Source organism: Syngnathus typhle, linkage group LG5 (genome assembly GCF_033458585.1).
Source record: "Syngnathus typhle isolate RoL2023-S1 ecotype Sweden linkage group LG5, RoL_Styp_1.0, whole genome shotgun sequence".
NCBI lineage: Eukaryota > Metazoa > Chordata > Actinopteri > Syngnathiformes > Syngnathidae > Syngnathus > Syngnathus typhle.
This window is the reverse complement of record NC_083742.1, coordinates 9,292,787-9,581,144: the sequence shown is the minus strand read 5'-3', so window position 1 is coordinate 9,581,144 and position 288,358 is coordinate 9,292,787. Positions and strand designations below refer to the sequence as shown.

General features: G+C 40.2%; 12 protein-coding genes and 1 long non-coding RNA gene across 19 annotated transcripts; 5 read left to right on the top strand and 8 right to left on the bottom strand.

Moving 5' to 3' along the window:
• Positions 1 to 823: 823 nt before the first annotated feature.
• On the top strand, positions 824 to 7,039 carry zbtb34 (zinc finger and BTB domain containing 34). 2 transcript variants are annotated; one of them, XM_061278619.1, is made up of 2 exons: positions 824 to 1,180; positions 5,483 to 7,039. In XM_061278619.1, exons 1-2 carry the CDS (start codon positions 1,061 to 1,063, stop codon positions 7,037 to 7,039), a joined length of 1,677 nt encoding a protein of 558 aa, XP_061134603.1. In that variant the 5' UTR covers positions 824 to 1,060. The 2 variants fall into 2 exon arrangements, with proteins under 2 accessions (XP_061134603.1, XP_061134604.1); XM_061278620.1 differs by having other exon boundaries at positions 861 to 932.
• Positions 7,040 to 18,849: 11,810 nt separating this feature from the next.
• Positions 18,850 to 27,189, bottom strand: angptl2b (angiopoietin-like 2b). The gene is made up of 5 exons (XM_061279382.1): positions 26,628 to 27,189; positions 23,485 to 24,343; positions 21,356 to 21,549; positions 20,304 to 20,574; positions 18,850 to 20,223 (listed from the first exon to the last, which is right to left on the bottom strand). The coding sequence occupies exons 2-5, from the start codon at positions 24,317 to 24,319 to the stop codon at positions 20,024 to 20,026; spliced, it is 1,500 nt and encodes a 499-aa protein (XP_061135366.1). The 5' UTR covers positions 24,320 to 24,343; positions 26,628 to 27,189; the 3' UTR covers positions 18,850 to 20,023.
• Positions 27,190 to 42,768: 15,579 nt separating this feature from the next.
• On the bottom strand, positions 42,769 to 83,761 carry hmcn2 (hemicentin 2). Its single transcript, XM_061278993.1, has 81 exons — positions 83,290 to 83,761; positions 81,775 to 81,845; positions 81,244 to 81,402; positions 80,478 to 80,600; positions 77,172 to 77,343; positions 76,978 to 77,084; positions 76,778 to 76,898; positions 76,430 to 76,693; positions 76,176 to 76,320; positions 75,692 to 75,813; positions 74,443 to 74,715; positions 73,976 to 74,117; positions 73,592 to 73,719; positions 72,498 to 72,611; positions 72,260 to 72,418; positions 71,996 to 72,190; positions 71,436 to 71,531; positions 71,210 to 71,337; positions 70,979 to 71,123; positions 70,541 to 70,653; positions 69,131 to 69,290; positions 68,905 to 69,064; positions 66,636 to 66,763; positions 66,227 to 66,478; positions 65,697 to 65,780; positions 64,295 to 64,486; positions 64,089 to 64,219; positions 63,797 to 63,941; positions 63,262 to 63,388; positions 63,024 to 63,181; positions 62,573 to 62,851; positions 62,357 to 62,493; positions 62,077 to 62,227; positions 61,776 to 61,994; positions 61,589 to 61,702; positions 61,328 to 61,515; positions 61,145 to 61,241; positions 60,869 to 61,030; positions 60,057 to 60,170; positions 59,680 to 59,876; positions 59,485 to 59,566; positions 59,268 to 59,399; positions 59,059 to 59,202; positions 58,827 to 58,986; positions 58,276 to 58,400; positions 58,015 to 58,198; positions 57,834 to 57,931; positions 57,435 to 57,713; positions 57,153 to 57,343; positions 56,646 to 56,727; positions 56,377 to 56,513; positions 56,135 to 56,276; positions 55,917 to 56,061; positions 55,379 to 55,506; positions 55,145 to 55,301; positions 54,947 to 55,068; positions 54,698 to 54,862; positions 54,065 to 54,172; positions 53,314 to 53,448; positions 53,100 to 53,234; positions 52,726 to 52,995; positions 52,206 to 52,396; positions 51,916 to 52,129; positions 51,332 to 51,466; positions 51,072 to 51,262; positions 50,293 to 50,374; positions 49,897 to 50,067; positions 47,983 to 48,135; positions 47,727 to 47,864; positions 47,415 to 47,536; positions 47,095 to 47,335; positions 46,939 to 46,998; positions 46,718 to 46,837; positions 46,504 to 46,638; positions 46,288 to 46,407; positions 46,079 to 46,204; positions 45,260 to 45,388; positions 44,894 to 45,187; positions 44,313 to 44,432; positions 44,106 to 44,232; positions 42,769 to 44,017 (listed from the first exon to the last, which is right to left on the bottom strand). Exons 1-81 carry the CDS (start codon positions 83,543 to 83,545, stop codon positions 43,639 to 43,641), a joined length of 12,597 nt encoding a protein of 4,198 aa, XP_061134977.1. The 5' UTR covers positions 83,546 to 83,761; the 3' UTR covers positions 42,769 to 43,638.
• Positions 83,762 to 84,655: 894 nt separating this feature from the next.
• On the bottom strand, positions 84,656 to 97,284 carry LOC133154734 (neuronal calcium sensor 1). Of its 2 annotated transcripts, XM_061279662.1 has the most exons (10): positions 97,005 to 97,284; positions 96,281 to 96,393; positions 95,348 to 95,458; positions 92,983 to 93,007; positions 88,648 to 88,786; positions 87,333 to 87,411; positions 86,986 to 87,074; positions 86,619 to 86,696; positions 86,072 to 86,179; positions 84,656 to 85,884 (listed from the first exon to the last, which is right to left on the bottom strand). In XM_061279662.1, exons 3-9 carry the CDS (start codon positions 95,409 to 95,411, stop codon positions 86,081 to 86,083), a joined length of 573 nt encoding a protein of 190 aa, XP_061135646.1. In that variant the 5' UTR covers positions 95,412 to 95,458; positions 96,281 to 96,393; positions 97,005 to 97,284; the 3' UTR covers positions 84,656 to 85,884; positions 86,072 to 86,080. The 2 variants fall into 2 exon arrangements, with proteins under 2 accessions (XP_061135646.1, XP_061135644.1); XM_061279660.1 differs by having other exon boundaries at positions 84,656 to 86,179.
• A 4,012-nt stretch (positions 97,285 to 101,296) lies between these two features.
• On the top strand, positions 101,297 to 110,119 carry adamts13 (ADAM metallopeptidase with thrombospondin type 1 motif, 13). Of its 3 annotated transcripts, none has more exons than XM_061278863.1 (29): positions 101,297 to 101,477; positions 101,731 to 101,794; positions 101,875 to 102,008; positions 102,152 to 102,235; positions 102,315 to 102,439; positions 102,519 to 102,665; positions 103,049 to 103,183; positions 103,512 to 103,662; positions 103,742 to 103,846; positions 103,927 to 104,078; positions 104,158 to 104,221; positions 104,404 to 104,530; positions 104,593 to 104,741; positions 104,831 to 104,951; positions 105,087 to 105,167; positions 105,246 to 105,427; positions 105,505 to 105,661; positions 106,187 to 106,319; positions 106,393 to 106,572; positions 106,669 to 106,867; positions 106,952 to 107,054; positions 107,127 to 107,256; positions 107,659 to 107,835; positions 107,911 to 108,115; positions 108,238 to 108,565; positions 108,638 to 108,670; positions 108,876 to 109,055; positions 109,448 to 109,623; positions 109,728 to 110,119. In XM_061278863.1, the coding sequence occupies exons 1-29, from the start codon at positions 101,376 to 101,378 to the stop codon at positions 109,899 to 109,901; spliced, it is 4,098 nt and encodes a 1,365-aa protein (XP_061134847.1). In that variant the 5' UTR covers positions 101,297 to 101,375; the 3' UTR covers positions 109,902 to 110,119. The 3 variants fall into 3 exon arrangements, with proteins under 3 accessions (XP_061134847.1, XP_061134846.1, XP_061134848.1); XM_061278862.1 differs by having other exon boundaries at positions 108,638 to 108,781; XM_061278864.1 differs by lacking the exons at positions 108,638 to 108,670; positions 108,876 to 109,055; positions 109,448 to 109,623; positions 109,728 to 110,119 and having other exon boundaries at positions 107,990 to 108,115; positions 108,238 to 108,536.
• Positions 110,049 to 118,140, bottom strand: LOC133154278 (carnitine O-acetyltransferase-like). The gene is made up of 14 exons (XM_061278866.1): positions 117,979 to 118,140; positions 115,410 to 115,679; positions 114,377 to 114,495; positions 113,850 to 113,903; positions 112,995 to 113,160; positions 112,729 to 112,903; positions 112,455 to 112,633; positions 112,275 to 112,375; positions 112,065 to 112,184; positions 111,834 to 111,956; positions 111,602 to 111,737; positions 111,380 to 111,442; positions 111,169 to 111,306; positions 110,049 to 110,559 (listed from the first exon to the last, which is right to left on the bottom strand). The coding sequence occupies exons 1-14, from the start codon at positions 118,003 to 118,005 to the stop codon at positions 110,344 to 110,346; spliced, it is 1,887 nt and encodes a 628-aa protein (XP_061134850.1). The 5' UTR covers positions 118,006 to 118,140; the 3' UTR covers positions 110,049 to 110,343.
• A 545-nt stretch (positions 118,141 to 118,685) lies between these two features.
• LOC133154719 (immediate early response gene 5-like protein) lies at positions 118,686 to 119,795 on the bottom strand. The gene has a single exon (XM_061279636.1). The coding sequence runs from the start codon at positions 119,753 to 119,755 to the stop codon at positions 118,754 to 118,756; it is 1,002 nt and encodes a 333-aa protein (XP_061135620.1). The 5' UTR covers positions 119,756 to 119,795; the 3' UTR covers positions 118,686 to 118,753.
• Positions 119,796 to 125,080: 5,285 nt separating this feature from the next.
• Positions 125,081 to 125,797, top strand: LOC133154807 (uncharacterized). Its single transcript, XR_009714539.1, has 2 exons — positions 125,081 to 125,323; positions 125,569 to 125,797. It is a non-coding gene; the product is annotated as an uncharacterized LOC133154807 (long non-coding RNA).
• A 10,748-nt stretch (positions 125,798 to 136,545) lies between these two features.
• On the bottom strand, positions 136,546 to 140,970 carry asb6 (ankyrin repeat and SOCS box containing 6). The gene is made up of 7 exons (XM_061279381.1): positions 140,825 to 140,970; positions 140,266 to 140,414; positions 140,002 to 140,177; positions 139,350 to 139,456; positions 138,891 to 138,999; positions 138,571 to 138,657; positions 136,546 to 137,689 (listed from the first exon to the last, which is right to left on the bottom strand). The coding sequence occupies exons 2-7, from the start codon at positions 140,370 to 140,372 to the stop codon at positions 136,974 to 136,976; spliced, it is 1,302 nt and encodes a 433-aa protein (XP_061135365.1). The 5' UTR covers positions 140,373 to 140,414; positions 140,825 to 140,970; the 3' UTR covers positions 136,546 to 136,973.
• Positions 140,971 to 147,220: 6,250 nt separating this feature from the next.
• Positions 147,221 to 225,544, top strand: si:dkeyp-14d3.1 (transmembrane protein 132C). Its single transcript, XM_061278658.1, has 9 exons — positions 147,221 to 147,877; positions 159,534 to 160,422; positions 176,917 to 177,063; positions 194,418 to 194,607; positions 209,068 to 209,211; positions 216,501 to 216,709; positions 221,008 to 221,281; positions 222,347 to 222,538; positions 223,860 to 225,544. The coding sequence occupies exons 1-9, from the start codon at positions 147,802 to 147,804 to the stop codon at positions 225,024 to 225,026; spliced, it is 3,288 nt and encodes a 1,095-aa protein (XP_061134642.1). The 5' UTR covers positions 147,221 to 147,801; the 3' UTR covers positions 225,027 to 225,544.
• A 5,381-nt stretch (positions 225,545 to 230,925) lies between these two features.
• Positions 230,926 to 248,165, bottom strand: slc15a4 (solute carrier family 15 member 4). Of its 2 annotated transcripts, none has more exons than XM_061278110.1 (9): positions 248,006 to 248,165; positions 246,488 to 247,116; positions 244,413 to 244,705; positions 243,529 to 243,673; positions 243,317 to 243,397; positions 240,235 to 240,412; positions 238,709 to 238,867; positions 236,566 to 236,724; positions 230,926 to 232,881 (listed from the first exon to the last, which is right to left on the bottom strand). In XM_061278110.1, exons 2-9 carry the CDS (start codon positions 247,070 to 247,072, stop codon positions 232,730 to 232,732), a joined length of 1,752 nt encoding a protein of 583 aa, XP_061134094.1. In that variant the 5' UTR covers positions 247,073 to 247,116; positions 248,006 to 248,165; the 3' UTR covers positions 230,926 to 232,729. The 2 variants fall into 2 exon arrangements, with proteins under 2 accessions (XP_061134094.1, XP_061134093.1); XM_061278109.1 differs by lacking the exon at positions 248,006 to 248,165 and adding an exon at positions 247,320 to 247,488.
• Positions 247,590 to 261,583, top strand: glt1d1 (glycosyltransferase 1 domain containing 1). 2 transcript variants are annotated; one of them, XM_061278111.1, is made up of 12 exons: positions 247,590 to 247,996; positions 249,896 to 250,047; positions 250,153 to 250,258; positions 250,898 to 250,949; positions 251,838 to 251,874; positions 251,936 to 251,992; positions 255,885 to 255,983; positions 256,483 to 256,532; positions 258,063 to 258,106; positions 258,487 to 258,607; positions 260,042 to 260,140; positions 261,075 to 261,583. In XM_061278111.1, exons 1-12 carry the CDS (start codon positions 247,929 to 247,931, stop codon positions 261,219 to 261,221), a joined length of 1,032 nt encoding a protein of 343 aa, XP_061134095.1. In that variant the 5' UTR covers positions 247,590 to 247,928; the 3' UTR covers positions 261,222 to 261,583. The 2 variants fall into 2 exon arrangements, with proteins under 2 accessions (XP_061134095.1, XP_061134097.1); XM_061278113.1 differs by lacking the exon at positions 260,042 to 260,140.
• Positions 261,584 to 261,867: 284 nt separating this feature from the next.
• On the bottom strand, positions 261,868 to 285,197 carry LOC133153886 (transmembrane protein 132D). Its single transcript, XM_061278114.1, has 9 exons — positions 284,716 to 285,197; positions 279,308 to 280,181; positions 275,188 to 275,325; positions 271,090 to 271,276; positions 268,309 to 268,452; positions 266,057 to 266,262; positions 265,597 to 265,861; positions 263,886 to 264,077; positions 261,868 to 263,763 (listed from the first exon to the last, which is right to left on the bottom strand). Exons 1-9 carry the CDS (start codon positions 284,786 to 284,788, stop codon positions 262,459 to 262,461), a joined length of 3,384 nt encoding a protein of 1,127 aa, XP_061134098.1. The 5' UTR covers positions 284,789 to 285,197; the 3' UTR covers positions 261,868 to 262,458.
• Positions 285,198 to 288,358: the final 3,161 nt, after the last annotated feature.

The following is a 288,358-nucleotide window of genomic DNA, read 5'->3' as shown; positions in this document are numbered from 1 at the left end:
ATCCATCCATTCATCCAGTTGGAAAATTACACTTTCGCTAAATGTGATGAATTAAATCCACTTTATCCTAGCGGAATACATTTCCAATCAATTAACAACCAAATTCTCATGATGACTATCATAGCCAAAAGCTAAAACAGAAAATGATTGTGTTTTTGACAGTTTGCCACAGCATTCCTCAACCTCAATAACTGTTCAATTAGCGTACAATGGGATAGCCGAACTTCTCTTACAGCTAAAGGTCACTTTATATTAGATCGGTTACATGAGCGACTGACCTGACAATAGATTCGGGAGTTTGTTACAATTTAGTCTCTGGCGCCCCTTTGTGGCATTTCTACAGATCACTTTGTGGCATTTCTGCAGAAGACTAAAGTGTCATTTTTTTCCATGTCGCCCACATTTATCTACCTATCTGCAGGTATATAACGTACTTTAATAGTGTTCAAAGATGACTTCTCTTTAACACACAGAGACGCTCCCATTTTAAATGATCTTGTATAATGTACTGCATTTTTAACTTAAACGTTATTAAACGTACAAAATACAATTAATAAAGCTTTGAAGGCAAGAGATATTGCAAATGAACACGGTCAATTGTAAATATAGCAATAGCTGAAATTATACTTTGGCTGTCGCGGGTACATGATGTAGTACATATGCATATCAACGTGAGCTTTGTTTATGTTTGATATGCATGCACAAATACCATTGTACACTGTCGCTTTGTCACTAAATCAGCACCAGAAGTGTGGTACTAGTACACACCATGACACGATTTCACACAACGCACTTTGAGATTGCGCAATGAAAGATGGACTATACATTATGTATTGCACGCCACGGTTGCAGTGAATGAGATTAAGAACATTCGCATGGTCACTTTGTGGGTTGAGAACAAACTGGATCCCGCCACGTCTTTAATATGGTGCGTATGTATGACTTGCATAATGTGTCGGGAATATGTCGCTATACATTGCACCAGCGTAAGCAAGGGAGGGGCTGCTGCAAAACTCGCCGATAGAATGAATGCAAAGAGCCAAAAGAACACTTCCTGTTGATGCAAAAATTGCAGCAGCAACTGTCTGACACATCTGGACTGGAGAGGGGGGGAGGCCTGGCTGTGGCTGTTAGCGAACTGAAGGGGAATGGACAACGTTTAATGGCAATCTGCAGCACGGTGAGTCTGAGTCTGCTTGTTTGAATCGAGTCTTAGACTGGTGGCGGCGTGCCGCGGTTTGTCATGCCAACGTGTGTTCTGTCTTACTTTGCTAATGGTGGAATGTGGTGCCAGCGATCGCATGCTAGCGCATGCTAGCGCTAGCCACCGTCGTTGGCTACTATGGGTTTATAGCTAAGTTGCCTGGTGAGCTAGCTAGCCGTATAGCAACCTTATATGACAGCCGACATGGTGCCTCTGCGCGATCACGTCTGTGAAAAGTCATAAAAGATTGCCAATCTTGTGTGTAGTGTGTACAACGTGAACCTACTGTCAAACTATTTTGAGGTGTGTGTACTTAGTGAGGAGTGTATGAAGCTTCCCTGTCTTTGCCCAAAACCCTGGCTAAATGTTAAACTAGCTAATGGAGTTAGCATATGTTCGAATGCCGCCCGGTCGCGTTATGGCACGGCCCTATGAAGCGATGCACTTACACTCTGTTAAAACAATTTAATGTAGCAGTGATCGAGACGGCCAATATTACTCAGTTGGAATTTGAGCGTTTGCTCCATTAATGAACAGACTTCCCATTTATTTTTGCTACCCGCACATTAGATTGTAATAAATGGTAATAAAAGTTTGACAGGGCATACAATTGTTCCATTTTGGTTCGACAGTCGACGTCCCACGATTTCAAATGTTGAAACGATGGACTTGATATGACGATTTTTACAAAAACCTGAGCATGAAATTGTCAGTTTGTAATTCAAAACTGTCTGGGGCAGACCTATTGGGTAACCAGCCAGACATATTTTACATTTTAGATATTACTTACTTTAAACGACATGCTTTTACGAGGAAAAAAGAAAAAGAAAAAAGGTACCAGTAATTATGTCTGTTCATATTCGTGTACTCCTTATTCCAATGTTACGATCAAAGATCAAAGTCCAGCAAAGTCATTGGGTTATTCAGTACATCTGAGTTCATCCAGGCCACTAGACTAAGTGTTTCACCGGTGTCCGATTTTGTGACGTTTTAGCTACTTTGTTTTTCTTTTGACTATTGCATGAGAAGACTGGCATATCATTCCAATAATAGTTACTACTTTATAAGTATTAACATAAGAGTTCATTAACATAAGTTCTGCCAGCCAAATACAGTGTTTTGGTGTCAGAAAAATATTGCCGTTATGGAGAATACTTTTGTGGTATGGTCTGCAAAAAATCTCGTCAAATCTTGTCTTCACGATCGAGTGAAACAAGATATAGCCTAATTATTTGTCAACATAACTCTGTAAAGCTTCAAGCAATCATGCTGAATTTGGATTTGGCTGAAACTTGGGGTGCACTTAAGGATCGAGTGTGAGTGACTATTGCATGAAGTTTGGTGCTCCACTGTTCATTCTTCTTGATGCTATAGATACTGAAAGTTCTGAGACACCAACAACACAAGAACATTCACACACGCGCACGCACAAAATATAATTTTAGCGTAACCATAACCTTCTCACTATGCTTTTTTGCCGTTATAGTGTGAACTTATTTGCATGAAAGCATGACAATGCTAAGTGTTTGCACAGCCTGTCCACATTAACATCAGCAGTTTAGCTGCTAATAATAGCCGGCAGCCACCAAACAAGACTGAGGAGCCCATTTTTTGTAGTTCACTGTGTCAATTTATGATCGACATTTGTTGTACTGTTGGGGAAAAACTACTTTAAATAATTGAAAGACAACAGAACCTTAATAAAATCTTAAATGACTCAATAATTGTCTGTTTTCAGTACCAATGCTTTAAAATTCATCCATCCATTTTCCATACCACTTATCCTCACAAGGGTGGCGGCGTGAGTGCCGCAGCCTATCCCAATAGTCTTTGGGCGGTAAGCAGGTTACACCCTGAACTGGTAGCTAGCCAATTGCAGGGCACATACAGACAAATAATTTGCATTTGCACTCACACACAACAAAGCAGACTTTGACTTGACACCTACGGGGCAATCACCCTACCATGCATGTTCTTGGAATGTAGGAGGAAACCAGAGTATTTACTGTCTGTACTGTATTATTGTTGTTTGAACTGTCTTTGATGTGCATCATTTTGTATGTAGCTACAGTTGTTTTAAAGTACTCTATAAATTCTGTGATTTATTGCCTTTTATTATTTTAGATGACACAGAATGGTCTGGCTTTAAGCCTATTCTGTAGTGGTGACCATTTTGTCTTTAAAATTCCAAAACACGCCCATATGATTGCTTGAACTTAAATAACGCCAAGTTCCCAACAAAAACTTGTTTGTGCAGTCGTGGCAGATCCACTTCAATGCATCACATTCAACTTTTATGACATTGCTGGAATTTCTAGCTTTGATGAAGCGCCCTTAAAAGTGTCGCATTAAGCGTTCATTATTTTCCCATATTGTTTTGGGCGGGAGGCGGTGGGCTGAATTGGTCGCCACCCAATCGTAGGGATAGGATTGCATATAGACAAACAGTCACAGTCACAGCTAAGGACAATTTGGAGTGGACAATTGGCCGACCATGGATTTTTTGGCATGTGGGAGGGAATTGTAGCCTCTGGAGAAAACCCACGCAGGCACAGGGAGAACATCCAAACTCCACAAAGGAAGACCGGAGTGGGAATCAAACCCTGCAGCTCTGAACTGTGAGGCGGATGTGCTAACCAGTGCGACACTGTGCCGCCTAACCATAGCTATTTAAAGCTAATATAGCAGGCTATGATGTTTCTTGTAACTGCATGGGAATGGTGTTCTATTAGTCACCTGACAGCTCATGGCCAATCGTGTGGTTCTCAACATTCTTCATAATGTTCCCACCTGATTCCTACACCCCATGATCCTTTGCGTGAAATGACTTTCTGCAAATCTAGGGTAGGATGACATAAAAATGTTACAGTCATGTCTAACTACATTCCGAACTCTGTCGCTTCAGATGTAAGGAATTTGAAAAGCTCTGAGCCATAGCAGTACCTACATAGTACATACTTACGCCGTGCATAGAAAGCCACATGATAGTGTTAACTTTTCATCTCAATCTATGTGTCTGGGGTGTACTGTACGTTGTTCCTTTGTCAACCCTAAACAATGTTGTCGGACCCGTTCTGCATTAAGCCACCCGCACACCCAACAACCCGATCAAATGTTAGTTTGGCTACGATTGAAAATTCGAATTACAAGTGAATAGCTTTATAACTATTACGGCCAATCAAAATGGCAGGATATATCACATGATCTGTCTCAAAAAAAAAAAAAAAATAAATACTGAAAGGGGAGTTTGCAGTATTTAAGCCCATTTCTATAATGCTCACATGCACAGCTGCAATTCTACAGCTGTTCATAATGACATGCAGTTATGAAACGGCATATGGAGAATGAATGATTATGATATGGAGGTATTGTCCAGCTTCAACAAAATAGCAGCGCTGTACTGTAATGGGCCATTTTAGTTTTTGCAAAGTGCAATCAATTAATCAAAAAGCGGTAATAAACATGTACCGTATTTTCCGCACTACAAGGCGCACCGGATTATAAGGCGCACCTTCAATGAATGGCCCATTTTAAAACTTTGTCCATATATAAAGCGCACCGGATTATAAGGCGTATAAAATAAATAACTCAATGTTGCTCAAACATAAATGCAATCACAATATAGTAACACTCAAAATAGTGAAAACAATAACAATATATCAATAACTCAACGTTGCTCAAACATTAATATCACACAACACACAAAATAAACACGTAAAGCTTACTTTAATAAATTAGTCCTCATCCACGAATCCATATTGGTCCATATATAAACCGCACCGGATTATAAAGCGCACTGTCGGCTTTTGAGAAAATTGGAGGTTTTTAGGTGCGGCTTATAGTGCGGAAAATACGGTAGTACCTATTGAACAGGAATCTTGCTAATTCCGTGTCACTTCCAAAAGGGCATATTTTTTCTGGATTTTATTTGAGCATTACATTTTTGCTCCATCTGTTTTGGGATCCCAAAAATACACAAAAAGCCAAACAAAATGCAAGCAATGTTCTATGCAATCCACACACATCGTTTGTTTCTATTTTCTTCAATTTTTTTGGGTAGGACTTTGGACGTGAATCCTTGGTTAAACTTCACAGGAATTTAGAGTCTTCTTTTTTTCTGGAAAAAAAAACTTTGTTAACACTGCATAAAGTAAACCTTTCATTTCTAAATGTTTTTTAATCATATGAATTAAACATGATTTGAATTAGACACAGTCAAATGAACAACCCTTTTGTGTGTCTTCACAAACGTTTGTGTTTTGTTTGTTTCCCCCTCAGGTGGTTGACAAACTGGAGAAGCATATTCAAGAAATGGACGACGGCAGCTACATCGAGTTTGATGTGCCGGAGTTCAGCAACACTGTCCTGACCCAGCTCAATGAGTTGCGACTACAGGGCAAGTTATGTGACATCATTGTCCACATTCAGGGTCAGCCATTCCGCGCCCACAAGGCCGTTCTGGCAGCAAGCTCACCCTACTTTCGAGACCACTCAGCTCTCAGCACCATGAGTGGCCTTTCGATCTCGGTCATCAAAAGCCCTGAGGTGTTTGAGCAGCTTCTAGCATTCTGCTACACCGGCCATATGTCCCTGCAGCTCAAGGACATTATCAGTTTCCTCACTGCTGCCAGCTTTCTGCAGATGCAGGTCATTATTGACAAGTGTACGCAGATCCTCGAGAGCATCCACTCCAAAATAAGCCTCCCAGTTAGTAGCCCAGAGAAGGACGATTCGCAGACAAGTCGGAACGGGGTCAACGACAGCAACCTCTTTGTCAACCCCACGCAGATCTCCCCCCCTTACTACTCCCGTCAGAGTCATGCAGGAAACGAAGCACGCTTGGACCTTGGAGGAAAAGGCCTGGGTCGTGGGCGACTGCAGCAAGAGGAAGGCCAATCGGATCGTGGCAGCACCGACAGTGTGTCGGAGCATGATGCGCCCATGGAAGGAGAAATGGAGCAAGTGGAACTTATTGGTAAAGACGGCCAAGTCACAGACGTGCATGTGAAAGTAGAGAAAACTGAGAGGCCTACCTACTCCGATAGTTCCTCAGCTGGCGATGATGGCTACCACACGGAGTTGGTGGATGGAGAGCAAGTTCTGGCTGTTAGTGTGGGTTCTTACGGTCCTGTTATCCAGTCGGCTGCCTATTCCTACTCAGGGCTCGCTTCCCCGTGCTTTGTTAACCTCAGCAGCTCCAGCCCGTCCCGTTCCATCCTCAGCGGCTTCAGAGGTGGAAGAGCCAGAGCAAAGCGCCCCCTGGGCATCCCAGCAGCGGTACTGAGTCACATCAAACAAGGTGCAGATGACAGCGAACCCGCTGTGGGACCCACAATGTTGGAGAACGACGTGCGAGAGCGCAGTCTGAGGAGTCAGTGGTACCCGTACAACGAAAGACTCATTTGCGTCTACTGCGGTAAGACCTTCAATCAGAAAGGGAGCCTCGACCGTCACATGCGCCTGCATATGGGCATCACCCCGTTTGTTTGTAAGTTCTGTGGCAAGAAGTACACAAGGAAAGACCAACTGGAGTACCACATCCGCGGCCACACGGACAACAAGCCGTTCCACTGCCAGATCTGTGGAAAATGCTTCCCGTTTCAGGGCACCCTTAACCAGCACCTGAGGAAGAAGCACATGGGAGCGTCCGAGGGCAGCAATCATATGGACTCTCCTGAGAGGACGGAGGGAAGCTCGGGTCAGAAGGACCAGGATGACACCGCTGAAGGGATAGCCTATGAGGCGCAATATGCAGAAGAGGCACCAGCCAGTGAAATGGAGGAGAGTTCCAAATGCAGTCCAGAAGAGGCTCAGGCATCCAGATGCGATTATTAAGAAATGTTTATTTCACATCATGTTACGGATTTTTCAGCTCCCTCTTCTATGGACGTATCTTTCTTTAAGGGGTGCTACCAATTTTGTGAACGCTGGGTGTCAAATGCAGAGCAAAGCGAGTTACTTCGGGAGCTACATCTTACTATTTTTGCTGAGATCCCATTTATCTACCTTCCCCAAACACCACCGCCCCCCCTCCCCATCTCCCTTCCCACCCAGATGATCTCTCATTATATCTTTCCATGTTTTTAGAAACATATTTACAGAGTTATATAGGCATGTTGCAATAATTGAAAATGTGAAAGCTCTGGTAAGATGCTTGTCATATCACCTTTTTACCTGACCTGTTTTTGCACATACGGCCACAAGAGGTCACTCACTCACTCACTCACTCACTAGGAATTATCCTTTCTTTTCCTCTCTTTTTTTTTTTTTTTAAATTGCAAAGCTTTTTGTGACATATCCGTTCAATACCTCATGATACAACCAATTACACACTCATCACAGTATTCTCACTTCAATGGAACTTACTTGGTTCTACCTCATAGCTAGTAACCTACCGGGCACAGACAAGTTCAGTTCGAAATCCATTTTAGGGGATATGATGTACAGTATTTTGCCAATCCATTGAAAGAATATTCTCTCATTGTAAAGCCTTCATAGACAGGGGAAGTATTCCTTGTTGATTGTATGGGTTATATTAACAAGCAGGTGATCTTCTAAAGAGTACATTTAGGATCCACGCGTTTGTTTTTGGGACCCTTTAGCAAGAGACAGAGAATCGATGGCCCGCTAGAGTATCGGTTTGCTGTCTAAAGTGTTTTTCCAACAAAACACATAGTTTTTACCTCATCGCTAATACTGGTGGCATGCTGTTATATAATCACGGTTTTAGATATGTAAACTGTGAAAAGGGGGCTCACTTGAAGTCCCACCTATTCACCCACACTGGGATTTGACATTTACATTGTGTAACTTGTTTTGACCCGAAGTAGGTAAGGTAAGGTAAGCTACAACTCATTTTTCATTCACTACAGTTGCAACAACTCCGGATCCGTTCACGCACAGTACAGCAAAAGTACTAATATCAATAATATGCAAAAAGCCGCAAAGGAATCTCAGCCATTTTGACATGGTTTGTCTTCCGTTATTTACAAGTACTATTGTATTTTTTTTTTTGGTTTTGTTATTTTCTTACCCCCATTCTATCCTACCTGCCGTCTTTCTCTGCATTGGTGCGGGTCAAATACTATTAATGTAAAGACTAAGGTTGTTTTCAGCAATCAGTACCACTTTTTGTTTGACATGTGGTGGCTAAAACAAGAGCAACGTAAATGTTAAAGGTGGCAAAAGTATGTGATACAAAGTATTGATGCACTTTGCATAGTTAGCGCAAGGGATTGACGTCCCAGTGATAGTTTGCTGATCTCGTTTTAAACCCGATGCTGCAGTGTCAAGAGTTAGTTGGCAGCAGTTACTACAACATGATGAGACTCTGCAACCACAAGATTACTAATAGCTATGAATCATGCAAATGGCTTGTCTTTTTACTGTTTTATTGAACCATGGGGACTGGGGCTTTGGGTAGAAATTAGTATACGTATAAAGACTGTTTTATATCCATTGTGATTTTTCATTTTTGATTCTTAAAAGGCACTTGTAAGGCCTGCTTGATTATCCTTTCATAGCTATTTGGTCATTTCAAGCGCAGCAACTTGGTCTCTTTTTGAAACATCGCTGTCTTATCCATCCAAATGAGTTAATGCCTTTTTTGTGGTGCAATTTTGCTATATAGCAATATGACCTATTGTTTCGCCAAGTTGGATTAAGAGGGTGGCCATTATTATAAATTTCTTATTTGCAGTCATTATCTTTACGAGGCAGTTCAGAGGGTACATTTCATTATTGTGAATTTCAATAGAATTTGGTTGTCATTCTTTTTTTTCTTTTTCTTTTTTTTATAGTTGTTCGTTAGTCTTGGTTAATAACCACTTTCTTTCAATGTCAAATTGTCAACAGTACTCTTTACGTGAATGTTTACTCCATTGATTTCCGTCATGTTTGTTTTTGTCCGCTACTGATTTTTAAATCTGATTCTGCCAATGATTGCCCAGAAATGATTTGCGAGTGAAAGGTACAAGCTGCTTCATGTTTGTGCCATTAGTTCACACCAAAGATTATCTCATTATTTTTAGGTGTTTATTTTGAGTGTATTTCATAAGTGAATGCTTACCAAGAGCAATGGGTTATTCATTAAACGTTGCCACGTCAATTGCTATTTGAAAGGAATGTAAGCTCCCCACTTAAAACAATCATTTGCAACAAATCTGAACAATTTGCGATTAATATCATAATTAGCAATGCTAATTTAAGCCATAAAATAAGTGATAGTAAATTGTGTGCAAGAGGTAATGTAATTGTGTGAAGCCAATGTAAACAAAAAAAAAAGAGTCCTTCACAACCAGTGGCATTTAAACCTAGTGCCTTCCCACGAGCTTTACATTTTAGAGTTTGGCACTTAGAATAATGTGCCTCATTTCTTTGTAAATGAATTGAATCAAGAGATTTTGATGAAACGTAGCTAGCGACATTGTAGTTTCACGATGAAATGAATTCTCCAATGTGTCATCCATTTTGTACTTTTTCAGCTCATGTCTTACCCTCTTGTTCCCATTTTATCAAATGAGAGCCTTTTTTTTTTTTTTTTGCTTCTGATTTTATTTTATTTTCATGGGACAAATGACTATCTGAGGTAGCAAGTGATAACAATCAAATGGGGCTATTGGGTTGTACTCAGAGAGAGATTTGTTGATCCCTCCACTCCAGCCAGTGAGGACAATCCCATCTATGTGCCGTACTTGTTCCGTCTTTCAATGAATGAATGAATGAAGGAAGGAGATGCATGGAACACGCAAATCTACTTCCCTCTCCTGCTCCAATACAGGCAGGAGAGCAGCTGCTTAAAAAAAAATAGTAAAGTATGTGTGCATTTTAAATAAACTGAAGGAAAGAAAAAAAACGCGTACCCTATACTGTAGTTGAATTGCACGTTTCGCAACCACAAAATTATATCCAATTGCCAATGGATACTTTCGAAACTTGAGTTCTTTTTGAAATTTTGTCATTGATTGCGCACTTAACAGTTCTCATGACTAGTACATTACAGTCCATCTGGAAATTGTATCTATCCAGCTATAATGGCCTCATTTGCTTAGGCAGGGTATTTTCCTCTATAAAATATGCTTTTTAAAAAAAAAAAAAACTAGTAAGGTTTTGTTTTCCTATCAAATAAGTATATAAGTCCATGTATAGGTAAATGGCGGGGGTATTGTTTGAATGCTTTTCATGTAGCTATATTTACTTAAGTCATAGTATACACACAACCAACTGACCTTGACACACTCTCTAGTTAACTTTTTGTAAATTCTTAATCCCACACTCAATACAGGAGATACCATACGGGCCACACCTAATCAAAAGGAAGTGTTTACAGGGAAGGCTGTCCGACTACTTTTGAAATTGCAGCTCATCCTCTTAAACTCACTTCAGGTAGTTTACAAACACTGATACTGGCTTGGAAAAATAATCTTAGGTCTTCCGTAACTTTTTTTTTTCCAGATTCTGTCCACTGTGTATTATTAAAAGAAAGCAATAAACTTTTATAAAAGTGGTGTATTTGGATCATCGAGCCTATTGAAATATTGGCCTGTTATATGAAATAAACTTAATGTCAGGGATCTATTCAATTAAAATAAAACCAGGAAAATTTGATAATGATTCGTTGCCTTTTTTTTTTTTTTAATATATATATATTCACTGAACACTTTTGGACAGGTTGGCTTCCTCTTTAGAAAAATAATTCTCATGATATATATATATATATATAGTAAAGGAAAAATGATCAAATTCTAGTGAACTGCAACAGAAAAACTGAGCATGTGGCTCAGTCATCTACTCTGCACTGGGCAGAGTTGCAACTCCAGCTGTATCAAAAATAACGAAAGGGATTTTTGGGCTGTTTAGCCATGTTTTGGGAGTGGGCTGTGTGTTGTCATGTTCTGATTTGGTGGACACTTCCGGCTCCTCAGTTGCAGAGACTTTGTTGCAATTGTTCACAATAAGAGGGAAGTTAGTAAGCTCAACATCAGTTCCCTCAACGCACTATAATGTCTCTTGCTCATGTATTTGGGAACAAGGCTTAAAAAAAAAAACGTAGAACTTTCAACTCAGGGTGTATAGTGTTTTAAAAATGGTCTCATTGGGCAGCATCCTATGTCCGTAATTGTGCACTTCTCTTCAGGTGGGGGAACAAGTCCTCCAGTCAGTGGTTTCCATACATTCTGCCTCAAGGTCTCAATGAGTCCATTATGTTCCACAGAGCTGAAGCTTGAGGTCCGGTTAAGGGCCACAAAAACTGAGTCATGACAGCACATGTGCCCCAGCTCCTGTTTTGTCCACTCTCCACACAACCTCACAACCCAACTGTGAACCTCAGAACTCTACTGTTTTGTACAACTATGAAGTAAATGAAGCTAGCTCAAGCTGACGTATCTATTGCCATTTATTTGAGTTTTATTTTATAGCATGAAATAAAAGTATATTTATTCAAATTATATATTTTACTCATAATCATTCTGTGCAGCTTCATTTTGGTCCTTAAGCTTGTAAATTGCTTTTTTATTAAGGAAAAAAATGTCAAGACAAAAATGCGTTTGTAAAATAAAGACGCTGATTTGGCAATTCCGTGTCTTTTGTATTGTGTTACCATTATTAATTGCATCATTGAGTATCAAAACTGATTTTCACTAGAAGTTAACACCATTCAGATGAGTAATTTCACAACGTTTGCTGTAATTACTGTATTTTTATTTTTTGTTCTGTTTTGGATAAGAGTTGAAAATCATTTGTAGAGGAATGACTTCATCCTGTAGAGGGAGCCATATATCACCAATTGTAGGCTCACTCTTTTTGGGGGTAATGGCCCTCAATGACGTGGCTGTAAAGCAGCCTACTGTTTTGCAATGGAACCACCATTGCGCTTTAAAAAGTCCTAGAAAACCAAAAGGCTGTTAAAACAAGAATTGCAATGAATTCTCTTCTAAAATAACAAATATTAGTAATCTCTTGATGTGTTTCTAAAACGATACTAGCAAACTAATAGATCAAGCACTTCCATGTGTTTTGAATCAGCAAGTGATTCATTCAGTTTTTTAATTATCACTGTGCTCCTTTGAATAATTTGCAACCCAAACATGCACATATGATGTTAAGATTAACATAATTTAAGCACACTTATGAACAATTCCCAGATGAATTTTAAGGAGGGGTGCGCAGATGGGGTTTTGAAACTTGGCATAAGGACCAAGTTTATACAAAATGAATGAGAGATTTAATGAAGATATTTTTATAGGTGTGAATTAAAACGAAAACAATTCTTGCTTTAAAACAACAAAAACTTCTTTAGTTCTGATTATTTATCTTTGGGGGACCTCTAAAATGTTTGGTGCCCCCACAAAATTGCCTGTGTTTGCCTCATGTCCTACCTTGCAAACCATCTAATCCTTTTTTAGTGTAGGATGGGAAAAGTATGAGAAGACCGAGACTACGAGCCTGGCAAACCAGTACGCATTGGGTCTGGCTTGCCAGGCTACAGGTATGAAACTCAAGGCTTGAGAACCTTGACATATTTGCAGCCTCATTTTGCAAAAGTAAATTGCGTGCATCGACTGAAACAAATGTAATATTTTAAGTTTTTTTTTTTTTTTACTGGCTTTTGAGTTCAAAGATAGTTATTCATTAATTTGTTGTGTATATGTAATATGAAGTGATTATACAGTCATCAGGCTCTCCGAGGCAACCCTCACTATGACTCTGAAAATGTTAGACACCCCTGCTAAACCTGATACTATATTAATTGATCATCTGGAACCCTTTCCCGATTCGTACAAATTGACTAGTCTTAATTGTACATCTTGGAGCTCTCATACGATAGGAGATATGCAGCTTACGTTTGCATTATGCCTTTGTCATTAACATTAAGATTGAGTCATTTGTTGATTTCACCCAATAGCAACAATGGAAATAAGTATTTCATTCCGTACTCGACTGTTAGGAATGTTATACGTAACCACAAACATTTGTACTGTTTATAGAGGTTATATGATGATGTTACAAGAATAGTCCACTACTTCTAAATCGGACCACAATTTCAAAGTGCCACTGTGATGACAATATCATATTTTCTCTATGGAAGGAAAAAGTTGCATTTGACCTCAAATGTTCCACCGTATTTTCATGGTTCTAAATTGACATGTGAAATACAGAATGGTTGATGCCAAAATACTGTTTTTATTGACATGAATGATCTTTACTGGCTTGTTCTGAGCTTCCATTGCAACCGCTGTGCTTATGGAAAATAGGTCATTCACAACTGAAGCCAAGAGGTAGAAAATAAAATAAACATTGGTCTCAGGTGAATGGTAATAAAGTAATTAGGTAAAGTTTCTCATTCAAATTTTCTGACTACGTATTCCTATGCCATGATTTTGAGCTTATCCCCATCACATTGTAAAAAATAATAATAACAAAAACACCTAAGAAAAATATATTTATTGAGTGTTACAGCTGTGCTACAGCCGCCTCCCAAATTCCGACTGCATGTGCGTTTTACATAAATGCGTATGTCCATAAAGAGCCAAATGTCCATTAAAGCTCTGAGTTGGCCACTAGTGTGCTCTGCTGTTTTCTTGAATTAGTGAATAACTTCAGCCTGCAGCATAAAGCACTCCCAAGGTGCAATAAATTATTCCACGTCTGTGAAATACACGTCAACATGTGGCGTGAACTCACCATTACTTCGTAAATATTCAGATTAGTACTTACTGGAGATTGATTGTTTCCTAATGTTACAGACACATTGGATTCTGAAACAATATTCTAGCTCAATGTGTGCAGTAGAATTGAAGAAGAAAAACTGCACAATAAGCCTAGGAAACTCTGGATGATCTTTTGTTTTGAATGGCTCTTTCTTGCAACTGCAGTTTTAGTGATCATTTATTTAGCTTTGACAGCTTTGCTACTGCAGCAAGACGTTTCAAGGTAATTCATTTGCTTCGTCACACGGTACAAGTGAGCTTCTCATTTTGGGAGTCTCTGATTGCATCCTGCCATAAAATAGGCTGATACAATGCCAGCACACATCACTTTTCTACTTCCTTCCTCACTATTGTTGGAATCGAAGGACTTCTGCTGCTGGAGGACAGACAGTTTTCCGTGCTTTTAGGACTGTCGTTTTTTGAGACTGACACGCCAAGGCTCAAAATATTTTGTTCTTCTTCGAGGAGCAGTTTTGCTCATCAATGACTTCATTTGAGGAGTAACATTTTGCTGGTTAATCGAAGAGACCTGACGCAAGGGTCATCTGCATTATGGGTGCAGTGATGTAATAATAACGATGATAATAATAATGTTCTTTTGTTATAAATGTGGTCTGTCACTTTTGTTGTATTAAATATATTTAAGTAGATCTAAGGTTAGAGTTCTGGTTTCAATTAAAAACGGCTCCTGCAACTTTTACATTTTGTCATGGCAATTCCACCCACTTTATCTTTCGTCTGAAGTTCAAAATAAATAAATAAAATTGAATTTCTAGACAAGGATATGGTCGGCAATATTTTAACCATGCAGGTTATTAGTCAAATTCTATTTTTATTAAAGCGAAAGTTTGAGACAAAAGAATTGTCGGTGAAATTCCAAGAAATGAATCATTTTGCTGATGGAAGAGATTTTCCTCCTTGTTCATACTTTCCTTTATTAAAACAGAGTCTATTTGTTCTGTACTGGAACTAATCCATGTTTCCTGTAATTTTGACTCATTGACTCAAGGTCTGGAGTGAGAGCCGTTGGTGTTCTGCTGTAAAGTGTGCATTTAACAGCCAGTGGGAGGCACTCATTAGAAGCAGATTTTCTTACATTTATTTTCACTTACATTTATTTATTTACTTATTTTGAGAGCATCTGAAACATTTTTAAATACCAATAGTGACTTTATTGTGTGGTGTGATTACATTAGCTCGACTGTTGCTATTTTTCTCAAGTTGTCATGTCCACTCCATATTTATTTATCTCCAATAACACGGGGTCATTTTTTCCCCTCATTTCTTTAAATCAGAGATGCAATTTTACATTTATTTATTTTATTTTTTTACATAGATTTGAAATTTACAAACAGTCTTTCCCATTAGGTTTTCATAACGGCACAAATAATAAAATAACAATAACGTAATAGATTAATATATTTAGTAATATTTATGAATTAAGGGTTAAACTCAGTAACAGGTGGATTTCTGTTTTCCTCAAATAGATATAAGTGAGAACATACAGGAAGATCCTTATTCCACAAGATTTCTATAGCACAACAAATTAAAAAAAAAAAAAAGATGAAAATATCTCAAAAACCTGATGTGCAGAAGGGGGAAAAAAGTAAAGACATTTTAAAATCGGATTTTTTTTTTCCTGAAATAGATATAAGTGAGAACATACAGGAAGATCCTTATTCCACAAGATTTCTATAGCACAACAAATAAATAAAAAAAGATGAAAATCTCAAAAACCTGATGTGCAGAAGGAGAAAAAAATAAAGACATTTTAAAATCAGTGTCCAAACTACATTTAGAGACAAATTTGCAGTTGACCAGTGTTAGCAATGAAGAAAGCTTTGTCATAAATACTGTATGCTAAAAAGCTGTCCAAGGTCACATTGGGGAACATTTCAATAAAACGTTTAAGTACATAGACTCCTACCCTTTAAAGAATAAACGTCCTATGCTAAGAAAAATATAGCTTGACCATCTTGAGAAATTTCTTTCAAGTTCCCTGCAGAGGATTGCGTGATGCTTTGGAACAACATCAAACAGAGCATGAAAAAGTGGCCAAAGGTTGTCAGGCATTGGACAATTCTGCACACATCCCTAGTCGGAAATCAGTTCAAATGCTGAGCCTTTGGAAAATGGGAAGAGTGCAATTCTGAAGTTCCACTAAACAATGAAGTGACTATTCTCCTAAAGAGACGCTTCACCGCATTATTATGTTTTTCCAATTGCAGGCATCCTTAATAACTCCCATATGTATCACAATCATTTTACAGCAGCAAAAGGGTGCATTACGAATGAAAGTAAGCATACGTTTTTTTACCTTTTTCAGATGCAGTGTTTATTGCTTTTCTATTTAAGATGTTTCGATGATTAGGCATATGCCATCTTGCATTAAGAAATGCTCTGACAAAACAAATCACTGCTGTGTCAACTTAGTTGGGCTTTAGCCATTGAAGAATGCCATCAATAAAATACAGCCCAGGGATACAACGCTTACTTAGGGTTCATCTTAAACCTATCCCGAAGCCCATGAAAGGTAAGTGAATGGAAAATTACTATCATGGGTTAGCATTGACGTGGCTATATGACCTTGCCAGCAATTTTGAAATCCTGCATTCGCAAAAACTTCAAACTTCCTGCACAGAAAAGTGTAATGAAACCAAAAGTCAATGCAAATCATGAATCACATTGCCGGTTTTTGTACTTCTCCCCACTCTCTTTGAACATGTAAACTGGTCTCACAAGCAACCTTTCACACTCACATTCACACCTACGGACAATTTAGCAGGCTCTGTTTTCAGGCCCAGTACAAGACAAACACGAGGCATGGTGTAAATTCAAGATCAAATTTGGTCACGGTCAAATTCGCCTAAATCATGTTACATCATCTGTGCCTATACTTAGACGTGGCTGCTGCAGGCGTGCACTTTAATCTCTTCCAGCCAGCAAATCATAGTAAATGACCTCGATACCCCGCAATTCCCAGCACGGCACCAAACGGTATCCAAACTACTTAACGGAAGCAATGAGGCTTGCATGATACAAAAAGAAGATGTACGAATTTTTATGCTGGACCGTCAATGAAAATGGAGCCTAAAGTCTTCAGTTAACCTGTTTGTGGAATGTGCGAGGAAGCGAGAATACCTAAAGATTGGAAGCCCCGACCTCAGATCTGTGAGGCGATTCGGCAATGTGCTAAACACCTTAATTGTCAGCCATGACAATTTTCTGCCTCTAAGAGAATGCCAGTCCATCCTTCTGGTCAGCTACATAGCTGAACTGAAATGCTCTTTATTAGAAATAGATGAGTGCTTACAGTTGTAGCTTGATATATGAGTGTTTAAAGGTCTCAATTAAACAATTTGCTCTGTGGTTCCTATGGGTAAGATAAGGCTTACCACAACACAAGAATGTAAAGAGATGTGACAGGGCATAGGAAAATGGTTCTGTAACGCTTCAAGGACATGGACTTTTGCAGATGTGAGGTTTGAATGTTCAGGTTTGACAACTCAGGAAATGTGGTTGTCTTTGTGCTGACTCAGCACTGTGTCAGCTCCTGGTTTTCCATGTCGGTTGAAGTATAGAGTCTACACTGGCCAATCTCGCTAAAGGTTTTCCATGGTGGTGAGTCGTCAGACACGCAACATGTTGTTTCTGTTTATGGAGAGGATGAAACATTCTCCTTGCGTAACCGCAAATCGGCTAAAGTAAACTAGTTTTAAGATGTAAGTGATGGTGACTCGGAAAATCTGGAGCCTTCCTGGATCCTGAACTAGTCGTGTTGCTGACCATGATTGTCTGTCTCTCGTTTGAAACCTCAAATACCATTTGAATGACATTTTTTTGGTCACTTCCAGAATCCAGCGGAGCGCTTCTCAGTAAAATGTAAGATAAAATCTTTGTCAACCCTACAACATGGTATGTTGGGTTTTATAGGAAGGAAAAATTCTAAATAGTGCATGTTATTTTGCTCTGTTGCTTACGTGCCTCTTAAGAAAATTCCAATTGTCTGTAAAGTTGTCAGTCACAGGAATTCATCCTCGATTGTTTTCTCTCGGAAACCCTCAAGTCTGGCATCCAAGTATGACATGATGAGGTTTTTGTTCATCTCAGTGAAGTCATTACGGGTTCATTTTCCAACTGTCTTTGGAAAACTCATTGACACTTAGTGAAGTGAAGGAAGGTTTCGCTGACAGCAAACACGTCTGCTCGATGCATTACTTGAACAGGCCAAGCCTGTCACGTTTCATTACTCATTTTTCTAGCCTGCTAAATCTATACTATGGAGCTAGATTTTATTTTACCAGCAATTCCTAAGTGTATCCTCAAGATGTAATTATTTCTGTTGTATAAAACGGTTGTGCTTTACTGTGGTAATTAGGTTTTAAAAGGAACCACTTTCCTATATACCAACTAGCTTCATTAAACGGCACAAACTACTATGAATGGTGATAAGCTCACGGTCTGTAAGCAAAATAATCACTCGAGCTGGAGCGCTAACCATATGCTTTGTTATCTTGGCAAATTGACTCTGGCCATCGCAATTATTTCAGATTTTATTGAAATCCTGTAAAGCAATGACTTTGAGTCACCTTCATCTCGCTTGAAAGGGTAATTATTGAACCAGTGATATGAAATAGTCATCAGGAGTACACAGAAAATGTTCTGTAGTCAAATAATAATCCTTGAGTGGGAGCACTTGAAGTCAGTATACTCAAATTCATTCCGGGGAGAATGAGATATGGTGGTGAGTGTAAAACTCACAGTAGATTATCAACTTTTCCCCCGCTCATAAATTTTTCCTTCATCCCAGGCGAGATCCACAAAATCAAGATGTCTTGAAATGATTAGCATGGGGGGGATTTATGCTGGTTCCCTCAAATGATTCAATCACTTATCTTGGCTGTTTCTTTTTTTCATGAAATAAAGGAGGGGAAGATCTGTACACATTTTATTGTGATTTTTTTGTACCATAAATGGATTTACTACATTATATTACAAATATCTTATGTACAAACGCATATTTGTTTCCATTAACATCATCAAACCTCTCAATTTGTACAGTAAATACAATGCTTGAGTTCATACAGACAAATTGACGGATAACATTTTAAGTAGTTGAAGAATTAAAATAACAAAAAAGAAACAACATTCTGTATGTCAAAAAGTCAAACATCAGGGAACATGAAAACTGCAATAATTTTACACCATAATTTGACTTAAGTAGAACACAATGTCACTGCACTGATCCTACATTTAAAATGAAGTTAAAAATAGTCATGGGATACATTTCCTGTGTCTGATACTGCATGGTACAACTGGATACATTGTATGTAGAAAATGTATTCCTGCCGAAATTCTACCTAACTGACGTGATTCCCTTTTCAATGTTATTTGATATCATGATTAAACTTGTGCTGGTTATCACGTCTGCCTCTTAGTCAAGAGGTCCTGGGTTTTCCAGTCAGGCCCACTTGGGGGGAATTTGCATGTTCCCCCAATGCTTGTGTGGGGTTTCTCCGGGTACTTTTCTCCCGCTCACATCCACGACATGTAGAATGTTGGATGAAGTGAAGCTAAAATCCGCCATATGATACATTGTTAATGATTGTTTATCTATTGTATATGCACCCTGTGATAAGATGACAACCGGTCTAGATTGCACAAAATTAATGAGAAGAAATTATATGGAAACTTGATGGATGAATGGGTAAACTTGTATTTTCTGTCACACAAAGGTCAACTGGAAGGGTCATAAATACATTTGTAGAATAGATCACATCAGGGTTTTATGATGAACTCTAAATATGAACCTTGTTCCCTGGACAGACTGTTATGATACAAGTGAACCGGTGACTCTATACAGTACGTTGCTTTCATGACCTGCTTGCGAACACACTTTTATTTTCAGCTCTCAAATGTCTTCTTTAAAGTCTTTCTCGCAGATTGGTGCAAATAAGCGGGGACGTAAGAGAAACAGTTCACGCTGCACTATACAATAATGTACCTGAGCAATGTACTAATGATTATGACATGCTGTGATGGTAAAAAAGCCGCTGTGAATCTTTTGTGTTTTGTTCGGGGAAATCCAGCATTGTGTTTTTTTTAATAGCTAGTGGAAAGTGTTGGGATTTGGACGGATCATCATGATCACTCTCTTTAGTGAGTAAGCTCCTCCCCTGAACTCTGCCCAGTAGACTCCATCTTGGTAACGGCTCCGGTAGTGGCCTCCTCTGTACCAAACGCCATTCAAATTGGAATGGGCGCAAGAGTTGTACCACCAGCCTCCCTTCTGGTAATGAGCGCAATTTCCTGAAGACATTGTGGGGAATTAACAGAGTTAATACAAAATTGACCATTTTAAATGAACTCATTTATTGAATCATTTGTACCTGTATATGCATCATGGTCTCTATCCAGTGTTGTGAATTGTTTTCCATTGTGCCAGGTGAGGGAGTCGCCGGCGTTGCCATGGTAACGACCCACTCGTAGCTTATAAAATTCAGCCTCGGGCTCGACTCTGAAGCTGGCATACTCGGCAAACACCTTCCTGCCAGACCAGTCCTCCAGAGTTATCAGCAGCTTGTAATTTGCCTGGTTAGTCAGCCAGTAGATATTTTCCAGACCAAGCCAGTACTCGCCATCGATGTTTCCAAACCCTTGCTGTGAAGTGTACAAGTAAGGAAACACTAGTGTGATTATATAATCCTCTGTTAGGAAATTTTCAACATCTCATTTATCAATGGGAAATTTCAGGGAAGCCGGTTGTTTTTTGAAGCTGAATTTGAAGCTTATAAATTTAGCTCTTCTATGTTTATCTTAAATAAGCATTGTTGTAAATGAAGCATGAGTCACATTTGACTAGCGTTCAGGGTTCAGTAAGTGTCTGTCATGCTATTTTTGTTATTGAAAACAAAGCAAGGCACATAATCCTTACTCTAAATGTTTTCTTCTAGCATCAGTCATAATGCTCAAAGGTTTGTAGTATCCCCTGCTCAACACATGCTTTGAATCACACAACACTCATTCTGAAGTTCAGACGAATGCAATTTCTGATCTCAGGAGGTTCAAATATTTGGTTTTGGAAAATTCTGTTCCTGCCGTTTGCACACACTTTAATTAGAACCTTGTGATTTGCCAGTAAACAAATGTTTCCTGATCCTAAAAAAACCCCCACACATTTCCTCTCACGGAATTCCAAAGTTTAGAAATCTTACACAACCACCAGTCAGATATTCTAACATTTTGATTTTTTTTTGTGTGAGAGTAAATGCAGACTAGCAGATGTTGATGGGATCAATGAGTCATGTGTGCTTTGCAATGGTTTGTGCAAGTGCTACATGAGGCATTCAAGAGTTTAATAATTGTCGATTCATTATTTCTTCACATCTGGTTAATGTCAGCTTAACTATAGCATGCTTAATTTGGTGTGAGGTGGTGGTACCTTATATGTCTCCCAGTTCCTGAAAAAGTTGACAGAGCCGTCCACTCTCCTCTGGATTACGGTCCAGCCACCTGGGTCGTGTCTCTGATCACACCACGCTTGCATCAGACGGTTGGCATTCTCTGGTTTTAACAAGTACATGCCACTGTTGGTGTGGCCTTCGTCCAGAGCCTGCAAGCAGTCTTTAAATGGACCTGGATAGAAACATGGCATTACGTCAAGCAGGTGATATTTCATCCAGAAAGCCCTGTCATCACATTTAACAGCATCTCCAAAAGAAACCACAAATAGATTTCCGATCCTGACAAAGGGAATCCCATCCCTCAAGAACGTGCTTCTCTTTTTAACAGTAAAATTGACTTTGGCTTCTCCTCTCATATGGGAAATGGTTGCTGGTTGTGGAGCCAAAGGAAACACTGGCATGAGGGTAAAAAGCAACCCTGACAGTGGAATGATGAAACAGTAGCATACTTTTCACTTCTCTTATTTCCTCACAGTACAGCAAGTTTGGATTACTTCCAATATGAAAATTAGCTGTGTATTTCTATTTTTTCATCTATTTGAGTTTGAAGAAAGGACAAACGCAGAATATTATTGGGGGGGGGGGGGACTTTTGGCTAATTGGGATGCTTTTTAATGGCTCATTGTATGTTCAAACTAATTGTGTTCGAAATACAATTTAATTGCATTTTTAACTGACACATTTACAGTGTCAGAATTAATCCATTCATTTATCCATTTTCTAAACTGCTTCATCCTCACCAGGGTCGCAGAGTCCAACTTAATGTTATGAATAGATTGCATACAATGTGGAGTTTTTCTTTTGTTTTTTATTGGAAACCTTTAGCAAATCTTGCTTTTCAGTCCTTTTGTTACCATACACTTCATTTGTGAGCTTGTTTGGCAACACACTATAATAGTGCAACAGCCGCCCTCCCAAACTGTGTGTGAAAGTGTTTAAACACTTGTGCAGTGTGCCACCTGGTGCCATAAATAAAGTGCTCCAGCACAATATTGACAGCATTTATTACAGGCTGGGGTGCATTGACATTTTGGAAGACAAGTACACATCCCATGTAAGGGGCAATAAATCACACTATTCTATCTGCATTAATCTTGATAAGATGACATCACAAATGTACTGTATGTCGATTTCACATTGCGAACACGCGCTACATAACCATATGTCATTAATTTACTTTCAAGAATGTCTTTGTAGAGCTGTTATGAGGCAGAAAACTATCCCTCCATGCTCTTTTATACTTGAGAAGTCCAGTTCCTTGGAAGAACACATGACTTGATTCGTGCCTGGTGCAAGTGGAACAAATGACATCATTGCCTCTTGGTATCTCACGCCTTCCCCTTTTTTTCAGTGCTCAGTTCAAGATTTCTCTTTTACTCTTTGCTGTGCCTCTTTGTGTCACTTTTCAATGCTTGATAAATGCTTGACTCTTCAGAGGCACTTTCAAAGGCTGGAACCCTTCTTTTCAATATTGACTGAATAGTATGCTTGTTAAACTGAGTCATAGAACATGCACGAACATGTGCATGCGTAGAACTGGTTTCCTTAATTCCGCCTCCCTCTGCTATTATGAAACCTTAGATTTCTTTTAGGATTCTTTCCACCCATTTTGATAGAATTTATATACAGTATTTAAATAAATGTGTAGATCACCAATCTCGTTGAAGCTTCAGTTACTTTTTTTCCCCCTAAAGTAATCTGAAAAGTATTTGAATTTGACCTTGGTACTAGTTGTAATCTCCTCCTACAGATTTTACTTTATCGTGGCAGAGTTTGTGTCTCCCAGTGAGTTATAGTTCTATGACACGGCAATTATTTACTCATGAAGGACAGAATGGATGGATGCAACTTAATTAGTCCCCCAAAACATCTTAATGAAAATGACAACTTTTGGCAATTTAGGCTGCAACATCATGTATCAAACTGATTCTTGCAAGTTTTAGTACTGAGCCACTGTCCAAGAGCCACTGAGGAAAGTGAAACTTGGCCCACATTTAATTTTGAAAACTTAATGAAGACATTCAAACAAACAACCATTGACAGTATTTAAGAATTTCAAGGCATTTCGTCTGCTCATAGAACCATAGACTTTATACATCTGACTTACCTGAGGGTTTGTCAGTGGAGGATGGGTTATGTATGATGGTAGGCATAGTCGGAGGCGGAAGAGACTTCTGATCATTCTGTATCTCATTGCTGAGTGGCTTGGTAATACGAGGAAGAACTGGCGGCTGGTAAGGCCTGGTAAGAGGTGGTGACGGTCGAGGAGGCTGAGCCCGTGGCTGTGGCACGGGGACGTGTCGGGAAGGAGGTCGACCCTGGCACTGCTCCTCCAGCAGGGCAATAAGAGTTGACTGGTTGGTGGCCAAAGAGGCCAAGTGCTGGTACTTGTGCTCCAAGTCTTTGTAGCGACTGGTCAGTTGTTGCATCTCTGAAGTTTGGTTAAGTATTTTGTTCTCCACCTGAGCTAATTCAAGGGCATTGTCTCTCTTCCTGATGATCTCATGGAGGAGTTGCATGTACAATTGGGTGACTCTGGAATTCATGTTTCGGCTTTCTTTCCTCAGAAGCTTGACTTCGTTAACAATGCCTCCATCAACTTCTACCAATTGTTGAAGAGTCTCGATTTGCGTTTTCTGCTTTTGTAGCTCCACATTTAGTAGCTCTAACTCCTGCTTATTGACCCGATTCTCCAGCGTGGCCTCTGGCTCCTTGGAGTTGACACAAATAGCCCCTGTCACTTTTTGCTGCGGCACGATGAAAGTGTAAGAGCATTTGTCCTGCGGCTGGTCAACTGGAGCGCGTTTGCTTCTCCCTGCATATAGAAATTCTCTCTCCATACCTTCGTCACTACTTTCAAATTCTTGGGCAAACCCATCAATCTGACAGACGAGCCCATAAGAAAGAAGTAGCCCCAGTAGGACCATTGACGGGGTATCCATGAGGTTGTGTGCAATTCACCAAGCCTGGAAGAATGAGGAAGAAAAGGAAGAGTGTGGTTTCAATCTAGAATGAGATCACCAAAGATCTGTTTTGCAGTATGTAAAACCTGTGTGCCTCATTGGTTTCTTTATAAGCTTCCTTACTGGTTCTTTTGTTCTTTTTACATTATTTAATCTTAGAATTTAGAACATGTATGCTAGCGTTTTTAAAAAAAACAACAACATATAATAAAGTGGGCCATTTATGAATGAGGAAGAGAAAGCAATTGTCCATAGATGAAAAAAAATCCAATGAGCTATAAAGGTTGTTTTTTTTACTGTTAATTCTTCTAGAAGATTTATCATGGGCCTCCCTAATAATTAGAAATTAGAGAAAGAAGCACACATGATCATCCTATGAATGAAATTCTCCAGTCTAAATAAAATCTTCAAAGTAAGCCCACACCTGGCAAGATAGATTAGAAACCAGTAGAGCCTGTCCTCTGCAATGCACCCACGACTATATTTGACTGGTGGCTCCCCATGGAACATGAGCCATCTCAGTGAAATGCTCTGTGAGTTTCCCCTGCTGCGTAGGCGTCCCATACCGGTCGTTCTTAGTCCGGATTCTCCTGCTCAAAGTCTCACTTCAAAGTGCAAGTGAAAAATATTTGCAGCTCATAAGGGAATGTGTTTTTGTGTGAGTTTACATGCTGTGTGCTTTTCTTTTTCCTTGAAAACGCATTTTTAAAATAACAGCACTTGCAAGCTTCAGTCTCCTGGGGACCGTATAGAGTCATCTGCGTTGTCTGATGTAGCCTGCTATTGACCCATCCACAGTCTGCCAGAAGGAACATCAGAAAAAAAAAAATCCTTCTTATCTGTTGTAAACAAGCCCTGCAGCTCATTATATATCTTAAAATTAGGTCAGTTTAACAAGGTGTTAATATAGTAGTAGTTAAAATTAGTAGATGTTGAGAAGTGCAATATATATGTAGCTTATTGTACTTCTGCACAGCTAAAGACAGAAGCACAGTTAAAGTCTTCTCTATCCTTATTTGATTGGCAGCTCCTCTTGGGTAATTCCACTCAATGTTAAATAGAAGAGTGCAGCAGTTAGGTCAATGTACTTCTGAGCGATGCCGCACTTCAGCCCATTTGATACTGCTCATACTATATTAATTAGACGCTGGGCAACCTCTCCCTGACTGGCCGATGTCTCTCACCCTCGTCCCGCTCGCTTCAGCTTGAGCATGGCATTCCTCACATTCTTAGTCACCTCATTAGAGTGAGTGGCCATGCACACATGTAGAGAGACCAAGACCTTTTGGATGCAGGACCTCTATCATTTGTCCGTCCCTATGCAACATGACTGCCGTTTGTCCTACTTTCTTTTTTGACCTCCACATAACCACACAGCAGCATTTGTTTTTCACTCGTTGGAATTAAGCGGTCACTTTACAGCATTCTTGTGCAGCATTTTCAAATTGGCATCAACTCTGCTGAGTAATGTCTGTCTGCTACAGGACATTTAATAATTGTTCTCCGTGATTATCACAATTTTATTACGTTAACAGGAACCTCACTTTTTCCTATTGCTAGTACATCTACTCCCAAACATATTTGTAGCATGATGAGCTTTATCACACTTGCACAGCTGAATTTTCTGTTGGATTCTGACTTCTCTTGCTGCTCATTCATACTGCGCCTGAGGTCGTCTGAGTTAATTTGGGAGTTGGGGTCTCCTGAACTGTTCTGATAAGTTCTACTACAAAGCCACATTATCCAAACACTACCATGGCAAGAGAAACAAAGACAGGATTCAAGTTGCTGCCTCCATATCCTCTTGAGCTCCAGGGGGACATCCTGAGCGTGTACACTGCTAGATTCGGGGTTTTAAATGAATTGCAAAATACAATCTATGCAAAGAGTTGCAGTTTTTATATATCTCAATGTGTTTGATATAAAATCATTCTGACATTCTCAACATTTGCTTTGACTATGTGAGAAGATTTATAGTGAAGAAGCCTTGAGTGCCTGCTCTCCATCATCCCCCTGCACTGGATTAACCCCCTCACCCAAATCAATTAAGGCCACTCAAATGACAGTTTGTATATCATCAGTAACAACGTTTTGCTGCCAAAATAGATTACTAGACTTAACAACTCAACAAATTGAGTTCACTTAGCTTTGAGTTCACTTAATTTTCAAGTACCTTGTTCATTTTGTTTCATACCTGGACACTGACGCAAGTGAGAAAAATATAGATGACATTTAGCATTTTTGCAAACTTAATTTACGAGAACAAAGTAGAAGACTTCAGGCTTACAAGAAAATTGTATTGATGAGGCTTCCTCAGTTGTCTTGCAATGGTAGCTGAGCCAACTGTAGTTCCTCTTGATAGAAAGTCATTCCAAATGTGAGATGGATTTGTCCTCCTGTGTTTTCCTCGTTACTCACTCTCTTGTCATCTCAGTCCATTCCAGCAGTGGACAGATAAAAGTGCCTTAAAGGTTATAAATAAATGTAAAAAAAAAAAGATGATGTGCCCAGCAAAAGGTTGAATCCTGGACTTCCCCGGGAAAAAAAATGTTGAATTAAGCAACAATACAAAGTAACTCTTCTGAGTCTAAGGCAAGTTGTGCGCTACCTTTGGCACTTCAGAAGACTGTCACTTTGTGGTGAGCTGAATCCATCACTTCTGCCTCAAAGCTCTAAGAGGCTGTCTCTCTCAGCTGCACCTCTCTTCCACTCCCTTTTCTTTCTCTCTCCCTCTTCCTTCTTGGTCCTCTTAAATGATAAAAAGTTGAAGCAGAGTTTCAGTAAGCAGACAAATTGAGTTTAGATCCTCCCTTCTCTAATATCGAACACATTCTTACTGCCTGTACTCCACACCTCCTCGTCATGGCACAAAAGAGGTTGCTCGTACACACACACGTGTGCACACGCATGTAGTCCACTCAAATTTCCAACCATCTGCTCTCCCCACTGATCAGTGGTTCATCACCACTATTTTGGTCTGGGACTGCATGGTTCCTCTGGTGCTGGACATCAGTTGTGTGCTTCACTGATCAGATGCAAATGAGGTGATAATGAGCACCTACACCAAAAGAGCCGGAAAGCGGTAGTCAGGAGAGGAAGTAGATCCAGGTGTTCAACTTGAATTGGATGAAGGTCAACTCCCCCTTGGGTAATGGTCTGAAGGTGAAATATGAGAAGGGTCTTGAATCTCAGTCGGGCAAAGAAAACTTGAATTACGTCACACCACAAGATAGTGATCCCATTACATCAGAGGCAAAGCTGTACTAACTTGTGTCCATGCACGAGTGGAGAAAGGATGACACATTCTGCTTAGTGAGGTCAATCAGTCATGCCAAAGCTTGATAAATTTTGCTAGCTGCGACTTGGCTTTCAATACCGTTTCCTTGGATGTTGTCTGTTGTGTTGTGTTTTTGTTCCATCCTCAATCAAAGTTATGGAGCTTTTAACCATCTAGCCAATAATGTTATCATTGGTTTCTTTTTGTTCCACTGGGAGTTTTTGCAAAATCCATCACAGAGCATCGTGTGTGTGCGTGAGTGAGAACAGGTGTTAAGAAATACTTTGAAAAGTGTTTAAATAAGTCTAAACACACGTGGGAGTGGTAGAATTACATACTATAAAATATGTTTTTAATACAGTGTCATTATTGCAGCTTTTTCCTTTTCTCATGTAAGACTAGAATGCAGTTTCCCGTGATGAACAGGGATTGACCTTACATGACTCTTCTTAATTTGCTCTTCCATGTGTCAAAACAGGCAACCTCTTGAGGTTGCCTCATGTGTTCCTTGACATTTTTGCCACGTGATTTCTTTCCATGAACTCATCTGTAATGTTCTTGTGAGAACGATCTGGACCGATATTGCTTGAGCAAAAATCAGCCATTGCGTCTATTTCAAGCAAGTGGCACATTTTGCTAATTGAATAAGTCTGTTGTGTGTGTAAGTAGCAGTGTAAAAATGTCAGCTAGGATATTAATGTGTTTATAATTACAAACACTTGAATAATCTAATTACGACTTCAACCCCCCCTCCCCTCCTCTTTTTCTATGTAATTATAGAGAATTCTCATTCACTTTCTGCAATCACAAATTTCCATTTGTTTTGTTTTAAGATGTACGGATCCATTTAAGACTTGAGCTTTCAATATTGGCGACAGTTCTTCCAAAATTGCAGTCATGTGGTATTGGAATCAAAGGGCTTGCCAATGATGAAGCAATGTTATTGTTGTGAAATATGTTAGGAATGGAAAGGATACATGACTTTAACATTATAGTTCTTTAGTCTTCAGTGCTGTTAACTGTGATTACAACAGTACACTTGTTATTCTGACTGTGGAACTTCATCATAAATATTTAGTTTTTTATTCAAGCCACAGATTGTCATTCTATTTCCTTCCGAAATGAAGGAAACACATTATATTTCCCTGATGACACAATGAAAATGCATAACTGGCTCAATGTGACAGAATTCCTGGCACAAGATCGTCTTCCATAAAGACGGGGGCACATTTATTCCATAACCTCCTAAGAAAGTAACTGTCAAGAAATGTTCGATCAAAGCGCTGATCATCTCCCATGTGATGCACCATGTCCTATACTAAACTTGGACTATTCCACTCATGCTGTTCTTTGGATCCCTCCATTCAGATGACAACTGCAGCTGAATATGAAATGTTCCTCTTACTCAGAGGCTGGAAAGTGTTTGTTCGTTTTTCTCAATACTTGTGTGACTGACTTTTTGGGTCTCATCCAAAACCACGGTGTTGATGCTAGGATTAATACTCTTTCCATCCGTGAATTTTAGCAAGTGGAAGAATGTAAGCAATTGCATATGCATATGTCATGGGAAAATGTTATTGTTTAAACGTTGACCACACTTTAAAATGGAAAGGATGACATGGCAACGTACAACTGACAATGTAAATCTAAATTGTCAAAGTAAGAATATTTCCATGCTATTTTGGTATTGCTGTAATGTGCAGGGGCATTTGAGCCATTAGTTGACCTTCTCAGTTCATTTCTCTCTTTACATTTCAGCTCACTGATTTGCATTACTCAGCATTCAAATGCAAGTTCAGAGACTTCTGGTATCTTTACACTGTCTGCTTTTATCCATTTTTTTTTTTTTTACAAAAATCTGTGTTCTTCTTGTGGAAGCAAAAACACTTGAATATTTGAATTTCTCTAGCAAAGAATTCCGTTTGCTTGTTCCTTTTTAGTGAGACAATCTGAAGCATGGGTGTCGAACTCATTTTTGTCGTGGGCCACATTGTAGTTACAGTTTCCCTTGGAGGACCGTTGTGAAATTTGAAAATATATAGATTTAATCACCTCCTGATATTATTACACACAGTACACAACAAATTGATGGGATAGCTTCTTTTCAAATCTGAAGTCAAGATTTATTTTTCTTCTAGCTGCTGTAATAACGTAGCAAGAAAGTGCATGCAAAATTTCAATGTCATTTCTTTGTATTGAATATGACAATTTGAAATTTTCCAACAGATTTTAGTAAAAAAAAGTTGACATGCTGGATTTGCTTTCATGTGCCATATAAAATGAGGAGCCTTGATCTTAACACGTGTTCTGAAGCATATTGCTTACTTCTCCAATTTCATTTTGTTACAGTAAGATTGTCAATTATTGTCTAAATCTCACATGAGCACCTTCATGTGACTTTGATATATACATTATGCACATATATACATACACACACACACGAACACACACACACACACACACACACACACACACACACACACATACTAGGACATCTCCTAGTCCGCCAACAATGATGGAATATTCTCTGGTGACCCATAACAACCTTTGCCTAGTGTTGCGCTGACTGTTTGTGACGCTTAACTGATTGACAACCCTTTCCCAAATGAAAAATCACTTACTGTATGTCAGTTATGGCTGTAATGTGCCCTTTTTTCCCCTCCATGTGTCTTCTCAATATCTGTATCAGAAACCCGATAGTACTCAAGACAGAAATTAATATTTCCCTTGTGTTATGGTATGGAAAAAATTTGACTTAATATTCCATGGCCTTTCTGTGTCAAGCTCACTGTCTGGTGACAGGACCTGCAGGACCATGGTATGGGTTTGGAAAAATTGAAGATTTATTATGTGAGTGGAATACGGGGACTGGACTGTCAGATCTATCTTAACTTTTGCAGAAAGCACCAAATAAGACCAACAAATATGGAATGTGTCAGAAATCAAGGTGAAAGCTTTATTAGTCTATTGTTGTATGTGTGGCCTACTCTTGAACTGCAGAGGAATCTGCAAAATGCATAAAGAATATTTACCCACATGCATGACCAAACTTTATTTATTAAGATAACCCTTTCAGAGTTCACTGTTTTCCTGCTGTTTACCTTATAGCCCCCCAAAAACTCACATCACACTGCAAGGACCACTACTTGATGCTCAAAGGTCAAGACTACAATGCTTGTTTGTCATGAGTGCTCCAGAGTAGCATATGGCTTTTCATCAAATTTGACAACAGCCTCATTCTTACATCATTTGGAAAGAATCAACACACATACTCAAATGATTGCTTTCAAACCGGTGTTGTTTGATAATCATGAGTGAAAGTCATGCAATTTGAAAATATAATTCCCCATTTCAGTATGGCTATTAAAAAAGCTTCCAGCACCGTAATAAAATATGGCTGAACCATTACGGGGAGTGCAAGTAGTAAAGTTCAGGTTGCAAAAAACTCTGTCCATGAAGTTTATGACTGTCTTTGTCGATTATGTCAGCTGCATATTTGACCTATTTTTCTGCCTGATGACTAGTGCTTGTCTAAAAACAAAGTCCAGACAAACCAATGCAACTTTTAAAACTGTACACTATACTGATAAATATAAGTGATAATGTACATTAGAAAAATCTCTGTCACACTTATGTGGTTATTTGACGTGTTCACTAAACAGATTTGATTTTAAAGCAAAAAGCAGAAAGTAAGAAATAAACTCATTCTTGTGCAGTTATCCGACCATGTTTATTTCCCTGAACTGTCGGGAACAAGACGCATTATGTGCCTGTGTATTTAGGTTCAGGTCTGCTAGCTTTAATGACTGATGTCCTGCGGAGAGGACATCCTGGGAATGACTTGAGCGGCACCCCCCAGTAGCCGATTGCTCACTTCCCTCTTGTTTATGGAATAATGGACTGCAGCAGGGACGTGGAAAACCAGAGCTCAACCTAACCTTCAACACGGTTGTTTAAGAATAACCCCTGACCGCCATCATACAGACTTCCAGCTTTCCATGATCAGAATTCCTTCCATATCTAAATGCACGAATAAGAGATTTGACTGTTTGACTGACACCACAACCTAGTTAGCCGTAACTAGGAAAAAGAGCATCTTGTGACATTATCGAGATTTTATTAATTTGGTTCATAAAAATATCAACAGATACATGATACAGTTTCAGTTTTATCCATCTTGGCTTTAAAAAAGAAAAACAAAGGAGGATTTAATGAGCAGGTTTCCAACTGAAAGGCATTGACCCGAAACTCCCAGGGAGTACTCGCTCCAGTTTATGTGACCAAATTCAGTCAAGTGTGTCCACCAGTGTCTCACCAAACCACATGTAGTTGCTTGAGCCTGCAGCATAGGTTACAATTTAGCTGTTTTGCTACAAATTGAAACATATTACGTACTCCTCTCTGCTGTCTTTTCGGCTTATTCACTCCTTATGCATACAAGTACTGTATACTTTTGCAGGCTGCCCAAATATCATTGTTGACTCTACTTGACATGTCTTGAGTTTTGTATGACAGCCCACCCATGACCTGCTCTTTGGAAAACTGAGGTCCACAGAACAACCTGTAAAAATATACTACCTAAACTGGCCTCATTTTTGGTCAAATATGGATGCTTCGCACCCATTCATCTGATCTACACTCAGAGATTTAAGGATGCTCAACTAGCTCCAGTGAGTTATTAAACTGTGAGCTCATTTTTTTCTGCAAGGTTTTGTAACCCAAGTAAAAAATATTGAGCAAAAAAAAGTTATTCTTTGGAAATTTGACTTGGCATTCTCACGTTTCAGCATTCAAGCAATTACCAAGGGAACTACAATTTCTTGTGCCTGTTTTTTTATTACTGACCCTTTTGCTGTTGCTGTTTTATTGACCCATTGTATATGTGCTCATTATTGATGGCTGACGATGGTCTGAATGCAAACACGTGGCAAATAACAGAATCACACAATATTTGGAGACGTAACAGAGTAACGGAATTAAATAAAGGCACCAATAAAGCTGAACTCGGGTTAGGTAAATCGGCTACACATAGTGAATTTTATCAAAAAAATTTTCTTCAGGAGTCCTTTTCTTTTTTTTTGTTATGTTCCAAATTGTAAATTGTCACATGTTTTCAAATGTGGCTTGACAGAAAGGTTCTGTTAAGCCTAGGAACAAATAAGATGAGTTACCATGTGTTTTTCAGTTTAATCGGTAAACCTCTTAGGGATTGCATACCTGAGAGGTGCATATACACACACACGCACGCACGGAAGCACACACACTGCGAGAGTAGCCATGATCAGTTAGCCTGATCACTAGTCCCGAAGGAGTCACTCCAAATAGTGCCTGCTGTATTTGATAAATTGCACCAAATGTAGTCATAGTCTGGCAGATGTTAATTTATATGCAAGACAAGGGTAACTGACTAAATACCAATGTAAGAGCTGTTAGATCATTTCAAATCTAAATTTCAAACTCTGCATAGGTCTTTTTTTTCCAACTGAAGAACTGTGACTGGGTTAATGCAATGGAACTTAACTCAAGCCTTTTTGTGCTCTTGCTTGGGGTTTTAAATTGGCACCCACTGTGCATTTTTTGCCATAAAAGAAGCGTATCAATTATTTGGTTGAAACATGAGCTATACCTAATCAAACAAATAGTTATGTTCCAGATTTGGTCTGATGCTACTATGTGTAGGAGGGGAGTTACAGTATAAGCCTCTGATCCTTGCTAAGGCAGATTCATTTAACTAGAGTTTTGCAAATACACTTTTCTCCGTTAACAATGATGAATGTACCACAAATGGGCTAAACATCAAATGGAAATACTTGTTTTGTATCTGTTACATGAAACAGAACCACAAATTATTATTTCACTTAAATCCTTTTTGCCTCAGTGGTAAAAGTGGAGTTTAGATTTTCAGTTTATTGCCCCTTTGGTGATTTTTGTTGGGCAACAACTTACAGATCATTAGGTATGGTTTCCTCTGCGAAAACAGTAGTTAATCAGTGTCAGGAAACTTTTGACTCTCTCAATGTCTTAAACAGAGGTGAAGATTTTACTTTGAAGGAGACCATACATGCCCCATTTGTCTCCATGTCTTGATTACTTCTCCATGTGTGAAGAGGAAGTCCTTGACTTAACACGGAACGTTCTCCACATAGCAGGCAAGCTCCGTTAATATGCCAGTGTCATCTACCTGGATTACATCTGTGCTGGCAAAGAGAAAGGAGATCCCTCCCCTGACAATGTCAATGAAGCATTCATTTTGGAATCAACCGTGAGTGAAGCCAATCAACCAAAGAGCGGAATAACAGCGTAAAATATTTCACCTGAGGGATTTGTGCTCTTGTGCAGATCCAAAGCAATCTTAGCCATCTTCACTTTAGTAGGTAGGTAAAGACAAATAAAAGAAGTCAGTAATTGTGGCGCACTAATAGATGCGGGCTCGAGCAGATCACCAAAGCACTGTGAGCCCAGAGGATGGACAGGCCTCTTTCTTATATTATTGTTTCCCATGTTCTTCCACCCACAGTAATATTTTCCAGATCAAAGCTCTTACTCAAAAGACAGATCCCAATTTCACAGAAGAAAACCCAAGTCACCGCAAAGGCACCAAAGGGAATTGGATTTTCCACCATCCATGAGGTTATATGTTTGGCACCATGTTTGGAACAGAAAACAGCTTTCCAAGACATTTAGTTGAGTTTTTTTTCCAGTAAATATCACATTTTGAGAGACTAATTAATGAAATAATTTACAAACTGATTTTTTTAAATAATAGCAAATATAATGATTATTTCACTAACATATTTGATTTCACAAGTTCCTTACTATATCACAAGACCCTTAGTCCGAAGAAATCTGTCTGCAGAGAATTTACTGGCATAACCTTAACGTGGCTTACATGAAGCTGTGAGGAATTTCCTGGACCACATCAGACAAGTAGACAAGTTTAATAGGTCCACACTTTTGAACAAACACATGTGTACACTTGGTATCCCCTCAACGCTGGCGGCCGTCAGAGCCTACGTTGATCTCATAATTTGGCTGAGTGTCTGCCGTCTTTTTGCACTATAAGGTCAGACTACAACAAAACACCAGACCTGCACTTTCAATGTGGACACCATTCGTCTCTGTTTAGTTTGGAAAGGTACCTTGGAAACATTTATGGAGATGTAACTGAAGTCTTTGACTCTTCAACCTCTGCCTTGTAGACATGGTTTTGAAAGACATGAGCCTTGGATGCTGTTTTTCTGTTAAAATCATTGAATCCAACAGAAGAAGTGCAAATCGTGGTTTCCATCTATTCGTTTCCCACACCGCTTTTTCTTGCTCAGTGACAGCGGGAACCTGGGGATATTCTACCTTTCTTGGGGTGAGGAGGGCAATCCCCCATACTGATCACCTGTCAATCAAACATCTGATGCATGACAACCTGCATTCCCTCTTACATTTACACCCATAGGAAATTTACCATCAACTCTACATACATGATTTGCAGTGTGGGATGAGGTTGGAGACACAAGTATAGAGAGGACATCCAAATAAACAAACAAACGCGCCAACCACTGGGCCCCTCAGATAGAGATTAATGAATCATAATCAAGCAGTGGCATTTAGCTTAGAGGCTTATTATCCCGAATGCATTCTATCCTTCCAGAATGGCTTTACTTCCTCAGTAAAAGTTTGCCAGTAAGAGGTTGCAGGAAACCACATTCAAATCTGTGTTTGATTCCCTGCTAAAAAGCTTCTGTATTCCCTGCAGATGCATACAGTTAAGTGTCATTTCATTTTATAGTATGTTTAGAATTGCTACCATTTGGCAGATCTTTGTTCATGTGACATTAACATTGGCGAGGACTTGAAATTGGTGCAAAAAATCATGGTTGAAAATACTCTTTTATATCCATCTGGCAGCAACATTCACTTTACAGGTTTCCTTCCATAAGCCTTTTATCCAGATTGATTTTGGAACAGTTTGGTTGCTGTTTTTTTTAATTCTCTCCTGAATAAAACTTTTTAAGGGTGTTTGTGTGCGTGTGCGTGCGTGTGTATACACCCTGTGACAATGGATCCAGTTCTGTGTTCTATTGTGCAAGATTTTAAGGTAGCACTTTGAATGGAATGATCTCAAAAGCTTTTTCACTGCTTTAGTAGATGCTTGATCATGCGTAAAGGCTCTTTTTCATTACTGCGAGCATGACCACACTTAATTACAGCACCTCATGTAGAAAGGAAGACAACAGTTTACTACATTTACACAACTATGGGAACAAAGTGACCTTTTACTCCAATGATGATTAAATCCCCCCCCCCCCATCTAATGATAGTAAATTGAAAGAGAAGAACTTTAATTAAGATTTATTATCCAAAGAATGAGCCACAGTTACCTAATATTTGAATGTCATAACTTCCATGTACTTGAGCCAATGTTTAGTCTTGACAATTTCACCGCTATTTTGCCAGCTATTTCCACTGGCTATGCGGAATATTTCCCTTTGAAAGAGCAAGTCCTCCAGACAGTATTACACTCTTCGGTCTGTCCACTATTTATGCTCAAATGATGTAAATCGTGGGTGGTAGTGGCGACTGTTATGTCACCACTTATTTTCAGTTATTTTTAAGTGTTGTAATGGTCAAGGCTAAGTCTCAATTTCAACATTTCAATTATTCAGGCCTGGAGTGACAGGCTTAGTCACACACTTGTGACACAGCTTGCGAGTAAGTTATAGTAGCTTGCTAGTTGGATTATTTTCATTTAGTTTTCAAATTGTGGACAAAGGCAAACTACTACAGCTGCAGCTGCCAATAGTGCAAAATTGCCATACAATTCATTTTGCACATTCTGCAATGTGTGTATCAAAATTGATCGATTTAAACCTAATGTCGTTTGTCACGAATGAGATCGATCTCGTCTTTAAATAACACATCCGAAAGTCAGCTGAAAATGGCACTGCTGTGCATAACCGTGACGTGAAGGTGGAGGCAAAATAAGAGGTGACGGAAGAACAGATTTATTTCAACATGTTTAAAACAATATACCAGAAACAAAAATCATCATGACATATACTGAGCAGTGCCATTTTTTGGCGTCTGCATGATTTTAGGACTGACATGGAGCCAGATATCACGTTCAAGAAGTTTACTTCACAATGAATATGGAATGTTTTTTTTTTCACCAATTCAATAAATATTTCCATTAAACATTAATAGTGACCAACTCAACATGTTGGCTATGAACATTCATATCTAGCTTCTAAGTCATTCCAATTAATATGCATCAAGGTATGGTTAAAGGTACAGACTAAAAAGTTACAATAGTTGGGAGACATTGATGTTGACTTGAGGCAACTCATCTTTCTCAGTGGTTTACTGTGGATTTAGTGACATAGATGTTGATGTGAGGCAACTTGTCGGTGAGTTATCATGATGAATTGTTCTTTCTCCCAAGTCACTATTTGTTAGCCTCTATGTTTTAAAGAGTAGAGGGCAAGCTAAATTTAAGTGTGGCTTGGATTGGATTTCAAGGAGCACCGTATTTTGAGTACTGAGAGGAAAGCCAGAGAGCGTGTGCTGTGGCCAACTGGCCATGCCTCGCAGCATGTCCCGGGGCACTACTAACTGTGATGGATGATAGTCAAGCACTCAGTACCACCCGATTCCTCAGGCTTGAACCGCTGGAGGTCATATCTTCCTGGATGTCAGCCATGACCACTCACAGTTCCAGGATGGAAAAACTCAGATTCAGAGCATCCTAGCTACATTGACACTGTGAGGCAGACAAAGCGAATGCCTGACTAATGACAATGCAATGATAATGCTATCCAGAACAACATTGCTCATGGGCTTTTTTTGTCTGCACGAAACATGTCACTCGTGAGTATTACCTCTGTGAAGTTGTAGAATGTGTTTGGGTCATTTTTTTTTTTTCTCAAGATTTCATTCTTTTGTCTTGAGCTAATGATGTGAGGTTGCAATTACAGCCAGTGTGTATCCGCTGATCTCAGCCTGCAATTACTTTTTTCCTGTCCCTGATAAAAAAAAACGACCCCACAGCAGAGGCTGTAAATGGTATTTATGTTAATTGTAGTATATTCAATTCCACCATGTGCTTCCACTTCAACCTTATAACAAAAGTATAGGGGAACCCTACTTGCAGAAACAAAACATGTATCCCAAAAAAGATGTGTGAATGTGTGTGAATATTTTGAGCAATTACTAAAAAAAAAAAAAAAAAAGGCTTGGATTGGTCACACAATAATCCCAAAACTGATGTCAAATCTCTAAATGGACCAAAGTCAAAGTCTGCTTTATTGTCAATCTCTTCACATGTCAAGACACACAAAGAAACCGAAATTACATTTCCTCTATCCCACGGTGACGAGACATAGTACACGATAGACATACAAGTAAACGACACAAAATAAAAAAAAAGAAGGCACAAACAATAAATAATAAGAGTGATGAATAAATAAACAAATAACACAATAAATAAGAGGAGCAAAACGGAGCCAGTGTGCATATAGCAGACAGTAAGCATAGCGCAAAAGTACAGGACGCTACGCAGAAAGGGGGAGAGAGTTCAGGATCCTAACAGCCTGGAGAATGAAGCTTTTGGTGAGTCTGGTGGTGCGGGAGCGCAGGCTCCTATGCTGCCTGGAATATGACTGGAAGCTTACATGCTAAAATTATATGACATCTGGAATGATAGTGAGGATGTGTGTTTCATTTGACTCGTATTACTCATCGGGTTGTTCACAATATTTGGAATAAAGTTAATCCACCGTTGCTGTGTACGAAGATTAAAACGACACTCCTGTTCTTGGCTTTCCATTTGCCTTTGCAGTTAAATTATTTATGACTGTGACATATCCATCGCTGCTCTGATGAGGTGTTCTTTTTGTAGCTAGCCCAAGATGTTTCTATCTCTGTTAGGCGCTCGAGCTTTGGTATAAGACGGTTGTTTTTTTACTCCTAATCTTATACATCTTTGTCTGTGCCGGAAAGTAATCATTACAGCAACATGGACAATTACCTGTCTACCAGGCAAGTAAATCTCAGACCTGGGATTAGTTCAGGAACTGCAGGTCTGGCAATAGCGGGCTTTGGTCTCATGATACAGTGAACACAAAATATCCCGAGGGCGCAGTAAAATGGCTTGCTCTGCCAACAAATGTTTTGCTTGCTGGTGGTGGGCCAAGTTTTAGAGCTGCTGATTTAGTAATTCTGTGATATCTTTATCCAACCTGTGTAACTACTTTCTTTTTGGCCAGTTTTTTTTTTGCATACCCAGGAAGCAGCTGTCTTACTCCAGTTAATTTAGATAATGAAATAATATTAACTTCACAAATTGCAGCTGCCATTACTGCAACCACATTTAGTTGTTGTCAGATTTCCTGCTCTTGGTATTCACTTCCATTTATTGGAGGATGACCACATCTGCCTCCGAAAAATTTATCTTCCCAACTGTAGCAGGAGCAAAAAAGACACTACACGCACATCTCAGTAATATTTCATTGGTTTATTGTGACTTGCTACAAAATGTTTATTCAAAATTTGGAAGCAGCTCCGTGTATTTTTTAAATTTAACACCTCAGCAGTCAGTCTCGCCCCAGAACAGAAGCTTTGAGTCAATTAAGGGAAAGCAACCAAGACTTGCGTGTGGTCTCCTTTTTCTTAATCACGTGTTGGTCTTTTACCACTTTCCATCCGAAAGTAAAAAATTAGTTGGGCTTAGATACTCATCTGATTTTCCCCAGTCGGCAGGCCTGGGGAGTAATGATAGGAAGCAGGCCTTGGCTGGCAGATCGGGAAGCAGGATGGATGGAACTACTGTGGTCAGCATTGTGGCAATGAAGTCAGAGTCTGGAGAACATTAAAACGAAGCAGACGCAAGCTCTCAGACGGCACCTCAACTCCAGCCAACATGTTTAGAACACATGAAAATATTTTCCCTGCAGACTGCATCTCTTGCGGACAAATGTTTAGCAAGTGTAGGTAGGGGCTTTATTCAAGTGAGACCACAACAGTGAGAGGATATCTTGTTCGTTCAGCAGCTGGCCATATAAATACGTGTACGGGGTTGTAAAGCTCAACAGTGCACCTCAAGCCTCTCATGTATTTAGTGAGTTGCTCCCATATGTGTGCGAGAAATATGGTCGAGCTGGCTGAAATGAACAATATCAAGGAATATACCGCACACTGCGCTACTTTGTATTTATTGTCCCACAGAAGAGGCTGATTGCTTTGAGAGGTGGGCTTCCTTTAATCACCTTCTTGTTCCCACCCTGTTTGTACTGCGTACTGCTATGAGCTCATGCTCACTGACACTTGTGTCTGAGATTTTGGCCTCTACCTAATGTTACCACATGAATGATGACTAAGATGCTTAATGAATACACGGACAGACAGGTAACAAGTCAGGACATTAAAAGGCAATTTACCTTTCATTATATGCCATGTGTATTTTGCCACTGACCTACTTCTTGGGGTTTTTATAGCTTACTGTTGCTATGGCAATGAGTAAATATTACCCAACCATTCTTTTCATCTGTGTGGTAATTTCCGACAGGTCACATGGTTGCTCTGGTTAAGAAAACGTGAGCAGTTATTAGCGTATTATTTATTGGCCGGACAACCGTTGATGAGAGAAAGGTAATATCTCATCTGTAATTGTGCACCAGTTTCATTAATTTGTCTCCAAACTGCGTGCAGTGATGACAAAGTATGTTCTAGTTCCTATTTAACTTACTTAAGCATGTTGCTAACATCGCCGCATGTGGTCATTGCAAAGCACAGCCTGATTGAATTTAAATTCTTGGCGTGGCATGACCTAATCTTTCTGCGAATTCTGTTGGAGAAGTTGAGAACAAGCATAAGGAAGGACAGTTGTAATGTTGAGAATGAATACCATGTACTTAAAGCTTACTCTGTGCCCAACTTGCCACTTACGCACGGCCAATTGGTCATGGAGACACTATAGTTTCTATCATTATCACGACATCACCCTGTTACTCAATCCTCCCAAAATGAGTGAGAAAGCCTTCTGCAACCGTGGCATTACTCATAGTTGAACTGTTATTTTCCAGTGACACCCCTGACAAAGAAAAAAGGTCTTGGACACATATTCCATCTTCTTGGAAACAAGTGACCTCATGTGCTGGTTCTCTGCCATTTTGTTATGTCAATAATGCACTTTGGCCCATCAAACTATGTTCCATGACAAAACTAACAAAGCTTGTCAGCGCTTAGACTGAGACCTGCCACCCACGTTCAATGCACTCCACCCAAAGTCACACAATATCTAATCCCGCAACACAATGACCAAAACTAAATAGCATTACCAGCTCCTCTCGGTGGCAACACAAGTTAACGATGAACATCTGCCTATTTAGTCATTCGACAAACATGTGACCACATTAACATTCATGAGAACTCTTTCCGGCCATTTTTCTAGCCTCTTCATTTTTCCATAGTATAGTGGTTACTGTTCTGGACTCTCACCCCAGCGATTCGGGTTCATATACCAGTGAGACCTAAGACATTTTATCATTTAAAAATTTGCAACACAGTTTCCCGTGTGCTGCCCCATATAACAAACTATTTGCTTGTGAGCTGATCCATAAAACCATATATAGTCCATGCAATGTGCGTGACGGTTCTATAGTGTAGTGGTTAGTGCTCTGGACTCTCACCCCAGTGACGAGTGTTCGTATCCCAGTGAAACCTAAGATACTTTATCATAGAAAAATTTGCAACACAGTTGCTCGTGTCCTGACCAATATAACAATTGTAACTTGTGCTTGTGAGCTGTTTTATAAAACCATATATATTGCATTTAATGAGAGTGAGGGTTCCATAGTGTAGTGGTTAGTGCTCTGGACTCTCACTCCAGTAAACCGGGTTCAAATTTCAGTAAGACCTCAAATATTTTATCGTAGAAACATTTGCAACACAGTTGCTCGTGTGCTACCCCATATAACCATTGTAACTATTTGCTTGTGAGCTGCTCCATAAAACCATATATATTTTATGCAATGTGAGCGAGGGTTCCATAATGTAGTGGTTAGTGCACTTGGGAATCTTGGAAAACTTGTTGGAATGCGGCCCCGAGGAATAGAGCTTGACACCTGTGACCTTTGACCATGATTTCCCTAATAAAGTGGCTTGTTATTAGGTACACTTGAAAATGGTGGTGTACCTAATGGAGTGTCCGTGTGATTCCCTCGTTAAGTGCACCTGCGGGAAAACTTTTAGCTCCTGCAGAACGTGAAAATGACCAAAAACTTTTCACGCAGGTGCACTTAACGAGGGAATCTTGGAAAACATGTTGGAATGCGGCCCTGACTAGAGCTTGACACCTGTGACCTTTGACCATGATATTTCCCTAATAAAATGGCCTGTTATTAGGTACACTTGAAAATGGCGAAGTACCTAATTTGTAGCCAGGATTCAAAGACAGAACACTCCTCATATTCAGTCAAATGCTACAAAACTGATGCTGAATGAGGAAATGAAACCATCTTGACAATTTTAATTCAAATTCATTGTGTTGGTGTATAATGGTAAATTCATAAAGTTGCGTTCATTGTTGAAATAGTTGAAGATGTAGATGGTTTAATAGTCTATAATAAACACAAGCATTCCACCATATGTTTTACCTTATTAAACTCCTGTGCGTACAAAAGTCTCTTGGAGACCAGGTTTTCATGGAAATAGTCGTTTCCTTATTGCTTTTCCAGATATTAGTCGTTGACCTGGATATGAATGCTGTCTGAGTTTGACGTCATTCGTATCTCCACTCTGCTTTCATTAGTAGCCAGCACAAGCAGGAGCACCTTGGTGCCGGGACTCTGTTCTCCATTCTTTAATACAAACCTAATTCTTGTCTGGATGCCTCAGCACTTCATCTGTAACAAACACATTATTTACTGATGATGAAAGGCATTTTTCCACATTGACTTTTTGTCTGAGAAACAGATGTCAGTGGTATTGTTTAAAGTTATAGTGGATTGTTCAAAGTGTTAATGGAGCACATCTTATTTCAAATGTCAATGTTAAAACAGGTATTAGCTGTCATCAACACCGCCCCCCCGCCCAACATCCGTATAGTGCTGATGATCCATTTTTTTACTTAGAAAAACGGTGGCACAGGAACAACAGAAAGTTTAAAAAAAAACAAATGTGTTTTTTATTTCTGCAAATACTGTACTCAACACACATACAATTTACAGTGAAAGTGGGTTAACACGGTTTGAGTAGGGTCGACAGTATAAGTAACAGTCTAATCTCTTTTTTCGCAGGCTAACGTGGGTTGCAAATGACCCTTTTCCTCTTCTTTTACACCAACAAATCCCATATCAGCATTGTGTATAAAGGTCATGTAAGCACGGAAGACATTTGGAGCAGCACCAACAACAGAATGAATGCAGTCAATACCGGTAAAAAAATGTATTAATTTTAGCACCAGCCTCAAGAAAGTCTACTCCGATACATTCAAAAAGGCACTTTTAAACATATTTACATTCAAATGCAGAGGACAAAAAAGCTGCATAGATGCAACACGATCACACAGTTACACACGCTCCACTGGTTTGTCACTTTAAACAAGTGGCTCAAGGAGTCAGAATTTTTTTAAATTGTAGAATAAGCAATCCCTATTGTCAATATTATTTATTGTCATTAATGATGAAAATTTAAACCGGATCAAGCTATTTTTTGCTTACATTTTCATTTATTTGCCTTAATTAGGCATAATCAGAAGCACTACGACCAGACGTTGAATTATCTACCAGAAGACCCAAGCTTGGAAGTTTTGGATCATGTTTTTACTGAGGCAATTAATGCATTTCTTTCCATTTTTGGGGCGACAGATTCAATTTTCTCTGGCCAGTCGTATCGGCCTCGATAATGCAATGTTAAGTTCTTTCACCATGTTTCAGTCCTAAGTATCCACAGGATTTATCAGTCACGTAATGCATCCGAGACTCAGGTTTCTGGAGATTTGCGTTAAAAGTATCTAGAGTTGTGAAGCAGGTCAGTAGGGAAATGCCGAGATGGAAATGTAGATGATGAAGATACTCTGGTATGTCACACGGCCTTGCTGTGAAATGGTGGTGGCCTGCACTTTGAGGCGTACAAGTTCAGGGCTGTCAAGCAGCCGCCTTGTGTAGATGATCCCCCGGCCTGTGTCATCCCTGATGCCAAATGCTTGTCCCAATAGACCCGTCTCAGATTCTTGCTCTAGTATAATAAAAGATGTGCGTTCTTGCAAGATTCCTGACTCCGAGAACGCGGACAGCCGCACTACGTTGTGATTGGCTGGTATGCCAGAGGGAAGCGTGAGGAGCTTGTACTGCAGGAGCAGAGGAGAGCCTCCGGTGGCGCAGTCCAGAGAGCATGGCTTGTAGCATGTCCTTTTAAAGAGTCAAGAAAGGGAGGCACACGTTGAGACATTTGAATGCTTTTGAAATGCAATCTCTATTATATACACTCATATATTACCCCGGGCTTCTTCCCCGCTGGTAGGATGCAGGACAGGGAGTGTCCAGGCACTGGTATCCTCCTCTGGTGTTAAAACACATCTGATTGTGGCCACATTGAATGCCTTGCTCCAAACATTCGTCAGTGTCTAAAGTGGGGAAGAAAGTCCACTTGTTGTAATTGAGGAAGAGATGAAGGTGATATCATCACAAACGGATTCTCTGGTACCTTTACAGTTCCTGCCATTGGGTAGCAGCTGGTAGCCTGGAGGACACAGACACTGGAAACTGCCAATGGTGTTTCGACATTCATGTTGGCAGGGCTTCCTGAGCAGACATTCATCCACATCTACACAAATGACAATGCAGGATAGTGAGTAGTGTGTGAAGTTGTAAACTTTATCCAAGGGTAATTGTGAAAATGAATTTTTAGGATGACATATCGTCCCAGAAACTATCATGATAAACAATAGTAATACTTTTTTGCCCCTGAAATATACTGATGTCAAAAATAAAAATAATTTCAGTACATCCTATTTGTGCAATTATCTCTGAAGAATACATTTGAATTGAAATGCAGAACACAGACATCATGAATTAATTTATTTTGACTTTTATCACACTATAGTTCACTACAAAAAAATCATTAGGCATTCAAGCCCAGATAGTATAGTTCTGTAAGAAATGGCCAGATGGAGACCTGCTTTGGACCACAATATGATGTGACTGCTTCTGGGTCCCTGGCTGAACACTGCACAAAACTGCCAACAAACTAGTCACGGTTAAAGGCACCCTTTGATGCAAGCTTACCAACACATTTGCCATCTCTGCTGGTATATCCTAGAGGACAGCTCTGCCTGGTAATACGAGACACCCCGTGAGAACGGGACAAAAAAGGCCTGCCAAGGGATGACACCAGCTGCGGCCGAAGTCTCGCTCTGACTCTGGTCCCATTAGTAAAGATCTGTCCTCTCTCTAGCCCAGCACATGAGCGTCCATCCCCAAGCAGCACAGTTCCAGGTGGACACAAGCATCTGAAGCTGCCCGGCACATTGCGGCACTGAAAGACGCATGGGCTTGGTGTCTGCAGGCATTCATCGACGTCTGAATGTATACAGGAGAGTCATTATTAAAAAGGCAGATTTGTGTCTAATCTGAAAGAAATAAACTACCTACCCAGACATGGCAGACCAATTCCTTGAGACCGGTACCCTCTGGGACATATACACCCGTAACCTCCGACTGTGTTCTGACAGATCTGAGAGTAGCGACACATGTGACTTCCATCTTGACACTCGTCAATATCTGGAAGACAAAAGGTCCATCAACTTTTTAAAAACACAAATGAGAAAGTCTTAAAAAACAGGGTGGCGTTGAGAGTTTTTGGAGCGTTTCCCATAGTTCAACCAAAACTGACCACCACCAAGATTTAACAGTACCTAAAACAATTATTTTACTGTTAAAAAAAACTGTGTGAATCATGACAATGCGCTGAATTAATTCTTAGTTTTATTACGTTGCACACATCCAAAATACTGCCCATGACGGCAACACCCTGCTGAAGTGTAAACACAAGCCAAATCAAGGTTTATGATTCCAAATCTAACATAGCGAGGTCAACTAAAGTGGACCAACTTGTTTGAATTCTGGTTTTGTATTTAGTCTGTTGGTACTCCTTTTGAGTTCTTTCTGTGGAATCTGCGCAAAAAATTATAGCGTTCAAGAAAGCTCTTGCTGACTTTATAGAAGCAAACCAATGGCTGTGTGCTGCCGCTAAGCAATGCAGCAGATTTCTTGTGAAACTCTGTTACACAATATAAAATGCAGTGCCAATGGGATCGTCCCCATCTTCACCCACTCGAGAAAAAAGTGTTTCAAACATTTCTTAGAGCTTTCAATGATTATCTTACATAATGTAACTCCTGCGGAGTAGGAAACTGGGATGGCTGTGGAAACTCACATAAACGAATGAAGTGAGAAAGAACAGACACTAACCCATGCACACTCCATTTTCTGCTTTGGTCATGCCAGCTGGGCAGCTGTCGAAACACTGGTAGCCTCCGTCAGTGTTCTGACATTGCTGGTGAGCTGGGCACACATTCCTCATGCACTCATTGATGTCTGGAAAAAGGGGTTTGTCACTTCATCACTAGTCTGCAGTAGACGTGGTATAAAAGGACCAATTTTGTGTTTAAATGGCTGACCGATGCATTGGTGTCCTGACTGCTGATACCCAGGGTGGCAGATGCAGCGGTAGGATCCCAAAGTGTTGAGACACTGATGTTGACACGGCGATATGGTAGACTCTCTGCACTCGTCCACATCTAAAAAACAGAATTGTCTATTGGCTGGTGACCACTTTGGGGTTCATCCACTGACTGGATGGATGAAATAGTGCACATGGTAAAATGGTGACTTGCCTTCGCAGCTGTTTCCTTTAATGCTGGGCTTAAATCCTGCTCCACACTTGGCTTGGCAGCGATAAGTGCCCATTGTGTTGATACATTGCTGGTTGTAGTGGCACATATGTGAGCCTTGGGCACACTCGTCAATATCTGTCAGGTTCAGGTGATGAATAAGAGATTTCGCATGGATTATACAAATTACAACCCTTCGATGCAGTTGGTATTTCACCTTGGCATATGTTGGTTTCCGTCGAGATGGTAAAGCCAGAAGGGCAGACGCAAGAAAACCCTCCCATGATGTTGTTACACGAGTGAGAGCAGGGAGACTGAAGCGCACATTCGTCTTCATCTAATCGTAACCACACATTGAATTACAATAATAAAATGGCACAATGACATATATTTAAAGTTAAACACTGCCAAACCATGAACGAGACAGAGGCCACCTACCAGCACAGTATGAGGTTGTGTCGAGGACAAAGCCTTTCGGGCAACTGTCTTCATGACCATCTGCAAACAGAACCGCTGACTGTGATGTCTTTGTTTTTAAATATTTTCAAATATTTTTTTTATTTGTATAATTTTCTCCAAATAATTTCCTCTGACCTGGTATGAGAAGGTGTGATGTAAAGTGGAAGTCCAGTGTAAGCGTAAGCATATTGTAGACACTATTCATTCCGGAAACCTTCAACAGCTGGAGCAGAGGGCCCTGGCGGGTCTCCTCGCCCTCGTAGATAATGGTGTGGTTGCAGCGCAGCACCATGGGGGTACCCCCTCTCTGGTGGGTCTGTGATGACCACGAGTACATCTGTCCTTGACCCGTCTGCACATAGGACTCATCAAACTCCTAGAGTACATAAAATCGTTCATAAAAATCAAGAAAACTGCTGAAACTCCTCAGACAACAAGGACTTTTGTGAACACACCTGGAGGCTGACATGTGAGGTTGTTAATGATGGCGGTACAAATCCATTGATTACAATGTCAATCAGTAAAACTCCCTCAGAATCCAGTCCTCTAGCCACATGGAGGACACGAAGGACTTCGCCTGGTTGAAAGATTTTGAAACAATAATATCATAAAAGGATATTTTGCACATTCATTTAGAAACTTTGGCCTTCAAAGACATTAGTCAGTCACGCCATCTTGTGGTTGTTTTGTGAACATCATGACGTAGAACCCATTATTTTCATGTTTGTATAATGGTTGATGATGAATATGTAAAATCAAGAACAAACCTGTTTCAAATTCCAGTTGAGACTCCTGCTTGAACTGTCCATGTGTGAAGGAGAAGCCATTCCTCGTGGTCTCTCGCTGAAGCACAGTGGTCCAGTAGATGGGTGCAAAACCAGATACCAGCACCCGCAGCAAGGGACCTACCACATCATCATCATCAATAAACAGACAGAATACAATGTACACTATATGATACTAGGATCAACGTGGTAGACAAAATGAAGAAAGCCAAAAGTAGTATGTGTTGTGACCACTAACCAACGCTCGGAGGAATGTTGTCAAGACGGGCCTGGAGAGTGCTGCTGCCTTCTTCTTCATTATCTGTGATGTTGGCCTCTAGGAAAGACACTCCAAACTCTCTCTCGTTGACCATGCCTATAAGACTTCCTCTGGTCCTGCGAGGGGCTTCACCTTTCATTAGAAAAAAAATACATTCCAAATGCATAATGTGTGGATGATGCTTGGGTGAGAAAATAAATGGGGCTTGAAATAACGCCACAAATGAATGTCATGGTCATTGACACATTTGCATGATAAGGGTAAGATGTTCTCTTATGCCTTCCTCATGCATCATTACTAGAGATGCACCGATCCGACTTTTTCAGTTCCGATACCGATACCGATGCCGTGGCTTTGCGTATCGGTCGATACCCGATACCGATCCGATATTATGGTTGATTTTTATTTTTTTTTAAACGTTTATTTCGAACATTAAAGAAATACAAGAAAAAAATAAAAATACAGAAAAATGATAACTCCATAATACAATAGAATATAAAAGAAAAAAGATATTGCATCATAATTTTCCTTTATCGTAAAATCATATTTGTTCAAAAAGGGAGTAGAAGGAAGCCTAAGCTTATCTGACTCTACCCCATGTAACTACATGTTTCTATTTAATTCTGTCAAGAATTTGTCCATAGTCAATATATTAAAGAAAGAAAAAAAAACATACATATATATATACATATATATATATATATATACATACATACACACATACATATATATATATATATATACACATACATATATATATATATATATATACACATACATATATATACACATATATACACATATACATACATATATATACCATATATTTTCTCATTAAAATACAAAGCAACTTAAACAACTTCACAGCATGTTACGGTATCCCGTCAATATTTTGTCCTTGTACATTTTTTTAAACTTAGGTAAGGTACTACAGTTCTTTAATTCGTCACTGCTGGTGTTCCATAGTTCCACACCTCTAACTGTTATACAATGTAACTTTAAGTTTGTTCTCACCAAATCTCTTTTAAACATACGTGTTCCTCTTAAATAATGGGTACTTTCCCTCCACTCAAACAACCTCTGGATACTGTTTGGTAATTGATTATTTTTTATTTTGTACATGAGTTGGATGGTTTTAAAGTCGACTAGGTCGTTGTATTTCAGTGAGTTCAATTTAATAATTGAACTCACTGAAATAATAATTCCGATTTTATTTAAGAAGCTACATAACTCTACATGTGGAACAGAAAAGACCAAAGGCAATGGCATCAGGCAGACTACACAGTTCTTTGCTCTAAATTAGGGGTGTCCAAACTAACGGTCCAGTTTTTATTGGCCCGCAGCAAATCCCCCCCCCCCCCCCCCCCCCCCCATTCGGGAGAGAAGCGAACGCGCAGCCTTTGACGTCCCATTAGCAACCCGAGCGAACGCGCAGGGTTTGACGTCCGCTTAGCAACCCGGGGAAGAGAAGCGAACGTTCGCTCCATGTTTGCGTTTGTTTAGAAAACTCTCGTGGCATGCGGCACACGTGCTGCTAGCGTATGACGTAGCCCGCGTCCCAATAGATTAAGGAAAGTATCGGCTCACAGATCGGCTGTATTTTCCGATACCCGATCCATCTATTTTGTTGATATCGGGACCGATATCCGATCCAGATATCGGATCGGTGCATCTCTAATCATTACAGAACGTTTGAAGTGTGTAGAAGTATTCACTAATATGATTTTTTTAAAATATGAACAAATTAAGAGTTGACTGGCCCTTCTGAATCAATGTCTTTGATAGCTCCGCTGCAGAAAAATATTTGTTCATTTCTGGATTTTTTTTTTTACATAATATTTCATTGTGTACCTACTTTACAAATAAAAGATAAATATAGTATTTTAGTTAAACCTGGACAAAGGCCGGCTTGACATTTCCTGGAGTCAATACTTGGCCCGCTGCACGTTCGTCCACCATTAGCTGGTTCTGGGTTGTTGCAAAGTCGACTGCGGTCTTGGAAGCCTTGACCGCAGATGCTACTACAAGGACCCCAGTCTTGCCAGTTGGAGTAGCCTCCATTAACTAAGACATAGAGACAATTTTATTGTGGCCATGAGCAGATATTTGTCACAAACAAAACAACTTAGTGATGTGGTCACAAACATAAATTATATAAATGATCAAGGAAGAGAAAAAGAAAAAGGAAAGGAGTTATGTACTTTGTTAGGGAAGCAAAGCACGGTACCACGTCCAAGTAATGTCCATTCATTAAACAAAGATAAATTATAAACAAAACTAAAGACTCACTCTGAACCTTGAGAGTAATGGTCCGTTCAGCTGACCCTGCTTCACTCTCAGCCACGCATTCATAATCCCCTTCGTCTGCAGCCTGTAGATTAAAATGACACACATCTATTGTTTGATGTGATTGGCACTATATTTACAAAAAAAGTTTGCTCTCATAAAAACAAAGCATGAGGACAATACATCTATGACACTTCTTCTGATCAGGGCCATGAGGTGCTCTTCGTGAGCCTACGCCATTTGACAGAGTGAGAGACGGTGTAAACTCTGGACAGATTACAAACTAATTAAAGATGATATAAGGGGGGCAATTAAATTCAATATATGGATAAAGACAAAACATGAGAACACTGTTGAGAGTTAGCCAGTTGAGAGTGTATGTGACTAGCAAAATATTGTTGGGGCCAGGTAGAAGAATATCAGATTGCACCGTGGGAAGAACAGTCATGTGTCTGTGAGAATCTCAGCTTCAGGCGATGCAATTACAGCAGCAGTTAGGCGCATAACAAGGTTAGAGGGTAAGCAAAGCAGGCCAGAGTATGGGAACATCCAGTTCCCTGTCGACCTCCTCCCTCTGTTGATAATGCAGTTAGTTTCTAACTGAAGTGCCTCCAATCTGATTGTGGTGGAAGCAGGACACTCAGTCAACCACACAGATAAAGCCCTGATTGGATGAATGCGCCTCCTTTGAGAAAAACCTTTTCTCAAGTTTGCTTATGGAAACTTTATGATTCAAATGTGACTAATGTGCAGTTAATACATTGTGTGAACTTTGTATTTACGGTGATGCTGTAAATGATCAATGATCCATTGTGAAGTGCTTGCATGCGGACAGAGCGGTGCAGGGGTTTTCCGTTCCGGAGCCAGCGGAAAACTGGGTTGGGGTCTCCTTGGACTGGACAGTCGATCATAGCGGAGCCACCTTGAGTGACTGTTTGAAACGTGTGGGCTTCACCCTTCAGAACAGGAGGCTCTAAGAAAAGCATAGAGTATTATGTTGAGGTGGTAATTGTTGCCAGGGCATAGCTCAGTCAAAGTTTACCTCTGATGCGGACAAAGGAGAGCGCTCGGATGGAGCCCACGCTGTTTTCCGCGATACACACATAAGTTCCAGCATCACTCATGGTAACGTTATCGATTATGATGGTGTTCCTGCCAGCTTCATCTACAGTGGCCCCTACAAAACGTGATTGATAAAAAATCATTTAGAAACAAGGTCAGTGGTAAAGATCTTGGCTGGAAGAATAAACATTGTTTCATTGCCCAAATCTTCTCAAAAGTAATAATTCTCAGATTTCTTTAGTCCTCCACAAAAGCAGACAGATTTATCTTTTCTGATGTATTTGTGATGACCATCAATCTTTCTTGTATTAAATTGCTGAAATGCCATTTTATTCACTAAATAATACCAAACAAAAATGATTGGTTAATAAACAGTAATCGGGGGAAATATTTTTAATACACTTTAATGCTATTTGCATCCGAATATTCGACTAATCGCTTGAATAATCGATAGACTAATGGATTCTAAAACTAAACGACAGTGACTATTAATGTCCATTCGAACACTATATCCTCTGCTAGTAATGGGAGCTCTACAACGATGCCATTTTAGGTAGATGATACCTGGGTAAGGTTTATTGTTGACAGTCCAGGAGATGACAGGAGAAGGTGTTCCTTGTGCATGACAAGATAAGGCCAGATCCTGCCCTTTATTTAAGGTAACATCACCAGGTAGCTCTTTAAAGGCAGGTCGCATATTGACGGACAAGTGAATATCCTGTTTCGTGGATCCTGCCTCATTGGTGGCTACACATGTGAAAAGTCCAGCATCTCCTGGCTATGTAAGAAAAAGCAAATTTATTAATAGATCCAGACTAGGCGGACACCTAAGCTGCTAATGTTCTCACACTCACCTCAGCCCTCTCGATAATCAGCTCTCCGGATCGCAGGACGGTGAATTTGCCCGGACGTTTGAGCAAAACTTCACCATCCTTTTCCCATGATACTTTGGGATCTGGTGAACCTTGAGCAGCACAAGGTAGCAAGGCCTGAAATCCTTGAATGACTGACATCTCTGTTTGACCAGGAAGAATCATCGGGGGAACTGAAACACAACGACAGGATGACTACGGTATATTGTAAAGCCTGCTTTCCAATACTTTGGTATACGCTGTCATTCCCAACACTATCCAATCTTTCATCTGATCACGTCAGACGTTTTGTGTTAGAACAAAAAAAACCCATCAATTTACCTCTCATTAACACACAAATGTGTTTGAATTGCTCTCTTACCATATCTTTACTATTTCTTTAGGGTCCATGCAAAAACCTCAATATGCCTTTCCAAACTTAAATCACTTCATCTATTTTTGGAGCTTTGCTGCCTTTTTAATCAACATCCACAAAGCAGTGTAATTTCACAAGTTGACTCACTTTGAATCACCAGTCTGATGTCTTGACTGGTTCTGCCAGCAAGATTTTTGGCAGTACATGTGTACGTCCCAGCATCACTGCGCTGGGTAGATGTGATCACCAGTGTACCATTTGCATATATATGAATATGAGCACTGTCAACTAAAGGTCTCCTGTCTTTGTGCCAAGTAACGTCCGGTTGGGGTTGGCCATCGGCCGCACACTCCAAACTGACAGGTTGGCCCAGCACAGCAATGTATTCCACATGGGGCACGCTCAGCACTGGTGGAACTGAGGACACACAAGGGTAAGACCATCTGCTATTATTATCATGTTATCCAATTTGAATGCAAGTGGCAGGCATGTCTCGTTTATTTTTTGCAAGCAAAGTATACCTTGAAGCACAAGTTTAGTTCTTCCCACAGCAACACCAGCTTCATTTTTTGCCAGGCATTGGTACATTCCTGCATCACCAAGAGTAACACGAGCAAACTTGAGGGCGCCGTTTGAGAGCACAGCTAGCCTGTGACCTGTAAAACAAGTACAAGTTGTGTTTAGAACCAATATGTCCTTTGCCCTTTCGTAGCATTCATGATGTGCTTTTGTTACCAGCTGCTATGGGAACACCCTCTCTTTGCCAGGTAATGGACGGCCTAGGAAATCCTTGAACCTCACAGGGTAAGATGGTCCCATGATGTAACACCACTTGGACTTCCTCTGGCAGGGGTCTGATTTCTGGAGACTCTGTCGGATCAAGGTAAAGTGAGATTATTTATCTAGGGCCAGGCAACGATCGTCACGATTAATCGCATGACGTCTTGGTGATTAAACACAATTAATCGCAATATACGCATATTCCCCCAAAATTGAAATGTAGTGTAGAGCACACTTTTTATTTTAATGTATTGTCATATAAATAAAAATGCCATAATATTTGCAGGGCTAACACATTTTCATTCACTAGCTGTTTAAAATAATATTCACTATGAATCTCAATTTAAAGCATGTAACCAAAGCAAACCAAAGCTTTTTGTTTAATGAAATGTTTCTATTAAAAAATATATAATAATAATAATGCCAACACAATTATGACATTATTGTATTATATCTGATCGCCAGACTGCCACCATATTTAGTTTTCTGGTTCCAGTGAGTGCTGGAGCTGGAAGCAACAGATTTTCATAATAAATCATATGAACAGTGTTAATGCGTAATAAAATAATTGTTGCCATTAATAAATGATTAAATTACTGTGAAAATATTGTATGAACTTGCCCAGCCCTAGTTTCAACTTGTGATATGCTTTTTAAATAAAATACAGTCATGCCGTGTACCCTGATGCTAGCAAATGGAAACAAACCTTGCACCGTAAGTGAGATGTGTTTGTGAGCCACTCCAGCTGCATTGCGAGCTGAGCATGTGTACCTGCCGGCATGGCTTGGTAACACAGCAGTTATCTCCAACACCCCTGCAGAAAATATAGCATATGCAGTTGTCACATATAAACATGTAATTTTGATACAACAGACTTTTAATCAGTTTCACCAGTGCATTGTAACCACTGGCAACACGCACAAAGTTTCCACACAGAAGCAAAGTTTTAGAATGACTTATTTATGTCAACCATGGGAGAAACAGTGGAGAACACAATGGCATGAGACCTCCAATTCGAAGAAGCATAACACCTCTGGCCTCACAGTCAATCTTTGCTTACCTTGCAGACTACAAAAATGAACTTCTGCATCAGGGTCTGCCTAAATATGTCCACTTTTTATACTTGAGAAACCACCCTAACCCTAACATCCAACTCTTCCAAAGATTTATTTATAAGTCTTTTCAGACGTCTGCCTAACTTACTTATTAGTAATTTTTCTTTTTCATTTTTTTTTTTAACTCAGATTAAAAATTTATCTGAAAATGAACAATAAAATAGATGTGTTTTCTACTCTGTGTTTTGCGATAATCCCTAAAAGACAAGTATTTGGTATTTTACCAGTAGGTAGGACGCGGTAACTTCCTCCTCTAGATCCCAGCTTGGCTCCACCTTTTGTCCAGGAGACGATTGGCTGAGGTTGGCCTTTAACTTGACAAGGCAACTCCACAGGAGACATTTTCACAGCTGTAACTGTTGTGACATCGTCTTCAATAGACGGTGGGACTACAAGATCAAACACCAAAAACACATTTCTTGAATTTAGACATTTCAAGTGGCTGTGTACCTGGACCACCTTAAAATTCCTACCTTGGAGGATGACCTCAATAACCCTGCGTTCCTCTCCAACATCATTCACAGCTGTGCACTCAAAGTAACCTTCATCCTCATTGGACGGCGATAAAAGTACCAGTGACCCAGAAGATAATAACCTTAAAAAATAATCCAATGAAGTATTTTCTTATGATTTCAATATCACTGGTGTGATACACAAAACGGTGTATTTACTTGTATGCATTAGACTGATGGCTACTATCAAGAGGGGAGCCATTCCTTTTCCAGGACACTTTAGGAGGAGGTATGCCTGTTGTCTCACAGCTCAGGACAGCTCTGATGCCTGTGGTTACTGTTGTGTTGAACGGGCCAGGACTGATTGAAGGACCCACTAATGGAACACGGAGCAGATCCAACATGTTGACCACAATCACATTGATTTATAATTGATAGTTTTGCTCTGTTTACCAAACACTCTGAGATCGATTCCCCGGTGGTCCGAGCCTGCCTGGTTTGATACCGTGCAGTGGTAGCGGCCAGCATCACTTAGCTGAACTCCGTGCACACGTAAGGAGCCTTCTGGTAGCATGGTGTACCTGAAATATTTCACATACTGATTCATCTTCATAAAATACATCCAATGAGATTCTGATGCTCTCCATGAATTCATTTTGTGACAAAGACAAATCGGTTGGTTGATTTAATACACGCTGTGATTGCGACTCAATTTTAGTATGAATATAAATTCTTGAAAATGTGTGAATTGTATTGTTGATTGAGAAAGCTTCTAAAAATGCTTTTCATTTGTGCTGCAAATTGAAATTCATGAATATGCTTCAAATTAAATGAATCCGTCAAAATTGGCAGTCTGACCGACTTTGCTTTTTAGGTACTGAACATTAAATGGCATCTCCTAAAGAATCACTTGGAGGAAGTACATTACATGGTTTATTAGAAATTGGAAAATGTGTCCTTTTAACCACGTTAAAAGAAAATAAAGACCCACTTGTTGTTATCGTGGGTTATGGGGAAGCCATCTTTTCTCCACATAATTGTCGGAGACGTGCCATCTTCAACTTCACAAGGCAAAATTGCATCCTGGCCTATATGAGCTGTGACCACAGCGGTGCTCTCCTTAATCACTGGTGGCACTGAGAGGCAGACGTATGATTGGAGTCAATATGTCAAAACAGTTTTAACCATGTCTGTTAAAGAGCAAATTACAGAGAATCTCCACAATGAAGAAGAGACTGGTGCTTCCTGCCATGTTGGTAACCACACAACTGTACTGGCCACTGTCCTCTGGTCTGACGTCCTGTATTTCAAGGTACTGGCCTCCTGCGAGCCGCTGAATGCGGCCACCCAGCTAATTGGACAGAAGGTTGGCAGCAAAGTAGACAATTTATGCGAGTTACAGATGTTCTTTGACTTCATTAGCTGTTTGTGAAGGTTTTTACATCCTGTACCTGCATCTGGACCTCATCCTTGTACCAGTCAATATCAGGAGGGGGGTCACTGTCAGCCAGGCACTCCAGGGTCAGATGTCCATTAACTGGCACTGACAAAGTTCTAACATCTTCAGAGCCAAGAAGGGTCGGTGGGACTGGAGTATGAACAGGGTTTGTATAATCACATACTAATTCTGACGGCATCGGTTTGTGTAGTTGAAAGAATGTTCGACTGACTACACACAAATTACACTGTGCTCCTTAGAAATAGATTGTTTTTCTCTTACCTTGTACTCGAACCCAATAGTTTCTTCCATCCTCTCCAGCTGAGCTGCTGGCCAAGCAGGTGTACAGACCTGCATCCTCAACCTTGAAGAAGGCACGTTGACATTTTGACAGTCTCAGATTTATATTCAATGCTTTTTTTGTTTGTTTATAGTGTATTGTACTGGAAAGAAATCAGATGCATCATACTCCATTGCCTACAATGAGTGGCGAGAATGATGACTGACATTTTTATATCTTCCAATGTGTGACCAATTCGAGCAAACAATTGAATTCAGCTCTCAACTCTTTTTAATTGCAAATACCTGCTGAGCTTTGAGATTTTTTAATCCTCTTTTTAAAACATTTCATTCTCAGAGCCATTCTGTAGCTTTAAGCTTAGTAGGTGCAATTATGATACATTTGACATACTAAATCTCATAGCTGCAGTACATATTTTGACAACAAAGCATATAAAGCACACGGCACATACACTGTAGCTTTAGTTGCTGTTAGATGCTGTTATCTACCTGAATTTTGCTGATACTAAGAATGTGTCCATCCTCCTGAATGATGTCGTTTCCTTCCAGCGGACGACCGTCCTTGAGCCAGCTAAGGGTAGGGGGTGGTACTCCCTCTGCAGAGCACTCCAACTCCAGAGGGCTGTTTACTGCAATCGTCAGCTCCAGTGGGTCATCAGATTCGTATATCTTTGGAGGCTCTGGATCAGAATAAAAGCTGTTTTGTCATTAAGTGTTCATACCGGGATAAAAACAAAGTTTCAGTTTTACAATACAGTTGAAGTTTTTTACCTAGAATGGTAAGATTAAAACTCTTTGTGCTGCTTCCAGCTTGGTTGCTAGCAACACAGCTGTAGAGGCCTGCCTCCGAAGGTGCCACATCAGGCAGCTGCAGCCGCGTCTCCTGTCCATCCAACAGCAGGTTCCGATGAAGTGATAGCGGCTGGCCGTCTTTCATCCAAGTCAACGTTGGAGGAGGAACACCACGGGCCTCACAGGTAAGAGTTACTAACGATCCTTGCACAACTGTCACCGGTTCTACAGGTTCCACATGATCCACACCAGGAGGCACTGTAGAACATGTGTGACACACCTGAATCTAAAATGCTACAAATAATACTTTTTCAAAATTGATGGAAAATAATGAGTTAGTGCGAGTTGCATCGTTTTTATGCATTAAACATCAACTACCTTGGACCTGAACGTCATAGCTAAGTTCAGCAAGACCAGCTCGGCTGCGAGCTATGCATGTGTAAACGCCAGCATCTGACAACTGCACGGGAGAAATCCTAAACGAGACAAAGGGACAGTCAGTATTTCTTTTACCCATAATTTTACAACGTGTACACAGAAATCAACAATGCAGACGGACCTAAGTACGGAGTCACCAGAAACTAGGCGTGTATGGGGTGATAAAAGTAGAGGTTGTCCATTCTTGAGCCAGCTGATCTGAGGTGGAGGGTCTCCATCAGCACGACACTCAAGAGTCACAGCACTGTCCTGTACGGCCTGTAACACTTTGGGTTCGGTGGTCTCGCCCAAGATGGATGGTCGTACTGTGACCAAAAAAAAAAAGTAAAACAATAACATGTCATTTGATCAAAAAGCACAACTGTAGAATGTTAAAACTGACCAAGGACAAAGAGAGTGTAGATCTTGCTCTCCTGACCAGCAGGGCTGACAGCCAAACAGGTATATGTTCCAGAATCCTCAGGACTAAGGCCTAGTAATGTCAATGTGCTGCCATCGGGCGTCACACTGGTAAAAAACAAGAACAAAAAAAGTGGACATGCTATGAACACCAGAACAACATTTTCATCATTATCATCACCTCCCCAAGTCTTTCTCACGGTCAAACATATGGCTGTCTGTTGCACTAACTTCCATTTAGCATACAAGCTACTGAACATCTGTATGCCAGCTGCTATTAATGTTCCCCATGAGTGCACCATAAACAAATCCATTTGTCTCCCTACACATTCATCTCTTATGTTTATAAACATTAGAGCTAATGATTTTTAATATAATCCCCAAACCTTTGGGGAATGTCAAAAGTTGAATACGTAGTTGTGATTATTGTAAAACAAACTGAGCTACTTTGCAAATACAAATAATCTAGTATGACAATGACCTCATACAATCCATTATTGTTCTATTAGCAAATATGGACTGGAAACAACTTACGCAATGTGACGACTATCGGAACCTTCCAAAGTCAAGCCGTCTTTGAGCCAGCTAAGGTGAGGTGTGGGGTTTCCAGCTGCTTTGCACTCGAGTGTTATCTCTTCACCCATGGGTGCACTAACTTCAGATGGATCATCAGAGTCCAGAATAGTAGGTGACACTACAGAGGAAAAACACATTTTAAATGAGACTCGATAGTCATTTATTTCAGTTAATAGACATCATTCTTTACCCTGCACTGTGAGAATATAGTCCTTTTGTTCCTGTCCTTCACTGTTCTTGGCAACACAGGTGTAAGTTCCGGCATGAGACAGAGTAAGAGGCCCCAACTCAAGGCGGTTCCCTCGGATAGACCACTGCCACTGCAGGCTACTCTCTGGAAACAAATACAATATCATGTTACACTCCTATAGTATTTATATTTCTTTATCATGGTCTTACCGATAGGTGTTCCATCTTTGAGCCATGTTATGCTTGGAACAGGGACTCCCGAGGCCTCACACCGAAGTGATACAAGAGAGCCCAAGGTGTAGTTTAGGGTCTCCGAGAGAGGCTCATTGATGACAGGTGGAACTGTAAATTTATATTTGCACTGTAGTTTAAACACTGTCACCACTCTTGGCTCACTACTGTTGTGCATGACACGAGATATTCTCACCGTAAACTGCGAGTCTGAAGGTTCTGTCTACCTGGCCAGCTACATTGGATACTTTGCAAGTATATGTGCCACCGTCTGTCATCTGGGAGTAAAGACATTTCCAAATTATGGATTTCGTGTGCGAGCGTAGCGTAGAATGATGGAATGGCTTTGGAGTTTGCAAAGTTGTGTTTGAAAGCTTAAAGTTTTCCTGACCTGAACTCCTGTGATCTCCAGTTGGTGGTGATCTGTCTTCAGTCCATTCCCTGGAACTAGTTGGAGTCCATTTTTATACCACGTGACCTCAGGCTCAGGGACACCATGGGCTTCGCATTGCAGGGTTACAGAAGAGCCGAGCTGCGGGGTCACCACATCTGACTCGGCATCAAGACGAGATTTCAGGGTGGGCAGCACTGTTGGTTTGCAATTAGAATGAGAACATGATCTCATTGTGTGATTCATTTCAACTTGTCATGAGTCACTTTTAAGCTACGCATTCTCTGTCACAGCTGTGATAAACAGTTTTTTTTGCTGAGACAATGCTTTGAAATGTAATCATCTGTGTATGACGCTGACGTGTGCAGATGGCTCACCATAAACACTGAGGAGTAGACTCTTCTGGTCCTGGCCAGCTGAATTAGAGGCCGTGCAAACGTATTGTCCTGCATCCTCCAGTCTTGCCCGGGGCAGCTGTAGCATCTGGCCACCTATGAAGTAGGAATGGCAACATATCAAATTTACTTTTAAAATACTTGCATTGTCTGGACTGCCTGTCCACCCATCAATTTGGAAATGAAACTACAAAATAATTCAACTGTCGTTTAAGTCACTTTCACATCATTGTCAAATTTCCCTGAATTGCATTGGATAATTGTGTCCTTCAATATAAGCTGCACATTCCACTGATATAGTGCTGATGTAGTCAGGGTGGGGAGCAAAGTGGGATGTCCGCTGCATGCACCGCCTTTACGGATGCGCACACTAACTGCCAAGTGTAATTCAGCGGCTCTGCGAGGGAAGCTCTTATGCTGTCAATAATCAAAGCTGTCTTTCTGGGCACTTGTGAATGCTTTGCAGCTCAGCCACCCAGAGCTCCACCTCACACTGCCATAGTAACAAAATCTATACTCAACAATCTATATTGAATCATCATGCATTCGTTCTGACACAGGCACAGATGTTCTGTCACAGATATCATACAAAGACAACAGAGAACTGTTTAAAGTTCCATAATAATATCCTTTGAAAAAAAAAAAAAGCAAAGGAATAACAAAGAGCATAAGATAAGATAAGATAAAATAAGATAATCCTTTATTATTCCCTCAATGGGGAAACTCAGCATACTGTATTAAAAACATGCAGCTGGGTCATTGTTATTGAAGGTTTGTTGTGTCCTAGATCTAACCTGGCAATAGGTGGATACCGCTACTAAAGCGGAGGATCTGCCCATCTTTGGTCCAAGTGATTTCTGGTGGAGGGTATGCTTGTACATCACACAGCAATGACACCATATGACCCTCAGTCACACTCAGCTCCTCCTCTTTAGGTCCTAATATTCTCGGTGGTACTATGACAAAAAAATACATACTGCAGATATGAGTCAAGTCAAAAATACTCAGCAATGATAGACACTCAATGAAAGTAAATCCAACAGAACAAGAACAACATATATTTTCTTTACCTTGAACAGTTAGACTGAAGAGCTTCTCAACTGACCCGACCTTGTTTTCTGCTGTACACAAGTATCCAGCCATGTCTGAAACCTGCACACTGAGGAGCTACGTATATAAAATGATGAAAGTTATTGCAAAACACATCAGGTCATATTTCAATTTATTGGCTCAGTGGGACAACACTGCTTTACCTGCAGTTGTGTACTGTCCTCACTGATGAGATGCTGTGAGTCCGTGTCAACTGGCTGTCCATCTCTAGACCACGAGATAGCTGGAGTCGGATGTCCAGTTACATCACAATGAAGGGCCACAGTGCTGTTGACCACTGCTCCTATTTCCTCCATAAACTCCTCAGATGCCCCCATGATCACAGGTGATACTACCAATTTCAAATAATGCAATGGGTTGTTTTTTTTATCATGCAACAAAATTAGACAAGCCTTCATGCTTACCCAAGACCTCCAATTCAAAATGCAAATGATCCTCTCCAGCTTCATTGACAGCCTCGCATGTGTACCTTCCTGCATCCTCTTTCTGAACTCGAGCAATGTGTAACACCTGTCCACCTGAGAAAACCAAGATGAGCAATTTGGTCTTTAGTCATCAAATATGAGCTCACATAATGCCCTCTAATCTGACCTGGCAGTAATATTGCTCCGTCAGCGCTGGTGAGCTTCTGTCCATCTTTGTACCAATTGAGCTTAGGGGGTGGTATGGCGTTACTTTCGCAGGAGAGGCTGATGGGATGGCCAAGGATTACTTCCCGCTTGGCTACCATGTCCTCATTCTCCTCATCCTCTCTGTCCTCCACACCCCAGGCTGCTTCTCTGTTAGTCACGCGATGGAAGACCGGAGGAACTAAAAGGTGATGCCAAGTTTCTACTAGTTTAGAGCCTTGTTCAACTGGCGTGTGATATAACTTTGATACGGCTTAACGCACCTTGTACGGCAACATGGAAGTATCTCTTGTCCTCTCCTGCCGAGTTGGTGACCACGCATGTGTACTGACCTTCATGGGACAGCATTGCATTCTCTAGCTGCAGGAAGGCCCCACTCACCAAAATGCCAACATGGTTGTTTCCTGTCAACGGCTAAAGGATGAAAATAATTGACTTAGATCCCAGGATATGCTATTGCATATAGAAGCGATGAACATTGTGTGTTTGTGCTGTAAAACATCTGAGCTAATTGTAATCTTGGAAACGCTGCGTCTCACTAACCTGCCCATCTTTGAACCAGGCAAACTTGGGCTCAGGGAAACCTTTAGCAAGGCAGGAGAGAGTTAAACTGTCATTGATTCGTACTTTCTTTTCCCGAGTGCCGATAGATGCTGGGTCCCCGTCGATTTGTGGGGGTACTTGAGAGGAAAGAAAAGCAGAATGAGATGCATCGTTGGACAACCAATTTGGCCTCAAACACGTGAAAATGCGCCTTACCTAGAACACTAAGAGAATAGTGCTTGACAGCAGTGCCAGCTGGATTGGAAGCCCGGCACGTATAAAGGCCTGTGCTGTCCCCTTGTGCTGAGCCCACCCTAAAAGCCTGCCCACCTTGCGTGTATGTCAACTGGGCGCTCGACACAATGGGCTGGTTGTCTTTCAACCAGGTGATGCTCGGCATGGGTGAACCTTCTACATCACAGAGAAGGACTATCGGGAAGCCCAGCACCACTGTCACATTCGAGATCTGACCAGGACCTCTGATTGCTGGAGGAGCTGCACAGAAAGCAGACCGTTCATGCACCAAAAAATCTGAAGTATTTATACCTAAAACAACACTGTTACCAAAACACTTTTGAGACTAGAATCTCATCCCCAATAGTAATTGTTTAATAACTTTCATTACTTTTTTCTCTCATAATTATGAACAAGGAAAGAAAGTGAAAACCTTGCACTGTTAGTCTGAACTGCCGTATCTGTGTCCCCGCATTGTTGCTGGCCAAACACTGGTAAAGTCCTTGATCTCTCAGCCGGGCTGATTTCACTTTCAGCACCTGGCCATCCTCCAGGAACTCCACATGTGGATCTCCATCACGGGACAGCACCCTGAGAACAGGAAGGACCGATACAGTATATCATATCCTTGGAGTGGATGCTGAAATAAACGTCTGAAAAACAATGCGTACTCTCCGTCGCGACTCCATTCCACTCTGGGTGCTGGGCGCCCACTAACTCTGCACTGAAACTCCACCTCCTGGCCAAGGATGGCTGTTATATCTTGGAGTTTGGATGTTCCTGAGATCACTGGTGGAGCTGCAACAATTTGTTAACACACAATATGGTACTTACTCAACACTGAACGCATGTCTTTAGTCAATTCAGGTAATTGTAAAATAAAACATACAATATTTTAGCAGCCTTACAATACACCATGCATAAATGTAATCCAATTATGGATGGATAGTGCAGTTCTACTGTGACTACTGCCACAATAATATATTGGTAGGCGTACATGAGTAAAGCTCTAAAAATGTAAATAAAATTGGAATATTTATCTTTTTACAAACATAATTTATAATACAACACTTGTATGTGAAATTGACATCATTAGATTGTGAAGCTGTGCTTATGGCAGGAATGATCTAAGCGCTATTTTTCCACTGACAAATGTCAGTGACGCCATTTAACAAATAGGCGGGGATTGTTGCATTGTGAGCTCACCTTGCACCACTATATGATATTCCCTTCGTGCTTCTCCAGCTGAGTTTTGAGCGGTGCAAGCAAACATTCCTGCGTGTTCTGGCTGGACTCTGTAGATTTTAAGCAGTCGGTTCCCATTTTGCAGATACAGCCCAGGACTGTCAACCTGGACAGAAAGAAAGTCACCCGACTGTCCCTTGCTTCATCTTGTAGTTACAACGAAGACCACATGATGGCATTGAAAAGTCACTTATGACTTGGGTATATTAACACGCAAGTCCAGTTCAATGGGAGACTCGCGTCACAAACTCACAAGGTGACCATCTTTAGTCCAGGTAATTGTCGGGGAAGGAATACCAAAGGCATCACAGCCAAGAGTGAGAGGCTGCTTTAAGGTCACAGTAAGGTTATGTGCTTGACCATCATCTTGGATTTCAGGAGGAACTGAAATAACACAGGACAACAGAAGATTTGTGTTGATATTTGTACTTCCCAATAGAAATGGGGATGAGGTCTTACCATTCACTTTCAATCTGGTCTTCCTATCCACAGAGCCCGCCTCATTGGTTGCCACACATTTGAAGTCGCCACTGTGACTGGCAGAAGCTCTGCTAATTATAAGAGCTCCATCCCTCATCACAGAAAACTCTGATTGTCCAGGATGTATCTCCAGGCCATTCTTGAACCAGCGCACCTTTGGTGGTGGAGAACCTGCAAGGCAGAAATACATGAGGTTTAAACAAGCCCGAGCTAAAAAAACAAACAAACAGCAAAACAAAACACGCATCTCCATGTTAGAGAGCACGGCAGGCGTGTTAAAAATGGGTTCAGTTTACTTTCACTGTCAGATTGGAATTTCAAGGGCAACGTGAGAGAAAAAAAAGCCAACCAATATGTAGAATCAAGGTTTGTTGAAAGATTTGGCTTCATGTTAACGAGATTTATTACCTACGACAAGTGTTAAGTAGTAAGAGTAGTTCAAAGTTATGACGCTTGAGCTTCGGAAACTCAAACAGATGTTTTCCACAGAGAAGTGGGCACAAAAGAAGAAGCCAGAAGTGGTAAAAGAAGAGTACAATATGTGGAATGAGGAAAAGGTGAAAGGGGGGGGGGGTCGCGTCAAACACAAATTCATAACTATTGAGAGCAGAGAGCAGTATAGACCGGTTGGGTGTGTCTCTACAGAGGTGTTGTGTAGAGAAATCACACCTTTGCTCAAATCCCCAAAATTATTCCCACGGGTCATTCAGGAAAAAAAAACAGTAATTTTATCATCTGGTGTCTTTCTAGACACATGTTTACAATTAAGGAGCTCTGAAGCAAATGTATCTCATTGTTGGAAGGAAATGCAAACAGATGTTTCGTTTTACACGTTAGACCTCATTTAATTGACTCTTGAATTTATTTGCAGTGGTCAACTTCGACTGATTGATATCCACCATGTGTTTCTGAAATGATTACCTCTTTTAAAAGTAATGGTATTGTTGGTGAATTTATAACACCCCTGGGTGTTTATAACAAACTGGGTTGCATCTTCTTCATGAAGCAAGTTATATGGAGAACAACTTGGAGTGGGGATTCTTATTTCCTGCAGCCAATTGTCTCGCTTTCACAAGCTCGGGGAATAACGGCATACGTGGTGGTGTTTTGTAATCAGAATACCCAAAATATGTAACTCTATGGAGCGGGAGATTGACAGTCATTATAGGTCAGTGCTGGTGAAGGAGCTGAGCTGAGACGAAGCTCTCGGTTTACCGATTGATCTACTTTATACTCTCACCTACGGTCAGGAGCTGTGGTTGGTGTGGATGGATGAGAGTGATCAAGTTACTTTCTTATGTTATGGCATTTGGATTACATTTCAAAGTACATTTTAACAGTCCATTTGTGAGAGGAACATTTTCATTCATTTTATTGTTACCTTCAGCGGGGCAAGGGATGACTACCTTGCTGTTACTTATTTTCTCCATGATGGAATCTCCTGGTTCGGCAAAAGATGGGGCCTCTGTGGGGATAAAAATTTGGTTACATATAGAATCAAAAGACTGAGAAAGGGTTGCAAAACCAAAATGGTAACACGGTATACCAAGGTTTCAAATCACACATTTGGTTTCTCTCCAGAACCCAAACGTCAAATGAATCACCAATTACAGAACATAGTATATTCATCCGAACTACCCGCATATTCATTGGAACAAACATTAATCAAAAATGGTTTTCAAATATGATAGGTTTCAGCTTCATGGGCAAAAAAATGACTTGCAACATTCGACTCTCTTGGTGGCCCAATAAAATGTGATCTGGGACATATTTTGAGGTTGGAAAATGTGGCACTAGACACTTTTAACTTCATTACACTTTTTAAATATATACTATGAGTTAAAGGAGGCGAAAATGATTTTTTTTTTAACTCAAGCCATAAAAGGGTAGTATTAAGTTTCAGGAATTCACCAAGAATTTCCAGCATGATCTCCAAAGTCTCCTGTCCAGCGCTGTTACGAGCCACACACTGGTAAGTTCCTTTGTCAGCTTGGCTGACCTGCTGGATCCTAAGAGGTGACGTCTCCTTGATCCCAACAGGAAGTCCATTGTGAAACCAATTGACCTCTGGGCTCGGCTCCCCCTGGACCACACATGGGAGCGTGACTGTTTGTCCCACCAGAGCTTTCAGTAGAGGGGGTGCAGGCTGAATCCTGGGCTTGGCTGAGGACAGAAGAGCAACCTTAAACATACATCTTATCATACCTAATGATAATGTTACCAGTCTAGAGAGAAGTGATGTTTAATTATGAATTCTACCAGCATGAAAGTGTTCTCAACAAAATATTTCTGACTTCTTACTAATGCCCTACAAAGTTACCTTGGATGCGTAAATTGTAACTTAAGGACACATTGCCGGCTGGATTCTCAGCAGTACAAGTGTACAGTTTGCTATCAATGCGGCGTACATCAGTTATCTTCAGCGAGCCAGAGGGCAAAACGGTGAACCTGGGGAATGTTGGGGGCGGCAAAGAAATGACACAAAAAACATGTAACGACTCAATGAAGATCTGCATTTATATAAAAAGGACATTTTTCTAATTGAAAGAAATAAAATCCTCAAATTCTCCTACAAGACATGTGTAAGACTAGTAAGACATTTTCCTGTTTAAAACAAATATTTTTCCTTGAATGACACTTTTTTTCAAGTACATTTGTTACCCTAAAATACATATATCAAGTGATTTTTTTCACAGGCTGCATTGTAGTCATAGCTTCTTTCGGAGGGCCATTATGACTGTCAACCCAAATAAATGTACTATGAGCACCTCATATTATATACAGTAAAAGCTACAAAACAAACCGACAAATAACTCGTTTTCAAATCAGACGACTAAAAACTGGTCAAATATTTAAAAATATATATATATATATTATTAAAAGTGAAGACAATTTGCAATTCTATTAATTAATGACACAAATTTGATGCACAATTTGTCATCACGGGCCACATAAAATGATGTGGCAGGCCATATCTGGCTCCCGGGCCTTGAGTTTGGCACCTGGGTCCTAAGGCGACCCAAAATTCGTAGAAAATGGATTAAAAATATTTTGTGAACTGATGAAAGGATTTTTTTTCATTGTTTGGAGCCCTGAGAAAACCAGTGAGAGTCTGAATGGTGACTGTGTGCCGCCCTGAATGATAAATGTAAGATCTAAAAAAAGAAAGCACTCAGTGGAATGCAGACTTCCTCCAGGGTCGAGTGATCTCCCCTGAGTTGTTACCATTGTGCAAGGTAATTACGGCGTAAAAGGGTAGCCAGAGTTTAAATTGATGAAGTCACCCTGGGAAAGGTCACAGACATGCCAACGTCAATAGAATATTACTGTGTGTTAAGTATATCCCACTTCACGATGGCCTCACGGGTGATTTGAGTAAAAGAAAGGTCTGACCGTGATGCTAGACGTACATCACTGGGACATCTTCTCAAGAAGAACTGATGCCAATGTAGCCATTAGTTCGCCTGTCAAGAGACCAACATAAAGTATGCTTCGTAGCTAAAACATGCCCAGCTGTTTAATGTTTCAAGGGAGTGAAATGCTGCTTAGTAACTTGAAAAGAGTTTGTGTTCATCTGAACAGCATCAAAGTAGAGTTGTATAAATGCAAAATACACACAAATGTAAACAGACCTCTCCCAGTCATGGTAGATAAGTGTTTTTGCTAGGCAACTGAATTACAACAATAAAGTGTTTATTTCAGTGGAAAGCAAAAATGGCTTGTTACTCCATGCTGTGGCTTATCACAGTTAACCCAAGTCCTCCAAGTGCGTGATGAAAAGCAGTGACATTTGAGGCGCCAAGGGACGGTGCTTTGAGCAAAATGTTGCTTTTCGGGGTTACGCAAGCTTAAGCACATAGGATAAGATTGCCTATTCGCTCTCGCCCATCCATCAGTGCCCACATTAGTGTACATTGTCTGATACAAAGATTAACTTGTGAAGTGTCAGGTCTTTAAACACCAGACCGCAAGAGTTGTGTCTTCACCATTCACATTGGATGGATGGAAATCTACCCGACCCACTAATTGACATGACGCAACAATCAGCACCCTGCTTGCTTCTTCTGTACTGTACAGCCTGCACATGTCTGAAGTGGCTCTGTTTGCAGAGCATGGGCCCGTGTGGGGGTTGTTCACACAGACATGTTATACTCATCAGACAGAACTAGTAAAGAGTCAGCATGTTTTATTGCTAATCCACCCCAGGGATTCCCATCTTCAGGCAGACAGGGCTTGTGTCTCCTTCTTCCCGGCATCCCCCCACACTACCACCCACATTTCCTTCCTTCAGAGAAGCCACTCTGCATTTGTGTCACCACTGCGGCTTTCGGCTCCCTCGTCATCCTCCTCTTGGCCCATTTAGTAGGAGGGTCTGTCCTATATCTGTGAATTGAGTTGGCCCGCTGGTCTGGCCACACATGACTGTGAGCCACGCAGGACCAGATGTTCCACCTCAATTTAGCTAGCAAGTCAAGCCGACACACAGACGGGCCCCCAGGCGTAGATCAGACGTAAGGCACGGTGAGCACCTTTATCTTTCACCACGCATGACATTGTTGCCACAGTGATGTAAAAAGCCTTCCACTTACCCTGCTGTGACAGGGGGGATGGGTTGGCCATTTCTGTTCCACGTGACCAGTGGTGTCGGACTCCCTTGGGCCTCACAAGGTAGAATTACCTCTGTTCCCACCTCTGCAGCCACTTTTACTATGTTGTCATGGTCACTCACACCCATTATCTTGGGTATTGCTAGAAAAAGGGAAACTGTGAGTGATACTTCGGGTAAACTGCTGTGTCGGGGTTTATTTGCCTTACTGTTGACACTGAGCTGGATTTCTCGACTAGCGTAACCCACAGAACTAGTGGCGGTACAGATGTAGATTCCTGCATCGTCAGTGGTGGGGTGAGGGATGTGGAGGTATCCGTTGGGGTCAGCTTGAAGCGAGGAGCTGTCACGAGGCAGAGGTTGCCTTCCCTGAAGCAAAAAACAGCAAGTGTTAAAACCACTATGGCTCTCCTCCACACATGACAAACTGAGACACCGTCATATATTTTACTGAGTAGCGCCGTGAAAAAATTGTTTAGGAAAGAACAAGAAGAAATCTGGCTCAAATCCCTGATGTGACATTTATAGTTTAACACAGCCTTTATGTTGAACACACTTGAAAGCTGTTTGTAATAAAATAATAACAGTTGTAACCAAAAAGCATAGAGCTGAAGGCATTGCAGACATGGGTGCAAAGAGAACCATAAAAGTCATTTCCAAGAGCAGCATAAACAAATGTTTTCTTGATTAGGATTTCACACGAGAATTGTGAGAGTCGATATTGTGGGAATACTTGACTGTGCATTGCAACAATTATATTGTCCCAACACGTGTGCGCAGATGTTAAATTATATTGCACCAACGTGTGTGCAGCATGGTCGAACAAGTGGTAGTATATCTGCCTCACGGCCAAAGCGTTGAATCTCATTCTGGGTTGAATCTCAACTCAGGGAAAACGTGTATACTCCATTCAAAAGGGTCCAAGATGAGTTTTAGACTCAGAAACGTTGACTGTGAGGCAAATGTGCTAGCCACACACGCCACAGTGATCAAAACACTTAAATAATAAAATACAATTGATAAGATTTAGTCGAATGTAGTTAAAGAATGTCATATGAACGAGAACTTGGCAATGAAAGAAGGAAACCTACAGCAATAAATTGCTATTTGATATGTTGGGAATATGTCATCCATTTGTTCCATCCTTTTCTATATGGCTTATCCTGTTCAAGGCCAGTGACTGAATAAACTCTAGCAGACTTAAGGCAAAAGGCAGAAGTGCTGGACAAATTCCCAGTCAACTGTAGGGAGTTTGTGAATAATTCATTGAATGGCAAAGAGTGGCTTACTTCAAAGTTCATGCAGTGCAACATGGTCAAGCAATTAACAAAATACGGTCAATGTTCTCACAGAACAAGATTGAATAACTCTCTGCAAAATGCTGCAAAAATACATGACTGACAAATACTATGGGTGACTCCTTGAGCTCACCTTACCAATTACGTTTAATTGAGCGCTTTGGTTAAATATATTGTAGGTAGAAAGTCAGCAGGCCGGTGCTGAATTCCTATCTCCAGGCACTATGATGTTTTATTTTGATCAGAAAGGCTAGCAAGGGACGTGTGAATCAAAGTCAGGAAGACATGCCACCAGAATAACAGAAAACATCAAACTCCCACCTTGGACCAGACCACAACCGGCTTAGGAACCCCACTGGTCTCACATGATAATGTGATGGCTAGACCTTCGTTAGCTATGTAGCGGTAGGGGCCACCGTTGATCTCTGGGGGCACTGTGAAGAAGCAAAAGAAAGTAGGTCACAAAGCACAGCTGACTATTTGCTTGGGCCTCACAAATCTCAGCGGCCTTAGAAGGCCAACTCTATCGGCACTCCAGGCATTTATTCATTACAAACTGATGAACCATAATCTGTCTTGTCTGTCATTATCCTCTTATGAGCAAAATGACCCCACTGCTCAAAGCATGTAACAAATTGAAGCCTCTCACAGTGACGGCAGCAGGTGGTCAGTCCCCTGAATTACAGTTGTTTCTGTAATGACTTGCCTTCAAATCTTCTCAAGTGCAAGAAGAGGGTGTGAAAGCGGAAGACGACTTACCATGGACCTCCAAGCTCACTGTGATGTTCATTGAGCCTGCTACGTTCACTGCTGTGCAAACATACGTGCCAGAATCCTCTGGGACAGCTCTTTCAATGTACAAACTACCATCACTCCTCACAAACATTCTCCCGTTCAACTGAACCTTGGCGGAGTAACAAACACAGATGTCACACAATAAAGACTTATGGTACTGGACACAGTAATCCTTTTTTCACAATTATATCTTACATGTTTCCCATTTCGTGACCACTGTCTCTCTGGGAGTGGTATTCCATCCAGCAGCATACATGGGATACTCAGGGACTGCCCGATGCCAGTGGTAATGACGGGGGCACCTTGAGCTAAGAGTGGGGGCTCTGCAATTGTAATTGTTGAATGGAAATGAGTTCAAGCATTTGCACTTTGTAGGTATACAGTAAAAACAATTGCTCAGTCACAAACAAAATAAGCCTACCCAGTCCAGTGACACTAACTCTGGCCTCAGCTTTAATGGTTCCAAACTGGTTTTGGGCTTCACAGGTGTAGAGCCCTTCATCATCCAGCCAGATACCTGTCGTAAATTTGAACATGAAAGATGCTTCAAACCTAGCAACGGAGCATCCTCAGCATCAAGAGCAGAAACAATATAAATTATGTCAGCACGTCAATAACAAGTGATCTTATCTTATCTTATCTTATCTTACTGGGCTGTAATTAGGAGTTAAAAATAGAAACGAACAAGATTGATGGTTTGGCTGTGCTGTCAGCTTGGTGACAAACACGTCCTACTCAGTCTTGCTGGGAGATGAACATGTGATTCAGCTCAACTTAAACACCTTAAATGAATGCAGGTTACTAAAAAATAGTCACGACATGCCATTGACAAGGATTACTCTACTGTCAATGATATTTTGTTTTGTTTGCTGACGAATAGCTTGTACAATATTTGACAGGCCAGTTCAAGGGAATCGTCAAGTTCTTTAAAGGATGCAGACCAAAGCTCAGGATCGGGTCAATGCATCATGGGTAACTCACTCTCAATCAGAAGGAATCCATTCTCCAGTTGCCTTTTTCTGCTGTGATTGTCTGTCCTTGGGAGAATGTGTCTGCCATCTTGAGTGTACCAAGACACAGTTGGTTGCGGGAAACCTCGAGCCACACAGGGAAGGGTGATGTTTTCCCCTACATTAGCCGCCATGTCAACCGGTGCCTCAGAGAACAAAGGTCCCACTGTGGTGCGATGAGTGGTAAGAGATCCATTTCCTTGTAATTGACTTGACTTAGGCAATCTGGTCTTACCTCCAACCTGCAGAGTGACTGTGCCAGATGAGGTCCCAGCAGGACTGCTGGCCACACAGCTGTATTGACCAGCATCTACTTCCTGTACTCCTCCAATGTGCAGGGTCCCACGGTGGACATCTTGCTGAACAAAGGGGGCGGAGCCCACCTCAAGTTTCCCTGGAAATACACAATGAACTTGAGCTCCAATTTGTCTTTGGCATTTCGATGTATTAAAGCGGGTTATACTGAGTGGTACCTTTAAACCAATGGACAAGAGGAGTGGGCGTTCCACTGGCCTGACACTCCAGAGTAGCATCATCCCCAACAGCTACAAGTAGGACCTGCTGCACCACTGTTATGATAGGCACCTCTGAAGGAAAAGAGCAAGATTTAGATTTGCTGTTTTGCTTCTTGTTTTTTAGCGGACCAGCACTTGGTCACAAAGCACACACCGTGCGGATGGAGTTTTCCCCCCCGCCCGCTTGATCAGCCCACATGTCTCCAAAGTACTTCTCTCTACCTCTGGCTCTGCTTTGGTTCTCCCAACCCCTTGACTCCCTCGTTCAATCTCAAATCACATTGGTAACCTTCATAAACTTGCAGACAACTGAACGTTACAGAAATGTTACTGTAAGCTTGCTTCATTATTCAATTATTGTGCATACCATAAGAGAGCCCTGTTCACCAACAGTGGTAAAAGTATCTGTTTTAAATTAAGGAAATACATTTTTCTAAAATGAAAATAAATGTTATTCTGTTGTAAATGTTAAACTTTCATTCATCCTTTTTTTTTTTTTGAAACAAAAACAAAAAGTACAGGGCGTTCCCAAGGTCACACACATCTCTGATAGTGATAAACTGATCATCCAAATAAATATCTCCCTGAAGTCAACACAATTTGAAATAGATTCCTTATCAAGCAACACATAAAAAACAAAAAAGCAGATAAACAGTCGGCCAATAATCAAAAGTCCCAAAAGTTCTGCAATCTACACTGTTGTAAAACGATGGAGAGTTCACTGCAATGAATATCGATGTCAACACAGCCACATACATGAGTTATGCAATTTACGATGCTCTCACTGCCTTGTCGGATCAATATTGTCAAAAAAACAGACATTGAGAAACAGTAATGGCAAGTCAGTGGTGTGGTTTCTTTGCGACATCTGATAGCCATGAGTGAAATTCAAAATTTAACACAATAAATGCGGGTAAAACAAGGACAGTATCATTTTATGTGAGACAATGCTAAAATAATCTGCTTGAGAAGCATGATTAAAATAATTCTTAGAATCGAAAACGCAGTGGGGGAATTATTCGTAGTAACAGACGGAAGATATAATTAGATACCTGCGTAAGTAAGAAAGACAGACTGCGAGGCAGTCCCAGCCACGTTGCTTGCCAGACATGTGTAATTCCCAGCATCCTCTGGGACAGCCCCTGTTATGGTCACAACTCCTCGCTCGTGTAGACTCAACCTGCATCAGGTAATTGGAAGAATTCACAAAGCGGTCTTGCACTGATTACATGTGCAGATGTACTAAAAAACAAACATTAGTGCAAAGAATTTGTGTTTCTCCTGTGCCTCAATAAGCGCATAAACAGCATTTGGCAAAACAATCTTTATACCAGAACAATGATTCAAACAGGATGTGGCAATTTCTGTTGTAGCTAGAGTGGAATGTAATGAGTCCTTTGTGCCGGAGGTGTTGAGTGGGTTGAGAGTCCTCTTACCTCGGCCGATTAGCAAGGAACGTGTTTCCATGACTCCAAAAGAGCAGAGGAGGGGGAGAGCCGGATGTTGAGCAGACGAGGCGGATTTCATCCCCTCGGGAAAAGACCTGGCTCTGGGGGTGAAGTACCACAGAAGGTGCCTCTGCAGTCCAATGATCCAAAGAAAGCTGAGTTACTTGGGACCTTGTTGACATTATATCATTTATTATTCAAACTAAACATCAGTAAAGAATTCAACCCAGCAGTGAAACTGCTGTTTGTGAAATTCATCAGGAGAGTCAGAGGTCATGCTACAATAGAAAACACAAATTTTAACATGCGTCATGAGAAACGTTTTCTGACAAGGTTGAGGCTCAACCCGACTGTAGGATGGCTCACGCTGTAATGGAAACCAGATGACAGGAACCAGGAGGCCCAGTGTGTTAAGTAGTTAAACAGATGCCTACTGGAGTGTGTTCGTGCCGTACCTGGGACGAAGAGCCATACAGTGATTCTGTTGTCTCCGTGGGCATTTGAGGCCACACAGTGGTAATCCCCAGCATCCTGAATCTTCACGCTGCTAACCTGAAGGGACGAGTTGGACAGCAGCCTCACCCTCCCCGAATGAGCTCGGATGGTGCGACCTGCTCGGATCCAGGTCAGGTTGTAGCGCATGGAGCCCTCTACCTTACAGGACAACACAGCCACGCTTCCCACTAAGGAAGTCACATTGACTGCTGGCTTGAGTACAGGAGCAGGCTCTATTTTGTAAGAGACAAGACCAACATTTAAAAGCTTCACCATAAGTGCACAATAATAGAGGAATTGTAGATAGATTCTTAAATTGCACTCTCATTTTGCAAAGTCTCAGAAATTGTTTCAGCATTACTGACTGACATCTCACTACCAATCCACTTAAATTGGAGGCAAGGCATAGGTCAATCATTACACTGGTCATTTTCTATTTATAACATTTGTAAGGTTTTTTTTTGCACTAATTTTGAATCTACCCTTTTTACTCTATTACATCCGGTTTTAATAGGAATAATAATAATAGTAATACAAACAATAATATTAATAATAATAATTTGGAATAAAGTGATATATTTAGTCATATTGGAATTCATTTAGCAAAATGTATATAAAATTTAGCAGAGGTGGTGACAAGCTACATGATACACTCAGGTAGAATTTTTTCTAAACCATTATATCTTATAAGGCATGGTAAGATCCATATTGTGCAGACTTTTATATTGTTGGTATAACTGAAAAACAAAAAATGAAATGAAAATATCTTAGCTGACAGGCTGTAGAGAAAAGTAAAGCCGATTCTTTTTTTATAGACAACTCAAATTTTTGTCTTGTTCCGCCACAGTCTTCATGCAGCTGCTTGTTAACTTACAGTAAGTTAATCATGACAGACAGTCACAAGGTTTAACCACAGCATCAGTTTAAAGCCAAATAAAGTCAGTCAACCACATTGGACTGTAACTAAAAAGTTCTGTTTGAAATACTACTCCCGGCCAAATGTCAACCTCCAAGCATCACTGTACTGCATCATATCACATAACTCTTCTTTTAATTAAATGATCAAACTATGTTACACTATAGGCGTCAGTGATTTGCCTGTAAATCGTAGGAATGTTAGCCAAACCACAGTTTAAAGTTACAAACCACGGTTGGCCCAACTGAACTGACTGTAGAAAGATCTTTTATGTACTTAGCGTCGTGCAATACCTCTAACACTCAGCTGGGTTAAGGCATGTCCTTGACCTGCACCACTCTGTGCTATGCACTCATAGAAGCCCTCATCCTCAGCTGAAGCATGGTCAATCTCCCATGATGCAGTGGCAGATTTCCTGGTACAAAGACAAGCTTGGTTGAGTGACTGAACATGACAGGAGCAACCGGATCTTATTTCACATCACATTCACTTCGAATCTCAAGAACACACTGGAATTTTCACCACAAGTAAATCTCGGGTAACTCAAACCAGAGCATTGACCTTGATGCGCATGGAAATATTATTAATTGATCAAGACAAGTGAGTAGACACTCTGTGATCTCGATCTTTGTGGCACATGAGCCGATAACACTAAGCAATTCCAAGCATGCTCACTGCCAAGAATATGTGTGATTGAGAAAATTATATTATTAGAAGTGCAGAAAGTTTGGAATTGAAAATGTAACAAATTCTCAGAAGTTATAAAAGAAATGTTACTGGAAGAACTTCTCCGCCCCAAGTGCCCTTCCACTTCTGGTAAATCTTAGCCTGTAAGGTATGTCGCTCTCCACAGAACAGCGAATCGTAGCAGGGTGCATGTAGATACCGTTCACCACATCAGGCATGTTGACAGCTGGGGGAGCTACACAAAGAATGAAATAAAGGTTAAAGGCCACAAAGGATATTGATGAGGTGTGAGAACTTTAACAGCATAACTAAGAAGACATGTCTGAAAGGAGCTCGAGTCTCACCTGGAACTATGTTGGTGTATGAGACACTGGACAGTCGCTGGAAGCGATAGCCCTCCTCGTCTCTGCCCGTTGCCTTGATGAAGAAACTCTGGGAAGGGGTGCGTATCTCTGGGATACTCCACAGCCCTTGCTGGCCAAGGTCAGAGGGCAGAGGCACCTGAATGGTGCGCAGGGAACGTCCCGAGCCAGACATTAGTTCTACGTGACTCAGATGACCTGGAGGCTTCAGGCCTGTGCATTTCAGCAAAACATATGCTGGCAGTCCTGAAAAGTACACAAATCCATCAAAGAGTCATTTCCCTGAGTGCTTTTAGGCAGATGAATAGCTAACAGAAACATCAGCAGCACCTGTGATTGGCCTCTCCCTAGTGTGGTTAAACTCTTTAACAGGTAAACTTGAAAAGCCAGCCCGGAAGTCCAGATTGCTGACTCCCGTGACCCTCAGGGTATGACGGCCAGTGCAGCTAACCTTTAGGATAAAAGCAAAAGTATGAGCCTGTTATCATAAGACAAAACACAATAATAATAAATGCTTCCAAGAGTGGTACCTTCAAGTTCCATGCTCCGGGCCTGGGAAACTTCAGGTTGACAACACGAGCAGAGTTAGGAATATTCAGAAGCTCTTTCAGACCCTGCTCAGGACCTACTACGTGGCCTGGATGGAATAGAAACTTCAATTTTAGCTCTTCAATGCTTGTCGACACATTCCGCACTGTTTAGGTAGAACTGTTATGTTCTATACCAAGGGGATCTTTGAGCTCAATTTGTGGAGCAGGCCCACTGAGTGACACAGTGACCTCGCGGAGGCTAGGGTCAAAGGGCACTTCCCAAAGATTCTCCTGGGCACTGTCATGGTTTGAGGACAGTAGATGGACCTTCATGGCCTGAATAGTCTCCTCGACCCACATCAATACCTAGCAAGCATAGAAAAACGCGGTAAAAAGACGACATTTTAACCTGGCGCATTTGATGAACCTGGGGTCTGTCAAACTTTATCTGGAAAGATTCCCCTCTCTAGAGGATAAAAGCAGGAAGGACGTGACCATGACCTTCCCGAGAGAGTCTGTTCCCTGCCCAAGCAGCGGTCTGCTTTCTGTCTTTGGACTTTTCTTCTTCATCATCACAATTGTATTCCTCAGATGTTTTCTTTTAAAGAACTCAACTGTCAAAGTGATAACCTAAACATTTTCAAATTTTTATTCCCGGCAGAGTGTCTCCTTCATCACAACTTTTATGAATCATGACGTTCGTACTTCAGCATAGGAAGCAGTCGTTTAAGTGTTTCACAAAACCACCCGTTTTTACTCAATCACTACTAGACAGGCATTTCCCATTTGTCTGCCGAACATGTTATTTTTATTTTGTTTCAAATTGGCTCAAAGAGGTCTAAAACGGTGTGCGATGGCTCGAATACATTCAATTGCAAAAGCAGACATCACGGCAGCCGTTTGTTGTCCCCCAGAAAAACATCTTAGACTATAGAATTACAATTTAACTACAGTTTCCTTTTGTTTTATGATACATGAAAACAGGAGCAGCAATAAAATGATATTAATAATGCTGACATTTCACAGTCTCATTGCCACAATGGACCCACTGTCCTTCACCTTCCAAAGGCTTAACCAGCAACTGCTGTACAGTATTTATTTTGACCATGCATAGTGAGGCATTGTGGTCATTCTGCATCTGTAAGGAAAGAAATGCAGTGGACCCTTTGACAAGGAGCCAACCACAACACATTTTTAGACATTTATAAAAAATAAATAAAAAGAAATTGGAAAAAAAGGAAATCTTTAATACCATAATCATCAGGCCTACACGATTGTGTCTATGAGGTCTATCTATTGCTGACAGCAGCTGGTTCCTCTCGATATTTTACGACGTCTGTAATGTCTGCCATATGTGCAGTCATCACCTGCAGAGCAGGAAACTGCTAAGAGATGACCTACATCTGGCCCTGAATGGTGTCTATTGCCTCTACAATAGAGCACAAGTGTACGTGAAGTTGCCCTCACATCACGGATAAAAACAAGTGGAGGGAGTGTGACTGTCCATGCAACAGTGCTCAACTAAGGCATGCTGAGCTGTGCACTTACACCCTGTTGCAGCTTGTGGGGATGCAAAGGATCAAAAGTGCTTTGAAACATCATCTAAGGTGTCTCAGTTTTGCAGGGGTCTTGCAAAGACTCCATATGCTATTCATAGAAGCATGACAGATGGGCTAAACTAACTGCCGGGACTCCATTGCACAGGTATATCACCCGACCTTGAAAAATGTCAAGAGTACAATTGGCGCCGCAGGTGTTCGACCACGACAGCTTGACTGCAGACCTCTTGTTGGGCAAGGGTCAATTTTGTATTTGAAACGGCCTACAAACCACACTCAGGAGAATTTGCAAGAAGCTGACCCACTTCAAATCAAGATTGTTAGAGCGAATCAGTCCCAGATGGACCACTCCAGACTACTAATTGAGCTGCAAAATACCTGCCAAGACCATTTATGTGAGTCCACCTGCTTTTCCAGTGAGGCAGTCTTTGTTTTACACATTCAAAAAGATGACCTGAGGATAAATATTATCTTGGTTTCATTTTATGGCAAACAAGCAATCGAGATGCTTGAATTCCTCCGCATCAACCTAATGAGAAAAGCATCAGCGCGATTGTATTCACCTTTTAAACGCGCAAAGTGTATCGGTAAAACAGAGTAAAAAAATAAAACATACGACTGGCTCGATCATGCACAAAAAAATATGTATATATTTGTTACGTTGTGCTTTAAGGCCACTGTCTTTATTTCACACCAATAATGCTCAAGTCTACCACTGATAATTTTATCACTTTGAAGTGTTCCACAATGTGATTTGACCTGTACTGCACTTTAATGGGTTATGTATGTTATGCAAGTTATTATTGATGACCAGTCAAATTACGGTACCGTAAAGAATGTAAAAGGCAGCGCTGACAATGAGCTGTTGTGAGAAGAGCCAACACAAACCCCATCGGGCAGCTGTTGGATGAACCGTGACAGATCATATCCTGGGATTAGGGAGTAATATAAGATTGTTTGCTCTACACTCTCCCTCCATGGAGACCATAGACTGAGACTCCATACAGAATATTTTATTTGGCCAGACTTTATTAAAAGGCTGTTCAGGGTATTGATGTTTGTGCTACCATAACTCGGGTGAGAGGCTTAAACAATTTGTACTAATTGGCTAAATGCATGTGACCCAAGACCGGTTAACAACGGGGCTTGAAATCTCAAGTGTTTACGTACATGGAATTAAAGCATGTCACGATGTTAATTTTAGCCAAAGCTACGTGGGGTTGAGGTGTGTAGTGAATTTAGTCTCCTATACCTTAAAATACACAGAAAACATAACAGAATAAATCAATCTGACATACAGGAACTTCTCTTTTGGCAGGGTTATTGAGTGAGAAGGAAGTGGTCCCACACAGGCCTGCATGTTTGCATACAAGCATGCATAACTTGACAGAAAGCAGACGTACATCCCAACAGCACCAACATCCACCCTACCCAACACAGATGTGTTTGAGTTCACGGGTTCAGTAGGCCAGCAGAACACAGAGCTGTTGGCTCCGGTTCAGCAGTGCCCAGCCGTGCGCCGTGTTGACAGGCAGGATGTGTGTCTAGTTGAGGAAAGACGGTCTTCTTTTACATCTGCCTAGGAGGTGTCTTGTTAATTATTTAATGACAATTGTAAATTTTGAGTCCTAATTGTATGTGTGTTTAGAGGTACAATGTACAGGGTGAAAAAAGTGAAAGTGTTTTTTGCAAGAAGCATTTTCAAATGTTCATGTTTTTAAAATGTGTTGTGGGTCTTCAAGCTCATTTTACCCATTATGATTAAAGACTGCTGTTTTGTTAAATTGCTAATTGCAATGTTCTGTATGCTTGACTGATTAGGGGAAAAGCGCCCCTAAATTCTGCTCCTGTCTCTGGTAAGGCGCATTAAGGTTGACTATCCGATTAGACATTCATTCTGGAAATGGACTGACATCGAAGCCTTCTTTGTCATGCTCTCACCTCATTGACCTGCTGCTTGTCCAGGTGAAAGATCTGGCCTGAGGACATGGCTGCAATCTCCTCGTAGGCCTTGTAGCCAGGCTGAGAGCGATCACCACAGTCCCCAGTCAGCACAAAAACCACCTGGCAACAAGACAAAAGAGATGAGTTACTTTTGTCCCGCAATGACTTTTTGACACCTTTCTTCATTTGCTTCCAAAGTGATGCTGACACCTTTTGTCATGCAGACTTTAATACAGTTCTCTTCATTGGAATTCAAGTCTTTCTCATGCCATTGTATTACAACTTGTCCTTTTCAGGACATATACACACAGTGGTACTTCAGTTGATGTGGACTTTTTTATTTGATTTGGGTTTAAACATTGATTCGGTGACTGTATACCCCCGTACCTGTACAGTACAAAATTACTTTTGCTGCTTGTCCTGCAAGTGTCACCAGCAAGAAAACGCAACAATATCATGCTAATTTATGTTTCTTTTTAGCAGGGTAGAAACCTGGTTGGTACTAGAAACAGTGGTTTTAACTTTTGGCAATGCAAGGGCGCAGCAGTAGCAGGTACAGCCTTGTTGTTGTGCCGTGGAAAAGGAGCAATTTGGAAGTCATCCCGTTTCTGTTGGTTAAAACATTCACTGAACTTGTTTCCTGTGCCCAGAAGCTCGCACACTAAATCTTTTTTTTTGTCTTGTTGATAAAACGATGACATGAACTAAACGTTACGATACAGAATTGGTCATTCCCCAATCATGTAAGGTTGTTCATGTTTACCTGAGACTGACGGAGTTGCACCAGCTGGAGAACATCTCTTTTCAGGCGGTAGTCTTTGGCTCGAGCGTCGGTGAAGACATAAATGAAGGATCCAGGAAGAGAAACCTCCAAGGCTTTCTTAATGGCTCCAACACTCATCTCAGGGCAGTCACCACCACCCTGTGTAGGTTGGAGTCACAATCATGTGCTTCTTTAAATACCACTGGACCTGATTACTTATTCAGATTTCTTCTATACAATTTCAAGTCAGGGCATAATGAATACAAATTCCAATTGATGAATCTGTGTAGAAATTATACTACTACGGCCATCAGATTTTGGTTTCTATCCAAATTACAAATAACAGAAGATTCTCCCTTGAAATTGACATTCCTGAGTTACCCAGTTTCCAATCTTCAGGGATTAAACTACTGTTTGCACTGCCTTATATTGACCCTATTCCAACAAAGTCCACATACACTCACATAAAGCCTGAGATAATATTGTGGTATATTAATGGTGCAATAATCGCTCCATGCGTTCTGTTCCCACCTGAACAAACAGCTCTTGAAGATCCTTCTGGAACTTTGTAGGGTCAGTGGTGATGGACACTGGACCAATGTCTGCATGGATGAAAAGGTAGACCATCAAGCTTCTGTATACCCAACAGAAATGCAGTTTGGGGTGAGGTTTTTGGGGGGAAAGTAGAGCTGTTTTCTCATTTGCAGCTATGACGTACTGACTCTTTAAGAATTGATCCCAAAGGTGCTTGATGTGGTTCCTTGAAAACTTAGCCAAGTATAGACCTTGCTCCTCAAAAGAGATTTGATTTGATACAGTTTTCAATACATGAAGTGCGAAGCAATTCGAGGACGGTTTGATTTGAAAATAGAACGAATCAATTCAGTTGGAGTCAGTGATATGTCTGGAGCACCCACCATCATCATACTCAATGTGATCACCTCATTCAGCGCTGTGAGGTGGATGAGCCGACGCAGGATCCATGTGGAGAAAAAATCTGTTCCCCATGTCACCTTTCACTTTACATATGCCGCCTCCTCGCCACAGTAACCAGAGTCACTGTTACGCACAGTAGTGATTCTTTGCACCATGCCTTATAGACGCTACTTCACCTATTGCATTGATTTTTGTTCTCGACAATAATTGTGTGTTCCTCCTGATCACCCATCAAGGCCGAACAGCACAACAGCACAGCTACCACAGCTTTTTAACAATCCTGAATCTTTAGAAAGGTCACATTCACCAATACAAAATGTGTGAGGAGGTATACCACCTGAACTTTCCCCTCTCCCCCTACCACTACCAACTCATGCTGGGTGCACTGAGGGGCTGAACGTTTTCTCTGGAGGATGGTGGAGGGGTGGCAGGCTGAGGAGGGTGATTGGGGTAATTACACACAGGCAGACAGCATATGCTTCTCATCAGGGCTGTACACCCTCCCCCATTAGAGGACTAGTTATTTTCAAGCCCCAGCTATTTCCACAGGGAAGGAGCAATCACAGCCTTACCTGCCCCAACTATCGGTTCAGTTTGAATTCTTAACTGATCTGTTGTCAAGCATTACCCACAGAAAGTAACATTTGATCGCTTACGTATCCAACAGCTATTTTTGCCATTTACATCAGTGTGAGTGGCAGTTTTGAGTAAAACCACATTATTCAAATTTCATTATTCATTATTATTAATATTATAACAATTTGAACGATTGAAATAAAATGATAATAGCATATTGTTATGATGGAGATGTTTTTACTGGGACTGTGTTTCAAATATGTGGTTATTATATTAAAAGGTAAAATACCACATATAACCACAATATTGCACTTTTCCGTCCATGCGATCCAAATTTATGGCGTCTATCAGTTTAACTTGCTGTTGTTTCGTGTATGTAACCCCAAAACATATGAGTTAGATATAAAGAAGTAGGTTGTATTTTACATATTTATTCATGCAAAAAAGTAGTTTATAGTTTACATATTTATTTATGCAAACAGATACTAACAAATCATTTACTAAAACGTGCATTTAATCCAATTGACAGTATACCTGGATCATGGAACGGAACCAGAACAAAGTTTTTGATGGGTCTGGTCCTTCGGTTGAGGGTCTTTTCCAGGATCCGCGAGGCGCCATCGATCACCTGCTTAAGGTCGTCGTACATGGATCCGGTCACATCGAACACAAAGGCCAGGGTCGAGGCGCTGTCATCCGACCCGTCGCCTTCCTCCAAAGCCGGGGATGCCCGGAGCCTGTGCACGCTGCATAGCACCAGGACCAGGCAAGTTATCAAGACACACTTCATCTTTTTGTATTCTACCGCATCCGTCTGCAGGAATGAGACGCGTCAGCAGGTAAAATGTTGTTTAAAGTTTAAAAAAAATGTAAAAAAATGAGCAGGCGTATAAAAGAGCAGGCGTGACTATTTTAAATGGGCAATACACTTGAGTAGAAAATGCCTCCAAATGCGGTGTGAAATAGGTCCAGAGGAGCACATCCGTGCGTAAAGTTTGGAGCTAAATGTGGAGAGGCTCACTTGTGCGGCACCCGTGGAGAGCGTGTGCTCTACGCTCCAAACGGGGGCGGGGATAGGTATTAAAAAGTTCCTGCAGAGACCCAACCTGACTTGGATGCAGGAGTGCGTGTAACTTGACCCCGCCGTTGCAGCCTTTAACCCGATTCAACATGCCCCTTCGATCCATTTTGCGTTTAGAAAGGCTAGATTATATGCGTACATAAGCACCACAAGGACGATGTTTAAACATTGTCACAGTCTTGTTTTTATTGTCATGTTTTTTTATTCCGTTGGTTGAATGTAAATTAACACGGCAGAAGCTTGACATTCCAAAAGATGGCAAACTAACCTGATAATAAGAAATGTGGGCAAAGGTTTCAGTTTTCATTAACGCTGACAGTTGCAGCAATGTTTCTGCCACCAAAAGAATCAACCTATTTATTTAGTTAGAAGTGCATTAGTATTTAAGAGTCAGAAAAAACAAGGGGAGAAAATAACGCAACCACACCAAACAGCACTTGGGAAAAAAAAACATTACTTATTCAAACACAACATTGACGGTGTCTCAAACATTTAATCTGTTTCTATAATCTGCATCCATTTCAACCTGGTGATCCTGAAAGGGGGATCCTTCCATCTGTGGTCCCTTCTCAAGGTTTCTCATTTTCCCCCTGCTAGGGGTTTTTAAGTTTTTCCTTGCCCTTTTGGGAGCTTAAGATCAGGGGATGCTTTGAGAATAATTGTCAATTTCTGTCTATGTGAAGCCCTTTGAGACTGCTTGTGATTTAGGGCTATACAAATAAACTTGACTTGACTTGACTATAATAACTGCATCTGAAAGAAAATGTGTTAATGTAGTGACATGTAAAAGACTTAAGAAATAATACTAGAACACACAACCATTGAAATGCATTTTATTATGTGCTCTCTTACTGATCAATGACAGGTAAATGGCATTTGTCATTCAGTAAATTATTATTTGCATAAGGCATAACATCAGTGACAGAGCTTAAATGTGACCGCTCCTACAACAAAACAAAAAAAATTGGTAGAAGGCATGATTGCATGCTCTGGTTTCACACATCAGGACAACTATTAAGTGGACAATAGTAGCCGCAGAGCTCGCAAAAGCTTTACAATCAGAACTGGTGTTTGTGTCTGTCGCTGTCTGCTGAATGTGAATGAAGGTGATACGCTCAATTTAAATTGATTCACAGGCTGCAAATATAGTAAAACAATCCATAGAAACTTGCCTCTCCTTCAACACTGTTCCACAAATAAAAAATCAGTTCTCTCGGGAAAGAAAACTCAGCGCGAGAACAAAAAAAAATCCCACAATTGTAGTGAAAAACGCAGTGCAAAACATTTCAACAGATATGATAAAAATAAAACTTCATTCCAGTTTTAAAAGGTGAAAACTCCTGAATACAGCAAAGCAGGAACTAAATTGCCATAATACTATATTTACATATTACAATACACTGCTTTGTAACTTACCAAGTAAATTAGTGCTCACTCTATCACCATGCAAGACACTTTTCCATGTTAAACTCAAGACTCCAGGATGACAGCACAGCGTCCACTTGTGAAAAGTCTGGCAAAAACCTCCAAAGGAATTCAGCTCCTGGGACTTTGGCAGGGAAAGAAGACGGCTGCGACGTTTGCACAGATGCACACAGTAGCAGCAGAACAAATGTTGAAATAACGGTGGGTTTTGCTGCCAGGTTTGAATGGCATCGCAAAATGTGCCCACAATCCCTGATGGGAACCTATACAATTGTCAGATTGTCAAATCCTCATCCTGGACGGATCGCTAGGAGGCCGCGATGCACTCGTTTGATGGTGCTGGATGCGTGTGATCCCAATGCTAAATTGAATCCGTCGAGCGAGGTGAGGCGAGGCGAGAGATGGCCATTTGAAATAAATATGTCTTTGCTCAGACCATGCAGGATAATGACTTCAATGGTGCGTTCAAAATATGCATTCACAAGATCACTTCACAGCTGACAAAACGCTGAGCACGATGTCAGCAACAATTGGCAGAGGCTGGTGGATTACATGCGGCGGAGAAAGAGGCTCTTCGCTCGGCACTGAAAGACCATTTGATTGCCAGCAAACAAGTGGGTCGCCTGAATAATTCATAAGAACAAACTGAGAACAGAAAGCAGCTGCTTTGCCTTGGATTCAGGCCAGTCGCTGATTTTTGTTTCTTTTCTTTTATTGGCTCAGATGACATAAGGATGGCATAATATTGGATGGTCCGAGCTTCCCCTTGGCTAAGTGTGCATGTGGCTTGCACATGAATACTTCACTCACCTTACATTCTTAGACTAGACCATCATAGAGAGAGAGTGCTTGCACAATAGAGGGGTCGGCCTTGGAGCCCTCCTGAAACTCCTGCAGAGTCAGTTTCCCGTCTGCATTCTGGAAAAGGAACATGAGACACAGACGCCATCACCACAATATTACCAGCAGGGGGCTAACAAGGCCCCAGAGTGCACAGCACTTTGGCGCTTTTTGCTGCTATTGGAATTATGCTGGCTCAGTAGGCTTGGACTTTAGTCAGTTTGTGACACAAATCGCCAAGTGCAGCTTGGACACACCCATGCAGAGCTCATCTCATCATTCACAGAAGACAAATAGATTTCCTGAGCTTAGAGAGTGGCCAAGGAGACTACCAGAAAATGTTGACAGTATGAATGACACAATGATAGATACAGCTTGTACTTGTAAATTTAACAGTGCCAATCTCAATTCCGTGGAGGTAGCCGCTACGCTCTTTTTGATGGCAAACAATACACACAATCTGCTCTTGAAGTCAATGCACAAGTCAAGTCTGTAGAAGCAGTATAGAAACACTAACCTTGTCCATCATTGCAAAAATACGGTCAACTCGTTTTTCTGGTGTGTTTTCTTCTTCTGGCAGCTCTACGGTGTTTCCCTGAAATACCAACTCATTAGCATTTTAAAAACAAGTAGGTGAATCTTCCAAACAGCCCAAAGAGATTGTATATAAGAAAAACACCAAAACCAATAGTTGACTGTGTGTATTTATTGCTTTTTCTTTGGCTTTTTTCCCTTCTTTTCCAGGACTTAACCACTGAAGCACTTCCTGTAAGGAGTTTGTCTACGCTCCACCCCTTTTTTCCAGGTGCTTCAGTTTCCTCCCTCATTTAAAAAGCACCACGTTTGGCTGATTGAATATTAAACTATTACTAATATCAACTTACCACCATCTGATAAATGGCATCGACTATGTTTAGCATCTCATCACGAGTGATGTAGCCATCATTGTCCAAGTCATATAGCTTGAAAGCCCCTGAAAAGAGAAATCAAGTAGTAAAGTGAGCAAAGGCATTTTGTGAGCAAATGCCATTATTCAAAAGTGACCTAAATAAATTCAACTAACAAAAAACATTTACTAATTAGCCATAATTCAAAGGATTTTTGAAAAATTGCTTCAATAGTTAAACAAAACTCAAAACAGAAGCAATTTAAAATGCAAATCAACCAGTGACACCCAATTTTGAATCCTCTCATATAAATGTCAACAATAGTGAGAGAGGGTACATCTTACATCTAAGTTTCTCATCCAGAGTCCCGCGAGAAGTGACAGACAACGCCTGGATGAACTCTGAGAACTCAATGCGTCCATCCTAGAAAATGGCACAAGTGAGAAATAAAGATGGAAGACTTTTAGTTGACATTTACACTTCTTCAGCGATGTCCTTGCAGCATGCTGCACAAAACAGGGCCAGACATTTATTCCAAGTTTGTTGCTATTTTTGCCCAGTATCTAGCTCTCTCTAGAGGCAGAAATATGACACTTCTAGTCATTAGTTAGATGGATGCCAATGGCTTCCAAGTCTAAAAAGTTATACTCCACAGACACATGACTGAGTAGGAAGTAATCCTTTCAGGCTTTTCAATATGATGGCTTCATCATACCTGACGTAGTAGAAATGTTTTTCCCTGAGCTATGACAGCTCATCTATGCAGATAGTATGTATGCTTTGTATTGTGCATCATTACACTCTGGGTTGGACAGGACGGTCATGTTCTGTGGATTCAGGCTGAGTCATCACTCAGTCGCACCGTGTGATGAATGCAACAGCAACCATCTGATATAAAGTGGCTTCCTGTTGGTGCTGCATTCAGCCTCACTTCCTGACTAGATTCTTTTTAAAATTTTAGCTGTGTGCTCGAGATCACACTATTCCTATTGTTGCAAAGTCATGACCATGAATGATAAAGAACACAAGCACACAGGTATGTTTTCAAACACTGATGAGTATGATGCTTTACTAGCTGACCGCACCCCACCCAAAATTAGTCCCTGACCTACTTTGGGGTTACCACTTGTGACAATCAATGCTCAACATGGCCAGTGAAGCTCTCTCTAAACTATCACAAGCAGACATTTTCATTGCATAAGTCATAAAAACTGTTGAGATCTTCAACCAGAGTGTGCCTGATGCGAGTGAAGGTCATAGATAAACATCAGCCAAAGGGGGACTGCCTCATCTTAAAGAAACACAGCATCTTAAAGAAAATATTCTTTGGCATAAACGGGTTACAAACATGTGTCCCTGTAACCTGTGACTCAAATAAGATGCTAATGAGCAGTTAATTTTCCCCTAATTGAGTCTTCAGGATGATATCAACCTGGATATGGAGTGTAAATGCATTCAAAATTCTCCCAGTCAAATTATTTTGAACAACCACGGGAAAAGGTGACGTCTACACTACAGAGGCCTGTAGCGACTAGATATCTGTTGCTAGCTACTGTCTTCCAATAAAAAATATTTCCTATATATTTCTGAATAAATCGACAACCGACTGGACAACCCAACCCATGTTTTGTGCTACGATTGAAAATATAGATGACAAACCTTATTTTCGTCAAACACGTTGAAAACAAACGAGGCAAACTTTGTGGGATCTCCAAAAGGAAAGAACTGCTTATATATCTTCTGAAAGCCCACAGAATCAAGCTGTCCACTGGGGCAGTCTTTAATGAAGCCTTTGTACCTGTCAGGAAAACACACAGATGTAGGTAAAAAACTGAAGCAATTAATACGTAAAGGTAAAAAACGCAAGAGTAGCGTTATCGTGCTAAAATCTGCAATGGACATGTAGTCAGGATACATCTGATAAAACAGGTGAAATGCAAAGCTCTCATCTCTCAAATCGCCCCAATCCAATAGCAACACCAGAGTGGTTTGAATCGAGAGAGTGACTTTATGTATAAAAAGATAGAAGCAATTCATAAGCAATTTCAAAGCCGTCACTCAAAGGTGGGAGGCTTTTTTGTACAGCTCAATCAAGTATCAAGGCAGCCAGACTGAACACTAATAATTTCATTACGGCAAGCAAGAGAGTCTTTATGCCAGCAGAGACCAACTTTTTTTTTTTTTTCAAACCATAGGAGACACTAAAAGGTGAGGCCATTCAAAGGCTCTGCAAAGTGCATGACATCAACTATCTTTATGACTTACTTATTAGTGAGCTTTTGTAAATGTCCATTACTTTTCAATTGAATTCTGTATGGCTCTATTTTTAGAGATTTCCATCGATTTTGTATCCAATCTTAATTACATTAAAATCACTTTCCCACAGAATAACAAAAAGAAATGTCAGGATAATAACACCACTCACGTAAGTTAGAAAATGCTTTTCAATAAGCCAGCATGGGTGGGGTGCTCTAATGAAGACAATAACTGCTGGCTCCAAACTTCTATTAAACTACTTTTAATCTACTCCGGAGCTGATGAAAGAAGCTCTTTCTAGTCAAGATGGTAGTGCTTTGATGCAGTGCTGCTACAGGTACAGAAAAAAAAGAGGTAGAAAACATATCACATTTAAATTATTGGGAGAAAAGTGGAGGGATAAAAGCATGGCTCACTATTATACAGCATACAACCAAAGTGGGATTCACAGTGCACTATAGATAATCTGTATCATCTTTCAGGGCCAAAGCAATTTATGGGAATTCCCCGGAAAGCTTTACCTGAAGGTTATTATATCGAGCAGGCAGGATAATGCATTCATTGACATAAACTCATGCTCACAGGCTGTTCTCTGGTTAGACATAACAATATAAAAAGAAGCATTTTACAGTCATGGAAAAGAGTTTCTGGCCAATGAAAAATGATACACACACATATTGCACGGTGAATCCCAATTTGGTTGTATTATGTTGCATAATAGTGATCCATGTTTTGTAAATAAATGAATAAAGTGACATACATAAAAAAACACACACACACACACACAAAGTATGTAGACATCTTATCAATTGACAAATTGTTTAGGGCACAGGTGTCAAAAGGGCTCAACTCACTTGACATAATAAACCACATCAAACATTTAAATGTTGAAAAACGTATGTTCTATTTTTTTATTTAGCGGGTATGATTTCCACATACTACTCAAACTAGTAATCATAATATGAAATTAGTTTTTAAGTTACTACGAACAAGTATTTGCATACATCACAATTTAAATGTATCAAGTAGTACGCATTGTACGTTTTTTTGCGCCCCTTTCTTAATGCACAAAATATTGCAATATTCTAGTTTCGTTACACTGTAATAAAAGCCTTTAAAATTGCCTGTCGTGGTCATGGGTTATGCGATGTATATGATGGATAGATTTTAATCTTAATTTTAATCTTAATTTTATTTCAGACTAATTTTAGGAACATGTCTGCCCTCTGTTGGCAGTATTAAATAACAGCACCAGCAATCAATCAGGCTATCAGATATTGAAGTGATCGTATCTCACTTGCGAGCTTCAGTTGGCGAGTTGGAGAGTCACTGTGTGTGCAAAAAGAATACTTGGTGTTTAAAAGCACGCCGTTTTTTTTTGTGTGACCAATAAATCATAATGTTTGCTTGTTGTCAACATGCACGTGTGCCCAGTTTTTGATAGAACATTGATTTTCCATCCACTGAGTCCTGCGTGCGATCCTCACAATAACTTTTGGCACTTTTAAACTCAGATTTATTGATACTCATAAATATTGTACTTACAATGTTAGATTTCTTACTTGTGTCATATTTGCACAAAACATCTACTGCTAAAACTATGTACTATATTCTACCGCTTGGTCTTTTTTATCATTGATGACTGGAAAGCTTTATGAAGCTCGATTTCTTCATCATTAGAATAAATGGAAATGGGATGGTCGCCTTCAAATCTTTGTACGGGAAACACGTCATGAGATGCTGTGCATTTAGTCCACCAAATACACTGTATGTCAGACGTATCCAAGCAATGTGTTCTTTCCATAAAAATTAAATATGTTTAGGTTATTGTAAGTCAATGATATGGTAACCAAGGGGTTTTAAATTTGGATGCTCCCAATTTTGAGAAACTGGGACGTATATTTGGTTTGCAAAATGTATGTTTAGAAATTTCTCTCGGTAAGGTAATTTAAAGTCTGTCACTTTTGTGAACTAGTATGCATCACTGAGATAAGTGTTGAATCATCCATTATTGGCGAGATGCTTAGTCCTAAAATTTAGTCAAATACTGATCCTTTGAAAAGCTGCAATGTGGCTCAAAGGCAGAAGGACTCAATGGTATGCTGTAGATTTTTCTGAAATCATTTTAAAACTCGGTCGCTAAAATATTTCACTTATTGGTAAGTGACTACTGTTTGTTTCACAACCAATCACACCATCACTGAGGGGAGAACTGAAACCATGCTGGTTAGGTCGAGTGTATCACTCCACCATCACGGACTTTCACCAAGCATGTAATGAGGAATCTGATGAAAGACAGTGTCAGCACAGTGTCAGCACAGTGTCAGCCAGTCCTCACAGCCTTAACCACAATCACCTTCACTTGTCAAGAACATGAGCACATATTAGACATTTGACTTGGTGACAGATATAGAGCCTATGCTTGGGGTCGTTGATGCACTTGCAGGGCCATAGCAGAAGTAAAACTGGGCACAAGACCACGATTAAGAACTGAAAGGGAAAGTATTCCTTGCACTGGTCCTCAGGTCACAGTGACATGTTGGTACAGGAATTCAAATTATTTTGTGGATATTACAAAGGGGAACTGATTTTCTGCAAAACACGAGCATTTCTCTAAGCCTGCTAATTTTTGTGTCTGTGAATGTGCTCTAATTACAAGCCATCTGGCATTTCCCTTGGTGGAATTCCTTCTCATCCTTCACCCTCGGCAGTGTTGATTGCTGCTAATCTCCGAGTGACAATTCATGCAAACGTTGCCATGAAAAAATAGTGCGTAATGGTGCTCTAGCTTGCATCCTAGGGAATTGGGGTTGCTTTTCGACCGCAATGCACTAAAGAATAAGGCCATTGCTAGAAGAAGCAGAAACCTCCAACGCTCTATCCCTTACTAGCCTTATGAAAAGTGAGTCGCTCTCAAAGGCTGGCCTCTTTTCACGCATGGTGAATTAGATTGTGAAATGAAAAAGACAAAAACAAAGCAGGAGAATTGAAGTGGGAACATTGGAGAATGTTTGCTTTATTAGAGTGCTCCTTTTTATCTTTGTTTTTTCATCCTCCTCAACAATAGCCACGACTGCAGCATCCTTCATCAAACAAACGAGAGGACTGCGCTCATGCTTGAATCATCTTTGTAATGAAGGTGAATTGCTTGCTACCCCAGCACCCCCGGGTGTCAGATAGTGCCTTCACAATTACATTTGGAAATTCACACCCTCACAGTAATAATCACTCTCACCACTGTTGTGTGACTTCTTCTGGTCTGGGGTGCCTCTTCCGCGTAAATATGTGTCATTTTGATCGATGCAAGTACTGTCAATGTTACATCACTGTGTGGGCTCTGATCTGAAAAAGGATGGGGTACAGATGGAAGGAATACTTCCCAGAAGCCTTGTGAAGTATCAGGTTTTGTGATGTTCAAATTCTGGAAAGTCAAATTTCTAAATGCCATGGGCATTTTTCTCTTTTCAGACAGTCTTGGTCCAAATGGAGCAAAAACGTAGTTGACACATTAGCGTTACCGGCAAGGCTTCAAAGTCATTCCTTTTTCAGAACAGAACAGGGTGGAACAGTACTTCAAATAATAAAAACTCTTTTGGCTCAGCCAAAGTATTAACCTGCAGTTTGATTGCATGGCATCATATATACAAGTCACACATCCGAATTAATTGCAGACAAACTATGACAAAATGTGTGACTTGTATCCTGAAAAATAATTGAAAAATGAAATCCCACACTTACCATTGTTGCACTTCTTTCTCTGTAACTGCAAGAGAAACAGAGTAGTGGCATTAGCTTATGGACAAAACTCATAGCACCATTAAAGATCACCGTTTTGGACATTAAAACTGTGGCATCAATCACTCAAGTGAAAATAGCAAGAGATTTGAGTGGATAGTTACTCCAATATTTCATGGTATCAGAAGGTTTCATGAAAGGATAATTTATCCGGGCTACTTAGGAGGAAACTAGTGCAAGTGAACCCTCAGGACCTGTCAAGAGGAGACATAAAGGCTGAGCAAAGAAGGGTCACTCAGCCACAGCGTTGACAAAGAGGACAGTTAGAATGGCTTGATATGTTATCACTGCTGCACGGGCACTATCTTGCAGCTTTACATTGTCTTCAAATCTGTCCAGTTTAATTGGTGATCATTAAGCAACACATAAAGCAACTCTGGTTGCAGTGCGTGCAAAGGAAAGGGCAACCAGAGCAGAAGAACGAAAGGTCCCAGAAAAATGTCAGTACAATTTCAGCATGTCTTTTTAACACCCTATGTTGCAGGGCGTGTAATCTGAGCCATATTCAAGCTTCAAATTGTGAGATCTATGATAGTTGCTCATATAAGGGCTATTACGCAGGAGGCCGGGTCGAGTAGCTTTCATCCGTACAACTCACCTAGAAAGGCTTCGTGTGCCCTTGGCATTGAATGTCACAGTCAATCTAACGCCCGTCAGCCAAGATAAACTTCCATTAAATTGCCAATGTAGTCATGAAATGGAAGTAGTTCAACATGGCTAAGCTTGACTTTAGAAATGTTATATAACTCAGTCAGAGCCAATGCGCAATAATGCAATGCGTCCATGCAAGAAAACGCAGCGCCTACTCGGCCGGTTGGCCCTGGAGGGTCTGCTAAAACCCGTCCCGCTTGCACTATGTCACTGTGAGCTTCTTCATAGCTCTGACAACACAGAAGAATCATCACGCTATTAGATAGGCCAAGCCTTCACCCTAGAGACATTTTAATAGAACCGCTGGTGTTTCCATGCGACGTTAGACTGAACACTAATTCTGACCGAATCGGGGATCTCTTGAAGCATTCTTCTACTCTTGTAAGCTTTTCAATGACTGTACAATGTCTTCATGTTCAGTTTAGAAAAATGTCTCTGCTTCTAAATCACACTCTTGACAGCGCTCACTGCCGGCCATGCCTTGGTTGTTTTTTTTGTCAACACAAGCTATTATTTTTACTCTTTTTTCACTATGGAAACAAAGAGACACGTAGAAAGAGACATTTCCTCAGTCCCAAAACTGTCAAGAATGAAAGGAAAATGGTGATGAAAATGGAAACAAAGGTTGTCATGGGAGACCAAGAAGAAGGTAGCAGGATGTATCAAAATAAGATTGATGGGAGGCTCAAGTCAAGGAGAGATAGGAGAAGGATCTGCAAGAGAACAGCTTGGTAGGATCACCAGAGATGAGAGGATCCTCAGCGATGGTAACCAGATAAGATCCTAATTACTATTCCCCTCCCTGCACAAAGCGGGCAATTAGTGGATGGAGCCAAAGAGAATGGATGAGCGAGAGGACATCAACGAGCAGGCCAACCCAGCTTGAAGCCACATCTTCCTCCACAGCAATTTCCTGCCGCAGCGACCCTCCTTCCCTCTGCTGCAAATAGTGCCACCATGCAAATAATAATAATAACATTGTGCGGTTAAGCAGCCAATGGATGTCAGCCCCCACTCACACCTGCACACTTGACAACAATGACAATTATAATAATGATGATGATGTTGTGCTCCAACAATAATACACACAGAAATGGTGTCTTTCAGGAAAGACAGCATTTCGATCATTATCAAACTGAGCTCAAAGCTGATTGAAAACCAAGGGGGAGAATGTTAATGTTTAGTTTATGTTCTGCAAGCGGAATGAAAATAAATGATCAGGAGGAAATACAAGAGTGCATCTACCTATAGTGTGGACGAGTGGTCCTGTCCCAGAGGGATCATTTGCCTTTGCAGTGTCAGTGTATTTATTTCTATGCGAATTAATTACATGGCATGCAGCATGTAAACATTTTTTAAAACCTACGTCTCAACGAAAGCATACACAATGTATGCCTATAACGCAGAGCCTGAATTATCGATATTAAAATTTGTCAGAAATCAGATTGCTTTTTTCCCTGCAACCTGAATCTAATTGGTGCCATTTTAATTTATTCACTTACAATAGAAATAAAAAAGTGAAAAGTGTGCCATAAGAAGAAGCTGTAATAATGCACATTTTGCTCTTTAACTTTTGTGCAAGCTGTCATTGCAATTTAAAAGCGCCCGCAGGATTTGCTCGTTAAAGACGTGCAAAATGAGACCAGAAGATACTCACAGTACGTTTTCCTCGTCAACTCCTCCACCACCTCTGGCTTGAGTTTGCTGTTGGATTTACCCATGATTTTCAGCCCTCCGCAGCTTCAAATCCACCTGGTATTACCTCGATCTGGCAGAAACATAAACAAAGACAGACCAGTTCAGGCCAATGCAATGACACCAGTGAAACCAAGGAAACACACATTAGTGAGGTTTGATGCGGAAGAATGAATCCACCTCCCGCCAAACCGAGAGACTATAGCGCAAATCTGCATACACTCGCCATTGAGCCAAAGGTCCCCGTAATGAAGGGCCATCAGGCTGTTGCGATATCTCCAAGCATGCAGCAGCTCCATTTTTCACAGCAATTCGTGGGAGAAGAACGGCGCTTGGATGTCTCTCTACCTTCATCCTTGGAAGCAAGTCACCACTCGGCGGGTGAGTGAAGCGCACTCCCACGTGCCACATTCACATTACTGATCTTCTCCCATCCCTTCTTCCGCAATATTCCCCACACACATATATATATAAACACGCAATCTTGACAGATGAGATGAGGAGTTGTCTAAGAAAAAAGTCAATCAACAAATGTTGCACTAGGAAAACTATAAACAAAAACAACATAGAGAACCTTTCCAGAAAACAACAAGAAGCCTGTTTGGTGCGTCATTGTACAATTTTAGGAGCACCCCCTGCTCTCAAAATAAGTTGTCTGTCAAGCTTATAGGCAGATTTGACGAGTAAAGGTTCTCTCCTCCTCCATTCTGACTCATAATGCCCCCTCGTTGCTGGCTTCAAGACAACATGGTACGGTGATTTCCTCCTCTCCTACGAGCGCAGCAGATAGGAGATGAGTGATCATAGAATTTCTCTGAACCAGAGGCCCGCTGTTGGGATACATTGATGCCGGACTGAAGCCATACATGAGTGAAGTATTGTCGTGTGCAAGCACCTTCACTGCACACATCTGCATGTGTCAATGGCCAGTGATGTCCTGCTGAGGGAAGTCATGCTGGTAAAGATCATCTTGTGTCCTTACAAGTCCTGGGCTGCAAGGTATTGGACCTGAACACACAAGAGAACAGTAATAGATGGCTGATGAGCGAGCAGGAATAGATGATGATGATGTAGTGGAAATGAGTCGTATGTGGTCACCTCAAACCACAGACTGCTGGAAAGAAGCTTAGAAAAATCTCTAAAGTATTCACCAGTCAGAGCTGAACGAAAAAGGAAAGTGTTGGCATTCACATTTCGACTAACGGAGCCGATGTCAATTAAATTAGTATCCTAAGAGAAACAGGTGGGGGGGAAACGATCAACTCATATGAGCGCGACCACATAAAACCAATGTCAAGGATAGGCAAAGAGAGTATCGGTATATTTAGGATTTCTTTCCATATATGACGTGGCATTTTTTTTTTTTTTTTAAAGCATCAGAGATCGTGAGCGGCTGCGGCTACGGCTGGGGCGGCGGCGGCGGCGGCTGCCGCTGCCGGAAGGATGTTGCCTGGCAATACCATAGCAACACACAGTTTATGGTTACAGTACAACAGCCACTGCATGTCTTGCTAGTCATTCAGCTCGCTACGTTTTGCACTAAAATGCATACTCGCGAAGCTATGAAAACAAGTGAGAAAATACAAAGAATAAGATTTGATGACCAGTCAATATTTTACCTGAAGTACAGAAAAGGAAAGGCGCTGTTCCGTCAGCGTAGGAGAGAGCAGAGATGAAGTGCTGGCCCTGTTGCCTCGCGCATGGCCGCTTGTTGTGCTACTCCAGCCAGTCGCCGACAGGGAGTGACGTTCAATCGAGCTGCTGGACTCAGTGCGCACACATTCGTGACTCAACGCGGTGCGTGCTTGCGCGCCTGCAAGCGCGCGCGCGAGCGTGCGCTCATCATTTACGCTCTAAAACAAGCGAGACCAAACTTTTTCCTTCAATGGCAACACAATAAACAAAATAAATCGAACAGAAAATGTTCCTAATTTCAGGGTGGTCAGCAGCAGGGACGTACACACATAAATGTTTCAAGGGGTGGCCGAGGTGACACAACACCTCCACAAGGGGTGGACGAGGGGTAGTCGCGTGTGCGTCAGTCGTTCTTTATCATGCCATCCACAGGCAAGATGTCAGAGTTTGGTTCATGGTTCCGTCAGAAAGCCGGATTAATTTCCAATGACGGTTGGACTCCATCAAGGCTGCCCTTTGTCCCAGATTTTGTCCATAACATTTGTTTATACAGAATTTCTCAGCCAACCAAGGCATTGAAGGCGTCCGATTTCTAGGTCTTTTGCAGATGATGTGGTTCTGTTCAAACCACGGGCAAATGTGGGTATCATTTAGAGAAGTAAGGAAAGTGAATGTTATCGCTGATCGGCAGCAAAACAGCTTTACATTCTCATCGAGGTCTTGCAGGCACATTGGTTGAAAGGAGTCAAGTGTGGTAACAGATGGTGAGATAGGGGAGGGGGAAAACAGGATTGCCAAGGAAAGAAAACTGCTACAGTTTAATAATTTGAGACCAGTTGAAGTGGAGGGTGAGATAGTATCATTGAGGGTGTTAAATAGAATCTCGGAGTTTCCTTGGGAGTTTAACTTGTAAGGCAGTGAGTAGGTGGTGGAAGAGTGACTGATACGTCACAACTGATTCAGACATTAAATGTGAAAGATCCAGCTAAGAGTATGAGGCAGCACAATCTGAGGCATCATCTATGCAAACTTTAATAAAAAAATGTATCCAGTTTAAATTCAGACTTAAAAAAAACTGTGGGATAAGGAGGATATTTAAAATGAGGATAACTGTGTGTTACTGACAAGTGATTATCCAGACCACAGCCAGCCCACTTTTTTGACTCTCAATGTATTCTTATATTATTATCATTTCATTCAATAGAAACTAAGAAAAAAGCCTCTGATTAGTTTATTAAGAGCTGTGTCTCTATACTTTTGATCCCTAATCTAAGTGTACAATTAGTTTTTGCTGATATTTAGGGTGATGTGAATACATGGAACTAAACTGAATGACACTCCTCTAAACTTGAAAGTCAAGCATTTTTCATGTCTAGCTCATCGAAATGCACTTCCCCCTCAGCAGTGTGCAAAAAGACTTTCTCCCGGCAGGACAATTTCTACCCACGCATAGGAGGCTTGCGTCCAAATGCCTGGGACTGCACTTATACCTGCAGCGTCTTATTGTAATCAACTGCAGGGAGCAAGGCTGGGGAATTGAGCGTTGGGATGGGTTAGATTAACGAGAGACTCCTCATCTCTCTCATGCTGAGATCAGTGGCATCTCCTCGATTATCATGAATGCGGTTATGCGCATCACGTTATGAAGCAGATATTTAGTCCAATACAATCTGCTTTCGGTAACTGGAAAATTGTTTTAACATGATGAATACTGAAAATATGCCATTTGTGTCACTGGTGTAGCAAATATGATTTATAGTTTGTCATGAATGTTTCTTTTTGTTTACATTTAAAATGATTTCAAAGGATTGCCTGACAGTGTACTGGTGGTTCACTCACTTGACTTCCATGTGGTGGAATTCCAAGCGTAGGCTCAATTCTCACTTTGTGATGGTGTGAATGTGAGTCGACATGGTTGTCTATATGCATGTGTCGTGTTCCTGTGATTGACTGGCGAGCAGTCCAGGTTGCAGTCTGCCTTTTGCCAAAAGTTAGTTGGGCTAGGCTTCAACTCCCCGCTGACCTGAACAGGACGTACTAAGCTGTCAATATATTTATTTTGCGGATAAATAAATGTCAATGTATACCCGACATTTTAAGCACCAAGTACTGTTAAAATGTTGACTGTACCGTACTTGCCTGACGGTTTTGTATTTGCCAGCAAACTAAATAAAAAATCATACAAAAGTCATTGTCTGTCTTTTGAATCAAGGACAGTTAAAATAGCTGGGGAATCCACCAGGGGAGCCACTGGAAATTATCACAGTGTGTATTTTCTTTTTTTTTTTTTTTTACTGCTGAATTTCGTCACGCTTGGCAATACATTGCAGGCAGGAAACTCCTTTATTTTATTTCCGAGAAATTACTGTCAACAAATTTAACTGAGAAAACACAAGAAGGTTGTAAAAACTATCAGCAGTGGGGAATGTTCTTGAGTTCACAGATAAACAAAGCAAGCTTGTGAACATTTATATATTTAGAAAACTTATGTTATGTGGCCTTTTATTAAAGATGCTTCTTTTATTTTTTTCATCTTTGTTTGAAAAAGAGATCACTGTGACACTTTTAGAAATAAATGCTTGCCCAACTTGGAAAGAAAAAAAAGGCTGCCAGAGATGAAAGATGTGCTAGATTTCACCAGCCTTCGATCAGACTGTTCTGATAAGATAAGAAAATAGCACGACCAAGCTCAGTGATCATTTTAGTGAAGATAGTATGTCACATCCATCTTTTCAAATATGATTTACATTCCAGATAGTGAACTTAACACCATTGTAGCAGTAAGGGAAAAAAGTCTGAATAGGAGTCCTCATCATCCTTCGAATATCTAAATATAGTTGAAGTGAACACATTAATTTTTTACAAGCATGACAGATGGAGAAATCAACAGCGAGGAGCAGATGAACGAGAATCCTTTTATGTACACGACAGAGCCACTCTACTTAAAATCATCTCTAAATGAAATACTGAGAGGTTGGACTTAACACTGCAGACTTTTCACCAGCCAACTGTCAGTCCGTGGAGAAGAGAAGTAATAGATCTCCCCCTTCAATCATTTCAATATCACGTTGTCAAAATTAAGATTTTGCCCTTCCTCAAACTAAGGAGCCTGATATTTTGGACTGCATTAATTCTGTTAAAGGACTTCCTTCATTCTAACAAACACAATTTTCCTGTGGCATTATCTGTTGCGACCATATGGCTCATGATATATAATTTATTCCATCATAAATATCCAATCCCTCAACAGACATGACCACGGGAGTCCAACAACACTTATCACAGTCGGCTACACTTTGTAAATCCAGAAAAGTATTGAGGTGCAGTAATGTTGGTGTGATGCCTGTCACACAGCTTTTGATTTCGACTGACAATGGCCAGATATCTAGCTCAGTGATGTCACATGGGGCTTCAATCCAAGCTTTATGGAAATAAAATCCCACTCAGGATTGTAAGAGTTGAGAGGAACCAGAAAAAAAAGAAGGAATGGGTCAGTCACTCTGCATTTAACATGGAAATTGGAAAAAATGTTCATTTGCACGAAAAAATATGTCCTTTATTTATCGAGTTTCATTTTTAGCTGGTGTCTTAATACTTCCACATGGTGCATATTACTCAAATGAATCATCATAATCTGAAATGACTATTTTTATTTTCATTTGAACAAGTATTTGCAAACAACAATTAATTATTATTATTAATATTATTATTTTTATTATTATTTTTTTAATTATTATTATTAATTATTATCCAGGAGTACTCATTGTAGGTTTTTCTGTACTTGTCATAATACACAAAAATGTTTCCATCGTTTAATTTCGTTGCACTGTCACAAAAGCCTTTAAAACGGCCCGGCATGGTCATGGGTCGTGTAGATACGTACTACGTATGCTAGATAGATTTTAATCCTCCCTTTTTTTCTTTCAGACAATTCTAGGATCGTGTCTGCCCTCTATTGGTAATAATAGATAGCAGCAACATGCGTCTCCAAATTCTTGTTGGAAGTGCTGCCAGCTGTAGGAAAAGACGGCATTTAAAAGTGCTGTATGTTCTCTCATTAAGACACTAATCAGTCATTCTCCCAATGACAGTATAAATCAAATAAAAGGGCAACGGAATGCTCAGTAGCCAGAAGTGCTGAAATACAAACTACAGTCGCAGTATAAACACACGAGGCAACCAATGAGGGGCCTCTCTGCGGTCCCACACAAGGCAAAAACAGCAAATGAAATGTCTCATCCATCAACTTTGTCCCTGCTGTTTGCATAAACACGTTAGTCATTCCCCCTTGCAGGATCCCAAGCTGCAGTGTGGGACTATCACTTATTGTCCTATAGTACTAAAGCAGACCAAGTATGTGCTCCGGAAGGGGAGCCAGAATGGTGTTCTTGACTCTGCTCTGTCTGCTGTTACTCCTATCTGGCTTCGGTACTCTAATGAGATATCCATCGGCCGAGGTAAGAGAAACGCTCACTTCGACGCGAGCACTGTGGCTTGTGATTTTATCGCTCTAGGCCTCTGCTAAGTACATTGGACTTTTCAACTTTAAACTGTTTATCATCTGTCAAACACCCACTGCCTGCAGAGTTGGACTTTATTTTTCTGGAACCTTAAAATATGTCAATAAAAAAACGTGTCTTTCACAATTTCAATCGGTAGCTTCCAAAACCTCCGAAATGAACATTTGTTTTTGTTTGTTTTGTTCGGCAGCAGTTTGATTATTCGAGCAGACAAAGAGACATCGTTTCACATACTCTTTCTCCTGGTGTCTCAGGTATGAGAGCTATCTGAGATGAAAAAAAATGAACAACGTTTGGAGCATAAAAAAACTCATGTCATTTATATTATAAACAGTGAAAGGTCGACCTCGTCGGTCAACTCCGATGCCGGATGTCACACATTTGGAACTACTGGTAGTTGTTGGACCTGATGTCCAGCAGGTCCACAAGCAGGATACAGAACGCTACATACTCACCAACCTCAACATTGTAAGTATGAGCAACGAATCTCTAAAATCTTTGTACGTTTTAGCAGCTTTGTGTGCATTTCAAAACCTGTAAGTTATTTGGGGGAATATTTTTATGAAAAGAATATGCACCTTCTATTCAATCCTTTCTACTGTTCCATACAGGCCTCAGAACTGTTGAGAGACATGACTTTGGGCGCCAACATGAGGGTACACCTAGTTCGCATGATCATCCTGTCAGAACCAGAGGTCAGCAACCCCTTGTAGAATTCAGACAGATCACAACTTCTCCTGCTTTACGGTATTCCGTTCTTCTGTCCCTTTTCAGTCGGAGATCCAAATGTCAACAAACATCACCTCTTCTCTCCGAAGCGTGTGCGACTGGGGCTCACGGTTAAACCCGTCGAACGACACAGACCCACTGCATGGTGATCTCCTCTTGTACATTACGAGGTTTGTTACACCTTATAAGGTGTAATGGCTGTGATGGAGAAACAATGTTTTATTTTCACATGACTCTTACTATAAACAGGTATGACTTGGTGTTGCCTGATGGAAACAAGCAGGTCAGAGGAGTTACGCAGCTGGGAGGTGCTTGTTCCAGTGAGTGGAGCTGTGTGATCACAGAGGATACTGGATTTGACCTTGGGATCACCATTGCTCATGAGATTGCACACAGGTACCGCAGAGTCTATCTCACAATTGTATTGTTTCAAGACAACAGGTGGCAACTATAATGGGAGGTTTCATGTATAAATCCTCAATAAATATCTCCGGTAGTTAAGCAGTGGCAGAGCTGAAATATGCTTGGACTTCCCAGGTACCAGACCAGCAATGGCTTTTGGGTATTTTCAGATTTTGACAGGATTTTTTTTTCTACAATTCCACTAATCCCCTGAATCTATCAGTGTTTTCTAAACCCCCCCTCCCCCATTCTAATGACCCTCCCAAGAAAACCTGAGCCTCGCCAGTGCTGTCAAGTATTCTTATAGCATGCAGAGACCCAACTAAAATACCCCGTAAAAAAAGTTGTGAAGTAAGGATTTACATTTTTTTGCTCAGTTTTGGCATCAATCATGATGGCGTGGGGAATACATGCAGTAGGAGTGGCTTCATGATGGCCTCTGACGGGGGCTACAACAGTGTGGATCTTACCTGGTCATCCTGTAGTAGACATCAACTGCTCACTTTTTTCAGGTGAGGCAACTACACTTCCAAAACCCACACACGCACACACACACAAATACACGCATGCAAACACAGAGACAGATTATTTCCACTTTATTTTGTGATTATATTCTCAGGAATCTTGAATATCTAAATCTAAACATTTACCAAATATAATCTTTTTACTCCACATAATCTAACTGTTGACATTTCCTCATAAAACATTTATTATTATGTGGTCATTTATACTCACCTGACTTACATTTTTTCTTTTACCTAATATTCTCTGGGAATCTTTTAGTATCATGTTTTACAGCTCTAAAATTTAAAAGGGTATCACATGCAATTGTGTTCCCAGCAAAGGGAATGGTGAATGTGTAAAAGACCTACCAGCTCTTGAAAGCTCCCTACAGGACTGGAAGCCTGGCCTCTATTACGGGGTTGATGACCAGTGTCGAATAGCTTTTGGAAGTCATGCAAAAAGCTGCTCGTTTACCAACCCAGACATGGTAGTATCGAATATCCATACTGTTATAGTTCAATAACCAGTTGACATTTTACAAATATGATTGCTTCTTTTACCATCAGCCAATGTGCAGGGTTCTATCTTGTCACACTAACCCAAATGATGACAGCTCTTGCAAACGTCTTCTAGTACCATTGCTAGATGGGACCCAATGTGGACCTAATCAAGTAATGTAATAAGACCTTTTGTTGATTTTTGAGCGACATACTGGCATGATTTCCACAAGCTACCCTTCTCTTGTTCACAGTGGTGTTTGAAGGGGCGCTGTGTGTCCCCAGATCAGATCAGCACCTCTGCAGTGATGCATGGCTCTTGGTCAGGCTGGTCTGGGTTCTCCCCCTGCTCACGAACGTGTGGCGGTGGAGTCACTTACCGCACACGCCAGTGCAACAACCCAAGGTTAACACAAATCATAGTCAATACAAGACAGCATTTTTTAGCCGATTAATGAAAAATAATGATTTTTTTTTTCTCCCAGACCTGCTTTTGGTGGAAATGATTGCATGGGGAAGGGTATTGAGGCTGAACTTTGCAACCAGCAGGTGAGTTCTCCGTTTGTTTACATAGGGCCTCTATACAGTAGCTCAATGTTGTTTACGCAGTGGAAAATTTGTACGATTTCTTCCTAGTTTTTGGGTCTGGGTAGATTTCTCCTCATTAAATTACCTCATCATTAATGTGACAGCAATCTATTAAAAATAACTTTGCAACTTTGCCATTGCAGCCATGTGAAAATAGCCAGCTAGATTTCATGGCTGAGCAATGTTCCAAAACAGACCTTGATCCGCTTTTCCTTCATCCGGACCAGGCCTCCTTCTACACCTGGATCCCTGCAGTGGGCTTCTCACAAGGTGGGAAATCAAAAGCTACTCCTCCTGTGAAATTAGTTTTGAAATATTCTCACCGTAATCAGGTGATGAGCAATGCAGATACATGTGCCAATCCAAGGGAGAAGCCTTCATTGTGAGCCGTGGATCTCAGTTTGCTGATGGGACACGATGCGAGGCTGATGGCCAACCACCTCCTGGTTCAATAGCCGCTTGTCTGCAAGGGAAATGTCTGGTAGAGATCATTTCGAGACAAAAGAATACATGTAAAAATATTGCTACATTAAATTTTGTATTTCATTGTAAATATTTACTGCTGATCAGATCTTCGGCTGTGACGGTGTGTTACACTCTGGGAAAGTGAGAGACGTGTGTGGTTTGTGTGGTGGCGAGGGATCTTCCTGCACACTGACCTCTGACTCTTACACTGGAGGTCAGGCAAAAGGTAAGAATAATGCGATATCTATGATCCTCTGAAAAACTAAATGTTCACGTCATTTATTCAAGTTTTACCATATTTTCTTTTAATCTGAACTAATATATTGTCTTCTGTTCATTACTTCCTGTATTTCACCTTCAGAGTACACCACTTTCTTGTCTGTGCCATTAAATGCTACACAGGTTCATATCATAAACAGGGCACCTCTATTCACTCATATGGGTGAGTGATATTTGCTCCGCTTTTGAATCACACAGCGGCAGGATTGCAAATTTCAGTTTTTGCCCTCTGCATCGATAGCTGTCTTATATGGAGACCAATATATTGTCTCTGGAATGGGTGGAATGGCTTTAAATATGACATATCCCTCCCCACTGGATGATAACTGGCTTGAGTACCGCCTCCATCTGACTCCTGACCTCTTGCCTGATATGGAAGAGCTACTGCTGCCTGGACCAGTACAACAGCAGATAAACATTCAGGTCAGGATGTAATAAACATTTTGATTATAAACAAAGGTAAATTAACACCTGTCATTTAAATTGTATTCTTATTGCAGGTTTATCGCAAATATGGAAAAGAATATGGAGAGAAAACAAACCCCAACATTAGCTATCAGTTCTACGTTCCAAATGATCGCAGCAACATGACGGAAAAAAAACTTGAAGGATTATGGATCATTAATACAACACCATGTTCTGTTTCCTGTGGATTAGGTATGCCACCGTTTTTATTTATTCAGATGAGTAAGGGAGGATGCGTGAAACGCAATCTGTTGCTAAAATAGTAAACATAAAAACATTGGAATTAAAAGATTACAGCCAAAAACTGACCCTTTAACCATTGCATTCAGTCAATTTAAGCAGTTTTTTTTAATTCATAATACTGTTGTATAGCAATAAGGAACAGAGCACATTTTATCTGTATGCTTTTTAGAAGTTTAGATATTTTTTCTCAGAAAAATGATTGGTGCATCTGGCATATACTGAATACAAAGAAATAATAAATTCCTCGCGATAAGTGTCAACAATGATAAGTGTTAAACATAATTGTATCTGTTCTGTAGCTGTACAATTCATAAAGGCGCTAGTATATGTTTTCACCTATCCATATTTAATTATATATCATTATCTGTTTTTTTATATTATATGCTTTGGGATAGAAACTTTACAATGCCATTCTATGGAGACAATCTACACTCCAGATTATGCAGCATAGGCTCATGCAGACATTTCTTACAGGCGTGCAGAAGCATCACTATGTATGTGTCGATAAAGAAACTACTAATACACATCTAGAGGAACACTATTGTTATGAGTCTCCTTCACCTCTACCACTGCATACATCCTGTCAGCTTCCAGCCTGCCCACCAAGGTCAGTATGCCAAAATTACGACACAGCTGTGTTTTGTCCTTGGCCACTGGTATATTCATACGGCACTTTACAGCTGGATCACGGGAAAGTTTGCATCCTGCAGCACTTCCTGCGGTAGTGGAGAGAGGATACGTTCTGTAACATGTGTTCAGAAACATGGCACTGATGCTGAGAGAGTTCCAGATTCGGAGTGCCCGGCTGATTCAGCTCCGAATGCTGTTGAAAAATGTCATCTTCAACCTTGTCCTGCCAGGTAGTAAGTGCACCCTAACCATCAACTCATTTTTAATGCGACAGATATTGTATATTTGAATTAAAGCAAATAAAACAATGCTATTTGTGTTCTAAGGTGGCATGTGTCAGAGGCAGGGGACTGCTCAGCAGTGTGCGGGCCAGGAGAAGTAAAAAGAAACATATCCTGTGTACGGCAAGAGGACAATGAAGAGGTTGGAGTTGATGACAGATTCTGCTCAAATCAAATAAGACCTCCTGATTCTGTGCCCTGTGTAGTGGACGTCTGTCCAATTGGTTGGGATGTAACGATAGAGGTAAAAAAAATTTAAAAAAAGACATGACCATGTTGTCTTGTTTCAAAGTCTGAGGGGTCTCTTTGGATTGTTTTTCCTGAATAGGATCAGCCTAATTTAAAGTCTGGCTTGATACCACGCTCCAGACAAGCTCCTGTGTTTGTGTGGAGTCCAGTTGTCACTCAGTGCTCCAAGACATGTGGCAATGGTAAGCACACATGTGCAATAACTTCCAAGTCATGTGTGCACATCACTCATTCAAAGTACGTTCCCATTGTAGGATCAATGCAAGTGTGGTTCTCCTGTGCGGACCATCACACCAGATGGATGGTACCTGATTTCCACTGTGACCCTTCAACCAAACCTCCTCCTAAATCCGAGAATTGTCATACAATCCCTTGCCCTCCTATGTAAGACATAACTGTTTGTCTTGCAGAAAATTTGTAGTCTTATGTAAAAACATCATACAGGGTGGTGTGTATTTTTGTTATCATATGACGAAGGCATGAGGCTTGAGCCCCGCTGGCCATTTGGGGACCCCCCAAAAGGACAAAATACACAATGAATATGTATGTACTTGAAATCAGGTTCTGTTCAGGCCTCCTGAAGGCCTCATTTGCCACTGTGTGATGTTACACCTCTCAGTATGATGTCATGCAGTTTTACTTCACAGAAAGCTATAACCAAAAATAATAAAGAGAAAAAAAATTCAAAAAAATTAATGATAATGATATTGCCAGAGTACTGACTGATTGTGCTAATATAAATTATACTGTATCTTGGAGGAAAAGAATGATATTCTTCTCCACCAGGTGGCGATCTAAGATCGGCATTTGCAGTACAACATGTGGCGGAGGGGTTGCCAACACAGTGCTGTACTGTGCTCAGGAAATCGACGGGGAGGAGAAGGTGTTGGACAATTCTGAGTGCAGTGACTTTCCAAAACCTACAGCAGTGGTGTCATGTAACACCCAAAACTGTCCGGCAAGGTGAACTAAACAAACACACAATACTTTTCCCCCCCTGCCTCTGTCATTACATTTTTTTTTTGTGTGTGTGTTCAGGTGGAGGGTTCAGAATATGTCACCCTGCTCTGTGTCTTGTAACCTGGGTGTAGCTCACAGGAATGTCTCCTGTGTCCAGTTTGTTCAAGGCAAAGAAAGTGTGGTGCTGGATGACAGATGTCATGCATCAGTCAAACCTGCTACCACGGTGCCCTGCCTGGTTCAGGTGTGCACCTTTAGGTGGGAAGCAAAGCCATGGAGCCAGGTACATTCATTCAAATTGAATCTAAACATGAAAATAACACATCTATAGCTTGAAATCAACAATAACATCTATCAGTGCTGTGAATATGGAATATATAATTGTATTGCTATTTCTTTTTGAAGTGTTCAGTGTCCTGTGGCTATGGCATTCAGTCCAGGACAGTGTCATGCATGGGCCCGTCTCAGCCGGAACCCCTCAGCCCACTTTTATGCATGCACATGCCCAAGCCCATTACCATCCAGGGCTGCAGCAAGGATATCTGCACGGATGTGCCACCTACCTCAATAGTCACTCCAGCTATGCATCCTGCATTCGAGGAGGATTCTCACCTGTCTCATACTCCATATAGAATAACAAAACAGTACCGTATGGGCAATCTTCCTCTAAGTCTACCCTGGACAGTCACCATGTTGCAGTCCACCACAACCACTGGTCCTTCAACTAAACCCAGTAATTTGTTTAAATCACGCTTTTTAATGAAGAACTAAAGAGTTTACTATTAGTGTGTTTGCTCATTACCAGATGCCTGTGGAGAGCTGCTCCTAGAAGAAACAGGTAGAGTTGACCTGCGTAATATTATTGGTCCCTGCATGGTGGCCATTGGCCGACCGCTGGATGAGGTCATTCACATCAAAGTCGAGTCAAGTTCCTTAAATTGCAGAAAGAGTGAGGATTATCCAGCATGTACACATAGTTTCACTACATATGCCGCATTTTGAGAAAAAAAAGCTAAAATAATTGATTGGATGTGTCCCCACAGGTGAATATGCTTTATTTTTTGACCGACTGGCACTTGTGAGGAAGTGCGAGCAGGCGGCTGGTAGCTCACTGACCACCAGAACCAACGTCCTTCTCGTGCGGCAGAATCTGCTCACTTCGGGGAATGGCATTGTGTTCACCTACAGCTCACAGAGAAACATGAAAAAGAGCCACCGTCAAAGTAGTAGTCACATCACACACACAAATACACACAATTTGGCATGATCACAAAATGGGATTATTTAGTTTTTTTAAATATCTTGGGGCATTGAAATCTCTCTTTTTGGCTAATTTTCTACAGATTCATTGCTAACAATAAGCAATTCATTTTATGCCCAATTATTTTCTGTATGTGAAACATTGCATGAATATTAATACGAATTACTTTTATATCAAACATTGTTCAGTTAATACCTATCTCTCAAAAAAGATTTTTTTTTGTAAAGACGTGAGGGTAATCACGGTGCAGTTTAACACAAACTAAATTGCCAGTACCTGCTTTAACATCTACTAACCAGAAGATGCTTGTATCTATGTATTTCTCACAAATGAAATGTTTGTTTTTCTCCAAAGATTGTGACAAGCAGCTGTTTTCCTCCAGCGGGGTATTTGAGAATCCAATAACTTCTGATACTAACCATACCTGTCGGGTGCTTATCAATGCCCCTCCCTCAGTGAAGATAAGAATCCAAGCAGTGCACATAGGATTGGAACTCAATGCCACAAATTCACAGTCTTCATACATTATGGTGGGCACTTCAGCTAGTATATTACATTTAATACTGTGCAAGGAATAATGGTAATATCTGGGCATGTGTGCTATTCCCTACAACCTGTCTTGCATGTTGCTCAGATCCGGGACTTGGATATGCTGAAGACCAATGTATTTAAAGGCTCACAGCTGTTTCAATGGCACTCCTCTGGAAATATGGCCGAGGTTGAATTCCATGGAGATTACCAGCACACCGAGGGAAGCTTTAGAGCGGAATATTCCTTTGTACAACGAGGAACTTTTTCGGCTTCTTAATGAATAGAATTCTTTTTCTTTTTTACAAGATATTTCGGATATAGCCAATGTACCGTAATTGTTGTTGTTGTGAAACAAGTAAATATGAGCAAGCATTCAGAATGTTAGCGTTAAATTAGATTTTAAATTGAAAAAGTACAGGTGCAATTTCAGTTCATAATGTTTATATATATATAGACATTCAACACCATGTAACAAAATATATCATTTTTATCAGAGAGACTTGTGTTTTGTTTCAATACTCATCCCTCAAGAGTCCTGCCTCACACGTCTCAGAAACTTTACAAACAATAAGTTGCCCTGCCAGACTTTTGGGTGCATTGCGGCTCCTTATCATTGAGCGCCGGTTGATTTGCAGCTTGCACACAGCCCAGTATCCCCCCCCCCCCCCCCCCCCTCTCCCCGCTCTCTCTCTAAAAACACTCCAGGCTTGTTTCTGGGTTCACTGCTTGGCTGTAGCCGTGTCCTCCAGCAGAGCTCTCATGTCCAACAGAGAATCATTTACAGTCTGTGCATACTTGGCTGCATTTGTCTCTTCACAGCTGTTGAAAGCTGTGATCGCAACGTTGATGTGCTCAGCCATGGGATTGTAACACACTCCGTAGCCATCTGGCACCATTGGACCAAAGCACATCACGCAGTCGGTCTTGGAACCAACCTGGAACCAGCAGACATGGTGAGGACGATGGCGCATGCACAAGTAAACAAATAAGATGCGACCCCAAAAAAATGTAATATATGTTATTTAAGGACTCTTAAAACTTCATCAATTTCAATCAATCAAACTTATATCAACAGAACAGCAGTCAATTGCTGCTTGTATCCCACCGAAGGACACATTTTTATTTGGATCAAGTTAAATTTTGCTGTGTTTAAAACAGGGGTCAAGATGGAATGGAAAAAAAAAGAAATTATCTTTTCAATAATGGGCATGCAGTTATGCCTTAGCCGATTTGTTCTTATTATAGCAACGCAGGGATGATTACACTAAATTAAACACTGTCTCATTAATACAGCAATGCTACATAAAAAAAGATTTCACTAGGAGCTGTAAGCAGAATAGCAGATTTAAAAATACAGTATATATCATCAACTGTGCATTACTGTTTTCTGGCCCATGATTTTGTTTTTCTTTTCGGAAAACACACTTTCAGAACAGATTACTGTTGGGCCTTTAACACGGTGTGTCATTTTATTCACACTTAATTTAGACCACATTCCCAATACATTTAACAAGACTTTCTATACTGTGTCTAAATAACCATACCTGGCTAGTTAGGAGATTGTAATGGTGAGCCACAGCAAAAGATGTGTCCATAAATATCTCAGGCATTGATGTGAGATCTTCAATGCTCTGCAACCTCAGTCCTAGAAGATGTCTGTCAATGGCTTGTCCATGAATGGCCTTAAAAGAAAATACATTGTTGCTTAAGATCCAAACTGATATGAAGTCTGAGATTCCAATCTTGAGTTCTCACATTGTATGTGTTCTCCTCATGTCTCTGAGCAGCCTTCTGCAACAGTGCTAATCTCTCTGCGTTCTGTAGGCAAGAGTCAGATCATATAAACGTGGAAAAAATTAAGTCAACAAGTCTGAATATTCTCATGCATCCGCGTCATTTTAATATCAGGACACAGAATAGATTGTCTACCAGAATTGTGATTCAGGGGCCTGAGTATATTTCAACAAACAACCACACCTGTTTAGTTGGGTCCTGCATTGCTTGGACAAATTCCAAAGACTCCTTCGTCGTTACACGTATCACATCTGTCCTTCCACATTTAAACATTCGTAATGATGCACTCTCATATGTGGCGCAACATGTGTTATACAACCTGAAATGCAACAATTAGACAAATTGGCCATGCATACACTCCATCAATGTGCACCATCTAGTATTTAAAGTCAATGGGGCTTTTTTTTTTTTTTACCTGAAATAGGCAAGCTGGAAAGCCATTTGAATGAAAGCATCTGGACTCAGATTGTGTTGCTTTGGCACATTTTTTCCAAAATTAGAGAACATAAGAACATTCACATCCAGGTCGTGTACCATTCTGGCAATGCAAAAAAAAAAAAAAAGACGTTGCATGAAATCTTTAACTGTAACAAGTAGAGGTGGTTATCATACTTTCAATCACACACACGGGCTCACATGTACGTACATGTTCATATTTTGTTTGGCATTTTCGATGTCTCTCTTGACTTCGGGCGTAATATTAAAACGCAGTTTCTGAGGCATTGTTAGAGGAACCATGGGGGAACGGACTATTTCTGTCTTTTGCCTGTGAAAAAAAAAAAAAGATTATCAATCATCTACAGTCCGTTTAAAAATAATCAAAATGTTTATCCAAGCACAATAGAAGTAACCTTACATATATTTAACAACATAATCAATGAGAAACACAATGGGCGGGCCCTCTGAAGCTGCATGTTCGTACACCAGTCCACAGGTACCGTCTTCACCAACGATAAACTGTGGATGGTTCGTACAGAATTGTAATTCTCAGTCATCTGCATATTTTTATCTTCTAAGGAGGTAGCCATTCACTCACCTGTAATGTCTTGTCAAACCAGCGGTTGCCACTGTTCCAGCGAGCCCCACCCCCATGCAGCATCTGTGCAGCTACGCGGCTCTTGTACAGCTCGTCTGACACACGAGGCATCGGAGCATCCAGGCATACAGTGAAAATACTTTTTTGGATGGCACGGACTGACTCTTTATTTGTCTTATCTGCAGAGTGAAGAAAAAAAAACATAAAAGTCACTTTATGCTAAAATCTGAGAACAATTTAGAAGTGGACTGAAGACTATTTTGTGTCACCATACCCTTAATGAGATTATTATACGCTTTTCCCCACGTGTTACGGTGCTGTGACGTCAGGATACCAACAGGCTCCTTGTTGGTCTGTAAAGAGGTATTCCAAATTTTTTCCAGTTGCATGTAAATTTGATCCACTGTCAGCGGGGTTCTGTCGCTGTTGTATACATCCAAGACAAAAAACTGCAAGGGAAAACGGGCAGGATCATTTCACTCTGTTATGGGCTGTGCGACGGATGTATGAGAAGAACAACAGTGCCATCTAGAGTAGTACCTGGAAGTTATGCACAACAGTGATGTGAGTGGGGGGTGTTTTGCCCATCGCGTGATTCACAACAGTGTCTCTCTTTGGTCCGGGGATACGGCAAGATGACAGGATCTGGTAATACTGGTCCATACAAAGAGGCTTCTTGCTCAGGTACTCTACTGGCAGGGTGTCACTGTGATACATCAGAAAATTATTTTGCATGATGATCCACATTGGTATGGTTTGACACAGTGGGACCTTGGAGGCTAAACACAATTTATGATGGTCGACCTTAGATTTGTTTGGATTTTAGAACTATTGGAACATTTTTAATTTGATCTGAGCCTAAACTGTTGACATAACATTTCAGAATGAGAATTTGATTCAAAATACTTCAAGAAGAAGCAAATACACATTTTACATTGTAACTGTACAACCACTTACCTTTCACTGATTTAAGAGTACAAAAACAAGTCAACCATTTTTAATTTTAGCCTAAGTAGAAACAGCAAACCACTGGTTGTCAAAGGCATCAGACTCGAATGAATCGTGTTTTTAACATTCTATAAAATTATGTATGGTGTGATTTATGTTAAAAGATAAAAGCAACACAATGTGTTTCAACCTTGTTAATATGTGATGATTCATAGAGGTAAACTAGATCATTACTGCATGGAATGTGAATCTCTGCCGACTCTTGTCTAAACATCCCATATTGAAGGTGGAGATTTTTTTGTGTGTGTCGTACTAGAGCAAAACATGCATATGTCATGCGATGCTCACTGAACTCAAGTCTTAGTGTGATACGCTTATATTAAGCATGACTTCCGAATTGGACTTCAGTTTAGAGGTTCCATTGTACTAGTTGTCTGGTCAACTCACCTGTCAATCATTTTTTTAAACTCCAACACTCCTGCAATCAATTTAGCTGCAAACCTGCAGAGGAGATGTCACTGTGTTATTGATACAAAAGTATAAATAATGTAATAAAAGGAAAGTATAAATCATACTTTCATTAGATGTCTAACTAAATAGTACAAAAGTGCTATATTGAATGAAAATAAAATGCACTGCTGAAGCATATACACTATTGGCTCCTGTAAAACGTGGCTGTCATGTTCACTGCATATCCCGTGGGTCACAGCAGTCGAAAACAGCTGCGCAATCCTGGGGACGGCCTGCTTTAAATAGCCAGCATGGCGAAGAAAGCATGGGTAAAGGTCGGTTTCAAACGTCAGTTGCACGCAAACTTGTTTACACTAAACTAACATAGTTAATCTCAAAATATTTATTGTCTATAAAAGTTCATATCTGATAGGGTGCAGGAAGGACGTGACAAAGCAGGGCATTTGATAGTATCGGACACTTGGGTTTCCAAAGGTGGAAAAGGTTCCTGTGTGGTGGCTCACCTCATCTGTCCTTGGCGGTCTTGGAAGTGCATGCGTGGCAGAACCACACCGGGGCTAGTGTAGACAGCCACCGGCATCCGACAGTCTAAATAGGCTGATTGCATCCACCATTCCGATAGCTATAAAATAAAAAGCCAAGAGGGCCACAAAGAATTAGATTACAAAAGTTGTCATTGCTGATATACACCAAATGATTAGTGGAGTGAAGTAACAAAGTACAAATACACTTTGACAGGAGTGAAGTAACAAAGTACAAATACACTTTGACAGGTAATTGACAGTAACATTTTACTATTCACAATCTGTACTTCTACTTAAAGGGAAGTCAACTTCAAAATGTTCAAAATTTCATTAGTTGAATATGAATTGAACTGACAAAATACACCTGTTCATTTTTTTGCCACAGTTGCCAGATCTCACGGCTCACCAGTTTTCTAAACCTGAGACGTGACTGGTTGTGAACTTAGACCTGGTAACTCTGGTGTCATTTCTAGTCGACAGCAAGTGGCGAAATGGCCACCTCATGAGATGGATAAAAACAGCTGCTTTTGCTGCCTAATATTCCACAAACACAATATTAATCAGAAGTGGCGACACATAACATATGACTGTTTACTGGTTCTTAACCTGGGTTCGATCGAACCCTAGGGTTGCGGTGAGTCGGTCTCAGGGGTTCGGCAGAGCCTCCACTGCAGAGGTCGGAACACACTTGATTTATTGTGTAAATTGGTGATGACGGATATCTGAACTGGTCTTGCAAAGGCAGCAGCAGAAGTCGTTTTGCTCTTCGAACAAGAAGTCGTTTTGTTCTTTGAACAAGGTGACGTTCATGCACGGCTCATTTTGTCCACCAGTAAAAAACATCTATGTCTTGAATTTGAAAGGAAGTATTTTATTTTTCATTAAAGAGGGGTTCAGTGAACGCACGTATAAAACTGGTGGGGTTCGTTACTTCCAACAAGGTTAAGAACCACTGCTGTAGATATTGTAAGTGCTTTTACCACCTCAGCAAATGATAAAGGCAAACATTTACCCAGTTATCTGTCTTTCGTGCCCGCCGCTCAAGACGTTTCTGCAGGCGGTCTCCCACACCACCTTTGAGGAACTCCTCCACTAGCTGCCGTGTGTGTTCAAGCTCCTCTTCACTGACGATAGGCTCCAGTGCAGCCAGGTAGTGATCACACGTCTGCTTCAAGGGTGGCACAGGCAACTTAGGTAAACCCTCTTGGTGAACCAGAGACCTTTCCTGGATGTGTGTAACTGGCCTCAGCATTCGGCATGGCTTCACCACGCCAGGCCGCAGCTGTAGAGGGCATTTTTAGATTAGAATCAGAAAGATTTCTGACAAATGAGAACAATCCTAACATTCAACTGGTACTTTGTTGGGCCATGGCCCTCCACAAAGCTGTGCAGAATAGATTTTGCACAGTCCTGCTAACAAACAGGTGGACTATTATGACTATTGAGCACTTGTGTCGAGTCACCCACGTGCCCAACCGGATTGCCCAACAAATCTGACATTAGATGGTCATTAATCAATATGTCATCATGTTGTCAAAGATTAACAGAATGTAACACAAGACTTGGATAGCAAACAGAGAAAGAATAGTGAGGAGCTTGTTTAGTACAGCGAACATCATTTCAAAGGGTTTACAAATAACATTCATTCCAGTAGGTTTGTGAAACCTGACACCAAAACAACAAAGCAACAAAGCAGATGTGTTATTGCACCATGTTCACTTAAAATAGAAGGTTGCCATGGTTGAACCTTTGGAATGGTGAAACAAACACATGATGTGTCCGTCTGTCCGTTTCTCCCTCTTTTTCCCTGGATCCCAGCTCTGTAGTCGGCTAGCGGGGCAATGAAGTTGGCTAGTCTGCTACAAAACTGTGGGCATAGGAATTGAGCAACTTTCGAGCCAGAGGGACATAGTATATCCTCATCTTGCAATTAGTAGTATATTTGTCATTTTCATTATTAGTTGTATTTTGTGTTTTTATTACCTCAATGTTGCTACATCTGCAGCACAGTAAGTGACAATAAAGCCTTTCTATTACATTTTATTCACTGTTTCTTGTTGTAGTGGTTATGCGCTCGATAAACAAAGCTGAGTTGAGCGTGAAAAAGGAAGCCGTGCAAGTCTATACACAAACCTGCCTGTACTGTGTAACAGCAAATAGGGTGCTTGGATAACTGGAGCAATTAGAAAGGTAATACTTCATTCACGGTAACTTGATGTCTCTCCAGGAGACATGTTATAAAGCTGTAAGACTCTATCAATGTTCTCACTATCCGTTTGACTAGTGACTGAAAGGTAGCACGTCGTTGTACTCCAAATGGGGAAACAGTGCATGATGCGTCCATTCTAAACATGTGCAGACACACCAGGGATTGCGGTTGTGGTAGGTAACTGAGACATTTCTGCATGAGTACAAAAAAGAGAGAGAGAAAAAAAAGAAAGGAAATAACTCGCAATGATTACATTAAATTATGTTCTATATCTTATTTCAATGATCTGTGCGTTCTACTGATTTTGAAGCATTGCCTCCAGTTACCACACACAAACATTTGATCTTACATGTACGTTCAAGTCTGAGAGAGAGAGAGAGAGAGAGAGAGAGAGAGAGAGAGAGAGAGAGAGAGAGAGAGAGAGAGAGAGAGAGAGAGAGAGAGAGAGCAAGCAATCTGAAAACAACAACCCATTAAATTGACCTTATGTTAAATACTATTTTGTTTTTCTTGCTATAACATTGTTGAAAAAATGTGGAATTGATTGAGAAATCATTAAAATATTTGAAAACAAATCTTGAAAAAAAACATCTGACTTTATTTTAAACATGTTTCATTTAAAGTCAAAAATAAAATACAGGCTCATCTTTTATTTTGAGTACATATCTGACTCAAGATGGTACCTCGCCGGTCATGAACCTTACTGAGACCAATGACCCATTTCATTTTGACTAATGACCCATTCCATATCTATTTTTGGATTAACTACTACTACTAATAATGCTGATAATAATAATAATAATTAAAAATAAGTAGAAGAAGAAACATGATACATGAAATATGAATGTTGCCTGTATGTCTTGTTTACCACAAGTGTGTTTATTCAAAAACTTCCGGTTAATATTTTCAAAATATAATAATAATAATAAAAAAAAAAGATAACCATGCAGGTTGCGTCAGCAGTGCTTAAAGCTCCGAATAAACGACAGTGTGTTTCAATAAAACACGCGTTTATATATAAATACAAAACTTTCAAACGTCAGGTAGTGCGATATTAGGTCACTGAGAAGCTTGCACAAGCATAAGTAAGCTAACGTAATGACGCACGCCAGCCTGCTAAAAAGCAGGCTAGTCTTGTGAATGACGACACTGACGCATTTATTTTTATTTTCATTGCATCTTGGCAAATAAAAATCTATGGAAGAGAGACGAGAAAAATGGAAGGTATAGTGTCGAAACAATCTTGCAGTCCGGAGCAGGTTGCGCCCCACCCCCTGTCAAACCGTCCCGGTGCAGTCAAAGTAAACACACGTTACTGTCCGTACCTTTGGATTACGCAAGCGCTTGCAAAATAAACTCACTATACACTCACCGCGGTTCTGACAAAAACGGCCAACATTCCGTCAGATCGACGCACTGATGTCTTTAAAGATGTCAAACCTTCGAGCGGTCATGTCTCTCTCAAGGACGAGCTCAGCGTCTATTCTAAGCCGCCCGCCCCCCTTGGACCCAACGCGCAAAGGCAACTGCGAGCCCTTTAAATATCTGCTTTTCAACTTTGATGCAGACGCAATCTATACCAAATAATGTTAACCAAATAGACTCAGCCCCCAATAACTACATTATAATATCAATTCTTAATCGGCCGCATCGAAGCTTTATAATACTGATACACTAGTCATGGATAATGCTGAACCTTTTATGCAATTTCATTAATGTAAACATAACTGTGCTTTAAACAGACAGAATGCCCACGGATACATATTAGTGAATATTTACAAAATAACACGGCCTGTGGTTCGTGAGCATGCACATCTCCACATTGGCCACATGGTGGAGCTCTTCCAGCGTCGCTGCAAAGATCCCGCATCAAACCACCCAGCCAGTAAACAATCCAAAGACTTTGCAACTACAAGAACGCACCAGCAAATAAAGATCATATGCATTTAATGAATGCATATTGTCAATGTTTCCTGGTATGGAAACGCCATTTATACACCTGGCAGTTTGCCTTTTTGTACATGAATTTGTTTGCATGTGAAAGGGATGTGACATCGTTCAATAAGAGCAGAGAGAAGCTTTTCAGTGGTGACATATTTTATTAGAAAGCAATGAAATAAACGGTACAAAGCTAACAATGATACAAATCAAAATGCTTCGATTGCTCGCGTCCAACCACTGCCTGTTAACAATGTGTGTTTTAAAGTAATAGTTTGCGAGGCAAATATTTGCTCGAGGTCCGTGTGCTGCCAACTCACAAACTCAGATAGTCCACCTGAACCCAACACCGAGATCAGGTTGGAGATGTTCGTGGAGTCCAAGGCTTCTGAGTCTGAATGCGTATCTTCATCAGTCCTTGGCCGTTTACACGGCAGCGGCCCAAAGTCAGACAAATAGAACTCTGGCTCGACAATATGATAACTTGTGTCCATCCGTCTCTTTTTGGTGTAGCACTGCGTGCTCTGGGACGGTTTTGGCTGCGCGCAACAGTCCGAGTGGAAGTATCCGTTGGTGACAGTCGTCACAACATGCGTGTCCAAGTCCAGGACAGTCTTGTGGTTAACTTGCGTGCTCGGGGCGTGTGACTCCCAGGCGGGTTTGTCCGCACAAGTCCAAAAGCTCTCCGCCACCATGAGGTCAGAGTCACCTGGAGGAACCATTGCGCACGCCGATGCGTCTTGGTGCGCCACCTCCGCCGACTGGCAGCTGGATTGGTGCTGGGGCGCTCCGCAGTGCCAAGTGTCAGAGTCCACCCCGCCAAAGTTGCAGTAGAAGTCATTGGCCAACTCCGTAAAGCTCCCGGTCAATTCAAGGTATTCTTGCGTCTCTCGGGCTGCAGCGACATCCTCGTACTGCTGCGTCCTTGGCGTCGGCGACAAGTTCTTGCTCATATAAATCTGCCTGGCGTTTCTCAGCACGTAGGTTACCAGCAAGTTCTTGTGGAGCTTGATGCCTCCTCGCTGCGTCCTGGAGCTCTGGATTTTCCTCAAAGAAATGGAGATCAGATTCTGTGCGTCAAAAGCACACTCCATCCTCGACAGGACCACTCTTCTCCTCCTCCACTCTTTCAAATCCTTTGCCTTTTGAACAGAAGGAATGGCAAGGTTTCTAGTTGAGACTCCTGTTTGGTTCGAGTAGACCATGTACATGGCGCTCCATTTCTACTCAGTAAGGGCATGGGTTTGCAACTCTCATATTTCCTTGCCACGCCCTCGCACAGGAGCTGTCCAATGAGAGGGAGGTGGTGCTTCTGTTATACGCAAATATCACTCCATGCCTCATTCAGAATGCACATATAAGCAAGGCCATGCTGCATTTCACTAAATGTGTTCCGGGCTTTTTGAATCTTTGTGCGGCAACAGTCACCTGACTTTAGTGGTCACAGAATACAACTGGATGCATAGAGCCATACACATAGAGAACTTACTGTTTGAAGGGAGAGGTCCATTTTAATGTATATTGCGGAGCAGACTCGTGCATTGGATAATGCAGTAACACGGAATAATCAGTACAACAGAATATTTTTAGCGGACTGAAAACAACATCTCACAAGTAGAAAAGAGTCTAATCTAATATAAAGAAAATATGTGGATATAGAAACAACACATGCTTACATTGAAGTGTGAATTTGCCGTACAATAATGTACGATATACATTTAAAAGAGACTTCATTAGGTACACTTTCATAAAACAGAATTAGGCCTTTATAAGGTAATAGTCACAATTGATTTGACAATTTCCTGGCATTATTCACCAATAAACGTCTTATTGTCTGTCATTGATGTACTGTAAATTACCCTGAATAATTTGCTCCACTCATGTAGTGGAGGAGAAAAAAAATCAGAATTTAAAAAACACCTCTCCATAGGATTCAGTGCAGTTGTACATAAAGCACTGTAAACCACAAGTCCAGTCATAAACATTGTGCTAAATTAATATGATTGTCCTTGAAAAAGCCCAATCTGATATTGGATCTCATTGTGGACTACTTAGATAGCAGGTGTGTCAAGTAAATTATATACTTAGTAAATAGCATTGACTATATTGAACAATACAAGTATAATAGTTGGAGTACTGGAGCAGAATACGGCAGAATGCAGTGCCGATTTACCTAATACAGAATAATTAGGTCTGGTTCAGATCACGCCCATTACTAACGCAGACTATATGCTTCTGGCTGGAGAGATACCTCTCTACTTCCCAAGAAAAACAACAGAGGTGCCCTTGAGGAGGGTACTGAACTGCTTGGGCCACTCTTTATGCATGTCCATTGGACCTCGATCGTGCGCGTGTTTATTTCTAGCAAATGCATGTGTCGCATTATCAGGATGAAAAAACATTCAATGTTTTCTCTTGGGGATATTATAACAGTGTTGCCTTAATGTATTAGTAAACCATTAATGTATTAGCAACTCATTAGTGCAACACTCTTGCTATGATTACATTTTAATTTGATAGTCTTAATAGAAAAGTAATGCAATGGCATAGCATAGCATAGCATAGCAAATACTGTGTAGTGGTAATGCAATATAACGTAGAGTATATACAGGGAATTAGATTTGTTAATTTGTTGAGTTTCCAGAAATGCCAAACGTTAGAAGATATATTTGTAATGATCTTGATACTGCAGCGCATCACACTGAGAACTTTTATTTCGCAAAATGAGAGGAGAAACATTTCTGATGCAGCTGTTAACATGAGTGTTAAGACAGGCTTTAGTAAATTACACAGTAAACCATGAGTGTACAGTCTAAAGCTGCCAATGATGTCATTAGGACTGCCTCTGATAATAGAAACCTTGTAACACAATTCAGAGGTGTGAGGTAAAAGCTCTTAGTAGAGAAATGATCTGTCATCCCACATCTGTTTGTGTGCACATGCAGATGGCCGACATCATACGGCACACCTGGATATTACTTTGATTTGCTGCCAAAAAAGGTGAACGTGGGGGACAGACGCTATTATGGTGATCATGCTCTGATAATCGTGTAAACTGGAGCCTGGGATCTACGTACTGTTGCAGCAATGTAATTGAAAATGCACTGAGCAGATTGATACAAATGTGTGGCATAGCATTGAATTGTTGGTTCAGCATCTCATTAGAGGGTAAATTAGCACACTTCTTTCTGTCTTGATATTAAACAAGAATGCCATTAGTAAATGGCCACAGTTTCAACATTTGCATTACTGCATTTGGGACACCAGTGCGATAAATGTGATAGGGCAAAAGTTACCACATGTAAATATAGCGTAGCTCAATTTACCGAGTAACACAGAGGGCCCGACAACGCAAAGCTAAAACCCTTTTGCAGAAAGCTTTCTATGAACTTTTATGTATACAATGTAAAAATATCAAAATGAAATGATTGTACATTAAAAATCAAAACCTAAATATTTGTATACATACTCTGTGCACACTAGCATATTGTACTAAACTGGTGCTTTACAACTATACTGCTGAGATTTGACTGAGATAATGAATTTGATGGAGATTTTACTGGAGGTTTATTTATGTGGCTGTACCTTGCAGCAGTATAAAACTGCACTCTGACATACTGATAGTTGTTTCTAATGTTCTGCCCCTACTCATTCTTAGCAGGCTACTCAAATATTAAAACAGTTTTTGTTAGCGTTGTGTATTTTCACAACTGTGACGAACATACTGATATAAACGTGATGCTGTCAATCAAATTACAACATTAATATCTTTGTAAAACCCATTTATTGACACACTTGGACTGAAGTGGTGGAGTCAAAGCTGAAGCAAAAATGTGAAATAGATACAATGTGAGATTTAAATATTATAATCGATCAATATTGTCACACACCGAAACATAAAATGTAAACAGTTGTATGTGGTTGTATTTGGTGGATTAGATGTTAAATACTGATTTTCAATACAGCATCAGTAAGGTCATTTATTTGCTTGTAAAATGTAAATGTTTTGTGAACATAATTTGCATTAAATAAGGCTCTGCAAAAAAAAATGTCAACATTTTCCACACTCTTTCTCAGAGGATACTTCAAGAAAAATCCTTGCCTCTTCATAATTTCATTTGTTTGTCACATTTAAATGATTCCCATCAACAAAGAATTTTAAGTGCTAGTTTAGGACAACAAAAGTAAACCGTTTTTATTATTAAGGTAGGGCAAAAATGCAAACCTACAAAGTCCAGGGTGAAAACATTAACAGTCTTTTCAGTCTTAGGCCACTGCATTACAATCAGACTCAAGTCTGGCCTTTGACTCCAAAACCTTCATTTTGTTGTTGTGATGCGGAACTCAAAGGTGAGGTCACAAACTGATGGCCAAACATTCTCTCTCAGGATTTTCTGGTATAGAGCAGAATCCATGGTCCCATCAATCAGAGCAAGTTATCCAGGTCCTGAAGTAGCAAAGCAGCCCCAGTCTATCACACTACCACAACCATGTTTGACTGTTAGCACAATGTTCTTTTTCTTACATTTACGCCAAATGAAGATACATACCGTCCAAAAGTTTACCTTTGATTCCATCCTTGCATAGAATACTGTCCCCAAAGTCTTGGGAAGCATTTAGAGTCAGTTTTTTTGCAATGGTTTTCCCCTTGGAACTCTGCCATGGATGTTTTGCCCAGTGTCTTCTTCATTGTTGAGTCACTCTTAACTGAAGCCAGAGAGGTCAGCAGTTCTGACGTTGATCTTTTTCTTTTTTGGTGAACCCTGGATGGGTCCTCTCTGTTCTCTTGAGATAATTTCTGGAGGCTGGCCACTCCTGAGAAGGTTCATCACTGTTCCCTACTTCTGAAATTTGTGGATAATGTCTGTGATTGTCCAGAGTCCTATAGCTTTAGGAATGAGTATGACCTTCTCATACTGACAGCTGTCAATTCCTTCATTTCTCATCTGTTACTGAATTCTTTTGACTCGTGTTATTTTGTTGCAGACTTTTCAGATATTTGGGCCAGCTTGACTTTGTCAGACAGGTTTTATTCAGGTGATTTCTTGATGATCTAGAGGCAACCAGACTTGGGTGTGGTCAGTGAGAATGAACTGGGGCAAGTTCCTCTTCACGCAGGGTTAGGTAGCTCTGATTATTTTTTTACTCCAAAGTTCAATTGAGCATTTAAAAACAGCAATTTATTTTTATTTCAGTTGACTTGGTCTAATTTTTACATTTGTTTGATGATCTTAAACATTAAAGTGAATTTGAGCGACCTAAATACTTTTTTGTGCCACTTTTTGTGCCATTGGACGTAAAACCCTGTTTACCATAACAAGAGAATACAGTATAGCGCTTTACAAACACTACAGATATACTGAAAATTGTATATAATTTATATATTTTATATAATTTACCATATAAGAAGTACTACACGTTTTGCAATTAATAGTGACAAAAACAGAAACTACTGGACATGTTCAATATTGTTAAATTAAATTCATTAATTTTATTTTAAATTAATAATTTATGCAAATCTGATTTGTGACTCAACTGTAAACTGAAATGACTATAATTACATTTGAAATTGGTAAGTTTAAAATTCTCATATTCTTTTACAGTTCAACAAATGAGCTATATTTTGAGTCGAATGAGCCCTTCAAGAAAAGGACGTCTGCTAACAATAGCACTCCGGTCTTCCGACTCTGGAACACAGCGCAGGAATACGCTGCTCTGTAGAGGATGCGCCTGATTACTTCAGAGGTGGCTTGCGTTATTTACATATGCAATATGCATAAGCAAGGTTACTATGAGGGTGAAATAACCGCGAGATAGAAGGAGAGAAAGAGGGAGGGGTTTGCTATGTGTGCGGGATGTGTGTCTGTGGGTGTGTGTGTGTGTCTGTGTATGTGATGGTGATGGAGAGAGGGTGTGTGGGGTAGGCAGAAAATTGGCGTTATCAATATTTAACCAACCCTTCCAGCATATTTATGGCAGACAATAGAGCAGACATGCAACTGTCTCATTTGAGTGGAAGTCTATTTATTACACGCTGAAATCGAGGCTGTAAATTGGATGTTTATTGATAAATCTCTGCAACACTTTCCCAGTGCTTTGGTAGATATTCTCTTTGTACCGCTTAACATATCTTTTGATTGGGCTTCCAAGCCAGAGTGCATTACAAATATACATTGAGGAGAAATTTCGACAGATGGCAAACACATGTATGCAATTTAGTCACTATGAAAAGTGGGAGGAGAAATAAAAGGTCTCGAGCTTTTTTTTTTCCCCCCCTTTCACTCACAGAGCAGTGGCCTCTCGGAAAATGTTTCCATGTGTTCTGTCTGAGCTCACTAAGAGCAACGAAGGGAAACATTTTCTCCTCTAAACCACATGCAACAGATTCCTTCTGAATCCAAATAAATCAGCTCTCTCTTTCAGATCATGTGACACTTTTCTTTTTTAGTTTTGTGTTATTCCCAACATATCCTGTTTCAGGCCCGTCCCCGCCTCCGTATCCCAGCATGCTTCATACATGCGTGTATGGACAGACACACACATGCATACACGGACGCACGCACACGCACGCGCGCACACACACACACACACACTACACACACAAGCAAGAAGTTTCCATTTCCCGTGCGTAAGATCACCTGTGCAGACAGAATGGCGTGCTTCAATGCGACAAGCTCAGGCAGGAAAACAGGAAAGGGAGTTCAAGGGTGTCCAACATGAAATACTCAGAGTTGGGGGAAACCCAGTGCTCATGGCAGCACTCCAGTTTATGAAGAAAAGTAAGTAAAGTTTTACTCGTGCTCTAGTTTAGCTTGTGAACATTTGTTATATATATATATATATATATATATATATATATATATATAGACTGCACAGATATTGAAGAAGCAAACCAGATGATCGTGCTAAACCTTAAAAGAGTTAAGAGCGAATTTATAAGTACTTTATATGATTTTCCCAACATCTTTGACTAGATTTCACTTTACATGGGACTTTTCAGCTGACAAACTAAGTTGCTTTCTAGCTGTTTTTAGGTACTCGCAGAGTTGATACCGTCGAGATCAAGATTCTGTGAGGAGTTCATTACAAAACTCACGCAAGCAAGCCTTGAAGAACCTTACTTTCTGCATTGCGACCCGGTCATGCTGGAACAGAAAGTGGCCTTTCTCAAAATGGTTCACACAAAGCTGGAAGTGTGAAATTTTCCCAAAAGTCTACACAAGATAAATAAGTAAAATTCAGGACTACTCAAATCATCTCATCCCCGACTTATTAATTCATTAAACATTTTGGGTTTATTTTCCAGTATAATTGTCTAACCTAACAGGGGTGTCAAACTCATTATGTTGCGAGCCACACCGTATTTATGTTTTCCTTTGGTGAACTGTTATGACTATAAATGTACAATCACCTAGTAATTCTTATACACAACAAATTGATGGATAACTAGTTATGAAATCAGAGGCCTATAAAAACTGTTCAAATATGATTAAATCTATTTAAAAGGGCGACTGATCATGGAACAAAAAACACAAAAAAATAACGCTTGCAATATAAAACAAGTGAAATCAATTTAATATTTCCCCAAGAAACATGAAGTCAATGGACATTATTTGCTTTCATGGACCACATAAATAATGTGGTGAACCACATCTAGCCCCCGGCCCTTGAGTTTGACACCTGCAGTCAAACATAATGCATTTGTGCACTGTACTACATCAGGGGCTTTGGTGTTTTTTTCAAGAATACTTTGACAGGTGTGGACTAGGGGGGGGGGGGCTGGCTGCTGAAGTCGGGCCAGAAATCATTCTACTGCAGGAGAGCCACTCTAATGATTTGCTTCGTTTTTATTGAAGCTGAAGGGTTAATACATTTTAAAGAAAGCTATTTTGGAGTCTGGGGTGTAAGAAGCTGGACAACGATCCTTTTATTTTTCTTGCCTTAATTCACATACAGTACACAGAAACAAAAACATGAAGTGCACCAGCCATTTCAAGAGCTGTAAACTGCAGTGTATGGTGTAAAATTAAATAACCTGCAACATATGGAGTGAAATTTTAGCCGCAATATATGAACAGAAAAACAAAGTGTAAAACAGATGAACAAAAAAGCTGTTTATCAAAGTATTTGATTAGCCGCCTATATTTGATGCTCCTACATTGTGCAGGAGCTTTCATTATAGCACAGGCAATACAAAATCACATTTGCATGGTGTACCGAAATGTGTACCTCATGAGAATAAATAGGGGGTGCCTTTAAGTTTGACTCACATCAACATTAATCAGTAAAAGGTGAAAAACGCTCTAAACAATACACCAGTCTCCATTTTTGCATTGATAGATTTAACCTATTGTTCTATTGTTAAACGCACATAGTTGCAGCTCCTATATGCAACATGCCATACTGATCAATCGGCCAGGCCTCTGAGGGGCGCAGTGTTCCCTGTGCATCTGTCAGCCATTCCAGGCTCATTCATTGTCAAATAGGCTCTGCACTCTTTGCCCGAGCTGAGATGCAGATTTATGCCAGAGCAATGCCGGTTCTTGCATATTAGATGAAAGCCTTGTTTGCATATACTCTCTCTCTCTCTCTCCCTCTCTGTCTCCCCCTCCCTGCTACCCCCTCCCCTTCTTTCTCTCTCTTCCTTTTTTCTGAGGCGTCACTTTAATATGTATGCAAATGGGCTTCGCTCCACGGGCAGATATGTGTGGAGTCCTGTCCTGCAGTCAGGAGGTGTAGGAGAGATTGTGTTTGTATTTATGAGGCATGGGCCCTGCCGCTCTTGGGAGAAAAATGCCGCGCGTAGTGTGGTGGAGGCTCTGCAGTGCAGGCAGAATGCAGATATGCCAATAACAGAGGTCATGCTTGTCACTAATGATAAGTAGAGACAATTAGAATGTAGTAAAGCTGTAACGTAACCTCCCCACACACCCTCTTTGCACACACCCAAACAAATCCATGAGCCTGCAAATCCTTGCTCTGACATGAAGAACAAAGCAAAGGCAACCAACTGAAGAGAAGATACCTTTTCGCAAATTGCTGAGGGTATTCACTTTGTACCGGACTTGAATGGTAAATCCTGGGTGATTGGTTTGAGAAAAAGACAAAACTATTGACTCCTTGCTCGCATCCCTCAGGGGGAAGGATCACTGTCAGGGGCCGAGGCAGGGACGACAAGGTCAGGTCATTTATGAGAGCGCCACCTTCAACCTATTTCATCAGTCTGATGATGCCAGGACAGAATGCAAGCACCTCGGATCAATCGCATTATCCATCTGTACAAACTGCAGAGCACAAATTTCTCCAATATTCTATAGGATCGCCTATGCCTTTGCACCAGGTTTTACCAATGTAGGGGATACAAATGCATCATTCCGCACGATTTTTTTCCCTTCAAGTATATAACTTGAAACTACATAAAGCGAACACTCACATGAACTTTTTCTCATGGCTGTTATTATATTCAAACCATAATAATACCTTGGCTTGGTGCCAATCAGCAATCTACCAAAGCAGCATGCGCGTGCACACACACACACACACGCACACACACGCACGCGCACGGACACACACACACACACACACACACACAGGACTATGTGCAAATCAAATGTTCTCTCTCCCTCCCTCCCTCTCTATCGCACACACATGCGCACACAGGCACACACACACACACGCACACAGGCACACACACCCCTTCCTCCATCATGAATAAACCATACTGTGTCTATGAGTCATATACCACCCCCACATCCATCTGACCCACTCCCCTTATTCGGTGCTGTTGGAGTAAAAAAAAAAAAAAAAACACTAATTAACGTGATGGCTAGCTCTAGCTCCTGTCAGCAGCTTGTGGGGGACCTCTCAAGCAGCCAGACTCCTCTGGTCTCTGGTTTGAGCTGCTCTCTCCCCAACTGCCATCTCTGGAGAACCGGGGCCCTTCATTCATATTCAGCCCCAGTCACAGGCACCTGGAAGCAGCCAGCACCACCACCTCCACCATGAGCACGTCCCCGTTACAACCACATTGTCTATCATCGTCCCCTTCAGTCAAGCCCACCTCACCCCAAAGCGTTGGAAAACATCCCCGCCTCCCCAAAGTATTATTCTGTTTCAAACCTACAAGCCTACTTAAATTTAAGAGATGTTGGAGCTTGAAAGCTCACCTAGGCGGTGACACAACCCAACTGATGGGTTGAATCACCCCACAGTGGACGGGGAGCGAGATAGAGAAGAGAGAGAAAGAGAGGAAAGACAGGGTGAGCAAGAGAGAGCTTGCCTTGGTGGACTAGCTCGGTAACCATGACAACACAGCCGGGAGAGCAAGAAACAGGAACATACAGAATCTGTTTCTGCTGAGACTTGCACATGTGGCACAGTGCTGCTTTTCCTCTGAGAAGAAGTGGAGGGGACGTGTGTGGTGTCAATGTGTGTGTGTGCGTGCATGTGCGTGTGTTCGCCTTATGAAACATACATGCCTACTGCCTCTCCAACTCAAACGTCGCCCAGTGAGTCACACAGACATTATGGTGCAAGTGAGGTACTTTTAGTGTCAGCTTTGTCTTTAGTTCCAATTGGCAAATGTGTGTTGAGGTAGAATTTGGCATGGAGTATGAATAGAGCAACATAAAACACAAACTACGAAGGCAAGAAGAGACCGCATTCTCCCTCTGCAGCCGTTGTTTTTGCCTATTTTCCTTCTGTGCGCTTCAACGGCGCTCCCCTTCTGCCTGTCTTTCCTTTTCCCTCTTGCTCTCTCTTTCTACAGGCTCAGTCTAACCTCCCCCTCCCCTTTCCTCAAGGGAATAAAGGTCGTAACGCAAATGATTACTCAAACCCGAGTTGCCATGGAAACGTGGTCATGTGACTAGAGCAGGCATGCATAGACCACAACAAAGGGGTGGATCAGGAACCAGCGCTGGAAAAGTGGCTCGCCTTCCTGGTGCCTGTGTGCATCTCACTCAAATTCAAGCTTAAAAATAGGCGAGCGGCATGAAACAGGGAGAGAAAAGCACAGAAAACGAAACCCAAAAGAGCTGCGAGCAACGATTAGAGACTGTAATGAATCTGGGCTAGAACACTGCAGTGTGCCTTATATCCGAGCCTTCTCTAGCATACCAAGGGTGTGTCCTATTCATCATGTCCTTCTTGGAGGCAGAACTCAGGCGCCAGTTGTCTGGAATTTGTGAAATGGCGTCAGTTGCAGAAATGTGGAGGGAGGTGGATTTGTATGCTTCTAAAATAAGAGTCGAAGCGGCGACTTTTTGGTGCGCAACACTTTCAAGTCTACCCCTACTCAAAGACGAAAAACAAACTTAAATTGACTCTTGCCTGAAGCACTTTTGTTACTTTATATCCTTGGTTGTTCTCTTTCACCGAGGAAAGATAAATGAATAGTGATTGTGGAAAACACAAAATGGTTGCCATAACAGACGTAGAAATGGAGGGTTGTGAAGGCACACGACGTCTCCCATCAGAAGTCTCCACATTACAGTATCATAGTTGCGATATATGTACCTAGACAAGTAGAATTTGTCTGAGTAAGGTAATACATTACTTACGTGGTTCAATTCCTACTGTTTTCTAAAAACATACTACTTTGTAACAAACACAGTGTGCCATGTAGTATATACAATAAAAGGTCTACACATCCCTGTCAAACATCAGTTGTTTGTGACATAAAAAGATCAAGCAAGATCAATCATTTCAAAATAAGATGATGCCACTATTGTCTGCGCAGTAGTCGGAACCAGCTCGGCCATGACACAGCCAGAAAAGCGATGGCTGCAGCCTTTCATGGCAGCACAAAAGTGATACACACGCATCTAAAAAGCAAGAATGTTGTGGCTGATTCAACTCCTGATGAAAGGGGACAGTCTTTTCAGGGTTTTGCAGCAGAGTGTGAAGCGGTTGGGATGAAAATCAGCATCTTCAATCCTGAAACCATGGCTCCTGAGTCGGAAAGAGGTGGCGTGGCTTTCTAGGTCGGGGATGAGATCCTGCACTGTGTGGAGTTCAAGTATCTTTTGGTCTTGTTCACAATTTAGGGGAGGATGGAGCGGGAGATCCACAGGCGGATGATCGAGTCTCCATCCGGCAGTGTTGCGGACTTTGTATCGGTTCGTCGTGGTGAAGAAATAGCTGATCTGAAAGATGAAGCTTTTGATTTCCCCGCCAATCTACGTTTCCTACCCTCACCCTTACGAGCTGTAGATCGTGACCGAAAGAACAAGAGCTTGGAGGCAAGTGGGAGCAATGAGTTTCTTCTGCAGAAGAGAGTGTGAGAAGCCCAGTCGGGAGAGACTTTGGGTCGAGCTGCTGCTCCTCCACATTGAGAGGAGCCAGATGAGGTGGCTTGGGCATTTTGTTAGCTCGAGGCATGTCCCAATAAGAGGGTATCGGGGGACGACCCAGGAAACCCTGAAGAAACAATATTTTGCGGCTGGCCTGAGAATGCCTTGGGAAGCCAATGGGTGAGGTGGAAGAAGGGGCTGGGGAGAGGAAAGGAGGCACGAGGGCACGTGAAGTATGGCCCCTGATTAATCTTTGAAAACAAAAAGATTCACCCGACACAGAACAGTTGAAAGTTGTTGTATCAGTGTTCACCACTAGGTGTCAGGGATCATACACAGCATCTTCCATCCCAAAAATGCAGTTGTCCATCAGAGGAGCGAGAGCAAACCCACATTAGCAGTTACATTCACAATCGACATGGACTCCCCACATACATACGTCACTTTGCTTTCGACTCAGCATGAGACTGCATTGTTTGAGTGTTTTATTGTGTTTACTGTTTTAATGTTATTTTGTTATTGTTTTAAATGTCTTCTTGTTTTACAATACTGTGCAAAAGGCCACTTAGGCAACCACAACATTTGCTGTTTTGGCAATGCCATGGTCATAAAAGCAAGACTACCTCAAAAATTGACCTGTGAATACATGGGCAAACAATTCATACTGGAGAGATTTCCATTTGGGTTTGTTTGGCCATCTACTTCTTAGTTAGCAAACTACCATCTTGTTAATGAAGGATGAGGAAAATACGTGAGGTGCCAAAACGATTCCGATGATCGGACAATTCCAATTATCGACTCACATTGTATAGATGAAAATAAAATAAAGCACTCTTATCCAGATCATTGCCAAAGAGTAATGAGACACATCAAGTTGTTAATTGAAATGGAATTGTTTTCTCCTCATTCCTCCATACGTTTTGTCTTTTAATTTGTGTAAACCTGCTGTGTCCTATTACTCATGTTTTAAAAGTCAACCAAAGACTTATAAGATAAGATAAGATACGATAAGAGGAACTTTATTAATCTCACGTGTGAGAAACTGCATGTAACAACAGCTCGATTTACAGGAAGGTACAAGTTGGGGGATAAAGGTGCAAAAAGAGACTTCTGGACCGGCATAAAAAAATAGAATACAATATAAAAAGAAAAATATGGAAAAATAACAGCAATTGTAGTAAAACTAAAAATATAAGCTATGAATATTTACAAAAGCTATAGACAAACCTCGTGGTGACCCAAGACTTTTGCACAATACTGTATGTCCGATTTTTACTCTACCCCTCTTAAAAAGATTGCCTTTTTTTTAATTGAACTTGACAGGTTACATTCATGGTTGGGGGAAAAAGTGAAAAGAATTTATCTTGGTCTCCATTTTTTACTTCACCAAAACATGGCATTTGAATAAGGATGCGTTTAGGGCGTGTGATGTAGGATTGTTATATTCACTGTACGTAGTATATCTATAAATGCTCATGCTCTCACATTGGCCACTGAAGAAAACACTACTATAACATAAATTGGTGGGGATATTCCAAGAGGAAGACCCAACATGTCTTCCCCTTGATATTTTTGTGAGTTGTCATTACTGCCACCTAAAATTGTCCTAAGACAAAGCTAGTGGTAGACTTTTCCGAATGATCATAACGTAGTCAAAACTGCAGAAGGCTATTTAAGTGATGTTGGGATTCTGTATCTTGTATTATAATTGAATTTGTGTAATCACAACCATTTGTGAGACCAAAAATAGAAGCAAAGGCAACCGTATCATGATTTTTTTTTCTATGAATAAAAAAAAATGCATGTCAAGGGCCAACACCTTCAGTTGAATAAAAAGGTGTTCTGTCCCAACAGGCTTCAGTTATCCTGCAACCTGTCCACCCCCAATGAAATTAGTCCTGGGCCCAAGCTGAACCCGCCGACCTGCAGCCATCTTTCAATGCTGAGAGACTAAGCAACATCCCCCACAGCTTGCATACACAGTCAGAGGCTCCCCTCGCAACATACTAATTACAACACATAATGTAAAGGCAAACAGGAATGTAGCATGTCAGCAAGAACTTCATGGTTTCATCTTAGTTTTAGGAACCATCATTCAACACCAGAAGAGCAATAGGACAGGGTACATTTTCTACTGATGAAGTCACCACATGTGCGGTTATGAACACTAAGTGCTCTGTGCTTCAACTCCTGCTCTCTCCTTGCCTTGTTTCTTTCCGCATCTCCCGCATGACGATGAAGCGTTGCTTGCTTCCATACTAGCAAACACCTAGTTCACACGAGCAAACAAATAAGCACTCAGTCTGAAGGGGCATGAGCGGCGTGAGCTCCTAACTGACTGCTGCTGCTCTCAAGTCCACCTCAAGTCCCGGGAGGTTTGAGGCAGCAGCTGAGTGTTCAGTGATGTCTGCAATTATCCCGTGTCTAGACAACGTCTACTGATGCACGGGGCTGGAACACATACAATATCTTTCAGCTGGTGACGCAGTGGCACCTACTAAAAAGGTCAGCAGCAGGCGATAGTAGTAGGAAGAAAGAAGGATCCAAATTTGAGTTGTTTAGTGAGTCTCAAAGAAAAAGCTGCTGATGTTTGTTGAGTTAAATACAAATGCAACAACGCCTTTCATGCTAATGTATTGTGAATTTTTAGGAAGTTAATGAAATGTAGGAGTGGAGCTCTTTACAAGCCCTAGGCTTCGTCTCCCTCCTTGCACAGTTATTGATATAATAATATGTGCTAAACAATAAACTAAAACTAAATTTAACTTTTCAACATTTTCTACAGATTAATTGGTAATAGACAGAATGCATTAATACAACATGATGATGAGTGCAATTTATTGTGTGGAAAAGTATTTAACTTCGATTTTTGACGGATTAATTGGTAATAGACAGAATGTCAGTCAAAATGTATCCAAAAAAACACGCAATATGGAATGGCGTGCATTTTATTGTGTGGGGAAAAAAAAGGGGATCGAGCCAGAACTTGGGCTCGGAAATATTAGCCGGTGCCCATTTGGCATGCAGCTCCACGTAATCAACCAATTACCAGCAAAAAATCAGGTGCTCTCAAATCTCTCCTATTCATGTTTTAAGCGCACGTAGTAGGCTAGAAATACACTTCTAACCTCCCACTCTCTATGGGCAAGACTGCAAAGCTGTCAAAAGATGTCAGGCACAATTTTGTTGACTTCCAAAGCCTAAAAGGGTTACAAAAATAATATTAAAAGGCGATTCGCACCATTTTTTTTTAAAGTAGAAGACACCAAATGACTGTTATTTGCCCTTGGTGCAAAATACAGAAGCTTTCCTTGTGGCATAATAAAGATAGAAAGGTAAAGGGGCCTATCTCACTGGTTGCGACTGTCGTGACTGATTCATCATGGCGACTCAGGAGACCAAATTATTACTTGCACTATTCTCACCAGGTGACGTCTCGCAAAGACAAATTCCCCGGAAATCATCGCAAACTGTGGGTAACTGGAGAAAACCCACAAAAGTACGAGGAGAATACGTAAAAACTCCACATTGAAAAGCCTGAACTCAGATTCAAACCCACAGGTTTGGAATGCAAGGAAGCGGGAGTGCTCTCACCATGCTGCAGAATTGTACAACATCAAATAGTTTGATACAGAAAGCTTATTTAGACTACTCGCAAGAAGTTGTGCGTATTCAACACTCGGGTGGCATTTCAGGAAATGCATTATAACCTTTACAACATGAACTTAGATTTAGAGAAGAGCAAGTTGTGCAAAAAGTACTGAAACTTGGAATAATCAACACATGCCTTTAAAAGTTTAGAGACAGTCAAATAAAGTTCACCAGGGAGCCGCTTAGTGCATTTTAGGTTCATCCTAAAATTTCACCAAGACCAATAGATTGTGAATATGTAGCGGTGATTTTCTTTGTTGGCAAAGCAAGTTTTTACTATGTCTTCCCGAATTACAATAAGTCACATTGATGTCAAGAATAATTTTCAAAAATTCAGTCGATATAAGTAAACAATAATTAATTCCCTTGCCAACTTTGGAATTAGTGCTTTTGATTTATCAAATGAGTATAATCGGTCTAGAAATGACAAGGGGCAAATTGGAGATTGTGATGAAAAACATTCTCCATCTTCACCAAAACACAATATGTTACCTCATTCTAAAGGTAACTGAGTCCTCTAATCAACAATAATGATGAATGTAAATACCTCTGGCATGATGCAATGCAGTACCCCTGCAAACTGCTAGGACACAGTTGTTGATAGCAGCTTATTGAGTGTCACAAATCACATATTCAGTACCACAAGAAAACTGAGGTTTCAGGAAAACATTTAGGAATCAGATCATTCTTTTACTATTCATTACATATCTTGAGAACACAAGTTTCTCTCAGAGAATCGTTGAGAGAAATATTTTGTTTAAAACAAATATTACCTTGGCATTATTAAAAATAAATTATGAGCAATAAAGTATGAAAGGTATAAACCCCCAAAGTCTTGCATTGAGTGCTAAGATGTTAACTTTTAAATTAATACGTTTTTTACATTTTAATTAATTGTGTAGAGCAGACTGTCTATATTGAGTATAATGTGATACGTAAAAAAAAAACGCATGGCGGGGCTTGAATCAAAAGGTTTTACGTCCTGGGCTGCAGTGTAAGAAAAGACTGTGAGAGAACAAGCAGGTGTTCTGGAAAGACCCATGGGCTTCAGGGAGAGAATAGATCAATAACTAATTTCAGCACCAAGCTTCACCCGCACAGTTTTCCAATAAATGCTGGATGGAGAGTACAGACTTAGCCCCCCACCCCACTACCTCGATTCTATCACCTTCTTCAAGCTGGCGTTGGAGACTGTGGAAGGAGGCTTCTTCATCCTGTTTTAAAACAGATACGTGACTGCATATGTGGATGATGCTTCCACGGCTTGATATTGTGTGCAATGTGCACAAGCTTTGCTATTTCCATGTGTGCTCCACATATGTCACCTCTGTATCTTTAAAAGATTGTGCTTCCTGCAATCCCCCTCCCTTCCTCCCGTTCGGCCAGGGCCAGTGTTGAGGTTTTGTCAAGAGTATGCAGGGAGATTGAGGCAGACAGGAGAGAGTGAAGCGTGTGTCGTGCAGGGCTGCTGCTGCTGCTGCTGCCGCTGCTGCTGAGGCTCTTCTCCTCAGAGGCTGTGACCTAGATAACCAAGAGGAGCTGGAGCGCCTGCAAGCCTTGGAGCCACTCCAGCCTCAGCAATGTCAGGAAAGGGTTAGTTGTGTAACACAATGTCCTATTTAGTTTGCTTGACACACACAGGGATGCAAGCACCATATAGCGTATGGAACCTATGTATGCTCTCATTCTCATCGTACGCGCCGCTGTCAAAGAGAAGACGTGTTCTGGAATAATGAGGGATCCAAATTTAAAGATAAGCATTAAGGATGCTTGGGCAAACTTTACATGCAAGGAGCTCCTGCAGCTACATGGTCATTGTGACGCTAGTTCAAGTATGAGCACCTATGGGTCACTTTGGTTGCACCTTTGCAATTAACATGGTTGGTGTTACCATTAATTACAAGGTTTGGGCTATTAATGTGGGAAAGAAACATGTACACTCTTGTCTTTAGGGTCAGTGAACGTAGTTATATTGCATTCTGGCCGCATCATTAAGAAATTACTGTGGCGGATTTTGAGGTGGAAAGTTGACCAACATCAATTATTTTTCACCAGTCTTTTTCTTTTTATGAGTCAAACTTTATTCCAAGTGGGAAGAAAAAAAATCACATCACAACCACTTTGGGGAGCTAAGTCAATGCAACTGTGTTAGAACAACTTTTAAGAGGCTGCAGTATAAATCCCTGAAAGAGAAATACTGCCATCTAGTGACAAATACAAAGATTTGCAGTACTCCTGACGTAGCCTCACATCAGAACGTTTAGAACGTCTCACCGCGTCACAAATGTCATGCTGCAATCAAATTTGTGTTTTGGGTCTTGAAGTTAACAAACAAAAACAAAACAAAATGAAAAGCACAAATGATTAGATTTGCACAGCATGCCTCAATCGTTTGTAAGTTTTCTGTTGTACTTGATGGGTAATGCCCGGCTGCTTTATGCATGTTCTGTAAAGTACTAAAACAAAATTGGGACATAGCAGACGATCAGAGCTGTCTTTGCTGGGGTTTAAAACAGTCCCAACCAGGCTTTGGCTTATATGTACGCTCAGGAAGAAGGAATCCTTTCAGTCTGTCTGGTAGCGGCAAAGCATTGATTTTTTCTTCCAATGGCCAGGGCTGGAGGTGGCCCCTAATCAACGCCCTGCAAAGGCACTTGAGAGCAGCAGGGGAAGTATCATGCATGACTACTCGGCTGTGTAGATTTTGTAGCTCTTGAGCATATGGGTGAGGGCCTTGTCCAAGTGTAAGAGGTCCCAGCCTGGAATGTAGGCTCACTGTGGGGTAGTTTACTTTCACTAGATCCAGCAAAATCTCAGCTTGCTCAAGGAGCTCAGAGGCATCATTTGGATCCGAGCACTGCCGCAGGGCTGTCTGAAGCCGCTGGAAAATAATTGTGGAAGCCTGCCAGCAGGAGTCACTGTGGGCACAAAATAAAGAGGCTCCGCTCTGGACTGTGAGCACGGCCAAGGGGAAAAGCAAGTCAAAGTGCTCCAGGCTTGTTTGGGTCAGGGAGGACTCGCTGTCACTCACGTCACAGCTAGGGTCCACGCCATGGGCCAGCAGTAACTGCATGGTTTTTAGGCAGAATCTTCCCATCTCAGCAGCTTCCTCAGCACTGGCGTCAAATGCCTCCTTGACCAGAAACACCAACAAGGACGCAACTGTTTCACCATCTTCAGTAACAGCTTGGACGTCAGCACCTGAGCAAGAGGTGCACTTGAATCCAAGACTATGTTCACGCTGCAGCTCATTTATGATGTTTTTGCCAATACGGGACCTGTATTACATTTAACAGTCTGAATGGCTCAATACCAATATTTCTTTTTAAATCCGCGCTGGGCCTACTTCTAGATTCATTACGTATCTGATTATTTGCAACGCAACCACAGTCTGAACAGCTAGGTCAAGCATATCCGACCTGGACGTCATCATTAGGAGCACACAAGATTGTTTGGGAAACTGACCGACTGTTTTGATTTTTCATTTTCATTTCATTTTTCATTTTTGAATTCCAGTATTGACTTCATATTTGACTTTACTTTAATTCCGCTTGAAACGTAAAGCATAAAATGGACATTTGTGGTGATAGACACTATTATTTACAGGTTCCGGCAAAATGATCTGACACATTTGTAGGTTTAATAAAATGCAAATAAATTAAAGAAACTTTTTTTTTCTCCCTCGAAAAATGCATATAATGCAATTTTGTTTTGTTTCGTTTCATTTCATTTTCATTTGGTTTTCGCTGGCAACTGAAACAGAACAAAGTAACATTATTCAAAAACAAAATGAAAATTAAATAAAACAAAATGTTATATATGTACTTTTCCAAAATAAAATAACAATTTTTTGTTTCTTTAATTTATTTGCATTTTATTAAACCTACAAATGTCTCAGATCATTTTGCCGGACCCTGTATTTCTTTTATCACGCGCGAGGACCGGACCTGGGCACCCCTGGTCTAATGAGACATTTTTGATTTCCCTAAGCATAATCTTCCGGATGTATCAGCGATGTTCAATGTTTTTAAATGAATAAACAAGATGAGGAAGTGAGCAACAGCAATGTGTGTGGTCAATACCTCTCTGAAGGAGAAGCTGGATGTTCTCTGTGTTGTTCACAGTTAACCCATCACTGCTTGCCAAGGCATGAAGCAACGGGGTTTTTCCTTTAGACAACATCAATAACATCACGTGTAAACAAAGTGTATCTATAATTATTAAACCCTGTTTACACGACAAGATTTTTCAAGTCAAATCGAGTCAATAAAGTGGGTTGACTTGACGACAAGATTTTTAAAAATAATGTTTCTGTTTAGCCCCCCCCCCCCCCCCCTTTAACACAAGCGTGTTTTAGTGAGTAAAATGAATACTATTGAAAACAGGATTAACATGAACGCACCTCGTTTATCGCATGCGTTCACATCGGCACCCAGGTCAAGCAATGCAAGCAGGCAGGGCAAACGGTCCGAGTCCTCACTGGCAAGATCCAAGGGGCTGCTTTCATGAATCTAAAGAGCGGTAAATTGTTACTTCTTCAAAATGAACAATTGAAAAACAACGCAAAAAGCACTTGGTAGAACCGCTGACTCTTGGTGAGAGTCAAGGTATACCCTGAACTGGTTTCAATCAATCCCTATGAGCAATTTAGATGTTTCAATGAACACAACACGAGAAGTGTGAGAACAAGCTTGTCACATGCACCACTGAGCTGCCATGTTTTAAATATTGTAAACCAAATATTAGATACAACACTCAGTATGTTGCATTGGAGTACCATGCCGCTGTAATGCACTTGATGATAAACAAAGACATTTTATACAGCCTTGACCATAAACCATGGTAATCTCATTTGACTCACCCTGTCTCTTTGTTCAATGTGAGCTTTGTGCTCGACGAGCAGTTTCACCATGTTTGGTCTGTTTCTCAGAACCGCTATATGCAGAGGACTGTAGAACGACACTGGATCTTGGGAATTGAGGAGAAAAACATATTACATTTAAGAACGCAATGACTTTACAAGACCTAGAGCGGGTTTCTGCAACAGTGTTACAGAGGACCCCAGCTAACCCTGCTCTGCATCCGCTGAGCATTTTTAACAAGTGACAGACGGATTAAAAAACATTACTTTCAGTTGATAGTTTGATCATTAAATTTCACACAGGAAAGTAATACAAATACATATTTGGGAGACAGAAAAGGAAATTTGCAGATGCTCTACAGGGAAGAATTATGAGAATTACTATTGTGGAAAGGACATGAAGAGGGAGAGAGAAAGACATGTGAAAGATAAATCATTTTCTTTCGTTCACAGTGCCCCTGAGGAAAGATGGCTTGTACAGGTAACGTTTGCTGAGTCCTGCCGTGCACTGTAGTTCATTGGCAGGAGTCTTATGGTATGCGAGTACCAAATGTATGTGGATAATAAACTTACTTTCAATCTACATTTAAAGTTTCTGCTTCAGGGAAGATCACAGGGAAAACACTGAAAGGGCAGTAGTATATACACTCACCCTCAAAATTAAGATCTGCTCCGTACTGTAGAAGGACTTCAGCAGCCTCCACCTGTCCCCGCTCAGCCATTTTAAACAGAGCGTAGCTGATGCCGTTCATAAAAACTTCAGAATGGGACTCTCGCTCCAGCAACTCCATTAAAGAACTGCACAGACGTGTCTCATCTTCTGGACATCTGTGTCAGGAAACAAAAAAAGACGGCACATTTTAACTGTGTGAAATGATGTACCGACAAGAAACTCAGTTTTGCAAGGTCTGCTAACCTGCTCTCGTGACCACTGTCTCCTTCCAGTCCGACCACACTCATGATAGCATCCACCAATGGTTGATACTCATATATGATCCTTCGAAAGCCGTGGAGGTAAGGCATGTCTCATCAAATCGTTTTAAGGCAATACCTCCCAATCTTTATCTGGCCAAGCCACAAGGTTGACATTAGAAAAAGCTGACGAGTCACAACACACTACCAAAGAAATTGGTCGTCACAAAAAATAATATACAAATAATTATAATCTCCATTTAAATTATTCTCAAATTTACGGGAGGGTAGAATATTAATGACAAAATCTAGCATCAGTACTTGTATATTGTTGGAAAAGTGGCATTTGAAGGGGGCTGCAATCGCATCCAATAGCATAACTATCTGAAAATTCTTCTGGCAAATTCCCAAAATACATTTAAAACGTTACTGTGTCCAGATACGATCTTGGTTGCAGAGAAGCCCTTCCCAACTTCACTGCTAAACAACATTAATTTCAACATTCCATATCTTTGTTGTATGCTGCAAACTTAAGTATCTATCAAATATTTGTAAAATCTTGCCTCGTTTTGTGTTTTCTTTCTAGTTGTAACAACGGCGTTGTGTGTCTTAATGAAACATTAAAAAGAAATGTACAATCGACTTGGTCTGTGTTATTGTCGCCCCGGGTTTGAAAACAGGAAATCTTCATCTGTCCATGGACGTTTGGTTCCCCAGAGAAACAATACTGCAAAAGAATGGTTCCGCGTTGCCCTTATTATACAAATTATGGACCGCTTTCATATTGCCTACAGTAATTCTAATAATAAAGGTAAATACAGTTGTGTGTGTGTGTGTGTGTGGGGGGGCTTTATCATTTAATCTCTTTATGTGATACCGCTGTGGTTTTACATATGAAAATGACTTCCCATTTCCAAAATGTTATTTTTCAATTATTGTTAATTTTTGGTCATTACAGTAAAGAAAAATAAGAATGTCATGAAAATGTAATACAAACAACGACATATCTTAAACAATTTAGTTGTATTGTGTGTGTGTGCATGCGTGCGGTCAAACAATCATAATCATACATTTTAATAACTTTGTTGATAGAACCAACAGACGGAGCAAATGCTGGTGGCTCACTGAAATAAACTTCTTGAATAACGGTAAAGAAAAAGTGCATAATTATAAAGAAAAAACACTTTTTTCAACAATTAACATATGTTGGCCCTTAATTCTGCAGATCCCTCTGATGTATTGCAACAACAGTATGAGGCTCTTTGCAGTAGCATTAAAGGCAAAGACAGCTTGAGTGACAAAGATGAAGCCTCTGTAAAAGAAACATTTGAAAACTTTTACTAATTGAGTGTCCACCCGATCAAACAAATCACAGTTCTAAAGAGGTAGCTAGCACAAAAAGCACAGAACATTAAATGTCAATGTATTTTTTTCCACACCATGCCAACAAAACATTTAGTAAGTTATTGTGATCACCTTAACTACACCTGATAATGTTCTGATAATATTGGACTAGGTTTTAGGTCAGGATAGAGTAAATTTTATAATGATATAATGATGACATCAAGCAACCGTGTTAGAATGAAATTTACAGTAACTCATCAATCATACTGAAATCAGCTAAAATTCAGTTGCCATCTCCCTTGAGAAGGCATACAAACCCCCTAGATGGCAGCAATGCTCTACACTGTAGAAAAGCTGAAGACTACAGTTTAAAGTTCTTCTTCTTAATCTAGGTTAAAAAAAGCGGCAGCTGCATGCAGTGGACCAATGTGTGATAAAAACAACTTTCTGAATTCCTTAGTGGCATCTGTTCCTCGTTGCTCAATTTCTTTTTGCATACCTGTCCATAAATGTACATAAGAATGTGAGTTAAATTTCATTTTGGGGGATTATGGAGAGAAAAATAAAAATTTTTATATGAATGTATCAGATTTCATTTTTCTAAATCAGTTTCAGATATTCTTTTAAGCTTTAAGCACATCTGCCAAAGACATCTGGTAAAGTACCATTTCTTTCCCCTTCTTGAGTTGATCCTTCTACTGATGTGGTCACAAGTAGCCCAACAGAAGGTGACACTGCACATATTTCTCCCAGAAAAGACAAAGGGGCTTCTTTTAGTACTTCATTATACTATATACTACAGTAACTGAGGATGCTTCAATCTCTAGTCCTACCACTGTTTCATTCACATTTCACTGCACATCAATTTTATTCTCACCAGTGTATTGGGCCATTGAAATCAATTGGTATGGTTATTAAGAGTTTCCTTAAAAAAGATTAAAATCAATCATTAAATGCCTTTTGTCATTGATATTTTCCCTACAAAGTAACTTTGGTAAAAGAGTTAAACCAAAAAATGACAACCTTTATTGCTGTTTATTAAAGTCTCATCTACCATTGCAAAAAAAAAAAAAAAAAAAATCAATCCCAAAATTACTTTGTTGGCCACAATTGGTTGGTAATAGCCTCTGTCGAAAAACAGTCATCACGTACTTGGTTAACATTTCGGCTTGGGGGTGAAGAGAGTGTGACATCAGACTATTATTTGTTCTCTAGGTGAAAGATATGACCCACTCTAACCTTCAATTATCAGATTACCACAGGTAAAATGAGATTTTTAGATTTCTTTTTTTTTTTAGCCTAGAACTTTCAGTCCCATTTGATTTCTTGTGTGTTGTAATCAAATGGTGCTTTTGGGGGAGCTACAGGCGTGGGATAACCTTAATGCAGAGATTTCTAAAAATGCAAAGCATTCCGCTCAATGTGTAAAGGAATTAAGTCATATAATATGAACAAATGGGCTTGTACTTGTGTAGCACTTTTTGCGGTACCTTTAACAAGTGGGGGTTAAGTATTTTGCACAAGGACACACAACCTTGTGGTTGGAAGATAGCCAATCTACCACCTGAGCCACGCCACTCATGAAATAAAGTGAAAACAGCAATTATGGAGCTATTCAGTAGTGCCATCAACACTAGCAAGATCATACATTTGTAGTAAAACTCAATCATTATTTTGCCAGTAGTTAGAATGTGTGCTGAACACATTGGATAAATCAAATAACTAAATAACTAAAATATAATTGGAAGGCGGAAACAATACCTAGTGGGAATATATTTTAACATTATTTTATATACGTATATGGTACATAAAACAAAAGCAAGCAAACATGCTGATTCACAGTAACATCTGTAGTTATTTTTCTTTGTATCCACAAGGTCAACATCTAGTGCTTAGTTTTTGTAGAAAGGCATGCTTTTGCTCCGTGTGAAAACTGTGGCGCAGGTGGTGGAATGTAATTCTGGTGGATTTGATCGTAGCACAGGCAGACACATTCTGCGCCCTGTTGGTGGAATGTCATCTTATTTCATTCATGAATATGACAACAGCCTGCATTGAACCTTCTGATTATTGGAAGGAATATTTTAATTGAATGCATTATAATTCTCTTTATTAGTTGAAAAGTGCCCACTTCACAGCGGTGATCTGAGATTATCCACCCATGGGGGGAAAGAAGGTGTTTGTGTTCACTCCCACAACAGTGCAAACACCCCTTTGTCTGTCTATGAAAATAAAGAAAGCAAACCTGATCTATACACCCAGTTAAACAGTGATTGGCACTAGACTTCCACTGGGCATGATAAATGTGCCCGTAGTCTTATTTTTGCTTTTGAGAGCAACACCAGACACTGTAACGGTTCATTCACCTAACTTCTGTGTAGCCAGCATAGGTCCAATTATCACTCAGTAGCAGTATGTAGGTCAGGACGAAAGGTTCAAGGTTGTCTGTAGTTAAATGTGCTTGTGATTGACCAGTCCAGGATGTACATATAGTCTGCCTTTTTCCCAAAGTCAGTTGTTATATGTTCCAGTATCATGGGAATAGGATAAGCGGTGTAGAAAATTGACGGATGGATGGAGTTCAATTCTTACGTCATGTCTTAAAAAGTACCTTTCCAAGTCAAAATAGTTATAAGAATTGATGTTCTAAAGAAACGTTGAATCATATCCTCATTTAATGGTAGCCTCCATCATTGTCGTTTTCTTGGAAAAGCAAAGCAGCAAATGGAAGGACAGACAATTCAGAGTTGTGACTCACTGAACAGTAGGCGAGACGAAGGTCACTCGTTTTCACCCTTCTGGGCATCAGGCTTGGAAATAAAGTGACAGACCCAGAGAGACTGATAAGTAAATACTTTTTTAATGGCCTTCGAATGGCTGGTAGAGATCTGCACAGGCCTGGAGGTGGGCAAGGCACAGAGGGCGACAAGGTATTCCGCGGCAGCTATTATTAATGCTATCATAGATCAGATAGACTAGGAGAGGAGAATAAAAGGTTGTGATGAATCTGGGGCTCCTGTCCCCAACTGACACGAGGAAACGCTACTGTGGCTGGTTAAGGTCAGGGATGAAGGATACCTTCCCAAAAGACTTATGGAATGATTTCTTAGACTCAATACAAAGAACAGGAGGAATGTATGGCCCAGGGAGTTACTGAAGGTCATAGGGTGAGACAGAGCAACTACAAAAAAGATATCTTTGATTAACTTTATGCAGCCTTTTGTCCTGTCAGTTCATACATCAAAATAAAATGTTATATGTACCAATTTTTCTATTCAGGGTTGGAATTTGAAATATGTACAACAGTGGTCAATAAAGGTTTGTACTTTTTGCATTGAAGCTTTTGTCGTTCTACTTAAATTGTTAGTTGTTATGTTGGACTTAAAGACTCTTATTGCAGTCTGTTATTGTGTAGGGTGGATTCAGCACTTCCAGTAATCATCCTCATGGAAATGGATAGGTTGATTTTGGATTTTCTTGCTTTTGTTAAGGCCGAATTGAGTTGAAATAACTGCCGCTGCTTTCATTTTCTCAAAGCCTGCAAATGATGGATTATTGGAGTCAGTCATTCCTATTCTGCATCAAATCCATCACCAAGTCAAAAAAAGAAAATTCAGACTCCACCCATTACTCACTGATCACTCCTCATCTGGATTACTGCAAGAAAGTCCTGGAGAGGCTCCAGAATGTCTCAAACTCCACGGCCAGAGTTATCACCCACTCAAAGCCCTGGCAGCTCATTACTTCCACCCTCATACACCTTCACTAGTCTTCAACGTTCTACTAATGACCTATAAATCCCTCCACACATTGGCTTGGCTCCACCATATCATCCCGACACCCCTGCACTCATTTGATGCTGGCCTGCTCTCCATCCCAAGCACCAAATTCCAGATGTTTGGAGACATCGCCTCAAATTTGAATTCTGCTTCCTTTCATATCGAACCTCCTCAAACATCAGCTTTTCACCAATAACAATAACATGCACTCACGCACGCTCCTACAGATATGCATGCTATTTTTACAGATGTCATTTTTAGAAAGTTCACAAAAATGCACTTGCTCCAAAGTCAGACTTCCCAGATAAGGATGTAAAGGTATTTTTGTTCATCCTTACATGTGTGGCATTTCATTCTCTGGATCGATGTCCAAGGCATGAGAACTTCTAAGGCATCACAGACTTGAGACCTTTTTCTGAACATCAAAGTCGTCATTCAGTCTCCCGATCTAAATGCCACATCTGTTCACGCACAGTCTACTTGATGTCATACTTTCATGTTGTATCGCTCGAAGAGTATGCACTCTTTGTGCTGGTCCTTCCCGCACAGGAGATGGATGATGTGCGTGTTTTTACAGCAGCCAACACTTCAGTAATTTGGCCAGCAAAATGTAATTTCCATATGGAGAGCCTCAAGGAGTCCAGACATGTTTTAATGACTTTCAGCTACAGAAGACGTAACCCAAGTCACTAGGGTAGTGCATGTTGCTCTATCTGCTTTCCAGCTGCTCAATGGACTTCAGTATGGCTTCAGTTTCAAGGGATTTATTGGAGTGTCCGAAAGAACTCCTTCCGTATGATTATTTTGGCCCACCAGCTCACCATTTAAAGGAGCAAGGGGACTTCTCTTCATCAACACTTTATGCTAGCCCCACTTCTAATGCTTTTCACAGACAGCTTACCGCATCAAATTGCACACATCTTGGCAGAAATAAATACCTGTTTTTTCCTTGCAACTAATTGAATGAAAAGTCATCAAACATATGTTAAAATATGTTAAAAGTAAGGTCAGAAGAAGAGGCACAATGAGTCTGATCTCGTAGTTTGTAAAAAGTGCTCTCATCTATCCGCCCATCTCACCCCCTTATCTTCACTAGGCATTAATTGCAATTATGATTTATGGATTTCTATTAGAAAAAAAAACGTGTATATTCTAAATTTTTAATTATCAGTAGTTTTCTCAGTAGTCTCACAGATCATATTGCAGGAGAAAGACGATGCAACTGAGCATTTAATCCTCGACTGCATTATAATGAATACATCGAATAAAACCAGCGTCTATTCAAATGAATGCAATGGATTTCTATCTCGCACAGAGGTCTAATCTGTTGACTTCTTCACCTCTTTGTGATGATAACCACGATGTTATCAGCCATAATACATGACCCCCACCTCAATTGTCAGTTGAGCATTAAGAGCACAAGGGGTCGCTGGTACCCTCCATGAAGTGCAAGTTCATGCACTTTGCGGGACAAGTTTGCATTCTTTTCTTAAAAGACACAGGCGGTCATCCTACACTACTGCAAAAGGGCAACATTATTCAATTATTACAGATGATAATTCTACGTCCAGCTTTGCATTTGAATTCAATGAGATGATGAGCGCGTCATTGTTCACCGGACGATCTGACGCCCGTGTACGGGTGTGTGGGCACTTGTATTTGTCGAGCTTGCCCCCCTGATGTGTTGTGTGTCACTGCAACTTACTATCCCGTTATTGGCATCCTTCTTCAACCCCCCCGACCCCGACACCACGTTTTTGTGTCTGGAGCCAATAAGATGCCTACGCACGCACGCAGCGCACGCACTCGACGTTGTATTGAAGTCGGACTTTCGTAGAATAATGTATTTGAGGCACCTGATGCCAAAGTGGGTTGGAAGCTGCAATTTTATTCATCTTTGCGTCTAGTGCAGTGGGAGCAGCTGGAGTTCTCATCCGGACTTGATGAAAGCTTTCATCGGAGCGGTATGATGTGTGGTGTTTGGACTTGAACTGTTCTTTTTTGGGGGGGTGCAATTTTTACGGCAGAGGCTTCTACCACGCAAAAGACAAAGTGATGCTTTGAGGAGACGCCATTCAACACATTTCTCATCTTTTGCTTCTTTGGGACACATTGCTGCCGGGATCTTAGACACGGAGCAAACATTGAATCCATTCTCTTTTCCAAAAATGATTGAAAGAGGCACAAAAATGCGCGCATGTTCCTGCTTTTCATATTCAAGCCAAAGAAGACGACAAACAACCCAGCAACAAAGGCACCTTTTATAAAGGTTTATTTTAGAATTGTCTGTCTAGCATTTGAGTGTACCTGGAACAAGTTTGCCTCATCTTCATTTTTTTGCCGGCATTTAAAGAAGGATGCCGCAATTTCACTTCTGTCCTTTGAATTAGGACATTTTGCCTTGATTTTATTGTGGGATGAGTTCCCTTCACTTCACATCAAGAAACATGTTGCACATCCTTGTGCCGCTGTCGGTGGTGTTACTTTTGAGAGGTAAGAACATCCAATACCCCCCCCCCCCCCCCCCGATTGATTTTAGCTGCACACTTTCAACATACTGTACGACTTAGCAAATTTGGCTTAATTGTAGTGATTTTAATATTTTATCCTTGCCGTTCTGCCCAATTGCGACAGTGCGACATCCTAATACATTTGCACCTGCCTGCCCCCCCAAAAGCTCCGGGACTATTGTAAATATTATTCATCTCATGAATATTTTGATTTGACTGCGCTTCTGATCGTTACACAAGTTTTAGGCTTGAGTGCATTTACTATGATTTCTGAATTCCACATGGTCTTCACCCTTAAAATGCTGGGCTAAAAATTAGACCGACCCAGGAACTTGGATCATTTTATTTAAATTGTTTTGTACAAAAATGGGTCGTTTTGTAAAGAAAATAACCCAACTTTCTGTGTCGGTTCAGTTTGTAACCCAAATTGGGTTTATTTCAACCCAGGAGTTTAAAGAGTGTTGGAAAAGGTTACCGGTACTTTCAGGGTTAGAGAACTTCGCATAAATCAACTGAATGGGGAGGGGGGGAGAATATTAATGTTGGAGTGTTTCCCAGTCCAGTTCTTGCTGACCATGCAAATTTCTTTTTCATGACCATGATTTAATTACATGATGCCCCAATGGGGAGAGCACATTTCAACAGGCTGAAAGCAGAAGCACATCTAAAGGCAACTCAGGTCATGTCATCTGCGCAGAGTTTAATCGCACAATTAAGTGGAACATTTGCTTTGTTCAATATTGCAACTATTTTAGATGCCGTTGCTTATTTCTTTACAGCAAATTGATCCCAGATGCCGACTCCTACCTGAATGAACCAATTTTTCACACGTGCAAATGCTTTAACACCAACATATATATATATTTTTTTAATTTAGCTGTGGTCAATGCGAAATAATCTATCTGCATCTGACATGTCAAATGTCTGCTCGACCCTTGAGAATGTTTCATAGTTGAAGACTGATTTGACAGCTCTAGTATGATGGGAGCTGACTCAGTGTTTATTAATGATGTTTGCCAGTCCAAGGCCTTCTCAGTAACCGCACAGTATGATCCTAATTGACCTGGTGTGCCATAAAGCTGCAAGATACCACTTCTCACTAGATAGTGATGAAAATTGATAACATTGCCCCAGGAGATAGAGCCACAAATCTATATGAGAAGAATGCCTGCACAGCATCGACAGTAATTAGGAAGGACAGTTCTCTGCTATTATACTTCGACTTTGACGGTGTGTTTAGAAAAACATGAGAAAACGTTTCATAGTAAAGCAATGATTGTCCCTTTTGAGTCTTCAAAACACTGGTAGATTCAAAGAAATTTTCATCTCTTCTATTCAATAGTAGACTTGGTGGTATTCCTCAGTGAAATATCCAATCTTGTGTCACTTCGTCTTATCCACGAGCTTAACAAGATCCAAAAAGGGATCAAGGAAGGATATCTGTCATTCAACATCTCTAAGTACTCGGTGCACATCCCATGCTGTCGGTCCTTGCACATCTGGAGGTGGTTTATCCTTTAGGATTTTCCAGAAGACACCAGCAGTTTATGTAGCCACGGGGACTCTCTTCGTGGAAGGTTTTTATTTACAGTCCCAGTAAAAGCCACCTCAGTGGTCCTGTACCTCACTGATGGAACAACCTCAGCTTCAATTAAGAAAACAGAACAATAAGACAGATGATATCATACAGTAGTTTATGTAAAATTGTGTTTTTTTCCTTGACAAAGTCAGCTTTTAAGTCAAAGATATTCACAGTTTAAGATATTCCTAACAAGACAATCCTTAACTATGAACAATTGAAAGTATGAAAGTTTTCATCTATCAATGGATGGCTATCTTTATTACAATTTCAGCATCTCTCCAACAACCAGTTTAGCCTCCCCATTACTTAGCCGCAAAGAATTTGTTATTTGTTTTTGTATCAATGGCAAATATTTGTCCTTTGTCTTGCATTTCCTGAACCGGGTCTTTATGGATAAATCTGCGCCACCCACCATTACAAGCCCTCACAATTGCTTCAGGATTAAATGTCAATCTGCACGCTTTGCCTTAACGATTTTGTGAAGCACATTGAGTAGGTGGACTCTTAGCTCAATCGCTTGTACTGTCATTATCCTTAAAGTGGGCGTGGGAAGCCGACATTGTTGCTTTCTATCCACCGAGTCCAATGTTTTCTTCCCCCCTTAGAATCATGTCATCGTTATAAAGACCTACACTATTTCCACTAAATCTATTTGCCCTATGCTAATTGGGTCGTCATTACAGCCATGAACTCAGTGAATGAATTAATCAGCAGTGGCTAGGAATTCTTTTCAGGGAAATCAGTGTGTGTTGTGCGTGCGTGCATGAGCGTGCGTGCGTGTGTGTCGTGGTCATTTATGTACCCTGTGTGCTATTTAGAGAGGAATGAGGGTCATTGAAATAATCAAACATGCTGATGCAGTGTTGTGTGTATTCTTCAGTGATGAGTTATGTCTCAGGAAAGGTCGTTCCAATAAATCTGTACATGAGTTCAGAGCCAGATTCAACTTGGCAAGGTATAAGGAAAGGCAGTACAAAGACTGTGCTTAAAAATCAGCTTCCTAGAACATTCCAATTCCCAGTGTGCACATTTTTAATTAAAATTGTGGGAATGACAATTTTTCAACCATTTTAGCAATACCGTGACACCATGAACAGGTTTGCTTTCAGTACCCAGCTTTTTTTTTTTTTATCCTGCATTTTTAAGATTTGATCAATCAGCACATTACATGGTTTTTCTGCTGGTGTGGTGCCCACACTACAGAATGAATCCCACAATGAGAATCAATGCTAGCCTGAACCAAGTTAATTTGATTTTAACTGGTATAATGACTGAGGGCAAAAATATTATATCTGTCCTAAATTTACAAATCTGACAAGGGGGAGTATTTCCTCTGGTCCTGTCCTATTTTCTAACTTTATACAATGTGCAAAGCAGTAGGCGGCACCCTCAATTTGTTGATCCCTTTGACAGTTATGGTGCAAAACGATTTTAACGCAGAGACTTTTGTTCAATAGTATCTGCTGGAATGCATTGCCTTCTGCTATACTTTGAATAAGTCACAAAAATAAACCTTTAACATCTGGATTTGTAAATTTGCCATCTTTCATTAAAATGCAATGACCTCATCGACTTCATTCCAACAACAAAACAAAAGACATCCATTCCTCCATTAAGAACGATAAAAATATCAGAGGTGGCATATAAAGTTGCATTCCTTTCTATTTAAATCGGCCAGATTTTAATTATAATTTGTATTTGTCTGATACTACTACTAACATTAATTAAAATTAATGCTGAAGAAAATTGAAAGAAACATTTTCTTATTGACTTGAATATGCTTTTCTTTCTTTTCTTTTTGTCTTTTCTTTTTCACCCTCAGTGCATTTGGTAATAAAAAAAATTACATGACAGTTGCATTACTTTAAAAAAATAATAATTGGCTTGATTTTCATGATCATTTGCATATTTCTGGTGCAACTAATACCATTAGTTCATAACAAAAAGTTAAAATCAACATTTTTTTTTTTAATTCCTTTTTTTTTCACTTTATCTTACTTTCTTTTTGGCTGTTCATTGCAATTTTCCTTTGGTAATAAACTGAATTTCTTCACAGTTGTATGTTATGATGCAGTGGCTCCTGCAAAATATCCCCTCATGCTTTTATTGTCATAATGTAGCTTATTTCCATACTCGTTTTTTTTTTTTATTGTAAGAAAATATCCTTATCCTAACTACTAGATGTCGAGCCAACCAAATAAAACACATAAGACAAGCTGCATTCATACTCAGACAAAAGGAGTATACACAAAACACATTTCCCCTCACAGGCATTTATATGAGAACATAAGAAGAATTTTGCAAAAGAATAAACAAGAAATATAACGTTATAGTATAGCAAACAAAATATCGGACGCAACTCAGATGATGCAGGAAAGTTTTATGCCACCGCAGCTGCCCAAAGTTAGCTGGGTAGGCTTAATGACATGATAAGATGAGATAAGGTATGGAAAATGGATGGATTGATGTTTTTATTTCGTGCAAAGGATCAAAATATTGTGGCTTAGATTGCTCATGCTTCCTCCCAACCTTAAAAAATGCATCTTCCACTCTAATTTGCTATGGAGTCTTGATTTGAGTGATTTCAGACATCCGGCATCTGAGAGGACAAAGCAGAGCTGTCGCATTCTAGCGGAGGTATTAGAGACTAATGAAGTGACAGGTACACATTGTCAAGGACCATTGACTTCTTTGCTGTGTGGTTGATTGATTGTCCAAAATATGTGAAAATGTTAGTTTTGCACTTTGTTATTCAAATTAGCATTCTCATACAACAGAATTTGGATTTTAATAATGCAATACATTGTACTTTTACTGACCTGTCAGTATTCTTGAAGTGTCTGAACCATGCAATTTATTGTATAACAATATATCTATATGTATTTTTTTTACTTTGTTTAACCCAATAACTGAGTTGAGAACTGTCTTATTTGGAATGCTGAAAAGGAGGCAGGTAGTTCTCGGAAAACATGTTCCGGCTCTTGACCCACATCGAAAGTCAATAGACGACACCCTCGACTGGTCATCGTTCAAAAGGCGCACACTGCGAGACAGATTAAAGGGTTCCAACTCTCTTTAATGTAATATAGGCTCCAATTTACAGTTTCACATGAATATTGAAGGTAAATTATTCAAATGAAACATTTCGTATGCCAGTTTGAAGTGGTCATACCAAAGACTATAAAAATGGGACCCATTGCCTCCCTGCTTGGCACTCAGCATTAAGGGTTGGAATTGGGGGGTTAGATCACCAAATGATTCCCGAGCGCGGCACCGCTGCTGCTCACTGCTCCCTTCTCCCCCAGGGGATGGATTAAAATCACACGGATGGGTTAAATGCAGAGGACAAATTTCACCACACCCAGATGTGTGCGTGACGATCATTGGGACTTTAACTTTAACCATCACAAGATGATTCTGACACAAACCGTATTTTTAATCTCTCGTCAGCCCCAACGCTCCTGGTGAAGATTATTTGACAAAACTGCAGATCTTGATATGCTTTTCTCAGATGACATGCAAATTGTTCCCTCGCACAAGATAAGTGTGAAAAAGAAACCGAAAAGTGATTATTTGGCCTGGTGAGCAGTTTGTGACTGGGTTTGCTGTCTCTTTCATGCCGTTTCTGCACATTCTACGAGGAGGCAGTAGCGTGGAGTGAAGAACTTTGAAAGAGATATTTATTTAGCTGCTGTGGCAACTTCTGAAATTCACACTGATGTAATCCACTCTATCCAGGACTGCAATTTGTATTTAGTATTTTATGTCATCTTAGACTGTCTATAGTTGACATCTTTAACAATATACTTTTGCCATCCTCTCTGGGATTAACAGAAGTATGATCTTTGTTGCTTTGACAGAGCAGCATGATTCTTTCAGCAATACCCTTGCCAAGGACAGAGACAGAAAAGCATAAAGGACATATAAAATTGCTAAGCTTGTCAGTTGCTGTACTTATCTAGTCTTTTTGCAGATGGGAGCCAGTGGAGTTTATTTCAAAACTTCTAAAACTGACCTGACAGAAATCCTGGAAATACTGTATGCTCGCTCTGTATGCTTGGATATTCCAGAAATATCTAAATTTATGAAACTTGAGATTTGGGGAACCTTGTTAACGGTCAGTTACTAAGGTAACTTGACTTTGAGTGTAATCAATCCCACGCTGGCCGGATTTAAGTCAGATGAATGTTCCCCTACACCAGTGCTTCTCAAATAGTGGGGCGCGCCCCCCTTGGCAGTACTAGAATAAAGTGTAATTGCGCGTTTACTACAGCAGGGGGCAGTGGCGCTCTCATTGTTACTTCTGTCACGTTTGCGACAGTGCAACATTTTACGACTTACAAGACAAGTTAGGATAGTCACGGTGGGGAGGGGGGGCGCGAATAGTTTTCTTCTTTGCTAGGGGGGGGCGTAACAGAAAATAATTGAGAAGCACTGCCCTACACCAAATGATGGCAGCAGCAAAACATTTTTATTATTCAGTTTTTACCAGCTGCTTCTTGTAAAACTGAAAATTAAAACTGAAATTATAACGTCTGCCGTGAGGAGATTTTTGCAGTATGTATGAATCTACAATATATCAACCACCCTAATAAGACCAGATTTTTTCCCCACTATGAATTAACACCATTTTGGTCAAAGAAATTACGATAGTAACAAGGAGCATGCTACGTTTTCTAAATGCTGCCGAGTCAATTTTAAAAAGAGATCAGAATCTTCCTGTGCACACTATAACCATTCAATTTTTTGGCACCATTTTTCATTTTACGCTCCCCTGATTAATTTAGAAAGAAGCTATGTCAAAGCTGTACAGCCAGACATATTTTACAACAGGAAGTTCTTAAACCTGAGCTGAATGACTCCACTGGCGCAATAAAACGATGATAAGAGATAGACGATAACTTGCTGTCACACAATAATATTTAATGTTTCCCAAAGCAAAGGAATGACAGAGTGTGCAATATGTGGCGACGAAGGCTGGCAGTTTGTGCTTGTCACAAATAAAACAAGATTACTGCACAGCACACGGACCTGGAATGTTTTTCCTCTAAAATATGTTTTCTAATGTCGTGGTTTCTGCAGTGGATTTGCATACGTATAAGAGAGCAATGATGGTGTTGTGGATTTGCTCTTAGTGTGTATTTCTAAAAGAAAACTTAGCAACCTGAAGTGTTCTATTGCCTAGATATGCGTAAGTTAGGTGCATTAGTGAATATGGATCATCTAATATGGGTAGGTTTCACCAGCTTATGTTCACAGCAAGCGATTCATTAAGAGGCATCATAGTATTGATAATGCAGCTCGCTCCCTGCTTGTTTTTCAATCACACATTAGTTTTCCTGGAAAAATCCTAATGTTTTAGTTTGGCCTACTGAGAATAAACTCAGAGAGGGGGGTTTCTATTGTTTTGCCAGAGTAGCATACACAGCATCCATGAAATTAGCATCTTCCATTTCCACGGGAGTTTTTTTTTCTTCCACTAACACATTGAAGTGCTTTTCTTGTCTTTGCTGAAGAGGAATCCCTTTGTCCTCTTGGATCGTTACTGAAGACATAAGCTGAATAGTAAACTACTGTCAATCACAGAACGAAAGTTCATCTTTGAAACTGGACGGGAACCTTGCAGAAAAAAAGTTTTTTATTTCGTCACTGGTAAATGAAAGCGCTCCGCTTTTCTCTCTGATTTAACCTCAATAAGAAGCACTTATCTTCTTTTGCTTTTGTATCTTTGGATCTTTTGCCAGTAGAATTAGAACACTTATTTTTGGGAAGTCAGTATCTGCTGACAAAGAATTTGCTGTGACATTATTTTGTGCAGTGGTTGCAGTTGCGGGCATTCGGCCTCGATAAAGATCCCAGATATCGGACTTGGATAGAATCTGTGCAATTCTTTGCGTTTATAGCAGAATTTGTAATGTAAATGTATGTATACATCCTTACGTGACCTAGTGACTTAAAGTGATGTAATCCTCTCCTCCTATAATACCATTTGCAAAATTCCAGTATATTCTCGAGCTGCATTAAATTAACAGCTAAAATTAACAGGATTTGTGGCCATGAGCTTTCCTAGCACAGCTTATATAGTCAAAATGCGTCCACAAAAAGGCCAGATGACTTGCAACTGCCTTTTTATTCATCCTGATTTGCAATATTGCTGTGCAATCAAAGCCCGTGCGAGGGAAAGTAGAGATTAATTCCAGGGCAGAGTTTATGTTTAGGAGTCAGGTCTAGCCGCAGGAATACTGATTGCTACACAGATATTTGCTTGTCTCAACCATGCAAGCCAAATACTTTCAGCGCCTTTGGCTCCCGGCCATGTGCACAGGATGGCTCAAAGGATGTGTTGTTCCTAGGACGCTCTGGGCTTTCGCCTCCGACTCTGCCGTCCACTGCTGTGATAACGCTGTTCCGAACATATCACAGCACCTGGAGGTCCTTTTCAGAAAACCCTTAATGACACCCCCACTGACCAGAGCAGCCACTAACAGTGATGGAATTTTTCCGTTGCTCTTTTTTCATCCAATTTCCCCCAAATAGGCCAGTGGCTCAGTGTTGCAGTATTTACCCTTCATCGGTCGATACTCTTTAATCCCCGGGATGATGCTTTCTCTCATGAACTCAAAATAGCTCTTCCACCCCCCCCAAGAGAAGGCAAAAGTCCATTACTCTTTATTAGCTCTTAGCATCTTAAATGTGGCTATCCATTAGGAGCTACGCACGCCCCTCCAGTTCCTTTTGCAGCCTGCCAGCATCTACGCACACACAGCCTCATCTAAGATTAACGTTAGGCAGGAGCAATAAGTGTACATTTAATTCTGATCATGTCAAACATTAGGAAGCACGTTCTCCTTTCAAAACTTCTCATTATGGTGTTACCTTCCCCCTCGATACCTTGTAGTTATCAGCTTGGCAGACTCCACAGACTTCTTTCTGCCTGAATAATTATTTTTCTATGGAGGCTGGCAAGGAGTAATACCATACTGTGTCACGTATTGATTCGCTGCCCCCCCCCCCCCATTCCTCTTTTCTCGAATTTCTCAGCGGCTCAGAAGCATAAATCAGCCCCAAATGATACCTGAAGGAAATATTGTAGTTATTATTCTCGACGCACACAGTCACAAATTCAATAGTCTTTATTAATTGAAATGGTGAGAAATATGATGTAGGTGATTCTATGGAACGAGTTTTCTAAAACTGTTTTCTTTAGGCTGCCAATACACGCGGAGTGTAATTCATCAGAAATTACATTCAGACAAGCAGGAAAAAAGAAAAAAACTTTTTGACTTGTGATGAGCATTAGAAACCAAAACCAAGCCAGTAATGTAACATATCCAGTCTTTTCTCTTTACACCTCTCATCAAATGCCTTTCCTTTTGTAAGTCTTGACACGTTTGATGAAGCAGAAACCGACCATATAATCACGCAGCCAACTATTCTAGTGTGCCCTCCTACATTAGTTTAGAAGTTGAAAGAAGGAACATGTCCCCTCTATCCCTGGTGTGCTCCATAGTTGGATGTTCATTTACTTTCCCTTTTGCTCCACCAGTCCCATTTTAGCACGGCATAACCTCACGTCATACTCCAAGGCTGGCCTAAGTATTAAGTATTTTTTAATTCCTAAACGATGAATGACTGCTGACCATAGCCCACATATTTTAAAATTAAACCTAATTTTGCTACAATATATTTTCATTGCAAAAATCAGTTTGTAGTTCTCAGCGGATTTGAAACACTTTATTTTCTGAGTGTGTAGCTCTTGCCCATACTATGGGGAACTTGAAAATCTTTTCAACAGCTCCGAACCACTCCTATCTAATGATGCTCCACAGACATTGTAATTCCTAGAGTGACTTCTATTCTGTCTGGATTGCTTATGTATAGAATATACAATGCTCTCACAATGCTGTGCCAAATTTTAGGGAAACATTATCAACATGATCAGCAAATATGCTTTTCTAAATACTGATGTGTGGGGTAGCGAGTCCTTTTATTTTAACATAAAGAGAATGAGTTGAGCAGATATTAACGTTTGATTTTTTTCCTGGCTCAGCATTATGCCAACTATTATTTTACAGTCAAATTCCATAGGATAGGTTAATTTAATTATGCATGCTGTGGATAACAATTTGTATGCTGAATAAGATATTTTTCTCTCTTTATTTCTATTCCGCTACATCGCTATTATTCCAAACCTTATTATTCCAAACCTTCTTTGCTTTAGAAATATGAATAGCAAATGTGGGATCTTCTAATATGTATAATTAATACAACTGTTTCCCCAACTAGTGCCATCAATATTGCACCGTTCATTTTCTGCATTCAAAATTCTTGAATTGGAGAAAGTCAACAGCCATCATATACTGTTATTTGTGTTTGATTTTATAGTTATTATTAAAATGTCATATTAAATTGAATAATAGTTCCAAGGTAACAGCAACTCATATTGATGTCGTGTTGGCATAACTTTCTGTTATAGACTACAATTTGCAAATTTTATAACAGAAAATAAATAAATGAAATAAAAATGCTTAATTTTGAATAGTTTGACCACTGCACAGGCTTACATTTTACTATGTGGCCGGACCTTTTCCATCCTCGCGTTTCCTCAGAATGCATACCTATATAGAATATGTTTGACATCAAATAAGTAGGCTGAGCAGTTTGAGCAAATGATTACATTCTTGGAATAAGATCACATTTTTTCAGCAGTTCTTCTATTGACAACTGTGATGTAATTCGTTTGGAAGGTGATTCATCTGGTCTGGATCCTTTTTTTCCTAGCTGGTGTCACTATTATCAGAGCATTATCACAGCAGCACCAGAGAGTTTAAAAAATGGTCCAAAGCCTCAAGAATTTCATGTCTGTTTTCATTATGATGTCTTTTTAGCACATTACGTTACGATAGATTTAAAGCGATTGGATTTTTTTTTTAAATCTAAAAATGATCATTTTTGATTGCAACACAATGTTTATTAGATAATACTAGAACTCAGGTAGGCTCATCTTGTGTCTTTTTTTTCTTTATTTAGAGTGTGTGCACATAATTTACATCTGCTGTGAAGACAGTAAATTACTGCAAAGCGAGTGAGGTCTTGATACCAGGGGCCTTTTGCTTTGCTTCAACTTGAAGGCTCACACATAAGCGTGGTGATGTTGTTACCCTGGGACGCTGAGACAAGTCTTTGTTCCTATCTGGGTTTGCGCTTGCTGCACATTTGTTAGCAATGTAACATAAGGCCTACAACAAATCTTCTTGTCAACAAACACCTCTAACCTGCCGCTTACTTGTTACGCCGTTGCACCAAGCTCATTTTTTCCCCTCAGCGGCTGTGTAGATCTGAAACAATGAGGTGATGCCGGAAGTCGGAACATCTCTACATTTGCGGTTAGGGTCAAAAGATGCATTTTGTCACAACATGTAATGACCGGAGTGATCGGTGGAAATAAATAACGTGGAAGATAATAGGGACGTAGTGTAAAAGTATAGGGTGCAGATTGGACTCGAGGAAAATCAATTTGGCCTTTTCTGATGTGCATTTTACAGGTTCCCAACCAGGAAGTCCTGGCACAATGTCTTTTAACCACAGAAAATACTTTTTGTTCTTGAACATTTAGGTCAAAATATAATTAATTTTGAACTCATCTTTAAGCTCAATGGAGATTTGTTGGTTGCTGTTCTATAAACACGTTTTAATATCCTCGATTTAGTAAATATTTTGATGTTCAACACATTTTTTTTACAGGTTTTTAAATTCTAGGGTTGTATTGACTAACTTCGTATCTACATTCTCTAAGTTATCTTTAGTGAAGTAAAAGCTGAACTCTATTTGAAAACCAACATAAAACATTTTTACAAACTTATACCTTTTCAGGAGCTTTTCCCCTTCGACTGAGACACGGTGGTAATCTTCACTAGCAGTGCATTTATGGCTCGGGGCACTTTTTGAATATGTTCAATTTCCGGTAGTAAACAAAGTATTTGAAATCCACAACAAAAACAAAACCTCATGGCTACCTTTAATAGCTCTGACTCAACTATTCTCTTCTCTCCTGCAGTTGTTGACAGCCGAGTGGCAGAGGGGTTGCAAAAATATACTTCGATCCCCACCTACCTACCGGTCACCTACCAGGTGGTCAACAGTGACTTGGCATTCTTTCTAAAGGAAAGCAATCAAGACTTCATGAAGAACTCTAGCCTGATGTCACGCACGGAGTCTGTCTTCATCTACCAGGCCAGGAGTTTGCCCTCAATCAACTCCAGCTATGGGCCCCTCTCTGTTGAGCAGCCGGTCCCCATAGAACTTCTCCAGAATCCAGGCTCCTTTCCCACCTCTTCACTTTTTACAGTTAATTGGAAGGTTCAGACTTTTATCATGAATACCAAGATCCACTTGGCCAAGCCCAAAGTCCAGGTTCTATTTTACATTGCAGGCAGGGACTGGGATGACTACAGTGCCATCAACAAGCTTCCCTGTGTGCACATGTTTGCGTTTCATGAGACCGAAGAGGTGCACGGCACCTGCCAGCTGAAGGGGGAGCTGGGGCTTTGTGTGGCTGAATTGGAACCCTTGGCCAGCTGGTTCAGCCCCCCGAGTGTCGTTCCAGGACGCCAAAAGAACCTGGAGGCATCTGAAGGCACCCCAGTGGAGCTCTACTACATTCTGCAATCCACAGAGGGAGGTGAGTGCCATTCAGAGGAAGCCAAGAAGGAAAACCTCCTCCGCTCAAGCCAGGAAGGCCTGTTTGGTTCCTATACTTCCACGCCTTTAAGAAGGATCGGCGGTGTGAGGCTCTACCAGAATCCCATTCCACTCCAATTGGCTGAACACAGACTGGATCATAACTTTATGGTTTTGGTGCCCGCCACACCAGTCAGTCAGAGGGAAACTGTCTCAGCCTATGTCACCGTGTCATCATATTCTGCTGTGGAGACTTTCACTCTCAGGTAAGGAGGAAAGTTTTTTTGTGCTACAAAAATTCTTAGTTCGTCCTAATGTTCCCCACTATCTGAGACAGGTGTGTGTTGCATCTTAGCGTGTTGTGCGTAATAAATTATTAGACACAGGCTTTCACTCTCTCAGCGGGGTTTTTTGATTTCCCCATTCCAAATCCAAGCAGATCATAGCTCAGGTCATAATTGGCGCCTGCGAAGAAAGATAAATATCATTCTACCCTCTATCAAATATTGAATGTGGGTGGCAAGAAAGCTGAAAATTAAGTAAAACACAATTTACACTAGTGGGTGCACCAATATGGTGATAAATGGCAACATTTCATCACCCGATTAATTATCTATGCCCGCTTGTTAAGTATCGCTCTTTTAAATCAATATTATGCCTCTATCAACGTCTCCATTCACTTTCCATTGCTGGGTCATTCCATTGGAGACAGACAAGGGGTTACATCAACACAAACCACATACACACAAAGCAGAACATGGCGTAGCCCAGTGAGGAAAAGACGTCTGAAAGAAAACTTAAAGATATGTCAACCCCATTTAAATTCAAAATCTGGAATCACTTTGGGTTTTACAGCATTGAGGATGGGACAGGGCCACAGAAACACTATGCTATATGCAAGAATTGCTCATCATCAACTGCTCTTCCTCAAGAAAAACATGAACAGATGAACAAAACTGTTCATTACTTCAAGCTGAAATTTTTGTTTTTGGTTGCAGTTGAAAGTACACTCCAGCCTAACCAGCTGGTTTAGTATTAAAAACAGTTAAACAGTTCAGCAATTTTCACTTAAGGATGTTACTGTTTACGTAAAAAAACCTGAAAATTATTATGAAGACATTTTGTGAATTATTAATAAGCTTTACAACCCGTACTTGAAATGTTGCTGTTGAAAAGACACTGTAACAAACATTAAACTGGTAGTAATTACAAAAAAAAAAGCCTTTCTTTTTCAAAACATATGATATTTCGTGAGTATTATTTTAGAAAATGTATCGATTATTATGATTATCGCCATATCGTGATATACAGTATTTTTGAAGTGTCTGTATGTGTTCATGGAATCTTGGTTACTCACAATACACGTGTTTCTAAACTTCTCGTCAGTTTTTATTGCATCTCTGATTATCAGTGTAATGGCTGCAATCAAATATTTCTTAAATGTGTTGATCAAACTGAGTTTATCATCATTGCGAGGCCGATTTTTGAGATAGTGCTGGAATTCGTTAGCTTGTGGAAGCAATTTAGTTACAAATGTTTTCTCAGTAACTTCAGCATAACCTAGTGGTGCTCTTGCTTCTTATCTTTTCAATTAAATGCTAACTCGGTGGTGAAATCGGAGGTTGTCTGGTTATGTCCTGCAGACGGCTTTATGGGGGGTAATTGGAGGGCACAGAGGAGTCAGAATTATCTGGATAATTAACGTGACAGAAATGAGGATGTCATTAATTAAAATACATGTCCATTAGTGTAATGACTGAAGCTGATTTTAATCACACCGGTTTAGAACATTTATAACCCAGCGGAGACGCTGTAGTGAAGGGTCAAGCCAATTTGTTATCCTGCAGAAAGCTGAACAAGCTTAGGGTGTCTGCATTGGTAAATTGAAAAGCACGAACTTTCAGTATGTTTTGCGGCTGAAGCTGTGTATTCTCCTTTTGCATTGCCAAAGAAAATGTATTCATTTAAAAAGAGGAAATATTGCCTTTGGTTTAGTATCCAAGTAAAGGTAAACGTCAAACGTCTTGAATGAGTGAGCCATACTAATTTTTAGGACAGCATTGCGTTCATGTGATTATTAACATTTTATTAAAAAAAAAATTATGCAGCAGAAAAAAAACTTTGCAAAAAGGTTAACTAACTCCGAGAGGACGTGAATTATTTATCCATGAGTCAAATGAGAAGGCTGGCCACTGAGGGAATGCCTGTGGTGTTTTTATTTGGCAGCATACAACATAGCGGGCACAGGTCGGCCGTCTGAGAGTGACAGATATGCAAAGGCCTGTGTGGGCGTCGTTGATAAGGGCTGTCCTTGTGTATGTGTTCGTTAGGAAACTTAATCACCAGAGCGTAGAGACTTTGATCTGCGCATTCACAACATTATTATCGCCTGTGTACTACACAGCTCTGTGACAGCCATTGTTAGCCGGGCAGCCCTGGATTGCTGGAGCCAATCAGTCAGACCTTCTGCTAGTCTCAAAATGTTCATTTGATTACAGGTTTGACACATTGTTAAAAAAATTAAAGGCCATTATTGTTTCTCTTAGGCATACTAAAGTAAAAGCATCACTAAGTATAAGAGTTGAAAGTAAATTCTTGACCTAAAATTCTGGTATCATTTGCTTTTAGTTTCACACAAGCTTTGGACATTGAACAATCATGATTTCTCAAAATATTATTTCTGTTGCTTTTTGTGTTTTTTTTCTGAAGGAATAAGCACATTATTGCAGTACAGTAAAATGGCTTGATTGATTTCGCTGGATTTCGGTGCACTCAAATTATTTGGGTGAAAAAGCAAAAAAGTGTGACGCTTTTAGGGCTGGGCAATATGGCCTAAACTTCATAGAATGGTATACAGTAAATGGGATCAGTTCACCAAAACAATATTATAGCAATATGCATCCAAGTATATGAATTAGAAACATGCTTTTGACCTTTTAGGCCACAGGTGTCAAACTCAAGGCCCGGGGGCCCAGATACGGCCCGCCATGTCATTTTATGTGGCCCGCGAAGACAAATTGTGCATCAAATTCGTGTCATTACTGGAATTGCAAATTGTCTTCACTTTTAATAATATCTTTTTTTTTTTTTAGTATTTGACCAGTTTTTACTCATCTGATTTGAAAACGAGTTATTTGTCAGTTTGTTTTGTAGCTTTTACTGTATATAATATTAGGCGCTCATACATTTATTTGGATTGACAGTCATAATGGCCTTCCGAAAGAAGCTATGATTACAATGCGGCCCGTGAAAAAAATGAGTTTGACACCCCTGTTTTAGGCCCATCATCTCTCTGGGACATCAAGCAACTGTCGTACCCTCGTCTGAATAAGCTACTACTGAACCTGTTGAAAAAACGGGCTTAGCATCTTGCAACGTTTCTCTCTGTGGTGGGACTTTGGAATTGCAACTGATGGTCTTGTTCTAGTCATACATATTATCCCTGACTATCCCAGTGACTGTCAGGGAATGACCATCTTTGAAGACCTTCAAAAACTATTCCAAATGTTGCCTGTGTGTCAGCGAATGACCATCTTTGAAGACCTTCAAAAACGGTCTGTGTTTTGCTTTTCACATGCTTGGCCTTCCTGTGCTATGCTTTCTACTCATTTAGAGAAAGGCTGTGTATTTAAAAGCAGATTACGTAATACATTTTCCACCTTTAATCATGCATTATGGCAGTAAATCCGAAGTCCAGTGACCGGCTCTAAGTGGAGGGGTTTAATGGACCTTGTATCGTAGGCAGGTTAATCGTCCGTGTGTTAAGATCATTTTAAATTGTTGATGCAAGATTGTTGAGCATTCTTTACACTGGAGCCTCTGTTAACTACGAAATCAAAACATTTAAACGGAACAAAAAGAAAAAATGCATTGTGTTGAATGTACTGTACACAAACTCCGAAATTGTATTTAGATGCTCTAGGACAGTAGTCCCCAAACTTTCCAGCACCACGGACCAGATTACTGTCAGAAAACATTTTCACGGACCGGTGTTTGATGATGTCACGATTTACTTAAAAAATATAATATATTGCTGGCAATTCTCATTAACATTTATCTTTTTCTAAATATTTGAAGAATTTTTACTAGTCCCCGATTTCAAAACTAGTTATTCATCAATTTGTTGTGTAGCATATACGCCCCTGGGTTATAAAGTCCAGTATGTTCTCTACTTTAGAAGGTTTTAATGTCTTCAATCAGGAAAGACAGTTTTGTACATTAGCATATTCGGTTCAAGAAACTGTAATGGAGGAAAATATCCTGAAAAAGCACTTTGGGCATTGTGGTCATTAAATATTGCAAGTGATTTAAAAGTAATTATCATAATTTGATTTTTTTTCCTGGTATAACTATGTAAGCAGCCTAGCTGCAAAAGGTATTGATAATTTATTACATCTTTGAGTGTTAGGTAGTTCATATGCAAATCCAACGCAAGGAAGGAGATTGAATTTAACTACATTTCATTCCCCTTGTGGTCCGCTGTAGTAGGTTGAGAGAAAACATTGGATATTGCCCGGTATTAAAAAATGGCCTTTTGTTACTTGTCGTCCACCTTATTGGAACAAACTGTCACACATTCACCTCAAGTTAAAGATGAGAGGTCTGTGGGCCCAAAAATTAAGGAAAAAGCTGTGAAGTATACTACACCAAAAGGAGGTCTGTTATTGGAAGATTAGGACACTCTAAATTCAGTGTTCATTCTAAAGCCCCAATCCCACTGGGTGGCAAACAATTGCAAGTTGTTTGAATGAATGTTGCGTTCTCATCAGAGTTCGTTCAAGGTCGCAAATGTTCGGAAAACGTTTCCCAACAAAATTCTTTTTTCTCGTCACAAGGACATCTTGTCCAAAGACCAGAGTACCTGCCTAGGCAAGATTCAGATTCCATCCATGAACTTATTTACTTCTCAATCAGTTTGAATAATTAACCTAACTTTATGACTTTAGTCATTTTATTAATTTGTGCAAAGAACTCTTGAGTACTCAATGCCCATTTACTTTGAGTTTTAAATTGGTCCTGATTGACCTCCCCATTACCCATAAATGGACATTAGACTGAAGGCGGTATTGAGCGATCAAACGTTTGCAATGAAGTGGTTTCGTGGCACACTCTTTCCTGCTATTTGAAATAAACGTAGTCCAGCGGGTGGTTATAATGTCCATCATGCTTGGTGGGAATTGTTGCTGACATTAAATATAAAAGCATGCTTTCACTTCAGATATGTCCGTGGTTGTACTTTCATCTGCTGTACCGAAGTGGAGGTGGAAGCTTATACTGTCGAGTTTGCAATGTGCGAAAGCAATGTGTGTCGAATGGAGCCCTTGAAGTCCGTGTTCTAATATTTTCTGCAGCTCAGAAAAAGATCGAAGGGGAATAGGTCATTACCCTTTCATTTTAAAGAATTTGTCTCAGTATGTTCAGGCATAAAGACTATTTACTGTATGTCGGTGTTTTATCCGATGATTTGATTAAGATTGGTACGGCATGTGAATGCTGACCAATATTTGAACCGCACCGTCAAATACTCTGCTGGAGGGATAATAAATGATAGTGCTGCATATATTGAGAGAAGATCAGAACCTCAGAGATTGGAATTCTATATCATGAAGGTAACTGTAGTCTTCTCATCGTGTAACCACAGAATTAAAACATCACAGCAGTTAAATGGGCCAATTTCTTCAGTTGGCTGTCTTTGGTTTACCTTCATTTCCAAGATGGTCAGTTTCCATTTAATAATTATTAAATCATTGGCACGTCTTAATGTTTCAGTGTCATTCAAGTATGTACCTTTTACAAATGCTTCCATTTGTTCCAAATATTACGAGTCTGTCTTGAATTAAATTTGTCAAAAGTAGATAGTTGTGACATAAACCTTCATTTCAAAAGGTAAATAATGATAATGGGTTTGAGGAAAACAAACACAGTGGGACCTCGTTGCAGGGTGCTAATTGCACTGATGCTGGTTGAAATGAAAGCTGTCAATGTGCACTGACTGTAAACATGATATGCCGATTTCACGTAATGTGATAGGTCTCGTTCCAATGATAATATTTTCCATTTTTTAAAATATTTTGTCCACTTTTAAGGTTTAGCCATGACCTTAGCCTGTAACCGGTAAGAATAGAGTAGCAAATAAATGCAATGTCAGAGCTGCATGGCATGACTGGTGCAGTGACACACCTTTTGCCAGGTAAGCATCCAATTAAAACTAAAATATATTACTAATTGGAATATTCCATAACAGGATATCTAGTTTGTCTATAATTCAGTCCCAAATTTATAGTATAATTAATGACGATTAAATGTTCCAGCTGCTTGCAATTTGTTCTGTTTATTATCGGTCTGTTCATCAACGTAATGAGACAACATTGTCTACATTGTATGTGGTACCATCTTAATTTCCTGTCTGGAGATGAATGCTGGACATTGCCCAAGGTTAATTCCTTTAGGATTTATTTACATTGTAACCGGGGGACGTGATTTTGCAGCAAGTGAAAGTGATGCGTGTCAGAATTTGCTTTACTGCACTCTATCGACTCAGCAGGATATTGCATACAAAGTGCTGACAGTGAAATGACCAACAAGCAGAAAGTGCTACAATTTTATCCATCACAGTTTGGACTTTTCACATTTGAACATTTGATAATTGCAGAGATTTTGAGTGCAGCTGACAGCAGCTTGTATTCTAATGTATGGCTTTAAAATAGAACTGAACGATGGCGCTGCATGGAAATGTGATTATGGGAATGAGCAGGGAATGAATGCCTGGCCCAAATGTAATTGCTAGAGGAAAAGGAATGGAAGTACAAAGTCAGTGAATGCAAATATATATTGTTTAGGAAACCATTCATATCCATACACTGTTCTTTGCCAAGACTATTTGGACCTGCCAGTTTGGCTTAGTATAAAACCTTAACTGTGAAAATTGAACAAAGACATTAGTCATGTTTGAATTCAGACTTCATAGCAATCGCAATCCCTTTGCTAAGTGTATTCAGTTCAATTTATTCACGAATTATATCAAAAAATTTAAATCAACAAAAATACACACTTTTATTTCCATTACAATTGCTGTCCTTTTATTTATATTCATTGCTGTGAACTGTTATTTTAATGTATGAAACAACCGGAACAATTCTTTATTGCCCTAAAGGGGTTTTTCGAAGACGGTGTTCATTTTTTCCCCATTAAATATCAGAGCTACTGTAACACATGATTTAGTAGCCAATTGGTATTTTGATTTTTGTGTACTAATTTAGGGATTATAAATTATTTCGTAACAATTATTATTTTCCTAACATGCTGTAATGATGTGAATATTTATGTTGATCCTGTTTACGTTTTGTTTGTGAATTGCTCTGCTACGCCCTTCTTGGTGCATCACAACACACGAAATGCACAAAATGGAGAGGAGGGGGTTCTGTATGAAGTTTGATAATTTGTAAATGGTATAATGCTATTCTAATGTGTAATTCTATGGTGGCACTTTTGCACATTTATCTAGTAGCCAAAAAATACGATGTTCATCATGGAAAATCAACAGCTTAGTGGCACACTCTGTCTGTTTGCATTAAATTGATAGTACACAAATGTTATGTAAACATATCTGAATGTTTTGAGTTGTGTTAACACATTAACACCTCCAGGCTAGATTGTTCAACTGGAAACCAAATTCGTCTCGCGAGCTGTTTTGCTCCTTTCTGTGGCAGAAAAATGACACCCAGTCAAACTGTGAAAAATAACTGCGACTCATAGTCCGGAAAATACGGTATTGAAGTTTGTTGCCATTTTGGAGAGCAATTTATTCATACCCATTATAAAACAGAAATCAGGTGCAGTCCTTTTCAAGGCCTAAACACCTGTGTCCTTTGGTGGTAGTGTGGTTCGCCTGCTCATCAGTGAACCAGCCAGATGGGGCCACTATCATCATCACACTGATTTTAAAAGTCTCCGAATATGACTTTACACCCCCAGACTCCCTGTACTTTTAATATGAATACTTAGTCATGTTGAACATGTTATTGCTAAATTGCTTTTGAATTCTTTATCGTTTTAGGATAAGATTTCATCCTGATGATTTCTCCGCCCTACTAGTCAAATCCTTAACCATGGATGGAATTAAGTAAACAAAGAATCATTTAATGATTCACAAAGGTTTGAAGATGATGGGTTTAGAACTGCCCATCTTAAAATTCACAAGTATCGTTGAGGGTATAATCGATCACATTTTTTTTCCATTTACTGTATTATCAAGTCTTATATCCTTACTTATGAATTATTCTCGAGGTCAGGGGGACTGAACCAAATGAACCCGATGCACACTGTGATTTTGATATATGTTCTGTTAATCTGCACCTTTAACTTGTCACTATAAATATTGTCCCTCCTCTTGCGTTTTGTCATTTATGTAATGCACCCTAACCCTCTGTTAATTATTACCTACCACACCAATAATGATTATCCTCCCATGATCCGACATATTAATTTAACTGTCACATACACCGCCACGCTGATGTTACGCAGATTTGTAGAACACCAGCAAATTTGTATACATGCTTAAAATGCGTGTTCTATCGGTTGTGAGCCCTTATGAAATATGTGAATGATGTAAATATTTTCCTGAGTTTGAAACAAACAAGATTTGTCCATGAAATACTGCTTATTGATCTTTGCCACGTTTGTTATTTTGATGGATCATTTTAATATCTGCTTGCTCCTAAACTAGAAATTAGAGCACAACTCTGCATTATCATATTGCAGCCCTCTTTTTCCAGTAAAAATTTGTGGACGAAACTGTTATTAACCTGACGCGACCCCGTTCCCATATAAGAAGCAAGAATGGGAAACTATTTAAAGATTACATTTTAGGCCAGGAAGTTAGGAAGGAGTAATGCCATATTTGGCCTGCACTTTGAAATCTAATTTCAACAACTAATTCAAGGAAAATGCTGTATCACATAATAATTGAATCGTGCGGAAGCTTCATTATTTTATCAGGCAAAGAATAGAGATTGGAGTGCTCAGCATTTTGGTCTTCTGAAGGTAGTCAACAGACTCACATTTACTCAGCACCTGGGATTTGACTACCTCACGTGTCTCATTCTCCACACACACTGTATTACCAGCATTGCTTTTCTGAGCATTTGTCAGAGGTCAGAGCCTTCTTGGTTCTGCACAAGGGACTGATCAACAGTGGCAGCCAATTATTTGTTAAGATCTTTTCCCTCTGTTACTTCCTCCTTTTTATCTATTTAATCAATGCCGCTTCAGTTAAGCTAACAGGTTTCACCACTCCAGCGCCAGTAGATATTTAGATGGATGTGTTTGTGACCACAGTCCTTTCTTGTAGATGCATCTTCAAGATAAGATGTGACTGCTTCCATTTTGTGCTGCAGCTTAATGCAAGTTTCTTTTGTTCCACTGCAGTTTACTTTGCGGTCTGTGGCAGAGATGAATATTACGATGGTATGGGAATACACATCATCTGACATTGGGCAAGGGGAAACAGAGCAAAGTGGTTGGTCTGAGTGGCTAAAGACTGAAGGAGATGAACCATAGTGGCCTTATTCCCAGATCCCCATGGGCCTCCCCAGCTACAGAAAGCTTAGGGATCCATCACAGACCAGATAGTCACGTGTGAGTGCGTGATCACAGCGGCCGACTCGCTGTGTGGCTAAATGGAAGACTAATGGGAAGTGGGAGTGAGCGTGACATGCTCCAAGGAAGCCTGTTACCTATCCCTACACCTGTTATCCATCATACCCCCTGCTGATACTGGGAGATAGTTGTCCCATGGTGATGGGAGGGTCCAAAGGAGCAGTACAGGTGAGGTGACTACTGGCTTGGGTCTGGGCACAAAGGCAAGGACTGATTGAGGTCGCGATGAGGCTGTCTTTTCTGGACTCAAAAAAAATCGAATAATGTCAGCAAGTCAAAATTAGCTAAACAAAAAATGCAATGCTTTTATTGGATTATCTATAACCCCTAAGGGGCTGAAAGTGAAATACAGTAACTGTCAGTAAAAAAGATGGGAACAAATGGCGATTAGGAATGAAGCTCTCATATGTACATCAGACTATTTTGGTTACTTGTCTGGATAAAAGGTAATTTTTGTATGGCTGAATAGCCAGCTTTTTCAGTGTGGAGCTTTCAGATGAACCTTTCACTGTACTGTTCCAAGTGAAACGGTGGATGCGTTTACACGCGCACAAAAAATCGCACACTTGTGCACACGTACGCAACAAAAGCCAGTAAAATGGCTCTTCGAGCATCCCTTTAAATTAGCACAGATAAGAATTCCCTTTAAAACAGACATCACCTTGAAGGCAAAGAAAAGAGATTATGGATTTTTTTGATCACCTCTCTACAAGGACTATTTTGCCAAACCCTCAGGCAAAATGCTCTTCAAAATCAGCAGCAATAATCTGCAGAGCTACGCCTCAAACATTAGTGCTTATCATAGCAGTGTGGATAGAAATTGAACAAGTCATCCAAAACTACACTATCTGATTAAAATGTAAAATAATCGCGTAAAATGTAATGTAAAAGTAATAATGCACATGCAAATGTATACACTTTTCTTGGACTTCAAGATGACACACGCAGGCACAGACATCACACACACACACACACCAATGCATGTCCGCGCATACAGCCCTATGTCCTCGTAGGAAGGACACTGTCCTGGTGGAATGACAAAGAGCTTTGTGCTCGGAGAGCTGCAGGCTGACTTCTGATCGGTGAGTCTATCGGCTGTCCTCTGCTCTTTGACTTTGTGCACAGGACAAGGACAGAACTTCCACTGCCCACTTCAATGCAATGCATCCTGTCCTGTCATAGCATCTGACACTTTTCAATCCCATTTGATTAGTGCATTGTGAAGTGCACAGGCAAAGGTCGCCTTGAGCTGTGGTGATAATGAACTCAGTCCATTACATTGGGTCAAATAATTGTCAGCTTTGATTGTAGAATCAGAACATTTTTTCCTTTTTATGACTAATATATTTTTTTTGTGCTTCCTCAAAAGTTATCAACTGTTTGAGGTATCATCAAAATTCTACCCCCACCATTGAAAAACTGACAAAGCTTTAGATCGTACCGATACCATGTCACCACAGGAAGGTAGAGAAGTTGACAGTGACTGCGTAGACTTCTGGACATATCAGACTAACAGCAACTGCATTCTTTTGTTGAGCTCCAAGCAGCAGCATTTTAGCACAGCAGGCAACGGGTCGAATAGCACAGAAACGGAATCAATGATAAAAAGTGTTTTATCTATCCAAGATGAGAAAAATTGCTTCACTGTGGGGTGGGCTGAGAGTGGACCAGAGTTGAGTGGAAACTGGCTATGGTTGAAGTGGAAACCAAGGGGAGGTTGGAGTCTCGGGAAGGGACTCTCAGTGAAATCCCGCTAAGAGGAGGAATGCGGCTACAGGAAGCAATGATTGAATCGTGTTGGGGGTGCTACAAGCAGAGTACAAACGAATACAACAAATAATGGTAAATACAAAAAAATGCACACTTGTAAAGCAGCCTTCTACTTTCATGATACTCATTCCCCAACTGTTAATCAAACACTTATAAAAGGATAGGACAATAATATGGCACAATTAAAGTGTCACAAATAGGGCTCCAAATAACAATGATTCATTATGTATGTATTATTCTGTGGATTGTTTTGTTGATTCATTCATGAGTCGTTCTAGAAAAACACAATTTAATATATTTTTAAGTTAATTTATTTATCACAGAGATTATTAATGAACATTTCTGTCAGTATAAATTAGCCAGAATGCCTTCATTAGAAAAAAGGAATTTATGTTTTCTGCACTAAAAATATGGAAGAAATATGATTCAGTTACTGTTTTGGTCCCTAACATATTAGAAAACAGGCAAAAATCCTGATCATTGTTTTTCCAATTCAACAGTCAGGAGTCAGCAGGGATAGACTCCAGGCTTGTTTTTTGTTTTTTTTTGTCAAAGTTGCAGCAGTAGCAAGAAGTCATTCTCTAATTCATTGTGTAAACAAGAGCCAGCAAGCGCAGTCCCTGCAATTAAGTGTCAGTCCTGCAGATATGATTTGATTCCTTAATAGCCTGTCATATTTACTCTCAATGCTTTATCAGGCTGTGTGTGGATTTCTGTGGCTGTGCATGGTTTGAAGTGTTGTGGTGGTACATTAGCAGCTAGTGTCGCTTTCAAATTTCATTTAACTTGTGGAAAAGGTGTCAGCACAACCACTCTACGGAAAGATCAGGCGGCCGCTGCTGTACAATAAGCAGCTCCACTTCACTTGACATCACTGGCTGGGTTTAATGCCTTTTATCATGCGAGTCTTCAAAATGAATATTTAAGGCCTACTCGTGCTGTTTAAAGCTTGCAAAAAAGTTGGTAACAAGACAGTTTGATACCAGAGATAGCTGTAGTGATGTTAAGCAGTGGCCCACTTATCTGCTTTCAGCTCATGCTATCCTATTGATGTTCTATTGCTTTTGTTACAGGTACACAGCACTGTTCTAGTTCAAATAACAATAGCCATCTGCACACCTCCTGAAGCCCGCTATTTCACCTCTTTGCTGTCATCTCTCAAAGATGTTATTGTTTTATCATTTAGTCCATTGATGTGTCGCCAAGGTGGGCGGATGTGCTCTCGCTGCTCCCTCCACAAAGGTCATTGAGTCATGGATGAATTTTGCTCATCAGATGATTGACAGCTCATTTTCATCAGAGGATCAACCGTGGGCTGGCAGTCCCAGAGTGCTTGGTAGTTGGGGGTGATTTGGGGGTTTGGGGGGTTCACCTAAGCTACTGTACTCACTTATTGCCTGTTCAAGTGGCCTTGCACTCTGCACTTGACAATCTACTACAGTCAAGCTATTTTATTTTTATTTCTAGAGAAGCTATGTCAGATTTCTTTTATCCTTTCTTCTCCTTTGAGCACAACGATCAGGAAAAACAATCTCATCTAAATGTAGTAGGATGGGCATTAAAACCAGCCACTTGTATTTCTGTCGGGGACAAAAGTCTGTTAAACAGTGTGAGGAACAAGTGTTGCAGCCTGCAGGCATTTTCTATGTTAGGCTAGATCTTGTTTTGATTCAGTACCAATGCAATGGTATGTTTAAATCAAAAGGTATGAGTCAACATCCGAAAGTGTCCTCATGGTTGACGTCTCTTTAGTTTGTACCACAATCAGAATAACAGGAAGCAGCAAGGACAGACAACAGGGCAACCAACAGATAGCATACGTGGGGGCAACAGACTGGTGGGGCAACAGAACAAACTGACAGAAGGTTGGGCGTGCGGGGTTTATATAGGGCGGCTATCGAGCTGGGAGCAGGTGTCGAGAAGGCCGCAGGTGCGGGCAACAATTGTAGATGCTGCTGAGGGGACGGGAGTGGAAGGAGAGATGAGCTGTCCAGAGTACCGATCATGTGGATGCATGACACTCATTCGTATTGTTCTAACCCGGAATTAAAACCCTGCCTCCGCTTTACTCACACATGTTCATCGGTAGACTTGAAGTGTGTTCGATGACCGCTCTCAGAGTAGGACATCTCATAATTAAACAGAAAAAAACTCATTTAATGCGCCAAACCGCAATAACAAGTACTTGAGCATATTGCAGAGGGTACATGGAAACATTTTATTTGATGCACCAAAATCAGAACAGCCGCATGTCAACCCAGCTGCAGGGACACCCATTTTTTGGCATGTGTTTAGTCTGCAAGGGGTAACTGCTCATTTGTGATGTCGCAATGTGTGATGAAGTGTAGATAGTTGTGTGATTAGAAGATGTTTAGTTCAGCTGTTTTTACAATCTTTCCATAAACATGTAGAAAAGTAAATCTTGGTCTAGCTGTTACCAAATAGAACTCAATTTTGTATTTTCTCTTGTAGCTGACTATCCATTTTCCATGTAAAACATTTACTGTTGCTTGCAAAAAAAATAAAAAATAAAGGCACATGAGCAACACAGCCTCTAACTTTCCCGAGTCCTCTGGGTGTGCAACGCTTTAGTTCCCTCCATTTTCTCAACACTGAAAACAGTTGAAAAGGAGTAAAACAAGTGAAGCAGTAAAACCCTTTTGCCAAAGTTGCCTTGTCAGTTTGACAAATGTTCCTATGCGTCTGTGCAGATGCATGTTTAAGACCATCTTGTCGGATGTACTGCCACATACGAGTGTATTTGCCGTGTTTTCAGAGTGTTGGCTGTTGTGCTTGGAATGAAAGGCTTAGCATCTGCCTATTATCTGATCTGCAGATTAGCCTGCAGCTGACTGCCCGCTCCAGTGCAGGATGAGCAAATACACACCTTCCGGCAGCCTTTGTTAAATGATCATTTGAAATCAGCTTCTTTTTGGTCCACCCAAAATATCCTCCTGATGGTGCAGCACTTTTCTGGCTTCTAAAAACCTCAAAAGCTGGGTTTGAGAGGATATGTGATGTGCATGATGTGCACTATTCAATATACCGCGGTATTATGAAGTATGAGTCCTTGCTTGGTCAAGACAAAATACAAGTTATGGGCAAGCATCAGAAACAAAGGAGAGCTATAGTAGACGATGCACTTTGGGAAACAGAGCACTCGTCAGAGAAAATTGAGAAAATGGTCAGTTACCCCTTAACAGTTGAGGTAGTGTTGCTAGGTTAAGTCACATGGGTGCAAACCACTGTGTCTCTCTGACAAGCGGCACAGTCTCTTATTTCAGTGCAATTACAGTAAGTAAACCTCTCCAATCAGTTCTAAGGAAGTCGTGCTATTAAAGTTGTTGCAAGACAGTTGAAGTTATGATAGAGTTACAGGTATGAAACGTGCTACAACATTTTTTTATCGTAGAACTGGTCGCAATAAAATGCGTGGGCATTAGATTCAAGAGTGAACAGCGCTTTGCTCCCTGATTGCCTTTTTGGTAGCCACATTCAGTCTTTTTATTCAACTCAGTTTGGCTGCGACTTTCAGCAGCGCTGATAAGCCCTGTCAGATTTTCCCCTGATTGCTGACACATTTGCAGACTTGGATAGAGTGTAACTTGACGCTGTCAGCTAAACGCTGTTACCTTTTTAACATCGTTGCCCCCTTTTCCTTCCCCTTGGGCTACGTGGTGCTTGGCATCCAGAATACCTTGATTGTGACTGCTCAACTTTAGAACTGGTCTATATACAGACTGAATGGAACAGGTACATTGGCTTAAAGTATTTGGGGATTGCAATTTCTTTTTGTCTGGAGGAGGTTACTTACCCATGATGTGTAAGTGCAAAAGGGAGGAATACAAACTGTAGTTGACCTGAACAAGTTAAAAGTACACATCTATTCCACACAAGCCCTTTTTCTAATGTCACAGCTGACTGGTTCTGCAGTATGTGGTTGCTTTTCCATTACACATATTCAATGCCGTGCGGTTATATTGGAAGAGTTCTTAAGAACCTCTTCAAACCTGGTTTTAGAACGCAGATCAAGGAGAGCCGTGAGGACACTGGCAACTGAATGGCCGACAGTTGCTGGCATTTTTCTAAGCAATGTGGCCAAGAACTATGGAACATAAAATAATAATAAAGTGCAGTATTTACAGTACACATACGTATATTGTGTTTACCAACAATAACTATCCATATTTGCAATTGCCTTTGTAGCGACGGATAAAATCGAGAAGCTTGTGGTAAAAAAATCAGCAAGCGGCATGCACCTCGCTGTAGTGCCTCAGCGGTGTCCCGGTCCGACGGTTGTAGCCCCTGCCTTATGGGTGACAGCTTGGTGCGGTGGCCGAAGGGCTTCAGACACCGGAGGCTGACGAGGACCAAACGCCAGTGGCAGCAACTCGGACAGGGGGCCAATTCAGTGAGAGGTGGTTCAGTCAATGAGTGCAAGCTTGCGAGTGAGTTTGCCATCCAAATGTTCTGGAACCTGTCATGGAAAAGCGTTTTCTCCTTGTCAGCCTCTGGTCCTCTGAAGCCAATGCACTGAAAAAAATCAGTGAAGCAGCGAGGCCATGAAAGGTAAACCATGATATAGTAGCGAGGGATTACTGCAAGCCTTTTCCAAGATTTTCTTTTTTGGTTTGAAAATTGTGGCTATGGCCGTTTATTTAAGCATGCACACAGCTACTCTTTCCCTGCAAACAACATGGTGCAAATTTGTTTAAATCCACTAACTATCTTAATTACCCTTTTCCACAGATTGCCAATGAAACGATATCAAAAGATAGCATCGCTAACGCACATACGTCTGCAATATTCACAGTAATTAACTTAACCTGTTTATTGTGAGGCTGTGAGAAAGACACATTCGCAAGCACTTACACGACATGCAATATCCGCAAATAGATAATCGAGACCCAAACCCAGATCTCCTGACTGGGATTACAACCTCAGTAATTTTGCTTGTTAAGAAAATTCATGTTATAATAATGGGAGTTGCAAAAATAAGCGGTAGATATGCAATTGGCCCCCACTTACACTCTTAATTTACTGCAATGTCAATTGCATCTACACCAATGAAAGCACATCTTATGGTGGGTGTTGAGGCTGATACAACACTTAACATATAAAACAAACATGCATCAAATGGAATGTCAATAGAAGCAATGTAGCTTCTGGGACAGCTTTTGAAGGCAACCAATCATTGGGATAATGTATTGCTTGACAGGATCATTAGTTCTGAAAACCCAGTAACCATGCATGGATGTAGAATTGTGCTGGCATACAAAGTAAACCGTTATTATGCTCTATAGATGAATAATGATGTCATTCTTCTTCCACAGAGTGAAATTGAGAGAAGGAGTGACGTTCCTCGGGGCCCGTCCCAGCAACCCCACACAGTGGATAGTAAGCCAGGATGTGAGGAGTGAAGGACACCGGGTAGTGACCCTTCGTTGCCACAGGAAGAAGTCCAGCTTTGATCTAGAGAGGTCAGCACAAAATAAATTAACACTTATACTCTGTTAGAATGCATTATCTTTGTGTTTCTGTTTATCTGTGCACCTTCTTTTTGACTTTCACTAATCTACACATATTAGGTCATATAGCAAAAAGATACTTTAAAAGAACATTTTCATCATCACGTTGCAGTAATATTTATACTATAGTGCTGACTATTGGTGCTTCCCTTGCTACCTGTTATTTTGTTTTGGTAATTTTTTTATCCAACCTCACCTGTCGACAACATCACTATCTGTCACCAACTTACAATGAGGTTTATATTTCAACAACTCAACACTTGATGGTTGTTCTCATAGGGATCAATTATATTTGTTACCAAGCTAGGGTAGTGACGGAATGAATGTTTCATGGAATACATGCATTATATAATCAGGATACTCTATCCCCCAAAAAGAACACAACTATAATCAGTTAAAGAAAACAATACAGGTAATTATTTTAAATTGGATTATTTTGCAGGCTTATATTTTTAATAAGGAGAAAGAGATGTAAACTTAAAAGAGAGAGAAAGAGAGAGAGAGAGAGAGAGAGAGAGAGAGAGAGAGAGAGAGAGAGAGAGAGAGAGAGAGAGAGAGAGAGAGAGAGAGAGAGAGAGAGAGAGAGAGAGAGAGAGAGAGAGAGAGAGAGAGAGAGAGAGAGAGTGAGGCTGGCTGTTTTGTTTAAAACCTCACCGACTTTCAAACTAGCTGGTCAAGACACTTTTTCTAAAGTTAAAGTGAATGGACTTTGCAGGATTGGAGCATCAAGTATTTGTTGTCCATTTAACGAATGACAGACCACTGGATTGTTTTAGTGGGTTTCTCAAAAGTGGTTGCATGAGACACGCTTGACTCTACTCCACATACTATTGGTCCATCCGATACGATAATTGTTTTCACTGGATCAATGAAATGTCTGTCCCTTGTTGTCTTTATTTGTAGGAAGAACATCAGTTTTTATGGAAAAAAGACACTTTTAATGAGTAGTTAGAGAGGACCAGGCACTGTTATACTGAGGTCATGTGGAAAAAAAACCCTTTAACATCCATCCGCATGTGTCATTGAAGTTGTGATAATGTGTTGAGTTACTCAGGTTCAGTGTGCGGGGGGTGTAATTTGATTGTCTTGGTCTCTTGATGTGAGTAGACATCCTGTGTGATGTGATCAGACATGCTGCGTTGACCAGAAATGATTATAAAGCCACAACACATGACACTGACCAATAAGTCACAGACTGATTCAGGCCTTTCATTTTAATTTTAAAAGCCTTTAATTTTCTCCAAAAAACAAAAGTGCGCCTTTTAATAAGGTGCACCTTTTGTGTGGACTAAATTCCAATAGTTTTGTGTGGCTTCCGAAATAAACAGGCGTAATATGAAGACCTGATGAACCAATCAGAGGACATTACGTTTTACGTAGATCGTGGCAAAAAAATAGAGGGCTGTACGTAACATGTAGACTACGTACCTCCGCCGCCATTGATAAATAAATACTACCGTTTGCGCAAATCTGTCACCATTGACAAATAAATTGACAAATAAATATCATTTGTGCAAAGACAACAGTATTAGGACACTGTAAAATGGCAAAGACAAAGGGACATGCTTACGATGCACAATTAGAGCTTTCTGGAAAGCCAGGATCATTGCAGGAGAGCAATGTGACGACGAGACAATGACGAGAGGAAATTTTACATGTTTAATGGTGAACTTGCCCAACTATTTAATTTGGATCCAGAAGATGAGGACTTGGACGGATTTGCGTATGAATATCGATTAACATAATGCGAGTACAGTAGAGTACATGGTTAAATGTAGAATTAAGTACAACCAAACTCATTGTCTTGGTCCCGTGCCGTTTTTTTGTTTACCGTAAACTATGGCATGCATGCGCCCTATAATGCAGCACGCCCTATGAGTGGATGAAATACAAAATAGACCGTCTACGCCTTTTAACGCAAAGCGCCTTATGGTGCGGAAAATACGGTAATTTGGTTGCTATGACACATTTGCCAGCAACCCCTGTGACAGAAAATGAATGGATGGCTGACGCATCTCAAACCTCTATTTCATTGATGTATATTGTTACAATCAGGAGCTACCTTTCTTACCTAAAAATGACTCACATTTGAAATGAAAGGTCTATTTAGAAGGAGCCTGGCCACCACACGACTCCTTCTTGTCAGATGTGATTGAAATCATATTGACATAACAATAAACATGTTTTTTATAAGAAAGGTCACAACCTCTCTGTGCCAAGCTAAATTTGTGTTATGTTCTTGGCCTTTACACCCCTGGGAATGTAATACACCATGCCTGTGCATGACATAAAATGGAGCTGCAGCATCTCGAAGCACACAAAAAGAAGTCGTCAGCAATCTGCAGAAGTGAGCAGCAACCACTTGGCAGTCAGCCATTACCATTCATTCTCTAGTTTGCAGAGATTATTCTCGGTGCTCTGGGTTTGGACCTTGCCCTCTCTAACCCACTGTACACGTGTGCTTTATTGTGTCATGTAATTACTTTGTATTGATTGGGAAGGAGTCTTTTTCTAACCATTTAGTAGGCCATTTACAGCGGACTACTCCTTAATCCCTACAGCTGTCAAAGTTACTGCAGCGAGAAGACCAAACCTGTCCCGTGATAGCTATACAAAGCACAATGCCTCACTTTCCATCGTCTTTTCCTACTTGAGCCCATTCTGCAATGAAACTCTTTTAGAAAGGGATTAGGCTCGGCTATCTCATCTGTCGAGCTGTCACACAGCCGCCTCGCTTCCGTCCTTAAGGATGAAAAGAGGACTGGCTATGTGTAAATTGAAAGTTGTTGTGTAGGTCAAACAAACTTATTTATTTTCTGTCCAAACAATGCCGTTAATGCACATGATCCATCAAAAAATCCCACGGTGAGTTGAATAGCACTAGGTACACCTGCAGTGAATTAGATCTCAAACTAATACAAAAATGTAATGCTTTGACCAATTCATTTTTTGGTGTTTCTATTATCATAATATGTGAAGGATACCAAAATAAACAGTCAATTCTGTATTATCTTTTGGCACTTGCTTTTGGGGAGTCAGCTGCATTCCCAGGCTATTTCAAAGGTGGAGCGAAATGGTGTAGTCTGTTAAAGAACACAAAAGAGGCTTCTAAAATCCAGCTCAAGGAGAGGATTCAAAACGGTTTGTGGGTTGTTTTTCACACTCCCCACAGTATAAGCACAAGTCCGTTTTGGGATTACCGCCCTAAACTGAACCATGGCGAACTGGGCTGAACTGCATTGCTTGGTTAAAATTCAGCTAGAAGTAAATGAAAGAGCAGAATAGTGGTAATTGCTAAAAGTAACATGTAAAGTAAATATGTGCTCATGTGAATCCAAACTGAGCACTATTACCGTCAAAAGTTATTTTTTCAATCAACAGAATATTTTACTCTAATACAGAAAATAATTTCTCTAGTCGCATGCTACTTTTCTGATTTGTTCACTGTGTTGGTTGGCTAGTTAAATGTCATAATAAAGTCACATTTCAGCAAACCTTGTAGAAATGTACTAGACCCAGACAATAGTGCTGTGAAAAATCTATTTTACTTTTCACATGCTTTTGCACTCTTGCAATGTGACTCATTAAATCCGGTCGGTGGAACTATGGTTAAAAATGTCGAGCCTACTTGCAAGTTTAGGCCACCGATTGTGCATTGAAACAGGATTACACGATGAACATAACTTGGGCTGTTTGGCCTCTAAATTGCCTTTTGACTTCAATGTTAGTTGATATGTGCTTAACTTACTTACACATCCAACAGCACGCCTCAGGGTGGGCAGCTCTTGGCTGGACTAATGACACCAGCAATCATAAGGTATATGTCAGCAGTAATGATCCATTTATTAGCAGACACATAAACGTGTGCACACAAAATACTCACACACTGACGAGCCCAAATGATGGTGAATAATGGTTTTGAAACAGCTAATAGGACCCTGGGTGTGTGTCACCTCTCATCTCCAAGCACCGTAACATGGAACTATATAAAATATATGATGTGTATTATGGGATTAGTTTTTGCTACATGAATGTGGCATCCCATCTCTGGAAAAAAAATCTCTTTGATGATTCTATAATACATCAAAACATCCAAATAAGTCCTTATGAGAAGGGATAAACTTCCTTTGTATGGTGCACATATTGGCAAGAGTGCACTCTAGTAGATTGAAGAGTTCACTTTGTCGCCTTTAAAGGATGGCCCGTTCAAAACAAAGGCAGTTCTGCTTCTTCAGCATGTCGTAAGGCATAAGTGGAGTCTTCAGTAAACATGCCCTGTCTGGTTCTTAGTAGTTCATTAATAGTGCCAAGGTGCAGATGGATATACTTCGTGAGTCACCACTTCATTGATCGCCCACACACCAGGTCCGAGATAGCGGTTTGCTCATTACAGAAGAAAGAGCTGTCCATTTCAGAGGAGGCGTGGTTCTTTTTTCGTCTCTTGCGTCATGGCCTATTTTGTGCTGTTTCACTTGGATTGGCAAACAGAGGCAACCATGTAACCAATTCAGTAGTGTGCTCAGCCAAAATGCATTACTCTTGCTGGCAGGAAAAAATGTTTGAATCACATTTATGTGAAAACTATTTCGTAGCGGGAGGAATAACAAATGAGGTTGGCTAGGACTTTAGTGTTCGTCTCCATCCCTGGTGTTCAATATAAAAGTAAAATGTGTGATGCAACAAATAGATTCATAAAATTCGTGCAGGTTTTATCAATCTTCCTGGAAATGGAATGTGTTTGTTCAAGCAAAAGTGAGGTATTCTTTCATAATGTTTCTTTAAGGCCTTAATGCCCAATTTTGATTTGCTTCCTATATACCTGATTATTTTTTTGGGCGGTAGGATGAGGGGTTGGGGGACTGTCTTTCTCATCTTTTTTGGAAATGAACCACATGTGATGGGGCGGCTTGGTGGAGCACTGGTTACCACGTCCGCCTCACAGCTACGTGGGTGCGGGTTCGATTCCCGTCCGGCCCACTCTGTGTGGAGTTTGCATGTTCTCCCTGTGCCTGCGTGGGTTTTCACCGGACATTCCTGCATCCCAAAAACATGCTTGGTAGGCCGATTGAGCACTCCAAATTGCCCCTAAGTGTGAGTGGGGATGGATGTTCGTCTCTGTGTGCCTTGCGATTGACTGGCAACCGGTTCAGGGTGTCCCCCGCCTGCTGCCCGATGACTGCTGGGATAGGCAAAACAATTCAACTTCCAAAAACCCTCTCTTGACGTCATTGTGTTTCCATACCTTGGTGATTTATGAATGAAAACAGACATGACAGGAATGATACTTTAGCTACACGGAGGCTGTTCGTTTCTTGCTCTTTTGTCAGCCATACATTTTCAAGTGGGCCTTAGTAGAGATTTTCACATTTTGAGGCTGATTGCTCCCTGTTATTTTGACATTACGAGCAATGTTTGTCCAATGATTTCCAATGGACAAACTGTGATCGTTAACCTCAAGTGACTCCCACTTGAGGGGGCGCATTGCAAGAAATATTCAATTGTTTGTTGTCGGTGTTCGTGCAACAAATGTTCTCAGCACCATGTGCTAACCGCATGCAGCAGAGGAGAGACAGATTGAGGTTTGCATGTGACCCTAGGAGTTCGTGTGTTTTAGATTTATTAAGGTTTATGAGAGAATATCCTGCTCTCAGAGGTAGAGGTTAATCCTCGGGGGGGGGGGGATTAGATTACTGCTACCAGTGTTTCGAGAGCCAGTGTCTAAGTGATTCTATTTTTTTAGAATCATTTTTGATAATATTTTTTAAAAGAATATATTTTTTAAATAGGTTAAACACACTTTCACAATAATGATACCATTGTAGTAGACGACACTAATATACCGATTTGTGCGACTTTATGGAATGTTCTTGCAGAATTTAGTAATATTTCAGTATTTTACTGTAAGCAGTAAATAATTATAATTATAATACATGATCTTTTGAAATGAAGTACTAAAATAAACTGCAAATATTTTTTAGAAGACCAATTACGCCCTAATTTCTGATGGAGCAACAAAAAAATATTCCTACTTAATATTTATGCCCTATTTGAGGAACATTGGAAGTCGGCTTTAGCCCACTCTGATTGTCATTCCGATAAATTGCTAATTGTTCTGGTTTATCACTGCACACTTTTAACTCCAGCAAACCTCAATTATATTTTTTTGATTCATATAAACAAAACCTGATCTTCAAATTATTTCATCCAATTCACCAAATAACTGCATGCAAGCAAATAACAGCATATCTTCATGCATTCAGTACAAATCATGTATTACGTGAAGTGAATTTGTTGAGAAATGTACTGAAATGTTATTTGGGGGGAAAGAAGAAACAAAATAAAGGGCTAATCCCCAAAGAAAGATGCTGAGAAACTATTTACACACAAACAGACAGCACAAGACAGATTTAATCTGCCACAAAGACAAACAGCATGGTCAATACTAGTCTCGCATTCTTGACTGAAGCACTTGTGCTTGGTGGCTCTGACATGCAATCCTATTTCTTTCCACTCTTGTCATTCATAGTCTACTTCATAGTCCACCAGATTTAAAACAGCAACAACAACTCTGTTTAGCACACACGCTCGGTGAAACCAGAGATGCCATCCTTGGCAGCCCTCTCGTACAGCCTTCTGCTTGTTGAACAACATTTACCAGCTCTGACATGTAATCAGAGCTTGTGTACACCTCAATGGGCCAAAAGAGGCGACGAGGAGCTGGAGCCTGACTGACAGTGGACTCCTGCCAGATGAGATGTGACGCTTTGTACATATTTGCTCTTACAACATACTGCGTACAGTAAAGATGGAAGTGCACTCTTATATTGGTTGTCTTTATGGAAGTCACAACCAAAACATAACTAAGAATTCATTAGCGGAACAATGCCAATAACGCGAGCCTCATTACCATCCACAATGACATGGATGCAAGTTGAGGAGCAATTTCTTTATGCAACAGCATTCAGAGACTGTAGAGGTGCCAAGGCTGGAATGTTTCTCATCTGTGAAATAAATGTGCTACCATCTGGAATCTTAACTAGGGGCCTTCTACATAGGACCGTTTATAACTAAAAATAAAAATAACCAAGATAACGAGCTAGATATGGCTTCTCAAACATGTACTGTGACCAGCGGGGTGAACATAAGATAAGACAACTCTCTTACTGAATAGTTGCCAAGAAAAAAAATACATCTGGCATGGAATTGTTTGTGAAACTTTGCCAGCATGCTGTAATTTTCGAGAGAGAGCGAGAGAGAGAGCGAGAGAGAGATTCCACTCCATTGTCTATGCCTCTGTCAGTGGCAGCAAAGTCACAGTATCATCTATGTGGCTGATGTTAAATTGTCCCGACATTCCAGACACTCGTCATTAGTCTATCATTTTATGATCCGACTCAACCCTTCAACTCTCTCTAGATCAGCACTCCATCTCTTGCAGGGACTGGTGGGAGTCTGCCACTAGATCACTTTGCTCAATATGTAAATGAAAGCCGTTAAAGCTCTCTTGCTTTAATTATTCTTCAAATTTCATGTCTGACTGCTTACGATTATGGATCAATGTCTCATTTCTGTACCGCTGGTTATGTGAAGGCAGTTTTTCTTTTCTTTTTTTTCTCCCACACATTTTTATCACAAAATGGTACATACATATAAGTTTGCCACTGCAATTTCATGTTCATTAACATTTCTTAGCAGCTAATCAATGAGAGATCTGTCAGCTCAAAGCTTATGATGTGCACCCTGCTATATACACAACTACAAACATGCCAAAAATTACATTTTCCTTTTGTTATTGTACTAAGAGCCTTATTTTTCATTTTTATCATTAAATAATAAAATAAATTATTTTTCATACACGATATCACCAATACCGTCACTGCTGGAAATGTGGTAGGTTACTTTAATTATTGACTCAAAGCTGTTTGCATCAGACATCTGCAGTAGAGAGCAATAATCATGCCGTTTAATCAGCATCTTGGCAACAATCCAGCTTGGATAAGGGCGACAACTGGAAGATATTTTTAACACTCAAAGAAGACTGAAAAGGAAGAGGATGGTGAACAATGAGCAAGGAAATATCGATAAAAATGTTTTAATCTCATTGAGATCAACTGGACTTTGTACCATCATCCGGCGGTTCTGACTGAATCTCTGTTCGAAAAGAAAATTGGCAGTGATGCTGGCGGCTGCTTTGCTAAGGACCCGACTGCTTCGTGCCACTTTGGTACCAATTATTGGCATCGGGTTGTCAGGAACTCTCTCCCTGTGTGGGTCAAAGATCCCTGATTTGTGGCATGACGGGAGCCCTGTACCACCATGGCCACTCTTCTCACTATGTCGCACAGCCAATGCATCAGTGGCTATGCCATCAAGTTTTTTTCCAACTCATTGGGCAAATAATGGGCTGGGAAAGCACGGAAATTGTGGAGTGGAGTTCAATCCACTTCAGCCACTAAAAAGATGTAAAACCACCCCTGGCGCCAGTTGTTCATGTTAACTGTTTCTTTTCAAACTCTGACCAAAACATTCCCTCTTCCAAGTCAGAATCACTCCTCTGCTTGGTCCATCCCAATTGTTCCCATTCAGCTTGTTGATGTCACCACGTTCATAAAAAGTGGGTAGTTTGAGGATGGGATTCAAATCACTCCTGAGTTATTATGCCAAGTTATTCTTACTGCTGACAACAGTTATAGGTCCAGAAGAATAAAATGGAAACTAAGGACTATTTAAAACTGGTCATCTGGATAATGGGATTCAGTTCTGAATTTAGGAATCTAAAACATTTGATAAATTGTATTTTACAGAAAATTGATGAGTGGTTACCAATTTATGCGATTATGCACAGAAAAAAAGCTTGACAAACAGGCAAAAGCACAATGTACAAGTAATTTAGGGGGAAAAAAAACTATTACCTAAAAAAGGGAGCCAATTGATCATTCATTATGAAGCGAAATGTGTTACTTTCTTTTGCTTTTTTTCCCTCACTTCTTTAACCAAGCAAAAAAATATACTTTATCAGAATACTCGATTATTCGAGTGAATTTTCAGTAGGAACACAAAAAATATTTTATTGTTGCAGCAGATGTCAAATGAGTATTTTTGAGAAAGGGTCAGGATGCTCAGTCAGTGAGCTCAGTCTGTTGTATTCTCAGGTATGTGCCAAATGAACAAAAGCACTACCCACTCTTTTTTTTTTTTTTTTAATGAAAAAGTTAAAAAGGAGCCAGGTAGGTCTTGAATCTTCATGCTTCACTTCCTCAAGTCCCATGTGATTCACAGGCACTTAAGCCCGAGGTACAATTAAGTTAGTCATGCCCACACAGCTTTTGCATGACTCACCTGTCATAGTCATTATCTTAACGCTACCATTGTTAACTCTGGCATATTGTACATAAAAGCTTTGTTGGTGGTAACCTAAATTGTTGAATTTTGATAAACAAATCCTGCATTCTTCTACAAGTAGACCAAGACTGCTTTTCCCTTGTAGATCTTCTCGGTGAATTGTTCAGCCATTTTGTGTCTCACACACGCATAGCGCTTATCCTCCCACAGGATGGCAAAGCTTATACCTTCCAAAACGTTACCGATGATCTAATCATCTCGGACCTTGCAGTCTTTACCAATGTCAACTGTGGTAGGGCCAAAGGCACCAAGGTTTTATAAATCCTTAAAGACATCTAACAGCATCATGGAGGCACGGAAAGAGTCGTAACACGTGCAGGTGCAAGGACAACGATTCCCACGGGCAAACAATGTCATCTTCAACCCAACTAGGGCGATCTGACCAGTGGAGAAAAATGATTTTTCTTTTGACATGCACAAGCACACGCACACATGCAGAGTCACCCAAACACACGCACGCACACACACACGCACACAGCAAAAGTGTCTGCTGCCCCCTAGTGTGTGCATGGATGAGAGCTCAGCATCTCTGCTTGTTGCTCAAATAGTGAGTGGTCAAAGCCTATTACCCAGCTATGGGCAGAAAATTGGGTGTAACTGTGGGAACAACTAGCAATTTATTTCATTGCCTTGTCCGATTTAGATAGTTTCCCTTTAAATGAGACAAATATTGAGTGCAGCTGACTGGGAAGTAGTGTCTGCCGCAGGTCTGAGGTCACCAGCGATAATAACTACCCTCATTAGGGATCCATTACACCGTTGGGGCCTTTACTTCCACTGATGGACCCTAATGGTGCACTGTGGAAAAGCATTTAGTTTTGATTAGGGAGTTGTTGGCATGGTGCATTTCATTAAGCCCAAAATGAGATTTTGCATTCAGGGAATTGGTATGCTATATTGTTTAAGATGGGCTAATACATTGGCTGTGGCCTGTTTTCCTTGGGGAATAAATAATTTATTTCTTCAATGACATTCTTCTCATAGGTGTAACAAGTATAGCATGCTAAATGAACATTTTATTTTTGTACAATGCTAAATGGAAATTATTTGTAATTTTCCCTCTTAGGAGTTTACCAATGTAATGATGTTACTTTGGAGTCATACAATTAATTTCACTTCAACATAAAAACTATCTTGTGAAAAAAATAGATGATAAAATATTACACTGTTTTTTACAACCCATGTACTGTACCAACAAAACTTTATGGAAAGCACATCATATTTTAAATGTTTTGTGGCCAAGATAAATGTAATTGTTAGTTTTTCTTTACTTTTTAGTCCATGAACTCTAATATAAGCGCGAGAAAAAGGATGGCTCTTTGATTTTATCTGACATTTATATTTGACAACCTCCCTATTAAACAAAGTAAACTCTTCTGCTAGTTTTTCTTCAGTAAATGTAATACATTTGTTCCAAGTATGTATTGAAGTAGATGTATTTCAATACATATGACGCCTATGGTACCTTCACAAAGGGAAATACCAAAAGCATGTATCCTTTCAAAGCAGACCAGTTACTCATAACAGTCTGGTCTCATATCTCCTCTTTACTTGAGCCAGTTTAGAGGGCTGTAAATGAGTGCCAGTTGCCATGCCATGAATCAATGTTATTGGTTTAGTATGTTGGTGGAAATGGTAGCAATATGAGGGATGAATGCTTGATTTTTATCTTCAGCCACTCAGCGCAGCCTTCATGTGGAAAATGCATCATCATGGTCAAATATAGCAATCCTCTTTGTAATTCTAACACTCACCCGGCCGGGCATGCATATGCATTTTCATGCCCCAGGAAACCAACGCATTCAGAGGCCATCAAATGTAAACTCAAAAAGTATCAACAAGATGATGATAAATGTTGGTGCTGACATGTCTCAGTGAGTGCTTCTGAAGATTCTTTGTATGTCAAGTGGGTGAGATGGAGATGACCCACTCTACAGGAAATCATTGCGTCTGCACAAATACTAGTCTTTCTTTGTGGTGGTACATTTAAATAAAGCCAATATGGTGAAAGAAGCTGCTTGTAATGTCACCCTGGGACAAAGGCCATGTCTCCACTTTCTGTCTCATATGACAAAAATGCAAGATTAACTTTCGTTTTGCTTTACACACGAGTTTAAAAAGGTCATGTTTACCATGGCTGGTCTTTTTTCAAACCTCATCGGTACCCACCAAGTGTCTACATCAGCAAGGACCTCCAAAGCTACAAATGCCGAGGCACCTGCATTCATCACAAGCATTCTCATTCTTGTCTTGCCTTTATTTTACAATGCTTCAAGGGAAGTTTACGCATTTGTTTCCTGCTTTCACTATAATTGTTTTTTTCTGGAAAGGTTGAATCAAAAAGGTCCTTTGGGAACATGCGTCTGCAGGTGCTTATCCACCTCCATTCCGCAGCTGTGAAAGCCAGAATTTTCTAGCCTCTGGCTCTTTTCTGCCTCCCCAGGTGCATTTCACAGAAACACTTTGCTTGAATGGAACCTGTTTAGAATATTCGAAAAATACAACACTGGAACATCCATTCGCAACATACCTGGAAATTTTCAATTTGGATCGCAGCATTCTAAAATGTTACTTGTAACAGTGGGGGAATCAATCAAATCTTTGAATAATACCAGCAACAACAATATTTAAAGGCTTTGCAATTATTTACCACACTCGTCTTAAGTCTTAAGAAATGTGAGGCCGACATGGAAAATGATAAACTGTGAGCAGTCGGGGCTGGAGCTGTCTTGTGCTGCTGACCTGTGACAGCGGTGCTCGCAGGCCTCGACTCCCAATTGAAATGAGAAACCCTTCAAAATCTTCATAGCCCTCAAGAACAGTCAGGACTCTAATGACACTGATAATCTTAAGACTCCATAATTACAAAAAAAGAAGACTCATGATCACTTAAGAATCTATCCATGTGTTGTATCCAATCTAGAATGTCCCCCTTGTGTTTTTCTTTCTTTGTTCCTATCGTTCTTTCAACATCATAGAAGTGTTATTATTGTGTCAGGCAATGTAAATCCTTGGTTGGAATTGGGGCGGGGCTAGATAAACAGAATTGCTTCAACCTGCTTCCCTTTTTGACAAATCAGGTGGAAAGTACATGAAATGAAGTTGTAATGAATGGTGATTGTGTACTTGCCGAAATAAACCAATCAATCAATAAAGGACATATATACTTCATTACTATGTTGTGTTGTGTTGTGTTGTATTATATTATATTATATTATATTATATTATATTATATTATATTATATTATATTATATTATATTATATTATATTATATTATATTATATTATATTATATTATATTATATTATATTATATTATATTATATTATATTATATTATATTATATTATATTATATTATATTATATTATATTATATTATATTATATTATATTCAGGCTGAAGTTTATATTACCAATAGCAGCTGCCCACACCATTCTGGTATGTTGATGGAGTGAAATGTAAAGAATGGTGGTTGCTTCTTTGTGTCTTACTGAAAATGTTGGTGGTGTTTTCAAATTTAAGATGACCAATCATGCATGTGAGCAGCTGTGTACTTGCTATTGTAAATCCATGCATTGCTTTGTTTGTGCCAGTGTGTGTATATGTGTATGTGTTTACTTGTTTTATTCTACTGGCTGTTTTTTGCCGGTTCCAGTTGACAGCGTATGTCAACAGTAACGTTTCAAGCACCACTGAATTCATACGTTTTTTCTTCTACAAGTCATTTGGATTTTACTTGTGAACACCCCACTCTTGTGTCCTCACACACTGCTTTGCACATTGGCTCCTTTGGTTTTTCTACATTGTCATCTTCATCTGCCATTTCTGTTTTCATGTTTTTCTGAATCCACACAGTTGCGCGCTTCCTGCTGAGACTTGTTTAAGGCACCCCGCAGTATTTACTCATAGTCTTGTAAATTATTGATCCATACCAAGTAGGACCTTACTTGACCTTCAAATGTTTCACCAAAGTTCATTTTGATGCAATAATACCCCCACCAGTTGAGAAAAGAAATCTTTGTTTTACTTTGTTCGTGAGACAAAAGATCTGTGTGTAACCCTGTCTTATTTTCTAAACCCAATTCAATGCGTAGGGCAGATGGTTCTGGTCTCTGGTTGGGTTTAAACAAGTTGTGTCACAATGGCACAATGACTTTGATCATTGAGACAAAAGAAGCGCTTTCAATTATTGCTTTCACTGGCGTAATCGTATCATTGGGAACCTTTCCAATAACTCTTTGGTGTGACTGTTTATTCTTTTGGGCACTTGAATCTACTTTTCTTTAGTTTGGAATTTGGAAGGGCTTTTTCAAAGTTAATATGGATTTGAATCATCTCCTTCCTGGTCATTAGACTTTGCTAAAGCGTGACTACTGAAGGTGAACAATCAAATGAAATGAAATGCTGGAGAGGCTTAACTGGTGCTAAACACAATTCTGACAGCCCTATAGCTATCCCTGTGTAGTGCCGTCCGTCCGCCCGTCCGTCCGCCCGTCCGTCCGCCCGTCCGCCCGCCCGTCCGTCCCCCCGCCCGTACGCCCGCGCACCCACCCATCCATGCATCCATCCATCCATCCATCCATCCTGGCAGCCAGTTAACAACATTCTTTCGTTTGCATACGATTCTTGTTGACATGTCACATTTGATATGAACCCGGACAGTAGATTTGAACTTTTAAGCCAGCAAACTCATGGAACGTCTGTCGTTGGCCCAGGCTTCTATTTGGTCCAACCACAGCTATTTCACAGATAATTATTGGACCGAGGCCAGATGCGTGGCATGCATCCATGGGCCCTTTGTTGCTAATTGAATTAGACCCCATACTGCAATGACAGCAAAATTAACACTTTCTCCTTGGAGGATGTTTGGTTAGCGTAGTAGGAGGGAGGATGTCGGCTCATGCCACATGGGCGTCTCTCTTCATGAGTAACATTCAGGCAAAGTTCTATTCACGAAAACATTTCATTTAGGGTAAAATACAGCAGACAGGCTGTACTACTAGGCTTTCTATGTGTAGTATTTATATGTATTTACTCTTCCTCTTTTTGCCATCTGCTTCAAACTTATTAGCAATCTAGATTCACTGCCAACAGCTTTGAGTTTTAAGACACTTCAATTAAAATGTTATAATTAACTCATTTAATTTGCACGGACTGAACTGTTTGTACAAAGAGAGTTGATGCCAGTCATTTAGTTGCAATAATTTGTAAAATCACAGTTTTTCAAGTTGTAATGCAATTTTTGTTTTGTTTTTGAAAGCAAGTCAGTCCACCTTGTTAGAGTAATCACAGAGATTGCTACTTGTAAAAAATGCTCAGCCGAGGTTTCCAATATCCCCATTTTGACCATGTAACTGTGACACTGTTTATAAATTAAAATAATATTATATAATATAATATTATATTATAATAATTAAAATAATAATAAAGTTAAAATAATCCCAAAAACATTTCATTGAATTAAAATAGTTTTATATTATAAATAGAATAATCACATTCTCAGTATTTTTTACATACTCTATATTAAAATTATGCACTTTCAACATTCTGTTAGTTTTTTGCAAATATTTGTAGGGCAAAATCATAATTCTCTGATTTGCCAATGAAAAGAATGACATGCATGTCGCACTCTCTTAAAAGACAAACTAGGGGATAATTGCACAATGCCCTGGAGGGAACACATTAACACAATAGGGATTGTGAGACTTCAGTATTTACATGTTGGAAACGTATGCATTTAGCATTGACTGCTGCTGTTCCCCTTGCTCAATGCACAGTCATGACTAATGTTGTCAAATTTGTATTTTAGTAACTCCCAGCACCAAAAAAATGAATTTTGTGTTTAACCAAAGCATCATTTTTGCAGTGCTGTCAGTTTGCAGCTTTCTCCTTACCTAAAGAAAACTAACAATGAGTCGATACTTCATCGTATTTCATTGTTGTGTTAACTAAACAACCTTTCCACCTAAAAACAAATACAGGATACGAGTAGTACACTAAAACCTCTTTGTGCTTCCCAGTCAGCTTTACTGCGACATTTACCAAAGCAGCCTGTGTTTACACGTTCTGGAGAAAGTAGGGCATTCAAGATGATAGTTAACCCAGGTTTTAGCGACTCTGTCATGCTCATGCAATGGTTGTTGTTTTTTTGTTCAGGTTTTATTTTTTTTGCCTGACAAACCTTCTGGCTTTAGCTGGTCTACAAGCTGAGGGCATCATCTGTCACTTTTGCACCATTGTTGAGCAGTTATATAAGTCTCTGAGGTCACGCAGCGGCCCGCTATTCTTTAATCACCATGCTGTTATGAAATGTGACGCGTTATTTGCATGTCGTCTTTATTATTTATACACTTCCGGTTGTATGTGAAAGATTGTTTTTCTTGCTTCATTGCCAAACTGATCTTTCACTCCCCTAAAATAAGCCTGAACAATATAAGAATCATGTGAAATTAGTGTAAAACTTGCAGTATGAGAATCTACAAGAGCAAAATATTCTATTATTTATCATTTTCATGTTTTAAGGTCTGTATCAATAATTTAAGATGTTACAAACTACATTTGCACTGTTGTCTATCCAAGTTGTTCAAAGTATGAATTTGCTCTCTTCATGACATTACAATTTTTTTTTTTTTGCCTGAAACTGCAGTAGACCACAAAAGTACTGTACTGTTTTTTGGCTGTGAGTTTTATTAGATGGTTTCACATTTGTTTTTCCACAACAGTTTTAGCCTATACAATTCTCAAGTTATACATACTGTATGTTAAGACTTAAGTCACTTATGTTATGAAGGACTATTATTAAGGAATGAATAAGCAGTACTCCAATAATAGTTGTAATAAAAGTTGTTTGTAAAAAAATAGCATTTCAAGAATCCTATTATGAAATAATCACCATGATGTGAATTTATTTTATTACAGTGTAATGAGTAAATGCTGAGTTAAGACAAAAATTAAGATTTTTTTTATGGTACACATTTTCACAAACAATGTGATTTATTCCTCGTAGTAAATAAATAAAGACATCTCTGGAAGGCAAATCAAAGATAAAATCATATACAGAAAAAAGATGACATGATAACAATGATATCACCTCAAGGCACTTACTCAGTGTCTGATATCGTCCATATATGTCCCCAAGGGGCTTGTTTGTTTGATAGCTCGAGCTTGCATGATAAGTGATGTAATATATTAATCTGTGTCATAATGCTTATTTCTTTTGACATTTCAGCTCTGCAACCACAGTTCTCAGCATCCACATTCAATTTCTTGTAACAAATAGCCATTTGAAAACAACACGCATGAAACCTAATGAAACCTTTGACATGTATGGCAGGAAATCTTGTACCATCTCCCTTAACCCCTTCTTTAAAGCTGACCTTTCCTGTCTCTGGGCTATTTACCACCCAAGACTTTTCGTACCGTGGGGATTTTTATTATCAGTGCTCTCCATTTGTCTGACTTAATTCAGAGCAGTCACAGATCATACCGGAGCATGCTGTGTATTTACTCTCTGGTATGATGAATGAGCACTTGTGACAAGGTTCAGCATCATCTTTGTGCTAGGGGTAATGAAAGACGAGTAAAAAGTACTACCTTGGAGAACTCTGAGCACCAACCGGAAAATTTAAGAAGTTTACAGTAGAGCTCAGCCTTGGTAGAGAGTGAGAAGAATAAAATAGAAAGGTGATATAATAGACAAAATAGAACAATGTCCTGAGAGCTAAACACGAATGGACTTGAGATTTTGAACAATCTCTCTTGGGTAAATGTCACAGATTGCAACTGGTATCTACCGTTTGTTATCATTAGTGCAGACTGTGGGTTCAACAAGCATATTTTTATACATTCACACAAACTCACGTACCTTGGCTCATCATTTACCCTCTCTTTTCTGCACTCAACTAGGGAGGAGGACTTGGGAGCCCAGAGGGTGCTGCAGGTGGATCTGAAAATTGAGAGTTTCCCAGAGCTGCTGGGGAGTCGCTGGATGGCGTGGCAGGTGGAATACCCGGCCAGCCGCTCTACCACGCGGGAGGCCGACACTGAGATTCGACTGGCACAAGAAGATGTGGCAGGCATCGTGCCCTTGGCCATGGTGAGGTGACACTTGAGACACACACACCAATACAGTGGAAGTGCCAAAGTTGAGCTTTACGGCTGCTGAAGAATTGAGAATTTCCTGAGTCTTCTGGCAGGGGTTCAGACTTGAGCCCCTGAACCTCTGCATTGAGAGTAGCCGGATGAATTGAAATGAAAAACTTGAAGAATGAACATTTTCCAAGATAGAAGATACTCTGATTAAGGAAAAATATCGAAAACGAGATTTGTCAAATGAAAATTTCTATCAAATTTTATTTGAAGATGCATATTGCGTTAAAAATATAAAATTTACAAGAATTCTCGGACAGAATCTAATTGTCACTATTCTGACTTAAAAGGAATACAGTCCACTCATTTCTGTCGAGCAAGATATTTATCCCAGGCAAATGCAAAGTGAGGACGGAGCAATAATTTGAGCCTGTGCTTTGAGAGTCTGTTTAGGAGCGAGACAGAAAGACAGTTCTACTTTCGGTCCCGGTAGGCCTCAGATGGGGACCAAGGGTGGCTCTGGCCAGAGGGTACGCCTGGAGCAGCGTCTCCCTCAGCAGGGTCTGCTGCGTACATTAACGATTGAAGCTCTTTGTCGCATCACTGGAGCTTTGTTGAGCAATCAAGGGAAGTGTAGCTTGTGATTTGGACGTGGATCATTCAGATGAAAAATAAGCAGCATTGACCATGTGAAGACAAAAACATCAGCACTGATTACGAAAACAAAGATAGCTTCCATTTCTATTTCTGAGCCGCGTACTACAAACCTGACTGCAGTGTTGTTATTCTCTAAGTAGTGCCTATGGCGGTAAAAGATAATAGACGCCTGTGGGTGGCTGTTCTTGGATGCAAAAGAATGAGACAAATCCACCACCGATGCGTTCTCAGGATAATTGAAACTGCGCTTTTAATGCTGTATTGTTCGACTTGCTTCCCTCACATCCTTTCATGTCACTGATGTATCAACTGCATGCTTGCCTTGCTCTAGAAAAATATAGTTTACACCCACACTTGCTGGTTTAAAAAAAAAAAAAAAAAGCAGCAATTATTTGAATTAACTTCAGCAAAGTCTCACCTTGAGGTTGGTAATAGAAAAAAAAAAACAAGATTTTCTGCTAAAAGAGATAATACTGTACCTTACCTTGCTTTAGGGGACCATTGTGCAAGAACTAAGAAGTAATTTCACTATTGTATGTGTAAAATGAATTCCTGAATGATAGCGTACCTCTGCAACATCTCCACTATATAGTCATCAATCAATTCCAACAGTCTGCTTTTTCACTCTTATTATTCCGCTCATTCTACATTGAGGAGGAATTTTATGGCTGACTATAAATCATGCCATTTTTTTATCATTGTGGCATAATCCATTTTAGTTATCTGATATTACAAACAATTTGCTAAACCTAGCTAACTCATTTAGGGGCAGGATAATCTGGGAGCAGATCTCCAAGAAGATGAATAGTGCTTTGTGCGTAATATACGTAACAGATGATGCACTGTGAATGTGCATGTACTGAAAGTTTGATATTCCCTTTGCCTATTTTGATTTGGATCCAGGTGCTTGTTATCACCACTAATATCAGTACCGGTGCGGCTCTTTTTGATCCATATACCTGGTTGGATTCCCTAAATCTTCCAATAAAATATGTCACAGAACTATACTGGAGGTAATCCCAGCTCTTGTCTGTTGTAAATATTGAAAAAGACGAGTAATATATTTTTATATTAAATAATTTCAAAGAGTAGTAGAAAAGTCCAGCCAAGGCGCTTTCTCTTCTTTGAAAGAAAATGCTCCCTAATAATGTGATTAGAGGCATGTTCAAGCCATTGCCTTTGTGGATAGCAATACCAGCATGAGGTCTCCACAAACACTCATCTCAGTAGTCCAGTTCCATGATCTGACCATCTATTTCAGCATATAAAAACAATTAAAAGCTTGATTAAATCTATCATAGTTGACAGAAAGTTTCTGATGACAGGCCAGATTATTAGCCACTGAATTTAAAAATATTAATGATTTAAATATCATCCCTTGGGATCTCTACTGACTAAGCATCATTTATGCATAAATCAAAATTCATCTATGACACAATCTAAAAACCAGAGCTCCCCTTTACAGGTGTCAAAACATCCAATATTTGACTGACTTAAACACACATAAAAGTTATTCCTTTGTTGACACATCACTGCATCTGAGCGCTGCTTCACACATCTGTGTGGCATGAAGACAACAAAGTTCTAACACCTGAACGTACTCCAGTTCAAACTGTTTTTGTTGGCTTTTGGCCAGCTAGATTTGTGAAACAAACTTGTAAATGCAACCATCTGGCTTGTTGGTGATATGAAAATGCTCATTATGTTGACACAGAGTCACTATATAAAGTCCCAAACATCTGGACTCAGCACAAGTTGTAAAGATTCAAAGGACTCAATACTCACTGGTGGGACAGACTGAAGGAAGCCAGAGGGTATATAAATAAATACAGTAGCATAATCTGTTCTGCAGGACTGTGTAAACACGCTTTCTTAAATCAATTTAAATTTATGTCTGTTGTCTCATCTGTAGAAATTATCAATTTGGTTTTCCAAGTCCTACACAGAATATGAAGTGAAACAAAAAATATGAATAACCTCAAGTAGCTGCCTTAGGCATTATATGCCCAACTGCATCAAGAGGATCAGCTTCTGTTTTCATTTACAAGAGGTCTTTGTTTATACAAATATATGGTTAAAGAAAGGAATGCAAGTGCCCTGGCAAAGATCTCTCTACATTTGAAAATGCCGCACAGCTATATGATAATGCTGTTCTCTATTTGTTTTAATTTTTTTCATGCGGTATGTCCTCAAATAGTTGATTAATCAGAGTGTGTCATCCGCATGAAATAAACGTCTCCACTACTCCCGACAGTAAAAAAAATACAGATATTGTAATGATTTTTTCGCCTCTGAAGTCTGACTCACTCTACATTCCCAAGATGTGCACTGATATGTGATATTTCCATTTAATTTTAGTTCTCCATGTGGCTGCACACTTTTTCAGGCGTTTCTTTGGCACTTGAACTACCCAAGGTGCACGGTATCTACATCCACTCCCGAGTACTTAACACAAAACACAACTACTTCTATATGCAGACACATTCAGAACTCATTAACTATCTGTATCTCCTCCTGTCCTCTCTTGTCCCTCAAACATGCACAGACACGCGCATGCACACACAAACACACACACGCGGCATTAGACTTCTCCAATCTGCATGCAGCAATATGAGAGAGGCACACAAGCGAGAAAAGGGAAGACAGAATTAGATTACTTGGGATCACTGTGGCATGAAAGGCCCACGGATAACTTCCACTCCCTCCCGCTGCTACAGTCCTCGCTGAAAGGAAGTTAATGTAAGAGCAGTCGTCAAACCCCTCACACAGACACCGACACGTCTGCCTCCACCATCACCATCCTCTACCCACTGAAGGGAGAACAAAGCCCAGAAATTGGAATAGAAAACAGAACTCTGCACAGATTTGTGAAGTAATTGGAATTGAGTGAAGGTAGGCAGTAAGAGTTGTGCTGTATGAAATTTGATTGGCCAGCGCATGAAAGAATCAAATATTCATGGTGAAATGTATTTTTACACACAAGTGCACATACAAGATAAACTGTAATGATACTCATAGATGGACGACCTTCAACAAGGTTGAAACATTTACAAATTAATTTAAACATTGAGTGCATGTTGGCCACATTGTAGCAAGTATCTGTTTATGCAATCAGAAGCATAAAAAGAATAAGGCAATGCCACACAAATCTTAAGATACCTGTGAAGTAAAAATAAATATCTTCTAAATTTGACACACTACAAAGAAGAATAGCTGTTCTCGCTGCCCTTGAAAATGTATTCTACTTTTCTACGACATGACAACAAGGAACTCTATAGCACCCATGCTAGCACAAAGCTTTTTTTCCACACAGATTGTCACTTTTTATTAAAAGCAAACTAAAAGGACAAACAAACAAATCACCCCGGCATGCTCTTCTATCTTTCTCTGGACAATGTGTGTATTCTCACTGTCAGCTGCCTCTGCCTGACACTCACAATCAACAACGAGGCGTTCTAAAGCAGGTACATCGATAGATTATTCAATGCAAAATGTTTTTCAAGAGTGTAAACATAGCAAGCCAGGTAACTGAATGTCACAATTGTGCTGCAAAAGCACTGGCCAAAGGCACTTACAGTCAATTCTTATTTATTGGGGGAGGGACTAAAGTGTATAATTTTAGCCCTGCCCAAAATATCTGGACAGTTAAGGTAGTGAAAAACTGTTTAATGCAATATCTTTACAATTTAGTACCATATACAGTAATTCTCAGTTATCATGTTTTCAGCTATAATTTTAAAACTTGTGGTATGTATTTCAAAACAAATCTCTGAATTCACCTCACAGGGTTTTAAATTTAGGAATAAAATCCTAGTCTCTGATTCACAGACACTTTTAAATTCTTGGGAAGAGCAAACAACTTCCTGAATGACTGAAATGGAAAAACAGGGGAATAAAATGCTCAAACTAAAGTGAAAAGATATTACTGATTGCTGAGATTCATTTTGTCGGCTATTTGTTTGAGTCATGAAAAAAACAACAACACACAAATCAAGACAAACCTATTGTCATTGCAATTTCATGCTGGCAGAGATTAAAGCACAGAATGATTGCACTTTTTAATCCTTTCGTAATTTCAAGATTCCGGATCACTTCAAATTCGCAGATTCATTGTGGCAAGCTTTGAATATTGATTAGATACCTAGAAACAGAGCGCTAGTGATATTGACATTCTGTCAGGGTCCCTTTCAGCACCACAGGAAATCAAGCTTGGTCTTCAGTTGTTTTCTCTTCTAGTTTTGTCCTGGAAAGTAGTCTTGGTTAAAATGTAGGCAAAACTGCAATCTGAGATTCCTCAACAATGTCCTTGACTTTATATTCCACATCACATGACAGCTCGTCAAGGTAATTGTCAAATATTCTCCTCGTCTAATTCACAAACTTTTCTCAAGGCTGATTTTTGATAAAGGTTACAGATTAAAGGAAAGATTGTTTCAGTACTCAGAGGAGAAGGACTAGAAAGAGTGTTGGTTTCACCAGAGCTAATTGGGACGGAGAAAACACAGACCGCTCAATCTTTTTAATCAAGTTGAGAGCTGAGACTTCACAGAGCTTGCTGAAAGCATCTGTTGACATATCACTTCTGTGATTTGTTCTAGAAGGTCCTTTTATCTGTGATTAGCACTAATTAGACTAATAAGATAGACAGTCGTTTGTCATAATAAACCTGCTGCTGAAGTTAAACAATGGGTATTGACCTGGAATAATCCTGTCAAATGAATAAAGAGCCATGACTAACAACAGTATGTAAACAAAGAGCATAGCCCAATACAACTAATGCCTATTGCTAATGAGATGCTTATTTTGAGGTTTATGTTGCAGTTGATCTTTAATTCATGATGCCTCCTACCTTTTGGGCAGATTTACTGGAATCGATTGTTTGAACAACATAGTTTATTGCATTTCGACCAGCATGTGACACCTCTGGGAGAGCAGCAGCATATTTTGAAAAACGAACTTTAAAGCGTGTCTCCTGTGTGTTGTCACAAACCCACCATAACTGGGTGAGCTCAAAACACACTTTCAATTTGTCACCAATTTAAATCCAAGAACCTGGAGTCGAGTTAGGGCACAGATCCCAAAACTTATTTTTGATGACTATAATGGTGCATGCATGTCTCACATTCTTTTAATCTGCCACATCTAATTATGTGCTATTTTAACCAGCTTCTTGTCCTAACAGAGAGCATTCAATTTAGAGATGAATCACCCCCCTGCTCACCTTTTGTCCCCATGTGTTGCTGCATTTGATTATACTTGAAGGAGCGGTGTTTTTAGGTCATCAGGAGATGAATCTTAAAGGCAGTAATTGGATGTCTGAGCGGATTTCTCTGCACAGTAGGAGGCTTTACCATTATCTTTTGCCATTGTAGAGTAACATACTCCTGTCCAGCCTGCCCTCATCATCATTACCCATGCTGTGGAAGTGTGAGGATGGAGAGGGAGCATGGGGACAGGGCATAAATCATATCTGGACACATCCGTCTTCCTGTTCGAGCCCAGGCACCAAACTGTGCTCTCTCGCTCTTGCTGGGCACACTTGGAGATGAGGACGTGTGAAAGCAGCCGTTGGTGTTCACATGCGGCTTCCAATGCATCCTTAAACAATATATCATGACTGTGGCCTCTACGGCATTCCCACGGTAAAGTCATCAATCAACACTCTCCAATGAATGTCTCATTTTATTCTTTGATTCTATTCACTCTGCAGTGCGCATCTTGTCTGCACAGGAGAGTAAACTCGTGAAAGTGCTTTGTCAAAAACGACTAGATAAACAAACATGTATTTATATGCTAATCCGGCAGATATGAACCCTATGAAGCAATAATGACATACATTGAGCAATACTGTTTTTAGCAGCTGCACGCCGTACCTGTCAGTCTTATCTTGCGGGTATATAGTAAGTGGCATGCGCATGCTGTTTGACAGAGATGGAAAAAAAACATTTTGAGAAGCGTGTGATTCAAAAGTTTGAAACAAAATGGGTCTGATGGATGAACTTCAGGTGTGCTATTATCAGCATTCGAGCACTCAAGGTTAAGAGGGTGATTATGAAGTATTAGGCTCTATTATTGATTTAGTGGTTTAGTATTGTAACCACAGCACAAACTTGGAACATGGTCTGATGTTATACTACTTAAAACAACATCAACATTTGGTCTCCCATGTGTTTTTGTTTGAGAGTATACCAGCATGATAATTGTGGTGAATGTAAGAAGTTTGGTTTGTTTGCACCCAATTTCTTTAACCTGGAAAAGTAGATTGTAAATATGCATATTTTCACTGTCACTCAGAAGGGCACAGAAGCATGCATGTTTTTTGGAGTGCAAAAAGTGAGCCTAGATTTACGTTATAAAATAAACCTATGTTAAACCTTGTTTGCCATTTGACTGCAGGATTCACTGAATTGGTTCTGCTGCTCCAGTGCTTACTGCAATCACTGACATCAAATAATTATCAGCTTCCCGTACTTCAAAATTAGACTTTTACATAGCAACAATTTACAGAGAAGCCCTCAGATGTCCAACCTCGGATAAGCTTTTTAAATAGATTTCTCAAAATGAGGTTTTTGCCAATGTAGTAGATTTTCTGTTCCCTTTCATCTTTTGAGAATTGTTTGGACAGTAGTAGGAAAAACGTATGAAATAAATGCTGCGACATTCTACCATATTTCCTATTCCCTGCCGCTACTTCTCTTCACTTCTGATTTATAACCTGGCCCACCAAGATTTGAGAAGAATTTGCCTATTTCTTAGTGGTAATGGAGTCTACAGTGAGGCTGCCCTTTGTGCCCAGTCAGAGAGGTCTGTGTCCAGGGGGGGCAGATAAGCCAAGCTAAATCAAACTAAGCTGGCAGAATAGAACTCGATCACAGCCGGGTGGAGAAATCTGACAAAAGATCAGGAGGTTATAACCGACGCATGGTTGGCTGTTGGCGAAGAACTCTTATTCGATCGACCGAGCAAAATAGTTCCTGGGCTAAGAATGAGCAGAATGGGTTGTTTTCCATCCTCTGAGCCATGTCTCATTGGGCAAAACAGCAGGAGCACCACTGAGAAATCTCTACCATTGCCAGCATCCGTCAAAGCTCCAGGCAGCACCCTCCCTCGAGCCCCCGCAGCGCTCTCACTCACGAGGTGAGACGAGAGATGGCTATGTCCCTGGTGTCTGACCTTGATTCCGCCTAAGATAAGCCCGCCTGTTGTTGACATTCATAAGGGTCTCTCACTCCCGCCTCTGACACGTTGATCCATGTGTATTACAGGTATGGAATTCCTGAGAATTGCAGGGGATATGTCCTATAAACTGACAAAGTACTCCTTCCAAGTGGACCCATGTTTTATTCACAGGATCATTTTCACAGCATGGGGTGCAATTCACAGCCACTGGGATCAAGACAGTGGCATCTTATTGCCTCAGCAGCAACCCGCAATCAATTCTACAAACTAGATTTTGAAGACACTAATTCTGTTTGTGCACTTGTATGCTGTATATTCACCCCTAGTTTACATTTCAGGATGAAAATGTCCCAATACAGTTAAGAAACACATTGCATAGAAATAGGACAAAATCAACAAGCTTTACGCAGACTACAAAGTAGAGCGGAATTAATAATTTCAGGGGCATTTGTCATGTCAGCAATGTGTCACCAAGATGCTTCTCTGCAAAGTTTACCCATAAATCATGTCCTCTCAAAACTCATTTACATTGGAGAGCAGTTTGGTGTGACTGAACCATCAATAGCATCCATGAAATGTCAATATTCAATAAAAGACAACTCACTGATGCAGAGGACAGTCTACATACAAATTTTATTTGAAAGTGATTGCAGCGGATATGTCCTATAAACTGACATGGAAAATCTGGATGAACTCAAGTAGTATGTGTGAAGTATAAAATTATAATGTCATGAATAAGATGATTGGGAAATATATTATAGCTTTAGGTTTACAAATGTAAGAAAACAATACTCGTCTATACAGTACAGAGAAAATTATTTCGCCCCATTTTCTCCATTTCTGATCATTACGATACAGAATTGTTTGAACATTTATGAGATTTAAATGTTTTGAATCCTTAGGACAATGTTATTAACGTATACATCCCAAATACATACAAAAAAATCAGTTTCCAATTGATTTCATTCATGAGCACTAAGACAGCAATTTCAGTTTCCAATTGATTTTATTCATTAGCACTAAGACAGCAAACATAATGGAATGACAAAGAGAGAAATAAACCAGGGAGTAAAATACAAGCAAACTGATAAGATGAGGAACACCTAGGCAAAACAAGATGACTGAGACAGTTGTTTGGAAGACACAAGGGATCGTGCTGACAAAAACAAATGGACACAAAAAACAAATGGACATGGGAGAGCATGACCAAGACCATGTCCAGTCGAAAGCTGTATTTGTTCATAAAAGATCTCATAAAAACTGACTCGTTCCAAGAAATGCGTGTCTACGAGAAGACACAAAAGGGCTGTCATGTATATGGCAAATCTCAAATGCCACCGGAAGTCATCAGAAAACTGAGAAGAAACAAAGATGAGAATTTGCAACAATGATGCTTCGGTAAAAGCAACATGAGGGACATCTGGTAGAAAAATAAAGTCAGAGAAACCTGTTTCATTAAATATATATATTATTAATAATATATATATTTTTTTCTTTTCAGAAATGATTTCAACACAATAGAATGATTCAGGCGGGTCCATTGCATGCTCCCAATTTTTATGGCTTTTCAAAATGTGCTCACATGGCATTGGTGATGATGGAAGACCTGATTTGGAGTCAAAAGATAAAAATGACACTAAACTTTTGTATGTCGCTTTTCACTGGCCATGATTACCAATCCACCCCCCTTCACACGCATCTACATTGTTCAATAGTTTGGTGGTTATTACACAAGTTCGCGGCAAAACAACCAAACCGTTTTCAGCCATCAATGCGCGCTACATTCATTGACTACAATCGTGCTGGTCATACAAAATCTTAACAATCTTCAAACAGAACGAAAAATGCCCCGAGGTGTTGTGAGCAATATGGGGACGACATCAGAGAAAGTTGATCAGATGCTTGGTGCTATGATATTCTGTTAATGCCTTTGCATAATTGATCTGGGGTGGGAGGGGCTGAGGCGTTGGGGGTGGTGTGAGGGCCGATTTGTGTTCAGACTGGTTCACATTCTTTTCAATATGCGAGATGATTTTTTTTTGTACTTTACCTGTTTATGAAGGTGTGGCCTCAATTGATATACTGTGCATTATTTTATGAGAAATGATTTTATATCAGACCCTACAGTCATCATAAAATGAAAGCAAAGCACAGCTAAACAACTTTTCAATGACTTAACCTAATGGAAGCTTTACCCACCAGTTCATCTCAAGCCTCTTCCCAAAATACTGTCGTCACCCTTTATTGTGAACTTGGACAGGACATTAGGCAACCTTTCCACAATGGCTCTTTGTTCCTTGAAACACTTACCATAGTGGACCTTGACACATCTGCTAATTTAGAGCTGCCAGCTCTTCTTGTTCATGTGATGGTCATCTTGATCCCTCATTAGCGCTCCTTTTTAGGGGGTACCTTTGGCAATGGACCACTATCTGAGCAGTCTTCTCCTTACCCTGCTCAGCAGTAATGAGCAGCGCATGCCTCTCAGTGGCATGTACCTGAGGCAGGGTGCTAGTGAATAGCAGGTTAAGCTGGTGTTTTTGTAAGCCATGCAATGACTGCTACCACTTAGATCCTTTGAGCTGGGCAGAGAAAGTGATAGGAGGAGCGGAAGAGCTGAAAACGAGTTTATCCTTGGAGAAGCACCAATTGGAAGAACTGGGAATAGTGTAGAAAGAGGGAGACTCATTAAAAAGCAACGTGTTGGCTTATTCGCAAGCATCCTACGACTTCAATGTACTGTCATGCAGTGATGTATCACTCTGCATGGGGCCTCCATATTCTTTATTCCTACTCTCTTCCATGTGTCTCACTTCTGACCAATTAAACACCCACTGGAATAAGGCAGCTGAGATTTCACATTCTGTATGAGGGGAAAAGTTGATGAAAGGTCATCTTAATGGCTTTGGGACGCTGTCTAATTTCTGCGTAATGCCTAAAATTCATCAGGAACTGTCCCCTATTCCCATTTTATGGTCTTTATGCTTGTGACTTTCATAATTCATCATCAAGGGATGGGACTTGATCAGAAAGTAAGAATATTTCATGTATTGCATGTAAGTCGACCATTCATCAAATCTTATTTCATTGCATCTGTTCGTCAAAGGATATGAGAAATGATAAAACGTCATCAAGGGTTGTGAAGCATGTATAACAGATTTATGGCACAGATGTGGCCCTTTGCTCACAGATAAATATGAGCTCATTATTTAAATACACCATCAAGAATAACAAATTAGATATATATACACACACACACACACACACTCATATATATATATATATATATATATATATATATATATATATATATATATATATATATATATATATATATATATATATATATATATATACATATACATATACATATATATATATACATATACATATATACATATATATATACATATATATATATACATATACATATATACATATATATATATATACATATATATATATATATATATATATATATACATATACATATATACATATACATATATACATATATACATATACATATATACATATATACATATATACATATACATATATACATATATATATACATATATATACATATATATACATATATATACATATACATATACATATATATACATATACATATACATATACATATATACATATACATATACATATACATATACATATACATATACATATATACATATACATATACATATACATATATATACATATATATATATATATATATATATATATATATATATATATATGTATATACATACACACACACACACTATATATACACGCATATATATCATTCTCATCCCCAAGGTTGTTGCTCTACCACAAGTTCTAATCTAAGTTCTGGCTCCACCATGTTTGCTCATTTATATCAGATGTAACCAGGATGGCCAGGTCAGCGCGCAACCGCATTACTACAGACAAGGAGGAGAAGCTAATCACGACACCAGAACGGGCGATGTTGCTATTTCTCATGCTGCCCATGTCACTCAGGCTGACACCATAAATCTCACTTATTTTCAGATCCAGAGGAGACACGGCAGAAATTACAGCCCAGAACGCATTACCAGCAACTGCGGTGTGCTGAATGCTAAGAAAAAGATCCTTGATAAAGCAGACAGCCACTTCTCCCCAGATTATAGGACACAAAGACATCGCTCTAATACTCTGAGGTGAATTGGCTGGGAAGAGCAGCACAAACAAGGAAGCTACGTGAAAAGTATTTTTATCCCTCAAGTACTCTAAATGTATGTGCATTCTTATGCCTTGCCTCCAACAAGCAGTAGAGTTTGCTTGTGTTTGGTAAAATGAACATTGGTTCGTGTTTTCATTGTTATACAATGACCAATCACTACTAGATCTATGAGAATTTGTAAGTGACATTGGTGCTGAAATGGGGTAACACAAAGCACATTGTAAAAATGTGCAGTTATTTACGTGCTCTCTTTTGCGATGCACTGAAAATTTAAACTGTAAAATGTCAACTCACTGTGCAACTTTAAACTCTTGTCTCACAGTGAAATAATGTCAATACAGTCTGCCTACCTTCACAGGCATCCGTGTTATTTCATATTCATTGGGAAAGCGCTGAGTGAGAAACCCTGCCAATGCGCATCATTAGTCCCCATTTTTGCAGTTAATTGTGCTGCCCATGTCTTACTGTGTGGCCCATTGATGCATCACTGTGAGATCCCACTGAGGCTTATTAGTGCCCTGCTCTCAGCTTGCTCTCAGCCTGCTGGGTCATCTTCAAACACAGTAATCTCACATCAGCCTTGGCTTCCACCATTTCTTAACCATTTACCAAAACATTTCTAATAGACTACCCTCTGGATATCCTTGCAGACACAGAATTAATTTAAAGAAACGCTTGGTTTAAACGAGAATTGACTCAAGGGAGCGTGGAAGGGAAGGTATACACTACATCCTTTCATGTCCAATTAGAACTTTCATGCTCTTTGCAGTCTTTGTGGAATTAAAATCTCTTAGTGGTGCCTTTTGTAATGAATTTGCACCTGTTGCCTCAGTTAAGAATAATCTCCCGTCCCATGCTAAGTGAATTTTATTAAACGAATGCCTCAAAATGACCTGGATACTTTTATTCAAACCTAAGCCACTTTTTGTTTTTGCTCTTTAACTGACACAAAAGGATAAAATGTTAAAACAGATCCACATACAGATTGTATATTACTCTTCTTTGACCCTATGGGGAAAAATATGTCAGTGATGCCACAATACAGTTTGTGGTTGCTACTCTGTGAACTTTAGAGCATCCTGAAAACATTACTCCATTAGAGAGTTTTGCCAGGATCCTTCAATGTCAGACGTGACTGTGCCTCCGAGATCCATACATCAGCTACCTAATTTAGGAGTAATTTCTCAGAGCCTGGATAGGTCTTCTGTGAGTGACTCCAGAGAGCAAATGTTACCACAAACATATCTTAATGGGCCCTCATTATCTTCTGTGACAACCCCAACGTGTGAATGTTGGCATGTGTGATGAAAGGTTAAGACTTGTGTTCAGCGTGATGAAGCAGTACTGATAGCGTCTAAAGAAGTGAGGCTGTCATTTGCTCTTTTAAAACCCCAATTAAAAATGAGAGGCTTATTATTTGTGTCATCGTCTTTGCACTGCTTGTTCGTCAAATTCAAAATTGTCTGTTTTGCCATTTGTGATTTAGAGATTTGCAGCTCTTAACAACTCCAGCTTTACATTAGTAGCCTATAGCTTCAGGGACAAGAAAGACGTGAGCCTCACGGCTCTTATAGAAGATGGATGCCTTAGGGTGTTAGTCTGCCTGGAAAAAGAATATTTACTCAGAAGGTCCGTGAGAAAAGAGGCTACAGTACATGGCAGATGTAAATGGCACGCATTTTGAATCCTCAAACTGGCACAGATGTCTCCTTGCAGTTCTTTACCAGGCAATTAGTATAATCACAAATGTATTCTCCATTGTTGACTCTACAAGTTAGCGTTGGAATCAGATGTTCTTATTATGGCAATCATTTGAGTGCAAAAATAAATTGTAGACGTAATGAATTGAGTTTGGTAAAACTATATTACATACTGTATTTACTATTCGCCCATTTCTTTATTACTATGTTCCTACTTGGTATTTTACTATCAATCACGTACTAGTGTCACTGATACCAAAAGAAAAATGTCAGTATTGTCCCTTAGTCCACTACAGGTGCTTCACAGCAAATGTTTTTTCCTTTAAGAAACACATATTCCAGCTGGATCAAACCTCTTAATGGGAAACAGCCACCAAATTTATGGCTTTATAAGAGTGTCCGTGTCACAGAAAGTTATTAAAAAAAATACATTAATTACGTAGCCACATAATTTTGCTACTACGTAAATTAGTCAACAAAATGTTATTGTCCAATTTATAATTATATTAACTTAGTCATACTATCAAGTTAACAATGTCCACAAATTAACTGGCTGAAGTTACGTCATCACGAGGAGAACTGGTTCTCATAATCATTCTCTTAAATGATGACAATGGTAAGCATAAACCGTTAGTATTCCTGAGTCGAACCTCACAACTCCAAAAAAAATGTGTTGTTTCTTTTACAGCACTGATTATGCTCTGATTTCCTTCCATAGGATACTGAGATTTTAAACACAGCAGTCCTGACTGGGAAAACTGTTGCTGTCCCTGTGAAGGTGGTAACCATTGGAATAGACGCTTCAGTTATTGATGTCTCTGAAGCAGTGGAGTGTCGCACCACAGATGAAGACGTGGTCAAGGTTAGTGATATTATACTCATTACTTCCATAATAAAATGTTACTTTTTTGTTAGAATAAAGAATTAATGAGATTTTTACACTACCTTAGTGCTGCTGCAATCATGATACGTATTTACATGCACTTTAGAAGATTGGTTTGGCAGATTCACGGGGCACAATGTTATCCTCCTTGACTCTGGCTATTTTGTCATTTCACTTTATGCTTATTCCGTCCCATGTTTCATAGAGATTGTTTTTATTCATCAAATGCCATCAAAACTGTCGTTTTTTTATTTCCTCCCATCAAACACAATTAACCAAACAAATGGATCAATGACCACAAGGACTTAGTCACATGTTCAAATACTGCTGCAACACATAGCAGAGCCTCCTTAGTGAAAAGCAACGGTATTGATAACATGATATAATTAATACTTTATTAATATGAGTTATACTGTGGTATCAGTTTCAAATTTATTAGTGAATGTATTGGCATAGGTTTGAGCTTTCGACAAGTGTAAATGTAAGTTAACCTGTCTTACAATATATATACGGTCCAAGATGTTCACTCGTTCAAATCTTTAATGACACACTCAAAAAACAGTGGTGAACTTGCATAAGGAAGACAATGGTCTTCTAGATGCAGTGACGTGCGGTGAGGTTTATGACTGCGGAGGCGTAGCAAGCCTCCCTTGCCTCCTCTCACCGCACATCCGCAAGTCGGCTTGACCCTTCGTTAACACCGCTAGGTATTCAAGTCAAGTCTACGAAAAAAAATTCTTTCTTCATGAGGTGCAATGTGCTGTTACATCAGCGAGGCTAACCCTCATAGAAGACTGAGCCTCGATTAAGGTCCTTCCGCTCTGGACCACCACACCCTGCGTGCTTTGTTCCTAGAGTCGAAACTCACGGGGGGCGCATACTTACCCCCCGAGTCGCCTTGACCCTTCGTTAACACCGCTAGGTATCCAGGTCAAGCCACTCAGGGCAGAAGAGCTGGGGTTCAATCCACAGCGATCAGAGTGTGAACCAGCCGCAGTGAACCCCTGCCTTTCTCCTCCGATCAGGGTCCAAGAGCACTGGAGCCAGCCTCTCAGTTGTACTTACAAAAAAAGCTTCTTTCTGCTTGAGCAATCTTCTTTGTCCCATGACAACGCATGACCTAAGGAGATGCTGGAGCCATTCCTCCAACTTTGCTGTGCTTCCTACATCGCGAGGCTCCAGGGAAGTGAAGCAAAGTACCTAGAGGGAACTCACCTGTATTGCAATACCTGTTAAGGGAATGGCTGAAAAAGAAACCCTACTCTACATCGCCTAGGTCCCGGTGCATCCTCGGCCTAGTCACCTAAGTTGGACTAGGGGATGTGAATATTAGGGGTAAGAATTTGCAACCTGTTCCAAGTCGCCATTTAGAGTCCAATATTAACGTGTGTGGTGCAATGTGCTGTTGCATGAGCGAGGCTAACCCTCATAGAAGACTGAGCCTTGATTAAGGTCCTTCCGCTCTGGACCACCACACCCTGCGTGCTTTGTTCCTAGAGTCGGAACTCAGGGGGGCCGCATACTTACCCCCTGAGTCGCCTTGACCCTTCGTTAACACCGCTAGGTATCCAGGTCAAGCCACTCAGGGCAGAAGAGCTGGGGTTCAATCCATGCCGATCAGAGTGAGAACCAGCCGCGGTGAACCGCTGCCTTTCTCCTCCGATCAGGGTCCAAGAGCACTGGAGCCAGCCCTGACTAAGCAGTGCCTCCCCAGTGCTCTCCTCTCAGTTGTACCTACAAAGAAAGCTTCTTTCTGTTTGAGCAATCTTCTGTGTCCCATGAAAACGCACGACCTAAGGAGATGCTGGAGCCATTCCTCCAACTTTGCTGTGCTTCCTACATCGCGAGGCTCCAGGGAAGTGAAGCAAAGTACCTAGAGGGAACTCACCTGTATTGCAATACCTGTGGAGGGAATGGCTGAAAAAGAAACCATCCTCTACATCGCCTAGGTCCCGGTGCATCCTCGGCCTAGTCACCTAAACTGGACTAGGGGATGTGAATATTAGGAGTAAGAATTTGCAACCTGTTCCAAGTCGTCATTTAGAGTCCAATATGAACGTGTGTGGTGCAATGTGCTGTTGCATGAGCGAGGCTAACCCTCATAGAAGACTGAGCCTCGATTAAGGTCCTTCCGCTCTGGACCACCACACCCTGCGTGCTTTGTTCCTTGAGTCGGAACTCAGGGGGGCCGTATACTTACCCCCCGAGTCGCCTTGACCCTTCGTTAACACTGCTAAGTATCCAGGTCAAGCCACTCAGGGCAGAAGAGCTGGGGATCAATCCACGGCGATCAGAGTGAGAACCAGCCTACAAAAGTATGCGCCTATGTTCTTGAGCAATCTCCTTTGTCCCATTACAACGCATGACCTAAGGAGATGCTGGATTTAATTCCTTCCACTTCCCTGTGCTTCATACACCGCAAGGCCCCAGGGAAGTCCAACCTGTTGTTGTTGCCAGAGGGTCACTATTTCAGAAAGTTCCTACACTTACGGTTCCCATTCATTCAGGTTCCTGGTGGCTGCCTCTTGTGGGTCCCTTGTGTACTACCTCTCATTCTCCGGCAGTTACTCCAGGTAATTTGGATATACTTTGGATATATACTGGATATACCATTGAGAAGGTGCCCCATTTGGTGCGACCTCTTTGGATCCCTGCAATTTCCACAGCATCCTTTAATTGTATCCTATCTTACCTGAAGGTACTTATTTTGAGTGTCCTTTACACTCACGGTACCATGATTCTCCCAAAATGGCCGCCACGCCGTCCGGGCACCACCTGATGGTTATCCCTAGCATTGTGTCTGATTGAATTTAGGTTGGTATGTTTATTAATTTTTTTTTAGGTAGTTTTTGGGGGGGGATTTAATTCTGCTATTTTTTTTTTAATTAGGATTAGGGTTAACCAAAATTAAATTCAAATCGGTCATCGCTTATTTTGAATATTATTGCAATAATTGCACATTCACAATATAAGAATACAAGTGACATGCTGTGAGGTTCATGACTGGGGAGGCACTGATCCCAGTACATCAGCTTAACTACGGAAATTTGTTAATATAGCCACACTGTTTGAACACTTAAACAGGGACATAAAGAGAGAGAGCAGTTCTGTCTAACTGCATAGCCTGTCAACAAAGGCAGCCGTGTGATTAGGCAGGAAGTTGGCTCCTCCAAGCGAATCGTCTTTGGTTTTAAAATGACTATAGAAATTCAGCGATTTTGGTTCAAAATGATACAAAACTATTGAAATTAAAAGGAAAATGACTTTATGATGAAAACAATTGAATTTATTTTTCACCTTTTCATGATGGCAGGGGAGGTGTAGCTGCTTCAATATTTTTACAAGTCAATAGGTTTTATTTGAATAAATATGCTGGTTAGTTACATTACATTAAGTAGCTTGTCACTATTATAGTCAACTCAGAAAGTGTCAAAAACAAACATTTTCACTGTCTGAAAAGTACCAATGATGTTGGCAGAGACATGAACATGATTTGACATCAATAAATATGTTGCAGATACAATGATTTCTATGTTTAGCAAGTCAGTATAATTTTTTTCGGAAAGTATAAACAAACACCAGGCACCTACATGAAAGAGTGTTTGATATTTATTCACAGCTGACAGCTTGTTCCAGTTGTCTCATATTTTTAGAGAGTCTCTCAAACCCGGGTCACAAGACACAACACAACGCATCCCTTATAACTGAGGAAAGTTGAGCATTGAATCAGCAACTTTGTTCCTGTAGATTCCCACAAACTCCTAAATAATCCATGCGAAACCGTGCTGGGACTTAGTTTCACCGTAACATCTTGATGTGCTGTGCAAAAAGCTGCTTCCACTTTAGTTTAAACTATCAGTCCGAGAATGGGCAGCCTGAGACAGGTCGAGTTCAAGTAAAGCTATGATCACACAAAGTCAAAAAGAAGGCTATTTTGTGACTTAGATCCACCTCATCTTGCCCGATATGGGAATATGGATTGTTAAGGGGCGTTCCGCAGGGAAATTAAACTGTCGGCTAAGATGTTAGAGAGAAAAAAGTCACAGCTCCACTCGTGGGATCTTTGGTCAGAGCATTCATCCTGCACTCTCATTGCTCTCAGTGAATGGAAACACATAGTGACATTAAACCTGAATAATGAATCACTGTGCCCATAAAATGATGCACTCACTGGTGGCCTTGTGATGATAGTGAATTCGAAAAAGAAAAGGTCACCCAAGGTCACATTTTCTTTCCTTTTAACCTCTGTAGAGTTTTGCCTTGCTTCCACAAATCTTGTATGACGTGAAGACAATAATAATTCTCTAGCCTCATTATTTTGCACGAACATTCCTCTTTCCAAATTTATAGTTTTGGCAGCTCAAGGGCCGACTGTATAAACTACTGCATCCAGCCTGTGCCTCGCATAAACAGCCCTATATCTACAGTAAGATGCTACTCTGGTGCTTTTGCCGGGTGCCTCAAAAGTCTCATATTTTACTTCATATCTTTTCACTGTTTGTTTTCATTAGTATTTCATACGCCGCAGGCAAAAGATCGGTAATTTGTGGCCAGAGCTGCACAAGATCGACCTGCATACAGTGACAATTTCTAATGTAATATAGTTTTGTAGCTATTATAACTTCTAACAATGAACTCTCAACCGATCTTCATGGCACAAAAGAAGAACTTTTCACCTCACTGATCAGAATGTTGAGTTCTTTTCTTCACAGTTTCCACTTTCCACTACTCCACCTTCTTCTTGTTTGAGCAGACTTTCACTTTTGTTTGAGCAGAAGCACTTTTGTTTGAAAAGACCCACACTTCTCAACTCTGACCACATTAGTACGTGGAAGGCATCAAACAGCAAGGCTGGCAATGCAAAAAAGTGTTCAAGCAGTGACAAACAACAAATAAGTAAATGATGACTTTGCATTTATCTCTATTAAACATTTGCCATGTTAACATTCATGTTAACATTTTTGTCTGATGTTTGAAATGGATCACCACAGTGATGGTTAGTTTCAAACCTACCGTAATTGACACAGCCTGTTTACGTTTCTCTTCTTACCTTCCAATTTTGTTTGATGAAGTGCCATTAGATGTCTGTAATGTAGTGTCAAACAGGACATCAGGACAGGGAAGGTAATTCAAATAAAAACTGAGATGAAAATTATGATAAACATGCGAAAAATGGGGATTATATAGGTCATGTTATGGGAAACAAGTGGGGGTAATTTAACCTCTTACTGATAAGTGATAGTATGCGTTACTAACAATTAGATTTCACTGCTTTTGATTGTGACTTTCCGTCAGTCCATCCATCCATCCGTCCGTCCGTCCATCCATCCATCCATCCATCCATCCATCCATCCATCCATCCATCCATCCATCCATCCATCCATCCATCCTGACAGGTTTTGTCAACTGACATTATTTTTGCTTATTTGTATTTATTAACTCTCCTTTTTTACTTCTACATTTTTATGTTTATGGTGGAATACTGTACTCCATTCATCCATCCATTTTCTCAACCGCTTTTCCTCACGAGGGTCTTTGTTATTAGCTGTTTAAGAACGTGGCCATTTGCCATTGTTCTGTGTGAAGAGATTCCCATGGACTTAACATACAACTAATACATTCAAGTGAGCAGCGTTGTCAGCGTAGACGAGTCTGAATGGTTAATTGCTTGTCAAGGCAAAGACAGCCTCAGCCCACCTTCATGCTGTCTGGTCCCGTTGTTTCATATCTGCCATGGATTGTCTCTGTCTGGTAAGTTGTTAATTTCCTGGGCTGGATCCAGAGACAGCCCTAATGCGCGCTCTAAGTATTCTCCCGTTCGCTGCCTAATGTGTCTGATTAATGTGCCAGTGGATCCTCCCAGACATTTACGGTTCTTTCTGAATTGGACTGGCAGCGACTGTCTAATTCACACTTTTCTTTGAGGAGGAGTTAAACGGGCACCACATATTTATATAATGATAGTCTGTTTTGGAGTTATATATAAGTAGGAAGTGTTATGAAATGTGTATTAGGTGACATGTTTCTTACATTTTCTGCTTAGATGATTGATGCCTGTCAGGAATAGATTAAAAAAAAAGTGCAACTGGCTCTTTCATTTTACTGTTGATGTCCTATTTCCTCAGACCTATGTACTTATTGCTTTCTTTTAAATAAATCCGTTGAGGTACCCCAATGACTTCAGTTGAGGTGCGAGCAAAATGTTGTCACAAACAACTTCTTGTATTTCCATAAGTGATGAAATAAGTTATTTGTTACACGTGCTGTCGTCCCTGATCCAGAAAATTTGCACTACCTTTTGGGGATCCGTAGCAGAAAGATGGCGGTGAGACATGTAATATATAATTAGAGATCAGTACCAACCAGTTCAGGGTGTATTCCGCCCAAAGACAGGCACAGTTTGCAGTAAAGGTGCTGTGACTGTGTCTGAAGCAGCAAGCCTCCAAATACAAAGTTTGTTGCTCTGTCACAGAGATGTGCACAGCTGTTGCTCTTGCAAAAATCTGGTGATGAATAGCTGTTTATATGCAGTATCTCACAGGAGAGGAACGGCCATCAAATTCCAAGTCAGAGAAGTTTGCCATTTCATAGGCTTAATGAGGTTGATGAGAGAAAACATCCAAATCTGAAAACAAGCAAATTCCGGTTTCGCCTTGTTGATTTATATCTCGAAGGGTGCATGCCTTAAAAAAAAATATATATATATATAATAGAAATAGATGCTTAATGCTTAATCATAAAGCTTTTAAAGAGAGGGTATGCGGGATTTTGGACATCCTTTAAACTGATGCAAGTGAAAAACAAGCCAAGATGGTGTTTTCAAAGACAATATGCCAAAAAGATAAAGAGTTGAATCTTTCTATAGCACAAAATTGGACGGGTCATTCTTTTTGCTTAGTAATTTATAAAACAGATGGCTTTGAGTTTGGTCATTTTATCAAGAGACAACTTCTCTCCTTTTACCAGTTCCCATCTGTTGGTACCTCTTTTAGCCGTAAGCTGAACTTTAAAAGAAGAGTCTATTTCTTTTCCCTTGTGGTTCAAAAGATGTCCTTCCTTCCTTGCTTTTATATATTACGAGTGGAGCAGATTGAGTACCTTTCATCTTGATCAAAGTAGCTACACTCAGGATTGCTCAGCAGTGTAAAGTCTTACAATCAATTTGGAGGGTGGAATGACCACAGTGCTCAGACTATCCTTCAAAATAGTGCAAAAGCTGAACTTTATAACCGCCACCCTTCTTAAACCCTACTCCTCTTCCTCTGCAGGTGTCCGAAAGGTGTGACTATGTTTTTGTGAATGGCAAAGAGATGAAGGGCAAAGTGAAGATGGCGGTGAATTTTACCTACACCTACCTGAGTGCTCAGCTGGAGCTCAACGTGTGGATCCCTCGGCTTCCCCTCCAAATCGAAGTGACTGACACAGAACTGAGCCAGATCAAAGGGTGGCGGGTGCCCATCATGGCCAACAGTCCTAGGTAAGGTGCTCCATGATGCTCTTATTAATTGACACGTGTGTGCCCACAAATGCTTGCATCACTTCCTTGAACAAACTTGGTGTGTTGTGTCTTCTATCGTGGAAAAAAAAAATCAAGCAAGTCACCACTAAATTTCAACCACGTCGAGTGAAGTATTTACTTGGTGCGGGAAAGTCGTAGATCAAGTTAGTCAAAGCAAATATCGTAGTAATAATTAAAAAACAATCACTCGTCCTAACACTGAACAGTTTGCACCTTTTAAAAGTTAAACAGAGATTATGATTGGTCAAATTTATTGCAGCAACAGTCGAAAGAAACGATTGAGAAAGTTTTCATAAACCAACCGGCCCTCATAAGCGGTTCAAAAGTTGAATGAACGAATAAATAAATTAATCAATTAATGAAGATCTATGCCCATTATAGGCATATATGGCAAACTACACTTATACATAGATTATGTAAAATTATTTTATTGGTACTCACTGGGGTATTTATTAAGCATTTATCACTGCATGACAAATGATGTGAAGCTACAATGTATAGTCAAAAGCTTTGGCCCCTTTTTAGTCACCGCACTAACAGGAAGTGATGTTAAAAGATTACACTAATGTGCTCTACGACCTCAGAATTTGCGGATAGGACAAAATAGTTTTATTTGTCTAGGCCTTACCAATTCCAATCAGTTTTTATTTGGTCCGTGCAATTTTTCTATGTAGAATTTGTGCCTAATCCCTAAAATAATCAAATACTAACTGTCCTTGCAGATTTATGTCACAGTAATTGCAGTAGCGTGCAGTTGGGCCTTCAAGACCTTCTCTGCTTTCCCAAACACTATCAGAAGCTCTGACCTACATTTACAACTTGAATGAATTGTATGAATTTATTTCCACCCGTTTAATATCTTCATTTCACATCTCGTGTCTTGACTGTGCAGCTTCCAGTCATTGTGTTGAAGGGTATGTTGGGGATTATATTTCAGTACAGTATATTTCCTATTGTTCCCCATTGCGGAGCTCATTGCGTAGGCCGTGGGCAGCATGACGTATCTTGCTTTTTTGGAAGCTAACTGACGATGAGGGTTGGGGATACTGATGTACATTCCGCTGCAAATAGAAAAAAAACCCTCTCACTGCAGACCAGTACCAGGCCATGGACCAATGTTTCAAAAACCATTAGGTCACTAAATTCCCACGTCCAAATTCAATGCACGTCACTGGATAATTGTCCTCTGTGGGAAAACTAGTTTAATTTCAGTGATGATTGCTTTTATCACTTGTGAAGTGCGATATTTCTTCTGTAGTTTGAATTATGACAGGTGTGGATGAATGATGATGGCTGCCTCTTTCCACCTTCATGCCCACTAACACTTGGAGGTTGATCAGAAAATGGCTGACCAGTGCAATACAGCTTGTCATTACAAGCTTGTCGGCTTAAGGTGGCCTGCCATCGCATCTCTAAGTCATCAGTCGGAAAGACATTATTAGAGCTGTATCGAGGTCAGATTACTCCCCTGGGGGCTCATCACCAGCAGCATCTGCCAACATCTCCACTCTAACATTGACAAATTGCATCAATTGATGGAAAAACTATGAGCCTACCTTGACTCTAATTACATTTGGAAAGTGTTGAACTTGTAGTCTTCCTGTGCACTGTTGTGCTATTTACATGTGCCCCCTTCTAGTGAGATGAAGAGCAAGCCCTTCAATTGACTGGCAACCAGTCCAGTGTGATCACTGCCGTTCATCCAAAATCAGCTGGGACAGGCTTCAGCTCACCCATATATAAAAAATGAATGGAGGAATGAAAGTGAAAAATCCCCAGAGGTGTGCTGGATGACTTTATCAATAGGGACAGCCCGGGTGTGTTGTAATTGTTGATGCCAACATAACTGCCTGTTTTCTTTGTCCTTTGCCTGTATTTGTTTATCAGGGGCTAGCAGACATGACCTTTTAAAGTAGCACTCTGTCTCTTTGCGTGAAAGGCCAATGGTCCACTTTCCGTAAGCCTAGACGGGAGTGAGCCAAGGAGCTCCGGTACTAATTTGAGACAACTTCTTCTCTCAGCTCGGCTGGCAAAGTTGCAGCTGCACTGCGGGAAAATAAGCACCATCAAGCACGTTAGTCGGATTGTTGCAAAAGCTCTCCTCTCTTAGTTGATGACTGGCACTGCGTGCATGCCTCACCCCTTCCCTCCCTAATCCTTGTCAAAATGGAGACAAGATAAGCCCTCACGAACGACAAATTTGTGTAGGAGTAGCACCCAGGCATAAGGCATACCACTTCTTTCAAATTATTATATAGTTTCTTTCTCTTCCTTTATACCAATAAAAATAATCTTTTTTAGATCTTGTCTTCACATCTGATTTGTCAGACAGAGCAAAATGAAGAACAGATGACCTTTACATTATTATTTAAAGTATCCTCTGAATTTAAAAGGAGAAAATGGGTAAGAACCAGGACAGTCTTCGTGTTTTGTTTTTCTATTAGTTTAAAACGGCAAATTGTCTCCCCTTTCTATCTATGAGTGGACACTCATGATAGTGTTTGTAGAATAAATGGACATAAATTAAGGACCAATGTCTATTTCCAAATTCAGTAAATTCGTTTAAAAAGGACCTTGCAGTTGAAAAACCAAATGTGATGTAATGAAAGGACAAAAACAAATGACACTGCTGCCTCAAATTTAGGACAAATGTATTCCTATCTTTTGAGTAAAAGTCATGAGTAGGAGAGTTCGCTTTCATGAATATGCAATAAACGTGTCATGCAGGGCCAGCTTAGAGACAACAGATCTGCTATTTTAAGCTAAAGCAACAAGCATCCCTAATTCCATGCAAGAAATTGCTACCCTGACAACTCAAAAGTGTTTTGCAAAGAGGAAAGAGCTGCTCTGCAAACCAATTTACTGCACCAACACAACGCCGCTCCATAGCTAAGGACCATACGTTTCTCCTTTGCTTCATGTTCTATTGATAGTTTCATTTATACCACAGAGGAAATCCCATTTCATTGCACAAAGATGTCTTGTTTTGCTTGAAAAGGTAATCCGTTTATGGCCTTGCTCTCCCACTCGGGGCAGCCATGGAAGCTCTTTTCAAACCTAGGGTCAAATTGGTTTTTGGTTTTCGTCTCAAAATCGCTTGATCTCTGCACTACATAAAAATGACCGCTATATTCATTGTGTGAATCGTCCTGCCTTTTTCCTGAAGCTCTTGTTGCTCTTGAACCTTAGTGGTTGTGACATTATTCCGACTCCCATTATCCATGGAGGATGTCTGTTATCCATTTGCACATAAAATATGTCCAGTGTAGCTTTTCCGTCTTTAATTCCAAACCACACAAAGTTTTCTGCTTTGCCTCAGAGCGGATAATACACACAGCAACAGGGGATTTTAGTATTTCTTTTCTTTTCTTTTAACTTAATCATAATGTGAATGTCTATATGGATGTTCCTGTCCAAATACCTATGAGGCAAAAGATACAATATTGATAAAACTCAAAGTGGTGGGAATGTTGAACCTCCTAAAATTTAGGACCTAAATTAATGACAAAGCAGTTTCGGGATTACAAAGGTCCACAAACATTTTCAATCAAGACTGAAGATCTGTGACGACTGTTATTCTGTCAGCTCATTGTTTTATTGATGAGAAAATAAAGGCCAGAAAATCGAAGAATAAACATCAATGAAGAAGAGGTGAATGAGAGATATACTGAAAGAACAATGCTATGTGCGCACCGCATTGATCCTCCTACAGTTTTGAAAACATTTCTTGATCTTCATCATCCTGCTGTTTGCATGTTGTCTGCGTGAATATTTGCCAGTAGTCATTAAAAATGTGTCTAAAAAGCAATGCAGTGAAGCAGGTTTATTTCCTTTTGCGCCCACCTTATTATCAAACAGTATCATTCTAGAATGTCACCCTCAAATTCACGTGTAATGAGTAAAGTTAATCTCAAGCTCCTGAATTTGTAACTTTCCTAAAGTGTTTCTGTCAATTTTTGAATGTTTTTGCACACGCACGTCTATCTAATGTTAATTTGTACCTGCTTTAGTACTTTACAATTTAGCTTCATTGTTTTTGCACAATTATTGATTGTATTTGTTCACTGTCTTTTAGTTGTGCCTTCAATTGCCCTCCAGGGACGAATACAGTTTTTTTTATTGAATTGAACTGCATTTTATCTAATTGATTTTGAAGTTAGCATGTCATTGTTTAAATCAATCTCAGGGCAACACCATGTCCAAGTTAAACTTGGCACCCCAACTTCAGAGTCTGAGTCTTGTTTTGCAATTGCTAGGTCCACACGGGCCAGCGAGGATGATGATGATGAAGACAGACGGGGTCGAGGTTGCACTCTGCAGTACCAGCACGCCATGGTCAGAGTCCTGACTCATTTTGTTGCTGACTCTGCTGATCCCAGAAGCCAGACCAGCTACATGTTGGGCACCGATTGGCAAGTGGACATCACGGAGTTAGTGTGGGAATTTCTCAAGGTGGAGAACCCTCAGATCGTAAAGCTGCTGAACAGACGGATACTTATGGGACGAGGTGTGGGCATGACCACCATCCAGGTACGTCATGTAGTATTATAGCAGTGTTATATGAGTGATAAAATACTGTAAACTATAACATACGAATTCACTCATTGCAGTGGGATATTTGTATGGAAAATGATGGGTAACTCAAAACTAGGAACTTGGTTTCATACCAAGGATTCTGCCACTAACTGGCAATTCTTGCCAAGGTTGGGTACACTTCATGGCTAACATCAATATTGTTTTGACTTCTTCCATGTGCAAAGCTCAAGGAAGGTACTGCACATGTCAATGCAGTATCCCCCTTCACTAGTTATTAATTCCTCATTTCTGGTTTTATCTTTGGTCCACTTTTGAAACAATCAATGAGCAGGATGAGTTCACGCAACGGATTACCTGTGTCACACTTCAGATTGAGTTTTTTGCATGTCAATATGCATGGAAGAAATAAAGGTTACACTTCAGTCGGACAGTATTCATCATAAACAAAGTGTGACTGCCTGCCTCTGTTTTGGGGTTAAAATATGTCTCCTCTCCAGATTACTAGTATGAATCAAATAAATTGATTCCTACCTGCAGGCGCTTTAGAGTATGGATAGCAGCCGAGCGAAGTTGTCGTTTGATCTACGTGGCTTGTGAAAGTGAATGGAATAAAAAGTAGTTTTGGGGTATCATTTAGGATTTTGCACAGGGGCTTGCGAGCCTTTTATGTGAGATGAAACACTTGGAGAGACATTTTCTTAAATCACTGATAACTCAGGCTAATCTGCTGTTTTCAAGACGGAGACATTTTCACAGTGATCATTGGTGATTCCATTCCATTGCAAAGAATCCCGTCAATCAAACAGTGGTTTATTACTGTCCGGATTCTTTTTTTTTTTTTTTTGCTATAGTTCTTTCTGGTTATATCTCCTACGACCTACACAAGCCACAACGTTTGCAACAGGAAATTAAAAAGATTTCATGAAGAAGCTGTAAAATAGACTCAGAGTCCATTTTGCCGTGTCACTTTCATGATATATTGAGAACTAATATACAATAAACGGCAAAATAAAACAATATTTTTTGAACTCGCTGTACTATGTCTCTGTCTCGTGGCAGGTGCTGTCTCCTCTGTCAGACTCAATCCTGGCAGAGAGGACCGTCACGGTGGTGGATGACAAAGTCACCATCACAGAGTTGGGGGTGCAGTTGGTCACAGGACTATCAATGAGCCTGGAGCTCAGTCCAGGAAGCAACAGAGCCATCCTGGCTACCACCACTGCACAAGAGGTTCTGCAGAGCCCCAAACAGGTCAGAACAACTAAAGAAAGTGAACACAGTTATGATAAAGTTCCACAACAAGTAATATCATAAAATACATACTACGCACAATAGAGTGGTAATGTTAAATCCTGCTGCCTTTTATGTGAATAACCTGGACTGGATTCCCCGCACAGTACCCCAATGTCCAACCACTGCCGATCCCGAGCCCCGATGAATAAAATGGGTCAAGGCATCCTGTCTCAAAATGTTGCATCCAGTCTAAAGATTGTGCCAAACGATTCATGCCAGTGGCTCATTGTGACGGTGAGATGGACAGTTGGATGGACGGACAGATTTTTTTTCTCAAGAATAGTTCCAGTGACTAATATTCCCTGATACAATAAACTTGAACAAAGTTAGAAGTAAAACTGCCCTGTCAGAACAATATTCTATTTTCAAAGGCTTTTTTTGATACGGATCATGGTTAGGATGCCTTTAAATGCAAAGCCTTTATCTGGCAGCTAAACCATACTTGACCTTTCTAATCGCGCAGAATTAAATTGAAGTGTCTATAAATGTTTTTAAACAACCAAGTGATGTCTGTTTATTTGTTCCAGATATCACTAAGTCACTTCAGTCAAAACCTGAAAGTGAGAGTGTGACCAAATATGTTTCCTTGGGCAGCTAATAGAAGGAGCAGCTTAATCTTAGTGCATGCGATTGCAACAGCACAGTCTCTGTACCCAAATATGATTTATATCCCCAACTTGGACCTCAAATCATATTTTGCTCATTTCCCCAAGCTACCGTCATTGTGGGCGCTTTGATCTCCCCATCAAACATCATCTCTGAACTACTTCTTTACGTTTCTCGCCGCTTCAGAGAATATCGAAAGACCACATATTTTCTTCACCACGTGCAAAGTCCTCTGGTTTGAAGTCGAAATAAAACTGATGAGAAGCAGTGACATCAACTAATATTGTTTTTTTATATTGTTTCCACACTCCTCTAAAAAATTACTGTCAGGTCAACAAAATAGGTTCGTGTTCAACAATACAATGGAAAGGAGATGATGAAAACGTAAGAGTCACAAGATTTAATGTTGTCTTTTAGGGGTTGAAATCAGTAACTTGCTGAATGTAAAATGAATTTAAAAAGATGTGAGTATTTTTAGCCCCTTGATTTCTAAATGGTCCTGCCTAAACCTCAGGATCTCATGCTTGTGTTTGGGCAAAATAATACTCAACATGATTTTAATACATTGAGAAGGATGTCCCAGTTTGTTGAAATGAAGCTTAGGTTCCGCACTGTATTGTGTAGTCTTAAATTATTTCTCTGCACTGTTTGTTGTGTGTTGGTGTTTTCACAGGAGGCCTTGATCAGTGCCTGGTTGCAGTTCAGCGATGGTTCTGTGACTCCTTTAGACCTGTACAACTCGGACTTTTTTATCCTGACAGCCACATCCCTGGATGAGGACGTGGTGACAGTGCAACAGAACCCCTCGTGGAAATGGCCTATTATTGTGACAGAGGCAGAGGGCCAAGGCCTGCTGGTCAGGGTGGAAATGAGTGTTTGTGAGATTTGCCAGAAATTCAAACGGCGTAGTATCCTGGCCACGGGCAATTGTAATGTTAAGGTGAAGTTTGGTTATAGTGACAGTTCCAGAGGAGGCAGCAACGATTACGGCACCGATGGTGAGGAGATGGAGAACAGAGGAAGGATGGCCTCACCCGACAGGAATGGGCTGGACGCCCACTACTATGGCAGCTCAATATCCGACATGGAGCAAGGGGTGACGAATGGGGCCACTACTACTGGTAGTGCAATCGTGCGCAGACCCAATGGGGACAAACTCTCTGGTGATGCGAGTGAGAGAATGCCAATAGACTTTTCTGACTTCCCTGCTCAAGTGGATCTGCCCCGTGGGGGCAACGTGGAAGACGACCTCATACAGACTGCTCGTGGTCTGACAGATCTGGAGATTGGCATGTACGCCCTCCTGGGGGTCTTCTGCCTTGCTATCCTCGTGTTTCTAATAAACTGCATCTCCTACGCATTGAAATACCGCCACAAAGAGCTGTCCATCGAGGGCCAAGAGAACATGAACCACGCCCACGACTGGGTGTGGCTGGGAAACGAAGTCGAGCTACTGGAGAGTGAAATCAGCTTGTCACCCCAGCAGGAGGAGCAGACCTCCATGATAGACTCGGGCAGCGGACTGGAGGAAGGCAGCCACTTGTTGAACGGGGGCTCGGCCCAGAAGAACGTTCAGAGCCAAGTGCACCGGGCAGCCGACGCCGGCTGCCTGGCCAAGGAAGGCAAGGGGGAATCGCCGACAACTAAGAGGAAGCGAGTACAGTTCACCACATTCAACACCATGCCCCCGGACAGTGGCTACCCGACTGTTAGCACGTTGACTCGATGCCACAAGCAGGACATTAAGTGGGTGTGCCAGGACGTAGCGCTCGCAGACTCCAAGGAGTTACGCAATTACATGGAACGGTTAAATGACAGTGCTTTAAAAGAAGTGGCATAGTACTGCACACTGATGCACTCGTAACAACTCACCCTTTTGCCTTTCAGGGAAAAGTGGGTTTGGATTTAAAGTGAACTCGGACATTTGAGTGAAAACCATATCCAACCTGCCAAAGGCGCAATGACATCAAGGCTTGTCACTTTGCCACAAATGTAATTCGACATAAAAATGACAATATTCAACGAAGACTCGGTGGTATATATATTTCTTCTTTTGTTCCTCAGTTTTTGTTGTATTATTACAGGATTAGTTATTTTCTTAGTAGTGATCTGCTGCCGACAAAGCTGTGAAATTCAGATGGCATGTAGATTTTTTTTTTTTAATTTAAAAAAGGATGCTCTGAATGTGTTGGCACAAATGTTTGGGAGAATTGTGTAACATTTTGATTCTCAATTTCTCCCACCAAGTTGTAACTGTTTCAGAAAAATAAAAGACCAAACGAAATGTGTGCATGTCGTTGGAAAGAAACAGGCACTATGTTTTGTTCCTCATCATCCTCCCAAACAAGGCCAAGTGTACAACCTCATATGAAGCATTGTATTGTTGCTCTGTATATTGTATTTCCAGAACATTTAAGGAATATACAGCGATGTCAAGAGCTTGTATCAGCTTTTTATTGAGTGCCGCGTCTTCAAACATCTCATTTGTCTGGATAACTGTTGCTATTTTCTAAGCAGAGGGGTTGAGAATGGGGACCAAATTACACATTAATGCTGGTGTTAAGAGTTTTTTTATGTGATGCAATTTAGCCACACGGGGAGAGCTTTAGTCCTTTATTGCTGACCAATGAAGGAAAACAGTTGCCATTAAAGCATGCCTGTCCTTAAAAATCAGTCCTCACAGGACAGCGAGAGCATCGAAGGGCTTTTAAATGGCTGGACAATGTGGTAATGTGACATTTCTTATGCTGCCCTTGAGTTTTGGGAGCTTTGAAGAAAATACCAATTAAGGTCTTGTTAACCTCTGCCCATAGCTGCCAGGAGAGCATACTGATAGACCAAATGGGGTGTGTTCGCAAGCTTTCACTTGAAAGGAAATGAGGTATAGTTAGGAGCAAGGTTGTTTTTCACAAATGCACAAATAATCATCTTTTAAAAATGTCCCAAACAAAGGCAATCGTCTGAAAAATTGTGTTTTCTCACTGAACATTATTATTGTCACAGTGGTGTCAACAATTTGTTTAGGGGTGGTGGCTGAGGGGTGGGGGTTCTGAGTGTGTGTTATTATTTTCCATCAAGCCGAGAAATGTTCTCATTTTCTTAACCGTTACTGCAGTGTGGCTGTGATTGTTAATCAGCAACACTCACAATATTATAGTTCGGATGACGGGAGACCTGAGGTACTTCAGCAGCCATTAGTTCGAGTGTAATTGTGAATAATCACACACATGCATGCATGCATGCATGCACACACATCTATACACACACATACACACTTGTAAGAAAGTTTTGCGGCTTTTGTGCACTTGTTTAATTAGTTCAAGCAGCTTGTTGGCTCTCGCTTATCTCATTTAGTGTTCTTGCAATTAAACACTATCAAAAAAAAACAGAAAAAAAACGGATAAATTAGGAATAACTTGATAAAACAAAGTTTAAGTACGCGAAATGCTAAAAGAAATATTATGGAGTTACCATATAAGAATATTAGTTGCACTCGATCACACACACACAGCTTCTTTTTTTTTTTTTACTTTTTGTACTTTGGTATGTAGATGATGTGACGTGTTCTGTTTGTGGCCCCACTAGAGGCTTTGAAGCACAAACTTAGCACCCATGAGGTAAATGTGCCGTGTTGAGATGGTGACTGCTGTGCTAAGCCAGTAGACTGTGAAGGACGAGGAACGCCGCTGTGAAGTTTGGGACGATTTAAGTGTTGGCCGCAAGTGGCTGATGGACGGGGGGCCCGCTGCAATTAAAGCCCCACTGCGACTTCCTCTGACCACAACTAGTGGCGTTAACATCTTCAGGTAAGAAAAAAAGCATTCCAGCATCTTTACCCCCTCAGGTTCTGCTTTAAAACAGCACTGGAGAATAATGATTCCATTTTTAGAGTATGGAAACTGAACACTTGCTCAGCTAAGTCTAGACTACCCTGGAATAAAAGTGAGCAGGATCTCCCCGAGGCCTCCATCTTAAATGGACTTTTAATGAAATTAATGATGTGAGCACAACAAGCTCTCACTAATGCTTGGCAGTTCTCCCTGTGGTCCGTGTTTGCAATTTCCAAATGATTCACAGCCTGATTAGTTTTTTTTTTCCTCTAGAGACATTTTTCAAATAAGTGCACCGCAGCTTTAATATAACTTGGAATTACACAGAAACATGGCAAAGTCACTGAAAATCAACAACACAATTTTATCAAAGAAAGAAAAAGACTTCAGTCCACATTTTCTTCACTGATGTAATGCCTTTTCTGGAAAGTGACTATAAAGTTTATAATTAATTATATCCATCCATCTACGGTATTTTCTAAAACACTTACCGTCACCATGTTTGTGGGTGTGCTGCAGCCTGCCCCAGTTGAATTTGTATGCACAGGCACGTTGAACTGGTTGCCAGCCAATCGCAGAGCACAAAAACACATTCACACCAAATGCAAGAATCACACATGAGAAATCACATATGAGCACAGGGAGAAAATGGAAATCCCATCAGAGGAAAGCCGCAGCCCTGATTCAAACCCCAAACCGCAAAAATGTGAGAAGAGTGTGCTGCCAATTGCTTGCTGCTTGCTATTGATTATGAATTTCTAAATATTATCTGCAAATTGAATTATGAAAATATGCCATATTAACTGGATTGATGTATTCTAGGGGCAGCACGGTGATCCACTTGTTAGCACATCCGCCTCACAGTTCAGAGGGTGGAGGTTCGATTCCACCTCCGGACCTCCATTTGTGGAGTTTGCATGTTTTCCCCGTGCCTACGTGGGTTTTCTCCAGGCACTCCGGTTTCCTCCCACATCCCAAAAAAATGGCTTGAGTACTCAAATTGCCCATAGGTGTGAGTGCGAATGGTTGTTCGCCTGTGTACCCTGCGATTGGCTGGCAACCGGTTCAGGGTGTCCCCCGCCTACTGCCCGGTGACTGCTGGGATAGTGGTACAGAAAATGGATGGATCGATGTATTCTGGGTGGCAAAGTTCCATTTTTAGATGGATGCAGTTTGTTTTTCTTATGGAAGGTTACAACAAAAGGGAGCTACTTTATTTTGGAAAAACAAACTTAGGAGACTTATTTCAAAATGGATTCTCAAAGGTTGATGAGTTGCCTGAAACTTGTTTGAAGGTAAATATTTTACAAAGATATTAAAACGAGCACTCTGCAAAAAACAGCTTTAGTGAGTGGGTGCTCTTAGTATTTGAGATTCCTTCTATTATAGAACTAATGATCGCAGCAATGAGGGGATGGTGCCAAATGGAGCAGAGTGGAATTATGTGGTTCGGACTCAAATAGAGATTAACTAAAGATGCGAAGCATCTGCTACATTACATATTTAATTGTATGGCTCAGTAAGACTGAAATGAACAGTGGAGAAAGTCATATCTAAAAATGATTTGGACATATCATCAGACCAGGAAAATATTTCAAATGACTCGCAAACTTTTCCTGTTGACTGCTTAAGAGCAGACAACTTACCACAAATATATATCAGGCCTGACTCTAAATGCCAAAGGCAAAAAAACAATTGCATTTGTTGTTCAAACCCTTCTTGAAGCTGAGGTAAGAACACTATCCACTTTGTCACTATCAGTCCTGAAGCACCGGTAGGGCTCCGTGCATGTAGCAACATATCAACCAAGACAAATCAGGGTGTTTTTGCCTACTGGAACACAACAGAGGTTCAGGGGGTTGTCAAGAGTCACCTGGCACGGATACGGTAAGAGGATGAGATATATTTATCCTGATACCTGTACCTTCTTATGGAGGTCAAGCTCCACTGTGAAAATGTTACTGTGTAACTGGGCCTGCAAAATGAATGAATGCTATGATGTGTGTGTGTGACAAATCTATTATTTTCTTAGCTCCTTCGACGTATCGGTCAATACGTCCTTTACCACCGGAAGAATATTTAAATGATAAGCATGGGTCAGGGGGTGACTGGTCTGACTGCAGAGCAGTGTAGAGGTGTAAGAAAAATACTCTTTTGCAACATTATTGATATGTAGTGTATAGTTTAACTACATCCAAACTTCAAGTACATATTTATGTTTTATCTCCCCAGGGCACTTGTTTTTCAATCAGGTTTATTATAGTTAACAAAAGCTAATCTTGGGGGGGGGGGGGGGGGTAAATGCATTTTTGTTAACAAAGTAAAAATAACAATAACGTAACAAAAACTAACTGAAAGTATATATTACATTTATTAAACTATCATTTTTATATTATATTAGATATGAACGTTTGGATTTCATGGAGGAAGAAAAAAGTGTAGTTAACTTTATTATATAATACTTAGTGTTCTTTTTCATTTGTTAAATCTTGTATTCGACAAAAACAAATACTGAAACTAATAGAAACTGACCGTTGCCCTGAACCGAGATTCAAACTAAGAATCTCTCTCCTGTGTGGTAGACATGTTTATTACTGTTGCCTGACAACGATTTGCATCCAATCATGTCATTTACCAAAGGAGGAAAGCAGATTAGAAGACTCATGTAATTTCCGAAAAATAGAACATATGGAGAAAATGTCTCCTTTATGTATTCATCTTTAGTTATAGCTCCAGCAGTGTCTTTATTGCAAGAATTATGTGTATAAGTTTACAGAGGCCTTTTTCATTTGTAAATTCTGCCAAATTATATCATAATTGGAGTGAACTGGGTCATATTTAATCAGGAGCTGCTTCATGTTGACTGTGTTGTGTCATTGAAGTCTATCAAGAGACGTATCACGTTGGCTTTTGAGATGAAATATGGAGTACGACACGTCCCTAATCTGAATGCTCTTTCAGGCAACAAAAGTAGCACAGTTGCTCAATGAAGGAGTTTATAACCACTACAATCAATCCATCTTTGAGATAGCGCTCGGATCGATGCATCTCACAGAAATGCCACCGAGATGCAGATGAACAAAGACAACTCTGATAAGATAATTAGGCCTCTCCGTAAATGCAAGTCATTAGCACATATAATGGTTACGTCTCCTCGGCTATATGCTTAAGCAATGCCTCCTGCAGTAGTCTTACTTATTGTGAAACGGATCCCCTAATTACTGAAGGTACGTCGCTCATAAGGCAGGCGAGAGTTGGTATAACATTTAAAAGTATATAGTTGGTGCCCTGAGAATTTCATCGGGTGTTCAAATGTTGCGTTGAAGACAAAGCCCATAACTACTCCTAATAAGAATAACAGGGGTGATATTTACATCCAATTCTGCCCCTAGGATACTATCAATGTGTCCAGTTATTCACCTCAACATTGAGAAACACTGTCACACTTGAATTCTGAGCCTGAGGCATTAACGTGACTTTCAAACAGGCTGTCTGTTCAGTCACAGCTACTTATAGGCCGTATTAAACGGGAAACAGCCCTCTACGAGACTTGTCACTGTAACGCTTTGCATTACAGAATGATTTGTTGTGACTGTTTATTTCAATTTGTATCTGATGAAAACAAGTATAGCTTTCATTCCCAGATCAAGCACAATGTGAGAGCTTGCTACAGCTGCAGTTGTTGCAACCTTAGCCAAGACATAGCCTGCCCAAGGGGTATTTTCGTCGTATAAAAAAACAAATGAATTACAATAAGGTCTCGTCCCTATAATGGTATGATGATAGCTACTCAAGTTGACACGTTTGCTCTTAAAAAATGTTACATTCCTATAACCCAAAAGTAGCCCATTTATCTATCCATCACCCATCATGCATGGAAGCAGCTTTGAAATTATTAAGCAAAACTGATTTAATTTGAAACATTTTAATGGAAAAATGCCGCATCCCAAAATGGAGAATTGAGGCAAAAAATGTCATGTAATCTAACAAGGAGTACTTGTTTAATGGATCAAACACAAATAAAAATAATCCTAAAGGCTGACGTGATTTTACAAATATAACACATTAGCGGCACAATGAACTCTGATCAAAGTTCTCACAAGGCAGTTTTAAATACATGGTTTGTAAACACTTTTTCTTAATTCATGAACCGGGTTTTCCAGATTTTGAGTGACAACACAGCATTCCTATTAATAAAAAAAACAGAGTAAATTCCTGTGGATACATTTTTGGAGTAGTTTTCTTCCAGTTTCAATATGTATTTCCAGCTTTTTATCAAACTTTACCTTGACTATTGCCACCTAAAATAAAAATAATTATTGAGGCTTCATTGGCATCATGTGGAGTGATCAACATTTCAACATGTAACTCTCAGTGGATTGAATATTTTTTTATAAAAATGAAATGCTAAAAACACAATTTATACTCCTGTGACTCCTGCAAAATGCACAACAGAATTTGCATTTTAATCCGCTCCCGTTTCTGTATATTGTCAGGAACTGACACTCTTCTATTAACCCCTCTAAATACAAGCGTGTTTAAGAAAAAGTACATTTAACATAATTAAAAAAAAATAAAAAAATCATTGTAAATATTTGACAAAATGTTGATGCTTCACACATGATCAGGGGGGAAAGTAGATAAACAAAATAGTGCAGTGCTGTCTGAATAACAAAAACTGCTAAACTAGAGTAAAAATGTTTTATATCGTGCCTTTTAAAAAGCAAGATTTCTATGATATATAAAAATGAGACTGAGATAAATTACTTCCACATTAATGTGACCTTCAACCTGCAGAAGTCAATTGAGAAAATAGTAATTTAAAAAAACGGAGGTCATCTGGCTGCAGAAGCGAGCAAACCCTGTCACTTTCAAAATCATAATAGTTGTCGACGCACATTTTTAAAATTCTAAAATCTAGAGTGCCTCGCAATCTAAAATTCTAGTCGGCTTCTTCTGACTTGGTGGGAATTCCATCAGTACTATTTTCAGTCCACTTTATATAAGTTTATTTTTTGCCACATATTTGGGAAATAAACAATAATATATTTGTCTTTTTCTTCTGTGTATGATGAAGCTTCCTTCTTGCCTCTCTACCACATAGTCCCAAGATCTGAAGAAGATTGTAAAAAATGTCCCGAATAGTCTATAAGTTTATCTGAACTTTACTTGGGGGTTAATCAAAAGCATTTTAAATGATGGCAGTATGCGCCAAATTCCATGTGACTGGTTAATTCTAAAAGCACCCGCATGCCTACTTAGAAGACGATGATGTCCACATTTGTTCACCCACACTCTATCTTTCATTTGTACTTAACCTCTCAAAATGTTTTTTTTTTTTCTTTTTAGGTTTACGTATTATACATCTCGTTATTTTAATAACATTCATAAAATATTATATTTTCATAATCAAAATTTGCATCTGAAAAAAGGTATGTATACTTCTTTAACTGAAATCTTCTGACACCATTGCAGGTTTAGTGCAAATAAAGGCAACATATTTAGATAATAGGAGTAGATGTGTGACGGAACTCCTGCGTTAGGCACAACATTTTTCCCCGAGGTGTGTTTCAAGCCATGCGGTCTTTGAAAAACATTTTTAAAGGAAAACAGAAGACTTAAAACATAATATAAACAGTGAGTGGGGAACTTTAGGATCTGACTCGTAATTGGACTGGTAGGATGTGAGCATTACAGGCCATGTGTACCAGGATCAGGACGAGATGTGTCTTTGCCTTTGGCTTCCTGCTCGGCCCCTCTGCTTGTCATATTTAAAAGTGACGATAAGGAAGATGAGAAGAGTGACACCCTGAATCCCAGCCAGGAGAAAGAAATAGTAGTGCAGGGAGCAGTCATTGATGTTTCCTAGAGAGACAGAGAGAGAAAACAGGACAGTCTTTATTTCTCACTTCTGTTGCAAGTTCAGGTATGTGATAGTTTTTCATTGTTTACAGCATGTTCTGTAGTGAAATGGTGTCCTTATGACCAAAATAGAATCAAAATTTGCATTAAACATACTCATTGTGATTTTTTTTTTGTTTCATATTAATTTTATTACCATACTGTACGTAGGCCACTCACATTATGTGTGTAAATGTTCAAACAATTTTAGCAAACATACTAGCTTCATAAGCAGCACAATCACAGCAAGACATTCCACAGGCATGGAAATGTGTCGTGCAAGGATTTGCCAATCGATTTGCTGTTGTCAACAAGCACTACATAGCACAATTTCCACCATTGCAGCAGGCATATTCACTTCCCCACATCGGAGGCATGATGTCATAAGAGATTCTGCGCTAACACAAAACCCCTCATGTTCTTGTACATGATTTAACGCCTTGTTCTTTCCTGCTGATCAAACAACAGGATTAACTCGTATGAAACATCTTTGAGATTTACGTGATCTGTCGCACTCAGTAGAGCGTCACAACATGGCAATGTGCTTGCACAAGGTTTTTTTTCTCAGTCTCTGTTGTGTGCACAGCCGTTTGGTAATTAGACATTCAATCGAGAAAAGAATCACTGGGATGACAGGATGCAACGCACACAACTGAGACGTCTGTTGATGCGCCTTCAACACAACAGTGTTGATCTTTGATGAGCACTGGTGAATGATTGTGATGTTGTGCCACAGCATTCATAAAAGACAACACGCAGAGACAATAATATGTCGTATGCCATGTTCAGTCTGTCATCATCTTAATCTGGTCAAATGTTTACATTATGACAGGTGGACCAAAATACCAAAAAGCTGTATAAATAATTCATAAAGCGGGAAACAATGTGGTTCACAGATGAGAGATGACGCAAAATGGGGGCACTATGAACACACTTGGATTGTCATCCAAATCCAATAAACTAATCTAAAAGATTATAAAGTCAAGAGTCATACGGCTGCAGTCTTAATTAATAGTCTTAACTCATATTCTGTACATTTATCAAAGGTTTGAGGGGTAATCAATCAGATCATTGTTTCGGCAACACATTTTCTATTCGTACTGCAAGTTATAGCCCATGGTAAGTAAGCCTATTGTTATATAAAATACCTCCATTAAAATGCTGACATTTCACTCAATGTGACCCTAAAACTGCTTCAGTGGGATGTGCGAATGGCATCTGCTCATAATATCTTCAAAAGTCCTGGACATCTGATATTAGATTCGGACAACTCGAAGCTCATTTGTCATGATGGGACTAGAACAGTTCAGAAAAGAACTCACTCTAAAATACATTTAGCCACATAAAATAATTTTAAATCAAATATTATGCTTGTGATAGTAATAACAATTTACTCACCAAAGAATTCTTCCCCCCCAAAAAATTGGGAACCACTGCCTTAATTCATGAATAGGACAGTACAGTATGTAATATATTACTACTACATATTATGTTCTTATTTTATATTATTCTGATTAATATTGTTATTTTCATCATTATTATTACTATAAAAACACAAAGTGTGAGAGAGAAAAAACAAGGGTTGATTTTGATGAACTTCATTTCTGATTAAAGAAACTTAATAAAAAAAACGTTGACCAGTATTTTCATCTTTGTAATGGGAAAAATCTTTCTAAAGTTCTTGATTGAATATTGTGCCAGCTGCCACAATGTGTGGGTGGTTTGTGGACCAGGTAAGTACTGTGATGCCCTATTTAAAACACCGGTCCACATTCAGGGAGATAATCTTCAGAACTCAATCTTTAGTATTGATTAAATCATCATAAAATATATATACTTCTCTATGCTACTCAATTACTGAACACAGGTAGAATGAAGTCAGCTGAAGATATTTTCCTGAATCTATCTAATAATCTATTTTAATTTAAAACTGCTTTAAAGATTTAACCTCTATCTTCTTGCTATGCAAACTGTTTTGGTTGACATGTCGTTAGTGGAATGTACTTCAATAAATTTAAACGCAAGTTATCTAGTCATCCATGAATCCAAACTGTCAGCAAAATGACTGCTTGTTTCTTTGTAAACAACAACATCAAACAGGGAATTGCAGCTTTTCCAACATGATGGAAAGACACTTTTGAGACTGGAACTTTTAAATGCAACACTCCACACATGCTGACTTTTCCAGGACGAGCAGCTGGAGATAGAGTGACAGCATCAAGGCGTGTGATGCCGGACCAGTAGTACCATCTCCATGTTAATGCTCAAGGGACAGCTTTAGTAAAGTCGAGCAGGGAGGCGTAATCAGTCCCCCAGACTGCGATTAATGTTCCTCATTTATCTTCAGGCCAGCGCGGCTCAGTAAAACTCAGAACCGTTCACCCAGGAAGCTGTTTACTGAACACCATTATGCCTGAAGCCATGGAAATGAGCTGAAACGTTTCCACCTTAAGAGCTAAGAGGACTCAATATGCTAAAATCTAACAAACTGTGTGTGGGGGGGGGGACAGCCACAATACAAACTGTCCAATTCCTGACTGTACTTAATACCTAAGCTTTGTGTCATTTTCTTTTTTTTTTTTTTTTTTTTAATCTGTGTCCACGAGGATGTTTTGTGCTATTTTTTTTTTTTTTTAGCTGACCATTCAAATGATGTGTTTATGAAAGACAAAAAGAAAAAAAAAAAAAGGTCTTTTGGCCAAACTGGCTCAACATTAACTGCCCCATAAATGAAGCTCAGCTGAGGAACTGATAGATTTTATGAAGCGTGTGACCCAGAGCTAACATGACCAAAATCGCACTCATTCCAGATGCACATTAATAATGATCTATTAGGGTTTTGTGGCTTTATTATTTACATCTTTACCACATGGTCATAGAAATGTCATCTTGGTCAGTAACCTTCTGTCGGTAGGAACCCATCAATCTGTTGCCAACACCTCGCTATTCATTCTGCCACCTACACTTGCGCACAGATTTACACAACCTTGCGTCGTTAGGCTGACACGTCTATTTATTCTGGAAAAATTCTCTTAAAACAGCAGCACTCCACAGGGTGTTTTGCCACCCCTTTCCACAACTAATTCACAACCCCCTTAAGTGGATTTTAAATCACCACAACCTATGAACATTCTAGTCCTGCCCTGGTAAAATAAATTTCAGCAATCTAAATTGGTACCAGCGAGTCCACACTCGCACGCATGATATGCATGATCAATAGCATACCGCAGTGTGTTCCAAGCCTTGTCAGTTGTTGTTGTGTGTGTGGACAACAGAAGCAATCATCTGTGATGATGATCCAGTTTAACAACCAAATCACATAATGCAAGCCTAACATGGCTCTTTTAAAGGGGGGTGTTCAGAAAGCAAAATTACTGTAGCTTCTTTGTCAAGATTTGATGCAGCTATTATAACCGGTAAATCGGTATAGGCCTAAACTAGAAATTAAGGTTAGAAGATTTCCACTGATTGTCATGATTGTGGTTTCAGTTTAAAAATGTGTAGAGTCACTCTTGAACATACTAAGAACTATTTGCCAGATTTGTATCCTTCTATACATCTAAATAAAATTCACAAACTACTGAACCGTCTGTGAGAAACCGGTAAGAGGCAGGGGATGTGTCACCTTCAATTGTCACCTTTTCTTACCAAAATCTTTGTGGGATGACATCCAGCCGATCTCCTTGAGAGACACAATGGCCAACAAACCCGAGCCCACAAAGGAGCCTATCCCGGAGAAAAAGAAGAAGAGCCCCATGATGGCACTCTGCATAGACTTGGGTGCAGCAGAGTAAGCAAACTCCAGTCCTGCAGAAAAGAGAACACACTTATTTTATTAGTGTCAATGAAAACATCAGGCTGCTTTGCTGGTAGCTTTATTGGTTTAGTTGTAAGTAATAGAAATAGTAGTTGAGATGTGTCAAACAAAGCTTAATCGAGTAATTGGTAATTGGGAAATTCTGAATGCAAAATAGAATGCACAACTTGGTCGTAACATAATTACAGCATTCTGAAATTCTGTATACTCTGGTTTTCAATATAAAGGTCAAAGGTAATTGGTGGTCCTTGTCTATAGTCTGGCAGCATTTTCTAGTTGGTTGTCAATTTGTCTGGAAGACAACCACATTTCACATTTCTGGAAGACAAATCATACTGTTTGCACAGACAGATGGAAAGCATGAGGTGAGGAGTGGGGGTGGGAGGGTGTCTTATTTTCCACCACCAGACCAGTCTGCCTGCAAGCTGACATTGATAATTTCATGGCACCTCATGTGATTTTTCAAATACAGCCCGATAGCTACATCTGTCTAGGAAGATTACAGAATTGAGGTTGAATAGGTTTGCTTTTTATGACAGCCTCCTAACATATTGATGCCTACGTCTTGGTAAGGGGGCTACAAAAAACATTGGGATTAAAGCAACCGTAACCTTTCTACGTGATTTCAATTATTGCGTTTTTGTATCAGGATTGTATCATAGGATAGGACCTTTTGATTGTAATTTTTGACAGCAAAAGAAGTAATGCCTGCAAAACAGAAAACAGTGTGAGGTAATAATTTGCAACAAAAGTCTCAGATCAAATCTAAATGATGTTCACATCCCCACCATGAATGAAACAAACAATGTAACCTTTTCAGCCCAAAAAAACAAAAGATCAAGGGATTTCAAATGCATTGTGCATTTTCTTCCCAAGAGAGCATGTAAAAGTGCTTTTCTTGCAAACAAAACATCAAGAGTACTTCTTCTGAGAAAACAAAATGAAAACAAACTGGCCTTGTGCAAAAGTAAAAAGTTCCTTTGTGTCTTTCAAGACAGCGGAATGAATATGTTTGATGGCAGTGGCTTTTGATTTATTCAAACAAAAACAGACTAAGAGAAAAAAAATATCTTTTTAGTCAACATACTTTATGTCACAATTCCGTCAGACTATTATCTTTGATGCACAAGCTGAAGTATGGAGCGAGAGGGAGACGGGGCTAATTTTTAAATTATTTTAGGGAACTTAGCTAAAATGGCTTACGTGCTAACCAGTGCTTCAGCGTGCAACCTTATGCCTATATCCATGCATTGTAATTATAACATTTAATATAAAATGGTTTTAATTTGGGAAAGAAAGTGGGGGACAGGATAGGCATATATATAATTTGCAATGACTAAAGTGAATGCCTGTTGAAATTGTTAAATTATCCAAAAAATTGCCATGGAAGTCACAGTGTGGAAGAGAGTTCATGTCGGCTGGAGTAAAATGAAGGTTACGTAACTAAACCTGGCAGTAAGTAAAAGCACTAAAACGTATAAGCTGTACATAGTGGGATGGAAAAATATGTAGTGTTCCCCGGTAACACACTTTTGCTACCCACAATTCTAACCTAAGACATGTTTCTTTTACTTATACATTGCCCGCTGTGGCATATCTGTTTGCATGAGTGAGTGAGAGAGAGAGACAGAGAGCAAAAGAGCCAGTGTGAGGGAGAGCGAGAAAGAGAAGCTCTAGTAGAAGAGGTGAATTTGTGGAATAGTTGTTCACAGAAAACCAATATCAAACATTTATTAAGATGCAGCAAGCACTGACACCGACTTTGGAGTTGGGTCAGACAGGGAGCCACGTTTGACTCTGCCTCTGCCACAAAAGAGCTACAACACTGCCCAGCATCCATGTTTTGAAAAGCAAAAGCCTAGACCAGAAACATGATGGCCCAGGAGGGAATGTGCTTGCATCAGTGTTAAACTGCAGATTGCTGATCAATCAATCAATCAATCAATCAATCAATCAATCAATCAATCAAAGTACCTGCAATGCTGGCAAAGATTTCACTGATGCCTATCAGCACATATTGAGGCACTTGCCACCAAATGGGTAAATCTGCTGCATAGTAGACTACGTTGCCAAGCACTTGGTCAATGGGACCATTTGCGTTGATAATCTCCAGGCGTTTTGTCTCCAGAATACCTGGGAAGAGAAAAACAGGCCATTTGACATTAACTGTGAGTCAAAAGCAAAAAAAAAAAAAAAAAAAAACCTCATATACAATACTAGACATGTGGCCTTACTGCCAATTTAGTGACTAAGCGTTTTTTTATATTTTATTTCCATCCATTTCATTAGGCTCAACTCCCCGTGCTCCTGTATTATGACCGCGACGAGAAGTCCTTTATGAAAATGGCCCCTTTAAGTAGACCATTACCCACTACTTCTTTCTTTACTGAACCTGGTGTCTATTATTGTGCAGCCAGCAGCTCCAATATTTGCAGACAAGGCCTAAAGGAAACCTCATATCATAACGACACTTAATGCTGCACTTGGAGAGCAGTTGGAGTCATGTAATCCGACCATGCAATAATAGAAGCTGTCCATCTCAGTCCATACAGCGACTGGGATGCAGTGACTAAGTCCTTCACTACAAACACACAACCCTACTTAGCCCCTCCTTACTAAAAACCCCGAGATGATCCCGGGTCCTGGCGATTGAGCTCCCTTAGATGCAAATTAGAAGACAAACTCTAAAGCAAATAATGTAATATTGTAAAAATAAAAAGGCTTGAGATTTTATGAGAGCCTGCTTTCTTCAGTCTCTCTCCCTTTGCACACAAACAAAAATCAAATAGCAATTGTTTTTTGCAGGCCAGTATACTATATCTGGCGACTTCTCGTAATGCACAGGAGGTCCAACTTCCACTGGAGCCATTTCATTGCAGGAGAGTTGCAGGCAAATGTAGAGTACATTTATGTCAATGTCATCACTTTGTCCAAACTAAGTGAATGCGGGAGCCACACTGCTTGTTCGCAAACTCACTGTTCTGTGACCAATGCCCACATGCCTGCTCCGTCGTAAACCCTTTTTCATCGCTCCCAGGAATTGCTCGCTGTAATATTCAGAATTTATTTTGCTGTGAAAGGGCTTTACTTTTCCTCCAGAAGGGAGTGATAAAAGCAGACACTGGATTGGTCTTTCAATCTCATAACTGAATGTGTCGGAGGCCCATCTTTCCATCTAAAAATGCCAATGTCCTCTGAAAAGATATCTCAGAATTACATAATACAGGCTGTTGACATGTCGGGGTTATTTATCGATCTGTGACATAATATAATGAGATTTACTGTTTCGCCTAATATTATATGGCTGATGTTAAAAATTCAGTGCCATATTCCAAACAGATGAAGTTAGGCATCATGTTTTATAGTCTTGAATATGAAATGTGACGTGAAGGTTGTTCCATCTTTGAAACTTGACAAAATAATCCCTAATTTTATTCTATTTTTTTGCCGGGTCAATTTCTAAAACAGAGTACACAGGGAATATGTTTTTGTGTACTCACCCGCTGCCACAGCCGACCACATGACAAAGAACATCCCTACTGCAATCCTCTTCAGAGAGGAGGGCAACAGGCCACGCCGCTTCAAAATAGGGTCCACCACTTTGTCCTTAAGAGGAATCAGCATGAGGATGAGCACAGCATCAAACATGGTGAGCCAGGCTGCCGGGAAGCGAAATATCTGGAGGATTTAGAGGAAATAGATTAAATAAAACTGTACAAAATGCAATAAAGCGTGAAAGCTGTGGAGAATTTCTCCACAATCTAACACAGCTGACTGAGTCTGTATGTGGATGCACTTTTGCCTTGCTATTACTTTGGCACCCCCAGGTGGTCATAGTTAAATGTGACTGAAAACTGGACTATACCAATGGATTTGAATGCATTTCCACAAGAGTTTCTTTATCAAAGAATCCCTTTTGATCCCCAAGCAGACTATGTGGAGTATTACACCAACCAGTCATTTAGAAGTTTGAACCATGATCAGAGGAACCTGCAAATGTTTCTGCAAAAGTTAAAATGCCTTCTGATTGTCTCTCTGGCTAAAATCATCTTCCTAAAATAAACTCACTTTTGTTAAATGTGTCTATTGTTAGCAAATTAAAATTTTCAAATTAATCAATTTCCTTTTCCATACAAATCCCTGTCTAAGTAACAAGTACTGGAGTTCCCTTACACTTATCCAGCAATTTCTCGGATGCAGATAAACTCAGTTAAGTAGTATTCTTGTGGATATGTTTGTATGTAAGCATTTGCATCTAAAAAGTGTAAACTACTCAAGCAAGGTGACTGCAAATTATGTATCGACAGATGCTGAAAAACCAGCCATATATGCAATTGTTTTTTTCTTCAAGTTCTAAATGCTTCCTTTTCATTTGTAGCAATGTAGCAGTGCACATTCGAACTGAATGAACATGACAAATTGCTCTGTTCCTACTCATGCATATGTATTCACAAGAGGGCCCAAAGACAAGCGTGGGTTTCGTGCAAAGACGATGAGGATGCATAAAGAGAATCTGATTTTCTATTCTATTATATCTATGAAAACAGCAGAGGAACGCATATTACTACAGATTTATTTTTATATCACTAAACCTTGAATTTTTGTTAGTTAGTGTTGAATCTTGAATCTTGAAAAGGGTTGAATTGATTTGCTCGGTTAGGAGCAACACACGTTGTGGTTAGAGGGAAGCGGCACGCACGCTATGTGCACTCAGAAACACATTTAGTAAATATCGACACAGTACAAAGACCGCATACCCTTCCCACATTCTCCAGCATGCCTCCGTATAAAATATATGGTACATAATATCCATCCATCTACTGCATGTTTAATACCACTTAGATAGCTAGACAGGTTGATAAAACAGAAGACAAAAAAAACACACACACACAAACACGCACACACACACACTGAAGAAATGAAACGATTGCATTTAGCTTTGAATGTAACGCACCATAAATAATTACAAGACATTCATTCACTTGCAGTTCCACTTTCAGTGTTCTGTCTCCTTGAATAGATCTAATTTGTTCAGTTATGCCATTGAGCTGTGTCAGGTGAGGAAGTAAAAAAAACACTGCGGCATCAAATCTCATTTCCTCTTTGATTTTGAGAAGTGTCAAGACTTGTAGCATACAAACTCTGGGTTTCATTTTCGTTCGTGTGTGCTGTGCAGTACGTGGAGAAAGAGAACAACCTGCCATGTTGTTCATCAGCATTAAACATTAGATCTGTTTTAGGTGAAATATAAAGTTAAGGCAAAGATATTCATGAATTCCATTCTAATCGTTAAAATGACTCGATTACCTGAAAAGGTAGCCGAAACGACAGCTGTGTTATATCATGTAAATGGACTGTGTATTACTGTATGCGGTACTTCTACTTTACAGATGAGAAAATAAAGCAAGACTGCAGATGTGTCCGGCCATGTTTCATCATAATATCCTTCCAACAAATATCTCCGGCAATAATAATCTCACATAAAGATGGAAAGACAACTAAATTCATCGAGAGCCATCAAACGGAGGCTGTTCTGGAGTGTTCCAACCACAGACAGGTTGCTAATCTGCAAGGTATTAGTTTGCGAAGTAAAGTTGTGACTTAATCCCTAAATCATTACCACAACCTTTGCCAGCCCCCAGCTGTTCCCTACCTCTGTCACTGGGTCAGTGACCTACAGTTTCAATAACAATAATAATATAAATATTAATAATAATCAAATAAATAGTAATAATGATAATATATCTTATTTATTAGGCGCCTTTCAAGACTCTCAAGGTCGCCGTACCTCAAGGACATTAAATAAAAATAAAAACACAAAAACACATTTAAAAACAAACAAGAGAGAGAGAGAGAGAGAGAGAGAGAGACAGACAGACAGAGAGAGAGACAGAGAGAGAGACAGAGAGAGTGAAAAAAGAGAGTGAAAAAAGAGAGTGAAAAAAGAGAGTGAAAAAAGAGAGTGAAAAAAGAGAGTGAAAAGAGAGAGAGAGAGAGAGAGAGAGAGAGAGAGAGAGAGAGAGAGAGAGAGAGAGAGAGAGAGAGAGAGAGAGAGAGAGAGAGAGAGAGAGAGAGAGAGAGAGAGAGAGAGAGAGAGGTCAGAGGAAGTGGTCGGAGACAATGACAGACGTCAGACGAAATGGTCGGAGACAATGACAGAGGTCAGAATGAAAAGGCCTTTCTAAACAGATGAATTTTGAGTTTAGATTGCAAGCGTGGGACTGGTTGTGTGTTGCGGAGGTCAGGGGGGAGGGAGTACCAGAGCTGGGGCGCAGCATGGCTGAATGCCCTGTGACCCAAAGTGACGTGACGGGGAGGACGGACAGTGAGGATGGCAGCAGTGTGTGGGGTGTGTGAGGGACGGAGGTGGCAGATGTTTCTGAGATGGAAGTAAGTGAACCGGATGATGCTTTTATGGGAGGTGAAGGAAAGTGTACTGTCGAGGATGAGAGTAGATTGTCAACAATCTAGGTTCCTTTTGTACGAAACGTGGTGGAGTGGTATTGAGGTGCAGTATACAAAAAGAAATATCCAATCTTGCCAACAAATCTATACCAGTTGTGGCATGACTTGTTTATTTACCATGTGGGAGTCAGTCGTGCTGTTCAAGGCAGCAACAGGAATCCTAAGATGGAGGCCCTGCAGGATGTATGTCGTCTGCATCTGTAATGTCATGAACAGATTAACATTAAAAAAAACAATTCCCAGACCAACTTTAATGTGCTTTCTCTATATTTATAGACTCACTTTTGTCACTGTATAAAATACATCTTATAAATTCCCAACTGATTTACCTGGAAATACACTGTCCAGTAAGGAATAAGGGCTAAGAAAACCGGTAGGATTTTCACCAAAGATTTCAATTCCTCCACTTTCTCTTCAGGGAATTTTCCTCCATAGGTCACTTTGGCAGAATCCAACAGAGTTGGTTTGTTGCTTCTACAAAACAAAAAGAATATATACTTCTTTTTTTTTTATCTGTGACTGACATTGATCACTGTACATGTTAACAAGGTTCTGAGTGTCACAAGTTTGGGTTTCCATCCCGACACCTCCATTACAGTACAAATTCCAATGAACTTAACGATACTGGTATCGGCCGCCCTTTTGTGGCCATTTCACCACCAGGAAATAGAAATTAGAATTAAAACATTGCCATTAATTTCATGAAGTTTTAAGGAAAATTGCAATACAATATTATGATATATGGGTCTTTAAAATTATCTGTTTTTGTTGGGGGGGTCAGTAACATACTTTTCAACCTATATACAATCAAATTAAGTAGATAAGAGTCTTTTAGAGATGGAATAGAAACTTCAACATCATGTAATCACAATCTCAGGAGAAATGGTTTAATAAGAGTTTCTTTAAACCTACTTGTGTTTGGTCATTTAAACTACAATGTCAATTTTCAGATTTTCAGATGTCATTATCTAGTTTTGGTTTTAAGTCAAGCAGACACACATGAGAACATCCTTGCGGAAGATGGATGACAGTAACAGAAGAAAAAAAAGCATCAGGATTAAATGAGCGATGAGAAAAGGGTTTGACCACACCGAGCTGTCAACAAACTCCAGTGGGTTAACTTAGTAGAGTCCGTTGACGCAGCACAATCATGTTGTTATTCATATAGGTGCGGAATGTTCACCTTTACAAATAGACAAGGGCGACGTATTACCTGAGCAAGTCAGGTTCTTTGGGTTTTGAGGAGCAACAGGCAAAGCTCAGTATCTTGAACATATCAGTGAAAGCACTGCCATCAGCAGGCTTGGTGATAAAAACGGTGCGGCCCAGGAGGAAAACAAGGAAGGAAATCCCAAGGCACACGGTAGGAATGATGTAGCCAAGCTCAAAGCTGAAATTTTGCTGGATGTAGGCTACACCTCCCAGTGACAAGATGGCACCAAGGTTAATGCACCAGTAGAACCAATTGAAGAATCGGCGTGTGGCCTCCGGTCCTCGGTCTTTGACCTATTGGAGAACATCAACAAAGGTGTTGCTGTTACACACACATATATAATACTGCAAATCATAAAGCCTCCTCAGAAATGCCCATAAATGAACTCCAGAAAAAGCATTTTCAGTAAGTTAACAAAAACACCAAAACTTGAAGTCCTTATTGTACTCAAAAGATATTCAAAAGGTTTAACAACCTGATCACATCTGCTGTGCAAAAAAGCTGGTATTATTTTGAGCGGTGAAATGTGAAAAGATCAGACGGGTCAAAATTCTTTCTCCAGCATTCGATTAGTCAATGTCTATATGGGATAAAATTGCAAATATCAATGCCATCTAATTCTCTGAAAAAAGGTGAATATAGATTCTGTGAGACAGACCCTATCCAAAATATTGCCATTTTCCTTTTAATATTTTCAGACTTGTGTTATTGTATTTACTACATGGATGCCCTCCTATTTTGCTGACAATCAGTCACGTTTTTGTTCAATAAGTGGCGTAATGTTTCTCCAAGAAAGAACATGAAATCTGACGGTATAAGTGCTATCTAAATTATGGAAATATCCATCCATCCATCCATTTTCTGTACCGCTTAGTCCCCACGGGGGTCACGGGTGTGCTGGAGCCTATCCCAGTGTATTATGGAAATACTTCTATCAAAATAATTCAGTAAACCAGTCCAAAATGTATGATCTAGTGACACATTAATTGGTCCAAAATGTCCAAAATAGCAACATACAGTCATTTTAGGTTCTTGCCTGTGGATTAATCTTCTTTCAGGGAATCAAATACCGGACAAAGAATTTTGATCTGTTTCTTTAAGGAAGCCTCTGGTGATAGCACAATAACAGAAATAGATTACACAACATTTGGTTCAATATGTATTCTTGAGACAGCAGTGACCCACATAGAGTTATTCCTTTGGAGGAAACAAATAGATAATATCTGTATGTGATGAAAAGGAAAAACAGAACAGTGGTTCAGAGTTTAAATTAATTTCTGAGGTTCCTCACTGTTTTTGTGTGGATTTTAGAAAAGTAAAATAATGTTATAGAATCGTGCAGAAAAGTACAATGTTTATAAAGCACTTAAAAATGTTTGGCTCACCTCCACTTACTGGAACATGTGTGCCTCTGATTCTTCCATTGGCAATCAGTTACATTCAAATGTCTGACTTATCTACTCTGTACACTGTTATGTTTTTGATTGATGTGAAATCCAAGACCTATTTATTTCTGTTTTTCTCTTTTGGTTCCGTGCAACATAAGGGTCTTATCTGAAGCAGTGTGGTTGTTCATGATCAAAAGCATTGACACAAAGTCAGAAACGTATAATGAGCACGGGCCGCTCTCTGAGGTAACGATATCAGCCCTCCTGTGAAAATGTTTTCTCATGGCTGGTGTGATTAGGTTTAGAAAACTGATCACTGCTTGTTTTTTAACATTTATATGCATATTAGCAGTCAAGTTTTTTCTCCCTACCGAAATGGGAGCATTGTTTCACTTCTTATTCTCCATGTTTGGTACTTTCCTTACGCATGTTTGTGGTCGTGACTCTGTGTGTGATTTTGTATGTGTGCAAAATACAATAAACTGCCTTTGACGATGAATAATATGCGAGTCTAATAGAACCCTCATGGTAAAGATAAAGTAAATCACACGTCTGACAAAACTATGTCTGACTGCATTCCCAATTATGCAAGCTGACGTTAAAAGACTGATCACAACAATTGGATTGGCATTTGTATTCTTAATTAAACACGGTTAAAATCACAACGTGATGCTGTTCGTGCAATACCTGGTCTGCTCCAAATGGAGTGATGTTTGACTTGACAGTCCCTACACCCAACGCAATGAAAAAAAGTCCACTGTAAACTATAGGGCCACAATAAGGTGCACGGATGGGGCAGGTCACATTGCTTGGAGGGGTACTGTTTGTGCTGAGACACTCAGCGGGTTGCACTGGAAATGCAGGCTCTTCTCCACACATATTTACTCTGGTGTCTTCATTTGAAAGGAAAGGGAAAAATAGAATACCTATAAAGTACAAAATCAAACTTGAGGCAATAGTCCAAAACTTGCCAAGGTATGCATCGGCCAACCAGCCTCCAAATGGGGATATCAGGTAAGTTACCCCCATGAACATCAGGGGAGCCTGACTGGCTTGCGTGCCCTCCCAATAGAAAGGGCTACTATTCAAAAAGAGGACAAGGTTGGATGTAATGCCATAGAATGCAATCCTTTCCAGTGATTCAGCCAGCAAGATAGCAGCACATGCAAGTCTTCTTCCCTGGAAAACTGATGGGGTTGACGGTCTCCTATTAGTCCCATTATCCGAGTCCAAGAGAGGTGTGCTCTCGTTGGTATGCTTGTTGATAGCCATTGTCAAAAGGATTGACAACTTCCTTCCTTATATAGAGGCCAGTCCTGCAACGATCAGTACAAATGATTGGAATCACGATTCAATCTATTCGTATCAGTTCAATAGCATCGGCATGAAAACATCGCAGTGTTGAAACATAAGACCCGGCCGGCCATATCATGTTATTATATTGGCACATACAGTCGTCAACTTAGCTAACTTTACTTCAGCAATCTGACAGTTCGGTGCGACTTTAGATCCACATTACCGTGAAGATTACTGACACGCGTCCAACGGAGGCTTTATCTCCATTTATGTTGTTTATCCTTGAAACGTTAACTTCATGGAGAACTGGAACACAACCAGAAGTCACATCACTACCCCGTGACACCCAAGCAGTCAACAAGCTGCTGGATTTGCGCGTGGTTCGATAAGCGAGTTATAACACAAGTGTTACTCTGTCCACTGTTGCTGTCAGTACATCCACGTTGTTTGGAGATCTGCTAAAACGCATTTGACGTCACAAGTTAAAAAGAGGAAGTGGGACGTCGAAGTTTGCACGCTTATACGTTTTTCATGTCACCACCTTTACTGTTGAGATAACCTTATAAGAAACGTCGAGGATATGCTGGTTTAAACATTTTTCCTCAAAGTCATTATATCGTGTCGTTTTGAAAGGTGAACAGTCGCAGCAATCAGCTGTGTCTGTGTTTCCGGGGAACTGTTATGAGAACGGACATGTAAACAGTCCAAGTAAATTCCCAAGGAATGAGCCTCCAGGAAACGTGTTCGACCAGATTTGCTAGTCTGCAATATCTTTCTCTTCATGTTTACTAGCGCATTTGCGTACATACCTTTCCAATATTAAAAAAAAAAAATGAAATTACTTTTTCTCGCTTGTCTCGATCCCAAATCAGGAAATCATACCACTGCTGAGCGAATCAGGTAATTTACCTCGAGTAGTTGTTGCACGTCTCAGGTAATGCAATGATGACCGCAATAAAGAAGAGCTCAGGGATTAATTGTTGACCTAGGCGGTATCCATGCCTACTGACAGCACGGATGGATGTTGCCAGTCTGCTGTTAAGATTCTCGACTTGGTTTCTGTTTCAGCTAAAACAATCTGAATAGTGTGCAGAAGTGCTCCGAAAAAAACGAGGGGAACTGTCATTTATTTTAAGCATGCAAAGATCAACTTTAAGTGTACCGTTTATTTCCATGTATAATGCGCCCCCATGTATAATACGCACCCTAAAAATGGCATGTTGATGCTGGAAAAAAGCCTGTACCCATGTATAATACGCACCCAGATTTTGACTCCTACTTAAGTCTGTAAACGTAAAATTATTTCAGAAAAAAGATCACCTTTGGGAACAACCGGATGTTATTCTGCGGTCAGTATCACTGCGCATGCGCTAGCAAACTCGATAGCCAAGAAATGTTTCGGATTTGTGTAGGGTACATTGTGACAGCAAACGAGCAGGTGATCGAGCAAGCGTCTGATACGAGAGCATTGTGTTCGTATGGAGCGTGTTTGAAGTGAACAGCATGGAAGAAAGCGCATCTGTCATGGCGGCCTCCGTATCATATCCGGATTAAAAATAAAAAATAAATATATATATTTTTTTGTACCCATGTATAATGCGCACCCCAGATTTTAGGACAATAAATTAGTTAAATTTTGCGCATTATACATGGAAAAACCGGTAGTTGAAATCAGCCGTACGTTTTCCTATCGTGACCTTCAGTGGACCCCAAACTTCTTCTGACATCTTCGAATCACTAACGTAAATATATGTTTACTGCTGGGCCTGTATGTGATAGAACAACACAGAGTCACATATCTGTGAAGTGGACAGCAAAATCAAACGGTTATTTTTTTTACTATTAAAAATCAGAAACGTGGCCATGCTGAAGTATTAAATCTCTCCGAGTCACGTGCACACTGCACAGTACTGTACAACCACTTTTGACTGCAATTACACTTGCAAGTCAAATTTAAGGTACAGTTAAACATCACCACAATTTAATTTTTGCTATTTTTACAAAATATTTAACGCTATACCTATTGGATTGACATGGTCTCCAAACAGCAGTTTTCAGGTGTTTCTAAACCATAATCACAGCAAATAATCTGTGCATACAACATAATGTAAAACAGTTTTGAGATTTAAAAAGTTATTTAAGATAATGGTCTGGTCACACATACAGGTGCATTCCAAAAGAAGAATGTCAATGGAAAGTCCTTTTATTTCAATCATTTGTTTCAAATTTGATTTTTGATTTAATTAATTGTGGTAGAAGGCCACTAAAATAAAAAATCCAGCGTTTCACAAAATGAATTAATATATCATGACAAAGTGCATTCTATGGAGATCCTAAATTGTCTAAGTGGCTTTCCTAATTTTTTTTTTTTAATTTCTTGGATAGTGGCATGATGTCTTTAAAAAAAAAAAAGATCTCGTAGCCTACTTCACTTCGTCTATGGAGGTTATTTATTTATTTATTTATTTATTTATGTATTTATTTATTTATCTATCTATTTTTTTTATTTATCTATCAAGCTGAGATGTGGCCAATTCAACTTCACTTCTCAAAAATGGTGGTCAATTGCCATTAATTCAGGAGTTAACGATTACTTGGGCCCAGCTAGGTTCGGAACTTTTTTCTTTAAAAAATAATTTCTGTATTTAATTTGTATTTACTTTGGTTGTTTTCGAGATGTATTAATATTGCTTTAATGAGCCAAAACGTTTCAATGTTTCAATACTTATGCGAACAAACCCTGAAATCACAAATATTTTTCCATTGAACTGTACATATTTTAATTACCCTCATTTTTAGGTCCCACATTGAATCGGCGGGTCACACGTGTGAGCTCAGACATGCAGAAGAATTTGAGTCTTCCTCAGACGTGGCAAATCTTGTATCACAAAATCCTCAGTTTGAGGGTGCACTGGCCATTCATCTATTCAAAGCAGGCAGACTTCTGCTAGGTAAATTGTATGTTTTGCTTTCAATCCATCGTGTCATCCAGTACAAGTAAACTGTTATCTTTCCCAAATCTGCCTGAACAAATCTATGTGTGACCTTCAAAACAGACATCCAAGTACCCTTTGGCATTATCTTTGGTGGAACAGACATCAATGAAGATGTGAAAGTTGAGACGAGACGTGTGGTTATGGCAAAGGTTCTACGTAAAGCACGGTGACATTGCTGACTATTTGTGTTATAGTGAATCTTTGAAACTCTTCATCTTTAGGGTTAGGGTTTGACATCACACAATATTCTCAGTTGACAAAAAGGAAGCTAAAAAATTGGTGATAGGCACTGCAATAGGTTGCAATACAAGTGCCCCGTAAGTAATGGATCAGAGAAGCATTCGATGTCGAGAGGTCATTTTTATTCAGACGTTTAATTCAGTCAGCTCTTATTTTGTTAAGATGTAAACAGACAGAGGGTCTGTCATGTAAATCTAGTAAGTGGCCTGTGGAAAGTTTGGACACGAGGAAAACAGCTGAATCTGGGCAATTCCCTTCTTGTGCAAAAAACGTTGTTATAATATGCAGAAATCTGTTAACCTACTGATCTCTTAACGAAACTCACATCTGTAGATGCATCCCCATTATTGTTGCCTTTTTCCTCATTTTTTTCTTCTGACCTACCTTATTTGTACTTCAAATCCGATTTTCTTGGTCAGCTTTGCAATCATAGTATTTTCCATTGCTTGTTTTCTTTTCATTTGTTGAAATTGTTGCTGCCTATAGAGGCTAATTTAAGACCAAGTATTGTACTGAAATGTTTTCTGCAAGATTGAGGGTGATAATAAAATGTGTTTTTGAACAGGTTTGCTGTTGCATTTACAAAAGAACTGAAAAAAGAGGCTGAGCTATATTTGGTAGGGTTTTTACCTTTTTGTATTCCGTTACACCATCGACAGTATTTAAAGTGCAGTAATTGCTTCAATGTTTGGTCTGTTGCCTACGAGTCTGTTTCCCAACCTTATTTCACTCTTAAGGGGTGATTTATTCATGCGCTAAATTATTCACAACTATGTTTACCCTCTGTCCGTATACATTAACTTTCTTGCTCACACAAAGTTACAACTAACATAAATATGTGATTAAAATTAATGCCAGGGATGGTATTTTATTTTGGGATCAAATGTAGAACTTAAGACGAATCATTTAGTCCATTACAAGCCACTATATAGTGAAAGAAAAATGCTCTTTATTTATTTATTTGCATTTATGGCACATCAACAAACAGCAGGAGCAACTACTTCAATAAAAATAGCAGAGGGGCTTTTATTGCAAAGAGAATAGGCTGCATACCCCATGCCAATCTGGCATTAAAACAGTATTACATCGTTTTATTTTCCCGATTACATTCTACCAATAAATTGCAGATTGGAGCTTGTGGCATGCTATATTTGTCGTTTAGTGCCAGCAGTAGGTTGACGCATACACCTTTTGTACTTGATTAAAAAAAAAAACACATGTGCAGATCCACGGCGATAGCATCCTGGCATTTGATTTTCCATCTACTCTTTATAATGTAGAGATTGTGATTATCCTACCTATGTTTATCCTTTTAAACGACAAATTAAGTCTGAAAAGCTTGACAGTACACGATAATTGCCTTGTCTGTCATTTATGAAGCAGTTACTGTACTTAAAGATAATCAACGTGTTGTGAAGCAAAATGCAAAATCGTGCTCAACTGTTTAGCTGTCTTACTTTAACATAAATTAATCTGCTTCCTGTGCCCCCAACTCCACCCTATAGCACTCCCAGAGCAGCAAAATCTCAGTCCAGCCACAAGGTAAGCTAAAATGTAAAATGTAATATATACAATATAATAACAATATGCATTATTTTTAAAGGTATTGAAACCCAAGCAACAGAGGATTTCAGCTGGTCTGAATTCTTACGGAGATCAGGTATCACTCTCATGTTTTTTTTTTAAGTCTTTGTACAAAATATATTTTTATAAACTGTTCCCTTCAAGTCATTCAAAATAAACTATTTCTGTGAAGTGAACTATTTAGGCACTAACATACAAACAGGAGTGAGGTGCAAGGAGATAGAACGTTCATTATTTCTGTTTGGGCGCGTTACTGTAAGGCGAACGTCTGCAACAATTTGCAGGCTTACAGAAAAATACATTCACTCTGATCGCAAACAGTCTAAGCCTTCACCCCTCAGTGTGATTGTGTGGTTAGTTGACCATACATATAGTTGGTGTAAATTGTTGTTACTCTAGATTGTCTGGCTCTTCTCCAAAGTCAGCAGGGATAAGATCAAGCTCAGAAGTGTCTCAGAACAGGAGAAGCCGTAGAAATAGTTGAATGACTGATGGAAGTGTCCACTCGGAATCATGATTATTTTTTTTTACACTAATCTGTATCATGTAGTATACACTGCATCATAATAGTTCATTTGTTATAAGATATAAATGACTTCCAAAACAACGCAACACTTCTGTTGGTGACAATGTAAACGTTATGAATTTGTGCTTAATGCAACTGCGCTTTTGCAACATGAGGTCCATCTTGCTACCTCAGTGTTGTGTACAGAGAACATTTGATTAATAGCTCTCCAGCTTTGGGCCATTTGTCACCACCACTTCACAAATTCTGCAAGTCATGCTAATTGCTCTAAGTCTCGTCTCCTTGAAATCCGACTCACAAGTACTACTAAGGATATATATTGTGACTGATGTGTCATCCTCTAAAATCTACTGCTATGTTACTTTCAATATGGCATTGTGTTCATGAAGCACATCACTGGTAACATTGTTTCTTCATCATTGACTCCTAGGAGTAAAGTTCCCCATGTGGGAGAAATAAAGGAATATTTTACCTTAAGGATGGGTGGATGGATAAAATGTTCATGACATTATCTTTTGAACTTCGACTACTTGAAGGCGCCAAAGCGTATAAACATCTAATGTTTAGTTTAACACAAATGTAGAAATGCAACCTGACAGAAATCCATTAGTGTCATCCATTGAAACTATCTGTATTAAGTTTCAATTCTCATTCTCCATCTGTGGCTCACACACACGTGCAGCCAGGCTCACTCCATCATGTGTTCCTGGATTGGTGTAGCTGTTCATTCATCCGTTGGTACGGACATAAATGAATCATTGTTAAATTGACTGAACAAAAGGGGTCTTATTTGAGCCTTCTCTTTTGCAGTCTTGCCTGAATGTGTTATGTGTGACATGTTTTCCTGAAGGCACAGATTTAAGGAGTTTGGACAGTTGCAAGTACTCAGTCCAGGTCCAGGTTAACATACTAAGTGTGTGTTAGTTTGGACATAAAACACTTGTTGATGTGGTTGCTTGCAAGTGGTTCCAATAAGTGTATATTGACTACGTGTATTAGTGTCTGACAACCACTGTTTAGAACAAAATAAGTCAAGCAAGACTCTCATTATAAGGTCTGGTCTCTTTTTAATAAATCCGTCTGCCCTTTTAATATGCGGGTGCCTGTTTTGTTTGTATGAGAAAATATGCAAGCAGTTCTCTCATGATAGTTTAAAATACGCATCAGTTAACAACCAAGACACCCACTTGAGCATGTCTGCAAATTATAGAGTATTTTACCTGCTGACAACTGCTGCTTTTTATTATTGCCGAAATGTCTCTCTTGCTATGACATAAAGTGTCATTGTTCAAGTCCTTGCAAACCATATTGCATGGTCGGAGAGCAGGGGAGGGATTAATTTTAGCCGTTCAAGTCAAGACCACTTTCATGCACACACATACCCAATCTAATCTGTTCAAAGCATCAGGGAATTGTTCATTCCCCCAGCCCCCGTCAAAGGCAAACAAACAAAAAACATTTTTCATAGAGCTCAGTGAACCAAAAAGGTGGGGGGGGGAGGTGGTGCGACTGACATATCTAATGAAATCAACCTTGAAAAGATGAATTCAGACAGGTCACCATTACATTTCCAACGCTTAACCAATACCAACCCTAGGTGATGGAGATGATCATCTTCCAAAAAAAAAAAGAGACCAGACAATATAGTCACATATTGGATGTCTATTTAACAAAATTACGTAGGAATGGTGATGCACTGGTTAGCACGTCCGCCTCACAGTTAGGAGGGTGCAGGTTCGATTCCACCTCCGACCCTCCCTGTGTGGAGTTTGCATGTTCTCCCCATCCCCGCGTGGGTTTCTCCAGGCACTCTGGTTTCCTCCCACATTCCAAAAACATGCTTGGTAGGTCGATTGATCACTCCAGATTTCCTCTAGGGGTGAGTGCGAGTGCGGATGGTTGTTCGTCTCTGTGTGCCCTGCGATTGGCTGGCAACCGGTTCAGGGTGTCCCCTGCCTACTGCCCGATGACCGCTGGGATAGGCTCCAGCATGGCCACGACCCCGTGGGGACAAAGCGGTACAGAAAATGGATGGACGTTGTACAGTTTGTGTATTTATCATGTATTTGGATTTGCTTTTATTTTTCTGTTTTGCTCTGTCGGCAACCAGTTGGGTTTTGCAAAAAAAAATATCCGTTCATGAAAAATACATTTTCATGCACCTTGTTCTGATATTAGAATTTAGATGTTAACCAGATTCTATGAGCTTTTGCGTCACACAAATCAATGCAATGACTTCCAAGAGAATGTAGCGCTACACTGAGAATAGGCTCCAGGGATCAGGGTCAATGCCCAGACTCCACGCTGTCACGTTTAGATCCTCTTTAATAGCGTTAAAGAACTGCCTCAGCCTCCTGATCTGGACTTAAAGTGACAGCATGCAGGGGATAGGGGATTTCTCCTGACTGTCATGGTACTTTTAACATATGCATGTTTGTGGTATCATAGTGTGGGTATTTACAATGTACCCTTGTCATCATCAGCGCAAATATCACTTTCCAATGTTGATAGGTAGCGATTTATCTGTCAGGCTACCTGATTTGAATTTGCAAATTAATGCTCGCGTGGGTTTTCTCCAGGCACTCCGGTTTCCTCACACATGCCTAAAACATGCTTGGTAGGTCGATTGAGCACTAGGTTGGGTGGGAGGGCGTACGGACGGACTGATGGATGTTGAAATGAACCAAAACACATCAACTAAGTCATGGAACGTCATGCAACTGCAGTACATCCACCCTATACTTATTTCTAAGTTGAATAGTAATCTAATAAGTGAAAGACGGTTAAACAAACAGTTCAGTTGGTAAAGTGTTCTATAGTGTGCAGAATTTCTGAACTGTTTTTGCATGACAGCTTCCTCCTACAGACAACTGTGAAACCAACTCTTACATTTGGTGCGCATCTGTGTACGTGCATGTGTGCGTGCGTGCGTGTGCGCACGTGTGTACGTGCATGTGTGTGTTCGTGCATGCATGTGTTATACCGTAATAATCATACGGTGGGGGAGTTATAAGGATTTATGCCTTTTGAAGGTCAGCTGCTGATTTGTAGTCAGTGGCATTGTTCTGCTGGGTTCTAATCTCTGGATTGCATCCAACCTCGGATGCATTGAGCAAAGAGCTGACTCAATAGTTTCCTCAAACAATTTGACATCATTACATCTTTTCCAGCAATTTCGATGCTGCTCTTGACACTCTCACGTGGTGGCTGTGTAGTTATGACTTACAGAGATTAGGCCACAGCCTTTCGATGTTTCCCAATTTCTTTGTTGAGCATTACAGCTCTGATCAGAGAATTGCGCAAACACATTAGTCACTGCTGTCTTATTTTCTTCATGACCTTGGGTGATGCATCACTTTCATTACCTGCCAGTGCTTTGGATGTTCATTATGCAGTGTTTTGTTATTTTAGCACCGTCGTTTTGTGTCTGGCCTTCTTCCAGGTGTAAGTGGTGGGCATGTGGAACGGCTTCATGTCTTCCTCTTGATCTGTGGTCTCAGAAGAGTCAAGGACCCTCTCTATTTAGTGCAGAGTTTTTCAGGTACATCATACATTGAAAATTGCTCGCCCTTGTTTAAATGGAAGACTTCTGGCACCACATTCTTTGAACGTAACGGAACTGGTTTCATTGCTGACATTTGTAATCTTGTTTTCAGAATCACCTAAAGATTTCCTGACTGCTTCAAACCCTACTTGTACAATGCCCCTATGCATTCAAGACAGTGCTAAATCTATGCTTAAGTAACATTAAATTGTAAATGTACGTATGTCAAACAGCGGAGCACCTCTCCTGACAGCTCATGATGGATCCTCTGAGACTGTTTTATGAACAATTTTTTGAAGCTGTACCTACGAAATAATCACAGACGCTTTCAAAATCTGATCTCCCAATGTTATTTGAATTAACATCACTGACAGCTAATGGGGTAGAAATATCTCCACATTTTATTTCAGTCTTTTCAGATTTCTCTGACAGGGCAACAGAAAAAGTAAGGTGTTGTTCCCCACTCCAAATTGCCTTTTTTTTTTTTATCTTTCAGAGTGGCATAGTGAGAATCCTCAGAATGTGCTTCTTATCATTGGTCCAAGGGTAAGTACACAGGCTTAAGTATTTTGTGTGATTTTCACCCCAACGTTTGTCAAGTGTTTGAATCATAACTCTACATATTGTTGCTATCAGCTATCAAACACAGTGCCAGCAGCTACTAATTGGACATAATGTAGTAGGGATACCACTTTAACTATTTACCTGCAATTGTATTTTATGCCACACATAAATCTTCTTCAATCGGGCTGGGACTCATTCAGTTATAGTGCCTGTTTAATTCCCTTTTGTGTCAAATTGCCATCTGCTTAATGAATATTTCAGATGAGCGCTTACCTAACTAGTCATGTATACAGTTAGGGCTCTTCTTTTTCAAAGCACGGATGGTTGAGCCTGGATCTGACATGTGATCTGAGATAAATCACCTTTTGCCCTGTCTCACAAATTATTTCTGTCCTTGGTATTGTATTATTCCTTTATGTCAAATGCATCCACCATGACTTGATGTATGTAGTTTTCCAAAACTAATACAACACAGAAGGCAGAAGCCAGTTGGCCTGCCGTATTTCTCCCCAATTCCGTTTTCTATTGCTCATTGATTTCTCACTGTGTCTTCATCTTCTCCCGAAGTACTTTGATATGACACCGGTCTTCAGGGGTTCTGTGACTGTTCTCCGTTTTAAAAAGTAGTGTCAAGTAAAAGTTCTGTTTTGCGTCTTGAAAACACTATTAGACATGGCTTAGGGCTTATCCACTGTCTCCTGCTGCAACATTCTCCTCTGTGTCCTCCTTTGATAAAATGATTCAGCTGAAGCAGAGATATATGATTCAACTCGCCACGGCTGAATCACAGCGGAAGGTTGTTTGTTCAGTCTTGGGAGAAATCGAAAGGTATATACGCATTTTATTAAAAGAAACATTTGTTTTATGATTCCCACATTCGTCCACAATTGCTCCGGGCTCTCGCACTCAAAATAAGTACAGTTAACATGCATAATCAAGAAATCTAAAAAAATAAATAAAAAAGACTCGTGACTGTCAAAATGATACATGCTTTGCTCAAGCTGCCGTGGTGCACCATAAATCCACGGAATGGAAATTCAGGTCACTTTGTCACTAATGACGCATGTCACTCCTATGTCACTGCATCACAGTTGTATAGAAACAAAACAACGTTTTGAGCATGATTCTTTCTTTAAATACAGTATATTTGAATATTCTTCTGCTTTTATGAACTATAATGCAACCCTAGCTACTAAATTGTAGATTATTGTAGCATACTAAAATGTTAGTTGTATTGTAATTGGATTCAACATGGCGTGTGCTGTAATGGAAAAAGCTTGCTTGGCAACATCTTTGACCTAAATTGATATGTGACTTTTTCTGAGGTTAAGCTAATGCACACAAATCCCACATTACAATTAATCAGATTGGCCATCCACCCGACCCTGACCCCAATCTCTGAGAAGACTGGATTTTCAGAAAATGATTTGCTCTCTGTAGAAGTCATTGTGTCATTGTTTATTTTCTCCTCCTTGCATTCGTAATGATAATGAAGCTGATGTTTCTCCCAAGATCGATCCTGTGCTTACTGATGAAGTCGAAGCTGTTGTGAAGAGGTAAGTGGCCATTTAATTTTCACAGTCAGTTGCACACTATATAAAAGATCTTGGGAATTGGGAAACTGCTCAAGAAGCTGCTTTCTTCTTCCCGAAACTCTAACTGCATATGCAGCAAAACAACCGAATAGGAAGCTAAGTGAATGAATCTCGGGTCCTTTTTCACATCCTCCCACTTCATGATCTGGCCTGATCTTTGCGTTTGGCCACGGCATGTCTCTACGATATAATTTGTGCTCTTTGGTTAGGACTTCACCTGAAGTCAGTGTTTACCTCACAAGTAGTGCAAGTGGTTCTTGCCTTAAGCTTACCGCCCCATCATTCACGCCTTTGTGAGCCCTGAGTTACGCCAGAACTGAGCTTTGTCACTGCTTCTGCAGAACAGCAGGGGTCTTCTTAGCCCGGGAGAGGAGCCAGCCTGAGCTCCACGCCGCCATGAAAAGGTGCTTTGCTGTGGTCAACAGTTCCATCTCAGAGGGCATGTCAGCAGCTATCTTGGAGGTAAACACCTGATGGCCTCAAGGGTAAACGAAAACATTGTGAAACACTTCACAATGCATAAACAAAAAGAAACTAACACGATGATGATCAAGCAAAACTGCCAAATCCACTTTATCTCTTCTAAACACACTTAAGTCAATCCATTGTAGGCTTAAGGTCGGATTACTATGTTTGCGTGTTTGTCTCAACAACCCGCTGAAGGCATGAGCTGACACAGATTCTTAATTCTGAATGAGATTGGAAGTGATTTTCCCCAAAGTACCCGCATCTCATGTACTTTTATTTAGGTATGCTGTTTAAATGTCACATGATTCTGAATATCCAGCATGACACTTCATAGCCTACATGGGAACATTTATTGCAGGGCAACAAAAAGGCTCTGGTGCACACAATTAAAAATATATATTAGGTTGGAAGAAGCAGGGCAGGATTAGGACAATTGCACAGTTACTTCACACTATTTAATTGTATAACCCAGACAATGTGTCACTTTTGTGTGACACCCTTGCATTTAATGCCAGATATGCATTTAATGCCAGATATGCACCGTGCGGATTTGCATTTTGAGCAACCTCTTAAACTTTCCTCATGTACTTTCTCGGCAGGCAGACTAAAAGCTTAGTGAACTGCCTTGAGGTCACTGCAAAATGCTGCCTCTCACTCAAACAAGCGTATGTGTGACAGCCCAGAAATACATTTGATTTCACTGTGTATGACATTTTTGATAACTTTGCTGGCTCTGGCTTTTTGAGGGGGTGTCATAAATGCACGTGGCCACTTGGCTCGTCACATATTCCGTTTCCACTAGAACAGAGGACACCTATGCACATGGTGTGGGGTTCCCGCGGGCACCAGGTAGCCCTGAAGGACCACAATAAGTAATGCACAAGCCTGTTCAAGAAAAAATAAAATAAAAAATAGCTCACCGGTGATGAAACATTGGACAAATATTTTTAGAACTAAAGTAATATTACATATTAAGTGATATACAAATGATATTTGTCAGTCCTAATTATTTTGAGAAATAACATGATCAGTATCGTCACATGAATACATTTTTTTTTTTCTATTAAGGTATATGCTGTTCGCTGTATAACTATTGCAAGCTGGAGCAAATATCCAAAGCCCAAGATTTACCCATCATTCCCATCGTTCAAATACCCATGAGTGAATGAGAGCTTCTGGCTGTAACTGTGTGCCTGAGTCATATATTGCATTTTGACTGCTTGATAATAGGTGGTTGATTTTATGGATGAATATACAAATAATGTTTGTGCAATATTCAGGAGTAAATTTGCTCTTTTGACCCATGTCCGAAATGCCTGTGCTTAACACAAAGCCACAAGTTACAACATATTGTGCTTGGGAGGAAGTGAGCAATGAACTGCGCTGTCTACAATAAGGAGAGAATCTAATTGCTTTGTCCTCTGGCAGGCAATGGATCTGGGGTTACCTGTAGTGGCCAGGGACATTCCAGGAAATAAAGCCGTGGTGCAACATGAGGTCACTGGTCTGCTCTATTCTTCCCCTCAGGTATACAGCAGAAGCCCTCTCACATGCTCTGATACTATATTTCGCTTGAATACAGACTAGCTTGATAGACTGCTTTGAATTTATCTTGCAAGACTTTGGCCAAAATGCGACTGCAGTCATTTCAATGAAGTGTTTACCGCTAACAGGCAAAACTGAACAAAAAGCTACAGTGGCCATCCCACTCAAGTATTTACCGCAAACAGGCCAAATTGAAAAACTGTAAATGAGAGTGTACTTTACCTTGCAAAGATGTGTATCTAACACAGTCTGAGCAATTTTAACTGAGTTCATACTTCAATTTGTGTAATTCCGATAGATATTGCAGGTTTGAAAAGTAGAGTACAAGTCAAATGAATTTGAAAAAGAAATACAGCAGGGCTTGAGATACTTTCCGCCAACAATGGTAGATTAGTCCTCTCCATGGATGATGGCTGGGGGTCGGGCATCGCCTCACGTGAGCAGACATGGGCTGAGTATTTCTCAGTCTGTTGAGCCATTAGGTCCACCAAATGCATTGTGGATACACCATATGTTAAGTAATGGTGCCTTCACTAAGCATTGATCACGTTTTAATTAGTTTTAATTTTTTTTCCCCTACCCTCCTACCCAGTAGGTCTCTGTGACAGATGGTGGGTAATGATCTTCAGAGTTGCGAGTTTTTTTCATTCTATTCTTCATAATAAAGTTGGAAATGACAGCCATTATAGAATAAAGCAGGGAAAGTCTATTGGCCTTGATTTGGGCCTGAAGCTACAAATAGCTCCATCCTTTTGAAGTATTTACTTATCAATGCAAATGCTTGATCTGCTTTCTCCTCCCATGTCTTGTAAATGTGGCTTTGTGCTTTAAAAGCCTCTTCAGGGCAACTTCAGCGGCAGGTCTCAAGTGGCTTTTGGCAGTAAATAAGATTTATTTTGCCTTTTATCACTGCCAGGAATTTGTACATCAGTCTCAGAGGCTGTTGTCAGATCATGAGCTGAGAGAGAGAGTGACAAGGAATGGAAAAGCTTACGTGGTGAAACATCACAGCCTAAAACAAGAGAGAGAAACCTACCTGAGGTTGGTGGACACGCTGCACTAAGGCCACATCGCCTAAGTCTTCAGTTTACATCGGTCATGTCTACACAAACGCGAATACTTTTGTGGGTTTTGGTCTGTCTCGTTTATATACCTGTTTACATATAAATATTCTTAAACGTTGATGTAGCTGGATTTGGGGATTTTTTTTATATAAGACTGATAAACTGAAAAGAAAAATATTTAGTTTGTGGGTATATTCTTAATCAATATTGCTGTATTTTACAAGTAAATGTTTTAAACTATACATTTTGTATTGGTGCTTGGATCCAAAGGGATAACTATGAGGCAATACAACTGCAAAATATTTGCTCAAGTATACATCTGAACTTGCACTATTTGTTTGGATTAAATTCATAAAATGTTGGTGGACTGCATTCTGTCTCTTTATTTGAATTGTAGCACCAGGTCATTTTGATTTTTACTTTGTTTCCACTTTTTGTATGATGAAGGGTGACAAGGATTGGAAGGACTGATTTGACAAGAGTATACATATTTCTTGTTGCTGCTACAAAAATATTCACAGTCCAATCAGTACATAGTTTAGTATACCCAGCTGTATTTCTAAAGAAATGTGAACACCCTGCTCTCTCAATTATTCACCTGCAAAAGTATTAATTATTTTACAATTTTACCTTTGACATGACTTGAATTGGGTTGTGTTTCATCTAGTAGCACCCCGGATTAAATACATTGGAACATTTACACACTAGGAACACATTTTAACGTAATGCACTTCATATCGCTTGATGTGACCGCTAACATGAGCGTGTGAACATTTTTCACATACTGCAAAAGGCTGAGGATCAAAATAACTATGGTCAGGTATGAATGAGGGTAAAATGCTCAAATACATCTTAAATTTATTCTGGGTTCACAAAATACCAAATTATGAGGACAAACATCCTTGGCTAATTCTGCCTAAGAGAACCGCATTACTTGCAACTATGATGGCCTTAAACCCAGCTCTTCAATGCCTCGAATGCGGGTTGGTCATCAGGAAGTGCAAAAAAGAATTGGATATCCACATGCAGCATCGCATTTGGTGGGAGATGGGCTCATTTCTTCAATATTAACAGTATTATACAGTTTGTGTACAGTACACCTAAAAGGCCTTGGTAGGTAATGAAAAGAGTTAATAGTTTTTTTTGTCATCCCATGTTTGTGATAATGAGTCAAGAAAGGCATTGAGGTGATCATAGCCACATTTTCTGCAATGTGAGATCTGATCAGACTCACTATTATACGATGTCCCTATGCTCTGCAATGGGCACTTGGGGTCTTTCTTCACAACTGTCTTCCTTCCCAACCCAGTGGATGCCATGTCCATTCTCCCTTTGTTGGAGATGCGGCGAATGATGGTGCTCCATCGTGGAAAAGGTAGTGAAGTGGACCCGCTTCCTCTTGCTGGTTGGAGAGTGGAGGGACTCTGTAGGCAATGCTTTGCTTCTGAAGGCGTCCACACAGCTAATAGGGGAGTCTGTAGCTGATCCTAGGCAACTGGGCCTTCTGGACAGTGAAGTAGTTTTATCAGGCCCAATGTCTATCACAGTGGTCATAGCCTGCGAGTCTTGCTGAACGGGACTTCCCGGGACGCTCATCACTAGTTCGGCGTCTGTACCAAGCCACACCCAGTCATGCCTGTGACCTGTGGGCTCCTGGCCATGTGACGAAGACTTCTTATGTCTGAACTTAACAACGTATGATATGCAATTTACAAGAAATACCATGATGGCTAAGCAAAAGACTCCCAAAAGAGCGTACATACCAATCTCTAAGTCTGTCAGGGGTCTGTTTGTCAACATGTCGTCCTCACGAGTGGTCTCAACCTCCACTGAACCTTGTCCAGGCACAACAATTTTAGTGGGGAAATTATTGGGGTTGACCAGGTTCCCAGGAGCCTTCACAGTAGTTGTGACACGAACACTGTCCACTACCATGTTGTCAGACCCAGACGCTTTACTGCTGTCACTAGTGATATTGGCCATGCTGGTGGGACTACTTCCTGAAGTGGTTAGTTTCCCCACACCCCCAAGTGTGCCGCTGGTGATAACGGTCCCTTCTGTAGATTTGATTGTGGTCTTTGCCAAAGGGCTCTCGTCTCTCGCCAATGTTGTGATGCGTGATGAAGGAATCTCTGATGGTTTCCTTTGCTTCCTGTCACTCTCTATCTCTTCCCCATCATTTCTGAAGTCCCCACCGTTCTTTTCTTCGCTGGTTTTGCTGACAGTGCTGTTGTCGGAACTTCCGTCGTTGCTGTCTGGCCGTCGACTTTTCGCCTGGAACTTGACCTTAAGACTGCCATTGCCCACAGCTACAATGGTTTTTCGTTTGGACTTCTGACAGGCCTCACAGATGGACATTTCCACCCGAACCAGAACTCCTTCGCCCTCTCCCTCTGCCACCACAGCTGGAGGGGTACCACGCAGTGAAACCACTCCCTGATCCAGAGATGAGACCGTCAGACGGTAAAAGGCAGGATCGTAAATGTCAAGAGGTGTCTGGCTGCCATCACTGAATTGGACCCATGCACTGACCATGGCTTGCTAATGGAGAAGAAACAAAAAAGTCAAGTTTATTTACATAGCCCTTAATCACAAATACATTGTCATTGTGTTTTGGAACAATCATTCAAACATGGTAAAGTTAAGTTGATTGAGAATATAACCTGTTTAGGCAACCTCAGAACTTCCTGTGTAGTTGTGGTTGCCAGGATGGCCCTGTTGCTTCCTGGGCTGAGCTGTAGGGTCACCGAGAGACCTGCAACCATCTGGACCCCCAGTTCAGTAATGGTCACTTTTTCATCTGTGACTTTCACCGTTGTTTTTGCCAAGACTGTTTCAGAGAGTGGAGAAACCACCTGTCGCAAAACAATGTCACATTAGACAAGTGTAATGACGTTTATTTCCTCTGGCTCTAAACACTGTGTGGGGTAGGTTTATCGACCAGTATGTTATATCTAACAAATTTACATTGCCGTATGATGGAATTCGATACCCGAGGGCCCAGAATAGCACAGTAAAGTCCCAAGACTGAAATACCAGTACAAAAAGAAAGTAGGATATAATGAAGTAAGTAATAAGTCATTTATATTATTTTACAAAGTTGTGGCTAAGGTTGAACTTTACTGCTTGTCCACTTGGAAATACAGAATGAGGATTACATGAATTCAGACAACATATGGTAACCAATGTTTGGTCAATGGTCAATACAAAATGAGTGATGTCCTCAACTGTGATTGTAGGACTCCACTTTTGAGTAACTAGTACTTGGCCTGTATAATCCCAATTTTGTAATTGACTTTATATGGCCTTGTCGAATCACAGCATCCCCATTTATCTCAATTTGCATAAGACACTTTAATGGCTGTTTAGTGAGTTTATTCAGCTTTTTGCTATTATGTGAAAAAACTCCCGCAGTGCTTCAATACTTGTTTTCCCTTGAATGTGCTCAGAGGGGAATTGGCTTTTTAACTTTGTGTCACCTGGAAAATGCATAGATCATAGGTGGTGAGAATGTGATGATCATCATACCTTCTGTTTCAAAACTTATGTCACCCATACCTCTGTATCTAGGATGCTACCCTTACTGCCCACAAGTCTCTGATTGCTATGTGAATCAGGTCTTGCAATGACTCAAATCGCAAACAGTGGCAGATTCATCAATCTTAGTATTCATCCTTCCCACCCAGCAAGTAACTGAACAACTCTAGCATTCACCCTTCCCAGCCAGTACGTTTACGTACTCTAGGGATATGTTAACTCATGAGCACAACTGTACATTTGTTTCTTAAGATGGAACCCAAGTATTGCAAATACTAAGAAAAAAGCAGGACCCCCAAAAATGAGCCCTGAGGAGATGACAGTTGAACAGAGTGCGATTCAGAGCAAACAACGCTCTCCTCCTACCTAACAGTTTCCAGTGTCGTTGGCCAGAAGGATGTCATTAAAAACTCACGACAGCGTTGACTGTGCTATGCAACATCTTAAAACCTGACTGGAAAACATCTGTGGTATGTTCATCAAACAACCTTCCGTGAAGAATCCCACCACTTTGGGACCTAAAATGACTTTCTACAAGTCAAAACTTAATTTTAATATGCCTATTTTTATTAAAAGAACATCAGTGAGTGGACAGTTGTAGTAAGTAGCCAGCATTTTAAGTCCAACTCCGGCATCCTATTGGACCATTTGACATCAATCACTGCAGCAACACGGACATTTTTAGATTATTTAATCATGTCATGTATGCAAACCCCTATAACAATACTGAGATGCAGTTTACTCTGATCTCTCTGGCAAGATCAGACACAATCCTCAAGCAGTGCTGATATGTTTTATTTTCCCTCCTCATAATATTAGTTCGATGCTCATGCTTACCTGGATGGCAGTGGTCCCAATAGCTCGGCCTGATAACACCTTCCCTTCCTGTAGCCTTGCCACACGAGGATCTTCCACCTTTATAAAGTATCTAACAAGTCTTGTTACATCCACCTGCCAGTCAGAGCCCAGGAAATAGGCCTTGGAGTCCCGAGGGTCTTCCTGGTCGGCCACAAAGTGGGTTAGCACACGCACCAGGGCATGCTGAAACTGCAATGTGCAGCCCTTTCCTTTCTTTTCGTTGACTTGACTGTTCCAGACAGATCTGAGACATAAAACACACACCACCTATTTGATAATTGACTCATAGATTATCATCAGTCAATCTTGATTCTGGTTGGATCAGAGGGAGTATTAATATGCAATGCGAGCAAAAGCACATCATAATTATTAGAATTAGAGAAAGGAATGGTTAGAGGGCAAACAAAGTTGTTTTTATCAACACTAATGTGCAGCCCACCTCTTGGAAGTCAGTATAGGGACCCTCCAGCTTTTGATTTGGCTCAGCTCTGTGTCTGACACCTCTATCTGAAGGGGGAGTCGTGGCATCCACACATTCAGCTCAAGTTGAGCACTGAGATAGCTGTAGGTAAAGTTTACAACCATCTTGACTTTGCCTTTTGTCTCCTTGCCATTTACAAAAACATAGTCACAGCTGTCCGAGACCTAGAGAGGAAGAAAAATAGGGATACTTTGTCATGTTAATGTCCTTGATTATATCAATAAGTTTGTCCAGGTACATTTTTGAGAACAAACGGCGTCCACAATCAATTTGGCTGTGAATGAGGGTTATGTTAGTCATTTAAGCTGTGACAAACACCATCAAATAGTCTCATAAATGTCAATATTTTCACAAATTGTCGCTCCACTCCACACCAAATGTCCTTGTGGTAGTTTCAAACTGCATGCGTTATGGTAGTGATAGCTGCAATAAACTACTGTGATGATCACTGATCCAAAGCTTTGGGAAGATGCTGCATTGTTATTTTATGTTAATCAAAATATTATCTGATGCAGCCAGCACTCAACATCGGTCCTTCACAGCCAAGTGCATTCATTACTCGATAATTTCAAAAGTGACCTTGGAGACTTTAAGCCACTACAGAAAGCTCACATGGACAATCGAAGACATGAATCAGCTTTTTGTTGGTCCTCTAAAAAGCCAGCGCTCACAACAAACAGGATAATTATAACGCTACATTTAAATTCAGTCACCAGCCTCTGGAAATGCACACAGGAGTGGAAAAAATAATGTGACTTTGACTGATAGCCTAAAGGAGGAATACAAATAGCAAATCTTGCTCTTACTTGCACGAATCCAGCACTCGGCTACATGATGCGCTGCCATGTGCACGTGCTATTTTTGAGAGGATCATCGGTGCATTTCAGAATCACCCTGTCTGTGTCCTCAGCTAAAGCTTTCAAATGACCACATCACTATGCGTCATCCTGCTACTGCCTAACTTCCTGACAAATAATCTCATGCATGAATTCAAACCAAACAGTGCATTTGTTTATAGTGTGGCAGTGATGGAAAATTCCTCATGCAAGAATGGATCAATAGACAAGAATTGAGTTGTTGGTAAGGTTTTCGAGATGTATGGGGTCCTCATGTTTTAATTCATTGTGAATGCAGTCATCCATTCATCCATGTTCTGTGACACTCTTCATTTCGTATTTTTAATGAGAACATCATCCAAGAGCTTCACGCTTAAACTGAACTTGGAGACATGCTCAAAGAACACTTCAAAACATCATTTAAAACAGAATATATTTTAATGTGGCAGCCGCCCACTCTCTTTAGTCACAATCTCATTCTGTCAACAATAATAGCACCCAAAGGGATTTTTGTGTCATAAATTGAAATTTGTTTTTAAAGACAGAATGAAAGATATCCTTCAGGGATAATTCTAACTGTAGGACTAGTGAAAATATATTTGAAAGATTTAAAAATATTTTGTTTTTCTATTGGGGTTAATGGGTAAATTCAAGTCACACCATAAAGTTCCTGACTTGTCACACGAATAGAAAACCATGAAGTTCAGACCATGAAACTTGGGAGCAAAACCAAGTGTTGCATGAATCTATATTTTTGTGTATAGTATATTCATTCTGTTGAAGGAGAGAGTAATACATGTCATCAAAAATGTACATTACTTTGCCTTAGGTCCATTGTGCTTCTTTAATGTAATTTTTCACATTGTGTGACCCTGCAGTCAAGGGCCCTGACTTTCAATTTCATCAGTCAAAAAAGCCAGCTTTTGGCAGTCAGCCATGGCCAGGTTCTCAGGATAAAAGGGAAAAGTCACAGGATGAGAAAGAGCAGTGTGGCAGACTGCAAGGTAATTTGTGCTGAGCGATTTAGCTCAGCGGCTGTTCATTGAGGACGAGATTGATGGGTGATGCTGTTGAAGCCCGACTAACAGTTTGTTTTACTGAGTGGAAAAAGAGATTGAGAGAAGTGACTTTGGTAGAGCATATTTGTCTGCAGTTGTCCTTGCTGTCACACACATGGCCGACCACTCCTGTAAAAATAGTTTCTTTTTTCTCAAATGAGAGAGATGGATAGATGGATATTAAACTATAATCCTGATTTTTTTTTTTTAAAGTTCTACTCTTTAGATGGATAGAAAACTATAATCCTGATTTAAAAAAAAAAAAACAAAGTTCTATTATTTAAAGTAGCGTACTGTATCTGCAAGTGAACCATACCTTGAGAACATCTTCATCAATGGAGCTGCATTCTGTATATTCAGAAACATCAGTGATGAGGCCATCCTCTTCCACAGCAACTGTTCTTACAGGCACCATCACCTTTTTTCCAGTCAGAATTGCAGTGTTCAGGACCTCAGTGTCCTGCCATTGAAAGAAGACAATTGGCCTGTTATTTGTCAAGAAAAAAATGTAAGACTGCCCGATACAATAAAGCAGAGATTTGTCATGTTGACCATGCACACCCATTCATTATATTGTGCTTTAAAAAAGATATATATACGTACAAAGAGTCAAATGCTGAATTTGACGCACATTTTGATGAAAAATATGGTTCAGAAAATGTTTTTTAAAAAAACGCAATGGATGACATTGCCCTGTTTGTGTTTTAGTCTTACTTTGGCTTTTTGTAGCTTTATTGCAATACTTGACCTACTCCAATAAGATGGCTGCAATAGATAGGGGCATACAAGCATTTCCAAATATGCGAGAGGACCATGGCGTGCCTCTTGATAATTAACAGAAACAGTAAGTCTAAATCAATTGTGTTAGAAGAAAAATATATAAAGCAGAAATTACATACAATCAAAGTGAATTTCAGAGCATACATACTCCAGTTTCACTTTGTTATACACAGCATTTCAAATTATTATACAAATTATGTTTTTGTCAGATTTTTATAGTCTATGGCAGGGCTCACCAACCTTTTTGAAACCAAGTGCTATTTCTTGGATACTGGTAGTATAAGTAAAGGGATAGCTACCATCTTGACATAAAATAACACATTTAATCAAATTATTTGCCACCAGGTAGCTGGTTAGCACATCCGTCTTACATTTAGGAGGGTGTTGGTTCGATTCCACCTCCTTGTGTGGAGTTTGCATGCTCGTGTGAGTATTCTCTGGGCACTCCAGTTTCCTCCCGCATCCCAAAAACATGCTTGGTAGGCTGATTGAGCACTCCAAATTGCCCCTGAGTGTGAGTGCGAATGGTTTGTTCGTCTGTGTGCCCTGCGATTGGCTGGCAACCGGTTTTCCCTCAAAAGAAATGTCATTACTAATTTTACACAAATACATTTATGAAGTAACAAAGAATAGAAAGAAAAAAATATTAGATTTAGCTCACTGGCAAGTGGTGCAACATTTCTTTTTAATTACATGTATCTCACTGGTGAGTTATTTTTTAGAACAGCTACTTGCCACATTGAGGTTACTTGGTTGTATTATTAAATACAGCAGTGTTTCAAGCCACTTTATGTGTTGAGAAAAATGGAAAATAGTCACTTGTTGAATTTGCAGCATTAGGAGGTTGTATTTGTTGTAATCAAGTTATTTCAATCAAAATATCTCAAGACGTTACAAATTACATTTTAACGCAGGACGTCTCGTTTAAAAGCAGCTTCGAAATTCTTGCAGCCATTGTGTTGGACACCTTCTCTTTGCATTCTTTTCCAAATGATCAGAATAGCCCCCATTGCTGCTGTTTGATTGTGAACTCTCCCAACCTCATCGGCTGCTTCAAAGGTTTTCAGTACAATTTATAGCCAGCCACACAGTTTCTCGTCCTTCATGGCCATAGCACTTAATGATACAGAAGAATTTCTTACGACATCAGAGGGTGCATTGAAATACGTAAAGATTTTGACTTTGTTTTGCAAAGTTCCGTCATGAAAGACTGTGATACAATAATCCCCTTCTGTATAATCCAATTAGTTTTCTTTTAGCATTTCTACCATTATTCTTCAGGACATTTCCATCATTGCAGCAACAGCCATTTATAATTAAAAAGGCACATAGAGTGCAGTTGGAAGTAATAGCTCTTGTTAATATCTCGCTGAATTCATTCACGTGCTTTGTGTGCAGTCATGAAGAATCAAATTAAAGCAGATGGATGTGTGTGTTCTCTGTGTAAAATCACGCTGTTTAAATGAAGTTGAAATAATTGTTGTTTAGTGCATCTGCATGTGTGTGTGTGAGTGTCCGCACATGTGCTTGACAATTTCACTTTTTGACAGTGGAGTTTATCTGGGTCGGGTTCTATGAACGGCCAGAGGACGAAATAAAGCAGATGGACGCTTGTCTTTGAACTGTAAAACGGGTCTAAGTGATGCAGAACTAACATGTCTTTTATCTCTTTTTTTTTTTTTTGACTGGCATTACAACATAGTTCAAAAGCAGGCGTAAAGCTTGTAACCGTGTGACATACTGAGAAGCAAATCCTCGTGTCTGGTCCACTGCCTGACGTTTAATGCTAAATGGATATGGACTATGTCAAAGTCACAAGTAGAGATGTCACTTCAAGCCCTTCAGCATAATTACAGTAAAAATAAAGCAGGCAGCAATGCGAATATGACCCGCTATGGACAGACACTCTCTCGAATGACCCAGAGCAAGCAGGTTAAATGCCACTGTTCATCAATGCCATGTTATTTTTCCCATTCAAAATGTAACGATTTTTCGGATCCGCTGTTATGGGATCGAGTTTGAGCACTGAAATAGAAGCACATGAAGCAGCTTCTGCAAGAAGCGGATGACCACATTAGTGCATGCACAGAAGAAAGACATCAGCTCACTGTCAGTCAACAACACAAGGTCATTGTTTGCTTAAAATAGGAGTCATTTGCTGAACAATCCAAAGTATAGTCAGCCTGACAGGATTGGATCAGAGCAAAGTGCATTTCATATTTTCATGTGCTGATGATCAAGGGATGCCATCCAAGCGTTATCGGCAGTAATATCAACACCGGTTCACAATGTGACAGGGAGGCTGATGCCGACTCACAGTTATAAGAGGAGCCAGGCCAACAAAGTCTCTCTGAGTGGTGTAGATCCTCATTGCTCCTTCAGTCTTGGCAGTATTTTTGGATGGGAGCTCCAATTTCCATATGATCACCTGACTGTTCACAGGGCTGCTTAGCTCATCAACCTCAAAATCCATTTGAAGCACCTCCAGCAGATTGCCTTCAGGTCTGAGAGGGGAAGCACAGATTTTGTTAGGTTGCCACATAGTTTGAAAGTAACACGATTGAGCACAGACCTCCACCCAAAAAAAACTCCTGTTTGTGTTTTGTCCATGAGTTCGTTACGTAACAGGCTATCCGTGGTTAATGGACGTTGACAAACAAACGTATGATTTCACAATAATTTTGGCCGGTAGGGAGTTGGATGCCAGATGTGAAATGTTGAGAAATTCCTGTATGCACACTTTGATCCAACTCCTTACCAAAATGGAAGGTGTCTCATCTACCTTTTATCTTTTTGTGAAATAATTTGGGTCATTTAAACAACACTGCAAGTGGTTTTGCACGGGAATTTTTGGGAAGATTCATTTTTATTGTCTCTGCTTGCTACTGTGCAAAAAAAAAATGACCACTGACGAGTTATGGGCACAAATTCCTAGACACATTCCAATTTAGATAGGAGAGATGTCGTAACAGTTTAATGATTTTGTATATGCTGCACTTTTTATCCTTTGGCTTTTTTTTGCTCTCTGTCTGGAACAGGATTTGTGTTCTATTGGGTCGCCAACAGTCAATGGAAATGTACTGTATTGTAATTGTATTCATAGCGAAGCAGACTCACAGTTTTGGGTAATGACAAATTAATGCTTTGGTGTTTATAATAAGTCACTGCCTGTTCTGTTCTTCTTATAGGATTTAATTTGATGATGTAAGCTACTGTAGTTTATCAACTCCAGGTCCTGAGGAGGAGACACATTTCTAATTTGGCCGAGCTAACGTTCGAGGGTGTATCTCTCCAGGCCATCATTCAAATTTACAAACTCCCTCCTTGCTTGTACGACGTCAGGGGCCAATAGTGAAGTAATGACAAAAAGTGTTGTTATACTGCCCATGTAGATGGGCTTTATCAAATGATTACTTAACGGTTTAATTTGATGCAAATTAGCTGACTAAACATTCCCATACCCACACAAACACTTGGTGGGGACTCTTGAGGAATGCGCTTCACATGACGCATGTGTGCGTGTGTTTGTGTGTGTGTGTTTGTGTGTTTGTGCGTGTGTGTGCATATATACATATATACATATATATATATATATATATATAGCTTATTAGATGCAAAAAAAAGCCCTGTGTTTTTCCAAAGGTAAAGCCTTTGGCGATGAGATCCATATGGAATGGAAAATGATGCTATTCTGTTGGCCCTTTGGATGGATTTTGTTACAGAGCAATATATGGGGACAGCGGCAAAGTAAATGCCTTTGTGACCTTTTTATAATGGCTTCTCAAGGATGTCAGCCTGAATAGTGACTTGGCTATGGATTCAATTTTCTTGTGTGGCAAAGTTCCTATTATGCGATTCATTTCTGGACAAACAATGAACAAGAAAAATGTATGGCGAAAACTCTGCTTGCACGCACATACCAAAGCCTCATGCAAATGTGGTAGGAGGCTGTTTGGGGGGAAAATGATCGCTGCAATTAGTGTTGAAAAGTATTATTATGTGGGAGGGGCACCCTTGAATAATCAGACTCACAAAATTGTTTACTTCAGCAAATGAACTCTTGATGGGCTGGCCACCAGCCTACTTTAGAGTAACAACAAACCACCAATGATCATTTGTTACTCCTCCATTAGTTCCAGACTCAACAACAACTGGAAAGATTTGTATCCCCTTTCTTCTTGCCTCTTGTAAGGCAAAAACAGGGTTTTACTATAATTGACTAATCTCAACATATTGCACCAAGACTGGGTATTAAAAGATAATGTAATCCTAATGAAGTATCAAAACAAGAAAAGCTATTCACTTGACATAAGCAGGCATCCATCCCCTTAAGTATGCATTAACACAGATGTGTATAAAATGGGATGAGGCTACTCTATTCACATGGTGCAAAGTGTCTTGTTTATGATCTGTGACGAGTTGTCTTTAACAATCAGCTCAAACTACTAAGATGTCGGATAGGATCAGCTTTAAATGCAAGCATACTGCAAATGTATTTCCAGCCAGAGAGTCAAGGGAATTCCATCTGTGGTGTCAGTGACTAGGCATGGACTCTGCAGGGGATCTGTTGGTTTCATGGCGGATTAGTCGCCATGAAATATACAGTATGCTCACTCTTAACGAAGTGATAAACAATGTTTTTTATCCATGGCGAATGGGGAAAACAACGTAATGAGGTCAAATCGGCAGATATTATCTGTCAAAGCATCATGTATCCCTTTGTAGTATGACCTGGAAAAAATCAGTTTGACAAACATGCATGGAAAAAACGATTTACTGCTCTGATTGTGCCTTTTCGTATTCCTTTCAAGGTGTAAAGTATTGCCAATTCTTATATTCTTTTGGCTTCTTGCCTTTTCCCTTGGTGCACAGATTAGACCTTCGCTTTTGCAAGTATTTCTCAGAGGCAGAATTAATCTTGCAGTTTGAGTTGAACCTCAGCAGATCTCTGTGGGGGCAATACTTGTATGCTGAAATGCTCTCCCATGAATAAAAAATGTGAATACTGTACATCCAGGGCAACAACAAAATGCTCAACATGATTCACGTTCAGGAGGGAGCATTTGGTGTGCAACAATTAGCTCGTACTCCATCCATCCATTTTCTGTACCGCTTGTCCTCACAGGGGTCACGGGTTAGCTCATATTGTTCTTGATGTTTCCTGCCTCAAGGTTTGACCACATAAAAGAAATAAAAATAACTGCACATTTGACAGAACCTTCTGTTCAGGTAGCGAGAGCTGCACTCAATTGAACCTGCGTGTGGTTTTGATTTATAAACCCATATGGGGGCATATTTTTCTGTGAGCTTGATTCTGAATCAATGCTCTGCTCCACAGTCTTTTGGGGAATGCAGATCCTCTCATCAACTGAAGTGTGTCACGTATGACTCTCGGTTGAGCGACCTTGAAATGAGGGCATTCCCTGACAAATCTGGCAGTGCGGGCATTCTCCCGTTGCCTGTATGCTCTTGCACCTCTGGAAGGTGAAACATCATATTGCATGTCATTGCGAGTCGTTTAACCGCTGTTGACGGCTAATTCAAGCTATCAGGTTGTGGGTGTGGGTGTGTGGGGGGGGGGGGGGGGGTGCACCGTATGCTCACTGACTGCTTAACATCTGTGTATGTGTCCCTACTACATAACAACAATGGCCAAATGTTGACATTATAATATCATATTAATTAGTAGGAAAAATGGGATCCTGTTTTCTTTACCTTTGAGGAGCATTTCATGCTGATGGGGGGGCTTGGAGTTGAAGCCGTTGATTATAAACAATACAGTCATTATAATGAATCGAGTTTGAATTGTTTTCATCTCGTCTCATGTGTGCCACGTGCACTGCATTGCTTGGCAACCTGGTTGGTTTTTACTAGTTTGGATGAGTCTGCCATGGAAGATCCGCAAACACTTTTGGAACAAACTACAACAGAGATTGTGATCCAGGCGCTCTCCAATACAAACACCTCAACTCATCTCACCTTGCAAATGTTTCCAGCGTGTCAACATTCCTCACAAGCATAAATACCGCCACAACATGTCCTATTTAATATGGATGGGTTTATTTTGAACCATTCTTTAATTTTTGAGGGCGGAATTTGTGTGATGTGTACGATTGAGTATCATGTTGGCAATCGTTTTAAAAGGAAGTAGCAATTTACACTTTACACTTCAGTCCTCCCGGGACACAGTACAATGTTGTGCTTCGTTCTTGTCAGGTGGGACGGAAGGTTTGTGTTTTCCTCCACAGCTGCCAACAAACAAACAAATCATATGCGCCGCGAGAGCTACATTACAAAAACTACTTTTATGCCTTCGCAGAGTCCCTTCGGACTCCTCTAGTGTTTGTGTATTTAGGCAACTGAACTTTCAACTGATGAAGCAGCTCATAGATATGAATGTGACAAATAGACTTGCCTTTTTCCAGATATGGGAGCCTTCCTCTGACAAATGACAGAGATGGCTCCATCTGCAGCCGTATCCAGGGTGATATCCCACAGTAAAGAGTTACTCGGTGTTGCTGTACGAAAGGTCACGCCATCCTTTATTGTTGCTCTGTAAAAGTAAAAAATACAAATTGAAAGAAAAAATGGAAAGGTCAAGAATGTGGTAAATAAAAACGTCCCCCGTTGAGAGCCTATGAATCATAGGGAAATAAATGACCATTTAGACTTTGTTTATACATGAAAATGACACTTTTAGCAATAGTATGGGCAAGCAAAATTAAATACTAAGTGACATCTGGAGTAGAGGTGGCAAAGATCACTTCTACCCATCCTTGTGCCAAATCATTCATATGACAGCCATTATGGCATTGCACAGTCTTTCTGCTAAAAATCCTACCCCACTAAGCAATTTACAGCTGGGAGACAGTCTACCGAATTTACAATCAAGATAAGGTCAGGGGTTACTAATAATTCATTTGTGGGAATTTATGTGTTAACAAAGCCTACAAGACAATGGCAGTTTGATGTCCAAGAGACACAGAACGGGCCACCCAGAGCAGCCAGCCTTCTTGTGTAATTCTTCTTGGCTTTCATCTGCATGCAAAGCTACGGGGTTTATCCCTGAATCTTTCAGATAACTGCGGAGTGCTGATCGCATTATGACTCTCTAAGGGGATGTAATCTATGTTAGAAGCAACAGCAATTATGGTTCAAGTAGGCTCTAACAAGTCCAGCAAAAGAAGAGACAGTGCTCCTTGACAATGCATTATCTCTCAATTTAAAATATTTAACGTAACCTGAAGATGTTTTTGTGCTACGTTTCTGTGCACATTTGCGTGTTTGGATGTGTGACTCCATCTGCATGTTCAGCTTTGCTGCACTCTAAAGCAGGTCTCGAGAGGCAAGTAACCTTGGCATGCAGGCGTCTGCCGTATCGTCACACTGTGAAATGACGCTGCATGCTTCCACTTCAGGCTAAAGCTTCCCGTAAAAGACCACTGCTAGCTGGCTTTGTTGTTATCTTCCAAAAGTTGTAGTCAAGTAGCCCACGGGAAGTAACCAGAATCAGTATGCATTTCATAAGCCAACGAGAGGTGAGAAATAGGTTAACGTCAAGTGTTGTGTTATAAAATGTATTTCTACAAGCAGTCCAACATCGGTGGGTGGGTATTACCATCCTTAATCAATACAAGCTCTGGCAGACGGTTTGTGGTCTGCAGACAGTTAATGTGTTTTCATTTGAAGGCTGACCATGTTGATTGAATAGCGTGACTGTTTAACAGGTTAGACTTGAAAATAGTAATAAAAGTGTATATCTGGAACTGGAAAAGCAAAGTTCTCTCGCCAGTACATCCATTTCATCGTAACAAAAGTGTTTATCTGGAACTGTAAATTGAGCTTGGTGTGAGCCACTTTGTTAATCTAGCATCATATTTTTTGTCTTTTGGAAAAACAAAAGTTTTCACACCATTTTCATAGGATGTTAATGTCGCAATATGAAAAGCAAGGTGGCGTTCAAGATGGGCATAGCTGTGTATTAAGCCGAAAGGAAGAGGATTTAGCTAATAAAAAGCGACAGCAACAAGAAGACTTATCCGCCCTTTTCTCCTTTTTCTCTCTCTCTCTATGGGAAGAATAAAAACCCCTGGGAGGAGGTTTTTTTATGAGCGGTGGGGAGTAAGAAGCAGTGTCCATGGCGTTGGTTAGTGGCCCCCGAGGAGGCGGCAAGCAAAGGGAGGCACCAGGGCAGCCAAGATGGATGGCAATGGAGACTGAAGCTGACAGTGTGTGAGGAAAAACAGCTCTCAGGTGCTGCACCTGCCATCTATCTCACTTCTGACCAGGCAAGGCATGAGTGGCACCATGTTTCACCTCCCATACACCTCCCTCACATAAAGAATTTTGAAATAAGCTACCGCATGTGCACGCTCACATACTTGGTTTAAAATACAAATAGTATTTTACACGTCCTCGTGCTTCTTGATCACTGTTCTATTTCTCCCAAATATCTATTTTATGATAGATGTTATTTTAAGATTGTTTTAGTCAAGTAGACAGTAAAGAACAGATGCAATCGTTTATGCAGGCAAACGTCCAGTGTTTAGCCAGTCGGATGGCTAAAGATCAGCATCGTGCTTATCGTACTTATGGAGCAGTTTAGGGGGTTGAGAGTCAGTTTATGCCAACGTTGCTGCCAGATGGCAGGCATCGCAGCACTAAAAATGGTTGTAAAGGCCACATTTGTCACATAGATAAACGATTAGGCTTCCGGTTGGAACACATCACTCACACAATGTCATGCCACTTGATGACCATACGACAGTGATGCCTAACTTTAAGTAAAAGCTGTGACCATTACAAATGATCGAGGAAGAACCAAAAAGTATAGAGAATGAACTGTGACTGATTGTGTCTTGTCATATTAACAAGCAGTCGATGGATCAATTGTGAAATTATTAAAAAAGTAAAATATAGAGAAAAACATAATAATAATCATTATTATTATTATTATTATATTAATTATACTATTGTATTAATATCTATATATACTATACTTAATACCAAATACTACTATATTAATATTTCAATTAATATCATATTTTATTTTTTTAATATTTTCCTTTTTAACAACTTCACAATTGATTGTGAAGTTGTTAAGCAATAAAATATAGAGAAAATCTTTATTATAAATATTATTAAATAATTATTAATACTACTACTAATAATAATAATGGGAATTAACCAATGAAATCAGACATCAATTTAATTTTATAAACAAGGTGAAACAAGCGGTGAAATCGAATCCTGTTCCCCCTATTAAACTTAGTCATTTGACCTATTTAAACGTTGACAATTAGTCACTGTGCTGCCGGTAACACACTAAACATGGATTTGACGGAGCAAAGGAGAGTTGAATCAGAAGATTAGAAGGAAATTCATAGACAAGCAATTTAAAGGTAAAGGCTATCGGACCACCTCTAAGCAGCTTGATGTTCCTGTGACTCCAATCACACATTCAAAAATGTAAGATCGTCGGGACCAACCCCCTCCTGTGGCCACAGGAAGACAACTGATGACAAATTGATGCGACTGATAAAACAAATGGTAGCAAAAGAGCCCAGAACATCCTCCAAATAAATTAAACCTGAACTCCAAGGTCAAAATACAGCAGTGTCACATTACACCATCCGCTATAGTCTGAGCCAAACTGAACTTCATGGAAGACGACCAAGGAGGACACCACTGTTGAAAATAAATCATGCAAAAAATTGGCAAGCTTCTGGGACAATGTCCTACGAACCGAAGAGACAAAACTTGTACTTTATGGCAAGCCTGGCTCTAAATTCACAGGGAAATTGAATCATAATAAGAAAGCAGCACCGTTCTTGTAATGTAAATCTGTTCAATTTTTTTCCACTGCAAAATTCCACTGAGTCACACAAAATTCTGATGATTTGATAGATGCATTAAGTTTAAGGAAACATGCATATTTCTTTCAGCGCCTCGGCATAAAATGCACACCTCCATCACAAAATTCATCATCGCGTTAATGGTGCGGTTCAAACACTTTTGCAATTCTTCAGTCATGCATTTCTCAATGAGAAATGAGCCTTCCACTGTACTGCGGCAGGTAATCTCCATATCCAAGTATAAGGTCGACGACGTTAAATGATTTGACAGAGTCCCAGCGAAACGTGTCAAATAGCGTCCTAATGAATTTAAGCCTCTACGGGATTTCATTTGATCCATGTCAGTGTTGAGGAATATGACTTTTGAGCCCTTAATATCGTCAAGCTGTGCAAACGCAAACATTAATTTAGGATTTTTTTTCTTTGCATTTAATTATCTGCCATGTTTCCAGGAAAGAATCTTACTTTTAGTTTCCACGAAATCCCTCGTTTAATTTCCTGCAACGTTCCATAGTTTCCAAAGCCCCGAGGCTTATAGATGAGTGCACATAATGACTGTCTCGCTTTTTTGGCTACAAGATGAGCTTTTGACGTTTCTAGAATCAACCGTGCTCTGAATGACATCATCCAGATAAGCGCTGAGCAGGAGAAATTAAAAGGCACCAAAAACCACCATCTTACCTAAGAGTGAAGTTAGTCAGCTGAGCAGAGTTGGCCATGAGGATGTAGAAGGTGGCAATGTCCGTCTTCTTTAGTGGTTTGGAGGATGTCCGTATGACAATGGAATTGCCAAGTTTGAGTCGGGAGAGAGTGGCCATTCCTTTGGGCACCTGCAGGAGACGCACACTGCCAATCCTCTGCATGGGAGTGACGGGAACATACTTTGTCTGCTGCTGCTGCTGTTGTGAGCTTGCCCAGCGACTCCCCTCCAGCATGTCACACTTCCCGCCGACTTTGGACTGTGCCTGATAGTAGAGCTCCACAAGGTTCCCAACTGACGGGTCCTGTTTCTCCCTGCTGGTGCTTTCAGAACTCTGACCAAACCAGCCAGGCAAAGGTAGCAGTTCAGCCATGCAAGTTCCCTTCTCACCCCCCATGGCACAGGAACATCTCACCTCCTGGGTTTGCCAGAAGGCATAGACTGTCACACAAGGTAGCTCATCCTCAGCGCCTTCCTCCCTGTTCCAGTCCCGTCCCGCCACATAGAAGAGCACCCGCACTTTGGGCTTGGTGGACAAGACCCGAGGCGTTAGCACAAAGGCCTGAATCTTCCAGTTGAAAGTGAAGGCGTCCGGGGCATTGAAGAGCTGCACGGATTGGACCAGATCCAGAGGCACAACCTGCTCCGTGGACATGGGGCCGTAGCTTGCGCTGATGGTGGGCTGGCGGCTTCCTCTCAAAATAACAAAGGGCTGTGTGTTACTCTGCATGCTGAAATTCCTCATAAAGTCCTGCCCTGCTTCTTTTAAGAAGAGGAAGTCAGCATCCCGAACCTCATAGCTGACTGGCAAGAAGACGGGGAAAGGCACTGGGCTCTTTGTGTTGGGCAGCAAGTCTAGAAGGCAAAGGTAAAAAAAACGTAAGTATGTATCGCACCACATCACATCTCGTTTGGGCTCATGGAGCAGCATATTACAAGATAAATAATACCCAGGGAGCTAATTATATCTTAGAGATAGATGACAGTGCAAGTCTGGTACACTGTAATTTTTTCACGTAACCATGTTTACTTATTGTCCAAATTCTAGCCATCAAGTGAGCTTGTTTGCCTGTCCTTTCTCATAGTTTTTCTTTCTTCTCGGCTGACCTAGTTTCGTCTCTCACACACAGACAGACAGACAGACAGACGATCTGCTCGGTCTTTGCGTGTGTGCGTGCAATCCGGGTTTAGGAGGGGCCAGTGAAGTTGGGGGTTGGTTGAAGGTGGGCTCTGATACATCTGGCTCAAAAATGAAGTTAACCATCATAAAGCAGGATTAAAACAGCTTTTCAGATTCAGTTAGTGGGCTGTGAATAGATCCAAAACAAGTCGTATTGTCTGAAGACCAATAGAAATGTTAGGAAAGGCCTTTGGTGTCCTCATCAGAATCATGCAGCCATCACAAAAATGTAGCAGAATAATGCCTGTGGATGTTGTCATTCATCCAGTTCATTTTATTCTCAAAACATTGAATAGGATCTGTACTGGACCGTTCTGTTGGTCTTGGAAGACGTTTTGCCTCGCACCTGAGCATGCTTCATCGGTTAATGCAACATGGTTGGATTAGGATGGCGGAGCAAAGCAGAATAATAAAATTATTTGATCTAAATTCTAAAGAAGGCAAACCTTTGCACAAATGCCAATGCAATGAATGATAAGTCACTTAAAATATGTTTCTTTCATTTTGTACCAGATTTTGGTTAGGTGTGATTCTAGCATGTTCCACACCGCTCTGTGCACTAAGTAGTTAAAAGACACTCAATCCAAGTCAATCCATTTTGGGATTTTAGCATGTTCCACACCGCTCTGTGCACCACGTGGTTAAATGACCCTGAATCCAAGTCAATCTATTTTTTGACATGGTTTTGTTTTTCACAAGATATATGATCAAATTAGTTATTTTGATCGTATATATATTCTAATTTCATAATCATTTTGGTGGCCCTGAAATTACGGTCTACCCTGTCATTATTCACATTAAATACAGCTCCAGTATTGGATCTTGGCCACCTATTTAAATATACAATAACATCTAACCAGATTTTTCTTTTATTAAATAAGTCGGGATTTCTAAAGCCACCCTTTTGACTAACAACAAAATCAGTCAATCTGCTTTTAGTGCTTGAATATATTCAACATTGCACACTAATTCTACGCCTGTAAGAACTGGCATGTGTTCAGCTGATCATTTGAGATCATTTACTTACTTAGCGAATTAAGGACAAAAACAGGGGTGTTTACTCCCTGCAGATTATCATAAAATGAATGAAGCTGCATGAAGTATGGTATTGCATTTGAAACACAGCATTAGAGGCAACTCACACCCAAACAAATCACAGCCAGGCTGCATTTTAATGTTTCAACTCGAAATGTTGTGCAAGATACATTAGTAGGACGTCGACCTCTAAACAAAAGCGTGAATGAAAGCTTAGAGCTTTTCTGTGTCAAACTGAAGTCATCATGCCCCTCCAAGGAAGTTGACATTTAAGTAGTTCGTCCGCCGTGGTCTCCTCTGGTTCTCATCTCGACTCACCCAAAAAGCCCGCAATGGCCCCTGACAGGACACGCCAGTAGCGTGTGTCATGTGTCACCCTCATGACAGCCCAGAAGCCTTTAGAAAAGCACAATGGCTTCTTTAGCCACCCACCCCCCACTCCGCGTTTTTCACCTTGCTGTGTGGTTGACAAAGCGCAAGGAGGCAGAGAAGGAAGCTGGCAACAGCGTTGTCCTGAGCAAGGCCCCACAGTGACAGATGTGCGGTTTAATACCAGAGCTGGCAGCATCTCTGGCCAGAGGAATATAAACTGGATCACCATCTCCTGAGCGAGAATGCAGTGCAACAAGGTACTTAACATGCAACCTCTTCCCTTTACAGCCTCTACATGCCCTTCTCAAGACAACACGCACGAAAATCAAAGTATTAATCCTATGATCATTTTCCAAGTCCCTCCCAAAATGTATTTAGCATATTCTAGGTCAGATTAAAGCCCCATTCCTCATTTCCACGTTGAAATTTGGAGTGTGAGAAATCCTCTTCACTTATCACCAAGCCATGCTGCTTTCAGCTGACAAACCTGAGAGCAAATATGCTGCCCCAGCTGCTCCAATCGCTCATATCTGTCGTATTTGAAAAACCACATGTTTTCTCTTTTTCTTGGCCAAGTCGGAAAGCATCTGTGTTGCCATGGACAAGTTACAACAGCATCTCAAAGCCACCTAACCATAAAACCCCCAATGGGGTTGAGGAATACCACCTGATAGACTTGCGTTCATCTTGTACTGATCCCAAATGAAGATATTCCATGCAAAAAAATGAAATTCAGCATCATGGAAATGTCCATTAGAGAGGACAGTGCGGAAACTGAGCAGAATGTTGGTCCTGTATCTGGAGCTTTTTTGGATTGAACAACTTCACTTTGGCGTTTACTATAAGTGTCTTCAGTTCAATTGGAAAGGGGAAGTCATCATGCAATCTAGGAAAGGTTGGAAGTTAATTTAACTCTATTTTATCAAGTGCATTTGCAAATAAAAAATCCATATTAATAGTCAAAAGTAGCTTTGAATTTGCCTGTGGTTTGACCTGGAAGAGAAAATACATCATTTCAGTGTCCTTCTTTAAAGTTTATTTCTCTCTCTTTCTATTAAACAATGCTCACACTGCGATAATTCCATTAGCCTGTTTGAATCTACAACCTTGAATCAGCATAGGGAATTCTAATGGGCCATAACGGCTTTTACCATATGTAGCAAACAGCTGGCACACACCGATTGACTCCCAAAAGCATCATTGAAGACAAAAACAAATCTCTGCTTTCCAGGCTACTACAATAGATGGATACAAATGTGTCAGTCAGTCAGTCAGTCAGTCAATTTGACAACATGCAAATATTACGCAAATATGCTACAGTCCTCCTATAATTGATCAAGTTTCTATCTAGAACAGAACAATGATGTTAGTAACCAAAGGTTTCATATAGTTGACATTTAATTTCAGATCATCCCGTTTAGAAATCCCAAATCCTTGCTATAGCTGCAACCTAAATACAATCTTAATAAAACAGTTGTCTGTGTCTGGATTCAATTTATTATTTCATCCAATCCGTTCTCCTCTCTAGACCACGGTTAAGCTGTCTCAATTTGGCAGGCAGTTGAATTTTCTGAATTCACATTACTTACCTAAGTAGACATAGATAGACCAATCTTTATGCAATTCTATAAAAAAAGCAACCATGAATACAATAGAATTAAAAAATCATGCTAAATATATATTTTCTAATGTCCTGAAGTGCATCCAAATTAAGCATAGTGATCATAAAATCTCTTGTACTGAATCTTATTAGGTTGTGTATGTAATTTGGGTGTTGTGTTTATGGTCATTTATATGAGCAATTGAACAAGTATGAAAAATCTTGACCTGACTTGACTCAAATTTGTCTCGTTTATAGTTGTCATAAATTATGAATCATACACTTGACTGTCTTGATGCGTTCAAAAGAATATTAGATAGACTTTCCAGTTGAGTAAACTACTGCAGTACAAGTCACATCCTCTTCAATCTTCAAAACTTATTTGACAGCCTTTTATGTCTTTGAACGTGCTTTAGCGGGTGCTTTATAAATATGATGTACATATATGGTGCTCGCACAGCATGCCTCCTTTGGAGGGTTCAAAGTGAGATGCTGAACAAGCTAAACAGCAAGTGGGGGGGGGGGGGTCGATGGAGCTTAATCTTGCACAGTGATTGGTTGAGATTTTCGTACCCAATAAGATTGTCTTTAAGGAGAAAAAAGTGTATTTTTTTCATTGCATTATTTTCCGGCATTGGACTATATCCATACAAATAAACCCACTGGAAAATTATGCATTGGATTTAGAATTTTATTTTGGTTTGCTTTTTTCACCCCCATTGTGAAAGTGGCCGTGAGCGCGCGTGTACGCGTGTCGCATGTCAAAAACATCGTGCACGGCAACGTAACAGGCCTACTTCGCATTGAGAACCGGTGAATTATACATTAGGCACGGTTTAAGTTGCAATACATTAAATCTTGCGCCCTTTACTTATTCCATGCTAAATGTTTCATAAAGCACAACATGACATGTGTAAGGTCGCTGAAATGCTATATCACTGCAGAGTGATGTAAGTTTGTGTCACAAACGAGGACATTTATCAATTATTTAGACAAGTAGACAAAGCTGGTTTTCGGCTGAAAGGCAGAACCCCCCCGCAACTCCACACCCTCACGAGGCAACGTGCACAAAATAAAACCTTAAATCTTTTTAGTCGATTTTTGAAACCAAGATTTCTTACTAGTTTTGGAGACTCAAGAGTAGAACTGTTCCCATCCTAGGATGGGATTTTATAAAGTGTGCGTGCACAAAGCAGTCTTACCTTGGGCGATAACTGTGGTAAAGGTGGCAAATATCAGGTGTAACATCCTCCAGCGTAGGCAGCCGCAGCTCATTTTGGCACCAGGCGCGGCTCTTTCTTCAAGAGAACTTTCAAGCTTCACTCGTTCACGCCTGCTTCAGTAAATTGTGTCGCTTCTGTGTTCGTCCATGCCGACATGCGATGCACTGACTGCCATCACACCTGTTGTGTTCCTGCGTTGTGCAGGTGGTGATGAAAGCACGTCGAGATCAGCTCATCCGTGACTCCACTGCGTGTGCGTAAAAGTTGCGCGTAACGAGCTTCGCAAATAGCGCTCTTCCAAGCGTCAAACCAAGACTGACTAAATCCTTGGATTTAAAGGGAATAAATTCCCTGCGATGGATGCTTAAGCCCAAATTTCTTTTTCCTCAGGTGCTCCAGAGTGGTCGAATGTGCGCCAATGTGTCTGCGGAGCTGCGAGCAGATCAGCGAGTGTCTTGAGCTCAAAGCCCAGGGCACTAATGTCATCATCTGCCAGTGTTCATCCGCCCGGGGAACCACGGCCACTGCGCAGTTGGTAGGATTAACCCTGCGTGGCTTGGCTGGCGAGCCAATCCCGACGTGGTTCTTGTGTTAATTCTCACAGGAGATCACCCGTTAATGAGGATCCCCCTCAGCCACGTCAGGAAAGCTTCCCCACTGATTGTTGTTGTTTTTGCTGTTTAAATTGTTAGGGCAGCTGCTCTCAAATAAATACTCTGCGTACTATCACTTCCTTACGCGCACTTCAGTTAAATAAAGAGTGTATCTGATGTTTGGATTCTTTGAAAAAAAAAGTTCTTTCATGTTCGTGTAACATAAACCCCTTCGTGATGTCATCACCCCCATCAGTGTTGATTCTGCAAATAGTCGGAATATATTATATTCCTGGGAATATAAGTAGCCATATGCGTACTTATAGTGCAAGTAGAGTAGGCCAAAAGTGTCACGAGTAGTACAAAACTATAGTTTATATTATATTAATATTATTATATTAATGTCTTATGAACTATATATTATTAATAAAACAGTTATTCTTACTATAGTGCACCGTATTCGTTCTACTGCACTGTGTTCCAAATTATAATGAAAACAATGTTTTTTCTGTTTTTCCTAAATAATCAATATATAGACAGTCATCATAATTTTCAAGTCATCACCAATGATAGTACAAGTTGAATGTTAAAAACAAAAGCTGAAAACGCACCGTTCCAGCACAACAGAGTTTCATAACATTTTATCGTCATGAAAAAAAAACCCCGAAAACTTATGTTAAATTCAAAGCAATTCCAATAAAAATGTAACCACCTATCATGAATTTTTTTAAAATCGGAATAGAATTAAACTTCAGTAAGTATTCAAATTTAACAGGACGATGTTCGTTTATTCGTTAAAATAAATTCAGATGGGAACAGTGCGTTTTTAGTTTATTTTTGTAAAAAAAAACTTGCCACCAGGAGTTTTAATATTGGAAATCTCGTTTGAGAGTCAGCATTAAAATAATAAATATTACTGTTTTTCATAGATGCATGATACGTGGTACCCAATATAAAATATGTGTATTTCAGTAGTAAAGCAGCTTTTTAATTACTTAATCATCTTTTTTTAGAATCGCCCTGGGCTGTGATTGAGAGCATCAGGTGGGTTTTAGTGCCCCCTATTGGCCAAGAGGAGCTCGTAAAGCCAAAGGCGAATTCTTGAAGTCATAAAAGCAAAGTTTTCATGTACCTTTTTTATCACCTAAGTAGCTTCATTTGTGTGAAACTTGAATTGGAAGCAAGCACTTCTGTCGAATTTAAAGTATGTGGTGGAGGTCATACACGGAATGTAAAGGTCAAGTAGTGTCAGTTTACGATCAAGGATTCTTGACTCCTTTCATACAAACAAATGTTAAGTGTGACTTTGTTGCTGAATGCCATTGATTAATGAATATAATGACACTGCACACAATACTGTGAGGACAGCCTGGCGCTATAGTGGTTAGCACCTGCATCTGCCTAGAGTCCTGGGGTTCAGGGTTTGAATCGCATTTATGGCCTGATGTCCTTACCAACATTATGAATTAACATTAACATCAAATATTCATTCATCTATTCATCTTCTGAACCCGTTATCCACACGAGGGTCGCGGGCTTGACCCTCATGTTCATGTGAAAATCATCTTTCCTGCATTTTCAACAAAAAAATAAGACTTTACAGAACCAATTGCTTCTTGTATCGTCCATCAATTTAGAAATATTGTCACGACTCGTTCCCAATCGTATCCATATTGTCAAAGTTTCTGTTCGTATGTCTGTGTGCTCACCCCTCCCCTCCTGTGTGCCCATGATCAGTGTGATCATCCTCACCTTCCTCTCATTACCCGTCGCGTATTTAAATCCTGCCTGCGTGTCACAACCTTGCAGGATTATTTCTTGTCTCTTGTCGGTCCTGTCGGTCTGTTTTTGCCTCGGTCGTGTTCTGTTTGCCATCCCTGTCAGTCAGTCGGTCTTGTTGGTGTTTTGTGATGCTGTGAAATTAGTTTGCCAGTTCTTGTCTGTTTTCCCTTCATGCTCCATTCCAATTCTCTTTTCCCTAAATAAACCCTGGTCTAAGCTGCATTTGGTCACTCTGCTCCATTCTGATCTGTGACAGATATAGTAAGTAAAAACAGCTGAACAAATTGTTTTGAAGCAAACTTGCTTGCTTTGTTGTGCTAAATAATATTGTTGCTTTAAATGCTAATATTGCATGTTTTGTTCCAAATTTTGCAACTCAAAAATTTCATGTTGTGTCTGTTTTATTTACAGGGCTGATTCCTAAAACCATGCATGATAACACTGGCAGTTTGAAACAGTTCTACCTGTGGTGGCAAGGGGTTGGTTTGGAGGTTCAGTCATGTGGACGGAGGTTACCCCCCACATACACACACACACACACACACACAAAGGTGCAGGCGTGCATGCACACATGTATGCACGCGGGCACGCGCACACATACACAAACGGGGCTTTGGGTTGTTCCCCCACCTCAACCTTCTAACTCACACTGTACAACTTAATTACCTGCAACAACATCTCATGATTAACCTGAATGTCATGACTTCATTCAAGTTCCGTAGGTATCATAATAGTGTACGTTTCAAACATAATCGAGTACGCGATTGTTTTCAGTCATCCATGAATGAAACTAAAAATGTGACAAATTGTGTGTCTTGATTGAAACATCTATTTTGCATTACGTATCCCCCCGCCCTCCCCCCATATGTAGTGTATATACACTACTCGGTGTCATTGTCCCAATAAATACCTTCTCGAAATTGCGCTATTAACATGACTTTGTTAAAGCCTTAACGAAAACCAAAAGGAGGTCGATTTTTCTTGCAACTGTAAATAAAAAAAGGCTAGAAATAAGAAAGGCCCTAGTTATGAAATAACGTGTCAAATCCTTTATGAAAGAAGTGAAGCTTAAGCAGTTTGGGTCACCTGACGTAGCATATGAGGCGAATCACTTACCAGTAGTGTCACGCATTCCTCCATCGTTTTTCATTATGTAACAATGTGGAGGAGGTAGAGGAAAAAAATATATTTTGTGACCTCCCTTCTTGTAAGAAATGTCCACATCGACTTGCCCAGAGTACACATGG

Coding starts and splice junctions, on each gene's coding strand:
- adamts13 (XM_061278862.1), top strand. CDS start 101,376: ATGTGCTCCGGAAGGGGAGCCAGAATGGTGTTCTTGACTCTGCTCTGT. Junction 104,079..104,157: donor CGCCAGTGCAACAACCCAAG/GTTAACACAAAT, acceptor TTTTTCTCCCAG/ACCTGCTTTTGGTGGAAATG. Junction 108,116..108,237: donor AAGCAAAGCCATGGAGCCAG/GTACATTCATTC, acceptor TTCTTTTTGAAG/TGTTCAGTGTCCTGTGGCTA.
- slc15a4 (XM_061278110.1), bottom strand. CDS start 247,072: ATGGCTATCAACAAGCATACCAACGAGAGCACACCTCTCTTGGACTCG. Junction 243,674..244,412: donor AAAGAACCTGACTTGCTCAG/GTAATACGTCGC, acceptor TTTGTTTTGTAG/AAGCAACAAACCAACTCTGT. Junction 238,868..240,234: donor GTGGTCGGCTGTGGCAGCGG/GTGAGTACACAA, acceptor TTCTCTTCCCAG/GTATTCTGGAGACAAAACGC.
- asb6 (XM_061279381.1), bottom strand. CDS start 140,372: ATGCCTTACCTCCACGGCTTTCGAAGGATCATATATGAGTATCAACCA. Junction 139,457..140,001: donor AGCAGATCTTAATTTTGAGG/GTGAGTGTATAT, acceptor TCAATTCCCAAG/ATCCAGTGTCGTTCTACAGT. Junction 138,658..138,890: donor GAACGCATGCGATAAACGAG/GTGCGTTCATGT, acceptor TGTTGTCTAAAG/GAAAAACCCCGTTGCTTCAT.
- angptl2b (XM_061279382.1), bottom strand. CDS start 24,319: ATGGATACCCCGTCAATGGTCCTACTGGGGCTACTTCTTTCTTATGGG. Junction 20,575..21,355: donor GGAACTGGGAGACATATAAG/GTACCACCACCT, acceptor TACACTTCACAG/CAAGGGTTTGGAAACATCGA. Junction 20,224..20,303: donor AGACCATGATGCATATACAG/GTACAAATGATT, acceptor CAATGTCTTCAG/GAAATTGCGCTCATTACCAG.
- LOC133154278 (XM_061278866.1), bottom strand. CDS start 118,005: ATGTTGGCCGTTTTTGTCAGAACCGCG. Junction 112,904..112,994: donor CTGTTGTGCATAACTTCCAG/GTACTACTCTAG, acceptor TTTCCCTTGCAG/TTTTTTGTCTTGGATGTATA. Junction 111,443..111,601: donor TGCAGGACCCAACTAAACAG/GTGTGGTTGTTT, acceptor TCTTGCCTACAG/AACGCAGAGAGATTAGCACT.
- LOC133153886 (XM_061278114.1), bottom strand. CDS start 284,788: ATGAGCTGCGGCTGCCTACGCTGGAGGATGTTACACCTGATATTTGCC. Junction 280,182..284,715: donor TACCACAGTTATCGCCCAAG/GTAAGACTGCTT, acceptor TTTGCCTTCTAG/ACTTGCTGCCCAACACAAAG. Junction 263,764..263,885: donor TTCTGAGGTTGCCTAAACAG/GTTATATTCTCA, acceptor CTTCTCCATTAG/CAAGCCATGGTCAGTGCATG.
- hmcn2 (XM_061278993.1), bottom strand. CDS start 83,545: ATGAAGTGTGTCTTGATAACTTGCCTGGTCCTGGTGCTATGCAGCGTG. Junction 71,338..71,435: donor AGTTAGTGTCACTGGACTGG/GTAGGCTTATTT, acceptor TTACAATTGCAG/AGCCCCCACTCTTAGCTCAA. Junction 51,467..51,915: donor CAACAATAAACCTTACCCAG/GTATCATCTACC, acceptor CACGTTTTGTAG/GGGCCACTGTAGATGAAGCT.
- zbtb34 (XM_061278619.1), top strand. CDS start 1,061: ATGCAAAAATTGCAGCAGCAACTGTCTGACACATCTGGACTGGAGAGG. Junction 1,181..5,482: donor TAATGGCAATCTGCAGCACG/GTGAGTCTGAGT, acceptor TTTCCCCCTCAG/GTGGTTGACAAACTGGAGAA.
- LOC133154734 (XM_061279660.1), bottom strand. CDS start 95,411: ATGGGTAAATCCAACAGCAAACTCAAGCCAGAGGTGGTGGAGGAGTTG. Junction 88,787..92,982: donor GAGAAAGAAGTGCAACAATG/GTAAGTGTGGGA, acceptor TTTTCCTGACAG/GTACAAAGGCTTCATTAAAG. Junction 87,075..87,332: donor TCTGGATGAGAAACTTAGAT/GTAAGATGTACC, acceptor TTCTCTTTTCAG/GGGCTTTCAAGCTATATGAC.
- glt1d1 (XM_061278111.1), top strand. CDS start 247,929: ATGAAATTACTTTTTCTCGCTTGTCTCGATCCCAAATCAGGAAATCAT. Junction 247,997..249,895: donor ACCACTGCTGAGCGAATCAG/GTAATTTACCTC, acceptor CCTCATTTTTAG/GTCCCACATTGAATCGGCGG. Junction 250,048..250,152: donor AGCAGGCAGACTTCTGCTAG/GTAAATTGTATG, acceptor CCTTCAAAACAG/ACATCCAAGTACCCTTTGGC.
- si:dkeyp-14d3.1 (XM_061278658.1), top strand. CDS start 147,802: ATGAGTTCCCTTCACTTCACATCAAGAAACATGTTGCACATCCTTGTG. Junction 147,878..159,533: donor GGTGGTGTTACTTTTGAGAG/GTAAGAACATCC, acceptor TCTCTCCTGCAG/TTGTTGACAGCCGAGTGGCA. Junction 160,423..176,916: donor GTGGAGACTTTCACTCTCAG/GTAAGGAGGAAA, acceptor CTTCTTCCACAG/AGTGAAATTGAGAGAAGGAG.
- LOC133154719 (XM_061279636.1), bottom strand. CDS start 119,755: ATGTACATGGTCTACTCGAACCAAACAGGAGTCTCAACTAGAAACCTT.